The 288,358-nt window shown below is 31.6% G+C and overlaps 6 protein-coding genes across 21 annotated transcripts in view; 4 read left to right on the forward strand and 2 right to left on the reverse strand.

The window, feature by feature from the left end:
• Positions 1-6,064: 6,064 nt before the first annotated feature.
• Positions 6,065-10,271, forward strand: LOC143252305 (methylglutaconyl-CoA hydratase, mitochondrial). The gene has a single exon (XM_076504230.1). The coding sequence runs from the start codon at positions 6,166-6,168 to the stop codon at positions 7,132-7,134; it is 969 nt and encodes a 322-aa protein (XP_076360345.1). The 5' UTR covers positions 6,065-6,165; the 3' UTR covers positions 7,135-10,271.
• A 2,348-nt stretch (positions 10,272-12,619) lies between these two features.
• Positions 12,620-70,162, forward strand: LOC143252304 (uncharacterized). Of its 7 annotated transcripts, none has more exons than XM_076504226.1 (13): positions 12,620-16,798; positions 19,514-19,600; positions 19,755-19,920; positions 38,502-38,603; positions 40,604-40,666; positions 46,539-46,621; positions 48,789-48,852; positions 54,611-54,708; positions 57,435-57,721; positions 63,623-63,747; positions 64,998-65,223; positions 67,353-67,396; positions 67,871-70,162. In XM_076504226.1, exons 3-13 carry the CDS (start codon positions 19,804-19,806, stop codon positions 67,994-67,996), a joined length of 1,335 nt encoding a protein of 444 aa, XP_076360341.1. In that variant the 5' UTR covers positions 12,620-16,798; positions 19,514-19,600; positions 19,755-19,803; the 3' UTR covers positions 67,997-70,162. The 7 variants fall into 7 exon arrangements, with proteins under 7 accessions (XP_076360341.1, XP_076360339.1, XP_076360337.1 ...); XM_076504224.1 differs by having other exon boundaries at positions 12,620-16,780; XM_076504222.1 differs by lacking the exon at positions 12,620-16,798 and adding an exon at positions 16,805-17,265.
• Positions 70,163-80,376: 10,214 nt separating this feature from the next.
• LOC143252306 (mitogen-activated protein kinase kinase kinase kinase 5-like) lies at positions 80,377-152,246 on the forward strand. Of its 3 annotated transcripts, XM_076504231.1 has the most exons (29): positions 80,377-81,497; positions 93,593-93,650; positions 94,668-94,758; positions 97,329-97,393; positions 98,716-98,862; positions 100,610-100,682; positions 103,824-104,018; positions 106,086-106,167; positions 110,192-110,299; positions 111,063-111,141; positions 112,476-112,534; positions 116,585-116,629; positions 118,452-118,528; positions 122,309-122,395; positions 124,523-124,576; positions 125,002-125,044; positions 127,374-127,514; positions 129,564-129,740; positions 130,275-130,316; positions 130,748-130,832; positions 132,171-132,250; positions 134,362-134,422; positions 135,957-136,062; positions 136,838-137,000; positions 139,553-139,650; positions 140,019-140,185; positions 140,591-140,683; positions 144,454-144,580; positions 147,435-152,246. In XM_076504231.1, exons 1-29 carry the CDS (start codon positions 81,414-81,416, stop codon positions 147,520-147,522), a joined length of 2,775 nt encoding a protein of 924 aa, XP_076360346.1. In that variant the 5' UTR covers positions 80,377-81,413; the 3' UTR covers positions 147,523-152,246. The 3 variants fall into 3 exon arrangements, 2 of the variants coding, with proteins under 2 accessions (XP_076360346.1, XP_076360347.1); XR_013028929.1 differs by lacking the exons at positions 144,454-144,580; positions 147,435-152,246 and having other exon boundaries at positions 140,069-140,185; XM_076504232.1 differs by lacking the exons at positions 139,553-139,650; positions 140,019-140,185; positions 140,591-140,683; positions 144,454-144,580; positions 147,435-152,246 and adding an exon at positions 138,602-138,818.
• A 16,512-nt stretch (positions 152,247-168,758) lies between these two features.
• On the forward strand, positions 168,759-184,066 carry LOC143252307 (uncharacterized). 3 transcript variants are annotated; one of them, XM_076504233.1, is made up of 5 exons: positions 168,759-168,903; positions 173,810-173,953; positions 176,669-176,792; positions 177,668-177,789; positions 178,654-184,066. In XM_076504233.1, exons 1-5 carry the CDS (start codon positions 168,847-168,849, stop codon positions 178,885-178,887), a joined length of 681 nt encoding a protein of 226 aa, XP_076360348.1. In that variant the 5' UTR covers positions 168,759-168,846; the 3' UTR covers positions 178,888-184,066. The 3 variants fall into 3 exon arrangements, with proteins under 3 accessions (XP_076360348.1, XP_076360349.1, XP_076360350.1); XM_076504234.1 differs by having other exon boundaries at positions 168,760-168,903; positions 173,815-173,953; XM_076504235.1 differs by lacking the exon at positions 168,759-168,903 and adding an exon at positions 170,301-170,326 and having other exon boundaries at positions 173,815-173,953.
• A 6,589-nt stretch (positions 184,067-190,655) lies between these two features.
• Positions 190,656-195,337, reverse strand: LOC143252308 (xyloside xylosyltransferase 1-like). The gene is made up of 2 exons (XM_076504237.1): positions 194,699-195,337; positions 190,656-193,358 (listed from the first exon to the last, which is right to left on the reverse strand). The coding sequence occupies exons 1-2, from the start codon at positions 195,176-195,178 to the stop codon at positions 192,690-192,692; spliced, it is 1,149 nt and encodes a 382-aa protein (XP_076360352.1). The 5' UTR covers positions 195,179-195,337; the 3' UTR covers positions 190,656-192,689.
• Positions 195,338-203,415: 8,078 nt separating this feature from the next.
• LOC143252309 (phosphatidylinositol 4,5-bisphosphate 3-kinase catalytic subunit beta isoform-like) overlaps positions 203,416-288,358 on the reverse strand; it is a 92,731-nt gene continuing 7,788 nt past the window's right edge. Inside the window, exons 1-21 of one of the 6 annotated variants that reach the window (XM_076504239.1) lie at positions 281,372-281,702; positions 261,861-262,172; positions 260,096-260,327; positions 257,700-257,929; positions 256,974-257,150; positions 255,345-255,414; positions 253,914-254,095; positions 252,995-253,225; positions 250,074-250,316; positions 248,789-248,836; positions 247,619-247,807; positions 240,707-240,828; positions 239,922-240,065; positions 239,429-239,579; positions 237,513-237,631; positions 234,077-234,186; positions 230,414-230,492; positions 221,951-222,124; positions 216,525-216,642; positions 210,384-210,529; positions 203,416-208,563 (exon numbers count right to left, since the gene is read on the reverse strand). In XM_076504239.1, coding sequence (XP_076360354.1) covers positions 208,287-208,563; positions 210,384-210,529; positions 216,525-216,642; positions 221,951-222,124; positions 230,414-230,492; positions 234,077-234,186; positions 237,513-237,631; positions 239,429-239,579; positions 239,922-240,065; positions 240,707-240,828; positions 247,619-247,807; positions 248,789-248,836; positions 250,074-250,316; positions 252,995-253,225; positions 253,914-254,095; positions 255,345-255,414; positions 256,974-257,150; positions 257,700-257,929; positions 260,096-260,327; positions 261,861-262,001 — 3,183 coding nt within the window. In that variant the 5' untranslated portion in view covers positions 262,002-262,172; positions 281,372-281,702 and the 3' untranslated portion in view covers positions 203,416-208,286. Of the gene's footprint in view, positions 208,564-210,383; positions 210,530-216,524; positions 216,643-219,038; positions 219,083-221,950; positions 222,125-230,413; positions 230,493-234,076; positions 234,187-237,512; positions 237,632-239,428; positions 239,580-239,921; positions 240,066-240,706; positions 240,829-247,618; positions 247,808-248,788; positions 248,837-250,073; positions 250,317-252,994; positions 253,226-253,913; positions 254,096-255,344; positions 255,415-256,973; positions 257,151-257,699; positions 257,930-260,095; positions 260,328-261,860; positions 262,173-281,371; positions 281,703-288,358 lie in introns of those variants that run through there. The other 5 variants (XM_076504240.1, XM_076504238.1, XM_076504241.1 and 2 more) reach the window with 5 other exon arrangements.

Genomic DNA, 288,358 nt, shown 5'->3' on the forward strand with positions numbered 1-288,358 from the left:
CTCAATAAGATTTTCTTCTTCTGCAGTGGTAAATTCAGATTGGGTCTCAGCCATGAATGGGTCTTGGATCCATACAAACTTTTCCATATCTTCTAGAAAGTAATTTTCAAACCAGTCACTGAGCTGTGTTAGATGCTCCTCAAAAACAGATTTTTAGTTCGTGGATGAAATCAACTTCATTGGATGTACCACACTGCTGCAACAGGGGAAAACAGTATTTTCTACCATCCTCATTCATTTTCCTTCTCCACTAGTAGTAACCTTTAGGAACTACTGCCCTACAGGATGTTATTTGTTAAACTGTGGAGTAATGTATTCAGTTCTGGTATTTTATTTACTCCTCAAATAACTAACTTGTTTTTATACATTCACTACTGCTGGGGTCTACATATTGCATTATATTTAATAATTCTATTTTATGTCAGTTAAAATACTAGTTGTAAAGAAATAACCAAAAAATAGTAAAATCACTCGTTTTTAAGGTGTATATATATATATATATGGGTACCTCAGCAAGTACTTCAGGATTAATTGCGATATTGATATAGTTTTTTTCTTGTTTTCTGTTATTTGAAACCCTATAACCCAAAACGTCATGGACACACGAGCAGTTTGGTGCATAAATAAATTAGATAAACATAATTAAAAAGCCAATGGAGCCTGTTAGTAATTTTAGGCAGAATACTCAGTTGATAGATATGGTTTAGAAGAGTTATCGTATAGGGATAGGTTGAAATCTCTTGAAGTGTCTTCACTAGAGAAAGACTCAGGTGGTATGGTTGAGGTTTCTACGATTGTTAGAGGTTTGGAATCCATAAATTTAATTCATGTTTTTCCAACAAAAAATGCAAGAAACAAGATAGAGGGTACAGTTTTAAGACATCAAGAATCACACATAACTGAAATTAAAGCAATATCACATTTTTAATAATGTAGTTGGAGTATGGAATAGAATGCCCATTGGTCAACATTAAACAAATTTATGTGGGCGACCGGTTGAATATTTTATATATCAATGTTGGACATCTGAGAATGAAATTATATAATTAGATAAGTGACAACAAATAAGATCAGCTATATGCACCAAATCACCCACTGTTATACCCTGGAAGTCAAATTAAAAACATTACGAAGATGTCATATCCTAAAAAAGTACTGAATCTTATAACGATTTCATACGAATGTGGCCAAAACCTAATTTTTTTTTACTTTTAGTATGTTGTACATTCTAATCTATTCTTTTCTATTTTTGTTTGAATAACTCATGTTGGTTATACTTTTTATTTGTTTTTATTATCACTATATTAGTTATATTTTGATATTCTCAAATGAAACTGACCTCCTCAGGAATATCAAGTTAGTTCTGCTTTATAACAGGAAGATTAATTAAGACAATCACAAAGTAAACCCGAATTTAACTAAACGAGAAACTTTTCAGTTGAGAAAACGGACCAACTTGGCGTGCTATTTAAACTGAAAATCAATTTTCATAATTTCAATCGATGTTGAGCCTGTTGACGATATTTCATTGCTGCTGATGTAAGTCATGTTGTTCTATGAAGTTGTGTTCTTACAGTATATCTATTCAAGGTACAGTCACACTACAAGACTTTTTAAGTTCATTAGCATTTCATTCAGCCATGATTCAACCATTCAGCCATTCAGCACAAAGGGAAAACTTCCTTCTGTATAACCACTGATGATAATGTTTGATAAATACTACACTGAAAGTAGTTATTTCTTTGTCGTATTGTATCAGCACTTAGGACTGGTTACTGTGCAGCTCACGAATTGGATTACACACTTCACAATAAGATGTACCTAAGACAAAACTGCTCCAAGTGAATTACCACTGGTGTTTGTATTCAAGATGAATATGCAGTCTTGGTGAGTATAAGCTAACACGAGTGCTTTCAGCAAATTACATTTCAAAAATAAAAATTCATTCTCAAATTCAGTGCCCACGTAAAGCATATATATAGCTTAAGCAATGTAAACAATGGTGTGGCTGTCTTGGAGATATTGGCCTCAAACTATCAATAATAACACGTTTGTTTGTCTGTTTTTATGTACAAAGCTGCACAAAGGGCTATCAAAACCTGATTTTTAGTAGTATAAGTCCGCAGACATACCACTGTGCCAATGAAAGCATCAGTAACAACCACAACACCTAGAAAGCTGCAGGCATATTGTTATGTTTTAAGTTAAGACCACCCAGTCTATTGCCTCTAAAGTTTTGCAGAATCTGATAATGAGAGTCTGTTTTGTTTTTAGTTTGTTTTTGAATGTCGCGCAAAGCCACACAAGGGCTATCTGCGCTAGCCGACCCTAATTTAATAGTGTAAGAGTAGAGGGAAAGCAGCTAGTCATCACCACCTACCTACTCTTTTACCACCAAATAGTGGAATTGACCGTCACATTATAACGCTCCTACGGCTGAAAGGGCGAGCATGTTTGGTGCGACGGGGATTCGAACCCGTGACCCTCAGATTACGACTCGAACTCCTTAACCATGCCAGGCCTTATGAGAATCATTATTACTTTTAACATAAGTCCAGTTTAGAATCAATTCATGACACAGTTGTCATAACACAAGTCTATAATTTTTTAGGGCTATTTCATTGAACAAATAAATTAATATTATGTTGGACAATCACTTTTTTTCAAAATAAATGATAGTTAAGTAAGTTTCAGTTGTTAAATTTCTGCTCGTTTTTATTTGTGCTTGCACATTTATTTACAAGCCAGCTCTTCTTTGAGTTTATAATCGCTTTACACGCATTTTACATGTAAATATACTGCTGTAGTTACGACTTTTATAAATAAATCTTTCGAGTATGTATATTTATTAAAACATGTTCACGATATTGTATCAAAATTTTAACCTTGTTATTGTTATAAAAATATCCAAATAAGTTTTATTATATTCAGTAACTTTTAACCATTCTCTTTTTTTTATTAAGAAAATAAATTTATTGTTGCCTGGTGTGATATATATTAATTATGAATGTGTGTATTTTCTTATAGTAAAGTCATAGTAGGTTATCTGCTGAACTCATCGAGGGGAGTCGAGCCCCTGATTTTAGTGTTGTAAATCCGTGGATTTACCGCTGTACTAGAAGGGGGCGTTTATGAATATGCCAAAGATATTTCTATTTCTAAGAAAGACAGGACGTGAATCTGATGATACATTTTTTCGCCCACTTGACACAAAACACACTCCACCCTGTTGTGAGCTATGTTTTAATTACGCGTTTGTTGCCGCAGGAAGGTGTGTCATGATGTCAAACATAAATTTCATGGAAGTTATATATCTAAAAAATTCACATTGTAAGTACAAAACGAGTAACGATGTTCGTTAACAGTGTCCTTTGTGAGTTATTTTAAATCATCCGATGAAAATAATTCAAATTCCAGTCCATGCAAACTGTAATGAATTATTTTCTTTCTTCAATTAATATTAACCCTCTACAACTGGCACATCGGAATGTATGCGGACTTCGAACGCTAGAAACCGGGTTTCTACACCTGTAGTGGGCATAACACAGATGACCCATTATATAGCTTTCTGGTTAACTCCAAACAAACAAGTTTATTAATATTACTATACTTATACAGTGTATGCTACCGCAGGTTATTTAAACTAAGTAACTTGAAATTTAAACACTTCACAAAAGTACACCGACTGATTTAATTCTCATCTTAAAAAAACCTTATAAACTTTACAACAATCTCCTATTTATAAATCTAGCTTCAAATATACTAATATAACTTCAAAACCTTTAAACCAAAAGTATCTAGGCCTAGTATGCCATTTATCTAAGAATAAAAATAAGCTCACAATATAAATGCTTGTTAATAACAAGCATAGATATTTTAAGCTATAATAACGATGTTATTAAGTTGACTAGTGAAGTATTCAGTAAGTCAATTCGTGAATAACTTCAATGAGAGTCTGTGAATTATTTAGTATTGTGATTCAGTTAGTATTGTTTGTTTGTTTTGAATTTCGCGCAAAGCTACTCGAGTGCTATTTGCGCTAGCCGTCCCTAATTTAGTAGTGTAAGACTAGAGGGAAGGCAGAAGGTCATCACCACTCACCGCCACCTCTTGAGCTACTCTTTTACCAACGAATAGTGGGATTGACCGACACATTATATCGCCTCCACGGCTGAAAGGATGAGCATGTTTAGTGTGACGGGGATTCGAATCCGCAAACCTCGCATTATGTTTGTTTGTTTTGTTTTTTTGGAATTTCGCACAAAGCTACTCGAGGGCTATCTGTGCTAGCCGTCCCTAATTTAGCAGTGTAAGACTAGAGTGAAGGCAGCTAGTCATCACCACCCACCGCCAACTCTTGGGCTACTCTTTTACCAACAAATAGTGGGATTGGCCGTTACGTTATAACACTCCTACGACTGAAAGGACGAGCATGTTTGATATGACTGGGATTCGAATCCACAACCATCAGACATAAATGAAATGCAAACACAAAATAAACTAACTACCGGTCTTTTATATCTGTCAAAAATATTTGACAGTTTTTAGTAACTATGCAATTTACCCATAGTTGATGCAAACACCAAAAAAACTAGACAGTTGTCTTGGGTGACAAAATTTGTGTATGAATTATGAAATTTTTCAGATGAGCATTACACTGTTTGGGTAGACAAGGCCCGGCATGGCCAGGTGGCTAAGACACTCAACTCGTAATCCGAAGGTCGCGGGTTCGACTCCTTGTCGCACCAAGCATGCTCGCTATTTCAGCCGTGGGGGCGTTATAATGTTACGGTCAGTCCCACTATTCGTTGGTAAAAGAGTAGCCCAAGAGTTGAGGGTGGGTGGTGATCACTAGGTACCTTCCCTCTCGTCTTACACAACAAAATTAGAGACGACCAGCGCAGATAACCCTCATGTATCTTTGCGCAAAATTCAAAAGAAACAAACAAATAAGATAAACATAGTTTTATAAAAATGCGTTGCCTTTACTATCTATCCAGAGTCGCTAAAAGCTGTAGAAAGATATATACTTACGTTTATTATTGTTTTGATCCAGGTACAATAAAATCAATATATTTCATTTTAATTTTTTTGATAATAGAATATATTGTTATGCGTGGAAAAGGAACACACAGCTTGAAGTTTTTCCTAGTGTACTAAATACTCTTGCATTGGCCCTGAATTTACTTACCTAAACTGAAATAATTTAGTAAGTGAAATATGGTATTTCTGGGTACTACTCGTCACCTTGATATTGCTGAAGGACATTTTACATAATTAATATTAACAAAATATAATAATACATCCATGTTAAAGAAAGTGAAAAAGACTCATTTTTATGTCTAAACTTTAAAATCAATATATAAATGTAATGCACCATTTGTGTTTGTAGACTTGGATCAATCATGCATCGTATGTATTCTACATTATTGTGACTAAAGATTCAAATTGTTTGCTATTGGTATGATATAATATATCTACTTTTACCATTTTTTGTACCGGGCTATTAATTGCTTTCTGAAATAGGATTAATTGAAATTACTAACTACGAATATCAACTTTAATTTTGATATAAGTATTCTTCCTGTTTCTTGACAAATTAGAAACATTTAGCACATTCTTGGATTTATATCTTCCTTCTGTTTTAGTATAAATCTACACAACGGTATGTCTCCAGACTTACAACACCAGAAACCTGGTTTCGAGACCCGTGGCGGGCAGAGCATCGATAACTCAATGTGTTGTTTCGTTCTTAACTGAAACAAACTGCACGATGGAACTTCTGCGTTTTGGCCACTACACCGAATTGAGCCTGAAATTTTAGCATTGTGAGTTCGTAAACTTACCATTAACCTTTACGGTTTTGTTTTTTGTTTGTTTTTTTGTAACTGGCGCTTATAAATTCAAAATACCAGCTTTAAATAATTTCATCAAGAAGAAAAATAAACTCAGCTCGCTCATTTTTTAATTAAATAAACTTTAAATATGGGTGTTAGAAATAAATATCGGTAATTGCATTAATATTTTCAAAATAATATACATTTCCATCAGAGGGCTGACGTTATTTTAGTAGGAGGATTTTGTCTCGTATGAGATGAGGTAAAAGTATTATAGTTGCGCTATTAAGAAACTGTGTTGACTAATTTTTGTTGATTTTCTTCGAAAATGTTTTCTGCAATCACCAAATGTTGTGTTATTGGTAGAAAATCAAGTCTACAATTTTATAAAATGAAAATAGCAAGAGCAGTTACAAAATATCCCACATATAGTACTACTAGTGCCATATTATTAAAAAGGAACTTGAAGACGCTAACAAATAACGAGCATAATAAAAGTGAAGACATCAAGTTTGAGTATCTTACAGGTAAACAAGAAGGTGTTGCAGTAATTGCTATGAATCGTCCACAGGCCAAAAATGCAATTAGCTTGAATCTTGTTTCCATGTTTGAAGAAGCTCTACATGCAGTGAAGTTTGATAAATCATTACGTGTTTTAATAATCCGCAGTTTAATTCCTGGAGTATTTTGTGCGGGGGCTGATTTGAAAGAACGAGCAAAAATGTCAGAATCTGAAGTTGGTCCATTTGTGGCAAGGCTTCGAGGAATGTCAATAGAAATTCATGACTTACCAGTACCAACTATCGCAGTTCTAGATGGTGCTGCTATGGGTGGTGGGCTTGAATTGGCTTTAGCATGTGACTTACGAGTGGCAGCTTCATCAGCTAAGATGGGACTCGTTGAAACTAAACTTGCAATCATACCAGGAGCTGGTGGAACCCAGAGATTACCACGTGTTGTGGGTCCATCTGTTGCAAAAGAACTCATTTTCACTGGAAGAATAATTGATGGAAATCAGGCTCACAGTATTGGCTTGGTAAATCATGTGGTGGAACAGAATCAAACTGGTGATGCAGCATATCATAAAGCATTAGAATTGGCTGAAGAAATAGTACCTCAAGGACCAGTAGCTCTTCGGATGGCCAAACTTGCTATCAACAAAGGCACAGAAGTTGATTTAAATAGTGGTTTGGCTTATGAACAAGCATTTTATGCTCAAGTGATTCCTACAAAAGATAGGATTGAAGGATTACAAGCATTCAAAGAAAAGAGACCACCCTGCTATAAGGGAGAGTAACTTGTGTAAATATTATATAAATATGTAAATTGCAGTTCTTGCCCTTGAATAATAATTTAGATTTGACAAATATTTTTATCAATTTTTTGTGTGTTTTTTAAGATTATCAAGTAAAATAATTGCCAAATTCTCTTATTGCAATATTGATATAGGATCATTTTATTAGTAAAGGCTTTGCTTATCATTTAATTTATGAATATTAATTTCTTGAAATTTGGGAGATGTCACATATAGGTAAAAAATATTTCATTGAATTTAGCAAGCTCATAATAGGCTGCTTTTTTTGTTTGTTTACATATGGTAACAAATTTGGCTATGTAATACATTTGTTCCTAACTATTTTTTAAAGAATATAATCTTACCATGAAGTTTCTGATTTAGTTTTGTGAAAAATTAGGAAATAAGCTATTGTTTATACAATAATAGGCATTTAGTCCTATGGAATTTTGATTTTTTTGAAGTATTTACTTCCAAAGTTTTAGCTTTTAATTACTATGTTGAATAATTTCGATAAATATCTCATCTTCAGTAAGTACTAATTTGAAAAGAAATATCTGAGAAAGCTTCTCTCTATTTTTTGGAATTTTTCACATATTTTAATAGTGTTAGAAACAAATTTCTCTCTATATATAAAAAAAAAAGACAAGAACTAAACTCATTCTGAAGTGAATTATTTTCTTGGGTGGAATTATGAACTTGTAAATAGAGCTGGGCAATTAATGGAATTTTTAAAGTGATTAATCATTAGGTTCATCTGTTGGTTACATTCAACTAATAGGTTATTCTCGCATAATGTTTGGTCAGTTGGAATAACTGAAAATTGTAATTATTAGAAACTAATTTTGATTAGTTGGTTATTTTTATGAATTATGACACTAAATTAACACTAAGTTGAACAACCTTGAATTAATCAAAGATAGTAATTAATCATAACAATATTTTGATAGTTAGAAGAACAAAAAACAGAAATAATTGAAAATAGCAGTTTTTCTTAGTTGGTTATTTTAGATGACACTGATCTGTGTGATTGATGCTTTTAGGTAATACAGTTAGTTTCCTAGTTCCATTGAAATATAATTCATAATATTTTATTTGAATTTTAGTGGTTAAAACTACAGTAATCCAGAGAAAATAAGTCTTTTAGTCTCTATTCATAACATAAATATTTTAGTAATAATTTTGGTCCATCAGAATTATTTTTCAAAAAAAATCAATGTCTTCTTTAAGAACAGAATCAAAACTGATCAATAAACTCCAACTGTGGCTTTTATCAACATTTTTTATAATTTCATTATAACCTCCATATTCTCAACTGTGAGACTTTTGTAAGTAGGCTCTGTATAACTGTTCTTTTTAAGCCACTTCTAAACATTCAATCATGATGCTTTTATAAGTTACCTAACTCAAATTTATTTTGCTTAGTACACAACATTAATATTTTCCACACTAAAAGTAAGGCCTTTCCAATCTTTTACACCCAGAGTTCATCACTCTAACTTATCAATTTTGAAACCAATTTTTCACATATTAATCTTCTCCACAAAACCAAGTTTTTCTGCATTTACGAATCATTTCTATTCAGCCTTATGCAACATTTAGTATTACCAGTATATTTACTAAAATTTACAAGATCCTAAGGCAGATTCACTTAGGGGACCCTACATTTACCCAAATAGAATGAAGTCTAGTTATTATATATCTTTATTTTTCACCTTCATGCCAGTTTTTAATCCACCATTTGTATTTTCTTAAATTCTGTAATAATAAATTAAACTGTTATGATGAATGTTAAATTCTTTCAGTAGTTCTAGGTACAAAACATTAATAGGTCAACCCTCATTCAGGTAAACCAGAACCTCAAAAAAAACACTGCAACAAAGAAAATCATTTTTAGAGGCATTTTGAAAAATTTCAATCACATTTAATCTGTAAGGTGCATTTTCAAGTTGTTTATGATAACAGATTACTATAGTTAAACAACAACAAATTGGTGAGAAAGAAAACCATTTTTTGAGACATTTTGAAAAATTTCAATCACATTTAATCTGTAAGGTGCATTTTCAAGTTGTTTATGATAACAGATTACTATAGTTAAACAAGAACAAATTGGTGAGAAAGAAAACCATTTTTTGAGGCATTTTGAAAAATTTCAATCGCATTTAATCTGTAAGGTGCATTTTCAAGTTTATGATAACAGATTACTATAGCTTAACAACAACAAACTGATGAGAAAGAAAACCATTTTTTGAGGCATTTTGAAAACTTTCAATCACATTTAATCTATAAGATGCATTTTCAAGTTGCTTATGATAAAGATTACTATAGCTTAACAACAACAAAAGTTATACTAATTAACCTATAACTTTTGAATTCATCTGTTTACATTACCCTCTTTTGATTCATTATCAGTAATATCTGTATGTAAACAAACTTCTGTAAAATTCAGTTAAAACCCCCACCAACTTGATACTTGGCCTTTGAGTATCTAAGAAAAGCTGTTTATTTCTTTGAAGATATCAAAGTTTACTTGCCTCATTATTGACATCTTCACTAAAAAAAGAAATGTGAACAAAATATTTGTTTTAACAATTGAGTTATTCTTTTTCAACAGTTAAGTTTCTATCTTAATCTCTTTAAAGTACAATATTTTCATTGGATGTCTTTTTTTGTTAAAATTAGCACAAAACGTCCTTTGAATGTGAGTTAATACAACTAGCTATTGTCATTTGAAAATTTGTTTCAGTCTCTATTATAGCTTTCTAAATTTGCTAATGTTTATTTTATGATTTCTTATATCATACCAGTGATATTCATACTTTTGAAAATTAAAACTTTTTGCTCATCTTTATAGGATGCAAGCTTTGGTTGAAGAATGAGAATTTGAGGAATACAGTATTTCTCACAACACTTAATAAATCTTGCAATATCCTCTTTATTATGGCTACCTTCATTATTAGTAAATGCTTTCTCATACTTTCTTCAACCAAAGTTATTGATGTGTCAGGTGTCTTAAGAAAATTCACTGCCAAAACTAATCTGTGGTTGGGTATGTTGTAGTTGCAAGAATTATATATAAAATCACAAGGGAGAAAATTATATTTGTACAGCTTGGTTCAGAAATAAAATAATCAAATTTTTCTTTGTCTTTTTATGTTTAAGAAAGAAACCCCATTCTGAATAACTGGCTTTACTATTTAAAAATAGAAAAGTAGTTTATTTTTTACTTTTGTTTTATTATGCCATTCCATCAGATACCTTATGTCTAAAAACATGGTTCATGTTCTGTTGACATAAACAAATTAAAAGATTATGCAATTTTGGACAATGGGCATATTTGTGAGATTGACACTCAAATTTCACTATTTAACTAAAGTAGCCTTGGGGTTGAAAATTTAAAATTGGGGACAAATAACCTTCATATAACGGAGAGAAAGCATGTGACACAAAGAAGAATGACCCAGAGCAAAAACAAACTAACCCACATTTGAGAACCAACTTGTTCTCGAGTCTATCTATACATGTGCCGAAAAAGCCTATATGTGAAAAAAATTGGATTTTGTTGATAAACAAGAACATTCTACCTGTCCAAACTTAAAAAGGAAAGAAACACTGCTTAGCATGCTTGTGTACTACTAAGTGGTTTAATATGTTATTTACTTTAGCAATTTATTAAGTAAAACCTTTAATATTTATCATTTACATTGTTGAATATTTTGATGTCACTGCTATTGTAGATTGAAAGATTTGTTAGATAAGCATAATTTAAAAATTATGTAGTTTTCAAAGGTTATTCTGTTTGAAAGCTTAAATTGTAGTATTTCTATTATTTGATTAAGTTAACCATTCAAACAAACCACCCACAAATAGTTCACCAAATACCTTAAAATTTTAAAACTTCTGACAAAAGCCATCCTTAGGAATCATTTTTATTCAGCCTTTTATTGATTGTATCAGAAATTATAAAATGTTCTACTATTCCATTCAGCACATACCTTATTTCTGTAGGCCTGAATTAAACCAATAAGGTTAAAATTTATTTAAAATGCATACTTTATTGTGTATACATGTGTGTATAACAAGACATAGTTTAAGTCATTCAACAAGAGGGTTAACTTCAAACAATTATACATGTTGCTTGGTCACAATAGTATAGAAATTAAACAGATAATATAGTCTGTACAAAATGATCATAAGGTTCAATATCAGAGCACATCATTTGTTTACTCAGGTTTTTTTCTTTACCTTCTCTTTAGATAACATAGTTGTCTTAACTTTTGATAGACTTCAGTTCCCAGCTGTAATGTACAGGAGATGAACTTTTCTGCTTCAACTAGCATTCAGAGTACTAGCTGCTTGTGCCTTGGCAGTTTTTGTTCTGATTCATCACTGAAAACTTAACTGTCATTCTCATTGTCTGCTAGGTTAGGAAGAGCATTCTTTATCACTACTTAACAGAACTTTACTTTGGGTAGTTTGAGTGGTACAGTAGCCTGATTGACTATTAAGGTATACTAATGAGTTGAATTGAAAATGCTGAATTTATATGTCCCACAGGGCACCATGAGACATTTGTATGGCACTGCTATATAATTAAACATATTTAAGAATGATTATTTATCCATCCATTATGCTGTTGGCTCATCAGTAACATGCAGTTTCACATTCAACTTGTGTGCATTCTTACAGAAGTCCATAATTGTCAAAATACAAGGTGAGGGCCAAACAATTAGGAACCTAATGATACCTACTATGGAACAGAGCCAAATTCATCCAGCATTTTCAGTCTGTCATTTTATTATTTTTATATCAAATGGCTATTTTTTTTCCAGTGGTTAGTGAACATACTTGTGTGCACTGACAATGGTTGTTTGTAATCATTCTGTGTATTTATGTAGACATTATTCATGCAAACTATGCATTACACTGAAAGGCAAGGTAGAATTTCCTCTGAACTTTGGAAAGTTTGTTGGACTGATTGCTGATTAATTGCCATCTAAACCATAATCACATGCGGAAGGTAACAATCCTTGTCTGTCTAATCCAAGCATGCAAACTTGTAAAGCATGTATTTGCTGTTTGTAATGCTCTGTTTTAGCTAATTGCTATGTTTGCATTGCAATTCATGGCACATCTCAGCAAACAACTGTTAAAATGGTGCCAATGTGTTAGGAGCATTAATGACCATGTTTGACTCTCTCAGTGAAATGATTAGCACAATTAATACATATTGATTACATTTCTAAGCTTCCAGAAAGGTTTAGAAATGTCTGAAGCAGTTTATTAGAGCAGAGGGCTTCAAGCTCTCTTTCACTCAGTTTTCCTAATTTACATGTACAGTATTGGTGCTTTTTTCTCATTATTTCATAAATATCATCCATAAATTTATCAGCAAAGATAAGCCACAATGTTGAATTTGCTTCCTGATCTTGTACAACGTATAGTTAAGAGAATTTCTTCTTTTTAGCCACAGAAACTACTAGCTGCATTACAGGTGAATCTCAGAAATACAGTATGGTACAGCACACCATTTTGCACTTTCATATAATGATATATATATATGTCAGAGATTGTGTTGATCATTATACTTATATTATGCTTGTTCCAATTCATTTTGCTGTATTGTTAGAGGTGGACAAACTACCTAGGTTTTCTAGTTGTTTCTTAACTATTTTAGAGATTCTCACCGTATATCCATTCTACTGAATGGTAAGAAGGCATATTATGATACTGCTGTTGTCCTTGGTAATGTTCAGTTGCTGAATTGTATTATTGTAATGTTTTTAATGATATATCTCATGTGCTTAAGGTTCATAGGTCACCATAGCAAAACATTATCTACTATAATGGTAAAGTTTATTTTGTATCTGATATTCAAGTACACAAATGTCCAGTAGAAAAACCAAAAATTTCTGGAAAGTGCAGGTTCGAGGCTTTTAAGTGGAAGGTAAATTAACTCACAGAGTAAAAGAAAACTGGCAAACACAACTGTTGTTTCAAGCAACAACAATGTTTAAATAGGTTACCTTCCAAGAAGTATGTTCAGAAAAGCATACATGTTAATTTGAGACTTAAAAAACAAAGGTAGTGGCATATCACTTGTCTAGAAGGATTAGGGTGTGTTTACAATCTGCAGGTATCCAGTTAACACAGATGCAATTAACTACATGCAGGTGCTTAAAGAAATTTATAAAAATATTACCTGAATAAACCAGAACAATCATATTTTCTTTGCTAATTATGGAAGGATGAAGTTCATGATTTTTGAAGTCGACACACATATATAAAGATTACAACTGATAGAATGTTGTTTTTTATGAAGTAATGAAACTGATAATTAGCAACACCTTACTGATGTATACTGTTATGCACTTCGTGCCATCTAATACTTGTGATTGTATTACTTCAGTGACTTTATCATTCACATCTATAACTAAGGTTATGTGAAAATTCTGTTATTAGAAGACAAACTTCAGTACATTAACTAGAGTGCATTTTAGTGACTGGAAAGTTTGTGTGTTTATTTAATGTTGTTAGTTGTGCTACTAAAGACAAGAAGTTGGCTATGAAGCATCAAGAGTGTACAGTGGCTGTTGCTGCTGTGATTTTAGTAGGCTCAATAAACCTTTGTCCCTGCATATTGTATTTTCTAAGAACTCCATTTGTGTATGCATAAGCCCAGTTTCAGCTTGGCTTGCTTCATGCACTAGAATAGATGTCTAAGATTCTTAACAACAGTTTGAAATGTATTGATAAGGACAAAAATAACTTCCATACATCTTAAACATCATTCCATTTGCACAACATTTACTTGTAGTCTCAACAGCCACTCAAAAGTAGACAAATGGCATAACACAAATCTCATGTAAAACCCATTGTGAGTGACAGAAGTTTCAAGAAACCACATCCCATGAGTTGAACTAATAAGACATTTAATACTTCCAGAAGTTTGGGCAGAGGAGTGGAAACACGTTTATCTGAAATCATATCCATTCCTTCCTTTCCTTTTACATCAACAAATGGTTGGAAACAAAAAATCTCAGGCAATTAGATATCTATGTTTCTATCAACTTCCACACTGTAAATTAGTGGATTAAGAAGGCTGATATGGCATTTATTTCATGAGGTATGTATCTCAAAATTTGGTGTGATGCTGAGTCAAGTTTGCTTTACTCTGATAGCAACCTGGTCCAGTAAATATTGTGGTATATTCAGTCAACAGCTTTGTGAGCTCTTCACACTGGCTTTTATAGACATTAACGTCACAGTTCTCCCATTAGCAATCTTGGATATATTGACACTCGCACACTTGCGCGATTTCAAGAATTAATTGCAAATGTTCACACATAACGTATACCTGATACGTATTTTTTCATGCTGAATTGTTTCATAACTGGGAATGTAATCCAAATTCTAAATAGTATTAAAAGGGCGTGTAGTGATGATAATCGCGTTTTTAGTTATTTTTATCTTACTCTTGTATTTGTAACGCTTCTTAACAATTCTAGCAGCAGCATGTGCACTGTAAGAACACATATTTACTTGAGGGGGAGAAGCAGATTTGGGAACAGGTATCCAAATTTTATTAACTCATATTCACTATTATAACATGCAATTGCATATTAATCAACAAATAATACTACAGTGCATTAGTATGAAACATTCATTCGAATGCAGTTTCCCTCGGATTTTCCTTTTGTATTATTATTAAGGCCAGGTGGGTTAAGGCGTTCGACTCGTGATCTGAGGGTCGCGGGTTTGAATCCCTGTCGCGCTAAACATGCTGATCCTTTCAGCTGTGAGGGCGTTATATTGTGACGGTCAATCCCACTATTCGTTGGTAAAAGAGTAGCCCAAGAGTTGGCGGTGGGTGGTGATGACTAGCTACCTTCCCTCTCGTCTTACACTGCTAAATTAGGGACGGCTAGCGCAGATAGCCCTCGAGTGGCTTTGCGCGAAATTCAACAAACAAAACTAAACATTATTATTAAGATATTAGAAAACCTTTATGTCTGAGCTATTAATTATTATCAAGTTTGTTTTAGTTTAATTTAATTTTTTGACTCTTATTTGTCACAAATGTTTTTAATACATAAGTTGGGAGGGGGGGAGCACAGGATTTAAATTGTGTGGAAAAGGTTTCCTAAGGTTTTCCTGTTGGCCCTAGTTCTCAACATGCTGAAGCAAAATGTGTCAGTCTTTAATTTGTTATTTTTAATCCATCTAATTTATCAATTAAAAATTAGAGGCGGCTATGTACAGTTAGCCATTTTAAACAAAACATTTTAGTCAGACTGATAAGACCCGGCATAATCAGATGGATAAGGCACTCGACTCGTAATCCGAGGGTCGCGGTTTAGAATCCCGTCACATCAAACATGCTCGCCCTTTAAACCGTGGGGGCGTTACAATGTGATGGTTAATCCAACTATTCATTAATAAAAAGTAGCCCAGGAGTTCGCGGTGGAGGTGATGACTAACTGCCTTCCCTCTAGTCTTACACTATCAAATTAGGGACGGCTAGCGCAAATAGTCCTCGAGTAGCTTTGCCCGAAATTAAAAAACATGCACGTGTTTGCTTTCATCGTAACTTGCTTTTTAAACGTATGGCACCTACCATTTTATGTTATGTCTTCAGTAATTATATATAAGCTGTGCGGGTTTATGTTTCCCTATTATCCTTTTCCTCATTCAAAGAACACGTGTATCTCGAATTTGTAGTTAGTTATTTTTTAAAATTTCCCAATCTAGCCCCATCACTAACGATGAATATTGGCTCATGGTCTTATTTGTTTTTCTGAAATATAAAATATAATTATCTCAACATGTACCAAAATTTAACATAAAAAACAGTGTGATGATCACCATTCTCTGCTAAAGTTAAGTCATAAAGTTGGGGCTGGCATGGCCTAGCGTGTTAAGGCGTGCGCTTCGTAATCTGAGGGTCGCGGGTTCGCGCCCGAGTCGCGCCAAACATGCTCGCCCTCCCAGCCGTGGGGGCGTTATAATGTGACGGTCAATCCCACTATGCGTTGTTAAAAATAGTAGCCCAAGAGTTGGCGGTGGGTGGTGATGACTAGCTGCTTTCCCTCTAGTCTTACATTGCTAAATTAGGGACGGCTAGCACAGATAGCCCTCGAGTAGCTTTGTGCGAAATTCCAAAAACCAAACGTCATAAAGTTTATATCAGTAATAACATATTTTGATTAAACTTGATATAAATAAAACAAAAAGTCAAATATACAAACAAGCAATATAAAATATATCAAAAGTCGCAACAAAAATCAGTTTTCAGTAATTGTTTTATACTATTGCAACACAGGACTTCGGATTTATAATTTTGACCTTTGTATTAATCATGGGGAATCTTTGTACTCACTTGAAAGATATCGCATCCTAAAAAGTTGAAGAATATCGCTCTCTGCTGGTTATTTACAATTATATATTGAATTTTTGTGTATTAACATTTAGTTGTGAGTTGTAAATCTCTAAAATGACATCGTGATTTTAGTTTTATTATAGTCATTTAAATTTGTAATGCTTTTTGATGATAATAAATTAAAATATCGCTCTTTTGACACTTTTACTTCAAAGGAAGTGCTCGACTGTAGGCATAGAACCCCAGATAAAAGCTTACCGATTTAATGACGTAAGTGTTGTCTGCTAGGTGAGGCAGCGTATTAGGCTTAGGATAGAATTATCAGATTTTTAACACATTATATCAGTCGTTCGTACTTAAAATAGTTTGTTACTACCGAAACTACTAATAGTAATACTACGTATCAGCAATACAACTTGAAGTCACTTAAAACTGAACAGTAATGCAGAAAAAGTAATCAGTATTTGTAAGAAACTTGTGCTGAAACTATCTGCTGTTGAGTACTAGTTAGTACTGTAAAAATATCTAAGTAAATATTTTTAGTGTTAAAATGTTATGCACCACTACTTCATGTTGCTTGGAGTAATATTGAATAATACTTTTGTATAAGTTACAGACCACAATCAGTAGTGTCTGCTCTACTAGTACAGTTTATAGTACAGTGTACCTGTTATGTTTCAATTACAAGTTACAATATTACTCTCAGTATTAGTTCATACACTATGGTTAATAACAGTAATACAACTCTACTGATGGTAAGGATAAGTATTTTTTGCAATTATGAAGTAACGTTGTAACTCTTAAAATGGGGTCTTAGTATTGATTTTTACAATGAAATTATGGTCTTAGATTTGGAGTCAACATTCCTATGCATATATTGTCAAAATCATGTGAGCTTAACCATTTACAACAGAACACTGTTTCAAAGGCTTATATGTTGTTTTTACTGAAACCAAGAACTTTTTCTTCATCCAAATACTAATAAAAGTCCCCTATTTAATTTACTTTTGTAACTTATGGTAACCTAAATGCAATGTTGTTAGTCAAAATAACTATATAATTCAAGTCTGTTTCTAAAATTTCAACATGATAGATATAGCCAGCCAAACCCAAGATTTTAATTTCTTGGCTATGCCTCCATCAATTTTAATGAAACTAAAGAATAGTAGACATTTTAGCACAGATCCTGAGGCATGTTACTTATAAAGTTTAGTGAGACTAAAATTCATTATGAACAATTAATTGCTCTCCACTCAAAGATAATATTCTACCACCTATCTTTTATGTGTCACTTTATCAGAACCTTTCTAAAAAACCATGTCAACTAAATCCACTCCTTTGATTTCATCTGGATAAGAAATATTTCAGAATTAAAAAGGAAGTTAATATTAATAAGATAGTGAAACAAAACCTTTTGCATGTTTTAAAATGATCCTTTAAAGTATCTTTTATCAAACTCATTAAAACATTTCTCATCACCAAAATAACTTACTGACAAGACATTCCATAGATGGTATTTATTTTCTTTAAAAACTGGAGTAATATAAATCATCTTCTTGTCTTAGCCATTTGTTCAGTGACCCACTGTCTTCATTGAAACAAATGCTTTTGGCTTTTATTAACCAATCACAAATTTGTTCTTGTATCCTTGAAACAAAATGTTGGTATTAAATTCATTGCTTTCACTGCTAATTAGACAATTATTAACTTGTGCATTCAAGAAAGCATTATATATTATATAATAATGTTTCAATGTCTGTTTAGTAGATCTTTTCAAAACTCTTTTATTGGTATATATTAACTCTGCATCACAGTTTTGTACTAATAATACTTCAGTCATACAAGTTAAAGAGATTAAGCAAATCAAAATAACATTCTGTCATTTCAACCAGTTGACATCAAACCTAAACATTCTAGTACTTACAGCAGGTTATAGAGCTTTCTCAACACATGGAGAAATATAACTAGCAAGAACAAATTATTTTAGTAATTCATTCTGTAAAAAGCTTGTGTTTGTCAGATATACCTGCAACAAAATACCAAGTACAGATACAGGTGTCTTGTAATAGTATTACTGTTTGTAACAATGGGACTAAATGTTTTTCTACGTTATAATGTAATAATACAATGTACTAATACCATAAAGTTTTATTTGAGTACCTTTGTGTCCAGTAGATATATATATACAAGTTCCACAGATAATGGGATTTGTGAAAAGGAAACATTTTTTAAAAAGTAAATCAATCTTAGACTAGTGAAATAAAAGCGACTGGACATAGTTGTTGAAGTGAAACAACAAATAAAAAGAATCTTCACTGTACGCATGAACACTTACGATTATAAGTTCAGTACAATGATATTTTTTTCTGGCCAGTTTCCTTGGTAATGTTTGTACCAGAACTTTATGATGGTAGGTTTTTCTATGACCAAGTGAAACACCTAGTGTTGTATTATACAACCCTGAATTTGTTCATAGCTTATACTCATTTTGCACTGAAGATGAGGTAATTTATCTGCTGGTACTGATTAGTGCATACTGAGAAATCACATCAGTGAAGCAATTAAACTAGCTAAGTATAAGAACACTTAGAATAAAATTTTGAAACACTTATATTAGTATGTATCTGAATAAAAGATACATTAATGAACTAATATGCTGGAAGCTTCTAACAACCTCTCAACTATTGTATTCAGTATTTTCCTATATAATCAGTTCGGCATTTTGTGAAGGGAATTAATAAAAGTATTGTTCAAAACATGGCGTAGCTTATATAATGACCCATCTTTTATTTGACAATATTTGAGCAGTAAGTTGTCTGACTTGTTAAATCTATATTTATAAAGATGTCATTTAATGAAAACTTCAGTTTCATAATTTTTTATCATGTTGTTATAAATTTGATAATTTGTTCTTTATAAAATATAAAATAAATAGATTGAGATTTTGTTGTCTGCACAAAGTCAGTTGTAAGGTTCATTTGAATAATGTTTTCTTCATTTTAGGTGAATGAAAGCTGAATAGACTGATGATGAAGGAAGAGTATCACAGAAATTATTAGACTGCTTTAAACAAAATTTCCAATTGTGTGGGTAAGATACAAATAGAAACATTTTATTTATTTTCTTAGGAAATGGAAATCTTACTACAAATACTTCTATAGGATTATCCTTCACTTTGCTCTGAACATCTTTTGTGGTGATATGATTTTCCTCATTTTGACCGTCTTTAACTGACTGGTGATAGGTGTTTGGTGGCAAAATATGTAGCAGTAGTGGATTGTACACTCTTTACAATGAAGAATGCTGCCCCTGTTCATAAGTCAGGTGGCTATCATGACAATTGTGTACCTAAAGAGCTGTGGTCATTTTCAGGCTCAAGAAGGCCATATGTGACCAAGCAGGCTCCTGTGGTGAGTAGCTTCTTCTTGTGGTTTGACTCAAGTTTGTTTTTTTTAATTTGTTCTTTGTGCTTGTATTTCTGCATCTTAGAAATTTTAAACTGTTTCAATTTTTATTTTCTGTCATTTTTTTCTTTTGCATGCTTCTCTGAAGAGCTGTAACAACTCTGTCTACAAACACCTTATTTTTACAGCCAGATTAAAAGTCTGCATAAACATAACATACCCTATGTTTGTGTCTGTATATATGTATGAGCCTGTTATATACTTTGATATTTTTACATAGGGTATAAGAATGCTTACAAGCACTATCATCCCTTTGGACTCAACATATAAATTTGCAAAAACTTTATAATTTTTTTGTACCCTTCTGCAAAAAAAACAAACTTTCGTTAATATATTGATATGCAAACAAAATTTTGATAGACATATTTTTGTGCTTGTTTCATACATCAGTGTGTGATATATTAAACTTTTAAGATGATAAAGTTATGAAAATTATCCAGCTCAGATGTAAGTTTATATTTAACCTTTCACATAATATATATATATCTTCAAATATAAATAAGACTATCAGTTGTAGAAGATACAAATTAGAATAATGTGACAAAATTTGAAGGTCAGCTGAATGTAATAACTATTTTGGCCATATGTATACACATTATTGTCAAAGAAGCAAATAAAACTACATTCTCAATTGCTGGTCAAACCATACCATTTTTTGCATAATAATAAAGTATATAAAAAAACAAATGAAAAAGAATGATATACAATAAAATAATTATCTGTATTATTTCTAAGTGCCTTCTTTGAAAATTTGTTGAATTTATATTAATTTTTATTTTATCAGTTGTTTCAAATTTATCACAGACATGTACGAAAGATCATTCTGATTCAGTGAATTAGTGTATGACTGTTGGAATATGATTGTGTGTTTGAATAAAAGCAGCATTGAAAACACTTGAACCCCTCCTTAATTAGGTTTTCTCACATTTTTAGTTTTGCTTGGAGTTTTGTCTGAGATTTTGTTTATCACTTCTAAATTTAAACAGTTGCATAAATTCATTTTGTGTGTGTTTGTGGTGTAAACCATATTAAACTCTTAATTCAGGTGTGTTAATTTTATGTTACATAAATTGTTGACCTCTAGCCTATGAATTATTAAAGAAAAATATAAATATGCTATTATGTTTCTGCGTAAGGAAAAGTAACATATAATATTTCATTTGTCACTATAAGAATTCCTGTTACCACTTCAGTAACACTTTGTGGAATAAGGTTTTAAGCTAACTTTTATTTCATTTTCAGAAAAAGTTACAAGAACATTTTCTTTTACAATGTAGTTCTTACATGTTTGCACACTCAAAAAGACAATTTCCTAATTATTTTGTCAAGTTCATCTTTCCTATGACTATTTTGTGTTTACCATTTATTGTTAATTGTAATATTTTTCTAGTTGTAAGATGGTATATCTATTATCTTCAGTCTAACAGTTTGACTTTTAATTGCTGGTTTATAACTCATTAATTTAACAGAGTTTAGTTGCAACACTAGTTTTATTCCACTCTTTTTTTTTTCCTTTTAAAATTATTAATGTTTTCAGATTATTTATTTCTGTCAGTCAGCATGAACCGCTATATCCTGTTTGATATCATAAAATGTAATTTCTTTTCCTTCACGTATTACAGTTTTCAACATTTTGTTCTTTGTTTTCTTTTATCCCATTTGACCTCATCTCAGATGTAAGTGAAACACAGAATTATCTCCTTAACAGCTCTTTGTTTCTAAGAATAGAACACACTGGGTAGAACAACTGTTTACTGTTTTTTTATTAAGAGCTACCACCATTTAATATTTTGAAAACAGTGACAATAAAAAATATCATTCCCCACCTCAGTCTTCGGATTTGTGAGATTAATGATGATATTGTTCCATTTATTTTATGGAGACTATTTATTCCTTTAGTGTGACTTGCATGTTTTGAGTGACAAAATTATTTTGACAGTCAGTGAATAAAGACTGATTTTTACTTCTTTCTTGTCACTTTCCCAAATCTATGGTTGGTAGTCTTTTCTCAAGAAGTTCCCTGGATGAGCCAGGTTCTTGTACTATTTTTGTATTGGTAGTTTTCAAATCAGCTCTTGCCAAATCTTTTCTTACTTCTAAAGCCTGTTTGAATGACAAAATTTCATGCACCTTACTTTAGTGAGTGTAATTGCTGATGCATTTTTTCTCATGATTTGTACTTCAAATATGGATATGAGATAGACAGACAGTTGGGAAAATGCTTTTATATATACATATATATCTATTTAGAGATCAGTTTCTCTTATTAAAATCTTATTCTACTTCTCAAGTTGACTACATCTTGTTTTTCAGTGCTTTTACAATTGCTTAGAATCAGTTGTTAAAGACTATTTTGTCATGAAACATTAATGCTCTCAATAAGTGCTGGTCTCATCTCTTGTTATATGCCTCTTTACCTCTTCATCTACTATCTTATGTTTGATATTATCCCTTTCAGTTAATATTGATGACACTATTTTGTCTGCCATCTACCTACTTGCAATCAGAGACAAATTTAGACTGCTTTCTTGGCATAAAAGACTATTTATTTAAAGTCATTTAATTGTGTTCTATTCCTATCTGTATTAATAACCTTGTTTTTCTTTCCAGATACTTCCAGGCACAGTCAGGGCAAATTATTCGGCTCCCTGACTGTGAAAGTGGATTTTCTCAGGGTACTCCCGTTTCCACCCACAACTAAATCTCAGGCATTGGATCTTTAGATCCCAGCCAAAGCAACATTCTTGCCCAGCTCTGAATCATGCTGTTTGAGTTAATGTTTTGTTTTGTCTGCCATCCGGCTTTTTAGACTGTGGGCTCTGGCCTGGCTTACCTGGGTTGCCTTTGTCTTGCTCTCCTTTCTCACCCATCACTTTCATTCTGCTCCAATTCATCACCTTAAAACAAGTTAAATCAAAATACAGGAAAACTCCCACGTAAATGTAAACAACCTTCCATGAGCAGGGACAAAGAGGAACTACAACATTTCTGAACACCCCTGTTGGGGAGAGAATTCATCCGACTTCTCTCTCTCTCTCTTTCTAAACTAAACCCCTGCTAAGTTTGTTTTGTCATTGAATAGAGGTGAAGCTGAATTTTTGTTCTAAATGTAGGATACATTCATTAATTAACAGTCATTATTTTTCCTGAATATCTCCAGTGTCACTTATATTTTGACTAGGTAGATGTTACATATTCCCTTGCTCCTAACTTAGATAAGTTAGGGATTCAAAGAACTTTAACTCATTCAATGTAGCTGGTTCATGTATGACCTCTCCTCTAAATGTTTTTGTTTTGTGTTTTACTGCATCAATTCATCAGAGTTGATTCTATCTAGAATATTCATAAAATAATCAGGATTTTTCCCAACTTTGGTGGAACTTTCTGCTGTAGCAGTGACATGTTTTTGTACAGGTATCTTTGACATTTTGAGGGAAAATGACACTAAAAGGCAGAAATAATTGACTTAGTGTATGTCAAATATAGTCCTAATTGGAAAATGATAATCAGTGAGAAGATAAAATCACCTGGTAATACCCATCATGAACTTTAAGGTTAAACTTTTGTCAACAAATAATGGGATTTACTTCTGTTGACCATGACATTATAATGTTCTGGTGATTGAACCATCAAAAAATGTTTGATAGCAACGGGTATTGAATTTGCAATCATTAATTCACAAAGAATGCCTACATCTATGTGTGTCAATGTGTAATGGAATGTTGATGGATAATATTTTCACAAAAATTTATGTCCCAACACCTTGCACATGAATTTTAAAAAGTAAGAATCCATATGTGTATCAGCTGCAATAAGTAGGTTGATGCTGCTACTAAAATCCCCTGCAGTATATTAGTTTCAGTGTTCTTAATCAGACAGTGTATGTGTATGTCATACTTTTCTTCAATACCTGAAAAGGATACCAGCCTCTATTCTAGGAATATGCAGATTAATATTTAGCTTAATAATCTGTAACACGATCACCAACCCAGAAGCTTTGGAATCAATTTGAATAATTTGCTTTTTATAACAAAAAATTTTAGATTTTGAACATTCCATGACCAAATTTTGAAAGTTAATTTGCTTGTTGAAATCATTTTCATGATAGCATCAATAATTTTGGTTTTATTTATCAACATACAAATTCCAGAAAAACTATTCTTCACTTTCTAAAAATAATTGTATATGTTTGTTTTTACTCGAACAAATATCTTTACCTTGTAAGCATAATTTTTTCCTTAAAACTTAAGAATGAATTGATGTTTTTTTTATCTTTCAGAAACTTAAACACATATTTGCTAAAAGTGAGAAAGATAAAAAACATTACTATAAAGGTATTATATCCATTCAAAATAACTCTTCTTAATGACAGTACTGAACAAATTAACATTATTAATGTTTTCTTATGCAATTCTTACATCTGTAGTTTGTCAAATCATCAACCACAGAACATTTTCAGAAAAATTAACGTTGACCCGATATTCTTCTAAAACATAATTAGGTAATACCAGTCCAGTTATACATCAGTTTTCACATCAGAACATTTCAAACCTTTTTCCTTTTTGTGACTCTCCCTTCAATTTTCTCATCTTACCATTTCTTTTAGTTACACGAGTACAGTACAATATTTCAAATTTAGATATTTGGGACACTCTCTCAACCCATTTTCTTTGTATCAGGCTCTCCCTTTTAAGCAGTGCCATTTTGAGCATATACAGTGATTAACCTAGGCAGTTACTTTTTATGGAGAGAAATGTTACTACTTTTGGGAAGATTGAGTAGTAAGATCAAAAGCTGAAGGAAGAAGTGAGAAAACTGGGTAACAGGAGTAACAAAGGAAATATATTCGAGTAAGTATGCAGATCAGTAAAGTTCATTTACCTTATCATCTAGATGTAATTATTTGATTACATTTGTTCATAATTCTCGATATATTTCTAAAAAAGTTTGTTGCACATACAGTTGCTTTCTATAATTTCAAAACACTTATTTTCTTTCACACTACAGTTAATACTAGTCTTTGCCCATCTAAACATTGGTCTGGTTTTTTCTCTCTTGCATCAATCTTTTATATCCAACTTAATTGCCCTTGGAAATATTTGTCTTATGACACACTACACCTGTGTCAGTGTGCCTTCTATTCTGGTACTGTATATGAGCACCTTATTCAGATAACATTATCAATGTTTTCTCAACAAAACATTCAATAACAGGTTTCTCTGTGTTACAATCATTAGGAGATACTTTGAACATTCTTTGTGTTACTTGTCCTTTTCATAAGAAAATTGTTGTTTTTTCTGTTTGACAAGCCTATTTACAACACATATTTCCAGATTCTCATTTCTGGCATGGTAACAAATCAGGTCTCTTATATCTAGTGTTGCTCAACAATTGAGGAGGAAAAGTCACTCATTTGACACTGTCAGTGAGCTTATTGCAGTTTGATGGAGACATATATTTGGTTTTGTGGTGTCTTATAGGCTGCAATTGAGGGTGCTTCTAGACATTCTAGAGAAAATTTAGATTCACTGTTCCTGCTTCTCCTTTTATTCTGTTGGCTTCTCAGGAAGCCATTTTGAGATAAATTGCCTCAAGCTCTTTTTTCCTTCAGTTGGTCCATGGAGAGTGGGATATTTTAGGTCTTTTTCCAGTTGCTTTTGAGCACCTTACTCGATGACTAAAATGTCTGGGAGTGAATACTTAGTTTCTCTCCATCCACTGACATTGTCGTTTATGCAGGGATGGTTCCTGCTCAGTTACATATAGGGACAGTTATGCCTTATCTGGTACAGTTGTCAGAATTACATGATTTAGCCTACCAACTGCTAGGTAGAAGCATATTCTAACTTTCAAAGAATACATCAACTCCAAGAAATTAGGGGTTCTGGACTAGACTTTAAAGTTAACCTGATTAGATTGATGTATTCTGGTAGAATAGGGTACTGTACAGACTTACAACCCTAAAAGTAAACAAGGTGTTTTACTATTAAACTTTGTTGGAAGACTCTCAGGATCACCAAGCCTATTGATGACAAGCTGGACCCATTGTTAGTACATGTGTTGGCTCAATTTAGCTTCTACATTTCTCCCTGTTGTTGTTGGCATTTTGCCTTTCATCGGCTCCATCGTGGGGAAAGGTTCCACCTCATTCAAGGGTTCCAACCTTGACATCAGCCCCTTGGTTCATTGGTACCCAGAATAGATTATATCCATATCCAACAGTTCTGCTGCTCAGTCAGAATGCTCAGTGGTTTTCAGGGTTTGTATGGGCTGGAATCTGAGAATTTCTGGACCTGTGATAAGTTTTGACCATGGATCCATGAGCAGCATAGGTCCTTGAGTTAAGATTAGTCATTCAGTTTATATCTTCATCACCATTATCCACTCAACCTGTAAGGTTTCTACCTCCCACAGATCTTCAGATTTTGGAAATTAGTTCTATAGATATCAGAGATTGGTTGTTCTGGCAGTAGAGAGAGAGAGAGAGGTGTGCCAGTTTTTACAAGGTTTTATTCCCATTGGTTTGTTGGGCCCAAAAAGGCAAGAGGTTTGTGTGCATTCATCAGTTTTTTCTCATCTGTATTAATTTCTAGATTCTTCAAAACTCACAAGGGACTCATTCTTCACCCAGAGTTGGCTTTTTTTTTAGCTATGTTTGTGGATGTTAAAGCTCAGTTTAGTTGGCTCCTACATGCACATTGTCGTAATGGTGGTGTCCTGACAATATCAGTATTTTTTTTTTTCCAAAGAGTCAGGTACTGCAGTTCAGGGTTTTAACTTTTGGACTAGGATTGGCATCATATGGGTTTTGTCAAATCTTATGAGCATTTTCTTGTCACCTCCATTCCCTAATGCTGTGCACATGCCATTTCATGGATGGCTAATTACTGCTGGTACCATCTCATCAGTTGTTTGAACGTCACATCCAGATTCTACTTCCAGAAACAACCAGAGAAAGTTTTATTCTCAGAGCTGAGACATCTATAGTTGCTTCAACTCAGTATGTCATCAGTCCAGGTATTTTATTCATCATATGTCTCAGTCAGTTCAGCTGAATTCCATACAACTCCAAGCTATGCAACTGTATGCCTGGTTCTTATTAACTTCCCATTCTCCCACTGCATGAATAGTACTTTTTTTTTTGGGGGGGGGGGTGGAAATGTGGGCATTACTTGAATCATTCATGCTTTAGGAATGAATGCACAAGAGATCCTTTCAATGGTCTTTATGTGACCAAGAGATCATAAACATTGATTCACTGGATTCCCTAGTTTCTCTATTCAGGATCACTCATTGATCACAAAGGGTTGTTAGATTAGAACCACACTAAGATGTGGGTTCCTCTGCTGCCTTCTCATTCAGAGATTCATCTCTTCATGAATGCCTTGCTTGAAGGATGAGATGCATACCACAGCAGCCAGGAATTCCAGGGTCTATACTTAAATGACAAGGCTTTTCTACACAATGTTTTAAACCCTCTTGCTTTTCAAATGACAATGGCTTTAGTTTGGACTTGTTAAGGAGAATATGATCAGCTTTACTTCAGAAATTTCATTGTGAGGTTTTACATTTCCCATCAAGGGGACACCTGAACCAGGGTTTTTTGTTTTTGAACCTTAGATCTCCTTTCTCAAGACCACTTCTATCATGTAACACTACTAGTTTGCCATGTTTCAAAGGTAATGATTGTTTTAGCAGATTAATTGTCTCAATCCAAACAGATTCTCCTAACAAAATAGTTGCTGCACCACATTACAAGATTTTCTCTTGGATTGGCTCTCATTTTGAAATATTGATGATTGATAGGTTAGTCAATTTTTGGAACAACCAACTACTGGCAATTTGACCTTCAATACTTCACCCTTGGGGATTGGCAGTTAATGCATTCCATCAAGATAAGGTAGGTTTTCCCTCCAATTTGTATGTTATCTAAGGTAGTAAATATAATTTATTGCAAGCCATGGTTGCATCCTTTTGATAGCACTGGATTCACAACTGTACACTGGTTTTTGCTTCTGCAGTACTGTCAGAAGTATGTCTCTCTTCCATTTCTTCTTTGGTCATTTCTGTGGAGATAGCCATGGTGTGACATGGTACACCTGGGTATCAAGAAGCTCAAGCCTCAGGCATGGAGGTTATGTAACCCTCTGCACAGTGTTGGGGCTTAATTTCTCAGATTGTCATGTATCTGTCTCAGTCTTTGCTTAGTCCTGTGATGAAGTTTTATCAATGAAAATTACACTATTGGCAATGGTGTATTAAGAACCCATTTTGATCAGAAATGCAAGTCATAGCTCATTTTTTGACCTGGCTCTTTGGTTTCAGTTTTACACCTTCCACAGCTGCCTGTATAAGCAGTGTTATCAACTGTTGTTCAGTTCTAGAGACAAAAATTATTTGAGCACCCAGTACTCTCTGGCTTACTGAAGCTGCTTCAAGTCCATGATTTCAAACAGCCATTCCAGGTACCTAACTGATACATTAAGGTTACATTACATGCTCTTTTGAAATACAGATTGTGACCTTATTCTCATTCTCAATGTATCACCTTTCTTTGAAGGTTTGTTTTTTGTTGCAGCTGACCTGCAGATGTCACTAGTCAAAGTGGTTTGCACTGATTGTCCACAGGATGCTTTATCATTCTACCTATACCCTAAGACCAGTCCTTTGTCTTAAAGGCATTTTGATCCAGGGAAAGAATAAATTCTTTTCAATGATTCATCTGATTACTATTTTTCACTTTTATAACTAATAGGATTTCAGTTATTTGTTATGTTCATTGAGGATCATGAAGGTTTTTAGCCTATTTTAATACTTTTAGAGAAGCTAGACAATAACTATTTATTCATTGGGAGAATTCGGTTTCCCAGAATTTATCCCCAAGCACATTGATGAGGTAGATAAAAAAATGGTCATTGTTACTTATTCTGTGCTCTCTTTGATGGCAAGGAGTATTTTGAAAATTGCATCTCATCAGATTCATGTCCTTAGTGGCTCAATTCAGATGCCTGCTGGAGGACATTGTGCAGGGTTGTATGTGGACCTTCTACAATACTCTTATCTCACATTATTTGCATGATCTGGTAGTATCTTCATCTGAGATTTTTTGACTAACACCCTCTAGCTATCTTAACCTTTTCTATACATTATACAAAGAGGTGAGTATTTTCATTGTTACACTTGTCTTTATTTTACCTTTCAGGGTCCCTCACTTTGTTTTCACAGAATTCCACTCTTTCCCAAGCAGGTGTACTAGAAACCATTAATTTAATATACTTTATCTAGGTTGCAACAGGCTTTGTTGAAAAGAGGTGTTCCTTAAGCCCACAAAGAGGCTGATCAGGTGGTATTATTGTACTATGCTGAACTACCTTTCATGGACCATAGTTAATAAAGTATTATGAAATCCTACCAATTGGATTGAAAAAAATTGGAATTGGTTTGCTTTTAAAAATCTATGGAACTTGATTCATCTATTGCACTGTTCATCAAGGCTCTCCAGTTTGTATTACCTCCCAGATTCATTCTATTAGTGGAGTTAGGAAATCCTTACCACACTCAATTTCCAGTTACTGGGTTCATGAACAGAGGCTTTACCTCCAGAGTGTTTGAGTGAATTTCCTCCATTATTAGAGAAGAGGGTAAAGTTGGGAACCCTTCTAACTGGATCCCTGAATGTTGTTTTTTTTCCAGATGTTAAGAAAAGAGGCACCATCCTACATAGGAACCTACTTGTAATACTGTTTGAAATTTGATGCTTAGCTGTCTGGTTTGATCAATATCAGTTTTGTTTATTGTTCATGGAAGGAGGCCCACTATCTCCTCCGAATTACCAATTCTCGGTCCTTGGTTGAGCATACTGTTCCGCATCCTACTCCATTATACTGGGGGCTGGTGTAAGGTTCCTTGCTCAGTTTGGTTGGGGAATAAGGATGAGTTTCATAATTTTAGACAAGATGAGTTCTGTTTTCTGAGGTCAAGTAAGGCATACAAAATTACATCATTCAGAACCTGGGGTGTTGCATTTCAGACTTCTTGAAGAGAAGGTTTGTCTGCTTTAGTGTTGCTTACTTTTTCATTATGATTCCGATGACTTGGAACATATCACTCTATAGCTACAGTTTGGTATTCATTCATAAGGATTTATATATCATTCAACTGCCCTAGTCACCAATATGGGATATAAAGACTATGGTTCTATAATTCCAACCTCGAGCAGTAGTGGTTGGGGCCTGGCCAGTAGCAATGATAAATTCCACTCACAATATGAACTAAGTTCCAGGTGAAGAGTATATCTTCTTTTTGACTCACCCATGATGTGTGCAGTAATTTTCCTCATGGATAATGACCTAACTGACTCCTGTGATTCAATGTGGGATTGAATCTGTAGTGTGAAATTGGGTAAGTATGTTTTGGAAGTTAATATTTTTGTAAATTAAAAATATATTTCCTGTAATATTTACTTTCTTATGCACTCTCCCTCCATTCTAACCCACTGAGAATCTCTGTTACAGACTGTGAATGGTGTCAGTTTTGAAAAAGTGATAGTATTGTCTGAATGAGGTGCTTATATATAATACCAGGATAGAGGGCACATTGATGTAGATGGAGAGTGTCATAAGGCAAATATCACCAAGGGCAATTAAGTGGGGTATAAAAGACTGCAACAAACAAGAAAAAATCAGACCAATGTTCAGATGGCCAAAGGAAGATATCATGGCAGTTGAGTAATAGCTGTAGAGTGAGGGAGGAAAGTATTTTTTTGGAATTATAAAAACCAACTGTATATACAACAAAGATTTTTAGAAAGATATCTTGGCTTATGAACAACTGTAATCAGATGATTACATCTAGATGATAATGTAACTCTACTTTATTGACTTGCATACTTACACAAAAACCTTTCTCCTGTAACACAGTTTTCTTACTACATAATCTTCCCAAAAGAAGCAAAATTTCTCTCCATGAAAAGTAATTGCCTAGGTTTATCATTGCATATGCTATAAAAGAGGTCATCTACCAGAATGGTACTGCTTAAAATGTTTTTGTTTTTTTTAATTTTCAATTGATCCAGAATTTTTAAATCATATTAGAAAGTTTGATTATTGGTCAATGATACATAATCTGAAGTCACTAATCTTAACATATGACCATTTTTATGATTGCATCTTTGTTCAGTATCTTAAACCTAACCCAAAACACTATAAAATTTCAGATGTAGGTAGAAGGAATATTTGTTCACCATACTGCTACCTATCATGGGTCAAAAGCCACATCATGTTTGTTAACTTGCATTTAAAATTTTATTGAACTACTATTTTATAAACTTATGTAAATGACTTTGGTATTAAACTGTAGGTTATAATTCAATGTTTAGTATTATACATTATTCAATTTCTTAATTTAAAAGTGTTGAAAAAAACATAAATTTAGGTGTGTCATGTGATATGTTGAATGCAGCATGGGTTAAAATTAGATGTTTATGATGTCAAAATACTAGGTCTATAATTTTGTAAAAACTAGGAACTCAAATTACCAGTACTGACTAACTAGAATATAAATTGAAAACCTGATGTATTTTCTGTTTGCTAAGATATTGCTTATGTGCTGAATCAAACACAGTGGCCCCACTCACGTCTTCCCATTTTTGAAAATGATCCCTTACATACATTCACTTTTGTATACGATGTGAATAACCAATAAAATGCTCAGAATGTCTCCCTTCTGGCTTTCTCAGGCATTTTCATGTGTTAGGATGCCATCTCATTCTTTTGAAACAAGATTTCAATGAGGTAGGTTGTGTTTTTAGTCTGCTTGAAATTTCATATTTTATGGACCAAAATATAGCTTAGTTATTAAACTTGATAAACTATATTGGAATTTTATGGTATCATTGTAATAGTTTTTTATATTTTTGGTTATTCAAATGTACATATTAAAACTAAAAAAATTATTGCATTTCACTTCCTCTGTGTGCAAAATTTGTTAAGGCTTAGTGAGCCGTGAAGAGCAGCAACCAAGTAGAAAGGCTATAACAAGAAAAGATGATTGTCTGCTAAACATCAACATTAACTGTTGTGTTAAAACAAAATCTAGTCATACATGATTGGAAGACCAATATGAAAAAAAATATAAATGTATGTTGTTATGAGATTTAAGCTATATAGACTAAACATTTGTGTTTTTGTGTTATAATTAGTAGTAATTCTAGACCAAGAAAAGTGTAACATATATTTATTTCCTAATTTTTTATGGTTGTTACAATAACTAATAACAAAACAGACTTGATATTTTCACAAACAAATCTAGTAAAAATACTCTAAAAAATATGGATTTTTATGTGCAAAAGACCTGGAAGCATTACCAGAAGCGTTCCAAATTTTGTGAAGGTATATATACAGCATTTATAGTAATAGAATAAATATTTAGCATATGCAGATATGTATACAAATTCTTAAAGTTTATACCAAAACCAAGTTGAAAATGTTAATGTATTGAAGGAAATGAATACTCCATTCACACATTTAAGATTTTATTAGTTATTGGTATAAAAATGAAGTATTAAATTAGTAATTATTTTAACAGACCTTCTGTGACATCTATTTTCTAAGTTTGTTATTGGTGCCATGCAAGCACTGAAATAACCGACCAGCTGTTTTACAAAAGCTTGTAATTTGTGACTGATACTCACTGAAAATATGTGTAAGTAGGAGAGAACCAGCAGGCATTATGAAAATTAATATATCGTAGTTGGGGGAAAGAAGCTATCAAAACTGTTTTAAAAAGAACAAAACCAAATATGGGTCATTCCATGTCATAGTTTTCCTTGAAAAAATTCAAGCAATAACTTCATTTTTATTTATTCAGCCATGTAGAATCCTGAAGCTGTACTGTATGGCTGAATACATCAAAGTGATTTTTTTGCTTAAAATTTTTCAAGAAAATCTGAGAAAAGAACTGGGAAGCCCTAGGAATGATCCATATTTTAGGTAAAGCTATTACCAATCTCTGTTGATGGGAAGGGAAATTTTCACAATACGTATTTAAAGGTAACTGAAGAAATTAGTAAATTTAAATGAATATTTAGTTTTTAAATTGTAAATTTGTTCGAACAGCTTTAAATAACAAAATATTTAGAAATTATATGGTGTGACACAGGAAACAATTGGAATATTGCTATTATCCTATAAAAGTTATAACTAGTGTAGTTATTAGAGCAGATAATGAAAAATTGAGTGTTGGTGGACAAATTCATCCAGATAAAGGTCCAAATATATCTCACATCAAATAGGTTTCTCGTCATTGTGGAAAGGTTTAAACATATTGGTTCACACTCAGAATTTATTAACATAAGTTTATAATAATCCTCAGTGTTTTTAACTTGAAGCTTTATTAATAGGTTCAAGCTTTAAATTTTGTCTCACTTGAGACTACTGTATTGTACACTTTGTGTCTTATTGCTGAACAGTAGTAGTAAGGTAATGTTAAATAGGGAATTGCAGTATCAACATCAGATGTTATGTGATGTCATGCTACTTTGTGAAAATGACTTCTAACTTTTTTCAGATCTCTCATGTGTGCTTCTACTATCTTTTTGGTTAAAGTTTCAACATTTGTAGAAATACCTTTTAGCAAATAATAAGCAGGATCTCATAAAAAACACAAAATATTAAAACTGAATAATAAATTCAGAAAAATAAAGTGCAGGCATTAATACCAATATTTTCTCAATGACTGGGGTTGGAGAAAGTAAGCTTTTTCACAGCTTCAGAGTGTTCAATAGCATTTACAGGGGTGCTTAAAGTACACAGGTAGCTTCCATCTGTGACTACAGATAATATTATGTACGAACAAATGGTGAGTAAAGTGATTTTTTAATTATGTGTTTAAGTGTGTGGAAAAATTAGACAAATCTAAAGATAAGTTATTAAGCTAGTTATTGAAACTATACATCATTTCAGTGACTATTCCATACCATATTGCTTTTCATTACTTTGGTTTTGGAGGCAGACCTTAACCTATATTTCAAATCAGCAGTCAGTTAGTTAAACCATTTATTACTGGAATGTGTGTTATAGTTTGTTTTCATGCGCGCCATTTTTCCGCTGAAACTCGGATTTCCGAGGTTTTCAAACAGCCAATGATCACCCACGAGATTCGTGTAAATTCGAGGAGAAAATATGAGCGATTTAGGGGCCGGGTAGGTGGTTTTTGAGGATAAATCATATTTTTTCAATGTTTATTGCAGAAAAAAAAAATCTGACCGCCATCTTGGAGGCAGTCTCGTTGCAGGTCTCGTGGTCTGGTATCATGTGCATACCAGACGATAAAATATTCTCTACGCTCCAAAGAAACAACAGCGATTGAAATGTTTAAAAGGAAAGATGTTCATTTTGATCCTGTAGACAAGAGAATGTGTAAGGACATTAGATCAGCAGCTTCAAAGTATACCTCAAAGCTGAGGGAGAATCAGAAGAAAAGGGCAGAAAGGCTTGAGGCCTATGGTTCTGTGAAATCTGGCCCAGCCACCTTGGCTAAAGAAAAAGTCCAGAAAGCCACAGAGGCACAGAGAGCTGCCCATTCAGAGAAGGAGAGAAAAAAAGCTCGGAAGAGAGCACTGGAAACCCTTGTCTCGAAAAAGAGGAAAGTAGCCAAGATTGATTAAAGGAAATTAAGTGATTTGAAATTTGACTGTAATTTATGCAGCAGAGCAGAAGTTGATATCAGTGACTGAAAAACATTTTATTATTATCTGCAGCTCACAGTGCCAGTAGTTTATTCTAAAGCATATCATTAATTTTATTTTGAAGCAATGTCAAAGTTTTCCTTGATTTGCTGTTTCAGTTTGTATTGTGAAAGAATGAAAAATATGCTGATATTGAGGTATCAGTAATTTACTGAAAAGATTGTATAGATGAACAAGTTTTACTGTAGGTAGTCATGTAGAGTAATTTTAAGTAATTTGAAATTTTAATGGAATACATGCAGCAGAGCAGTAGTTGTTGATGTCAGTGACTGTACAAAATTTAATTTCTGAGGCATATCACTGATATCAGTAGTTTAATATTGAACCATATCAGTAGTTGAATTTTTAAGCAATGTCATAGCTTTCCTTCATATGCTGTTTTTGTTTGTATTGTCAATTTGTGAAAGAATGGAAAATTCACTGACATTAAGGTTCCAGTAGTATAATGACAAGATTGCATAGATGAACAATTTGAACTGTAGGTAGTCATGATTAGTCAAAAGAGTAATTTTATGTGATTTGAAAATTGTATGGAATATATGCAACAGAGAAGTAGTTATTGGCAATGACTGTAAAACATTTAATTGGCAGCATACCAGCAGTTGATGATGATGATGTTATTGATGACAAAAAGGATAATAATGAAATGATTTGTATTTGAAATATTTACTGAGTTATTTTGGCTTTATTAACTCATATTACTAATACATTTTGATTTAGAAAAAAATTAAACTGAATAAATAGCAAATAAACAATCTTAAATTTCATTTATTTACTTTTTATTTTATTTGTTAATTTTAGATATTTTGATATATCTTCTAAAAAATGAATGCAAATTAAAAGAATAAATCAATCTGCTAAAAACTGTAAATGAAAGTTATAGTTAAAGATTTGAACAGCAGAGGGTATCATGTAAACTGTTTCAGTTTATATTGTGAAAGAATGAAAAATATGCTGATATTGAGGTATCAGTAATTTACTGAAAAGATTGTATAGATGAACAAGTTTTACTGTAGGTAGGCATGCCCCCGGAACCCCCTAGTCAGGCGAGGCTGCGCCGCGCTGTGGCGCCTCTGGGCCAGGCTATATACCTTTTCCTCTTTTTTTCATAAATGTCATTGGCATGCCTGGTTTTACTATTCTTCCTTTGTAAATAATTACAAAAGTTTCTATGCTTTCTTTTTTATTGTAACACTGGTTTGTTGTGAGAATGATTTTTCTTTGCTGAAAGCAATAAATGGGATTTTCTTCCATTACTGTTCAAGTATGCTAATTTCTGTAGAACAGTTCATGTATATATAATACAGATATGTGTCTATCTGAATAAAACATGGTAATTCTCTTGTTGATGAATTTTGTAAGAACAGTATATGTAGTTCATATGTGTGCATTATCCTACTTAAAAAAGGGGAATTCTCATTTTGATAAGTCTTTTGAATCAGGATATGTTATGCAGATGTATATGTATATATATATAATACTATGAGAAGGGGAAACCCTTTGTTTGATAAACCCTGCAAGAATAGAATATATATAATACAGATGTGTATATATTCTAATTTGGGAGGATAATCCTATACCTTGACTGTTTACAATATATATATTTTAATTTTATGAAATATAAAATTGTGTAAAGATTTTCAGTTATTATTTTGGATAAGTGACCCAGACAATGAAAATCAATACATTGTGTATGTTGTGTGCATAGGTAGACATTTTTATTTATAAGTGCACTTGTTGGTTTAGTTATTGTTTAGTTATGTTCCAACTATTTTGGTGGTATACAACATCTCCATGCACAAAACTTGTTATAGTTCACAGTTCTTGGGTTCTAATTATGAATAGAGGTTAAGTTTACTTCAGGTTTACATGAATCTTTGCAGCATGTACATTCTCACTGGGTCCACTGTTGGTTGGAGATGGTCCAGCTAATTAAGTCCTCATGTGTGTTGGTCAGTATCCCTCCTCTTACCACATATTGGATGACAAATGCCTACTACTGCCAGGTTTTAGACTGGAGATACAACCCAGGTTTGCAGTTTTTCTTCCTTCCCTCTGTTGGATGTTGGATCCTAGCAGATCTGGTGTTAGTTGTAGCTGGACACAGAATGTTTTGCCACTTGTGTGTACCATACCCATTGTTATCATATTTTGGATCAGAGGTGTCATCCCAACTTCCTACCATCAGGTGGATGTCAGTTTCCATCTTATGTTGATCATGCTGGAAATGTGTCCAAGTGGAAATAGGTTTTGGTACAGTAGCTCATTTTCCATTTTGCAAGATGAAGAGTTAGGTGATTTTCTACCTACCATGAATCTGAGGTACCATTCCAAATTTTGGCTGGTGTTGTGTCTGTTGTACCCTAGCCCTTCAATACTCAGGTGCCCCATAAATCAGTCATACATATTTTGGGATTCTTTCATGTTTTTCTGCCTTTTATGTCTGCAACACAGTCATAAAAGAACAAACAGTATGCCTGGGTCAGATGTGATATGGTCTCTAACTCAGGTGCAATGTTTTCTCTTTTGGTTTTCCAACTCCTGTTCTCTCTTTGGGTGCTCCTTAAATAGGGATCAGTTTTTTTTTTTTTTTTTTATTGGCCCTCCACCAGTTCAGTGTGGGATTCTAGCTAGTTTGTGAGAGGAGGTAAGATAAAGTATTGGTAGTTAGCATTTTTCTTCAGTGAAAATGTATTTCCAATAGATACTTACATTTTCTCACATTTCCTACCTATCCTCACACTTCTGATAATGTATGATGTAGGTATTCTGACCAATCTAGAAGTGATTAACAAGCTCAGTTATGAAGAGGGCACTGATAATAATAGAAATAGTGTCACACTTTTATTGATGAAGAGTTGCTGCATGATTATTTGCATGTAGATATGCAAAAGTAGGAGGTGGAATGCTAGTGGCATGCATTAAAAATTTGTGCAACAGAGAGCAGTATAGTTAAATAAAGTTATTTTGTGAGAGAAGATAAGTATTTGTTAGAAAAAAAAAGTCCAGTGTTGGAAAATGTTAACTTTAATGAAGGCTTGTCTTTGATTGTATGTATAGGTTAATGCATGCATACCTGTATGCAAGGTAGCAATGTAAAAGAGAATAATATTTGTGTGCTTGTTGTAGTTATTGTTCTAGTCATTGATAAAAGAAATATATGCCATAAGATCAATTGCAAAAGTAGAGTCAAGGTCAAATTTATTTGTTATGGTTTGATCTTTTTGAATTTGAATATGGTCAAATTATTAGGTCATATTATGACTTAAAGGCAAAATGAATGTTGTTTTAATGGTCACAGAAATGTTTAATTCATTGGGTCATCTTAAATTCTTACTTTAAAGAAATGTTTTTCATTTAAAAGTATAAAAGTTAAAAATGTGATTCACCTTGCTTAAAAGTTTTTCTAGGTATATTCACATAAAGCTGTTCAATTTCTCTTATTGTATGGTGTGAAAAAAAAAAACATTTATTAATGTTACTTCCCTATTTAATTATACTTTGTTGTGCAGTCCACTTCTGGAAAAATATTCTTGGCATTTAAGCTACTCCTAATCATAATATAGGTGAACTAGGATTGTGGTGGTTTATTTGTAATGGTAGATTATTATGATTATATTGTTTATTCAAGACTACATGGATATTATTTACCTCCTTGTTATGCAGGTGGTTTGAAAAAATACTAAATTAAATGAACTTGTGTTTTAATATTTATAGTAAGAAAGTATGTATGCATTATTGTGGAAGTGACTGTTATGTTACTTACCCTATTTTTCTCTAGGGTCACTCCTCCATCAAAACCACATCTGGTAGCTCCTGTGCCCTACCTGCTATAGATCATCATTTAAAGAATTCTGTTATAGGTTCAGCTGCAGGTTTTCAGGTGAAATGTAATTTTATTGTAGTTTTGTGCACCAAAACAGAGTGGGTACAATGTTTTTAATAAATTATTATTACTCTTAGAATGTAACTGTTGCTTTCCAGAAATAATACTTTCTGAATATACATCCATAAATACATATACTTTAAGGACACCAAGAAATCTGTTGATCATTTTTTGCCATTCCATCCATCATTCTAAGCCCTAAGACAAAAAAACAACAAACAGACATTAAACACTTAGTCAGCTCTTTTACCACTCAGACATTTATCAAGCCTTTCCCTAAACTCCTTTAAATTTATTGCATCCACCACATTTAAAAGCAATCTATTCCAAAGGCCAACCATCCAGTTAAAAAAAAGAAAAATAAAGCTGTCTTGAGTTAAAGGTGACTCTTACCCTGCCAAAATTTATTTTTATGTCCTCTGATCTTATAATGTTCACCATTAAATTTGAAAAAAAAATCCATGGACACTGTCATTTTTCTTAATACTCTTAAAACATTTCAATCAGATCATCTCTAACTCTTCTCTTTTTTGGTAGAAAACAATTTCAGAGATCTTCATCTATCATCACAGTACAACACCTCCATCTTAGATATTGTCCTAGTGACTCTCCTCTGAATCCTTTCCAAATACTCAATGTCCTTTCCTGAGATAAGGAGTCCAAGACTGAATACAGTACTCTAATTATGGGATAACCAATAACCTCTTCAATGAAATTATAACCTAAGGAGAGTTATAGTTAATATTTCTGTAAACATAACATGAAGTGGAATTTTTATTGAACTAGCAACAGCTCATTGTTTAGATGGCTTAAGTGACTGTTAAACTAGAATACCATGATTCTTTTCTTCTATAACACTGTTGAGATTATTAGAATCAAAATTATACTTATAATTCAAATTATAATAACCCACATGCTTTACCTTACATTTATCATAATTAGAAGTCATCTGTCATTTATTTACCCAATTCACCAAATAATCCAAATCTTTTTGGAAAGCAGCAGCATCTTCCTCACAGCCAGTAACACCCAAATCTTATATATGTGTATGTGTGTGCATATCTATAAACTGATCTGATTGTAGCTCCCAAGATTTTTTTTACACATATTTCTAAAATGTTACAGTTTTAAGGTTCTCAAACTACTTCATATTAAAAGTAATCATCTAAAAATAAAATCATCAAATCTGCCAAATCTCTAGTTGGAGGGTGGAGACTGTATGGGCTGGACAACCATAAGATGCCAAAATATGCTGATAAAAATGATTGTATGTAACAATTAAAAATTAGTATAGTTAAATCAATACTTTAACCTTGGTAAATGGTATACAGAAATTTACTTGTGTAACTCTTTCACGGATTTATCAGGAAAGATAAATATAAATTATTGATTCTGTCAAATGGCAAGTTAAACTTAGTTGTGTGATTTTGGATCAGTTGCATCAAATATGAATTTATGTTGTTGGAAATGTCTTGTTATAGTTTGTACCAAGTGATGCACTTTATTTTATAATGGACAGCTCACAACCACTACTGTGTAATATAGTGTTTCATATTGATGAATGTAAAGTTTGTAAAATGCACTATGTAGTAGTGTTAGAACTTGTTAAAAATATTTTAAATCCATAGACTATTTTGAATTTTCACAAGTTGATATTTGTCTGTAAATTTGTGCTCATGCTAATAAACTTTATCATAATTGTAAAAAAATATACACTGAAGAACATTATCAGATTTTCCTTTATTAAGTTTATTTAGATTTAAAATCATGTAGTTGCCATATAATCATACTGTATTCATGTATTCTAAAGGTTTTTTATATTTCTTTTAGTTAGATAAAATTTTAGTAAGTTACACTAAAAAAATAGTAATTAGTATTTTAAAGTATTAATTTTAATAGATTACTTTTAGTCTATTTTAATTTGTATATTATGTCTTAATAGAAAAGAAAACTAATACATGAAATTATAGATACATAAAAAAGTTTATTTTCTTTAGGGAAGATCAAAAAGGACCTCTGGCATCAGATGTGTAAAAAAAACTAATCTGCCACAAAGCAAGGTTGGTGTATTGTATTTGAAATGTGATGTACTAATTTTTAAAATGTTTTTAACCTTTATTTAAAACAAAGTAATTTCTAGGCAAAAAAAATGGTTGAAAACAGTAGCAGATTTTTGTTGACCCTACATCCCATTTAATTTTACATAGAATAAAATTATCAATGGGCCCCATTAAGACCAAGAGCCATAGGGCTGAGACCCCTCTAGCTCTTACCTAAATACTACACTGGCTTAAAATATTTAATGTGCAAAGAAGAAATTAACAGGTATATGTTTTTCAAAAAATAATTGATAGTTGATTTACTTTTTTATTTATTTTATCCAATAAGTAACCCAAAATGATCTTTTGATATATAGATTATTAGGGTTAAAGGATGATTTATACAATGTTCACACAGATACTTATATAGAGCCTAGAAAGTCATAGAATTTAACTATTGAATATATTGGTCTTGAAAGTACTGAAATTGTATTTTAAATGTATTTCAGTACCAATTTTTTTTAATGTGCAAATTTGATTTGTTGTATTTTTAGTCCAACTTTCTCATGTTTATAGGCTTAAAACATTACATTAAACTTTAAAAATTTAATCATTCTGGCTACAATAAAGTTGCTGGCTGTAACCATAGCTTCTAAACAGTTAGACATGTTATAATCTGTTTATTAAGATATCCATTCTCCAAATGGTTGTTACATTAAGTGAAAACTACTGTCTATTAGCAGTACTTAGCATTATATTTGCATGATAATAAGCCTTGAGTGTCAGGTTCTTGTGCATTTAATAGTTTGTGCTGACTAATGCTAGATACAGTACTTGACTGTAAAGTATTGCTGAGAAATATCAAGCTAAATACATCATTTATTGCAAGTGGTTTGATATAAAAATTGGGTAAAGTTGCTATTGAAAGACATGAAAGGCATAAATGATGAACATTGAGTGAGTAACTAAGTAAAGAACTTGCTTCAGTAATGCCAATAACAGATTTCTTTGTAATGTAGACCTTTAGTTCATGTCTAGCACTGTATAAAAGTCAGGACAGAGTCAAAAACTAGATTTCAGGCTACCTTTGAAGATCAATGAAAGGTAAATCACAGATGAAACATCAACATTTTTTTAATAATCAAATTTAGTACAACAGAAACTAAATGGAAGTACTTAAGTTTAACAAACAGTTAATATTTTGTGTGTTCCCCTTTTGCTTAAATAACTGTAGACAGCCTTTTAGGCATTGTTGCAACATATTTAATCAAAGTATTCTTTCGGATTTCACTCCAAACGTATCTTATATAGTCCTATAAAGTTTCTTTGGAAGTAACTTTTGATTTGCCAACATTTTAATCAGTCAAATACCAGATCTGCTTAATTGGGTTGAGATCAGGGCACAATAGGGCCATTGTATCATTTTCTAACTTCTTCCATAACTACGTAATTTCTGTTTAGGTTGGATGAGTGATCAGGGTCATTATCTTTTTAGTAGCAGAATCCTTTACTAACAATGCTTAGACTAGTGGGTAAAGCATGACAGATCAGTATCTTATGGTATTTGTGCTAGTCCATTATTCCATCTATCTTGCAAATATCTCCTGTCACCTCAGCAGAAAAATATCCCCAAACTATCACACTGCCTCCTCTGTGTGTAACAGTAGGTGCAGTGTGTTTATGTATCTTTTACCTTTCTTCTGCTGGATGTATAGCCAATGCTTTGAACCAAATATTTTAAATTTGGACTTGTCCATCCATAACACTTTATAACCACATTCTCACATGATTATTTTCAGCTTCCGCAAGTCACTATTCTTTACTTGCTGCTTTTGAGAGGAATGCATACTGTTTCTCCTTCAAAGTCCATCTTTCAATCCAAAGGATCCCACCGGATAGCTAATGTTGCCTCCCATGGTATACTCACCCAAACCCACATTAAGTCAGGATGATGAACAGTGCTTACACTATTCACCCTGACACTGTATGTTTCTGTTGTATGATGAAATGTTCAACAAGACCACTTGAGCTATCCTTTTGTTATATGCATATATATTCACACAGTTTGTTACTACACTCATTACATGGGTTTTCATGGAGAAAAGCAAGCATCACTTCTGTAGCTCATGCTTGCTGACTTTTAAAAATAAGTGTTTGTAGTCACCCATGATGCTGTTTTCAAGTAAAAGACCTTTCTTGGCTGTAGAATTAGCAGGGACTTTGGCACTTTCTCTGGATCTTCCTCATGTAAATTCTCCACACTTTGAGTGCAGCATGAGAGAACCTTGTCACTTACCAGTTCCTAACCATTAGAGTGGGAGTGAAACTGTTGGTGTAACATGTTACACAACATATATGTCAGATGCATCACATTTGCCAGTTTTATCTTTCTCCTGTGGCTTAAGCCTGTTCAGTAGAGTTGAAGTGAGTATGCAATACATTTGGACAAGTACTACATAATACAATGTCTTCTTCCTACAAATAGGATCTGTTCCATAAAATCTATTCAGTTCAGTTGAGGTGTGTGCTTGTTATGTGATGCTAATATGTATCCATGTCTAACTTGTCATCCTTCTGCAGTCAGCTTGTGTCCAGTAAAGTGGAGATGAGCACACACTATACTGGTCTGTACTGCCTTACTGCAATGCACACTTCCTACAATTGGTGTTAGTCCTGTAGAGCCCTACAATAGAGTTGAAGCAAGCACTCTATACAAAACCATAATGAATCACTAAAATATCCTGATCCCACAGTTGGTGTTAATCCCATAGAGTCTGATGGTAGATTTGAGGCATACGAAAGTATCCATATTACATGGCAATGTGCCCTCCTCCACAGCAGGAGTTTGTTCCATAGGGACTGATGGTAGATTTAAGATGTTCAAACAAAGTATTGTCTACGTGAGAAATAAGTTGAATATACAAATATAAGAAGAGAAAATGAAAACTGAAGTAGTTAAAATAGGTTTAAATCGAGTGAAGACTGTGTGTTATTTAGGAATGGAATAAGAGTTTTAATTTATCATGTTTCTTTTCTCTCTCCAACATTTAAATTCTTTCAACAGCCAAACATGATACTGAACTTCTTATAAAAGAAACACTATAAAAACTATTTTTTCCATTCACAAATAACACACAGTCTTCACTGAATTGAAAACCTATTTTAACTATCTCACTTGTGCTTCAGTTTTTGTTTTCTCTTGTTAAATTTTAATGTACACTTGTTAGTTGTTTGATGGCATGCATACATAAATGGCTATGTTTATATTCCACTTGTCTCTTCAACATAAATTTGGCTTCTTTGCCTCTGCCTTCTTTTCTGTATTGGTGAAAATTATAACCTGGATGAGGAGGTCTTATATGAGCATGTCCCTTTGAAGTCACTGCTGATGGGTGTTACATCCCAGGAACTTCCTTCAGGCACTTTCTGAAAGGGGTTTGTCTAGTTAATTTTTTGCAACAGTCTCTCCACTATTTCACCATGGGATTCTAACTAAGTTGTGTGAAGTGAATTATCATCTTGGAAGTTAACATTTTCCTTACCTGAAAAAGTATTTCCAGTAGAAACTCACCTTTACCCACATTCATACCCATCTTCCATCCTTTCACTTCCATTTTCTTACTTGCCTCATTGATGAATGAAGTTTTATAAGTTTAAGCACATTAAGGAGTTATTGTACATGGAGGTGTGTTTCCTTCCTATTCATAGAATCATGGAATTAGGTGAGAGTCACATGAAGGATAGTGGTATGCATATCTCTTTGGCACACATGCTGAGGAGGATATATCAACTGAGTATCTATTGAAAATAAGTTTTCAGTTAAGAAAAATATTAACTTTACACTGGTATATTCAGGTAAATATTTCAAAAACTGTTATGCAGCTCCTTTGTATTTAACTTAGTTGTTTGTGAACTGTTTGTAAGTCAAACTTCCATTAATCCTCGCATTGAGCAGAGGTTATATACCATAGGGGCCTTTCCATACAATTTTCACTCATTTTCTTAAGGAGCAGATCATATCCAAGAAAAGCAGTAATAAATGGATTTGTAGGAGTTAGTATGTACTGAAAGTTAATCTTCTGTTGAGCATGGAATGACAGTGATCGGTAACATAGATTTGTGGGATATCATGCTAAGACTTTGATTTTTCATTTGAAAATTTGAAATATATACAGTTTGAAATACAGTTTTTCCTGTCATTATTGCATAAAGAATTCTGATACTTACTCTGTTGTTTCTGGTCATATATTGAGACCAGTCAGGTACAAAGTAAGATCCCACTACCTTGACTTTTATCTTTACATGAAAGGTTTTGTTAAACCACAAGTCTGTCTTTGATACTTGTGGTTTAACAAAAGATACTTAGAACTTATCTGTTGGTTCCTCTTTTTCCTGTAGATACAAGATATATTCTTGTCAGTGTAGGATACCATTCGTGACACCATATCTAGTGTAGTTAGCATAACATGTTTCTGAATATTCTGTCTTTAAATGTAAAAACAGTTCAACAATTCCCAACTATCAACATGAAAAATGCAAGACTTCTGTGATATAGAACAGTTTAAATTTTTCAATGAAACCTGGTTAAGAATCAAAGAAACAGTTTTTAAACATTAACCTCAGTACCAAAAAGGTACTTTTAACTATGCAAAAGAGGTTTTTAATAGTTATTTGTCTGTAGTAGTGCTCCTCACATCTGAATATACTTTTAAGAAGAATTACTACTTTGAATGAACAAACAGGTACATTGAAATAAATATATGAAGCACAAATTACTTATGGAAAAGTTTTCATGAGACATTTACATCCTCCAATAAGTATTCAGTGTGGCAGTTCTGGAAGAAAACTGGTAATATCAGTTTACTTCAGTGGTTCCCAACCACGGTGTGAGATAACATTTGTTTTGGCCACCTTCACGTTTATTCTTAAATAAATAATTAGTGTGAGGGGTGCGAGAACATATTAAAATTTTTTAGGGGTGCAGGGCATAAAAAAGGTTGCAAACCACTGGTTTAATGGCTTGCTAGTAGATAAACTGCCAGTAGTGAAACTTGAGCAAATATTAGTTTAGTTTTCATTTTAAATGTGTTAACATTTTTTTTTTTATTAGTTTTTGAAAACTTGAATTAGTTATGTGTGTAACTTTTGTTGTATTGAAAATTCTAATGTGAAATTGTGGTGAAATATTAAAATTATGGGATATGTTTATTTACTATTTAACAAGAAGTTTGAAAGAATTAAATTAAAAAGTTAGTTGAAATTAAATTTATCACATTATCTATATAAAAACAACTGTCTAGTTTTAGTTGTGAGCATAGTTGTCCAAATCATTGTTCTAAAAATCAAATGTAATTTGTATATAAGGGTTTAAATTGTTAACTATAAAAATGTACCTACTCACAAAAATAAAAGGTTTGAGAGTATACTGTAATGTTAAACATTTTCATGATACAGGGGGTAAAGTCACCTTTTCATTCAAGCAGGTGTGGCCCTTTTTTTTTTTGCCTTTTATTACATTAATACATTGAATCTACTGTATTGAAGGATTTTTTTTTCTTTCAATGTTAGGTTTTTGTTTTATCAATATGAAAGAAAATTATTAAAATGATGCCAATAATTTTGGATTACTTGTGTCTAAATTTTGAAAGTGTTCTTTATTTGAAATGAACATACAAACTGAATCTGGCTTGCATAGTTCTTCAAGTGTGTATAAATAGTAAGCTAGTTTTTGATATAGCATTTATTACCTAGTTTTATTGCATGGAGGATTTCATACACAGAATAGCACAACTCGTAAGTTAATTACTACTGTATAAGAGTCGAAGTATACACTGCTTTTTCTCGCAAGTGTGCCTATACTTTACAGCATGTTGTTCAATAATATTTGTTCTAGGTGGTTCCGTCCAAGCTACCTGTGTTACAACGTCTTCCATCCAGTAAGGACTCCAGACAAGAAGCTTGCTCAATTGAGAATAAGTAACATTTCCTTTTTATAATTGAAAAATTAATTGTTCCAAGTAATTTTTCTTACTTAACTAATTGTAATATAAAGTGGATGAAATGTTGATGTCAATTTGTTGTGATGAATCAGCAAGGAATACAGTTAAATAGAGAAGATATTATTCTTTGTAAGTGATTTTTCTTACAACTTAGCAAAATCTGGAAGATTATAAGGTACTGAAAATTTTACTAAAATTCTTATAAAAGTGGTAGAAACTAAACTGATTAAGATTTGAACCTAAGTTCTCAATTCCCACAGTGCTCTTCTGTGGAATATGTTTTATGATCTATACATATGGTTTCCATTGATAAGTAAAGATGTAACATAATATTCATGAAAATACACATATCAGATCTCTCATGCATGACTCTACTAAACATAAATAAATTTATTGGTGCGGCTTAAGTAGCGAAAATGTTACTATTTTATGTGAATTTATTAAATCATACAATAATTAATTTATTCATTTAGCCTGAAATTAATTTTGAACTTCAATTTGTTAATATATTAGAATACTATTTTAAAAATATTTATTTGGATGTAGACTATCAGTAATAATGGTGTAAACTAGGCTTAAATTATTTAATTGATTGCAGATATCAAATTATAATGAAGTATGACAAGAGTAGAATCTACAATTTATCAAATTAGCTAAGCATTTCATATATATAATGTTTTTTATATATTTAAACAATTTCACTAAATTGATTCAAATTACACTCGTATAGCATTCTAATATATGAAAAATTAACACCTTGTACTCAATTTTACTTTCCAGTAAGAGCAAGCTAACTACTTAAGAATGAAACTAAAAATCAATCTTGTAATAAGTATGGCTAATTAAATATACTTTTCTTACAGTTGGGCACTCGCTCTGTTAACAGTAGTTTTGACCATAATCCAAGTAATATATTACGTGGTTCAGCTGCCTTAGCATACTTGGATGCAAAACACTCTCTGTAGTAAATGTCTAATAATGAAAATGGATACAATAAATAATGTAACCAGTGCTGTTACAATAAAGAAGTAATAGAGTATACCTTATTTACAGATCACGAAACATGAGTTGTTAGCTTCAAGCACTGTTGGAGATTTAACATATATTCATGTAACTGAAACAGTGCCATCCAAATGATTAAAATTAGCTCAACACAGATGTATTAAGTAAAATTATTGTGAATTTAAAAGATTAGAGTACTTTAGTGTCATTAGTGTTACTTGTAGTTATCAAAATGTCCACTGGTAACCTTCTGATGTTCTTTGTACAACAAAATAGCCTGACCATCCCACATTTCATCTTTTCTTACTTACATCACTTTATCTTGTAATTTCCTGATGTTATGAATTTTGCTTTTCTAAATGAAATTGGGGACTTTTTAAATAACTGGCCATACTATAATGAAAATGCAAAATATTTGCAGTTATTTTTTAATATTACAAGTATAATAAATCATTAATTTTATAAAGACAAAGACAGATCAATATAAACATAAAATAGATAACTGTAGTAATATAGAAACTTTTAAAATTACAAGTATAATAAATATTTAATTTTATAAAGACAAAGACAGATCAATATAAACATAAAATAGATAACTGTAGTAGTATAGAAACTTTTAATCCTACAAAAAAGTGTTGAAACAAGAAAGTTAAAACTACAAAAACTGAGTTACTTAAACTTTATAATATTTTACTCATACCTTGCCAAATCACTGTACTTGGGTTAGTCTAAACCAAAGTGGAGATAAATTGCAAGAAGAGTTCTGTAAAAGAAATTATAGCAGTAAGGTTTTTCATCTTTTTCTGTATGCTTCTCTGGAAAAGTCACTTACTTACTTGGATAAAATTTTTTGATATTTTGACTCACTACAAAAACATGTATATAGCAACTTAAGCAGTTTTATAAGTACAATAAACATTAGTTTTGCTCAGTTACAATACTGTGAAGAAGTCTGTTAACATTCACACTTTTAAGGAAAGTTTTTATGTCCATGTTTTGTTTCATCATGATTTCTACTATTAAGTACTATTACACTTAATGATATGAATTAACATAATTAAATAAAATTGGTGTTTATGTAGATTTTATAAATATGTATATTTGTTCATAATTTGAAAATTTTTAATGCTTTTATCTGTCAGACTTGTACAGCAGAAGGCTCAACCATTTTTACCTGGTTATCTTCGAAAGAACTCAGGAAATGAGGTAATCACATACATTTATTCTTTACATACTTGTAAGGAGGGCATGAATTTGTTGTGTTTAAAGCAATGATTGATAAAAAGCTTATCAAACTAATAATTATTCATTAAAACTTTGTGATTTCCTTTTTTTTTACAATGTGAAACATGTTTCTTACGCTACACGTTATTTTTTTAATAGGGGTGTACATGTAAGCTTGTATAATTAATACATCTAAAATAATGCTGATATTAGTTTATAAAATTACAAAGTAAACAGAATCTGCAGCTGAATTGGTATTTTTTAAAAAATTAAAATAGCTTAATTTTTGAAGGAGAAACTTAAATTGATCTATGTATTTGCATGTGAGGCAGTGTGTTAACTTCCAGTCAGATCATGCTAGTTATTTAGAACAAAACTAAAAACCAACTTGATAGAGAACATAGCTAAATAAATATAAATGTACTTTCCTTGCATTCTTACTTGTAAAAACTAGTATCCATTGTTTCATCAGTCAGGTACCATTGCTGTTAACAATATTTTTTTACTATAATTTATTATCAGATTGTTATTAGATGAAATGCAACAATAAAATAAAACAACCAGAAACATGTGATAAAATGTTTGTATCCAGTTTATTTTTAATTGAAAACTAGTTAAGATTAACTTTTGTAACACATTTAGAAAACATCAAATCATATTTTTAAAAAATGCAACTTTTTAATTATTATGATAGTTTGTGTCAAGATCTTTAATGATAACCTTTGATTAAAAAAAATCATACTCTTTTTTTTGTTAAATTTGTTATTTTTTTTTAATTTCAAGTTATGTGCAAAACTAACAGATGTCAGTGAAATTATCACATTAACTTGGTAATTTTTCATGGATTAAATCATTGCTAATTTGTAACAGCACAAAATACCAAAATAACAGAAATTGAGTGCACTGATAGAACATCTTAATTGATGAAATTAATTCAATAATGTCAAATATAGCATTTTCATTGTTATTACATGTGAAATTTGTTACCAGCTGTGAGATGTTATAGGATATTATACAGTATACCTAAAAATATATGGTAATGAAATATTGAGACCAGCTTTCAAATTATGGAAATCTAGGAGCTCACCAGATGGTATTGCTATTTTATGTTGGATCACAATTTATGGATTACCATGTGTAAAGCATAAATGGATTCTACCCATCCATGCCAACTATCAGATTGAATGAATTGAGAGCAGTTTTCTTTTAAAAATTTAGTAAACTTGATTTACTTGTTGCACTGTTTCTCAGCACTCTCCAACATGCATTACCCACCAGATTCTACTAGTGAAGCTAGAAAATTCTTACCACATTCAATTTCCAGTTACTCGGTTAGAGGACAAAGGTTTTACCCCCAGTGTTTGAGTTATTTTCCCCTCTCTTGGAAAAGAGGGTAAAGCTGGGGGACTTCTTATCTAAGTCCCTGGATGTTTTCCCCAGTTGTTGGTAGGAGCAGCACCAGCCTACACAGGAATCTACTTGTAATATGAGTTCAGATTTGACACTTGACTACCAGGTTAGAGGGGGACATAGTCCTTCTTCTGATGAATATCAGTATAGTATATTTTTCATGATAGGAGGTTCACTTTTTCCATGTAATTACAAATAAAGAGCAGTCTTTGGTTGAGCATACTGTTCCATGTTATCCATAATTCTGGGGGCAATTGGAAGGTTTTTTGCCCTCTTGTTGGGAAGTGAGAATAAATTTTCATAATTCCAGACTATACGAGTTCTTTTTGGTTGAGTAGGCATACATGGTCCTGCTGTTCCAAAATTGGAAATATTGCCTTTCAGACTTCTTCAGGTGGAGGAGAGTTATCCTCTTAGGTGATGTTTATTTTCTCTTTGTTATTATGGTGGTTTGGAACACATCATCTTATGGCTACAGGTTGGAATCCAATCAAAACTATATTTATATATAATGTTGCAATTTAATTGCCTTATTTACTAATTTAGGATATAGGGACTGAGACCCATTAATTCTAACCTTAAGTTGTGAAATCTCAGCTATCTGGTTGGGGCTGGCCTATAGTGATGATAATTCATGAATCGTTTCACCTTTGGCACAGGACTAAGTTCACGGTAAAGAACATAGCTGTTCTGTGTGTAGTGCAGTTTCTCCAGTTGAATATCAGTCTTATTGTGATACACCCTTGAATAATGCAGGCACTTTATGTTTAGATAGTGCCTTCACTGGCCCCTCCACCTTATCATTGTAGGATTCTGACTGTTAGTGGGAGAAAGGGTTAGTATGTTTTGGAAGTTAACATTTTCCTCAATTGAAAATGTCTGTCTGGTAATACTTACCTCTGTTGACAGTCTCCTGCCACCTTCTCTGCTGTTAGAGTGTGATAAAATTATGTGAATGATGTGCTTATTTGCACTACCAGGATAGAGGTAGATGGAGAACATTACAATGACAAATCTCACCAAGGGCAATTGAGTGGGGTACAAAAGACTAGAGAAAGTAAGAAAAATCAGACCAGTGCTTAGATGAGCAAAGTTGTTCCCCTGGTGGTCGAGTAATGACAGTAAGTGTCAGTGGAGGTAAGTATTATTAGAAATATATTTTTAATTTAGGAAAATATTAACTTTTATTGAAACAGAAATTAAAAAGTTATAGCCAACTAATTAACACATGCTCAATAATCAGTCAGTAACTTAGTACTCCTGTTCTTGTCTAACAGGCATTTTTATATTGTTCAAATCATTTCCCATACTCTTAAGAAAATTCTGCACACTGTACTCACTATCTCAAAACTGTCCAGTTACAAAATGTTTTTGATGGTTTTCATTTTATGGCCTGTGGTACAAAAATGGGATGGCCCCTTGTTCTTTATTGACACTTGTTGTCTTCTTACTTGATGAGTTCTTTTTGGGTAGATGGTTGAGGAAATCTACTGATGATCCAGTCCCTGATGGTTCTCTGGATGTGATCTTAACAGGAAATTTTGATAATGTTCTCTCTAAAGCTAAACACTTGACTGTTCTCTTTCCAGTGTTTTTTAAAAACTTTTAGTTTGAACCAACTGACTTTCTAAATCATGTTCTTTTGCACTTTAGGCTGATTATTTTTATTATCTTGTGCTTCTGGTAATGTAATGATCATGTAGTGTAAATGTATTTTCTGATCGTAGACTGCAAAAATGTTCACATTTGACCCAAATCAGTCTGTTTTGTTACACCTGTGGAGGCAGTTTTTCAACTTTCATTATTAAATCAGGTTGAACAATGTTAGCTGTAGAACTATGGCCATTCAACACTGTACAAGCCTTCTCATCAATATCCATTGATCCATGAACTGGTCTTCCATACTTTAGTAATTTTCTTCTTCTTGTATTATCCTTTACAAACTATTTATATTTCATAAAGGCCTGCAGTTTTTTGAAATATATCCTTTTAGGCTACAATTTAAACATCTTTTATCCTGCAATTTACTTCATCCATCCTGAATAAACACTTGTTTGATTAAAAGCTTTTTACTGAAGTTCTCTAGAATGTTACAGTTACAATTCCTGTTGTGTTGAGATTTATTACTTCTTCTGTTCTCAGTAAACAGTTGTTTTATTAATCCTTTGATTTATTTTAGACTTCCATCAGAGGGAGTTGATGTTTCCACACTGCTGTGCTGATGATCCCATTATTCCTAGATGATGTTTTAGTTGTTTTTTTATTTTTTAAAAATTAATTCTGAGTTTTGTTGTGAACTGGAGAACTTCCTTCAGAGATGGAACACCTACTTTGCTCTAGCATCCTCTGTAGCATGTGTATATATATATATTGGTCACATACATAAGGTAATCAAACCTTTTCAAATCTCTCACAAGTTTAACTAAGGTCTTTTTCTTCCTCATCGCTCTCTTCCTAAGCTTCGCTTTGCAAACTTCCATCTGATGAGGTTTTCCAAATCTATTTGATAAAACAACCATCAATGCTTAATAGTTGTATTGGTTCTCAACTGGAAGACTACTTAATATTCTTTAAAGCTGATCCTTTAAATGAGCAGCCAAATGAATAGTTTGTTGCTCACTACTTAACACATTCATTTGGGAAATTAATGAAGCCTAATACACTTCTGATAGTATTATTTTGTCTTCATCTGTTGGCTTCTCAATGAGTCTTCTAAAATATGTAACTTGATGAGGTAGTGGTGTAGTTGTAGAAGCTCAAGGATGTCCTGTAGTAATACAGTGGTATTGGTAAGAGGTGTGTGGGCCGTATGTGTTATTTTATTCTATATTTTATTGTTAACAGTATCCTTAAGCAGATGCTGACAGAGGTATGACTTACTTAATCCTTCCATTTCTTATTTCACTTTCTAGATGTTTTATTCTGGCATAGATATCCTTTTTATATATATTTTTACTTTGTTAGTGTTATTTGTACATGTCTATTTGTATTTTTTCAGTTCTATTTTTGTAATCTTTTTGTACTTCTTCAAACTTGTAATAATCCTCCTTTAAATTTTAATGACTTCCTTGAACTTACCTTTGATAAAATTTGATTTGTTCAGAATTCTTTTCTAAATCTTATTGTAATTCATTTCTTTTCTGTTTTCTCTTCTCAATCTTCTTTCAAATTTCTAACTATTTATTATAATTTTCTGTCTCGTTCTTTTATTGCCAACTTTCTGTTGTTTCGTTATCTCCCATCAAATTTTCATTTTCACACTGAGTGAAGTTTGGTCTTGATTCTGTTATATTTTTACCAAAGTACCCATTCTTGACAATAGTGTTCTAATAGTTTCTGTTGTTGGGTGTTTTATTTTTTAGATCATTTGGTGAAAACCTTTGCAGAAAGAAAGCATTATATTTCTTCAGCTAAAGTTTTACAGATTTTATGTTCTTTAATGTAACTTGATAGGTTTAACTTTATCAACAAATAAAGCTTGTCACTTACGTGTTAACTTACCCCATGTTGCAAGTACTGTAGCACTTATTATGACAGAAACTCAAAATTGAGTGCTGAACTAACTAATACAGGTTTATTAATCAAACAACTTGTTACTACTGATAGTACTAAAGTTTGTCAGGCATTTTTCAGTTGTTTAAGTAATTTCTTATGTTCTCATAATAATTTGTTGGTAAAGTGGATTGTACACTATCTATAAATTTGTTTGGTGTATGCTGCTCACAGATAAACATTATGTGACAGCTATTGTTACATACTCTGTGTTCATTGTTTGAGTTATATTGGTTTCGAATACAATAGAGTTTTGATTTTTCCTATTCTCTTATGCAAAATGTGATATATATTGCACAGAAAAGTCATTTTGAGTATCTTTGCAGTATGAACCCTGATAAATTAGGCCATAACTGGCTTGCATATAAAACATTAACATGTGTGCATGTGGAATATGTGTGTGATTTATGGAGGTAAATTCTTTGGTTATGTGAGTGACAAATGTATGAAATTTTTACTTAAGATTTTCATTTTTTATTGTCTTGACCGTCCAATATTGAATTCATTCATTATTGATGGCTGTCTTTCAAACTTGATTTATGATAATTACTACTGCATAAAACTAAGTACTTTCAACTACATACAATTACTGGGAATTTTATTTAATTTCTTTTGTGTGTGTGTGTGTGTGTATGTATTAGTTTGTTTGAATGCTTATTGTCTGTACAACTTTATAATTGCTGGAAACAGACAATATTTAGTTTTATAAATCCTTTTGGATAGAGCCTCATTCCTCATTATATAGCTGATTTTTTTATAATTTTTGTTTGTGTTTCAGTCCTCTATAAAACCGAGAAAGCTAGAACCAATTCCATGTCCACCATCTGTAAGTCATCTAAGGTGTCAGAAGGGCACGTCTTTTCCTGTCCTACCTTTGTAAGTACATCTAACTAGGATGTTTAATTAACATTTTTATATGGGTCATAGTTTAGTTATTTCTTATGTACATCTAACTCAATCAGCTGTTTGTTGTTTTTAGTAATTTTAAAATAGAATAGATTTATAACAATGACTGTAAATCTGAACACTCTTCATACCTTTAGGGGAGGACAGGCTAACAAGTTAGTGTGTGTGTGTTTTTTATTTAATGACATTAAGTGTTTAAATTGTTCAAAATTGTGTAAAATAAAAAATGAAGAAAGAATTTTGAGAAGTTTTCTCATATAATAAAGTATTACTAACATTCTTGATATTAAAAATTAAAATGTGTGAAACCATCTTAGTCAGTTTTGCTACTGGTTTTTATACTTATTTCTTGTACTTGTTCATATGTATGAAGTGATTTATAATTCATGAAAAATTTCAAATCATCACAAATAAATAGAGGACACATTGAAATATATCTATCAGACAGATGATCTGTTGTGCAATATATGGCCACAAGGAGGTTTTATAGGTTAGATACCTATGCATCATTAGTACTCACAGAAAAAAGATATTTGTTGTTTAAATGTACACTTTTAAAGTGTATGGTAACTCATAATTCTAGGATAAAGCTTTCATATTATTACTTAATTCCTGCAACCACTTAAGGTTTTGGAACTAGTAGGTGGAGGAATAGATGTAATGGTTGAACAAAAGATACAAGTAATTACCTGTGAAGCTGGCAAAAATAAACACATTATTTGTGAAGTAAAATTACTGGTATCATAGGTGGAAACAGCTGTTACTTTGTGACAGGTTTAGTTGAAAAATAGAATGAGCTATACTTAAAATTTAAAGATGAGTTACATGGTTAGCAAAAATAATGGATAGATGATTGAAATTTGGATGAAGATTCAACAAGCCTTGTTTCCTTCAAGGCAGAAACAATGACTACAATGACAGTTCACCTTCTCTCTGTAACCAACCAATCAAAAAAAACTTAATCACAAGAATCCACAAGTATTTTTGCTCCATTTGAAAGTCATAAAGTAACCTGTATGCACAAAGTAAAGTAGAACATCATAAAACATTGGATAAATTCTATGTTTAAAACATACTACAGAATGTAACAACTCAGACTGAACAGAAGAATAAGTTATGCAGTATTTGCATAGTATGAATGCACTGCACAATTCCAAGATCAAAGGTATTAAACTAGATTAGTGGAACAATGTTTTGAGACCAGGATGTAGCAGTTGACATTAATTAACAACTCTGGTAGTCAAATAGTGCACCACATAGCATCTCCATCAGTGACATTTTTTTACGAATACTTTCATCCATGCACATTTTAGTTTTTACAATACTCCAGCAATGTTGTATGAATTACCTTGTAAGTCATATAGCTCTTCTTAAAGCTTCTTATGTCATTTTAAGGACACCATTTGAGGTAGATGGTTTCTTTATAGATATAGAGAGTGAACAAATAAGTAAGGAAGTTTTTGTCATTTCAATTCAAATTCATTGGTTTGGTAAATTTAGTTTTTCAAAGCAATTTAGTAATGTACAATTTTTTTATTTTTTTCAACTCAAACTGACTTGGTTCATTAGATTATTATGTAAAATACTCATTTGAAGAATAAATGTATTTCAGGAATTTGTTTCTCTTTAATTCTTTATTACTTATTTGCTCTTATTAATGTGAAGATACTATAAGAAATTCTTAATAAGTAGAGTTTTAAAGACACGTTATTTCATGATATGATACATTTTGTGATATGTGGGCCATAATACAATACATGGTATAATATCAGTTGATTGGAGTGTAACAACAGTCTGCAGGACAGTTGATTATTACATCTGATAAGATGGAGTGAGAAAACTTGGTGTTGAAGTTGTAAATATTGAGTACATTGAGTGTTGTACTGATTTTTCTGATTTCGAAAAAAAAAATGTGGAATGACATTTCAGTGCAGAACCTAGCACCACAAGAATGTCAATGGATGTCAAGATTATCTATATGTATGAAACAAGGGAATCTGGTCATGAATTGACCATAATGGGTGTGTCAATAGATAAATACACCTGTTTTCTGAGGTCATCTGTTACTATGGGCCTATGTATTGTGAGATCTAGTTTACAGTGGTCATGATGCAATACACGTGTTGCAGGGCAATGTATCAGGAAATAATGGAGCATTGGAAAATTGCTACAATATTAATAAACACAGTACCAACAAACTTGGTTTTGTGTAGTTTTATGTGAAAAACCTAAATGTACGTGTTTCAAGATATTTTCCATTTCATTGTTAGTCAAGATAAATATATATATCTATAATAATAGAAGGAATATTGCAGATTTATCTCCAATATTTATTGTTTTACTTCTATGTGAGATCAGTGTTTTAAATGTACACCTATTTACCCTAATTATTTTTAGGTATCCATAGTATTTCTTTCATTGAATAAAGAAATCAAGAAATGTGGGATGTTTTTAATGATCAGTACTTTGGTTTCTTCCTATTTTTGTTTATTTACTTTTGTTATTGACATTTTCTGGATAGGAAGTATTGTAAAAACTTGACACCAAATTATAATTTTTTATGTTTATTTGATATATATTTGTTATAAAATATTTGCTTCAGGCATTTAGATTACAAACTTAATTTTCATTGAGCTCCTTCATATACCTAACTTTTAAAAGTTCTAAATATAACAAAATATAATTTCCTATTGTAGGTCTTCAAAACCTCAAACCAGTTCCTTCACCAGACCACCTCAGGAAAATTCTGCCTTTCTTGTTGAATCTCGTATAAACAATACACCAGTTAAGCCCAAGCATCGTACTGTGAGAGACAGGGAACATTTTTTAGAAAATATTGCTAAATTAGAGGTTGCAACTGGTTCTATAACAAAGTCTTCAGTTACAGATCAAAACACATTGACAGTTTCACATCCTATACCAATAGCTATCACAGCAGAGCCAGGTGATAGTCCCACGTTCCCTCCACAGAGAAAAAAGAAAGGTAATATTTGTTATTGAAATTCACACTAACAGGAGGTTATTTTAAAACAGTTGACAACTGTTTTATGTTTTGAACATTCACTGATAATTCTTTGTTGTATTTCTGTACCTGTTATGATGCTGTTGGAAATTTTAAGTCATTTTAAAAACTAAAGATACTTGTCAGGATTAAACACTTCTGTTTTTTTTCGATAATTACCATTTTAACATGAACTTTTCTAAAACAGGAAACATGTAAATTATAATCTTTGAAATGAATATTTTTACTATGTTGTACAGGTTTTATATCATTAAGGAAGAACTTATTACTTGGGTAATGATTCCAAAATGATGGTAAAGTAAAAACTGAAGAAAATTGAATGAAAGTACTGGAAATAATTAGAGAAGGAGTAAATAAGATGTAAATTTGGTTGGTTTAGATGAAGTGCACTAGAGTACAATCATATGTTAATAGTTTACACTACTATTTGATTTCATCTAACCATTTAGAATGTTCCACACCAACATAATTGTTATAAAAGTACATGCAGTTCTCAGCAATAGCATGCTGAATTAATTCCTGGCTCATAGGAAAAAAATGCCACTTCACAAATGGATAAAAAACAAAGTTTTGGTTGTTGTAGTCTACTCACTTTCACAACATTTTGTGAGGTGAAGGAAAACTTTAAAAATATATTGTTGATATAGAAGCACTTGAAATAGAAAGTTATACTAGGTAACTGAGAGTATGTTTTTTATATGGCACATGGTAGTCCATAAGAGTTTTCTGCCAGTGACCTAGCTGTAAGTATAAGTTTGAATGTTACATGTAAAATAGTAAGATACACATTAACAACAGAGTAGCATCAGTGGATGTGTGGCTGCTAAAAAACAGCTGCCTAGGAGAGATAACCAAACCAAAAATCTAAAATAAACATCAGGTTTTAAATAGTTGGATGAGAAAAGCTGGAGCAGGTTTTTCTTTACACTTGAATCCAAATTAGAATTGTTTAATGGTAAAGAGGAGAATGGCATCACAAATTACATGAAAAGTGTACAGTGAAACATGCTGGGCAGTCAGTAGTAATACAAGTGTTTGTACATCTCAGCCAATGGTATTGGAGATTTATACAAAATTAATGGAACTTTTACTGTTAGCAGGTACAGTCAGATTCTTATCTATCATACAATAAATAATACAAACAATTTCCGTGGATCGGGATTCATCTGCCAGCAAGACAGTGATTTCAGAAAAAGATGCTGATGGGACACTGACAGTTATGGTTTGACCTGCGTAAAGTCTTCATAATAAATATTATTATGGAGGCTGGATAGGTTAGTAGGGAAAACTGAGTAGGATAAACAGCTATTTAAAGATATTTGCTGAATTGTAGAAGGTAATACAGGATAGTTGGAATGATATTTCACAATAATATATTGTGTTAATACTGAAATGGCCCTTCATTTGCAATTACTCATTGTTTGTGACTCCTGTATTTGTATCACTGATTGTTATACGAACCTCTTTCTCCCCGCTGGTTCCAGATAAGCACATGTACAAAATAATTATCAACAGGCTAAAATTTGTGATTCTTTGATAGGATAATTTATATAATTGTGGATTAATTGCCTTCACTATTACATATAATTACATAGACTTACCATGGTATATATTATATTTTGATGATCTGTAGGACTGGTATCAGTGTGGATTTGTTAATAGCCAGTTTACTTTAATTAAATATAGCAACATATGCATAATTATGAAGCTTTAGGCTTATTTCATAACACACGATGTGTTTAGTCAGTAAATTATTATGCATGTTTTTTATTCATTGTATACAAACAAGCAAATCAAATATGAGTCCAAGTCACTATTAATAACATTTCAACAAACTATTCCAATGAAAATGGGCTCCAAGTTTTTTTAAAGAATCAATGATTAATTCTATCAGCATACAATTGGCAAATGTAATAACACAAACACATTGCTGTCAAAGAGAAATGCACAAAAGGCAAAGAATTTTATTAAATAAATGAATAAAAATAATTAAGGGACAAAAAAATCCCATACAAGTTTTATGTTTTGTTTTTAGTACATTAGAAGACAGTTTGGAGAAAGAAAATTGTTAGGGTGTTGAAGAAACCCAAATCTAACAGATAACTCAAAGTTTTTACCTGATACACTCTTATCAGCTGATGTATCAACATCAAAACCATTGATCTATTGTGGCTTTTCAGGAGCATTTTTAGAAAGTGTTCCTCCAGTAGTGATTACATTTGATGTAGATAGTAACTTTGCTTTTTTTTAAAAAAAAATATGCTGTGAAACTTTCATATTTTTATCATTTGACATTTCATCATACTAAATCAATTTGTTTGAAGTAACATCATGGTAATTACTGACATCAGTCTTTGAATGGAAAACTGGGCTGATATTCACTTTTCTGATCAAAACCAACAACAAAAATAGCTGCTTGCCTCCTTCTTCTTTCTGTTGTCTGAATTTCCTTTTGTGTTTAACAGATTTATGTTCAATTAGAAAGAAATTTTTAGCAAAAAACAAACAAACAAATCTTTAATATCTTTACATCATCAATATATATTCAAACAGCAAACTGATTTAAGGTTTGCAAATGAACATTAGTAGTAAATATATCTAATGTTCAAGCAGTTTCACTCTTCCTGTAACAAAAATTAATGAAATTGTTAAATGAAAAAGAAAGGTATGAATGTGTGTGTGTGTGAGTATATATGTACATTTGTTACTATACATATTTTTTTCATGTATAATAAGCCATACTATTCTGGCTATTTTACAAGAATATTGGAAACATAAATAAGAGGAAGTCAATTTTTTACATACAGCTCAACCAGTTTCTATTGGCTGGCTATTGGGTAGAGTGCAAAATACATGTTATCATCTTTTGTAGATTGACATTCAAAATTAAAATGAATTTCCTTATTACTGACTTCTATGAACAAAACTGGTATAAAACAAAGATAGTAAAACAAATTTTATAATATTCAAGTTTTAACATCTTAGTTTGCTAATAAAATATTAAACTTACCACATATGATGATTGTGACAGAAGTGCTCTAAATCTGTTATTAATAACTTACCTACAACCCATCTTGTAACGTATGAAGTCCCAAATAAACTTATATGAAATAGATATTTCCATGAGTAACATAATTTTACCAAGTTTGAATCTTCTTTGTCTATGAAGCTACAAATTATGAAGTAAGATAGATTTGTTGTGCCTACCTCTAAGATACTCTGTTTCAGGATTAGCCAATGAATAATTTTGTTTTTTACCTTATCTAATTTATATCCAATAGATAAACAAAGTTTTAATCTATGAATGGTATATAAATTAATGTTTTTTGCCCTATGGTGTAATAAAAGACATAGATCACCCAGTTTGAACATTTCTGTGGAACTGTTCAGACAGAGTATGCACTGATTTTGTATGGCACTTATGCAGTAGTTCAAAAGCCAGTTAAATCAAAATAGTTCTAGGATATTGTTAACTTGTTACTTGCCCTAAGGTGCATTTTTAAGTAACTAAAAAAATATTTAGTTTACCAAAAGAATTATCATTAAAGTTTAAGGCTCAAATTTCATAGAAGACTGACACTGGGTGCATACAAGCTTGTGGTGAAACTTGTAAGTTGTGTAATTAAATACAGTATATTGGGCTGAACACTCTCCTAGTGGATTAGTTACACATGGTTCAAAGAGGCAGTCAACAAATAAAATTAAGTAGAAAAAGAGATATAAAATGTTACAGGCTGTAAACTATTTAAGATAAAGAAATGTAGTTCTAAGTTACAATCTGCAGTCATTCTAGAAATTAAAAATGGGTAATTTACACTTATTTTGTATTTTTCATGGTGGCTCCAAGGTTGGTCAAATCTTAAAGGGAACGTTTTATGAGAAAGTCATGTCACATAAAATTCAGGAAGCATAATTGTATGCCTCTGTCACGACTCTCATAATGATACAAGACATTAAATTGGACAACTATCACATTTAGTTTATAATATACTGATTTACTCTAATATTCTAGGTTAATAATGATCAAAAGCAACTTAGACTGCTTTACGTGGAGCTGGGATGGACACAGTATTGTGACCACCACATAAGAGAGTTATTCAATAAAAAATTCAGCTAACCTTTCATTGGGTTACAGAAAGATTATCAAAAATATGTTGAAAACTTTCTCAATTCAGTATCAGAATTCCTGATAGTTGACTTTTGGTAACTATGCATGTAACCAACAAGTGTTTGGGGGAAGGGGTATATAGAATGAATTAATGTAATATGGTGGTTATCATATTTTCTCATACACTGCACATTTATCTTTTGACTGATATCGGTTTTGACAGTGCACATTTGAACTGTTGATAATGATTACATTTATTACTTGTCTCTCTGTTGTTTAATCAATTACTGTTTTATTTTATCTCCTCATTCTTCCAGGTCCTCCTAAAGGCCCAGACTCTGGGGATTTTTCCCTGGTATCCCTGCCCTGTCAGTGACCCTGTTTATCTGCACATTTTCCTAACTGCTTCAAATGTAATAAATTAATTCTGTGTAATTAAATATGACAACATGATTGAGTTCAGACTATTTCTAAAAGTTTTAGAAACATTAAAACAACTATTCATGAGTTGAACTTTCCATCATATTAGATATTTATTTTGATGTTTGATGTATTGTTGCCATTATGTGATACCCCTGTACTTCACATCATTTACATATAAAATTTAGGTTAATTTTAAATTACTTACGTTGTTTATATTGATTGGAGTTTTTATGTATTTGCCATTTAAACACTTTGTATCCAATTAAGATGATTATGTTGAAATTAGGTTTTGCAACTTGTTTTGTTCATATGTAGAATTATATTCTCTTCAAAACAGTATAATAATTACCTTTTGTTTCCATTTTTGATTATTACATTAATGTTGTTTAAGAAATCTTAATATTGATTGGTTGGATTGTGATGTGAATGAAATGGTCAGTTTCTGATATTCTAAGCTACTATCTGTGTTTCATTTTTTAATCATTAAAGATAATGAGAACAGAAAGTGAAATTAGTAGAGCTTTTTATAAATGCATACAAAAAAATCTCAAATATAAAAAATAAATAAGAAATCTTTATCATATTTTGTTAGCTTGCAGAGACTTGTTTTCCTGCAAAATAATGAGCTTTCAGAGTATTTAGCCATATTCTGGCCCTCTTTTTGTGCATGCAATTGAATTACCAGTCACTAATAAATGTATAATGTTTATGCACATTGTCATATAGATAAAACTTGACTTTTTGAGCTATTTAAAGTTTCTAAGTTGTATTTAGTTTCTTCAGTTTTCTGAATTTTCTCTGTAAACAAATCTGTATTATTTTACATTTTTTCAAATATATTTTTGAAGGTACCATGTTTCAATATCTACTTTAAATTTTTGTTAATCCAATTTACACAGGCTTTAAAAGGCAGTCAATGAAAAGCAAAATACTGTGTGAGATTATTGATGTATTGATTGTTTCAGTTTTCTCTAAAGAAAACTATAAAATGAAAATACTAAGAAATACTTGTTTAATGAAATAACAAACTTATAAATATTAGCAAATGTTTATTATTTCTATCAGTGAGAAAAATCACTCAGTGAAGGTGAGTTTTGAGGTGAGAGAAACATTAGTGGGCTGACATATGAACAGAAATTTTTATAAGCAAGAAACAAATCATAAAACTGAATCTTGTTTAAAATTAGGAAGGTATTATAGCAATATTCATAGGAGCTGTATGTATTTTTTTATGAATGAATACCCAGCCGAACATTATCTACAAGTGTTTACACAGATTTGTTCTATTTACTTAGCATGAATAATTTTCTAATAGTTTTATTACATATCAGGTTTGTTAGGTGAATTTACCCACATCCCATCAGTTTGTGGTGTTTTCCCTTCTCAAGTGATTCGTAAGAGTGCAGCACTAAAGACCATAAATTTGTCTTCATGTTTTGTTCCAGGTTCTTCAAAGGTTAGCTCCTCTTTTTTCTTTAAACACAGAATATTTTAGCCTTCTGAGCAATTTTTTTAAGCCATAACAGTATCATTTTTTACCACTTTGTTTCTTTAATATGTTGTTTGGTTGTTTTGCTCAGTTAAATATTTGATTTCTTTAAAAGCATAAATATTTCTTAAGTTATACTTTTGTGGTTAATTTTAAACAACCTCTATTTATCTTGAATGGAGTTTTATGCATTTGCCATTTAAGAATTTGATTATGTAGAAATTAGGTTATTGCAATTTTTTTAACAAGTCCAGTAATTACCTTAAAAATGCTAAGTTGTAAAATGTATGTTGATCCATCTGGACCATCCCATCCATTAAACCAAACTTTAAAAGTAACACTCAAAGCCAATATTTATTATTCAATCATTTATCAAACCTTCCATTAATTTAAATACCCTTAAATTAATTGCATCCACCACTTCTGAAGATAATCCATTCCAAATTAGTTCCCTTCTGACTCATCTTTTTTTAAAAGAAAACAGTTTCAGAGGTCTTAAGCCTTTCCTCCTGTGACAAACTTTCCCCACCTTTGAACTATTTCCAACAGTTCAATGTCTTTAAGGTAATGAGCCCAAGACTGAACATAATACTTCAAATGTGGTATAAGCAATAACCTATACAATGAAATTATAACTTCTTTAGACTTGTATTCAATATTTCTGTAGATACAGCCTAAAATTGTATTTGCTCTACTAATAGTAATGACACATTTTTTGGATGTCTTAAGAGATTAATGAACTATAATGCTAAGATAATTTTCTTCCATTACACTGTTATGATTATTTCCATCAGAATTATCTAAATTATGATATCCAATGTGCACTACCTTGCATTTATTATAATTAAAAGGCATTGGTTTGCCGTGTCAATATGCATCCACACGTGATGCTTTGTAACATTGTTTATTGTTATTATAATGGGAAAGTTTAACACAGATGTCGAGCCAGTATGTAAGTAGTTAAGTCAGTTACATTCTAATAAAATTATATCTGCTTTGTATGTTCTATTAGTTTGTTAAGAATGTATGTTAGTATCATTAACAATTAGGTGTTTCAAAACATATTCAGAATATCCAGTTTTGCTGACACAAACTATGCATTTTGAATTGTATGTTATCTAAAAGGAAGTTTTATTCATGTGTGCATACTGTTTTATTTCTTTCCTGTTTTGTTTCATATAAAATTTTAAAATGTAAAAATTATTTATTTTGCCTAGGTTCAGCAGAGCTCTATCATTGCTGAACCCACAGTTCTACTACATGGTAACACTGAAAGCAGATTTCCAAACCTAGAGACATTACAGAATTCATCTGAAACAAAAATCAAGAAAAATGGATTCCCATGTCTAGCTCAATTAGTTAATATTGTAATAGATGTTGTAGATGGAGAGAACAAAGAACACGATGTTGGTAAAGAAGAAAGTGTAGATGTACCTGTGTATGGTGAGCAGTTTCATCAGTTGAAGAGATTTTGTGCCATTTTCATCAATCTTTTCTACTTCAAAGATGGTGTTAAAAATTATAGGCTAAACATTAGTGAACTCTTCATTGCCCATAAGGAGGAAATCTGTTTCAAGTACAAAAATGCACTATTCAGTTAAATTATTTTCTACATGTCAAAAAAAAAGTTAAAATTTATTTAATAGGAAGTTCTATTTATTGTATTTCATACATAAAAATCTAAAAAAAAAAAAAGCTTTGATTTTGGGGTTGACTTCTGGATCCCTTGGAGAAAATCATAATAGTTTTGAACAAAATAGCACTGATTTGTCCTTTGACTTTTACTATACATATAGTTTTATCCATCTTTTGCCAATCAGTTTTTCTCAACCTCAGTTGTGGTAGTGTGATGTAATTACTCATGTCTGAACTTTAAGAAGTCTAAGACTGTTGATCTAAATAGGTCTTGAAAGTTCTTTTTCTCTTCTTTTGAACTTTAAAAACTGATATGGCTTCCATTTCAGTGAAGAGTTGTGTAGTGATTGGAACAAAATAATAAAAGCTTAGCTTGATGATGTGCTAACACAAGTAAAAGTGTTTGTGGGCAATTTCCATTACAACTGCAGATTATTTGTTTTTTTTAAAGCTTGCAAAAACTTTTTTATTTATATCTATGGGTCAAATTCCTAACAGTAGATGTCATGACTTGTTGGCAGTAATATTGCTGTCACCAAGTCATAGATGGGTGCCTTCATACACAAAGCTTACAGGTCTTTCATGTAGTATGGAGTGTTCACCTTTATTTGCAATGGGTCCTTGCCTGTCATCTGATCATCCTATACTAAACTGGTTCACACTGCTGCACCCAGTATTTTGAAGGAATTTCACTTTCTTGTCCCCAGGATAGCCTTTATCAATTAGCATTTTGACACTTCTTGATGTTTGTCACATGCTATAATCACCACTGGCACTGTTGATCCATTTGTTAATTTGAGCATTGTTTAATCCTAATGATAGCACTTCCTTCTTGTGGTAAGTGTGACAAGTTGTCTTATTTCCGTTCCTTTTGGCATCAGCACCTGTGGAGACAGTCACTCTTTTCTAGCTTTTTTGTTGGTAGCTTTAGTACTTTATGTTGAATTTCTGTGACTGCTTGTTGGCAACAGACTCTTGTTATGTCCCATTTTGTAACAAGCATAGCATATCTTCTCCCTTTTGTCTGTTAACCTATTTTAACTTTTGATGTCATCTTGCTTCTGATCAGCTACCCCTGGTTTTAACTTTAATTTTTTATTCTTCAACTTTTCACCTGTGCTTACTCCATAAGCTTCTATATACTGTTCTGCCAGCTTTATTATCACATCCGCATTTTTTTGGTGCTCTCTCACTTAGAAACAATGACATGTCAGTAGAACATATGATTATGAACCATTAACATATTAGCAGATCTACCAGTCCTTCAAAACTATCTTCACAGTTAGTCATATTAGTTCATCAAGTGAAATATTGCCATAGGTGTGCCACAAACTGAAATACAGTGTCACATTTGACTTCTCGAAACTTCTGCTACAAATCTTCCGTGATAAACTCATAGCATTTCATCAAGACTGCTTTTAATCTGTATAGTCAATGATATCTTCTGGTGCCATGCCTGCATACACTTGTAGGCCTTTTTTTTATGAGAACAGGACTGAGCCAGGCTGCCAAATTGCCCTTGTTCCAGTTTTGTTTTGGGGCAAATCTTTCATACCTTTACAGGAAGTCATCCATGTCATTTTTCTGTTCATCAGATTTGGGCAGCTTGGGTCATCTAGCCATGAACCCATTGTCATTCTTGGTTCTTTTTTCTTTCTATTGGGTGAGCTTTTTTTTTTTAATCAGTTACTGTACATTTTTTTCTGTTCATCAAATGAAAAGTGTCATTAAAATAACTAAAACAGTCTTGGTATTTTAAAAGCTGTTTGTGGTAGCATATTTAAAGCTTTGTTTCTTTAAAAGTTGGTTGTGGTTGTATATTTAAAGTACTGTTGTTTTTTGTTTATTAAAGGTGGCTATGGTAACATATTTAAAGTATTATTTAAAATGTTATTGTAATAGTATATTTAAAGTAACATTGTTGGTTTTTATTTTAGTTAATCAAGTGCCAAAGAAAGAAAAGGGGTTGAGAAGTATAATGGTAATCTTCTAGTTTCATTTTGTTTAAAGTATGTATAACAAATATAAACATTTTAAAATTTTTAATTGAAAAAATAATCTAAATTCATGTTACATTTCACATCTTCCACCCATTTGCTTGTGCTGACACCTGAAAGAAACTACTGTTATATCATCTTCTGTACCTGTATATTTAACAGTTTTAAGTTTGAATGTTGTCACATTAATTTAATAGACAAGTATTGTTGTCATGGCTTATTATTTTTTTCAGATCCTTAGCTGACTTTTTAATACTTTTTCAGTATACTTGCTTTGTTTTGTTTGTATCAACTTTTATTTTGTCAAATATACATAATGTTGTTTGGTTACCATCAATTTCAGTTTGTAATTAATTGTTAACCACATTCATAGCTATTTTTTCACAGTTTAAATTATTGTTTTTCATGTGGTCTTTACAAAAGCCGTAATAAAAATAGTACATATGTCTCAATTTCAGCATGATTCACAGACCAGGCAAGAAGAATTTCTTCGTCTTCTTGAAGAGTATGCCCAAATTGTCAGTGATATCAACAAAGTAGAAAATGTGGGAGAATGGAGAGAAAAAAAAAAGTATTCTCCATGAATATGACATTATAAAAGGATGTTGGGTCTGATCTCTTTATACCAACAAGTACAGTTAAACTTGTCTGTCAGAGACATTATATAAGGATAAACATTAACATATTTGTTTTCAGGCAGGTTTATATGTTAATAGTGTTAAAAGAACCATATTCTACCAAATCAGTTTACGTGTGATTTAAGCAGTTACAACAAGTTAAGAAAGTAAAATTATTAATTTTAGTTTGGTATTTGTTATAGTTACATTATCTGAACAATTTAGATGGATTGGACAAAAATATCATGGAATATGAAGAGTGTCATGTCATTTAGTTGATAAAACAGTACGTGTGGTGTGTTAGTTTAGAAATGCGCTACAGAAGTCAAGTTAACCTAAATCTGGAACATTACTTGGCTTACAACCTGTTAATGCCATTTTTACATAATTTGGGCAATTTTTGATATGGTTAAAAATACATTGTCATAAAGTACTATAATACAGCTTATTAAAATAAGCTGTACTTTTTTCATTTAGATATCTTACTTTCATGTTTCATTCAAAAGTTAAAGTAAGTGTCAAGAGCAATAAGAATATTAAAAATATATATTTCAAGTATAAGAATATTTGTATGTTATCTTGATTTTGTTTCACATTGAAATATACAGAAAGTATTATTGAAGTAAGTAGGATGAGGAAATTGTCTTAAGGGTTTGTCATTGAAAGTTTGCACATTGTATTGGTAATAAATGTGTATGAAAGAGAAAAAAAATTTAATAATATGATAAACTTCATTTGTGTAAATAAAACCAGTAGTGACAATACTTTCTTTGTGAAGACACAAAATAACAATATATAAAGTATTGTTATGCACAGTATCTGTTTTTCTAAAGTATCATTCCAAGCTTAAATATTATACTTGTTGAAAGTATAAAGACTATAATAATGTAGTTAAAAAAGAATTTGTCTCTGCATGTTAGAATCACCTTTTGTGTGTGGCTTGCAATGTAGTGATTTGTGAATGGAGAGTAATGTGTTCAGAACATATCACCATTTATAAAGTTTGTTGTTTTTACTGTCCTCTGACCAGGTTACTAAAGATCATCATGGAAATTATTACATATCTTCACATAAATAATTTATAATTTTCTTAATTACTCTGAAACTTTACAGTTTATATTGTAGTTACCATTTCATTTCATGATACTTTCATAATTCTTTATCTTATCAACCATAACAAAAATTTTCCATCTCAAACTATTGATATTCAATAAATACAGGAGTATTTGTCTTTGTTCTGTAAATTATAGCATGTTATCGTATTTTCTTTAAAAAAACCCAAAAAACAACAACTTAGTGGACAGTATAGATTTGAAATATTGTAGGAGTTTTGGTTTTGTTCTGTCTTTGCTTGTTTTAGTTTTACTTCACACACAGTTTTTTTTTTTCTGCTTGGTGTAAAGCTATAAATGTAATCGTCTATAACAAACAGATAACCTACAAAATTTCATAATTGTTTACTTTATTGCCAGTGGAATGAAAGTCACCTTCATACAAAAACAAAGTAGAGAAGTAAAAAGTTTTAATACTAAATTTTTATTCAAGAACTTTGTGGATAAATGCATGGAAGCCAATAATTAAAAAATTATAGTTTTTAATTAATTATAGCTAGTCAAGGAGCTTCATCATTTGTTGATTCTACTAAAGCTTTGGAGTTTCAGTTTGAAAGAGCTATTTTGTAATTACTAAAAGAAATTGGTGTTTAATCTACGATTTTATTAGCTGTTTATTAGGTTTATGTGTTTATTTCATGTTTTTAAAGAAGGCTTATATTTTATTTTAAACACATTTTTGTCTGAAGTTTTATTTATTTGTAAATGCTCCTGTTGTATAACTGCATATTAATACCTATAATAAGAGTTTTTTGTATTAAAAGACTACTGTGTATTTAAAAGTATAGACATGGGAGTAAACCATTAGTTTTATTGGCTGTACATTTCACTTTTAAAAATAATTTATTGTTATGTTGGAATTTCAAAGTATTTATTTTCTGTTAATTCTTAATTTGATTAATAATAATAACTTGATTTTCTCAATTAAAGTCTGTAGTGTTTGAATAAGTCAGACTCAATGAAAAAGAAAAGTAGCAGATGTCTCTCTTTGAAATAAATAATACATTATTGATCAAACAAAGCAAAGGTTCATGACATTTTATTTTGTGTAATAGAGCAACGTCTATACATAAGTATGTTTTTGCTTAAGACAGGTCAAGTTTATATCCTTCCAGTGTTTCCCAGAAGGTCATATTAGATACATGAGTAGAGTAATTTTCAAGGAAAGGGAAATTACCTTTCTTATAATATTTGGATATTTATGGTATACCACACCAGGTGGTAAAATTAAATTAACAGTTTAGTTAATGTACTGGCCACATCTTATTCATGTATAATATATAATATTATGGATTTCAACATTCTAAATAGATGAGAAGTTAATGAAGTTTTATGATTAATTGTTACTGTTCAAACATATAAACCTGTGAATCTGTAGTTTTAATTTTAGTGTGGGTTTAGTTGAAATTAGAAGTAGTCAAATTTTCGGTTATACCTTTATCTTAACTCTTTTATTCATATACTTTTACAGTTCAGTTATTTCACATATCAGAGCTTCAGCTACACTTCAAGCATGTAAACTGATTTTATTTTAGCTGCCACTCAGTCATGCAGCAGTATGTCTGCAGACTCAAAACACTAAAAGTTGAGTTTCAATACCTATGATTGGCAAATCTAAGATAGCCCATTGTGTAGCTTTGTATATCAAAGTTCAATTTTTGCTTCTCTGAAACAGATTAATTGTTCATTATTGACTGTTCTTTCTCTAGCCAATTATGAACAGTCAAAAACAATACTTGTAACAACTTCCTTTTCATTAGCCATGTAGCACTTGTAAGATACAGTGCTGGAATAATCCTCAGACTTACTAATTTTCTCAACCTCTAATGTATGATCCACAACAGGCTCATCAGTAATGTACAATTTAACTTGTTCCTTACATGTTGTTACTTCTGTTTTTCTGTGGCAGATTTCTAAGGTTAAAGATGGTCTGAATACTGTTGTGGTTTATAAGAACTTGCATAATGATTTTATTAGTGACAATTGTCAGCTCATTTATAAAAAAGTATTGAATTTTTTAGTAACACCATGTTGATTTATCAATTAACCTGCATGAAATGAAGCCTGCTGGGTTTTATTTAACAATCTAGGAGGGTAATTTTCAAAACATTGTTGTTTTTTTCATGTAGTTTTATTGTTTATTTGATGATGTTTGTTTGTTTGTTTTGGAATTTCGCACAAAGCAACTCGAGGGCTATCTGTGCTAGCCGTCCCTAATTTAGCAGTGTAAGACTAGAGGGAAGGCAGCTAGTCATCACCACCCACCACCAACTCTTGGGCTACTCTTTTACCAACGAATAGTGGGATTGACCGTCACATTATAACGCCCCCACGGCTGGGAGGGCGAGCATGTTTTGGCGCGACTCGGACGCGAACCCGCGACCCTCAGATTACGAAGCGCACGCCTTAACACGCTAGGCCATGCCAGGCCCATTTGATGATGTATCACCAGAGTTTGCAGTAGTTCTGTTGGTACTAGGTTACTGGTACCGGTACTCGAGCATTTTTAATCATGTGACTTAGCAATGAGAAATTCAATTATTTTTCCCAGTGTGTTCTCATGGAAATTTTTTTTTTTTTCATATCAAGCCAAATTGTCAATTATTTATAATCTCATGTTATGATGACTTTGGCAATGAATCAGTTGAAATCTAGGCTTTCTCTTGGTTATAAATGTAATGGGAGTCACCCTTGGAAAAATTCTGTTAGCAAGTTGTAAATTATAGCATGTCAAAGGTTAATGTGGAAAGTGGTTTCTGACTTTTCATTGATTACTCTTTAGTTCCCATAAGCTTGAAGAATATACAAAAATAGCTTCAGGATATCAATGACAAAATTAGAGAGAATATTTGACAGAAAAGGGGGGTGGACAGAAAGAGTTCAAGAACAAATTCTCACATATCCAAATTCTCACACTCGAGGAATTTGAGGTTGTTTTTAAATATATCTTTATACAATTGAGAACTTTAAAATATTAAAATTTGATTTATTATCAATGGTTTGGTGTTGGTGTGTTCATATACCATGATAATTAAGTAGTTTAATTAAATTTTAAACATGATTCACCAAAACTATGTAACAAGCAGTTTGATTTACTTACATAAAACAGTTAAAAACCAGCTCTCATCATTCATATACTTATCAAACTTTCTCAAACTCACTTCAGTTTATTTCTTCTAGAACAAAGGAAACCCACTCCAAACATCAACTACCATGTAAGAAAAGTGAAACTGTCCTAGCTGAAAATGACTCCTACCCTGTTAAGAATTATATTTATGTCCCTTAGTCCTACTACTTTAACTGTTAAATGTGAAAAAAGATGATGCATTGACATTTTCAAATCCCTTTACAATCTTATACACCTCAAACAGAACCCCATCTAAACTCTTCATTTTTCAAGAGAAAAATTTTGAGAAATTTCAACCTTTTCTCATGGGACAACCCCTTCTTTCCATGCACCATTCTAGTAACAATTCTCTGAACCCCTTCTAGCAAATAAATGTCTTTTCTATGGTAAGGAGCCCAAGACTGAACATAGTATTTCAAATGTAGCTTGACCAGTGACCTGTATAATGAAATTATTATCTCTCTAAATTTGTATTCAATATTTCTGTAGATACAACCTAAAATCCTATTTGCTCTATACTGTTAGCAACAGCACTCAGTTTGGATGGCTTTATAGACTGATCAACTTTCCTTCACAACGCTGTTTAGGTTATTGCTATTCAAATTGTGATAACCCACATGTATTATCTTGCATTCATTAAAATTAAACCCCATCTTACATTTATTTGCCCAACTTACTAAATGATCTAAATTCTATTGTAAATCAGCAGCATTCTCTTCACAGTTAGAAATACCCAAACCTTAATATCATCTGCAAATTGAAGTAATTTTTTAACTATTCCTTCATCTTTGTCATTGACGTAAAGCAAAAAGATACAAAAGTCTTAAGACTATACCCTGAGGTATCCCACTTGTAACATTAATCCAGTTTGACTGAACACCATTCGTAACAACTTTCTGCTTTCTTCCATCCAGCTTCTCTTCTATCCAATTTGCTAACTTATTCACCATACCTATAGATAACTTTTTTTTTATAATTTTTTGTTATGTGGCACCTTATCAAATGTTTTCTGAAAATCAAAGTATACCAAATCTACATCCTTGTTCTCTACATAAGCAGCAACATTTTTAAAGAATGTCAAAAGATTTGTAAGGCAAAATTTTCCCTCAGTGAAACTATATGTCAGATATTCAGTAAATGGGTTAATCATGCACTAAGTAAAACCACGTTGACAGTCCAATGAAAGGTGTTAGTGTTACGCACGCATATAACCTAACATGCAATCAATCAATTAGGCACATTCACGTTTTTTTCTAGTGTGGGAGTAACCAGTTTCCAATATTTTTATGGTGAGAATCGCACAAATTACCAAATAATACATTTATAATTGTGAGAAAAGCGAAACTTGAATACCGGATAAGGTATTGGGTGAAAGGTCCGAAAATGGGACATGTGATAACAGATATGATTCTCAACATATGAAATTCTGTAAACCAGTACTGGTACTAGATACCGAGTGCCGCTGGTGGTGCTTCCGATTGAAACTCGGCATATCACAAACTTGGAAATTTGTTCAGTGCTAAATTCAAAATTTGTCACTCTGGAAGGTAGGTTTCAGAATTTCGTAAATAGATGGTACTGATTGCATGGATTTTCATGTAGAATGTAAAATTATTTTTTTTCCTATTTATTTTATTTGTAAAAAAAAAAAAAAAAACTCCAGTAAAGTAATTTGATTCACAAGTAATAAGATTTCCATTTCAAAAGTGGTTGGATTGGCTCTATAGTATAGCTCTGAATTTTGAATCCGTATAATATCGTATCTCCCACACTTTGAGCTATAGGTGTGTTATAAGAGTGATGGTCAATCTCTTAGCTTGGGTGATAGAATGCTGTTAATTGGCTACCATCTCTGGTAAAATGCTCAAAATTAGGAATGTTGGCAGATAATCTTAGTAGCTTGCCATAAATACAAATACCTTTCCAAAAATGTTAGTGGACTAAACATTTTTGAGTTATTTTGGTTTTAATTTCCACATTATAAAGAGTTATTTTATACAGAATGTACTTCAGTAATTTCTTTTATTTAGAAATTACTCTTAGGCTTTACAAATTTACTCCGAAGATTTCCCGAAGGAAGATTCCGCCTTTTTATTTTATAATACACCTGTTTGTTTTAGAGTATAAATAATGCAAAATGATGCGTACTTGTTATGTTTAAATGGAATACAAGTCTACAAGGGTCAAAAATGTGTATATGCACATTAATCTTGTTAAGACCGTGTATCTCGTCATAAGACAATTTAAAATAGACAAACAAAATTAGAAACTTTCTTATAGGTCAAAGTAGTGTGACATTAGTACTAATTTCTAAAATTAAATTGTTTTAAGTGCTCCTGGCGGTGAAGTTATTGATAAATCTGCCAAGAACGCGGTCGACTTTATAATTGTATATATATAAATCTTTGTTTGGGAAGTCTTCCATGTTTAATGTTATAACGTGTTTGAGGTTTATTTCTAAAAAGGAAGTTAGAGCAAAATTTGTATTATTATTTTGTTTGTATTTGAAAACATAATTAGCTGCTATTGGCTGTTACGTAATGCATATTTTACTGTATAAGATTATTTTAAGTTACAAGGACACTATCATGCTCGCCCTTTCAGCCGTGGGGGCGTTATAATGTGTCGTTCAATCCCAGTATTTGTTGGTAAAAGAGTAGCCCAATAGTTGGCGGTGGGTGTTGATGACTAGCTGCCTTCCCTCTAGTCTTACACTGCTAAATTACGGAGGGTTAGTGCAGATAGCCCTCGTGTAGCGAAATTTAAAACAAGCTACTAAATAATTTTAAAAAGTAGAATATTTGGCACTGCTGACTGGACATGAATGTTAACCAGAAACATTGATGTTCCACGTATCAATAGGCTTGGTATATAAGGACATAACGATCAATTGTTGTTTTCATATTATAACCTAAATATAAGGTGATCATAGTTTGTGGATGATTTTGTAGTTTCATAGGTGGTATATACCACCCAATACTCGGTCCTATGGAAGCTGGACTGCCAAGACAGATCCTTATTCTCTCCAACTCTTTTTTTCTTTTCTAAAGGAAATTGAAATTGCACTAATGTCCAAAAGAACACAACTTTCCATACTTGCTGCTATAAATAGAAGTAGCTTAAATTTGAAAACTGAATCCACGTCAAATTTACTCTGTGTTTGTTACCGACTTAGTGCAACATTTTTGGCATGAATGATAAAAATCGTGAAGTAAAGATAGAACAATATAAAATAGGCTGAGGTGAATCCGACAAAATTTATATCCATGGACTTTCTTAAATTTTGATTATTAACTTAAATGTTCCATGTGTTATTTATATGTGACAGTAATTATTTTTATCTTAAACTGCCCTTAAAGATTTAGTCTGATACACAAAAGCTAGTTTAATGACGTTTAGTTTTTCTACCTGAAATGTTTGTTTTCTGTAAGCGACTGTTTAATATTTATAAAATTTTTGCGAGCATGCTCAGTTATTTGTACAGAAAGATAAGTTACGTATTTTTTCAAGGTAATAGAAATATACTGATGTAATTAATTTCTCTACAGTTTTAATGCGAAATTGATTTTTTCTTTGTCACTTTCTCGATCTTTTTCTTTTTAGAATACGAACTGTTAAGCATTACTAAATTCAAATAAATAAAATAAATATAAGCTTAGTAGTACAGGTAGTTTAACATAGTGTTAAGCAAATAGTCATGTGTCATTTATAAATAGCATTCACTAAAGAAATGTGGTATCAAATATTAATGTACTCAATATACTGTAATTTATAACTACACAATTATGTTTTTAAAACTCGTATACTGTGTAGAACTGTACATTAGGTTAAGCCTTGGTTCTTCATGATGAGTTTCTAGAAGTGAGCAAGGCCTCACGAATTTAAGCTATTATATCTGATATATTTACAGACTATATTTTCTGGGCTTATTGTCATTCATTCAGTTTATTAGGCTAGTAAGTAGCCTCCCGTGTATACACAGTAAAGCGACACTTATGCCACCAATGAAGAAATTTAACAGCTGTAGCTGGTATTTCCCTTCTTTCTCACAGCATGAATCCAGATGTCACTATATCATTGAAGTAGCTAATTTAAAATAGTTCTGCTGTTTAACTGACATATTTTCAGGTTTTACCAAGCTACTAACAGTATCTGAAGGGAGTGTGCCACTTGTTGGGGCCACTAATAATTTGGTGCTGATATTCTTGGGGTTTACACCTGTAACATAGCTACTGCAGCCCTGGAGGTTAAAGTGCTCGACCAACAATCTGATAATCACGTGTTTGAATCCCCGTCACACTTAACATGCTCTCCCTGTTCACTCTGAGAGACATTATAATCTTATAATCAATCCCACTGATCGTTGGTACAAGGATTGGAGGTAAATGTTGTTGACTAGTTGCCTTCGCTCTAGTTTATCACAGTTAAATTAGGGATAAATAGTGCAGATAATTCTTGTGTGTCTTTGCGCAAAATTCAAAACAAACATAGCTATTGCAGCGAGTGCATCAGGTTTTTCTCCACTCCAGCAACTTACTAAAAGTAATTTACCACCTTACACCTTACTGCTTTTGACAAAGTTTTACCTGTGAGCATAATGTCTTTGATATCCAAGTGGTGCTATGTGGTCTTGATAGGAGATCCTTCCACAAACTTACCGATGACAGTTTCTCCTTAGTCACGATGCTGAGGTATGCTTGATATTATAAGCATTGCAGTTAAATTTTCATGAGCATCGTATTAACAAGCTTTACAGCGTTACCAATGAAACAGTTAATAGTTGTTGTCTCTTGAGGTATTCTTCTGTCGACCAACTTACGTTCAAAACCACGTAGAATTGTGTCAATTAAACAGTCTTTGTTTATTTTACTTTACCATCAATTTATAATCAATAGCGTTCTTCGTATAAATGGTTTATCGGAAACAACCTAGTTTAAGGTAGTAAGCTTCAGATATCGTCTACTTGGCCGGTGAAGAACATTGTTGTCACTGAAATATTTCTACGAGTAGAGCAAGCATTATCTACTACAGAACAACAAAGGAACAAATGTAACTAGAACAAAAGTAACTCAACTTATTTCAAGATCATGTATTTATGCAAAAAGTGCATGGACTCAGAACGAAAGATTTTGAAAACATATTAAAATTAGATAACAAAAGATATATATGTGTACTATGCCTGTATGCCACATGTGTAAAAAAAAAATTACAGTAATCTTTCTCACAGTTGAATGACTAATAGGGGCCCGGCATGGCTAAGTGTGTTAAGGCGTTCGAGGGTCGCGGGTTCGAATCACGGTCGCACCAAATATGCTCGCCCTTTCAGCCGTGGGGGCGTTATAATGTGACGGTCAATCCCACTATTCGTTGGTAAAAGAGTAGCCCAAGAGTTGGCGGTGGGTGGTATATGACTAGCTGTCTTCCCTCTAGTCCTACACTGCTAAATTAGGGACGGCTAGCGCAGACAGCCCTCGAGTAGCTTTGCGCGAAATTCAAAACAAACAAAACAAACAGACCAATAGGTACTTACAGTGAAAGGAAGTTAATACAGTAAAACCTGTCTAAGGCGGAATCGCACGGAACGTAGTAAACTTTTCCTTAATTATATATAATTTTTTAGCGGAACGTTATACTTGTTTCACTCAAAGAAAGTAAGACGTTTGTGAATAAAGTTGTTATACTGTTTATGCTATATTTATTAGAATAAGAACAAAAATAGATATTCAAAATGTACGGTAGTACACGAAACATTAATCAAATTTATTTGAATAAAGTGTCCAATTTCAAGTGTTTCTTTTTTTTTTTAATGGGCTTTCTCATGAGGTTAAAACAGAACACCAATTCTACGGTCTTTTCATGAAGTTCATTTTCTCCCTTCATTTTTGCATATAATTTGGTAGTGTTGACATAACGCTTGCGATGAAGTAGTAATTTCTATTTCCTCACTATCTTTTCTATTTTGTTAATCTTCTGAATCTCTTGCACTGTTACCATCTTGTGATTCTATTACAAATTTTAAATCACTTTCATCAGTTTTTGTTGAAACAGTATTTTCAACGTTCCGTGTTCACAAGGTAATCTGCATCAATCTTCTCAATCAGAGTTTGGATTTGGCTAGAATCACCATAATAAACAACTTAAAAAGTGACAGTATTTAGTAGCTTTTTTTTTGGAAATGAGGGTATTAAGTGAGTTTTCCCTAAATTTTAAAATTAAGGAAGATAGGAATTTAATTTTTCGTGAGAATTATTTAAAGAGTAGAATTTTACACTTAAAAGACAAATATATATGTCTACAAATCATGAATCTAATTTAACTTCAAAAATAATGACGACAGAAAAAATAACAGAATATATTTAACCAATACTTACTGTAACAAAATGTCCGAGAATTTATTAACCTTTAAATACATTATTAATTAATTAAGAATTTATTAATATTTAGAGAAATTATTAATTAAATAATAAATTAATATTTAACCAAAAACATTTTTTTCCATCTTATTCAGGTTCTAGTTCAACCTGTTGATAGATGAGGTAGGTGAAAGATAGTTTTCCGTCCGTTTTAGGCAGGTTCCGCCCTATAGAGGGCTTTTATAAGAGAAATCTTAAAATAATTCTGCAAAATTTTGATATTTCCGGATTGTACAGGTTTCTGCCCTATGCAATTTACGATATGTTTTACTGTATATTTTTAACTAACTTATATCAAACTACATACCAGAATAAATGAAAACGTATCAATGATGTCTAATGGAAGGGGATAGAAAAAGCATGGTTTACTGGTAGCAGGCCTAATATGAATGATTAAATCACACTAGACATTTATATTCTTATTAATTTATCCATTGTAGAGTTTAAATCAGAGCTGAAGAGGTTTTGTATTAAAGGACTTCCAGTACAGTGAGTTGTTGGTTTGTTTTAAAGCAAAATCAAATTGGGCCTTTTCCTGCCGTGTCCACAACGAGTAATCCAGCCCCAGAATTTAGTGTTGTAAGTCTGTAAACTTACTAACATTTTACCAGAGGACACTGTAGAGTAACGTGTGACAAAGAAAAAAAAACTCGATTTAAAATGCAGTCTGGAGTGATTTTTGTCACTGATACTGAGTTTTTAGTCTTTCTCTAAATCTTTATCTCCTTTTCAATTGGTCTCGCATTACCAGATGGTTAGGGCGCTGGACTTATAAACTGAGGGTTGCCGGTTCGAATTCCCGTCACACTAAACATGCTAGCCCTTTTAACCATTATATATTACACTTATTGGTAAAATAGTTGGTGATGACTAGATGCCTTCCACCTAGTCTTAATTTGCTAAATTAGGAACAGTAAGCGCAGACAGTCTTCGTGTAGCGTTGCGCGGAATTTAAAAAAAAACAATTCCTCTGATAAGTAGTTCAAAATTAAAAGCACTGACAGATAGCCATTTAACTCTGCTATAAATGAAATTTCAAAAATAAGTAAGCTTATCATAATTTACTCACTAGATTAAAATATTCATTTACAGAATTAAGAGATAATTGTTAACGATTTTGAAATATGTAGAGCTTCATATACGTCTAGTGACAAAATAGTTCTAATTAGGTATTAGCACCAGAAATTCGTTATGAATTATCTCGCGTTGCGACTTGGAGTTATTTGAATAATTAATAAACAAGAACGTGTGGACATCTCTTTTCTGACAACATAACTTTCTGTTGACGATGGTTAAATCATTTATCGAAACTAATATTTCATGTTCAGATTAGTTTTTACATTGTGTATATATAATTACTCATCCCGGTTTGTCATTAAACGTTTCAGCATAAAACTTTACGGACAATTCGCTGGATTTTGACGTTTCACTTATACGTGTTAACATTTTCACTCATAAGAGGACACTAGCAAATGATGAACGCGCATAATCAGTATTTATGTGCTATATTTCTTATTAGACCGTAACGTCAGGGTGAAAAGAGATTACATGAAATAGGAAGTTAAGTGTTTCCATGTTTTTGTACATCAAGACTTGATTTTTGATTGTGAGTCACGTTCTGAAAGGATGTTTAAGTTCAAACCTTCAAAGTAACGTGAGATATGAGACCAAGTGTTCTTAACACGAGGATTTTATGTTTCCAACTAGTACTGTTGCTACAGTACCTAACTAACGACGAGTAACTACTTAGTATTTTACAAATTAATTTATAGGCCTAAGTTAGTAACGGTGACAATGATAAGAAAAAATGGGAGGTTAAGTAATGTTAATTTTGTTATGACGAAGGTGTAGCATGTGTTTTCAAACACATTTAGAACTTTTAAAAAGTTCATTTTCACAGACATCATTTAACACTAATATTGGTATCCATTTCGATGCTTTTAACTCTTAAAGATCAGAAGAGTCATGGTTAACACTAACAGTTGCACTAACATTATACCAGTACTACGATTATTATTACTATTAGTAGTATTAGTGAGAACAACCATTCATTCGGTAGTCCTACAATAGTACCTCTTACTGTGGAAAGTTTGTCATAAATTGGAATTTACTTGCAATATTTGTTTGTTCTTGCAGATCATATGATTGCAAACAACATTTTGGTTTAAGTCTTACTGACGACGTGCGACGTTAAAATTAAATCATGTAATTTATAAATCAAATACAGTTAATGACATCAGCAACTCATAGTTGCACCTCTCACACAAGACTAACTAAGCTTGAAGTCAGTGAAAGTTTCACTTTTAACCAAACTACTCTTAAAAGCAGGGAAAAAAAATGGCCCATATGTAATCACAACATTGTTGGCAAATACAGAGCCTGCATTGTGACAACTTTTATATTGTCATTAGTACTAATAGGCTTATCATTGTCAATAACTATGGTTAATAAATTTTAAACTGGAGTTACAGTTTATTATTGACAAAATTAGATGAGATTTTGAATATAAAGTTTTTTAAAAAAACATTTTCCTAAAACGAAGTATCCTGATATTTTTCAAAATAAGATAGATTGATAGATTGGTGTTTTACCAACAATTTGTTAGCTGTTTAATAGCTACTGATATTAATGACATTATGTTTGAGCTGTTATTATCAAGATGAGTGTAACTGATAAATTGTAAAGTGAAATGTGGACTTGCAAAATAACAGTCTGACACTTGATAAAAGAAAATGGATATTTCAAGACGTAATCCTCAAGATGAGTATGAGCTTGTTCAAAGAATTGGAAGTGGTACTTATGGGGATGTTTATAAGGTATGCAATTATATTTGAAATTGTGATTGTGTTGATTGAGCTTAATTATTATTTTATTTCTTTTTTATGATTTTACATTTGTGTGTTTATAAACTCAATATATTTTAATATTGTAATTCAGGAAATGTTATTAATAAGGTATTTGCTGAAAATGTTAGGTTTATAAAATCTCAAAATGAATAGTGAGCTTGTGCTATTTATGTCCATATAAAAAAATACAGCATTTTTAGCAGTTGAGTGAATCTTAATTTTGTCTGTGTAAATCAATAACTGGTCAAATCTGTAACCAGTGAGGTTTTTGGAGACTTAAGGTGATTGATGCCTGAAAGACTAAAGTAATTGGCCTGTAATGTCCATTATAACATTTATCACCCCTTTTTAAAGAGAAGTAATACTAGCAAGTTTTCAGTCCTTTAGTATCTACCCATTGTCCATTAACCTAGCAATAATGGAAGAGAGTGGCTAATATTTCTCTTTCTTTGAGGTAGAAGTAATATACATTGAATTTTAATGGATTTATGAACACCAAAAGACAGGTTTAAGATAAGGTTTCAAAATGAGGAAAATTATCCTAAAAGTAAAAAAAAAATCTATTAAAGGTATATGTTGTAAGAAAGTATATTGCTTGGAAATAAACTACAAAGGAATATAAGCATTGGATAGTGTTAGTAGTGAAGGCATTGCTGATTTCTGTATAGATAGAGAAATTAAGAGAACATTAAAGTTTTGTTAAAACTTTGTACATTTTTAGAAGATTATAGAGGTCATTCAAATGAAAGATGAAAATGGTAGGATTAAATATTTCTATTATTTTAGAATGAAAATAACTTTTCAGTTAGTGACTCAATAAATAATTTGAAAGCTTACAGAAGGAATCCTTAATAGGAATACTTCATTATTATCTAGTTAATTTTTTGAAGATGTCTGTAGTAAATATTAAGTTATATCTTTAGTTTCTCAATTTTAGTTTGTAATATTGACCAGTTTCATACTTATAAGGTTAACCACACTAATACAGTTGAATAGTGAAAGTTGTACCTTCTAATCACTAACAAATACTTTGATAAACACAAAATACAATTTATTCACATTTGTTTCTCAAGTTAGGAAATACTCCTTTTCTAAGTCTTCTGATTTGGAAATATATCAAACATAATATTGAAATTCAGTTTTTTACTTGTGTCTGTTGAGTTAATGGTATGGTCTTGAGATATTGTACTTCTCAAAGGGAGTGGCTGACTTGTAGGGGGGCCTTAAAGATCTCCATGTTGGTTTTCATGAGTGGAAAGTAGCTGTGTGTTGGGTAGGTCCCTAGGGCTGAATATCATTGATTCCTGAGCACAAAAATAGCTTTGGAAAAAATGCTATAAGACATTTCAGAAGATTGATTATCATAATTTTTAAGTTGGCAGCACTAAGATTCAACCTCTGAATAATTTATATGCAAAAACGGCTCGTTTGGGTTGAGAAAATATTTTAAATAGAAGAGCGAAGAACGATGACCGAAGAAGGTCGAAACGTTGTTCGCTCTTCTATGTAAAATATTTTCTCAACCCAAACAAGCCGTTTTTGCATATAAATTTCTCAACAAGTGCGTTTCTCGACATCGCTGATTACAACCCCTGAATAATTTCTTGAACTAGAGAAAATTTTAAAGAATGTTCATTTTGATTTTTAACAGAAAATGTAATTTTACATTGGCTTTATAACTGTTGGTGTAAAATGTATCCACAATAAAGTACATTGTTTGAAGGAGTTCATTAATTCAAATGCTATCACAGTCAACTGTATTGCCTAAACATACAACCACAACATTACCTAAGTTTTAAGAGCTAAAATACCAATTTATTGAAACTGAATAAAATAGGTTGTGAAAGTAGATTATCATAAAATTCAAAGGATCAAGATAAATTAATCGTATGATCCCTAATTTTAGCAACACAAAATGATGATAATGGTACAGGACAGTATGACAACAGTTGAGAAACTAAGCATACCAGGTTAAAGAACAGATTTTATGTCAGCACATTTCTTCTCAAAAGTATAAATGCCAACTGATCAACCATTAACATGTACAACTTAAAGATAACCTTTATTAAAAGAATTGAAACTTGCTAACATCCCATGTTATCCCATGAAGTCCAGGAAAATTTTCTGTTGATAAAGTGCAGATAACAATTTAGGCTGAGAGAAAAACAAACAAAATGATGTAAGAGTTCAAAAGTATTTTAATCACTCATTTGTAGTTACAGAAGTCACCTAAGAACTGGAGGGAGGGGAACAGAAAGCATGAGAAAGAGTCAACAAAAGCCTCTGTTTTGTGAAGCAGAAGTAACAGTGGTGTACATAGGCTTATATTTTTTGTGTACTGAATGAATATTGTGATAGTTCCAAAACTTCCAAATTAGTGAAAGTAGAGAATCTTTTCTTAAAGAAGAGTAAAGTGTATTCTACAAAGTTTTTTGTTTCACTGATGTATTATTTGTTTTGGGTCTCAACTGACTTAAAATGCTTCAAAGAAACTGGAGATGTTTTGACATAGTCCTGTAAGCAGTACAGTATAACACCACGATATGGTTAAATTTTCTGTTCCATGATAGAACTCACTGATAAGTTGCAGCAATATGCCATTATATTACCTTGGAAGTTTGAATGTTTTGCAAGAAAAACTAATCTGTCTTTTGAAAGAATGAGAGTAAAACAATAAAATGACCTCAGACTTCCAGAACAAAAACATTCACTTCATATGATGACTTACTGGGGAGAAAAAGGATAAATTAGGTAAAGAAAGAAAGGGTACCATGTAAAGTTAACCAGGTAGGATAAAACTAGTATTCTACAGTACATTGGTAATCATAGAATATCATGATACCAAAATTATGTGATATGCAATATGAAACAAACTTATCTGGCTCATTTCTTCTCAACAAAAGTGATTAAATGCCCTATGCATTCTAGGAAAATTGAATTATTGAAAAGTGCAAGAGAAATAAGGTTGGTTTCTAAAGCCAAATGCATATGCTTGGTGTTGAACTAACTTGGATTTCAGCAAGATGACAGTGGTAATCAGGTTGTCAAACATTTTATTGAAGTGAAAGTCAAGGGAAGAAACACCACCAATTTATTTAAATATCATTAAGATCACCACCTCAGTTTCTTTTTCCAAAGTTAAGTGACTGTAGTCATAGTGTTAATTTGTTTTACTGTAGACTCAATAGATCAGAATTATCTTTTTATATGCAAGAATTAAAGAAGGTAGTGAATTGTTCTTTTATATTTGTGTTGCATTTTCATATTGGCTTTATTATGATTTTATTGGCAGTGGTAATGGCTTTTAAAATTTGAATATAGTGGAACCTATTTTCAGTAGAAAAAATTAAGTGTTCCACTATGTTATGCTATTATTAATTATTTTTTAGTTTTGTATCCAATTTGTACTTACAAAAAATAAATTAGCAACCATTTAATGTAATTAAGGTAAACCAAAATAGCATGGTATTGTGAATGTTATTGTATCAAGGTAAATAAGTGAGATATTGTAGAATATTAATGTCTTCTACTTTTTAATTACTAAGAAAAGAGAAAAGAAAGATCAAAATGGTTTTTGAATTGCTGAATCTAGGTTAGTAGATGGATTCATCATTATGATAACAATGGAATGATATGAAACAGTCTCAAATATTTTTCCTAATTAAAAAGTCCAAACTACTGTTTCTAATATTTACATGATTAAGGTGTATAACAGATTAGCCTGGGAAAAAATAATAATGCAACAATGCAATGAGTAGGTTTTTAAGAAACACCACTCTTAGAACGTTGCTGACATTGTGTAGCTATATGTCTAAAAGAACAGCAGTCAGAACACAGGTGGTTCAAGTTTTTCCTTTCAATGTTGTAACTACACTCCAAGCATCTACAAGTTTTTTTTTCTTGTTCATTGTTGAGTCATTTAACTGCAAAAATGTTGAAGTTAGCATTGCTAAATTCAGTATGTGAGTTGACTGCACTAATATCAGGGGATTGTATTCCACAACATCTCTAAAGATCCAGTGGACTATGTATAATCACTATGTAAGCTCATTATAGCAGTGACTAAGCATCTATCACAATGTCTGGTCCTAGTGCTTGATCAAGAGACCTTCTACATGATTCTGGTCAGTTCCAGTATTTTTTGTAGAATGTTCAGAATCAGTAATGTTGCTGATGTTTTCTCGTGTACAAAACTTGAGGTTATTTGGCAACTTTGTGTATAGATACATGAACTAATTTTTTTAATGAAATCTTAGAATAGACATAACAGTTAAACTACTGGAAATGTGATATTATCTAAGGTTTTGTTGAAAAGTGTGTATATTTGTGCATTCTATAAGAAACATAAATGTTTTTATCTACATAGAAAGCATTGCATAAATATAATTAAAGTCCATAAAATTGCAAATAATTCTGAAACACATATTAGTACTATAAAAATTTGGTGTGGGTTGTTTTCAGTAAGGAATAAAAGTCTAACTGAACAACAATGTATTAAACAAAATGCAAATGCAATAATTTTGAAGAGATTTACAGTGAAGTTGTTTTTTAACAGGTTTTAAACAGATATACTCTTGGATAAAAAATTATCAGATTAAACACAAGTGAGAAAGTTTAAACAAAGTTCACCTACCTAAATTATAAGTAAAAGCTAAATAGCTGTTTGCTCATTGTTTAAGCTAGGCTTCATTTGAAAGGTTAGAACCATCTTCTTCATCAGTAATGTAGTTTTGTTTTTGGCTTAACTGATTTTTTTGTGAAGATACTGGGAATTGGGACAATATCGCATTCACCTGATGCATGTTAAATAATGTTTGAACTGTTCTTTAACCTGAGATTTAGAATGTTTCTCTAAATGATTCCTATTCTTATAACAATTGATCCAATGTAAGCACCTCCATGCATTGAGGATCAGAATTTATAAATAATACATGCCTTTTGAGAAAACTAGATATGATACTTAAACATGAAAAAATTCTGAATTCTCAGTAAAAGTTTGAACCAAATTAAAGGTGAACCTGTGATTAGAATCTGTTGAATATGGTGTATAGTTTCTTCAGGATTTGTGAATGTGAGCCTGTGTATGGTAGATAAATCATTGCCTTTAGTTTTGGAATGTTATAGTTCAGTGACCTTACTAATGTAGTTGTTTAATGATTTTATTGATAATAGAATATATAATGTAATTTGAAAAGTAAAATTTTGAGACTTATTTTAGTCTGTTTAATTCCTGCTGTTTCTATTTAACTTTATTGTTTCATTGCCCTTTGAACCTTGTCTAACTAATACTCCCACTGTACAAGTTGTACACTGCTCAGTGAACATGTATTTCATGTTAATGTATTGAATTATGTAATGAATAAACTACTGTACTCATGAGTATCCCATGGAGAATTATAATTATTTATCATTATCTTACCTAACCTAACTTTATTCAAGCTAATAAGTTTCTAATTTTTACATTTAGTTGCTTTTTAAAAATCAATTAAAACTATACATGTAAAACAAGAAATATAGTACTTTAACTTTTTTTGCTGTTAATAGGCAGTAAAATTTAAGTCTACATTTTTATAATTATTACATTAGTATACTGAATAATTATTTAAATATTGCATTTTGGAACACAGAATAATAACATATAGAAAGCAAACAATATTCTATAACTATTATAATTTAACTGGCTTTCTAATTTAGGCAAAAAGAGCTTAAAAAAATTCCTTTAGCTAGTTGAACTGAAAACTGCAAAATAAAATTTCATACTGAAGATGAAATAGACAATATTTTGTCATTTAATACATTAAAACATTGCCTTTTTATTGGTTATAGATTTAAAATTGCTAAGAGAATTATTAGTAGTTTGTAAAAAAGATGTGATGTAGGTTTGGCAAGCGAATCTGATTTTCTAGTTTTACTTCATAAACAAATAAGATGGAAGGTTATAAGAATTATACTTTGCCTTAGTAATTACTTATATAATATATAATAATGAGTGATGTGTATTGAACTCTGTACTTAAAGGTGAATTTTACAGAAAAAAGAAAACTTTGCAGTCAAAAGAACTACTCATACTGATTAAATTTGCAGGTTCACATTGTTTATAATAAATGAAACATAGAACATGGTGCAGAAAGAGCCCTTTTCGAGCTGCAGTCTGAACGTTTTAGTTTTTACGTTTGCCGTTAGGAAAAGTACTGTGACGTAATAGTTGCCAAACATACTGCCAATGCCAGCGCGTTGAATGTAAATAAACATGGCCAGTGCATACGGAGAAACAGTGGCAGAGTTTGTTTTGACTTTGTGTTCTGAACAGTATTGAGTAGCGCCATATCAATTTGAACCTAGAACAGTTACTTTTGACACAGATCTGACATGTTCTAGTGATGGGGACAGTTCCACGAGTGAGAGTAGCGGAACTGTGAGTGATACTGATAGCACCCAGGCTGGTTTTGAGTTAGTCATACCTCCAGTGGAAGAATGGTAAGCCTAAGTCATGACATTAAATATGGTTTGTATTATTTCACGTGCAATTTTAAGCATCTCGAAACCTGTCTGGTGTTTATAAATTATTGGTATCACAGACTGGGTTTTATTTGTTTATACTTTGCCGACTATGGTAACTAATACTCGGCCCTTCCACAATCATTGTACCGGGTATTTATGACTCATAGCAAAATGAATTTCAATTATATGTCATAATTCTGTGTATAAAATTAAACTAGATGTAGTAGTCTGAATAGTTAATTTAATATTTACCATAAATGTATAATTTATATGACATATTCTGTATGTTTGTGCAAGGTGTAGGTGTGGTTTATGCAAGCAGATGCCAACCAGGAGAGAGTGTGTGTTTGTTGTTGCTTATACGACAAGGTGTAAAACCGATTAAAAGATGAAGAGTGCATTATCCAAACTTGAGGATTTGATGGAAATTGCCTATATATCGATGTCTTGGAAGCATCATACTATGAATTTGTTGACCAGTAACCATGTTACCATAAAACAAACATAAAGTAGCAGTATCAAGACAGAAAATAGTCTCACAAAGTATGTAATCCAAAAAAAGCACCAATAAATTTACATAAAACACCAGCACTGAAAGGAACAAAATTGTCGGTGCACAACAAAGCGTGTTTGGCAACTATTACGTCATAGATGTAACATGCCACTGAAACAGCCGAATGACCGAGAAAAACTTGAGTTTGAGGACCTGCATATTTTATTTCATTTTTTACTCAAAAACTACAGTGTTTAAAACAATGGCAACCACACAGGAATTATACCTAACCAAAGTACAGTTTCTAAGGCAATTATTAAATTTGTTGAAAATTCACCTTTAAAGAGAGGTGGTAGTAAATCAATTAGAGGAGAAAGGCCTAGAAAACAAATGTTATGATTCTCATACAAGTTGACATTGAAGATTTGTTTAAATATTTTCTTAAAAAGATTGAGAAGTTAAAGCTTATATTAAAATTTGGTTTGTTTATTATGTTGTGATGCCAGGTTTATTTGTATTCATTGGTAACAGAGTATTTTAATTAAATTCTGTATCTAACTCATCAAAATTTTGGAGTATGCACACTTTGACCTATCTGTAGTGAAAGGTTTAAAGGATTGGATTATAATAAATTGTGTAAATTATAAATGCTGTATTAAAAGTTATTGGTTGAATTTCTTTTTCTGCATTACAATGCTCTTTTTTTAACCTTTGAATACATATGCTGATTATTTTCTGGTTTATTTCATGTGTAAATCATTTGTATCACTGTAACTAAAGAACGCTGAAGTATTGAGTAATAAGCTGAGTGTCTAGCTTATTCAAGGTTTTTCTTATTTTTATTGTAATATTAGTTGTATTATTTCACTGTAATAAATTATAAATAATCAGTATTATTATATGTTAGCTGAAAACCTGAACATAAAAAATTTGAAAGTGGAAATTGTAATATGTGTAGGACAAAATAATTATAAGAACCCATCACTGGAAGCAACCACAGTATATCTACTGTGGCCACTGCTGATGAGGTTCTTTGCCCAGTGTCAGAGCTTGCATCAAACTAAATGGGATATGACATACAGTAGGGGTATAGATGTGTGTGTTCAACATTCATGAACAAAATCTTTTATGGTGACTTGTAATTCTTATAGATGTTTATGGGAAGAATTGATAATTTAACATTGTTTATTTTAATACTAATTATTTATTTTTATTATTGCAATTACTATTTTGAGTTAACTTTATTATTGTTGACAGAAGCTGGTAAACCAGCAAGTACGTGTAGCTCAGTTTAGGTCCATACATGTTGTACTGCACTGTTCATAGTATTAAATGTTTTGATATATTATCTTATTTTGATAATCAGTTACTATATATCTAGAAAAGGAAACATTGCTCAGCTATGTGTTGTTTTACACACAACCATACAGATTATTGGTCTATTTTAGTCTTATTTAAATTTCATTGTTAGTTTTTTTCATTAATGTTTAAGTACAGCTGCTTTAACACAGGACTTTCATGTGTGTATTGGGGGTACTTCATGTTTTCATTACAGATTTCTGAAATTTTGTTTACTAAATATTCCTTGAAAGTATTTTCTTCAGAATATGAAGACATAAATGTTTCTACCAAATTAGTGACAGGCATTTTGAACAAAAATATTGAAATCTTCCAAATTTGGCAAGAATATTTAGAACCTAACACAATGCTTTATAAACATTGTGAAATAAATATTTACTACATTACATGTTAATTTACAAAACACCAGACCTCAATTACTAATGAATTTTCAAAATTTAAAATCTACTATATTGATATCAATAAGCTGGAATTCCACATTTGTAGGGAGTGAATTAAATCCTTAAAAGAATTACAGTAATTGAGAATTGTGAATCATGCAGCAGGTATCAATGTCATTACTATCTGGTCAAAATACAAGTCTTAATTTTTTACTTGAATGTTTATAGCAACAAATTTGTACAATTAGTTTTTGCAGAAATACAGAAAAGTTCATCTACAACAAAATATTTAATGTGGAAATTATTTGTAATTTAACCCTTTTAATTTACAAATTAATTTTTGATATTAAACAAAAAAATCTTGTCTTGAAACATTTAATCCAGAACTCTGAAGTGTCTTTATTTTTAAAGTGTATCACAAGTGCCTCTGTGATTCATCAAAATTTTTCCATAATCTTTTACTTTTCAAAAGTATAATGAAATAGAAATACGATCTCAACTTGATAGTACATACTGCACAGTAGAAACATACAAACACATTTTATGTGAACCAGAGTTAAATTTCAGTTTAATTATTCTCTTACTCAATTGTCTATCAGTTTTTTAAAATGTATTTATTTTTGAGAATTATAGTTCTGACACAAGTTTGTATTTCAACTGAAACTGTATCATAGTGCTACACAAGTTTGTATTTCAACTGAAACTGTATCATAGTGCTACACATGTTTATGTATTTCAACTGAAATTATATTATAGTGCTATTAATTTTTATAATTTTAAAACTGCTATTCAAAAAACATGATCCACTTTTTGTGGTGGTATACTTTATTCTACCAGATTTTACTGCTGTTGTCTGTTGGTTTAGAAGTTTAGCCTGCATTTAGTAAATATTTTATCATCTGATACATATGGTAGACAGTCTTTAATCACTTTTGATTGTAACTGTTATACCGTATTTCCATGTCAGTAATAAATTTATTGCACCTGGGTCCCATACTATACTTAGAATTTCCAGTATCTTCTATTTTAACATGTACCTCAGTGTATAAGCTTTTTATTTTTCCACTGTAAAATGCACAGGTTTTTCCTTAAATTTAAACACCTGGTGTAGAGTTAATTAAAACAAAGTGTATACAGTAAATTTTTATGAGCTACAAAGTGTTGAGAGATGTAGGCCATAGTCATGACGTGAAATATTGATCTTAGAAAAGTATACACTTATTGTTACATTTATACTATGCAGTGGAGCAGAAGTTTGGATTTGGTATGGTAGTCCATTAACATCTTTGTATTAATGCTCAAATACCATATTTGGGGCTGAAATTCCAAATTAAAGGACAGTTTTAATCTCTTCCATACTAACAGATAGTACTGTAATTATAATCTTTTTTCTTTTTTTTTTTGCTATTTATTATCATTTTTGTGAGCAACTGCCTTGCTACTTCTGACTGCAGAAAGCAAAAGATGGTAAAGATATGGGATGTTGTTGGCTTGAGAACTCATTCGTAAGCATCTGAAGCTGGTGAAGTTCTGATTAAACCGTATAGTCAGTATAGACAGTGTTCTCCCCTCTGCTAATTTCTCAAAAACTAAGGCACGTTACATAATAATACACCATGTTATTTATGCCCCAGTGTTACATATTTTTGTAACTGAGTTTCAGGCAATTTTTTCATTTATTTATTTACTTATTTTTCCCTTCCCAACACAATTTAATAAAATTGTTTGTATTTGTTATGTAAAATTTTTGCTATTCTTTCTTTTGATAAAATCTGATATAATTTTAACTTGCATAAATAAATGCATCCACAAACGTATATTATTTTTGCTTGTTAGTGCATATTAACTTTTTAACATATGTTCTTGAATAGACTCCATTGTTTTACCATGTTATGCTTGCAGCAGGTTCTGTTTAACAAAAGATTCATATTCAGAATACATTATTCAGTTGTCACTTCAACATTATCAAATAAGGATTACCAATTAAGTATTCTTGTAAGATTAGAAAACAATAGGATATAAGATTCAAAGTATTCACTAATTGTTGCTAATGATTTTATAAAATGTAAATCTCCCAATAGAGAGATGTTCTCATACACTATATGTAGAAGTTTTAAAAAATCAGTGTACCATGTGTAAAGATGATAAAATAATGTATAGACTTGTGTAGTAGCTAAGAAATAAACATTATGGAAACAGTCAGAACTAAAAAAATTAGTTGTTGAAAATAACGTTTTGTAAGTACATACTAGAAACTACATAAATTATGCATTGTGAAAGAAATGTCAACTTCAGTAGGTAAGTTTATCTTGCTTACCTCCAAGTGGGTAGTACCTTATTGTTATTGCTTCTTTTTTTCTTTATTTTGGATAGCTCTCACCCTCCCACAACTGTGTGCAAACAGTGAAGAGCAATGTAGATGTGGGATGTTTGGGGCTTGAGCACCCACATCTTACTCTCCTAATTTCTAATATCTGTTTCTTTTGGTTATATTATCATTATTATTATATATGAATATCTTTATGTAAAATTGGCAAATGGAAGTTAAGGCTGATTGATGGTGTATCCCCACTGCAATGTGGGTCCTACTTGTTCAGTCACCTCCAAAACCTAGGGTACATTTTATATCCCACATTATAGCCTATACCTTGGATATTCTTTTAATTTGTGCAGTGTGTTTTATTTTTGTTTAGGTTTGTTTATGTTTATTAGAAAATACTATTATTCAGAGGTTTGGATTTGTTGTGTTTAACACAGTCCTTCCTTTTGATGTTGATTTATTTTACTTGACTGTTGAGTATCAATATTATACATATATATCAACATGCACACATACTGTGATTCTAATTGCTTTCATTAGTGTAAATAAGACTGCACTGTTTAGTGCAAAAAGCATCAGTTATATGAAGCATATATAGTAATTTTATGAAACAACCAAACATCTTAATGGGATGGTCACACTAGTCTTAATAGTTTGAGGTTACAATGTCAGTCATACTAAATAAGCTTTCAGTTACAGAATGCTACACACACACACACACACACATACATTAAAATGAGTTATTGTGTTTGTTTCTACATGTACATTCTGTATTTTACAAGTATATGTAGTGAACTAATGACACCAATATTTATGTACAGTATGAAGTCTAGATACTTAAGAATATCCCATGCTCTGTTATGTAATCAGTGAAGAGAGAAACTATTAACAATTTAATATATACAATATCAGATTAGTGAAATGAATGTAACTAAGTATTCTTTTTTATTTTGGTTCTTAAGTTACATGGTGCAATAATTCTTTATAAGTGACTTGCTTTTCATATTTTCAGGCATTACGCATGTGTACAGGAGAGATGGCAGCTGTTAAAGTTATTAAACTAGAACCAGGTAATACTGAATGTTATTAAAGTTAAGGAAGGGGTTTAATACATTGTATTATTTTGGAAGGTCACTAAAATTTTGGAATTAGATTAAGTAAGTATTAATTGAGCAATAAAGTATATATTTGGGTGAAAATTGTGATACTGAAATAAAGGCTTGTCCATGTAGAAAACCATGCATTACATGCATGATGTAAATGTATGAATGGAAATTGTTGAATGAAATTACTGATAAGTTGAATTGTATAGGTTGAGATTTTGTGAAGGCTCAGAAAGAAATTATATATGTATGTTAACACAATAATGCTCATTTTTCATGTGTTAAAAAATCACTTTAAAAATGCATCCATCTCAAGATGAAAAACTTCTAATTAAAGTTATGTCTTCTCATGGAACAGTAATAACACTAATATTTTATGAAACAGTATAGAATTGTAAGACTTAATAAACACTAGGAAGTAGATAAAAACACTTAGCATTGAGAAAAGTAGTAAATTGGAACATGTACAACCTCTAAAGTGTTCTGTGTTATAATAGCATTGAAGATTTATGTAGTATTATAGTGAAATTGTCATTTTCATTCATTACATTTGTATTTATCAGAGTCAAAAAAGTCTTGCACATGAGTTTAAATGATCTTGCATAGCTACCAAAGAATACATCTCATTTTCTCAGCTGGCTTTATCTCATAACTTTATCATTAGTACTGTTGTTTTCATTATTATTTTTTAATTGTTAACAAAAATAACCAATATAAAATGCTTACTTCTTCACTTCTATCTTCACAATTTTGTTTATTTTAAATGCCTGTCAAGTACCTTGCATAAATCATCAGAACTGTTGCAGGTTATTCTAGAAGTGCACATGTAGTAATTTGTTTTGTGGTTTAAATTCCTTGCCCAGTTGATTGCTTAGAATGAAAAAAAGTTTCTTATTTTTGTTAATGATTGTTGTAATGTTTTGTTAATGTGTTTGTTTTTTTACTTTTTGATCTTTTAAATTGTAATTTACCTTTATCTTGTAGGTGATGACTTCTCTATTATTCAGCAGGAAATATTAATGATGAAGGATTGTAGACATCCAAATATTGTGGCTTATTTTGGAAGCTATCTCAGGTTTGTCAATCATCTTACTAATGACAGTACAGTTGCTTATTTAACTTGTATCACTGATATGGCTTGTCCATTTTGTATTAAATACTTTGTATTTTAAGACACAATGACATGTGCTTGACATTTATTTCAATTTGATATGATGAATTATAAAGCACTGAATTATTTTTCTTCCTACTAATAAATTGGGCTCTGTAAGCATTGTTAGACCCATTGGAGATATTGATAATCCAGTTTATAGTTGTTATAGTTAGATTTATAGTACTGTCCCATTGGACACAATACAGAAAATGTGGTTTGCCTTTATGGTCACTTGCAGTCTGGATGAGGATATTTGGACATTTTCTACAAACCTGCTAATTATTGATGTGGTTATGTCCCATAGTGGAACACTTAGAACACCATCACAATGTGGGCATAATCATTATAAGTAACTTTAATCTTTTTCAGGTAATATTTCGATTCAAAATGAATAAATCTCAGCTGCTAAATAAGTGATTTGTGTTTTTTTAATAACTTCACAACAGGTTGAATTTGATGCATCACAATTACATCTTTGCAACAAGAGAGAAAAACAATACAATAGTTTTGCAGTGCATAAAAAACAACAAATAAATGAGTAAATGGTGGTTTGTTTTCTGAGTTGTAAGTCATATTATTGTGCTTTTATTTATCAGAGTTACATATTCTTGAACATGTCATTAAGTCATCATTGCTATCTAATACATCACAGTTGACTCAGCTGGCTTCATCATATTCTTTTGTCTGCTTATCAAATGCAAGTTATCACCTTTAAAAATTTTATACTTTTTCACAATCATGTTTTAAATAAAGAATATTTTGTAATGTTTTAAAATAATTTTTATTGCACTGTCAGGAGCTAGATGTGACTAAATGTTTCATGAATTTTAAGGACTTAATATGTTTATTGCATTATTAAGTTGTATTTTTTTGTAATGCAATATGAAAGTACTTTAGTTGAGAAATAACAAAATAAGCTTTATCATTCTGCCATTAGAAATAAGGATGTTTTTTATGCTACAGAAGAGTGCCTCAGTCTTGTACAAAATATTTGAACTTTTAGGAAAATGTATGAAATTGACACCAAATATGCATGCTGAATTTTATACAGACATTCCTTCATGAAGATATCATCACTTGATACCTTAATAGAAATTAAACTGTTTATTGTTAAATGCAAACCTAGAATGAATTATTCATGATTGAAAGAGAATGTGTAAAAGTATACTTGTGTGTTTCAGGTAGAAAGGAACATAACATTGTGTATCTGTGTGCTGAGACATGCTTGTTTCTGTTGTATGTTGAGTTTTCAAATCCCACTGCATGTTATTTGTAAACTTGTTTGTATATCGACATAATGTATGTGTTAACATGCAAATTTTGTTATGTGGCAGTTTTTTTTTAATAAAATACTCATAGTTGAATTTTTTGTACAAGTTTTTTGTGCTGATTACAGAGGATGCAAATAGAAAAATATCCTTTGATGGAAAATAGCAGTGCAGTGGTCAGCTGATTTTGCATAAAACTAAACCACATTAATATATTTATCAAACAAATATTAAGTATATGAAACCATTTTACAACATGGCAGCTAATAAAGACGGAAACGTCATTTTCTGTCATACACAATGCAGTTGCTTTAATAACAAAACAAAACAAATATTTTACTGACACCTAAAAATACTTATTTTACTAGTTCAGGAATGATTCACAAATGTGACTACGTACTGGAAAAACCAAAGGTTGTAAATTGAAATGTAACAAAGGTGAAAGAATAATTAATGAACACTGCAGAATGTTTTTTTAATTATTGTCATTTGTGTTATTATTTAGGAGTAAAACATCCATCAAGATCCCATTCAAAATTCAACCACACATCATTTTACAATATAAAAAATTAAATTTTGTCTAAATCTATTAAAGAAATATACACACAGAAATCTGGTTTTCTTGATTATTAATATGAAACAAGTAGGAAAAGTTTTAATGTTTGAATATAATGTACTTTGACATTTTAGTTATCAGTAATAAATTAAGTGAAGAAAACTAGTTTTGTTTAACTCTAATCAGTTTTTGTACATTCTAGGAATAATTGTGCAGTGTTACATAAATGTGGATGTAATTTATTACTTTTTGACATTATTAAGGGCTTGATTTGACAGTTAGTGGCAATACAGAAAGTCATTTACAACTTGTATTACTGTAGTTTTTCTTTTACCACTGGCAACTAGATGTAAACATTGGTTTTAATGCTTTTTGTTTTTTTAAACATTAATTTCCTTTTATGAATTTTGTTAAATTTACTTTAATTTTAACTTTTACCAGATATTTGGAGCAGATAGCCTAGCTGCTTTGTGCCATAAAACACAAAACCAACTAACCAAGTAGTGACAATTTTTTGTGAAACTTAATCTAGAAGGATTTTGAATTTAATTTAAATTTTTAAAAACAATTATTTCTGATCTGATTATAATTTTTAATGAACTGAATATATTATTTTGGTTAAATCTTGGAATTGTTATTGAAGTTTTAACTTGAAACTGACATTGTAGGAGAGACAGACTTTGGATATGCATGGAGTATTGTGGTGGTGGATCCCTACAAGATATTTACCATAGTAAGTATACAGTTTTTATTCTAGTAGTTTTATCTGTAATCTGTTGTATTATGAAGTTCTGTTTTATGATGACACTAAAGGTTTCTATTTCAAGCTTAAATTGAAATTATTTCAGAACTTTTGTTTTCAGTCATAGATATGCCCATTTCATGGATTGTGAGTGTGTGTTGAAGTGTATTCTTAAATGCTAAGTAACTTATTATACATCAGTAAAAATCATTTGCAAAAATGATAAATTTTACTACTTGTAGTGTAAAATCTTTGCACAAGAAGACATGAGTTTTCAATCAAAAATTATCTATATAGATAATATGCTTGTTTTTCTTCTGTCTGTCCAGAACTTTTTTGCAAATTTCTTGATCAAATGCTATAAATTCGTATTGTTAGAAAGGCTTTTGTCCAAGGAGTCAGGATTGTATAATGGCTCAACAAAATTTTAATGAATAATTTATGTTGAATAAATTAGAGGAGATGCCTATAGAGAAGATGTCACAGTTCTCATACTATTATCTTTTTAATGTTACCTCATAAATTTAAAAACTTGTATACTGTTAACTTGTAGATTATTAATGTTTTATGCTGTATTTTTTCACCATTATAAGAAATTAGTTTATTTAAAATTCAAATGTAAATCACTGAGTCCTTATGACATGCACAGAAAAAGATGCCCGTGGTAAGAGTAATTATGTTTGAGTGAACTTGTCTGACCATGTAAAACATTGAAATAGACCAGGAGTTATTGTTCTAATATAATGTCTGCGAAAAAGCATAGCTTGAATGTTGTGTGTGAAAATAACAAAATATGGAAAATTCAAGTTAGGGCATGAAAAGTGCTGCAACTGTTTTGCAGGTCAAGGCTAGTGTTAGATTAGTTAATTTGTAGCAACAGTTAGTATTGAGTGTATGTTTATTGAAACTTAGTAGCTTACTTAGTTAAATGTCAATGCAGTTAGTATTCTAACCATACGTTTAGAATAGTCAGAAACAAAAATTCTGTATTTTATAATTGAGTCATTTGTCAAAAATGCTTTAGTTTTTGTTAAATACACTGATGTTGGCTAAGTGTGTTTTACTAATAAGAGAGCAGTTTAATATGGAAGAGTTGTTTTGTAACTTCTTTTATATTAATTTTTCACTGTGTTCTTTAAGTGTGAAATTATAGTTTAAAATAAATGTTTGAAGTAAAATGTGAGCTTTAAATATTTGTCCAACAATTTTCCTTGGTTATTATTCTCTTTTTTTTTTAACATTGTCTGTTGGTTTGTTTACATTTTTAGTATAGCTTGACTATACTGCTAAAAGGTTTCCATTTGTTTATGCAGTCACAGGACCTCTGATGGAAGCACAAATAGCCTATATGTGTCGGGAAACATTAAAAGGCTTAGAATACCTTCATTACATGGGGAAAATGCATAGGGATATTAAAGGTGCGAACATTCTGTTAACAGAAGATGGTGATGTAAAACTTGGTAAGTTAACTCTCTAACTTGTTTCTCAGTGATTGTTAATAAGTTACTAAACTCACTGCAGTTGTAAATCATTATAAGTTCTTGAACTACAGTTTATTTGTTGAAGGTCACAGCCAGTTGTTATGCAGAAATTTATCAGAAGAGCTGTACTGTGTAAATTCACACTGTTTGTGTGATATACTTTAATGGATATTTTATAGTTCTTCCATGTTTTAAAGTTTACTTTAGTGATGTATAAAAATCGACATTTTCAGTTATTACTGAATAGATCTATCTCTCAAAAAAAGTATGTAGAAACTAGCAAATTTTACTTGGAATATTTTTTATAAACATACAAATCAACTGCTTGTAATTGTACTTGAATGTTTTGATGACTGTTATTTCAGACTTGAAATGACTGTTTCTAAATTAAGAAGAAATATTATTAGTAAACTCTGATTGATCATGGAAGCACTGGTGTGTAAATACATTTGTGGTGACTGGTTATAACTTCTTACAAAAAAGGTTTGAAATGTACACACTGACAAGCTTTGAAAAATATGTGCTTGAAATTGAGTTTTATGCTAATTTTGCTATAGTTTATTGAAAGTATTAATCATTTGCAAACAGTTCTTTATGAATTAAAACAATATTTGCTTACTGGTACTTATACCCACCATAACCCATAAGCAAACATAAGCATGTAGACTTGCAGACTACACATGTAATTTATTATACTTTGTTACACTGATTTATGCATACTGCTATAAGTCTATAAAATATTTTTTTTCTTTTCACAACATAATAAACTTTAAAATATAAGTAAAAATACATAAGGGTACCAGTATTGAAAAAAAAAAACATTGTTTTAAACAAGTCATATGAAATTACATGCAGGTGGTCCAATTCCCCATTGTATTTAATTTGCTTTATTTGTAGATAAAACACTATCTTTACATTTGCTTGCATTTAATTTGCTTTATTTGTAGATAAAACACTATCTTTACATTTGCTTGCAAATTCCTTTTCATTAGGCTTGAGTTTTTCATATACAAACTTGAATTAACACTAATACTACATATTTGTAATTAGTAATTACAACTAGATTTATTTAATATTTTTGATATTTTTTAGCATACTTTGAATTCAAACAGATACATTTTTATACTCCTTAGCTTCACACCTTTCTTTACTCATTTCTGTCATGTATAGCTGAAAATACTGTATTGCTGGATACCTTTTATGAGTTTGGACATTTGGAGATTTAAAAAAAAGATATTTTTTCACTTGCTTTATTGTAATATTTAAATACATTTGTGAATTTTAGTTGTGTTTTGGTTATTTTAACTGGGTCTGTACAAATTGATTTTTATTGGGAATTGTTGTGCATGTTATTCATGTGTATTATCATGTTTTTATACCAATAGTAAAAAGTAAGCTAGGTGTACATTTTATTAAGCATTTTTGCTATAGTTGGATTCTGTTTTGGGGTTACCTGTCACATTGTTTTTTATTGATTGAGCAAAACACCTAAGATTGCATCAGTTATTATTTTTATGACAAAGTAATAAATATCTGTAACAAGTTTTTGGTGCGTGTAACATGTACGGGTTATTTTTTTAGGAATATCTGAAATTTTTTAAATAGGAATGTAAATGTTTGGTAATCATTTGCAGTGGGTTCTTTTTTTTCAATATTTTATTTTGAATGTACTGTAATTATTACATGTCTAATGTTATAAACATCCTATACATAATTTTTTTTTCAGCTGACTTTGGAGTTTCTGCACAAATAACGGCAACCATCAGTAAACGAAGGTCATTTATTGGCACACCCTACTGGTAATTAAATCTATCAGTTTTAGCAATTATTATTAAGACAGGTATTTATGTTTCTAACCCACTTCACAAAATTACTTTAAAATAGTAATGTACTACCATATAATGTTATGAATATAACTATTTAAATATTTATTTCTATATGCATCAATTTTTATTAAACAGAAAAAAGTTTTAATGAATATTTAGTAGCTAAGAAGATAGTCATTAAATGAGATATAGTCTTTTGTTTGGTGTGAGTACAGTAGTTTTGAGGACTAAGTTATGCTAGGATGCTATTGTAATGATAAATTCTATGTGCTTAGGTTTGCTCAATTTGATCCAGATGACTACATTTTTTAGCTTTATTTTGCAATCTGAATTTTGAGTAATGCTCTTTTTTATTAGGTGTGGTGGTCAAAAGAATGGGTGATTACATTAAATATTTCAGGTTTCATGAAGCTTTTACATTTTAGTATTCTGTAAACTTGAGATAGCTGTTAGACCTGTTTCTTTAGTGCAAGTTTATGCTCACAGGTTTTGGATTTAGCCTTCTGTTTGTAGAATAATTTAATGTGTTGTAATAGCTAGGTTATGATGGATATTCTAATACACACTTCTTGGATATCTTCTACCATGGTATCAGTTTCCAGTTGTTCGCATAGAGTTTTAGAGTGGTTCTTAAGTGCTTGCCACAGGAAATTTTGAAGGTAGCCACAAAAATTGAAAGTTAAATTTTTCTACTTTCTTTACTTATATGCAGTACTAAATCTTGCATTAATTCATTCATATTGTATTGACTTGATGGGTATTATGGTTATAAAATCTAGCAAGCCTCAATGAGGCCCTGTTAGACAACCAGGACTGCTCAGAAACATCTTTATTTTTACCTTCCTTGCAGAAATAAGAGTTATTCTAAAATGAATTTGGTAAATTAAATAACATTTTTAGAGACACAGTTGAGTTTAAATGGTTCAGTGAGAATGTTGAGCTCGAGGGAGCATTGGTAAGTGTGTGAGGCATGGATATACACAAAGTGTGACTAATGAAAACCCTCATGATGACAGGGAAAGATGTGAATACTGAAAGCAGGAACTTCAAGACAAGAAAAGTTCAAGGAGAGGTGTGACTGCTAGATGAGGAAAGACTGACTTGGCTGACCAAGGTTATGACAAAAGTAGCCAGTTCCTGGTTGTAAACCAGTGTGACTACTGGTTTTAACTAAAGGTTAAGAATAAATAAAAAAATTGCAGAAATTATTGTTCAACTGCAATATACTGATAAAATAAGATTAAACTGACATGGTATTAAGATTATTGTTGAGTGGCACCTTTTCAGAGCTGGGATCAAAGGATAAAAAAAACAAGAATGAATTTTGCTGAGAGGGGAAACAGGAGAACTCTGAGAAAACCCATCTTTACAACCAAGGTGCCAAATAAAATATTCTGATTGTGCATGGGAGAAACTGAAATGGGACAAATACAAGAATTATCAAAATCAGAGGAATAAATAGAGGATGAGAACACTTTAATTCAAATTTTAGAACCAAGATATGACAGCAGTGTCTTTTTGGCTCAGAAGAATCTATTATGGCCTTTGTTGCAATTCTCAGAGTCAAATCGTTAATTTTTATAGCTAGTCTTGAATTATGAACTGAATGAAAAATATCACTTATCTTATAATGGGAGGTACAGTAAAACCTGTCTAAGCTGGAAATTGCATAGGGCAGAAACCTGTACAAGCCAGAAATATCAAAATTTTGCAGTGTTATCTTAAGATTTCTTTTATAAAAGGCCCTCTGTGTGGCAGAACTTGAGTAATGCAGATGGAAAACTATCTTTCACCTACATCATCTATTAACAAGTAGGATTAGAACCTGAGTAAGGTGGAAAAATGTTTTTGATTAAATATTAATTTATTGTTTAATTAATTTGTTTAAGTGTTAATGACTTCTCTGACATTTTATTACAGTAAGTATTGGTTAAATATATTCTGTTCTTTTTTTCTGCTGTCATTATTTTGGCAGTTAAATTAGATTCATGATTTGTAGACATATATATTTGTCTTTTAAGTGCAAAATTCTACTCTTTAAATAATTCTCATAAAAAAATAAATTCCTATCTTCCCTAATTTTAAAATTTAGGGAAAATTTACTCTATACCCTCATTTAAAAAAAAGAAACCCCACTAAATACCCTCATTTTTTAAACATTGTTTGTAATGACGATTTTAGTGAAATCCAAACTCTGATTGAGAAGATTGATACAGATGAGTCTGTGAACATGGAAAGTTTTGTAACAATTGACAGGAATGTTTTAACAGAAACTGGTGAAATTGTTTTAAAATCTGTAATAGAATCACAAGATGGTAACAGTGTGAGAAATTCAGAAGATAAACAAAATGGAAAAAAAAGTGAGGAAATAGAAATTCCTATTTCATTGTAAGTGTTATGTCAACATTATCAAATTGTATGCAAAAATGAAGGGAGAAAATGAACTTCATGAAAAGGCCTTAGAATTGGCATTCTCTTTTAACCACGTGAGAAAGCTCATTAAAAAAACGAAACAGTTGAAATTGGACACTTTCTTCAAATAAATTTGATTAAGATTTTGTGTACTATATATTTTGAATGTCTATTTTTCTTCTTATTCTAATAAATATAGCATAAACAGTATAACAACTTTATTCACAAACATCTTGCTTCCCTCGAGTCAAGCAAATATAACATTCCCGTCAAAAATTATATATAATTAAGAAATGCATGTTCACTACATTTAAGTCGGAAATTTTATTCAGTTCCGTGCGATTCTGTCTTTACTGTATATTACCCTTTTGTTCTGGATAATGATTTAACTTAGTATAAGGCATAATGGTTGCATAACTTTCCTTTTAATACATTTTTGGTGTTAGTGATGGATCCAGTGTTGAGATATGTATACTGGTTAATTTCTCCATGATCAAAATTAATTATTCTTATTTCTTTAAATCTTTTCATATATAATTTAGCATTAAAATTGTCAGTTGTTTTTTTTTCCCAAAGAAACTTTACTGATTATGTTTCTTTGTTGATAAATTGTTTATTAATTGTACGTCATATTTAGTTTTCAAATAAATTTGTGTTCATGTTTTTTAAGTGAGTTTTTATTCTCTTTTTTTTAAAAAACAGGATGGCTCCTGAAGTTGCAGCAGTAGAACGTAAAGGAGGCTACAATCAACAGTGTGATATATGGGCCTTAGGAATTACAGCAATAGAACTTGCAGAATTACAGCCTCCCATGTTTGACCTTCATCCCATGCGAGCACTTTTCTTGATGTCCAAATCTGGCTTTAAGCCTCCAACGCTTAAGGATAAAAATAATTGGTATAGTACTGTAGTTCTTCTTTTCATTGGTGTGTGTTTGTAAAATATTAGTATACCCTGTAGAATACCTAGTGGAAAAAATTTGTAAGCACATTGAAGAATGTTTATAGTAAGTCTTTGTTAAACATATTAAGGTTTTTAAATTTCAAATACTGGCAATTAAACTTTTATAAATGCAAACTTAAGCAAGTTAAAAGGTCAGTATTCTTTTCCTTTGTACTTTTTTAATGATATTGTCTAATTGCTCTGCTGAAGTTATGATATAATTGCTTATTTTGCTTCATTTACATTGTAGTAGTGATAAAGGGGTAGAAGCTTGATTGTATATCATAGCTGCAATTTTTTTTTACAAGTATTATTCAATGGTATGAATTTTTAATCTGTTAATAATGATACTCTGTGAATAAAACCTGAGAATACCACATTTCTAATAAGTTAAAACATCTGGCAAACTAAGTTTTCTTGGTGTAAAATTATTTTGAATGTATTATGTTGTCTGTATTTGAAGTGTAGTTAGTTATTTTAAAAATAAGATTTTGAATTTCAGTAGTTCTGTGTAGAACATCTAATGATACTAAAATCAAAACTATTTTGAATTTGTAATATCAGTATCAAATTTTGATGTTATATCAAAGTAAAACAATTTTTTCTCCTTGGTTCATTGTTATACAAATCAAATATCTGATCAGTTATTATTCTGTTATATGGTGTTTTTACTTTATCTTATTTCATTTGTAATTTTAAAGTCAGTCATAAGAGTTTAAAGTGTTCCAGGTTGACAAATGTTTTATTCATGTTTATGATCATTGTATGAATGAAAACCAGCTAACATGAGCCAGTATTATTGAGAGCCACTTCTGAACAAATGGTACAATTTACTTGGATGTTTGACCAAAGCAGACCTCCATCAACAGCACAATCAGATGATCATTATCTGTCCCATTGACTTGCTGCAGGTATAGTGTGCCTGTTTTTCAGACTGAATGAAATGTTGTTTGCTGTAGATGGATGACATTTTAGTGTATAAATGGTTAGAAACAGTCTTTGCATGGTTGCTATTTGTATGCGTGATATCCAGTGCAATGAAGTGTATACTGTATTCTTTATAGTAAAGTTCAAAACAGCTGGCCTACGTTGATGCATACATTTCAGTGAACCAAGGTCAGTATGGAGTGACATTCCTTTCACAGATGAAATATGTATACTTACTTGAAAAAGATCTGAAAGGAAATCCAACTCTAGTTTTGTACAGTGACGTATAATGATGGTGGGGCTATAATGTGGACAGGAATAAGCATTGATGGGTGTACTGACTTTTTGTTGTGCTGAATATTACATTTAATGCCACAAATTATAGGGAACATATCCTGTAACCTTTTGTGTTGCCACGTTTTTTAACTTTACCTTCACTTTATTTTAATAAATACCACTTGTTACTAGTGTACTAAACTGGTTGTAAGATTTCTTGAAGAAGAGGGTATTATCTGGATGGAATGGCCAGCATGCTAACCACACTTTAATCTCATTGAAAGTGTATGGGGTGCTCCTGGAACAAACATTGTCTTACGGTAACTGTGTTTCAGGATATGTCAAAACCTCATCAGTGTTCAAAATTAAAGTTTGCAACATCAGTGCCAGTCTGCCTTTGCTGTTCATTGCTACCATACTCTATATTTAAATGAAATATTCCTAATCTATAAAATGAAAAAGCACTTCAACAAAATGTTTGAGAATAAGCAGAATGGCCATTCATTTGAATTTTTGATCATGTAACTGTTCATCATATGGATTTGTTAAAAATGAACTAAGAGGAATGACAGATATTATTTTATTAAGTTAATTAGCTTTGTCAGAGTTAAGGTATTTAAAAACTAAAAATGTACTGAAAAAAATTATTAATAAGAATGTTTCATATGTTTTGTTTTCTGTAAAAACAATTATTAAAATTAAAAGTTTTGTACATTAAGATTATTGTTAGTGTAATTTCTTGAAACTTTATAAAAAAAATTTTTTTTAAGTTAAGCAAAAACAGTATATTGCCAAAGAGAGAACTTTTCAATTTTTTAGGTCTCCAAATTTCCACCATTTTGTGAAAGTAGCCTTAACAAAAAATCCAAAAAAACGACCTACAGCTGAAAGACTTCTTTTGGTAAAATAAATTTGTGCTTATTTGTTCAAGAGATATTACCAATAGTTATTTCAGTTGTGAATTTTTACATGTGATTGTTTTTTTAGTGACAAAGGTTATAACCTTACATAATCACAAGTACTTTGGGCTTTACGTTACGTGTTGATGATGTGGGATAGTGATGCATGTTAAAGAATCAAAGCAGCAACATGAGATTGTGTAGTTAATGACACATTAAATATACAAAACTGAGAATGTTTCAGGCTTTAAGTAAGAGTATGCTATCATTCAGTGTAATATATGGTTGTATTATAAATTGCTATTAGTGCTTATTTTATTAAAAACTTAATGTATTAAAAAGTGTTTTAAATAGGTTATTATTATTCATAATCTCAGGGTCGTGGATTCGAATCCCCATCACCCCAAACATGCTCATTTTTTAAGCTGTGGGGTTATTATAATGTGATGGTCAATCCAACTATTTGTTAGTAAAAGAGCATCCTAAGAGTTGGCAGTGGGTGGTGATGATTAGCTGCCTTCCCTCCAGTCTTACACTGCTAAATTAGGGTCGACTAGCACAGATAGTTCTCGTGTAACTTTGTATGAAAGTAAAATATAAACAAACTTTTGAATCTTTGTGATCCTTTCTGTATCTAAATAGTATTAGAAACAAGCTTTCAGATCATATTAGAAGTGGCTCTATCATGATTATGTATGTATATAAATCTATAATACAGTGGAGCCCCTCACTAACGACTTCCCCTGTCATACGACCGGAAAATTTTTGACGGTACCCTGTTTGCATTAAATTGACCCCTCGTGGACGACTTCCCTTCAAACGTGACTAACAACCTACCAAATTGAACAATTTTAATTATTTTACCTCTCACTAACGACTAAGTGACATTATTATGTGGCATATTCTGTGAAGTTACATAGCGGTCTGCCTTCTCATTTATGGCATATTACAAATGAGTTTAATTATTCCGTAGTTAAACAGTATTACGTAATCTACTTCAACAATAAATCTATTTCCAGTGCATCGAATCGAAAAGAAGATTAATTTTCATTGGTAAATTAATCTCATTTTCAATGCGCTCAGTGCGCTTATTCTATAGTACATAATGAATTAGGAACACTAAATCGGATTATTTAACAGACAGGATTAGTGTGCATAATATGAAGATTCCTCATAACACAGACTCATATTTCACCAGAACGTCGAAGATAAAGTTGCTTAACTTAGAAGAGAGAGTTTCCGTCATTAAATGACACGACAAAGGGGAAATTGCAATAAAAATCGCCATGGATCTTGGAGTTGGTAAAACCCAAATTCAGACAATCATTAAAGAGAAAGAAAAAATTTTGAAAAAGTGGAAACAGGCGAAAATCCAGAAAAAAAGCAGAACAAGAGAAGATGCCTATACGACGAGTTGGATGAGAAGGTGTGGCAGTGGTTTGTGAATACAATATCCAGGAATCTACCAATTACCGGGAAACTAATTCAAGAAAAAGCATTAATATTGGCGTCTCAGCTTGGCAATGAAGGCTTCTCTGCTAGCAATGGATGGTAAGATAGATTCGTAAAAAGGCATAATATCAAAGCAGCTATTCACTGTGGTGAAAGTGCTGAAGTTTCTCAAGAAGCAGTTGAAGATTGGACTAATCGTCTCCCATCCATCTGTGAAGGCTATTCCCCTAATGACATATTTAACGCTGATGAGACTGGGATACAATACAGATCACTTCCAACGAAATCAATGGTCAAGAAGGGAGGAACGACATCCGTGTAAAAGTTTGAAAGAAAGAGTTACAGTAATGCTTTGCTGTAGCATGTCGGGAGAGAAAGTTCGGCCACTTGTTATTGGTCATAGTGTTAAGCCGCATTGCTTTCGTAATTCTGATATGAATTCATTGGGTGTAGATTATTATCACAACCGAAAAGCCTGGATGACAATTCCCATATTTACCGAATGAGCAAAAGAATTTAACAACACAAAATGAAACTTCAGAAACACAATGTTCTGCTTTTTATCGACAACTGCACTGCCCATGTTGCAATCCCTTTATCTAATGTAAAAATCATTTTACTTCCTCCTAATGCAACTTCTAAGCTACAGGCTTGTGACGCCGGAGTTATTCAGACTGTCAAACTGCTGTATCGCAAAACATTCTTGAGACAACTTTTGTTTCACATGGATAACGACCAGACGGCTACAGGTCCCGAGTTGTGCAAAAAAATCACTGTTCTGAACGCAATTGTGTGGTTGCGCGTTGCTTGGCTTCGAGTTAAGACTTCCACAATTCAGCTTTAACTTCTGTTTGGGCGAAGTGTCAAATGAAAGTGAAGACAATGTTTCAGAAAACCAATCTGACCCCGACTTCAGGCCTGTCTTGAATGGTGTAACTCTTGGCGAATATGTCAACTTCGACAACGAAACTCCAGTTTGTGATGATTCAGTTTCTGACAATTTTATCGCGTGTCCTGAAGAAATCGAGAGTGATGATGGTGAAGAATGTGATGACACAACTGTAGAGTCTTTCGAGCCAATTGACTGAGCCAATGCAATGTCATATGCAGAAAAACTTTTACAGTTTGGTCTCAAATACGGCAAAATGGACATTGTAGATTGCATGGTAGCAGTGAGCAAAGACATTGAAACTGTACAATTTTCAAAGAAAAAACAAACAAAAATTAGTGATTTCTTTAAGAAAATGTAGTTTCTTATCGTATTTTAAGTTTGTATTTGATCATTTTTGTGCGTGTGTAGCATTTCTTCTACAGTGATTTCTTTATAAAAATGTATTTTATCATCACATTTTAAGTCTGTATGAGCATTAGTGATTTAAGAAAATGTCTTTTATGATCGTATTTTAAGTTTGCATGAACATTAGTGATTTCTTTAGTTTACGATCGTATATCCAGTCAGTATTTGAACACTTTTGCGTGTAACATTTTACAGTGATTTTTTTAAGAAATGTATTTTAGGATCATATTTTAAACCTGCATTTGAACATTTTTTGTGTACAGAATGGTGAATAGACTTGTGTTTAAACATTTAATAGCCTCATAAAATCAAGGTAAAGTAGTGAGAACTAGTGAAAATATATTTTGCATTACATATTACCGCATTTTTTATTTCGTTTTTAAATACTCCATACCCTTAAACTGAACAGAGACTGATTGCCTATTATAAAAATGTACATAATTTAAATCTTGGTAAAGAATTGGGTATCCACCCCTCACTAACAACTCCCCCTCATTAACGACCTTTTTGTCGAGGCATTATTGAAGTCGTTAGTGAGGGGCTCCACTGTATGAATGTTTCTGTCTGTAATCAGTATATTTTAATAAGAATCATATACAATTAATAACTTTAGTTTTAAAGTAATTTTCATCATAAAGTCTAATTAAATTTGGCTGTCAACTTACTAAACATTTGTGTAAATGTAATGTATTTTCCATATTTTTATCAGTCGTGATAAATATTTTATGATCTCTCTAATTAATTTTGAGGTTTTCTTGGTGCATAAAATGTGTGGCAAGGTTCTAACTGTTTATTTTCGTGGTTTATTAATAAACGACTTAATCCAGATTTTTTTTTTCTTGCGCAACTGTTTGACATAGATCTCTAATCCCATAAACATTATGTGTTTAAAGTGTTAGAATTTTCATCTCTTGGTTGAAATTTGCTTATAGTAAGCTTTATTTATATTAAATAAAAAATAAAAGTTACTAATGGTTGATTAGCTGTTTTTCTTGTTAACTGCTTTTGAACTAACTAAATTTTACAGTAATATTAGTTGCTGAAATTTGAGAATAGGTTTTCTGTTATTTACATTGAGTGTAAGTGTAAATAACTGATATTTAATTTCTTGTATTTCTAATCAGAAAAACCTGTGTATAGATCTTGAGATTTTTTTGAGTATTGTTTTTTTTATTGTGTAATTGTTTTTAATATTTTGATTTTTGGATAATGTTTTTCATTCTTGTATCTGTAATTATGTTTTATTTGAAAAAAATATTTGTTATTTAATTCTATAGCATCCATTTCTACAAGGAAATTTACCCAAACGATTAGCCAAAGAACTTCTTGATAAAGCAAATAATCCACATCATCATTTTGCAGACTTTGATCTTGATGATGAGGGGGTAATTTTTTCTTCATCTTTTTTTATGATACATTGTGAATCTCTCAGTTTTCATCTCAATTAAAATTCAGTACGGTACATAAATCAACAAACAATTAAATATGTGATTATTTCATCAAGAAGAGTACATTTGTGATGTAAAACTATGATAAAAGTTAAATAATCCTGAACGAAAATAAATATAAAGAATTTGTGAAGATCAGTCAAGTAGTAGTCAAGTAAGATAAAATTTTGTTTTTCATGACAAGTTTCTGTACTTTAAATACATTCAATATTTAATGAACTTTTGATATAACAAGGTGTAACTATATGCATGAAATCTGCATATAGAATACATTTTATAAATAGATAATACATGTGATGGATCAACATTGTTTGAAGTGAGTATATACACTTACAAGGGATATGTGAATGTGAGTAAGGGTATATTAAATGTTGAGTGAACATACATATTATAACCACGTTTAATGCAGTTTTTAATCAATTTAACATAAGTGTTTCTGTTAAATAATTTAAACAGTAGCAATCTGGATTTTTATGAAGATTCTTCCATTTTGAATATAAATTATAGTATTTGTTTCAATAAAGTTAATAATTCTTATTCTTCATATAAGTGTTATAAGAAACTAGAAAAAAAATTATTTAAAGAAATAACACAAATGTGTATGTGCATACTTTGTATGGTGACTAATTCTTGAAGAACAAGTATTCATATAATCAAATTAATAGAATATTATATTTTCTTTTTTACTCGTGTATGAAAGGCTATACCTGATGTACCACAACGAATTACATCTAAAAGATCAGATAAAATGAAGCAGAGAACCAAGTCAGAACTTCACAGTATGTATAATGAACAGTTATATGTATTGCATGAATGGTGTGTATGCTTTGCAAGTTACAACAATAACTTGTTTGCAAGCATATGCAGTTAGTATCTGTTGATGATAATAATGTGTAATGGTGCTAAGAAATTTATTTAGGAGATTTGTATCCAAGAGCATTGATTTCACTTGTTTTAAAAACGTTCTGTACTTCTGTTGTGCTCTTGTATGCTGCATTAGTCATGTATAGTGTTAATAATTTTGACAAAACATTTTCCCGTTTTTACAGAGGCAATGCTGCAGGTTTTTGATTGCAAGTTAGGTGATAAGAAATCTGATAAAGAAAATTAATATTCAGGATCATGATTTTGACCATTATATTTAAATCTCTGTGGTGGTTTTGTTGCTGGGGAGTACATTGTTAGTCACATGTAATGTGGATAGTTAAATATGTACTAAACTACATTAGTAGTATATATTGTGTAGTTGAAAGTACTTTAAAACAACCAACAAAAAAGCTTGATATTTATTCAAGAGAATTTGATTACTGTTTTACTTTATAAATTGTAAAACGTGTGAAGAGGCTCATTGAATTAGCTTTCTTTAGTAGCTACCTATATAAAGTAATATAAGTTTTCATTTCAGTCAAAAAATTGTGTGTGAAAGTTATTCTTTACTTAAGGAGAGATGATTATAAAAGGGAATTAACTTTTTTTTTAACAATTACTGGCTTGCATGTTGTTTTTATTGTAGGTGGTTTTTGTGTTGTGAAATTATATTAATAGCTAGCATGTCAAATGTTTGTTAAAGCTCAAGGTCATTAATCAAACATTTTGTGTTTGTTAAAGTCTTTTGTGTAATGTACACTGACAGGATTTTTGTATAGTCTAACTTTATTATATAAACATTGGGGTTTGTGATAATATTAACACTTATATAACTGTTTAAGGTGATTGGATACTTGTGACTACCTAATACATTTCTACAAAGATTTACTTGAAATTAATGATATTTTTTTACCCTTGAAATTGAAAGTTGCATTTTTCTGATCCAAAAATTTTTAAAGAATTGAAATTTTGAAAATTAAACATAAATACTAACTAAAGTTACATACTATATTTTTTAACTAATAAATGAAAAGTTTAAACATCTAATCTATGGACTTTAATTGGATGAAATAACTAACATTTACTTAATATAAATTATTGCAAACAACTAAAAGGTTTATGCTCAAGTAAACTAGTGATATTTATTAATAGTAATTTGTTTGTCTAAATGGAAAAGTATTTAATTTTATGTTTTGGAAATAAGTGATAAACTGTTTAAGAGGTGTATGTTTATTTTTCTAACTAGTGGAAAGCCTAAATTTTGAACCTCCTTTGTTGACTGAATTATCAACAGCAACAGATCAGGTAAGAATTTGTTTTAAAGGTGTAAACCCAAACCAACAGTTTTTACATATATATTTGTCATGATATCTTAACTGTGATGAAAAGAAACAAAACTAAATCAAGTCACTGACAGAAAAAACAGTAAGAGCAGCAAGGACAGCTGCAGCAATAATAGTATACAAATAGTAGATGCAGCAGCTGAGCGTTAAAATTATCATTGATACTTGTGACTGTCTTCATGCAATGTCCTGCAGTACTCTTGTCATAAATGTATTTGTTTATTGTATTAAACTTATTAGATAGTTGTATATCCATATGTGATTGTTGATTTCCAAACATGATACTAAATTAATCATATACAATGATTCTAACCTGTTTTCATTTTAGACTTTGAATAGAGACTTTAATATTAAATATGTTTGTCACATTCACCTTAAAATTCTTAAGGCCTCTGATCCTTTGTCCTAAGATATTGAAGTTTGCATTTTCTAACAAAATCATGCAAACAGTTTATGTAGTTTCATTGAATTATTATTTAATATTGCTAATACATGTCTTTAGTGTATATATTCAAAGCTTAATAGTAGTTTTTTTCACACTAAAAGTACATTATATAGGCCTAACTTTGACCTGCAAAAAAATATTTCTCCATGTGAAAAATTTGCACAGATTTTTCATGCAGTTTTCAGATGAATTTATGCATGTTTTAAGACCAAAATTTGGTTATATAAAAAAAAGAAAAAAGTCTGTGTTGGCCATATTTTATGTCAGGTTCTGCTAGAATAAAAGCAACTTGTGATAATTTTTGAAAAAGCAGAGAAATGATTAGAGTAAATAACATTGACTTGTTATTTAAAGGTATCTCGTGTAGGACATTAATGCAGAAAAAAGCATTTAGTGCTGTAAAGTTATGTTCTATAAATAATCAGTTTGTTGAACAGATTTTGCTATAATAAAAAAATTTAGAGAAGTGTAAAAAATAGAAAATTTTTTCTTGTTAAAATTATACTTCAGAATTAAATATTATACAAAATATAGTTGCATACTCAAAGAATATTATTAACATTGTTGTGCCTCCACTGTGCCTCAAGTGTTTCAGAGCTTAGTTTGCCCCTGATGTGTTTGGCTATTTCATCCTATCTACAGGATGGAGGGATGGATGGATTTTAGCCAAACTTACACAACAGGTACAACACAAAAAGTACTAAATCTGGTAAACATTTGAAAATAATTGGTTAAATTTCAAAATGCCAATGATACATTGAAAATCTTCCCCCAACCATATGGACATCACATTTCAGTACAGGATGAATGGATATTGACTAAACTTATATTTAAAAAAATAAAAAACTAAATAGAAATATCTAGACCTGATTAACTTTTGAAGGTTAAGGGTTAAAAGTCCAAAGGTCACTGGTATACAGAAAATCCACCTCAATCTTGTCGACAGGTACAAGATTATCAAATTGAAGGAAATTTGAACATAATTGGGGATATAGGTGTTTTGTAATCACAATTTACACCTGTCTTTTTACCTTGCTAATCTGTATAGTATACTATGTTTTGTTAGCCCATTCATTCACAGATATTGTAAGGTCATTTTCTTCTAATGTCATCAAAATTACAATAGTATATTAGTTTCTAAAGGGGTAATCTTCCAAGCGATGTTTACCTCATATTTATCTATTAACCCTTACACAATGGCTGTTGTCAATTGATGCTGCTACCTACAACATTCCTGCTGTTTAAGGGTTAACAGATGTCTACTTGTTTACCATTTACAGGGACACTAGGCTATAGTAATTGTTTTAAATTCATTTTAGCATATGAAAAATAAAGTGTAGGAATGAAACAATTTTATTCTGATAAAAGAAATAATTAGAAATTAAACTGATGAAACAGTTTTTTATTAAGGTTAAGTGTAAATGAATTGTTTAGCTTTCTTGAAATTTTTGTTTAAATACAGTACTGTATGTAGGGTATCCTGATATTGGTTTAATAAAGTGGATAACATTTACTTCTAAATGTACTTATTATTTTTGGACCCATATCATGCTGCCATAGTATTTTATGCGTGCATGTCGCTGTTTATCCCAATTTTTCCGTTGGTTTTTAATAGCCATTGTAACAGAGGCTCATCAAGGCTACTCTGTAACATCAGTAAATAATTGTATCGTTATAATTTCTGGGCATCTTGAATTTCATATTCATTTCTGTTCATAAAAATATATGTATCTATGATATATAAAAATGTTTTTAATCTGACAGAAGTTGTCAACTTCATTGTCAATTCAAATAAGTTTAAAATTTCATATATTCTGTAAATTACATAGGTGTATTGTAAAATACACAAAAATAATTAATCAATTAACTCTGCATTAGTCTTCTGTTAAAAAAAAAAAGTTACTTTTTCGGGACCTCAACAGACCCCATCATTAAAAAGTAAAATGTTTAAATAATAATAAACTATTATTTGGGAAACAAAAGACCTTAACACTTAAAATGTCTTCTTTTATTAATCAATAAATGAACTTTTCTTTCTTTTACCATGTAAACTAAGTGTTACAATTTGACACAAATGAGCCGTACACTGAAACTACTTAAAAACAACAAGCATGTATGTGCTGATACCTGTTGGTACTGATGTTTATAAGATATTTGGGGTCTGTGAAGACCACAGAAGACTAATACAGAGTGATAGGTAAACCAAGTAAGCATAAAAGAAATATAATTTGAAGATCAATTATAAATCATAAAAACATACAGAACTGAATAAAATTATAAAACTTGTGTACTTGAAAGTGATTGCATGAGCTATCAAAACATTATACCTGTTTTTCATTACAAATTTTACTGTAAAATTTGTAACTTGTAATAAAGTAAAAAAAAAAAATTATTATAGAATGTTTTCAAAGAGGTCTACATTGTTCACTTTATATCTGTTTATTTTTGATATTTTCTCCATAACATTATAATACATATGATTAATAATTCGTTTTTTAGCTATTTACTGACTTCAGTAAACTAAACCTTTTATTTGACAGGTTAGTCTTGTTTTTGAACCTCAATGTTTAGAACTCGCAGAATAATTAAATGTTGTGTTCTTAGTTATTATAAGTTATAGCTCTGCATTAGGGCTGATATATAAAGGAAATTAATAATTTAATGATAGAAATATTATTTAATAATAACTTCTCAATGACCTGTTAATGTTTAAAAAATGCATTTGAAGCCATTTTATTATTTTCTGAAAATGTTTTTTTTAGAAAATGCATAGTTATTGTAGATACAACCACTTTTAATTAATAATTTTAATATAATTTTCATATGACTTGTCTCAATTCGGAAATTAAGACAAATGATATTCACTGCTAATGCCTTCAGTGATCACCAAGTTAAAGATGCTACATTGATCTCAGTGTCATGCATTACGAGTAAAAATTGTTTTTATAAAAGAAATTTTCATGATTTAAATAGTTAAATAGGTACATGTATCTATACTTTGAATGTACAAGTTCAATGTATTCTTTCTTATTTTGGAATGAAAACAGTATAACAGCTATATCCTGAGACACCCTCTTGTAGTGTTATAGTGCAGTATGTTTATATATTCTTCTCTGAGATCTTTTTAAAATTTTTCTGCTGTAGTTTTCTAAATAGCATTAATTACTTATAGTTGTTAATAAAATTTAAATATTATAAATGTGGTTTTTAACTGGGATGTAAACCATTAGAATGATTTTAAAATAAAAATTAATGCCACAATTGGTTTACTTTAGCTATCCACATTTTCATTTATTTTTTCATGAATCTAAGATTCTTGGCCTCTGTAAAACTTATGGCCATGAAGAAAATTTTATGGAAATTGTAGGTTATTATAAGTTTTATTACTAAATCTGTGACCAAGCAAAAATTGCACTATATTGATGTACTTTTTAGTATTGAAAAAGTGTTTTAAATAGTTGTTCATTTAGAATTTGTCCTTTTGGTATTTTTTTTTACTAATTTGTTCAATATGAATATTATATACAGTAATGTTACATAATTTTTATATAATAATTTATCTTGTAGGACACTGGACAGTGTGATATATCACAAGCTTGGGGAATTTCTGAGGTGAGCATTTTTCTGGTTTTTATTAAAGTTTTTTTAATCCATTAAGTTCTATGTTGACTGTACGTAAGTGTTAATGGTACTAAGTGTATTGCTGGATTCTTCTCCCTTTAGATATTTATTTAATCAATGAAAAAATATACTTCATACATCAGTTTTTGCTGGTTGTAGTATGTCACTAATGCTCAAAATTGTACTTCTTTGTAAATGTTTAGTTTACATGTAACATTCTAAATAATGTCCTAGGGTTCTGAAATCTGAATCAGATAAAATGCATTTTATCTCTTAGTTATACAGTAAACACAAAGGATACATCTGTTTCAGATCAATAAGCAATAATTTCATGACTAAGGATGTTTGCATGATACTGACAATGTGAAATTCTTACAAACACAAACAAATTTGTAGATCCAGTGAACAGAAAAAAGTTTTATTTTAAAATTCCATTTTTTTAAAAAAAGTAATAAAACATTAAATCTTGTGCAGTATGTATTTCATTCTCTTGGAATATCTTAATCTACCAGGTCACAGGTTATTTAGAAAACGTGCAGTGCAGCACAGAACTAGAACAATTAAGCATAGGGTACAAGCTCTTTATCACCGTTTTAAGAGCAAAAGTAAAACACTGGACATTGACTTTATAACATAGAATATTTATTGGCTCTCTGTGCTAACTTGTCTAAAGATAACTAATGGAGAAGCAAGAATGAGGAATTTAATTGCATTGTGCATTTCAGTGGGAAAACATTCTACACTCCCAACTAGAAGAAATATTACAAAATTACACTAAACTGATGTGATCAGTGCTCATAGATAATTTAGTTAATTCATGAAATCAATTAATTACCCAGTTGTATTAAGAAATGTTTTTTTGTTCTTCCTTGAACCATTGTCCTGCTTATTTTATATTTGGTGCTTTTGATTATATATTAATGTGCCAAGGACCATCACATTGTAAATGTCTTCTGGCAGGTGAAGTAATTCAGGTAATTTGGAGCATGAATTTAGACCAAACCCATGCCTTTCTCCTGTAGTTGAGAGAAGTTTATAGTCAATTTCACTGAATTTTAGATTTTTTTGGCAAAACGAAAAAAATATCTCTGACATAGCACTTTAACACCCAGACAAACAACAGTTTCATCATTCCATAAGTGCCATTGTAGAGAGCATGTCACACAAACTTGTGTGCTGTATTAGTGTAAAGATGATGGTATCTTAGCAAATGGTCTTTAATATGACATGTGTACTGCTGTATGATTTACTTGAATGCACCTCAATAAATATTCTTTGCATTAAAATTCATACTTCTTCTAATAGTACCATTAAAAAGTATATTTTGGTGTTTATATTTTGCTACCTTTCTCTCACAAGTACAATTTTTCAGTATAAACCTCTATATAACCAAATTTAAAAGAAACACTATAGTGCTAAAATAAAGACTCAACCATACCAACTGGGTACTCATCTGGTTCTTGATCAGTATGTGAAGGAGAAAGCATTACAACTAACACACCTTTTTTTCAATGTTTTTGACAGTTACCAACCTGACTATTCATAACAAACTTCTCCCACTTGTTTATTGTCTTTCATGAGATGATGAAGTTGAAGACAGTTTAAGGCCAAAGTTTCTAAGATCCTTACACTTCAAGAATACGTGACTCTTAACTTTCACATTACGTGTAAAGTAACGAACGTGTTAATTTCATAGCTTTGAATAATTAAATTACATTGAAACATTTATCCCGAGTGTATATCATTAACAAAATAAGTTTGATATCTGTTAGAGTATGATTTTGAGTCTAAACTTGCATGTGTATTTTCACAGGACATTGGATCAGAAAGCCACTATGATTTAGCCACAGCTTGGATGGAACAGGATTCCGATGCTGAAGTCATTCACAGGTTAGTTCATGTCTAACAGTGTTGAATGTATCACAACTAAGTCATACATGAGAATTATTCAACAACTGATAAAATGTTTCTTCAAAAATCAAACCTTTTTCTGTACACAAGATTTTAAAGGCAAAATTATATGCTACATATTACATTTTTGTGTTTTTAATGTTAACGGTTAAGTAAATATTTCAATTGTAAAAATCTTCCATATTTGTTGTTTAAACTTCTGTTGCTTGAAATGTACTGACCAAGTTGGAGACTGCCTGAGGTTGAAGTTCTTTAGAACTTTTACACTTGAACAAAGTATGAATTTCAACATTCACACACTGTGTTAATAATAAAAGTGTTTGTTGGTCAGAACATGAAGGAGATACCATTATGGCATAAACATTTATTTGTATGTACTTTTACACTTTTCATAGTTGGGAACTTGACTGTTGATAATAATAATATATAAAATTTCTTTATTTGTTTTAATCCTTTGTCACAGCAGATGTACTGACTAAATTGGAGAATGTATAAATTTTATACATTGCACATATATCTTGCATTTAGTTTTTTAATAATTTTTAAATAAACTGAAATTATTGAAGTCATGAAGTTGACTTGTAATGTTTAATACTGGAGTAAATGTTCAACTAGTCTTTTTTTCACTTGTTCAAAAGTTCCTGTATGCAATTTTGTAACAGCTGTTGGTTTAACATTTTTACTACAGGCATCTTTTTTGCACGTGTCAAAAGGACGTAGTAAGTTAAATTCCAAATTTTATTAAAGTACTTCCTGTTGTGGTATGTGAATAAATACAGCATAAAAACTTAGCTAATAATCAAAATTTTAGTAGTATGTACATTTTAAATTCTTAATTTCATAAGGCAATATAATAACGCTCCTGAATTTCCCCTAGTACGATAACTGTTCCATTCTCCACCAGGCATCTCCTCTTCTCTGATTTATTTACTAAGCAGTATGAAATTTAAAACAACTTGCTTATTACAATGATATCTTTGCTCAAGCAAAGTATACATTTTATAGTCTTCAATCTTATTTAGTTATGGAGCCACAAAATAGAAAACCAGACCTCTTTCATACACAGGTCACATCCTCTCTCTCAGAAATTCTCTAGCATTTAGTACAGTGTTATTTAAAACTGGTAGAAAGTGAAGGTTTAATCTAAGAAATAATATATTAGAAAACCTCTAATAGTTCTGTCTTGGATGTTCTCTAACATGTAGTACTGTTATTTATAACTGTTAGAAAGCCGAGGTTTAATTTATCAAATAAAGTAATATATTATTGTTTTCTTTAGAGAAAACTGTATATTTCACTTCCAATTTAAACTTTATTCCAACAAGAAATGCCCAACGCTAGTGTAGTGGTAGGTCTACGGATTTACAATGGTAAAATCGGATTCAATTCCCCTCGGTGGCTCAGCAGATAGCCCGATCTGTCTTTGCTATAAGAAGACACACTCAAACACTCATAAGAAACACATTGAAAAGCTAAATTATTAAAAACTCTTGTTGCATAGCTGGAAAGAAATAAAAAAATTGTAATATTTATGGAACATTGTCCATTTTTTACATGTTGTTATTCTCTGTTCCTTAGTGAATTGTTTAATTAAATAAAAACTTTAGTGCAATTTTACTACTAGTATATAAAAAAAAGTTAGGTGTCATTAACAGTTGACAGCACTGTTTCCAACTTCCTGACCTAGAATACATAGAAAATGCTAAAAGAGTGCTATTTAAGTCTTGGAGTGCACATGTACTTTTCCATTACATTTTTTGTATTGTTTTTACTAAACATGTGGTGAATCAAGAACATTTTTGACATTGATGAAATAAATGAAAACTACAAGCATTTTGGAGGTACAAACAAATTCATTTTAGTTAAATTCTGTAATTTTTGTTAATAATTCAACAGTGGTTTCCTTTCATTTTGGACAGGCTTTATACAAGTTTAAGGTGTATACAGTTATGAGTTTAAAGCTATTTATGATAAATGTAATTTCATTTTAAAATTTGGAATCATTTTAGAAAGAAAAGTAGGATAATTCAGATTTTCTTTTCCTTTCTTCCTTTTTTGCTAACAAATAGTCAAATTAATGAACCTCCTGTAGAGTTAGTGTAGAGAAATTAATAGATAAATATAAATAAGCTGAAAAAACAGTTGTACAGTGAAATTGGAAACAAAAAATGGAAAATCATATATACCATGAAAAATGGCTAATGTGAAATAGAAGTCCCAGCTGGGACAGCTTTAACCTGTTGACTGCCAAGTATTTCAGCTGCTACAATACAACTCTAATGCTTCTTCATTTTGTAACTTTTTTCGTGACGCCATTTTGGATTGAAAGTGAAACAATTTGTAAGTAGGTCAAATGCATGTATGGTGCTGACATCTAGCGTTGAAGTTAGGTATTATTGAGAATGAATTAACTCATCCTTGGCACTATGTTACTGATCGGTTTGGACAAGTTATCTCATCTACAGCACTGAACAGGTTAAGTCTACGTATTTACAATGTTTAAATTGGGTTTGATTACCTTTGGTGGACAGAGCAGATAGTCCAATAGGGCTTTGCTTAAACAAGAACACACATGTGAAATAGATATTTTAATATTCACAACTTTTCAGGCTGGGAACACCCTCTTTCTGGTGATTTTAAACTGTAATGGAATAGAATGTTTAATATAAGGATTATCAAATATAGAATTTTGAAATTGACATCATGTAACAGATCTAGTGTAGCATACATGTGAAATGCTGGCAAAACATAGTTTTTACAACAGGATAATATATATTATTACAAATGAAATGAGTCTAAATGGAAGTAAAAGTCAAAAATAAGTTTAAATTATATTTAAACATGTTTGAATTTTGTCTTAATAATATTAACATGTAAATTAGGTGTTTTGCATTATTGCAGAGCAACAGTGTTATGCTTTTAAAGTTCAAAATATAGCTAGTGCTCTGAGGTCTAACAGAAATAAGACTAGTTAAATGAAGGTGAAGAATGTGTTATGTGTGTGTAATTAAAAGATACAGATTAGCATATGCATAAACATCTTTGAGCTTGCATACATTTTACACAAACAGTACAAGTATTTTATATTTTTTGTTTTACATAAAATAAGTTTTACAGAGAAAACACATTTGAAATTTATTTAAGAAATTATAGAGATTATGCAAATAAAATTTGAGGTTTATCAAATGAATGAAAGTATCTTTAATCACTTTTCACTTAGAGCAGTCAACAGTGACTATATATTTATGGAGAAATTTCAGTGAAAATTAAAAATTCTGATTTTTTATATATAAATGACTCTGATTACTGAAAGCCTGCAAAATTTATGATAATATGCAAGACATAGAAGTTATAGTAATGGAACTTCAAAGATCAATTTGGGGTTGCGAACTTAGTTGATTTGACTGAGCCTGTAGTGATAGAGTCAATATCGAAGTAAATAGTCATTTGATTTTTTCTCACTTCTGCTGAAGTTTCTGGATGAAATTTAGTTATTATTTGATTATTTTATTTTTAAGTGTAAAATTGTTAAAGTGTATTCTTTACTGATGGCAGTAGTAGCCACTCGAGTTAACCATATAACTTGTGTATAAAGTTTATAGACTATTTTCAGAAAGGTTGCTGAGATGAAAAAGTAATTTTGCATTGTTGTTTATGTATTCATTCAAATATAATGAATAATTGTGCAGTTTTTACATGTTATGGTGTGGAAAAAATGTATTCACTATGATGAAAGTAATAGTAATGTATACATTTTAGACTTAACCAAGCATCTGAAACTGAGGCACGATTCTGTGATGCACTTAGAAGTCTTTTAGAAATAGTTGATGAAGAGCTTCTCCACAGGTCAGTTTTTTATTTCTGGTAATTTTTGTACTTTAAATTTAATTTTTTTTAATATTTACTTGCATATTTTTTGTATTTTTTTTCATTAAAATATATATGGTTATGTATATATCATGTAAAATTAAGCAGTACATTTTGTTCTGGATACTTATGAATTGTTTATTAATTTTTGTTTCATTAAAATTGAAGATAATCGTAAAATAGGTTTTAATTGTGTATAGAATTGATGAGAATGTTTAAATATGTTTTTCACACAAGAATCGCTTACCTATGATATAATCTTGATGAAGGTTAAAAAGAACAAGGATACAACTTAGATGAAACATGTTTGTTTGACATTTTTAAGAAAAATGAGGAAGTAAGTTACTTTGAACACAAGTTAGTGAGTCTTAGAAATGGATAAATTATGTAAGTTTTAATTTACTATAGTGACTACATTTTCACAGCTACCAGACTAAATATAATATTTATGAAATGAGTTAAAATACATAGTGTGGTAATATTTCTTGCTAAATCGTTGCTGTTAAAATTTTGATTAAGAAGTGATAATTGAAATCAGACAAGACTTAAAACACTCTGCTGTTATGCTTTATCCAAGTTCTAACCACTGATCTGTTTTCACTTTGGATTAGAAAGCTTTAGCTGTGTGTAAGGTCACTCACCATACTGTTTGTCAAAAGGTAGCACTGAAAATTCAGTGTGAGATACTTAAAGTATCTTAATCTGTTTGGAAAGAAATTCAAATAGATGCTTGCTAGAACAGACAAAATACCGTAGCTTGGTCCTGAACTTGGCATAGGATTAAGCCAGTTCAAGAAATTGTACATGCTTTGTACAAGTACAGATGAATAAAATTATCTTTTTTGAAAACTCGAACAAAACGTGTTTAATCTTTTACATAATCCACTCCAAATTTGTGTTTTTTTTTCAAAAGTTCTCTTTCATGAGAAGCTTGCTTGATTGTAGAAGTGCCCAGACACTGAATCATAAGAGTAATTTATGTTATTTGGTATTGGAAAATAGTACCTAGAATGGCTAATTATCATTTTGCATCATAAAATTATATATTTAAACTTGCCTGAAGGAGTGTAAAGTGAAAGAATACTTCAGTATTAAAATGTTTTGAGTAGGGTAAAAGAACAATGTGGCAATTATGATTATGGCTACCTCTTGCATAAGTAACATGTTTATTTAGTAGAATTTATTATTTTCATGTCAGAATTCTGGAAATGTTGAAGTGGAACTGTATTGCCATAACATTTTTCTTCACAGAACTAATTAGCTAAATAGCCTTGTGCTGTTATATCTTTTGTTAAAATAAAGCATTGATTGTAGTGAATTATTCACATAAAATATTTTGCCTTTTTCTTGTTACGATATTCTGTTAAATACCAGTAGCTCGCTATAAAACTAGCTTAGGTTTTATCTGAACAATAATGAAAGGGTAATTTTAAGGAGGCAGCTCTGACTGTGTTGTGTAATGATACATTTTAACTTCAACATATACAATAAGATTCTTATCATATTTATTGTTCATTCAGAATCGTAAAATAAAACTGAGATTGTTTATATAAATTAGAAACAGTTGTATTTTTTAAATTTTAAATTAAAATACTACAGCATTGAGCATTGAACTAAATAGCTCTTAAAAGTGATGCTTCATTAAGACTAAAACATTAAAATGAATGTTATATTTATTGTGATTATTTTCCAAGTTTATAGACATTCTGTTGCAAATTAAATTCTGGTGACTACTTTTTGTCTCTGAAAATGTTTGTATTTAATTTAAAAGTTACTTAGTATTATCTTTATAAACACACTTTTTTCAATCAAAATGCATACCTCAGTTTTATCATGTTCAGAATATCAATAATTATTTTTGTGTAATGTAAATAAATGATTTAATTAATAGTTTACAATTCATAAAAATGTAAATTACAGGAAAAATCATTTCTTATCATTAGTCTTGAGGCAGTCAACATTAATGAGAAATAATTGTTTCAGAGGATTTCTAATATTAGTTTTTTGTTGGTTTTTTTATGCCAAAGACAATGGCATGGAAGAGTATATATTTCAGTATTAGTTCTTTGTAACTAAAATACATTTCACTAACACTTTTTCTTCCAGGGGCCACATGGAAAGCTTAGCAGAATTTGAAGATGATTTAAAAGTTTCACAACAGTGAGTGTTCTCCATTTATGTTAAAAATAAATTGTAATCAACCATTTTTGTCTAAATTAGTTAAATTAAATTTCTTCATACGAAAATGTTGACTTTTATGAAACCAGCTTCAATCGAATACAAAAAAAAGAAATCACTGTTTTGAAGCATAACATTGGTCTCTAAAAGAAATTTGTTATTGGATTCTGAATTAAAATATTCAGTTTATAGAAAATGTAATGTATTAAAGCAGGATTCTATGACAAAGTTTCTTTCTTAGGAATAAATTGTGAAACTTTGATATTATCCATATTGTTACCCATGTTATTTCAATTTGTACAGTTACTTATAAAGTGTGAGGTTAAGGTTGTATTTGCCCCATAATTTTTGATGGGCTATATGGAAGTTTATCATAACTTTTACACTATCGTTTTAACTCCTGGCAGGAATACAGTACGACCTCAAAGAACTCATTCTGAGGGAGCAAAAGTAAGTTTAATTCTTTGTATTTGACAAGTTTAAGGATAGTTAGCATCTTTCATAATGTTTACTTTAAATTTTGTATTCATTACCATTATAGAATTATTTGTTTAGCATACATAGAAAACTATTTATTTTGTTTACTTCAAAATGAGATTTAGAAGCAATGCAGTGTATGATTGTGAATCTGGGACTTTTTACATGCTGATAAAGTTTGATTTTTATTTTAATGTTTAAATTATGCCTCAAGGTAAAATAGGAAATATAGTCTGTGACAATGAAACTAAATGCAATCTTTTATTAGCCACAATCTTTGTCACAGTTTTGTCTGTTCTAGTCTCATCAGTACGACTTGGTTCAGAAAACAAAGAAATATGGTTAGGCATCATTTCATGGCAATGTTGATGTAATAATTTATGGGGTTTTTGTATCCTTTTTAACTTGGTGGAAAGAAACCTAAATATAATCATTAAATAGTTTTTTGCTGAATAATAGTGAGCAATAAGTTAGGAACAATGTCATATTATTATCCACACACCTAAATTAATTTAGTTACTGCTGTAACATGGTAATTTAACATGCATAAGGTCCATAAATATTATATAAAGATTGACATTGTAAGCATTAAGATGTCTAAATACAAAGCTGTGTAACATTGTTACACATGATTGCTTTTACTACCTACACAAGTCTTCAGTGTAGATCTTTTCACTGGTTACCTATTGCATGTGTTATAGTTTCATTATAAAAGGTTTCCACTCTTTGATTATTACAAAAGATGGACAAATGAGAGTTTTCATGACAGAATAGGTAGTACCATTTTTAAGCAATATCATTTCTTCTTAATAAACAATATAAGAAAGAATTAAGTTGTTCAGAGATAGTACTCACATTAAAACAAATTAAGACATAGTAGTTCAAGTGTTCTTAAAATGAGCAAAATTACACAAGTAGGACAACAAGGAATTCAATGTATCAGGTCATCCTGTAAATTATGGCTGAAAATTTAATACAGAAAGTGCACTATTATTTCTGTCTTTGTAGAAGGCTTTAACGACTAAAATATGTAGTAGGATGTGTATAAAAATGTTCAGACAAATAAAAGAAACTATCTCAAATCCACCTAATCAGATCATTAATCAAATAAGCCCTTATGAAGATGGATGTGTCTGAAGAGCACATTAACATTATAATGTTTTGAGTTGAAAAAAGGCAATAATGCAGCAGAAACTACACAAAATGTTCAAGGTGTTTATGGTTCGGAGTCTCTCAATGAAAAAAATATGTCGAAGGTGATTTCAGAAGCTCATATCATATGACTACAATTTAAGTGATGTGCCACGTTCAGGTCGTTCTGTTGAGTTTAATGGTGACTTGGTGCAGGCTGCACTTGATGAAGATTGTGCTGTAACAGTTGAAGAACTAGTGCAGAAGCTTAATTCAACCCATTCAACAGTTTACCATCATCTGCAACAGCTTGGAAAGGTATCAAAACTTGGAAAATGGGTCCACCATGATTTGACAGAATCCAACCTTCGAGCAAGAGTGGACATTTGTGCTTCTCTAGTCTTGTTAAGCATTTGGTGAGGTATTGTTGGTGTGATTCACTTTGAGTAGCTGCTACTCCATGTAATGATTACATCAAACTTCTAATTGCCAACAGTTAGAGCACTTGAATGTTGCACTGAAAGAAGTCTGCTTTGATCAATTATAAAAGTGTTGTGTTACACCAGGATAATGCACAGCCCCATACATCAAGGATCACATCTGCAAAGATTGAAGAGCTAGACTGGGAAAAACTTCCACATCCTCCTTATTCTCCAGACTTTGACCCATCTGATTATCATCTATTCTGAAGTTTGGAGAACTATCTTGATGGAAAAGAACTTGGAATACATGAATATGTCAAAACTACACTCTCTACATTCTTTTTCTCCAGGCCCCAAGAATTTTATAGAAATGACATTCAGAAGCTTGTGAATCATTGGCAGGAAGTAATTAATAATAATGAAACATACATTATTGATTAAATAACATTAAAAGCATTTGAAACCCTTTCTCTCTTTCTGAACCTAAGATCAGATATTACTCAAGGGATGACCTGATATATAAACAAAAAAATCAACAAGAATAGGGCAACAAATTGAATTTTGTATAAATGCCTTATGGTAGTTCTATTACCAGTGAAACAACTTCCACATTGAGTATTTTTTGTCTGTCATTTGATGGTAAAATTTCCATTTAGAAAAATATTGTTCTTTGTTTCCAGTCTGTTAGTTTAAATTCTGTAGTTTCAATTTTACAAGTAGCTCAAATGTTAATGTAATTTACTTTAAAGGATTTTCGTCAACAAGCAAGAGGGAAGATGAGACCAAGGTCTATAGGTGAAAATGGTCACCTTCCAAACCTGTATACTGATGCCAAAAATGATCTTGATAGAGCAGCAACACTTACATCTGGTGTTTCTTTGGCAGATAATGGGAAGTACAAGGTTTAGTTGTGCTATTAATTTGGTTTATAAGGTGAATTATCCTGAATGAATGTTGTTCTGCAATGTTTTGAGAATTAAAAAACTTAGATAAAAGACGATAAATGAATAAATTGATATGTCTAAATATCATTATTTTTGTCATTTCATTTTGAGCAGATGCCTTTTGTCAGGCTGTGAAAACTACATTACAATCATATGTCAATTTATTTCTTACACCACTGAAGGTGTACAGAGTTTATGTTCTATGTATTTGTCAGCAAGATTTCTCAAAAATGGTTTAATGAATTTCAATGAAAGTTTGTATACATTTGGACTATGGCCCAAATTAGAAGTGTTCAATATCTGGAGGGTCAAATGTCAAGGTCACAGATATTTAACAAAAATAAATCCTATGTTAACATGGGAACTAATTTTTCACACTATTTTTGCTCTAATCAAAAATTATCAGATTATAATTAAACATGTAGAATATTATTCCACATTGTCCTATGAAAAGTGGTCTATCTGTTGACAATGTGCAACATAAGACATTTTTGCATGTTTTGAGAACTGAACATGATCGAAGTTGTGTGTCAGAGATGCAGTTGACTGCCCCTCCAGTTCATTATCTTTTATTCATTAAAATATGTTTTATTGTTAATACTTAATAGTAGTTCTATTTCATATTTTGAATTTAAAAGTGTAGAGTATATAGACATTTTGTGCTAGAAGTCTTGCATGTTTTTATTTCAAAAATGAATTGTTTAGTCTATTTTTTATGGTTCTAATTGAGGCTTCTTCAGCTAAATTTTAAGAATTACTCATTGTAGATGTTACATAAAATATCAGTAATGCATTTAGCACCATCAGGTGTACAGACAACCAAAACTGAATTTTACATGTAGCTACAATAATATCTTGTCTTCTGCATATCTACTAGACTTAACTTTAACTTTAAATTTAACTTTATTTCTTTCAAGTAAAAACAAGGCAACAAATACAAAAGTACAAAGTTTTTCTTTTCTATCAATGCTAGATCAAGTACTAAACCCCTCGGTGTGGATTCCTGTACGTGGTGAGGGGACCTCCCAGGGAAGGTTCTGTTCTATCTGGTTACCTTCTCTGGGATCTAAACATCCACCCACGTGTTTGCCGTGCGTGGCGACCCGTGAAGGGGAGGAGAGGATCCTGGTGGTTGAGGGGGTTTAACCCTAACACACCACTTTGGCCTCGAATTCCTGTAGACGGGCGGCCTTTGGGTGGCCCCCCTTGGGTCAATCGGCTGGTCCACTTGGGCTAGAGTCAACCAAGTACCAGTGTTGAAAGTTCTCAACGGGTGTTGTGGACATTGTGCCTGATGCTGGTGTTTGGGTATAGTACTCACAAAACCCTGGCGTTGCTGCATTCTCCTTGCATGACTTTGTAGTGCGTCCCCTTGTAGGGCTCCATGGTGCGTGGGGTCAGTGGGTACCGAAATTTTTTCTTTTTCCTATGGATCCTCTAAAAAATTTAAATAAAATTGTAAAAAAACAGTCAATGGGTAAGCGACCACGTCTTGAATACTCAGAACAGCAATCTTCAACATCAGTAACACACGTACCTCATTTTCTTATATTACATTCTTTTTTGGAAAAACCTTTAGGGGAAATGTCCCCTTTTTTTATTCAAAAGGGACTAGAGGGACTTGCTGGCTCTCCAAAGTCAGTAAAGAAACTTCGATCTGGTGACATATTGGTTGAAACATCCACATCCCAACACAGTGAACTCCTCTTGAATTCAAAGGCAATTGGGGATATACCTATTGAGTATTTCCTAAAGTACCTAAATTACCTAAAGTAGTTCACTTTAGGAAACACATTTAAAAGCTATAATAATAATAATAATCTAATTATACCAATTACATACTGTGGTTAATTGTTACAGACATTCTTGACATATTCTGTCTGCTACAATTCAAGGGGAAGAACCTACATTTTTTATAGAATAATATGTAGACTTAATAAACTCATTATAAAAAGAAAGAAATAAAAATATGAAGTTTATTAACTTTTTCCCACAGATTGTAGATTCCAAGAGAAAAGATCATCTTCTCCACAGTTGAACTCCTTGGCAAGTTGTTATAATGAGTCAAATGATACCAGCAGTAAGCAGGAAGAGAGTGGAGGCTCTACATCTCTGGAAGCCCCACCCCAGGCACCACCCAGGAGACGAGACAGAAAGAAATATATGCCCCCAGTGAGTTTGTTTTTTTTGACACATCATAAATTACTTCTTTTTTGATCTGTTGTTTTAAGAAAATGAAGAAACAGATTTTTTTTTTCTTTCAGTGAGGTTTCACTGGGTTCTTTTAGGATTGATATGTCTTGCATTTCATATAGTTTGTTGAACCTTTGTTATTGATGATGGAAGGAATTTGGTTATTTAGTTATATTAATGTAAATTTACACACTTATAAATTAGGCCATAAAAATGTCTTTATCAGTGATGAAAATTTATTTAGAAAAACTTAGATTGTGAGTAATGTGAAAGCATATATCCAAAATAATTGCCATAGAAATAAAATGAATTCAGTACTTTAAGAAATTGTCTTTATGTAAAATTTTGTGTGTGCATGTACATGCACGCCCACACATACATACATACATAAAAAGTAATTGTATACCAAGAAATGGATATTTGGTGTAATGCACTAATCTGATTCATTACTGATGTAGCAAAAATATTTTATAAAGTTTGTAATAGATATCACAGTTTTGTTTGTGTCCATAGAAACCAGTATGTAATGGTCTTCCACCAACACCCAGAGTTCATGTAAGTACCTTGGTTACAGCCAATTATTAAAAGCTAAAAATATTAAATTATGAAAAATGTAATAACGTAAATGATTGTGTAAGTTTTTTTTTTAAATTATTATTCATTCTTATAATTCATGATAACTTATACTAAATCTGATGTTTATATTTTCTGATTATTTTTATATCGTGCTTCTAAATATTTAGGTGTAGTATTTGTTTTCCTTATTTTATATTAAACTGGATTACTTACAGCTAATTCTTTTATTTTGGTTTTATAGCACTTAGTCCATTCAAGAATTTGATGTGATAGATAACACAGACTTGTAGTTTTTTCCCAGTAGCAATTTAAGGGAAATATTTTTAATTTTAAGTGCCTTGCAGCTATGTTGAATAATGTCTACTATGAAATTTGTATTTTGTAATTTTTACATCTATTAAATATTATAGATGGGTGCATGCTTCTCTAAAGTTTTTAATGGGTGTCCACTCAGGATTCACTGTGCAGCAAGCTGGGTCCATCCAGAAACAAGAGGTAATATTCATTGAAATGCTTTATTCTTCATACAACAATCAAAGAATATATTTTGGTGTGACAGTTAGAAGAGGCAAACTATTTTTATTGATTAAAAACATTGTTTTGTGAGAGGTTTAAAGGTTATAATATGTAATTATTTCATTAATAATGCACCTTTCTTAACTCGCAAGTATAATGCTCTGAAATGTTCACCAGTTTACATTTAAAGGATTATAACTTCAGTGACAGTGAATACAACATTCTTGATTACACAAACCTTCTTATTATAGTTAATAGATTAAAGCAGTTTTTGTCAGAGGATCTAATTAAACTTTAAGCATCATTCAAACTGTTATAAACTGTTCTCCTGAAACAAGTGATTTATTTTAGTAACGAGAGAGTTAATAACTTGTGAAATGAAGTCCATAGGCCAATGTTTTGTATATATTAATAAAAGTAAATAATACAAAAAGCAGTTCAAATCTTTGAGAGGTTTCCTTTTATATTTCTTGTATAACATGTACTGAGCTTAGTTTGAAACGGCATCTTAATTCCTTATGAGCTGAAAGAAAACTTATAGATCTGGGACAGATGATAATGTCTCAGAGTTTATTATCTGTTGACTTGTTTGAATGTGAAAGAAAGCTCTGAAATACATATTTCCACCTGTGTAGAATAAGCACATAAATTTATTGTTGTACCTGCAACACTTGAATTGTTGAAAGTGAACAAAGAAACCCCTACAGTCTACTCACAGATGCATGTTATTGCTTTTGGGATCTGACAGTCAAGAATGTTTTGGTTTTTCTTTTACACTAAAATGGGAACAAGATTTTCAAGATATCCTTCCAGTACCCCTCAATTTGAGCACTGCTTATCTAAATGTCTATATCATCATCAGTAGATATAAATAAAATTTTCTGTTGTAATAAGGAAGAGATATTAGTAATCATTTCATGTAAAGCTTTACAAAAAAATAAAATAAAAATAGGGGTCATTGCAAAATGACATAAAAATTGACATATGCCACAAAATAAATTCTAGATTTTCATACATTTCATAAATCATGCTATATGTTTTATGTTATAATTCCTTACGATTAAAGATTATAAATGACTTTTTTTAATTGAATGGATTATGACTTGACATAGCAACAGTGTTTTTTATGCAGTTGTAGACAAAAGCTAAGTATTTGTTTTTTAAAAAAATTAACATTTTATTTTTCTAATAGGTTAAATTAGTCTGATCTAAAAGCAAATTATTGTTTTTTTGCCATTAACATTTACATATTACTTTAAGCTAGAATAGTAACATATTGAATATTTGTTTATGTTAACTGTGGTAATTTTCTTTTAGACCAAATCATTTTGTTTGGTTGTGAAGAAGGAATTTATACTTTCAACCTGAATGAGCTTCATGATGCTTGTGTAGATCAGGTTAGTGAATAATTTTGTTTATATATGCAAAAACGGCTCGTTTGGGTTGAGAAAATATTTTACATATTTGCCATTATATGCCAAATATTTTACATATTTTCTCAACCCAAACAAGCCGTTTTTGCATATATACTTCTCTACAAGTGGGTTTTCTCGACATCATTAATAATTTTGTTTATTTCATTTACAGTAAAGATTAGGCAAAAATACACATACATAATTTAAACATTGTATTGGGTATACCACTGAAACTGGAGATGTATAGAATACATTTTTTTCCTTTCAATAAAAGTTGAAAGTATCTGATATTGTAATCATAATTCAGCTAAACTTTGAAATCTAAGTCGGTTTTCCCTTAGGTAAATTGTGATTTATTATAAAGGCTACAATTCAAAAGAAGCCAGAATAATTCAGTTTTATTTGACCCTTTCTTTGCTGCTGCTTTATATATATATAAAACCCAAAAAAACTTAACATTCAGTACAAGAATCTAAACTATGTGAGTTTCTTACAAATAAATATTTCTTGGCCACCCCTTGCTACTTTCTCTTCTGTTGATCATCAGCTTGTCATTGAAGCTACACATTTGATAGTATTACAACTGATAAATAGGGATATCTCTCACATAAGTCATATCCAAGATTAATTTGATAGTAACTTGTAAAGTTAATATGAAAGCTAAATTTGAATCAAAACTCTAAATGAAAAAAAAGACACCAAATTGCCCTTAGGCTGCAGAAAATTTGAAAAGTTTTCATACAAGCTAGAAGGATATTTACAAAGTGTATTTGTATCAATTTTCACACATTTTCAACATTCCTAAGTAAAGCTATGTTGTTAAACAGTTTATGTATTGCTGCCACATTATTGTGTACATGTCTGAAAGTGTACTTTCACAGTTTGTGACATCAGACTCTTGTTTTGTGTTCAACTTGAAGTTTATAAGAATTATTTAACAGTGTTTTCTCAGCATTTAAATTTGCCCAGTTTTAAAGGTCTCTTCCATCTTAACACATTCTTAAATGCCTATGTCTGATTAGGGCTTTTAAATTTAGTCTTTGCTTAAAGTTCATAACTTTTTCATCAATCTCTCTATGCACAGTGTATAATATTCAAAAGCAGGCATAGATATTTATCAACGTTTTTTTTACCCCAGAAACTTCTACAACACTTCAGTGATGGCTAGAAGAGTATTAATGTTAATATTCCAGGGCTCTTACCAGACTTCAGATATGTATATGTAATAAAGGAAAAGCTTCAAAGAAAGTTTGTTTTCTGCAAAATTTCACTGTAAAAGTAATGTACATATTTTATTTGTCTTGTTTTGTTCAATTCAAAATCACTGGATAACCATGCTGGTGCTGCAATATATTGGAATGTGAATAAGGGGGAACCAGAATGAGAGGAAAATGAACTGAATATTAAATACTATAATACATACTAATCAATCTAGATATAAAGTAAAATGAAACTAACATAATTAGTATATAAAGTTCACTTTTAAGGACTTTATTGCTAAATAGAAAGCTGTTTTATTGCTTTATTTTATGTTTTGAGAAGCTTTTAATGGATAGAAAATGTTTCATCTAAAACAAATCTTTGCATATATGTGGCTGTGCATTGTTTAGAATCATAAAAACTATTACAGTATAAAGCTGCATTTTATGTTGTGATGTGATAATTTATTGATTGTGTGTGTACACATGAACAATAAATATTCATTACCAAAGAAGAAAGTTTTTATAAAATATATATTTATTCACTTAAATTCTTTTTTTCTATTCCAACTTTTCTTGTATATGACTTGGATTTAAAAATACTTAACTCCCAGAATATTGTCATCTATTACTAGCATGATTGGTTACATCTTACACTCCATAGCAGAAGTTTAGTTAGTTTATAAAACTACCAAACATAGAAACTAATTATTTAAATTGATGTAACTATATAGGTTAACCTTTTTGTATATCTGTTTGTCACAAGTGACTAACTCGTGATGTTGATATTTTCACTGATATTTTTGTGTACTAAAATGCGTTAAATCATATGGTATGATTGGAATAATTTTTATCTTTTAAAACTTTAAAAAGAATAAAATTATTTTTCTTTAGCTCTATCCAAGACGAACAACATGGATGTTTATTATTAAAGACGTCTTGATGTCGCTGTCAGGTAAACGCTTTTTTTTATATTTAATGATTTTTCTGTTAATGTGCAGATTACAATTTCACTTTAAGTTGATGCTTTTCGAAATAAACAATTTAAATGTAAAATAATGTAGCCAATGGCCTGGAATTGATCAGAACTTAAGAGTATGGCCATTAAAAGCAGATATTTCCTGATTCATTTTTAAGAATATTTAAATATTTTCTCACCCCGGAATATCCCAAATAAATATTATCACGTATTGAAAATAATAATTTTGTATACCCTTTGTGGAAGACATGTTTTTATATATGTAAAGACTGTCTGAGCAAATAGACCAGTTTTCTACATTTCCAAAGACTTTTAACATCACGTTTCAGAAGGAGAACACTAGCTAATCTTGTGTGATGAATTAAATGACAACTAAATATACATAGATGTTTTGTATAAATTATAATAATTTTGTGGTTTATACATCTTGTCAAAGTAAGCCGTATTCAGATGTAATAGAACTTGTCGTACAGTTATATTAAGACAACAAATTTAAAGTAATGTTCCTGGTAAGTTCAGAGCTGGAGGAAAAAAAATTCTGTTGTAGATATACAACAGCAAGTAAAGTTCTCATTTCAAAGAAATAATTAAAAAAAAAATATATGAATTTAATTTTTTTCATTGAATGTCGTGAAGCAGACTTTTATAATGACTGTCATACAGAAAATAAACTAAAAGCAAAATATTTAAATAGTTTTCTTGTTAGTTTTGTTAATTTAAAATACTTGTTTCATTTAAACTTTCAGTAGAGAACAATTGCTATCAAGTATATTGAAATGCTACATACCATATTTCAGATTACTTGGTATTGCATACAAGAAACTAAAATTTATTTTGACTGTTAGATACAATATAGTAGTTCTTATCAATAACACCTTTTGAAGATAATTCTATACAAAATAACTGACAGCAGAAAAACCAGAGAACAATCTTAATCTGAAGTATCATTGTTCTGAAAAATAGTTCGATCATGGTAACTTATTAGTATAATTCTTGGGAAGAAATGACTTCTTTTGAGTGGTAAATATAATCACACATTAAGACAACTTTTTGGCTTTATTTCACAGCTTATACATATTATGATATTGTATTAGTTTAACGTTTGTTGGTGATTAATACATATGCTGTTGTGTCTATGCAATAACTCCTCCATATTTCATACATTAAAAAAAAAAACATTGATTTAAGTTGTAATACTTGTCAACCAAAAATAAGGAATAGGTAGTAATATAGAATACAATGTAGAAACACTTAAGGGATATGAAATGTATGTAATAAAAGCTAGAGCATTTGATTGCAGCTGGAAGTAAAAATGTAAACGTTGTGGATATTTTGTTTGTTTGGATACAAAAAGTCGTATTTTTATCCTGAAACATGTGCAACATCACAAACTTTGTGAAAGTTATAATGAAAATGTTGGCTACATTACTTATTACATTGTATGTACATACAACATTTATGTTGAATAAAAATCATCCAAGGTAAAATATATATTTATTTTATTTTCCAGGTAAGACTTCACAACTTTACAGACATGATCTGGTTGCTCTTCATAGCAAACATACACACAGGTTCTCTCTTCCAGTGAACAAAATTCCTGAAAGGTTTGTCCCAAGGTGAGCATGTTAAATGGTAACTTGTTTATAGCCATAACATCAAATGAAAATTAATCATAGAAACTGAACAAGAATGATGTGCCAATGATGATTACCCAAAGAAACCTTGTCATACAACTAAGAGCAGTAGAAATTCTTCTATTTAATATTTCACTCACCCACCCCTGTGTCAATTATTTGAATATACAATATTATGATGTAATAAAATTTTGTAAAAAAAAAAATAATTGCTATAGATTCATAATTATCATTAACTTCTGAACTATGCAAACAGTCCTTATAACAATAATTTTAGAAATATATATAATATACATGCATAAGCGTATTAAACATTTTAACTTAATACTGTTAATTATACTAAATAGATAACACATGGTATGATAGTCTGAGAAACTTTAAGAATTTTTAAAAGCTATGTATGTTAAAAGTAGTAGTTTAAGGTCAACAGTTTCAGTTAGACTTGAAATGGTTATTTGGTCCTCAAATTTTCCATCTATTTTTCTATTAGTTTGAAATTAATTTGACCAGTTCCTTATTTTTGAATTTATTAGTTCTTTTATTCTTTTTATTGTGCCCTCTGATGGTTTAACAATAAGTCTGAGAGCTAAAAATCAGGTTTTGATTCCTATGATGACCACAACATGGATAGGCCATTCTGTAACTTTGCAGTTACGAACAAATAGTCTTTTTTATTATTATTAAGTAATATTTTATTGTAATTTTAGTAATGTTGATTTAAGTTTAAAAGATAAAATTTAGAGAATATTCCTTGCAGAAAATTTGCTACCACAACCAAAGTCCCTGATACCAAAGGATGCTTAAGATGCTGTGTTGCCAGAAATCCTTACAATGGGTACAACTACCTCTGTGGAGCCTTACCAAATGGAATTTTCCTAATGCAGTGGTACAACCCATTAAACAAATTCATGTTGTTAAAGGTGAATTTCTGTTTAAATATGTGATATTTAGTATACAAGTAAGTTTTACTAAAGGTGAAGGAAGGGTGATAAAAGTCATCTTAATTTCACGTTTAATAACTATATGTATATTATCCACTAAAACAGATGTATTAAACACTCATGAGATACACACAAAGAAAAATTCTAAATGGTTAAACAGCTTGTTTTGTAGAGGTTTAGGGTTTAGTTATGTTTTGTGTTTTACATGTTTTAAGGAAAAAAATATTTGAGTTATGTGATCTATGGGTGAAGTTCAAAGTACACACGATATCGTGAATTTAATCTTAGAGTTATCAACTTTTCATTTTAGCCTACAATGCTCATTTTATATCAATTCATGTTTAGTAGAGAAAGTATCAAATAAAGTATATAGACATACTGAAGAAAATCAGATTTGAATTTAGAAGGTTGTAAAGGTTTAGTTATAAACAAACCAGATGGTGTAGAAGTGTGTTTAATGTGAATCAGACTGACTGTCAATTCAAACACATTTTTAGTACAGATCCATCAAATTTTTAGTGTACAGTAGACATGTACTGTTTACTAAATGTTTTCCATATTTTGTGAAAGATACATTTAACAAATTAATATTTATATTCAATGTAATTTTTCCAGTGTAGTGCCCATCCTTTCAATTTCACTTTTTGTTGAAGTAATGTGAAGTAAACCACAATAAATCTTACTGTTTTTCATAATTCATGAGAATTATTCAAACTTGACACCAAATGTTTACATGATGTTTTATTTTACACACACACACACACACACACAGTTTACTATTCAAAGTCAGCATTCATTTTCACTTGCTAAATCAAAAAAGTTGGACAAAACTATTCAAACTCAGTTTGCTAAATTGCATCATATTTATTAACCATTGCTTATAATGAACCAGGTATAACGCCACTATGTTAATTGGATTATATTTATTCAGCAGTAATGGTGGTGATATTTTATGGGTTAATGTGATATTATGGTAAGATTGATATTTTAGCACAAGGAATTTCACTATTCCAGTTGTAAAAAAAATTATAATCCTCTCTATTAAAGATGAAACTATTTGGAAGCGTGGTAATGACTCCGACCAGAATAGGATGGTGGACTTTTTGCTATAACTATACAAAGTGTTGGTCAAAACTGTAGTATTGACACAGCAGCTGTAAATGATGGAATGCTACTACAGTTGTGGTTCTTAACAGAGCAGAGCACTGTTACATCACATTAAAACGACAGATTCACATTTGGTTTAGATTAACCCTCTCTCTCTACTGGTATCTTTTTTCTGTGCACTTCACAAGGTTTTAGTGAATTACATTCAAAAATTAAACTTTTTTTCATAGTATATCAATAAATGTGGCAAACATAGATGACAATCCATATTTTAATAACATATAAATAAGTCTTAAGATCTTACCTTTATAAGGCAATATTAAAAGAAATCTAGAATATTTTTTTATGTGAGAATTGTGACATTTGTTCTCTCAGCATGAACTATGAAAGTTAACATAAATTATTTATTATAATAATGCCATTGCTCAGACAAATTATAATTGTTCATACCCTTTAATTTTATTTTGTTACAGTCATGAAATTAACAACCAGACTCCCTTTGCCATGCCCACGTACCACATCCTCTCTTCCAGACATTGCCATTATTTTTTTCTGCTGTTCAATACTTTATAACCAATAGAAAGCTAAGGTTTACATATAGAAGTATGAGTAACCTCATAGTCAAGATATATAAATTGTTGAAAAGTGGTAAATTATTTTTCCTCCTATTTAAGAGCCAAGAAACATGTAGTAAACAAAAGGGGAATGGCTGGAAACAAAATTCTTAGTGGTAGATATTAACCTGATCTCAGGTTTGAAAACTGTATTAGTATATATTAATAGTTTGTTTTTTTATACTTGTGATATTAAATTGTTATTTATAACCAATAATCTTAAACTGATGGTTTTAGGTATTAGGGACTCATAGGAAATCTGAAATGAGGGAGTAATGTAGTGATCTAAGATGCAACACCTGTGTTTATAGCCTCCCTCGACTTCTGGGATTCAAATCCAATTTTTACTGGAGTTCTGTTTTTAATTGGCTTAAACATAATGATAACAAAAGTAGTTATGTCTGATTGAAATATTTTAGCTCTATAAATGTAGTCAAGTTAGAATAAATAGTTCGGTCATATAAAGTTGTATGTGATATTAAAAATAGAGCTAAGGTACATATAGTAATAAATACTTTTTAAAGATATAAAAATGTAATAATGGGTAAGTTAAGTAAGAGAAAAATTGGTAAAACTTAGCTTTCATATGATATTTGTTGCTCCATGTTCCAGCTGCAATACAAAAAAGGAGGCCAAACATTCTCCAATATTTTACATCAAACTTATACAGGGTTTGTCCCCTTTATATAACTTGGTAGTTTTTTGTACATGTTAAATATTTCAAAAATCAGACTTTTGTTACTTCGTTATAATTTGTGTTGATTGTGCAAATTATAAAAAAATATTAATTGTATAATTTGTTTTGGATAGCATTTTGAGATTTTTATGCCCAGCAAGCCTGCAGTTTTTGAGATTATTATTACACCAGATTTAGAATATCCCATGGTTTGTGTCGGAGTGCGTAGAGGGTGAGTGGCCTACTATATCCTCTTTTAGTTAGTAGTTAAAAAGCACAAAAAGTGCTCTACTGACAGTAAATAATTTTAAGTTCCACAAAATATTTAAAGAAGAATTTCAAGCATTTACTTATTAACTCAATACAATAATACATTAGTTGTCATGGAGCACATTTCCAAAATGTTTTTAACTTAAGAAGTAACGTCTACTGTAAAATAAGGAGTGTCATGTATAGTGAATAATTGAAATTTTGTTGTCAATACAAAGGTTATAATTTCAAGTTTTTAAAGCAGAAACAATGTTTGAAAGACCATGATTAATCATTAACTCCTGTTTTATAGAAGGAGAGAAAAAACACACGATGTTTTCTTGTTTTTAGGCGTGACAAAGGACACTTGAAACTTGATATGATAGATCTTAATTCTGCAGGAAGTTGGGTTAATGATGACAGAGAAGGAACAGAAACTGTTGTCACGTGGCACGAGTACCTGAACATCGTCAATGTGTCGCACTTGGAAAGAGATACGATATTAGTTTGTTACGATAGTAAGTATTGAATTTAAATTGTTTTAAAGAAAACTTTAATTTCTAATTTTTCGGCATGTGTAGATAAATTTATCTATGCCTTTGTTTACCTTTAGGTACTGTCTCATTCTCTGTTTATTTCCAGATCTAATAAAAATTTAGATCAGTGAAATTTTGCTTCATCTCGTACAGAACATTTTATTTGATCACTTGCTATTTGACCTGGTATTGATTATTTAAATGTTTTATACAGTTTGTGTCATAGTTTTAGCTTCTTTTGGGTCATTTATAGAGAATTATAAAATAATTCACGATCTCTATTTAACCTAATTTCATTGCTGTTAATGAATATTAAGTTCATTTTTTTACCTAAATTTTTTTTAAAACAAGTAACTTTCTTATGTGTGGTTTTATGCTTGTGTATAGATCTTGTAAAGGTTGTTAACCTTCAAGGGAAATTAAAATCCAGTAGAGCACAACCTGCAGAGCTACAATTTGATTTCCAAATAGAATCTATAGGTAAGCCAGAACGTTTTTGCCTGTCAGTCAGTTTAATTACTACCTTAAAAGTTTGTGTGTTGATTTGTTTCATGCCTGATCCCCACCCATAGAGGGCAGAGCACAGATAATTCATTGTGTTACTTTGTGCATTACAACAAACAAACATGCTTCAGATTAAGTTGACTAAAATTCAGTTTCTTTTATCCTGTAGTGCCTGTGTGTAATCTATAGTTAGTATTAAAAAATTATTCATTTAAAAAATCTAGTATAATACACCCTTAAAAGTACTGTAGAAATTTATAACAATTATGATAATTACATAAGTCTAGCCTTTTTTGGTTTTACAAAACTTTATACCTTTATGTTAGTTAAGTGTAAGAGATGCCACTAATCTCAAATAATATAATTATTTCTTTTATTCAAGAGACTATTTGAGGAGCTAACAAAATGTGTAAAATATTTATATTTATGATGGAATAATAGCATGACTGTGAATTTTTATTTTCAATTAAGTAAAAAATTCTCACAACAGGTATGTCAAATTTAGCATGTTACAAAGTTTTAGAGAGTTGCATTTAAAGTTTAATTAAACTGTTCTATTATTCTATATGAATAAACTTGGCATTGAAACATAAATAATTAAATGTTTGTATTATAAGTTTTAAGTTCTTAATTTTATAAGGAAATATTTAAAAAAAGGTTTTTAAATCTTTTTTAGCTTGAGAATTGTGACCTTTGTTCTATTGGTCTTTCTTATTTCCTAATTTATTTACAACCTCTGTGAAAAGTACAGAATTCAATGTAAATTAATCTTTGTGATATAAATATTACCAAGGCAACATGTAATTTTTATAATCTTTGATCTTTATTCATAAACTAGAAAATCAGACCCATTTCTCTTGCTCGCCTGTAACATCCTCTCTTTTTCACAACTTGCAAGTATTTTTGTCTGTTTCATACTATGTTACTTGTAACCAATAGAAAACTGAAATTTTAATCTATCAAATGATGTAGTATGTTACACTGTTTTCTGTACAGAGCATTGTTTGTTTCACCTGAATTTTTGAAGGCATTTATTACATAGTGGGAAAGCCAGATAAATTATGATAGTTATAGGACATTTTTTGCTTTGTGTGTGTTATTTTCTAGTGTAGTCACACCATCAGTATAAGAAAGTAGATCTAAGTTTCATTGAGAATTGATAGCAAGAAAAGAAGTCCCCAGCAAGTACTGTATTTCTTGTTTTTCATGTGTAGTTGTTACTTGTTATTGTGAAAGTAACTAAAAGGTAAGAATTAGAAATTGATTACCTCAGATTAGGTAAGGTAATAAAAAAGTAAAAATAAAAAAATTCTTCATGTGGTATGCTCATATGTATTACATATTTTTATATGGCAATGTGAGCTCATGTTGATTGAATGATTTATGACATGTGTAGTGTAATGAATGGTTAGATGTGGTTCAAAAGGCAATGAAACAAAGTTAAGTATGTAAAGTTGCAGTTTTGTGTTACAATTTGCAATCATTATAGTAAGAACAAAGTGATAGTTTAGATTTATTGCAAATTTTTATAATCATTGAGGTTGGTCAAATTGACCAAATGAGTATAGTTGGGATGGAGTATTTAACAGAAAGTTTACTGACAAAATGTTTGATCTGTATTTAAAATGTTATAAAGATCATTCAAATGAAAGTTCACAATTTTAAGTTAAGAAAAGCACATTTAATCATAACTTAAATTACTTTGTACTTTGAGTAGTCAACACTTTGACACTAAGTATTCAAGGACACATTTTTAATAAGAATTAATTTTAAAAATTTATTTTTGTGTAAATGATACTTCTACAGTTTACTGAAAGCTTGCCAAGTTTCATAAAAATACAAACAAAAAAGTTAAAACTTGTAGTGTGTAATCCCTGGTGTTTTGTTTTGGAATCACAAACTTGGTTGACTTGATTGAACCCTTAGCAAAAGTGTTAATAGATATTCAAAACTGAATGTAATGATAAAATTTTGATCCTGCACTCTTTCTGCTAATTAATTACAGTGTATTTTAAAATTGCATAATAATAGCACTAATATTTTTAGTATCATACACTTATTTCCAAGGAACAAAGAAACTTGACTATATTATATTACAAGCTATATCACACTGACAAGAAAAATAAGTACAATCCACTTTTCCATCAATGAAGTTTCCTAGAGGAATTTTTGTGGACCCCTCAAAAATTGAGTTTAAATGATATAAGCAACCACATTGGACATCTTGAGTTTGGCATCCAGTTCAATTTTTACCATGTGAAGTTAATGCATACCATAAGGGATAGTTGGTGCTGCAAGTAGCATGGTTGTGTCTGCTGATCACCCATAATCAGTATACCTGCATGGCAAATGCACATCATCTCAAAATAAATGCTGCTTGAGGCATGGATACATTTGCTAGTATATCAATTTTTATATTATCACTTAATCCAATTTTTTTTCTACATCTTGTATTTGAAACAAATGATTATATTGGTTTCAATTGCCTTTGTTCCATAAATATTGAGCAATAAACTGACACTATATAAAATATTACAAAGTTTTTCTACAAAACTGAAACACAGTTGTTATGTTTAATTTTGATATGAATGAATGAAAAATGCATTGTGCTTGTTTGAAGTTAGATAAAAATTATCTTGTTTAAGTGTTTTATACTGTTTATGTTCAAATAGTAACAGAATGTGTTGTTTTCAAGAACTGGTGCACAACTGGAATTGTGTACATGAAAGCTCTTTCTTTCCTTTTGTTTTTTTAAAAGTATTTTAAAGTTACTGCAAACCAAAATATCAGAATTTCTTTACTGATTTTTTTTATGCCACAATGACTGATTTTTTTTTTAAAGTACAAACTTTTATCTTGTAGGTCTGTCATCTCTTGACTGGTTTGAGACCTAATTACAGTTTTGAACTTGTCAGGTCCAACCGTTTTGATTTATATATTTATCCACACCCAAGGTCTCGGATTAATATACTCTAATTCTGCTTAAAAGAATTTCAGTTTGAGGGTAGGGTGGTAGAGGTAGTGAGGAGTGATAAACTCCAGTTGGGTACATGTGTGTGCCCCACATTTGGTATTGCTGATTCACAAAAATATAGTAAAAAAAGAGTTGAAATTTTTTTAGGCAAGACTAAAATAATTTAAGTGCTGCAGTTATTGAGGATTCCTTCTTGTTGAAATAGACCTATAAATATTTTTTGTGTGTGTGCATATATATATATATATATATATATGTATCTATGTAAATGTAATGTCTTTTAAAAAGTGTATCATAGTTATGAAGACCATATTTATATGGCTAAATATATATCTGCTCTTCCAACACCACTTTATTAAAACTTATTTTTGAGAGCCTATTGTACATGATGGGGCAAAAGTTACTGTACAGTTGGTATATTTAATACAATTCAGTTGATACTATAGAAAATATTGCAAAGGAAATTGAAGCCAATTTAACTATTTGTTTCTGAGTAAGACATTAGAAATTAATCAATGTTCTAAATGAAACAATTATATCGTCACTTTTGTCCCACCATGTATTTCACTTCTTGGACTTAATACAGTGTTTACACAGACAATAATTATGAAGGCCTTGTGTGCATTTAATGCTTATTTACTGTGATCCCAGTGTTTGTGTAGTATATCTGGATGTATTGTCCTCTTATTGTTAATTGTGATCTCCATTATTGTTTAGTATCTCTGGGTGTGTTGGACACCCATTATTCACTTGTTATACTTGTTTTTTTTAGTATGTTTGACTGACTGTGTATTAGCATTTCATAAACATGGAATGCAAGGTAGAAGTTTCAAAAACAATGAAATAGTTCAAGAAATTCATGACTATACAAGGACATTCCGATTACTAGGCTCAGACAGGTGAGAAATTTGACTTTCTTAGAATTACCAGTTTTGATATTAGTTAAGAGCATGAAATGTTTGAAACTTCTTGTCAAGAGAATGTATTTAAATGTAATTGTTTACTTTTTTATTCACCACAGATAGCAACATTTAATACCATATACTTTATTTTAAATAGATAACTGTCACAGGTATTTTGTTAGTACTAAAACTTTCACATATTTTTGTTAACAACAGATTGATTGTAATTCATGTGCATGTTTTGCTGCCAAGGGGCTTTCAGGCAGCAACTGTTTGCTTAAGGATAGACGTTATTACAGCAGTAGACAACTTAAGGTTCCAGGTTTGGATATTGTGTTAACTTCTGTTTCTAGTTGAAGTGGCAGGTGATGACACCTATAGAGGGTGTATTGTAATAGACATTATAAAAAAACATATTACAGTTTCTTAAAGTAGTCCTAAAGCTAAACAGCCATTGTTTTAAAACTGTTTAAAATAAAAATTATGTTATTGGTAGTCCAAAAATATTTATTATGGTTAACTTATTGAAAAATGGCATCTTTGTGTGTGTTAGTTCTAATGTTGGTGTGCAGTACTGTAGACCATTATGGTGTCTTTACTAATTGAAAGTGAAGGTTTTGTAAATGAATGTTGCATATATGTTTCTTCAATAACTTAATGAATGGTATTATACCTATTGCAATGATATTTACTAAGTATCCTTTACTATTTTATTGCTTTGTGGATAATCAAAGTATATTACTTTTATCTGTGCAAACAATTCAAATATTAGTGTTTGATATATTGTATATAGGCTTCTAATACTTTTGCATTTGTAGGCAAATCAGATACAAAGAATTAGCTCAGTACACATCGTAGTTACAAAATACATTGATTATATCCAACCAGAAGTCTAGTTACAATTATTAAACTTGACTAAAATGTTATTTTACAATCATCAGGTAAGATATATTGTTACTTTTTAGCTGTTTTTACAAGTCAGACTACAAGTATTTTTCTACACACTGTACCAATACTTCTTTTGGTCTTTAAGGCTATTTTAATTAGTGGTCTTCTAGTGATTAGAATACTAAATTTTGATTCAGATAATCGCCCTGTAGGGGTTGATTGTGACAACATACCCTTTTGACAGACAGTTCAAATAGTCAACTTTGTTCTAAGAGGAAAAATGTAGCAAAAAATATTTTGGAGGCTAAATGTAGTAATTTTAAGGGTTGAGCATGTTATATTAAAACAAATTTGAATATCATACCAGTAAGACACATGGCAATCACACCAATATAAAGTTGTGGTAGAACAGTGAGTATGAAAACTATATTTGACATTCAAAGGTAGTTTGATGCCACCAAAAATTTAATCAGTTTTAGGAAGAATACATAAAATATTCATACATTTGGGTCATAAAAATTCATTAAAATTGGAGATTTAGAATACTCCCTTTATAGTGACACTGAACAAGGAATATGGATCAACCTGGAGAACCAGGAATATCCAGAAAGTGACCTTTAACAAGTCATACCCCAGCCACAGTAAATAAAGTGATTCTCTTTTGTAATGAATTGTGACACATACCTATGAATTTGAACTTCGTAAAAATTGTTTTGGTTTTAATAATTCATCCATACAGATTGAAAAGTAATATTCATTTTTTTCTATTTCTTAAGGATTTTTACAAAGTTTGAAAAAAAACAAACTCAGATCAACTTATTTTGTTTACCACAACATACATTTTTATTATTGTATTTGTCGTATTTGAGTGCTAGAACAATTGATTAGACTCATGTTGTTATTGGTCTAGAGAATTCATTAGCCAGTCGTTATCAATATTTTGAGCTTAAGAGAATGTGACCCTTTTTTAGCCAAAATGATTTACTTATGTGAAAGTACATGTGACATTTTGTGAAAAATGTGTATGTAATAAAGAAAAATGGATATTGTTTTTGGAAAAAAAAAGGAATTACTGTAGAACATGTAAAAATTTCAAGACCATATTATCAACTCTGTGTATTCTAGAAACAAAAGTCAGTGGCAAAAGACATTAATATCTCAGGCAACAATAAGCAACTTAATCAAAAAGGATCCCATTTGCAAATGAAACCAATACCCTGTTTATCAGTCATATACTACAACCAATTGGTGAAGCAGTGGGAGTTCATGCTATTCCTTACAAAAATATACAAGTTGTATCACTGAGTACAGTAGCTAAAGATTTCTGTGTCACTGGACTGTTGAAACAAGCACATTGAAGTTGCCATCCTTGTGCACTAGATGGAAAATATACATGGATGAGTAGCGTCCTTTGGATGTAACAGCTTAAAACAGAACCATCTTTTATTACAAACTATACTGCATGGCTATTAAAAAGCTGCATTGACATCAAACAGATCCTGACCTGATGTGGTAATGTGAACTGTCATGATATGGCTTCAAAGCATTTTTTTTTTATATTATATACTCAACCCTCTGTATTAAATAAGTTTACATAAGTTTGTGTTTTGTTATATGAATTCAAGTTAGATTTTTGTAAACACTTGATTAAAAGGGTTTTTGGCATTTGCAGTTGAATTATTTCTTCAACTTTGTATTTTTTTTACTGTTGATTCAGAATGTTAAACCAAGTTTCTTTTTTTATTGTAAGTTGGTAAAAGTGTAATGTAGTTTAATTTATTGTGTTGTTGGTTCAGTTGAAATATAATTGAAGTATCACTGAGATGTTACTAATGTGGTTTTTTACATGCAGAATTAATAGCATAGTCTCTCTGAACACTTGCCAAGTTGATACTTTTGAAGTTAGTAGTATTTTTAGTTATTAAACATGCATATTGAGAGAAAATTGATAATTGCTTTACAGGATTGTTGTGTTAGAAAGCAGACCAACAGATGAGCCCAACAGCCCTTCAAACCTGTATATACTGGCTGGACATGAGAATAGCTACTAGCATCATCTTATGCTCTTAAAAGCTGTTGATTGTGGTTACCTCCTTGTATCATTTTCTTATGTTATTCTACCAAAATGCCAGTTTCCTCTTCACATTAGAACTGGCAAGAAGTTTATAAATGTGCCCTGAAGATGAATGGTTTGCTCAAAGAATGATTAATTTGTTTAGCCATAAGTACAGATGGTAGTCCCTTAATAGAGGCTATTCATGTGTGAAAGTGGAGAACACTTAATAGAGGCTATTCATGTGTGAAAGTGGAGAACACTTAATACAGGCTGTTCCTGTGTGAAATTTGAGAACACTTGTTTCAAGTTCTGAGACTTTGATTTTTTTTTTAGATACACAAAGATATGTATAGATGGTTAACTGATAAGTGGCTTAATATTTAATATTGCAGAGTGCAAAGCCTGTGCTGTGAGTTGACTGCACAATAACTAAATAGCATAAGGCCAAAGACTATGTTCATTTGTTGTACAGTGTAAAGTGTAGTTTTTCACCTTAACCTGATTATTTATACATCTTGATTATGTATGTAGAGGTCTTGAATGTTTTTATCTCTATGTTATTATCAAATGTTGTGTAAATATCTAGTAGAGAATTATATTGATGGATATTATCAACTGTATGTAGTTTGAAAAATCACTTCTCGTTACTGTATTCAGTTTTCTGAAGATGATGATCATAAAAAAATCATTGTTTATTTCTTGTATATAAGCAGAACTGTTAAGATTTTTTTTGACACATTTGTGTGTACCATTTAAATACATGATCTATGCAGAGAGTAGAAAGTTTAATCTTTGTTTCTTGTGAGTGGTTTTGTTTTTTGTTCAATGTTTTTGCCTCTTTCCATATAAATTGCTGACATTTGAAATTAAGAAAGTAAAATATATATATATATATTTATTGAACTTGGTTTAGAATAGTGTATATAAAAAAAATAATAACATTTAAGATTTTACAAGTAGATATTGAAGGTTAAACCAGACAAAAGAAGTAACTGTAAAGTTTCTTGCTACTCAGGTTTTACATCGAATTATGTATGATTAAAAGCTTTAATAGTAAGAATGTGGAATGACCTTTTGACATCACTATGTTATTTATACTTAGAACATTTCGTGTACTGAAGAATTTATGCTTGTAGGACTACTAATACATTTTCACAGATTTTGACATTCAAGTTTTTTGATAAAAAAAATTAGGAAGAAAGCAAGTTGTGGTGTGTGTGCCAAAAGTCAAGACTTTAGTGTTTATTTTAAGGCAGTTTTTAGGTTTTGGTTCAGCTTTATTTCAAGTTTTTTAACCTCATAATTATTAGAACAATAGATATAAAAAGAAATGAGTATTGGGTTTATTTTGATAAACTGTCTTTTATTTAAGTTAAATCTGATGATGTTGTTTTGGTCTGTCTACTCTTTTGCATTGTAATATGTAAGTTAATTTCTATTCCCTCAACATTTCTCAGTCAAAATCAGATCCTGTTCTTATGTGACTATAACTCAGTGCTACTTTTAGAGTGGCTTTGAATGAAGTGTTAGGAATTTTGTTGTTGCTACACCATTTCAGAGCAACATAATGCTAACCTGATCAACTTGAATATCTTGTGGCTCATCCAAGTACTTCTAGATGTAGATTGTTTAGAAAATTCAAAGAATAGAGAACAGCAACTGTTTCATAAAACTTAGAGATGAATTTGTTACTTTTGTGCACGAGAAGATAAGTAAAAAACGTCTACTGGAAGATCACATTCTTTTAACAGTCCTAGATTTGTATGTACTGTTATCTCCAGTAATATTTTAAACTTCCTTATGTAAGCAATATTTCTTTTCCAGTACTGTGTAGTCTTAACTCTTATCAGATGAAAAAAAATGTATCCATATTTGAAGATTTATATTCTTTTATAGATGGTTTGATTGGAATAAGTAAAAGTGCAAGTTTGTCCATGGAAATATGTCATAAAACTTTTTTCAATACTTTTTTGTAACCCTAAAGGAATCAAAAACCTTTATACCTAATATTTAGAGAAACTGTAAATTGTCTTGTGCTGTGATATTAGAAAATTTTGTACAGTAATAATACTTTTGAAGTGCCCTTCTTGATTGATACTAACAAGTTATGTTGAAAGTGCTACACTAATTAGGAAGACATTCAAACAGAAACTGCCTTTATTGAGTACATACATTGATTTTCTTTGTAGTTTTCCCAACATAGAAATATTAGATTCACCCAGGGAATTGTTGATAATTTCAGATATGAAGAATTTTTAATTTAATGACGTGAAACGTGATCTCAATTATAAGTATATATTGTCAGGCCTTTGATCTCGAAACATTAGAGGTCAAACACATTTGACTAATCACATCTCCAGTCATGTGATCTCTGTAGCACATTATGTAAGAAAAAAATTACTATTCTAACAATATACGTATATACGTTTATATATATATATATATATAGTGTGTTTGTATATGTATGGTTTCTCTCTTTACTGTGTGCATGTTCACAAAAAAATAATTTTCGAGTAAAACACATTCAGATCTCTACTCTGTCTTTTCAAATCATTCTTTGTATAATTCCATTAGGATCTCTAATGCCTGCAATGTTTTACTGAAGCAAACCCATTAACATTATATTTGGTATCCAGTTTTTTTAACTATGTAAAAGGAAGATGAGAGCTAAAGCATGGTAATGTATATAAAGTCTCATGATTTTAGGTCAAACACTAAGAGTACTTGGATGTGCTGCTACAAGTGATGAAGAGCTTAGCCAATGATGTGAATAAAAAGAACAGTACTTGATATTGACTGTAGTGTATATATTGAAGTTCTTTGAGAAGTTTGGTTTCCAATATTTTTTTAAATGTATAAACAAGTGTTTCTTAAAGTGTCAACTACTATAGGAAATAGCAATATTGTTGTCATTGGAGAGACTGAAAGGAAACTTTTACTGATTGTGATAAAAGCAAATGAATAAAAGGTAATAATCATTTTAAAACTCCTAAACCATTTTTGATGGAGGGGAGTAAAATACACTTAAAAGCTGAAGAAGTTAGATATAAAAATCCACTTTTATGTTTATTGTGACCAGTACTGTGGCTTTAAAGGTTTATATAAAAAAAATATATATATGTATGCATTATTTTACTAATTTTTGTGTAACTTTAGAATATGACCATAAAGTTCTGTTGCATATTAAAACCTTTTTAAAAATGATAAAGTGCTATTTAAGGTCATGACATAATCAACTTAATTCTTAACTGTGATTAACGCTTCCCATTGTTGTTATTTGTTTGATTTGATATTTATACATCATATTTGGATGGTTTATGTAATATATTTGAACTTAACGAATTGTTGTGATTGTCACATTTAAAGTTAAATGGGGATACTCATATCAATAGTGTCCTGTCTAGCATTTGTAATGACATTTGCATAGCTCTTGGTAATACTAAAACACTAGTTTATAATAAAAAAACCATGTATGTATGTGTTTGTATGCAGGAGGTACAGTATAATGTTAGCAAATGTAGACATTAGAAAGCTTATTGACTTTAACATTAAGAATTCTTTAAATCTGTTACCAGTTTTTATTCAAGTCAATTAATTCAGGTAAATGGGTTGTATGATCCTGATGAGTTTTCTTTACTCCAACCCCATCTTTGTACATCAATCTTAATTTTTTTTTAAATGTAGTTTATGTAGCACTGATAGGTACTTAATTATCTGATGTTTTTTCACTGGAATTATTAGATAGGTATAAGTATGGTAATCAAAAGGGATCATCCCAAATGTATAACAAATACAATTAAGTACAGAATGCTCAATATTTAAGTAAGAAAGATTTAAAAAGAATGTATACTTCTGCACACCGAGCAGTGATATACATGTTAGAAATGTGATAACAGATTTCTCCACCTTAAATGTCAATTTTAACAGCTAGAATGAGTTAGAATAGGAAAATGCTGTTTTAGATCGTCATGTAATATTAAAAATTTGTCATTATGTTTCCAGAAAAAGGAATAAAAAACAAACTACAACAAAGCAACCAGAATATACTGTCATGCATGCAAGTTATCGAATTTGACTAACTGTTTTAGCTGCTATGAAACAGTGACGAACAGTGTGGACATTATGTTGACCTTTTTATATGTATACATGTTTTGTAGCAGTCAGAAGGAAACAAATAACTGCTATGATTACAGAAGTGTGCATGAAGGAAAAGCAAAGCAAATGTTTCTTTATGCAAGATTTGTTTTGGGACTAAATATTTTTTACTTAAGTTGCTCAAGACTATACTGTATCTCAGTCGATATTCAAGTTTGACTTATATAAGTATCTTCTTGTCTGTCAAACGTGATTGTCGGGTAAACGTAGAGCAGTTTTGTTAGATTTTATACTTTTTATAGCTGCGTAACTCATGTTTTATTTTAAAACTATAGAACAGACTTTGTTACTAGTCAGTGCTATTTCACTTTTAAAATGTAGTAACTTATTTATTGTGATCACTTTTTTTACACGTTTAATTTTATAGTAAAGGGTTGCACACAAATTTGATGTTTATTTACGTGATGTCGCAGTGTATATAAATGTTCTGATCATGCTTTAAAAATCAAGCATTTTGGCTCAGGTCTTTCTGATTTAATTTGAACTCTAAATTTTAAAAAGATGATTAAATGCTTTGTCTTATTTGATGTATTTACTATGATTAAAATTGTCTTCGAACCACATGTTTTGGTGTGTCTCGAGATCTTTGACCATCAAAGATTGACACTTTCCAGGTTAATCTATCATTGAAATTCATTTTGTCTGCTTTAAAACAAAATTATTATAGAAATAGTAAAACATTTAGTATGACTCAAAGACCAGTGTGGCATAAATTGAGACAAAATCATTAGTTTAGGGCTCCAATAAATTAAGACAAAGTAATTAGTTTGATGCTCCAATAAATTAAGACAGTCAATAGTGTAGGGCTCCAGTACATTGTGTAAAGGATCCTCAGAACATGGAGAAAGGGGGGATTTGAAGCTGTCACCCAGTAGGGGTATCCTTTGAGGCTGGGAGGTCATGTTATCTTGAAATTGTGATTCCTTAGAGTGCTACCAAAGAGGAAATTAACAATTGGATATGGACATGTATTAACTTTTGATGATATTGTAAAAAACTGACTTCCATTGCAGATTTCTTAGATAGGACATTAGTTTTACATTGTTATGGTAAGTGTTATAGTTTCACATTAGTATCTATCTATTCAATAATGATTATTTGAATATGTAAAGTTTATATTTTATATTTCATTGACTGTTTGTATGGTGGAATTCACAGTTTACATATGTACATGGTAACTCTTACACTGATTAATTCAAAATTAAAACTTTTTATAAAGGAATGATTCTTATATTAACAAAACATTGAAACTTAAGAAATGTATGTTGTATGAATCTCATTAACTAACTAATGGAGTACAATTTTACTCCATAGTTTATGGTAACTTAACTAACAATCTGCAGAGTCCTCAAAAAGGGATGTTTTTGTGTATTAGCATAAAATATTTAAAGCACACATGTACTTGTTCACTTTGACTTGTACTTTATATATATGATGAGTCATACAGTAGTTCATCTTACAGGTACATAAATCCAAAAATATACTTATCCTATCTGTTACACTAGCTAAATACAGTATGGGGTTTCTAAAGGAAAACAGATTTTTAGAATTGGTGTGACTATTTGAATTTGTGTTCAATTTACCATAACCTTTAAATACACACACACACTGCTGGCCAAAATCTTAAGGCCAATGAACATAAAAAAAAAATATGTATTTTGCATTGCTAGACTCAGCCACTTATTTGAGTAGAGCTTTGAAAGAGCAAAATAAGAAAAGGGAAAATAAAAATAAACATTTTAGCATTTAATAGGAAAAATGTGAACACTATGAAATTAGCCTAAATACTAGCTGGTCAAAAGTTTAAGACCATACCAAAAAGAAGTCCTAAACAGAGTAGGAAATGCCCAACAAGAGATCTCAGTAGTGAGTTGCACGGCTGTCATCGCGAACAACTGCAAACATTTACTTTGGCACAGTCAATATAATGTTTGCAGAAGCCTAGCTGAAATGTTATTCCAAGTAGTGAAGATGGCTTCACAGAGATCATGCACTGTTTGGAATTGATATCCATTTCTATACACTTCCCTTGCTTATCCACCCCTAAACATTTTCAGTGGAGTTCAGTTCAAGCAAACATGCTGGATAGTCCAAAAGAAACACGTTATTCACCATGAAAAAGTCCTTTGTCCTGCAGGCATTGTTGATCACAGCATTGTTTTGCTGAAAGATCCAGTCATTTCCACACAAGTGAGGGCCTTCAGTCAATAAGGATGCTCTCTCCAACATGCCAATGTTGCCAGCTGCTGTTTGATGCCCCTGTATAACCTGAAGCTCCAGTGTTCCATGGAAGGAGAAAGCTTCCATGTCTACAAAATGTCTCCGGTGGGATATCCTTATTGTGCCAGTAATGTTGGAAGCTACCTGGACCATCTAGGTTAAATTTTTTCTCATCAGAGAACAAAACCTTCGTCCACTTTTCTGTGTCCCAGGTTTGGTGCTTCTCAGCCAGCAAAGTTTAACCAAGCTGTTTCGTGGTGTGGAAGGAGGCATGGCTTTTGAAGACGTTTACGGTTTTTAAAGCCTTTCTCTCGTATGAATGCTGTCTTATTGTTCTTGAGCTGCATTCTGCATCCATAAGGGCCTTAATCTGGTTTGACAATCGGCTGGTGTCTTGTTGGACAACTCGTCGAATCCTCCTGCTCAACGAGGGTGAAATTTTCTTGGGCCAACCACTTGAAATTCTCATTCCATATCCCTCAGGGTCTTTCAAGAAATTTGCAACAGCAGTTTTACAACGCTCATTCTCTCCAGTGATGTCACATTGAGAGAGATCTTGCTTTTGGAGCTCAACAATTCTGCCATGTTCAAACTCTGTCAACTTTTATACTTTTCCATGTTTTTACCCAATGTAACACAGGAGATGTTAGTTGGAGATGTTGACGACGCTAATGCTTGAACACAAATGACTAAATTTCGTTACGTGTTTACTGATTAACGCTTCATTTCAGTATGGTCTTAAACTCTTGACCAGCTAGTATTTAGTCTAATTTCAGTGTTCACATGTTCCTTTATTAAATGCTAAAAAAAGTTTTAAATTTTTATTTTCCCTTTCTTATTTTCATCTTTTGAAGTTCTACTCAAATAAGTGGTTGAATCTAACATGAAATACATATATTTCTTTATGTTCATTGGCCTTAAGATTTTGGCCAGCAGTGTGTGTGTGGATTTATCCTTAAGTTATTAAATTTTATAAGAATATTTTGCACCAATTAAATATTGAAATACTCGAAGGTACCCCATGAACTATCAGGTCATCCCTTAAGTAATGTCTGATTGTAGGGTCAGAAAAAGAGAAAGGATTTCAAATGCTTTTAATGTTATTTAATCAGTAATGTATGTTCCATTATTATTAATTACATCCTGCCAATGATTCACAAGTTTCTGAATGCCACTTCTATAAAATTCTTGGGGTTTGGAGGGAAAGAATGTGGAGAGGGTAGTTTTGACATCATGTGTTTCAAGCTCTTTTCCATCAAGATAGTTCTGCAAACTTTGGAACAGATAATAATCGGATGGGGCAAAGTCTAGAGAATAAAGAAAATGTGGAAGTGTTTCCCAGTCTAGCTTTTCACTCTTTGCAGATGTGATCCTTGCTGTGTGGGGCCGTAATCCTGATGTAACACAACACATTTACGATTGATCAAAGGAGGCTTCTTTTCTTTTAGTGCAACATTCAAGTGCAATAACTGTTGACAATAGAAGTCTGATGTAATTATTACACTGAGTGGCAGCAACTCAAAGTGAATCAAACCAACAATATCCCACCAAACGCTTAACAAGACTTTCTTAGGGTGGAGGTCCATTTTGGGCTGTGCTTTAGCCAGTCTACCCACACTGAACCGTTGTCTTCAGCACTTATGCATTTTTCATCCCCAGTCACTAACTTGTCCAAAACAGGTAAGTTACTTTCACGAGAGTGCAGAGAAGTGGAAATGTCCACTCTTGCCATAAGGTTGGCTTCTGTCAAATCATGGGGAAACAATTTTCCAAGTTTTGACATCTTTTCAAGCTGTTGGAGATGACGGTGAACTGTTTAATGGGTTGATTTAAGTTTCTATCCTAGTTCTTCAACTGTTACAGCATAATCTTCATCAAGTGTAGTCAACCGCAAGTCATCATTAAACTCAACAGGACGACGTGAACGTGGCACATCACTTAAGTTATAGTCACCTGAACTCAACTTCTAAAACCACCTTGACATTTTGTTTAATTGAGAGACTCTGCACCTTAAACACTTTGAATATTTCGTGTAGTTTCTGCTGCACTATTGCCTTTTTTAAACTCGTAAAACATTACGATCCTCAGACACATCCATCTCATCAGGGTTTATTTGATTAATGATCTGAAAAGGTAGAGTTGGGTTACTTTCTGTTATTTGTCTGAACATTTTTATACACGTCCTACTCCATATTTTAATTATTAAAGCCTTCTACAAAGACAGAAATGATGATGCATTTTCTGTATTTAATTTTCGGACATTACTTATGGGATGACTGGATAGTTAACCACTACTTTCATTCATAGCAAAACAGTTTGATAATTAACTAGGTGCATTTTAAACGTTGTTTGGCACAAAGGTCAATGATGATGGTATTGGTAAATGACAAAAACTAAATCGACCATTTTTTCTAACCTATACCTAAAACCACGAATTGTGTGATACAGCTGCATGAGGCCCGGCATGGCCAGATGGTTAAAGCACTTGACTCACAATCTGAAGGTCACGGGTTCGAATCCTCATCACACCAAACATGCTCACCCTTTCAGTGATAGGAGCATTATAAAGCAAGGTCAATCCCACTATTCATTTGGAAAAGCAGCTCAAGAGTTGGCGGTGGGTGGTGGTGATTAGCTGCCTTCCCTGTAGTCTTACACTACTAAATTAGGGACAGATAGCCTTCGTGTATCTTTGCGCGAAATTTAAAGCGAACAAACAGCTACATTATCATTTTATCCGTTACATACGATTTTACGAATTCGACTTCCTATAGAACGAAATATGTGTAAAGCTCACTATATTTTGAGATTTACGACTCGCCATTTTGTTCCCGTGTTTACCAAGGAATATAAGAACGTCTATTTAGTCTGTTTCGTAATACAAATGTTCAGGAAGATATAGTTTGAGCTGGTCTTAGTTTGATCATTTACTCTTAATAATAAGAACGTTAAATACTTTAGTAATAACTACACACTATACTCATCGTGAAATGAGTAAAAAAAAGTAAAGTTACAGACACTGAGCAATTTCACTGAATACATATGATTTGCTTTGTCTTAGGTTATAATATATGGTTATAACTATTTGGGAAGAAAATAGTTTTGTTTAATAATTCAATTATAATAAATGCATCAAAAACATAGTATGTAGCATATGTATTTTCTACCTTCTTATCTAAGTTTAGAATGTTTCAAAATTTTTCGTCTGTTTTTACTGAATACAGTTGTTTTCATAACACCTGGTCAAGAAATGGTTAAATTGTATTCGTTCTTCCAGATTCATTCCTTTGTCATCCTATATTGTTTATGCATGTTCTGCCCATTAGGGATTAGCTATAATATGAAACATTGTGCAAGAATTTCGGCAGGTAGTTTTTTTTTTTTCAGTAATAAGCCGTATACTGTCTAAACCTTACAACCTTTCTTTTATTTAAATTAGAGTGACCAATTATGTGGTTAGCACTAGTTGCTGTGAGTAACTTTGAAATTTCCCAGTAAGTAAGAAAAATTAGATTTAAATGTTTGTATGTCGGATTTTGAAAGAGTTGGATGTTGGAAATGCATCACGAGAGGGAAAACGCCATTTTAAATAATTCATGAACAAGTGAAAGACGACTTTGCAACATCCTGAAACAACCTCACACACTATGTTTTTGTCTTTGCAATAAATATTGTTTTCATCATGTGTGATATCGTGTCTAAACCATTTGCACCTTTATTCAAACTTCGTTAATTTTGTTAAATTCAGTATTACTTCGTGAAATATTCATTCCTTACCTTGTATGCTCTATTGAGGAATTACTTTGACGTGAAAATGCTAAAAAGGTAAGAATGGCTAAAGAAACTTGAAGTGATATTTCAAATGTTTCTCTGACGGAGAGGTTTAAGACTCGTTATCCAAATGTTACGTTTTTTGAAAATGGAGGATTTCCTGAGTTGCAGAAGGTCCGAATGAGACGGTTTTATTTGTTTGTTTTTTATCTTCTGTTATCGAAGTCTAAATATAGGGATTTAGGTTTAATGTTAACATGGTTATCTAGAGATATGTAGAACCATATTTTATGTACTCGTACAGGTTTCAATAGTTCTCAGATCTTAAGCCATGGCAAATCAAAGTCCAGATACAAGGCTATAAAAGATTATTGCTATGGGCGTATATTGTGACAAAACAAATGGGTTTATTACTGAAAATGTATTACAAAATAAGATTTCTCTTATAGTTGAAGGTGGTGTTAGATATAGTATAGAAACATGTTTTAGATAACCCACATCATAAAATTGTATACATAATGCAAGAAAGTGAAAATGTATTAATGAATACCTACAGAAGAGAGAATACTTAAATGCCAGTTACTAATTTACATATTGTAAAATTAAAGTTAACATGTATAGAAAAACAAAAGAACACTTGGACTACTTGGTGAAGTGCACTGAATCGTTTCGTTTAAATATTGGTACTAGAGAAATTATGTGTCCCTTGTTGGTACGTTGTTAGCTGCACCCTTAGTTTCAGATTCCATTATCTCAATAAGGTTAGTTTATTCCAATATATACTCACAGAGGACGCAGGATTATTAGTTTTGCACAGCATATTCTAACTATTGCTGTATCGCCTTTGCATGACATTATGTTAACAGAAGAGGTAAATATTAAACGGTAATAGTCTCATACCAGCAAATTGGTTGTTGCACATAGGCGCTAGTAATTTTAATTAGTTAGTTAGTTAGTTATCACCATTAGATTCCATCTAGGAACATAGGGCCGCAATCGCTTGCGGATTCTTCAACAAGTATTTAAGTGAGTAGGTTGTTAGCCCACTGCACCGAGCCATCCCTAATTTAGCAGTGTAAGACTAGAGGGAAGGCAGCTAGTCATCACCACCCACCGCCAACTCTTGGGCTACTCTTTTACCAACGAATAGTGGGATTGGCCGAAACATTATAACGCCCCCACGGCTGGGAGGGCGAGCATGTTTTGGCGCGACGCGGGCTCGAACCCGCAACCCTCGGATTACGAGTCGCACGCCTTACGCGCTTGGCCATGCCAGGCCTAGTAATTTTAATTAAAGACCTGTAATCCATACTCAGTGACGTGCTAAACGAAATTGAACTTAAAAATAATATAAAAAATACAATAAAGTAAAATAAAGTTATCAGAGTGACACTATAATGAGCAGGCGTTTTATTCGGTGTGTGTGTATTTCCTTGTAGCAAAGCCACATCGGGCTATCTGCTGTGTTCACTGAGGGGAATTGAATTTTATCCATATCTGTTGTTCAGACTATTTTGTATCACTTTACTGGTTACTATTTGCTATTTACCAAGGATAACAGGACTGCTTGAAAAGATAGCTCAGATAGTTGGAAAAACAAATGGTGTTTGTAATATCACATAGATTGTAGTCTAGATGGAGTTAATGAGGAACCAAATATGGCGATCATAACCTACAGCATTAAGCCTGTATATAAATGTAACATCAGCAAGATGAAATTTTCCAGGTTATTACTCAAGTAGTTAAAAAACAAACAAACTAAATGCAGTACATTCAACTATAAGCAGAGGTCAAAATGTAGGATATATTTTAAAGTTAACTAATCCTATAATACTTGGAATATTCGAGAATATACGGATCGAAAGTTTTGTGAAACATTTAAAAATAAGTTGGCCAGTTGGTTAATAGATTTCTACTATTCATATTAGAACACAGAGCGATGAGACATCTTTACATAATTGACCTTTCTCATGTCCATTTCCTGTATATCATCTGTAATGGTGTTATGCCAGGTTTTTTTTGGACGGCCATGTGGTGGTGCACAGTCCATTGTGTCTTGGCACATGTAGACTGTCTGGAAATTTGAAAACATGATCGGCCAGCTTCAGTCTGTGTTCTATCAACGTATCTTCAAGTCGCCTCTGTCCACTTGATTGTAGGACCTGTTTTTTGATCATGCGGTCTCCATATGAGATAACCAAGGAGCATACTGAGACACTTCTGTTGGAAAACGTTAAGTTTGTGAAATACTTTTGTTGTCTTCTCCTCGCAAGCATGTATAACTGTTGGTAAGATCATAGAATTACAATGTCATAGTTTCTTTGTTATATTGGTGGTATTATCTAGTATACCAAATGTGTTCAAGGAATTGGAGCACTGTTGTCGCTTTTCCCAGGCAAGCGTTGTTTTTTTGGGTTTTTTCAAATCCACGTCCTTTACAACGTTGTTGCAGATGTGCATGAAATGATTAAAGCTTTCGATATGTTGTTGATTAATTGTTATGGTTCGTTCGGTTCTGATGCTGTTCAGTGAACATAACCTTTATTTTCGTGCTATTTATCTTCAACTTTCACGACATTACATTCAAGATCAATAGTCAACTGTTGTAGTGTATCTGATGCTTCTCTCAACAAGACTATATCATGCCGTCAGCGAAGTCTAGGTCCGATAGCCTAGAAATAAGACTGTTATAATTACGAGAAACGGCGAGAAGTGGGCCATTCAAAAGAAGCAACAGTAAATTAATGAGTGTTTAGTTTTGATTTGACAACGTTAGTCATTGAATGAAGCATTTAGACGAGTGTTATCAGTTTCAACGTCATTTGCATATTTAGGCCTAAAAGAGGCAAGTGTACAAGTTAAAGAAATATCGAGGAAAAAATTAACTAATCTGTATTTATTACTTGTGCTAGATTTGACTTTGTTGGATTGTTTTAGATTATTTGAGAAAATAAGAGAGCAACAACAGAAATGTGTGGATTACAACATTTAATTTTATGTCAAACATTCATGTGTGAATAGGACAGAAAAAAAATGTGTACGTTATAAAAGACCCTGGTGAGTCAGTGGGAAGTCTCCGAACTAACAACGCTAAAATCTGGAGTTTGATTTCAACCGCGTAGGGGTCAAAGATCAGATAATCCATTGTGTGGCTTTGGGCTAAAAATATCGGCATCGATATGTCGATCTCATATAAATTAATCTAGTTAAACTGTCGATATGTCATCAATTTTTTTCTCATATAATTGACAAAATGTTAGTATCTTTCTTTATACATTCCTGGTGTGCGTTATCGATACTTGAAAGCTAATGTTGTCATAAATCTTATCAAAAGTTCATCCTAAGATGTATATACATATTGATGCGTCATTGAAGTTTGCAAGTAAACCTTGGTATATGATATAGTTTTTAAAAGAGTAACAAAAACGTTTATTTAATATGATTTGTACGTACAGCAATGCGTCAAAATTCTTAATAAAAATGTACCACGGTTATATAACTCTGTGTTTCCCTTTGCATTCTTTCTGTATAGCGATATTTTTAAATTATAAATAAAGGCCATTTGAAAACTTACTTGTGTGGATCACAAATATATAAATTCCAGGCCCTTTTGACCTTTATATTGACTTTCAAACATTGGTTTTTCACATTTCAGTATATTGACTAGCATGAAACAGGCTAAGTCTTGTTTGTTCAGCAAGTGTTCGTAAGTAATGAAACGGTGAAAACTTTCGTGGATGCAGCACTAATTGCCATATAGATTGAACATTCTACATCGAGAATAGCAGTTTTTTCAGTACGTTCTAAATAATAATAATAATTTTCCTATTGTAACAAACGAACATCTAAAAAGTATGAGTTAAATTAGCTTGTGGACTACAAAATTAAAGGCAATGTTTATTTTTAGCAATTGTAGTAACCATATGCAGTACACTGTTAGTTAATCTTGGTGTGCTTCCCATTTCGGAAGGTCGACAACTTCTGGTTTCTATTGCTCTCTATTCCACACTCTGAAGTAATTTTCCTTCAAGCTTTCCGTATGGAGTACGGACATGTGGTTACCTTTGCGCTAAAACAAACAAAGAAAACAACAAAAAACAATCTATTTTCTAATATCATTGTCACTTCCAGCCTTCTCTTAGAACAAATAATGTTACCAGAGTAATGTATATTCCGTTTTTTACATGAATCAAGCAGTAATCTTTCTGTATTTGGGTCTTCCAGTCCCTCCCTGGGAGAGAGGTAAGTCTTCGGATTTACAACTCTAAAAACAGGGGCTCCATCGTCCTCGGTGAACACAGCAGATTGTCCAACATGACTTTACTATAAAAGAAACACAAAAATGTCTTTCAAGGTTTTCGTATGTGTCTTATTTTTATCAGTCGTCCATAAAATTGGACGATTTTATGCCACAAACACTGCATTTCAAATGCCTCTATTATCAAATTGTTTCAACATAAACGTTAGTATTCAGTCAATTCGAACTGCTACTTCTTCAATTCAATATTGATTCTTCAAGACTTTGATATCTATTTGCTCTACTCCATTAACTTCTTATGGTTAGTTCTGTTGGAAAGCTTTTTCAAAGTATATGGAGCATATGCATAAAGATTTTTTGCAATACTATAACTCTTCCATCTGACAATCTAAAGCCCATTATGTTCTCGCGTGCCCTGAATTCTTCTAAAACTAGTGTAGTCTTCTGATAGCTGATTCTTAACCTTATATCTAATTATTTTGAGTATTAATTTTTGTAGTTTTGAGGCGTGACTAAATGAGATGATTGTACTTTATATGACACATTTCATAGCCATGCTTGTTGGGGACAAGTACAAGGTATTTTGCATTGCCCCTCTTTTATAAATTGAGTTACAAATCACAGTAAAATATTAAATGTATAAACTAGATATTTTTCCTTTTAATATTCTGCTCAAATATCGTTTTCTCCACAAACTTCTTCATTAAAAAAAAAAAAAAACAAGTCTGGCATGGCCAGATGGTTAAGGCACTGGACTCGTTATCCGAGGGTCACGGGTTCGAATCCCCGTCACACAAAATATGTTCGCTCTTTCAACCGTGTGGGCATTATAATGTGACGGTCAATCCTACTATTTGTTGGTAAAAGAGTAGCCCAAGAGTTGGCGGTGAGCAGTGATGACTAGCTGCCTTCCCTCTAGCCTTATACTACTAAATTATGGACGGCTATTGTAGATAACTCTCGTGTAGCTTTGCGCGAAAATTCAAAACAAAAAACAACATACTGGCTTCTTGTACTCTCTTTCTGGGATTACTGGATGATTTTAATTGATTCTACCTCTTCTATGGCTAGTTCCTCTTCCCTAAATTGTTATATAATTCTTTCGTACACTCTACCTGCCTCTTTTTGCATCTCTAATTTCAAAAAATATCTCGTAGTCGTTATATTTGATGGCTCCAGTAAAATACAAGGACAGTTTTCTATTTTACTCCTGTAGCCTGTTTTTAATCTGTGTGTTTTCTAATTTTCTCATGAATTCTGTTATCTGTCTTGGTTACTATATTTTTTATTCTTCTTTCCAAGAATCTTGTCATTGATAGAGATTGTACCTTCTCTACCATCCCTTCTCCTTCTTATAACAATTCTTTTAATTTAACCCAATGGCTTTAGGATCCTGGTTTGTAAGTTCCTTTTTAATCTCTGTCACACAGTTCTTGGTTATATTCTTTTCTCCATATTTACTAAGTCCCTTTTTACTTTGTCCAACGTCTCAATTTTTTAATTGTATTTGTCTAATTACTAGGTTACAATTAAAGCTGTAGTCTGCTTCTGGATCACTTCTATTATATACGACTTTTTAAAACGTTATTTTACTAGAATGTAGTACCTGTGGTATACGTTATTTTACTAGAATGTAGTACCTGTGGTATACTCCAAGTATAGAAATGTCAAGGTTGATTCACATCAAGTGTTTCTTACTATTAAACTCTTCCTTCACGAAACTGTTTTAATCTATCTATTCTCTCGTTTTGTTCTCCAAGACCACATGATACAACTTGTACGCCATTTCTACTTTCAACTAAATTTGTGAAAACCACCCATAATCATCAGATATTATTTTGACGTTACTACCAGCATAGTTTTTTTAACTTCTTGATAATATATTTCGATTTTCTATTCTTAACTGTCAGATGTAGGTGAATAAATCGAGATGGTGGGTAAATCAAACAGTTTTGTCTAATACTTGACTAACGCTACTCTACCTAGAAACCTTTCACATAGTTGTTTAATTTTTCTTTCACTAGCAAATCAGCTTCTTTATGCTGCTTTTTTCTCCTGAATGCATAAATTTAAAGACATAACCCATAGGAGGCCTTGAGCAATCCCACTAAATCATATTTAACTCTAAGCGTCATACTTTCAAGTGTTTCCTTGTTATTTGTTGATCAGTCTTTCAGCTTTTATAGTTCTCACCTTTTCATGACTTTATCTTGAATCTTTATTGATTGTTTGGAATTAACCACAAAGCCATAGAATAGGCTATCTGTGCTCTGCTCACCACGGGTATCAAAATCCACTTTGTAGTGATGTGAGTCCACAGGCATAGCCTGTGGTGGTGGGCTTGGATCTTAATCCTTGTTATTATTATCTTTGATTTGACTTAAGTTTCCCCACTGCCTCTTTTATGGACCCCAACATCAGATTTAGGGCCACAAAAATGGGCTTTAACTACAGCCCATGATCACAGGGTCCACTTTTTAAAGAAACACCAGAACCTACCTTGGTAATATTTCGTAATGAACTACCCAAAAGTCACAAAGGAACGGGCTTTATTCACAGGATTTAGAACTTGAAAAATACTAGAACTTTCCGTAGTAGCGCATTTCATAACAAATTGTTCGAAGGTCCTATATATGGAGGGGCTTGGCATGGCCTAGTTTGTTTTTGAATTTCGCGCGAATCTACACGAGGGCTATCTGCGCTATCCGTCCCTAATTTAGAAGTGTAAGACTAGAGGGAAGGAAGATAGTCATCTCCACCCACAGCCAACTCTTGGGCTACTCTTTTATCAAGAATAGTGGGATTGACCGTAACATTAAAATGCCCCCACAGCTGAAAGGGCGAGCATTTGTGATGTGACGGGGATTCGAACCCACGATCCTCAGATTACGAGTCGACTGCCTTAACCACCTGGTCATGCCAGGCGTATGGCCTAGTAGTTAAGGGACTCGACTCTCAATATGCGGGTTCACAGGTTCGAATCTTTGTCACTGAACATATTTTCTCTTTTAGCAGGAACGTGTTATAATGTTATTGTCAATAAACAGTTCACTGGTGAAAACAGCAGTCTGAGAGAGATGGTTGTAAAGAATTTACTGTTATACATTTATCGTAATATATATGATTGTTACAGTCCAATCTATGTAGCGTATATTGTTAAAAGTATATTGCACAAGTCCCGCCTCTTCTTAAAATTTGTAGAAGATTGTCGAGTGTAAGAATGAACAATATATGTTTTACGAAAACACTGGCGTATTTTCGAATATTGTTGAACTTTCTAGAATCTTGCTTCATGAGTTTTAAAGCTAGCTATAAATAGACGCGCCAAGAGACAACAATAGAATTTTGTTGGATTGCTACAGTCCGTATACTACAAGCCTCGGAAGCAATGATTGTGATAAACACTTATTAATCAGAAAATTACAGATATTTGAGCAGGAAAGTTTACAAATTTCAAACATTACGTTAGTATTTCTAAGAAGACATTGTATAAATTCGGAATTGAAAAACTTATGCGCGCCTGTGAAGCAGCTAGCTTGCTTCGCTGTCAAGTGGTTTAGTTTTTGAATTTGAATTTCGCGCAAAACTACAAGAGAGCTATCTGCGCTAGCCGTCCCTAATTTAGCAGTGTAAAGCTATAAGAAAAACAGCTAGTCTTCACCACACATCACCAACTCTTGGATTACCCTTTAAACAACGAATAGTGCGATTGATCGTTCCGTTATAACAGCCCCACGGCTGACAGGCGAGCGTGTTTGGTGTGACGGGTATTCGAATCTGCAAACCTCAGATTACGAGTCGAGCGCCCCTAACCACCTGGCCATGCTTGACCAGACGCCATGAAATGAAGCGCATCTGTGTATCAACATAAAATTTATTCGTTCTCCGTGAAGCCTCGATAAAATATTCAATTCTAGACCAGGTGGAAGACTGGGTGTGGTTTGTTAAACATCTGTGTGTGAATAATTATTTGTAATAACCATTACCATAAACTGTATCGTTTTTTTTTTTTGTATATTAAAATATATTTGTGCTGAGAAAGAAGATTGTGTGTATCAGTCTTGTTGGCAAATATCATAAATTCGATACATATAAACTTTTAAATTAAAATTAAAATTTCCGGCTACTTGAAATCGTAAAACATAAGACTTATCCGACATATGATAAATTATAATACCTAACAGTGGTGCTAAGTATTTGCCTTCCTTCTAGTCTATCACTGTTAAATTAGGGACAGCTAGCTCAGGTAGCCTACGAGTAGCTTTGCGTAAAATTAAAATAAACCAAACCAAACCCACAAAAGTGAGCTTACCTGCAGAATCGAAAACTTGAAGAAATGCAAAATCAGCCCTAAGTAATGTACTGCATAAAAGACTGCAAAGGACACCGCGGTTTACCGCAAATATATTCACTACTGTATTCTGTTTATTTACAACAAACTAAGAATAAATAGTTAATGCTGTATCACATTCCAAAACCTTCAACACCCAACAGACGTTATTGTCACTGATGAGGTGGGCGTCGAAAGACAGTTAATTGTTTGTTTGTTTCTGAATTTCGCATAAAAGCTACACGAGAGCTATCTGCGCTAACCGTCCCTAATTTAGCAAGGTAAGACTAGAGGGAAGGCAGCTAGTCGTAACCCCCACCACCAACTCTTGAGCTACTCTTTTACCAACGAATAGTGTGACTAAACGTCACATTATAACGCCCCATGGCTGAAAGGGCGAGCATGTTTGTTGTGACAGGGATTCGAACCCGCGACCCTCAGATTACGAGTTGAGTGCCTTAACCACCTGGCTACCCTGGGTCAGGTAGTTAATGAGATCACAATGTTCAAAAACTCTTCAATGAAAAATCCTAAAACATAAAATTCATGCAGTTGTGATAAGAATCTTAATATAATGCATTATTAACCTCAATCAAAAGGTTTAACACTATATACTTTACAAAACGAGCATTTGGAAATTTATTTCCGACACAAAACATATTGCAGTTTCTTTACAAAATCACGGTGACCAAAAACCAGAGGAGTTTCATAATAACTCACTACTGCAGGCTTCTAAACAATGATCCAAGGGTATGGTATCCTAAAAAATGAGAATGCTATATCTGATCTGCTTTAGTATAAACAAGGAATGTATTATATAAAGATACAGACCTATATGCAAAGAAAAGTCAAAACGATGCTTTTTATGATTAAATGAAGACATATCCCAAAAATACTTTGTGGATTATACAGTGCAACCAGATTTCATCCATCCGATCCTCTGGGAAGTCTCCACTCTGTTGGCAGGCCTGGTTATTAAGACTTTAATGCCACATGTTATTGAATTAACATTAGATCTGGTCAAGCCAGTGATTAAGGTGTTTTCATTCCAAAATATCTTCTGCGACCAAGTGACTAACCATTGCAAAGGCTTTAATTTCCATTTACAATTTGTTTTGCAATATCAATTAATAAGACATTACGTCAATGTTTATATGTTGCTGTATTATTCATAAATCAACCTTGCTTTTCACATGGTTAATTCTGTGTAGGATGTTCAAGGGTTGAACAATATCATAACCTGTTTATATTGTCACAAGAAGAAATTACAAACAATGCCGTGTATCAAGAGTCTAAACAAGATTCTGTAATCTTTGTTTGGAAAATCAAAGGTTTAGGTAAAAATTAAAAATATTATGGAAATTGATTTTTAAATAAATATTATTAAAAGTAATTTAATTTTTCTTTTTAAATACCTATTTCAAATACTTCAAACACCTGTTCTAAGAACTGGTAGTACAACTAGCAGTAAATATACAAACTGTATTATTTTACCACATTGTTTCCCAGGGCAGGCCTAATTTAACAAACACATAATTATAAACTATATATGGTATACATATGGAAACATGTATTGTCAGAGTTATATTTTTAATGTTTATTTGTTACAGAGAGCTACGGACCTTAATGAGATTCTTAAGATCAAAGATTTGGTTTGTTTGTTTTTTGCGTAAAGCTGCACGATGACTCTCAGCGCTAGCCATCCCTAATTTAGTAGTGTAAGACTAGAGGGAAGGCAGCTAATTATCACCGCCAAATCTTGGGCTACTCTTTTACCAACGCATAGCGGGACTGACCGTCACATTTTAACTCCCCTACGGCTGAAAGAGCGAGCATGTTTCGAATTACGAGTCGAGTGTCTTAACCACCTAGCCATGCCAGGATAAAAAGTTAAAAGACCTAGAATATCTAATATATTCTGAAATATTTGATGTCACATTTATTCCTAAATATGAGGGTACGTCATCGATTTTAGGCCCAGTGAAGTATCAATAAGATAGCTGAGGAGATGATAAAAAATAGAGATAGTTGTTTCTAGCCAATGAAGTAATTTTGTCTGTGTGTTTCTATTTCGTGTTGGAAACAAGATGAAAGCTATTTGATTTTAGATGAAGAAGAATTTAGATCGTCCGAGAGTCTTCCTGTCGAGCGAAAAGTTTGGGTACTAAATGCATATATTTGTGTGCATTATTTTGTGATATCGCAAGTATAAATGATTGGAATTTTTTGGCTTCTTTGTAAGTTAGTGATTATTATCATGAAACAAGGACATTATGTTATAGAAAAAAGCTATTTATTTAGTTTAATATTCAGATATCGTTTTTATATAAGCTCTTTATTGTATTATTAAATTCTTACATTTTAGTGTATGTTTTACGGTTTTGGTTTTTATTCGATGAATGAGAAAATATCTACATTTTTAAATTACGCGGTTTTTAGCACGTGCTTCTGTTTTAGCTCACTGGTGGCGGTAAAACGTTCTTCACGTGACCCACGCTTTTCTTCAAATTGGTTTGATTTGTGGGCGATTTTTTATAATCTTTGCGTGGATGTGTATATATGTACTGCATGTTTTGACATAAGAAATGTCGGACATGACGATTGAATCCCAACATGAATCAGGTCTTGTTATGTCGCAGAAAGTAAGTCACGAGAAAAAAATTCAAGTTTTAAGTTGTTTTTTAATGGAAATGATAATCTTGACACTTCTGACAACTGAACAAGATTCGCTTCTCATGCCTAGCCTGTTGCACTTGAGTGGTATTCGTTGTATAATATTAATAGATGAATCAGAATAAGTGACATATATTAGTGTTAGAATGACTTGTAATTGAAAATGAAATTGTTTAACTTATCAAAATGTTTTTTTTATGAGTTGTAATTTATACTGTGCCACAGACGATATTAATATTATTAAGAAATAACTTCTGGTCACATCAATTTTCTTAGATCGAAACTAAAAGTAAAGTTCAAGATGGTATTTGTAATGATTAGAGCTAATTAAGTATACTTCATTATTATTTATTGATATTAGAAATAGAGAGCAGAATTATGTTATTTAAGTACTCTTGCTGTTAATGTTGCTGCTAACACAATTTTCGACTGTAAAGTATACTACCTACTTAGTAGGATGAAACTAAACTAGCATAAATAATATACTCCCCATTCCATTTTAACTTTTAAGTTGTAAAAGACATCTTTCGTTGTTGTGGGTTTCGATGTTGGTGTTGTCATTCAACTAGTTAAACTTACGTATGTTTTTTATTATTTTTTTTTTACGTTGTGCAAATGTTTAGTTTTTAATTTGTATTAGTTAATGATGTGAAGAATGACAGTTAATTAAAAATATTTAGTATTATTTACCATGGGAGCAATTTGTACATAATCTTTTAATGTTTTAAACCAATAAACCAATGCAAAAGAACACCTTTATACCTATATTAATAAATGTAATCTAACATCTAAGCATGCCCTCTACATTCCTACACTCAGTTACATAACCCCCTTCAAACATGTGATCAATCTGTTTGTTAACCCAGTATAGAGTTTAAAAGTTATTCTTTCATAGATTTGTACAGATGTTTGGGGATGTTCCTCAAAGATGTCATCCTACAAATGCGTATCATCAAACCAAGACTAGGTCAGTCCAGTCAGAATAATGTATTCATAACTATATAGCTATGAAACATTTCAAAGTATATTTCACTTGATTATTTTGCTGGTGACTCATATTCATCAGAAGTTCAGTCACACTTGTACTGTTATCCTTACATTTATCACATGCCAGAAGTTGGGAACAAGCTATTTTCTGTCCAGTTGACTTTTGCAAGATGGGGCTTCAGCAGGTTTAACAGTACCATGCACAACAAATCCAAGTGTTGGACATAAGACATACTTAGCATGACTGTTTATTTTTTGGAGACCTGATGGTTAATCTCAATTGAATTAAATTTGTATACTTGGATTGCTCAAGAATACACTAGGAGTTATATTTGGAGGAAGAGTGTAGCTTTAATCATTGTCAGTTTTGCTGTCACCTGGTGGGCAGAGCTGGATGATTTTTGTGTGAGTTGTCAGTCAATTAATCTTTGATTTCATAATTAGTTATTCCTGCAATAGACTACAATAGTGGTAATAATAATGCACTAAGTTTGATAAGTAACTTATTTTTGTGAGCTGTAATACTAATTAAGTTTACCACCCTTAAATTAATCAAATATAATTATGAGAAATCATACTCCCAGTATCTTGATTACTGGAATATCTTGAAACATAAATTTTAACTAACTGATTATTTTCTTGACATTAACTGGTTATGTTTTATTGGGAAAGATAATATTTGGGACATTTTGTGCAACTGTTGAGGAAACTGAAACATGCTCATGGAGTCAATCATATGGTTGTACAGTAGAAATTACATTATCAAACAAAACTGAGGGACTTGTGTAATTATGTTATCGGAGAGATATATGGTATGATGTATGAGACTGAAACTGAAGTTAATGTAAAGACATCACTCAGCCATATTAAGATAATACAGGTGTATAGTATGCCATATAAGGTGCAGACTTAAACAGAAACAAGACTTGTATCAAAGTTCCATAATAGTGAAAATACTTTTAAGAGAAAAATCTTCTGCCAAAAATTGTCACTTGTACCAAGTACCATCAACAATGTCTATAAATGCAGTACAGTTAGATTGGAAGTGATTTTGTGTCCTGCTAATGACAATTTGAGACATTTGAAGCCAGTTTGTGACACACCTGCTGTGATTGGCTGGCTTCCATTCATCTGGTAGATCTTGATGGAACTGTCAAAGTCATTGTTAAAATTTAATTTGTAATTTCTGTAATTGACATTTGAAATGAGAAACATTTTTATAGAAGGTAAATATAACTTAAAATAAGCTTTATAATTGGTAACTTGCATTTTAATTCACATAAATGGTCATCAGATACCCAACTTGTTATGTAAGGGAGAGAGAATCATTAACATTTTGTAGCATTAGTTTGGCTTGAAGAGGAATCTATAATAGTAAACTCTGATTATTCATTGTTTTGTTGGATGTATGCACTATTGTAAATTGTTTTGGTTTTACGAAGCTACATAACTATTTGTTATTTTTAAATTCAGCAAACTTTACTGCTGTTTATAAAGTATAGATTCTAAGTGGTTATAAACAATTTTATATTGTATTGTATCCTGTGGATGGTGTTTTTTGTGAATCCTGTGCAAACATTATTTGCAAATGTTTGGAAATTCTTAATTTTATTAACTGTAAATCTAATCAGTGTAACTAAAGTTCAGTACAGTTTTATTTTGTAATTAGCTATAATTTGAAAAATAGTTTTGAGAGAAGTTGACCCAATTTTGGTTTTCTTATCTAGAATTTTGTAAATTAAAAATTAAGTTTCTTTACCCATTTTAGGTTGTTGCTGCAGTGAAAACATCTTGCAATTTTTTGTATTTATTTATTAACATTCAGTTTAAGCTGTTTTTTAACCCCCTATGTGAGAATTCTGTACTAGACATGAAATTGATAAGTCTAAACTTGTGATTTTGTCTGTGCCTAATCATTAGTTAGCATACTCTTACCCCATATTATTAAATGTCAAGATGAGCTGGATTATCACAAAAGGCTTCTGTGTATTGCAATCAAAGGAAGCTCAGTAATAAGTGTTTGCAATGTAGAAATATTGCTTCATTTAGCTTCAAATGTCTATTTTGCACTAGAATTAGTGGCTTCTTGTACTTAAGCCATGCTTAGGAATATAACACTGCCAAACAATTTGTCTTTTAAATTAAATGTAGAGTTTCTATCACTTGTTTTGACCCATAAACAGTAACATTTAACTGAAGTTTCACAGTTTAAGAGAACAAGTGTTGTTGTTTTTTTTTGAATTAATTTAACCAAGAAATTAAAAGGATATACAAGATATTCTCAAATCCAGTTCTGATTGTGTTACTTAATTTATTGAAAGTTTCACACTTGAATTAATTACCTGTGCAATGCAGGGAAAGTGGTTTATGAAAGTTTTTTTGTTGTTTTTTGTTCTTCCAAAAGGTATTGGTGGAAAGATGAAAATTAAAAGTACGTGAGGATAAAATTATACATGTCCATTGGCCTTGAATATTTAAAAAAAAAAATTTTCTATTGTAACTTTTTGTTTAAATAAAAAAACTGTTTTTGACAACTGGAAATGAGTTATTTGTTTGTAATGATGGAAGAAGTAAGTCATTATAGTGGATTATTATGGATGTTGATAATATTCTAAGTTCTAGTAATTTTGCCTCAAAGATCCTGACTTAGTATTTGATTTGTAGAAGTTGTTTGGTTTAATTACCTACTGATTTTAGATAATTAGAATTACTTCAATTTTATATTGCCATTTCTTAACTATTAGTTATGAAATGAGGTACACTGTCATTGATTTTCTTACAGCTATATATCATGACATACAAGTGATCCAGTGTTGACCCTCTAAAAAAATTATGTAGATTTCTGATCACTCTCATATAAGTCCACCCTCCAAAAATTGTACAGACGTCGTACACTGTGCACATGTTTCTGAAAACAGATGAATATTTCAGAAAAAGGTTTATATGCAATGTATTTAACAGTATTGACAATAAAATTTAAAATCCATCAAAGTGCTCATTGTGGAACTGAATTGATAAAAAGTTAATTGAATTGTATGATTATTGCTGACATCACATTCTTCTTGGGAAAATTGTTCTTTCAGTCATTGAGCAGGTATCATTTTCTGTTATAGGACCAACTTGTGTTGTTTCATGAAACAGATGCACCAACTCTGAGCAGTAACATCAGAAATAATTCTCTTCTTAGCTCAATGTTTGCCCTGTATCATAATCTGAGTTTTTGTTGCAGTTAGACCAAACTTGTGGTTTTTGTCAACCTGTTTCATGGTCTGTTTTAAATTCAGGCCAGAAACCAATTTTTATGTCCCATAGTAGTACACTCTTGATATAATTTTTCTTATCTATCTTTTGTCAATTAAAGATGAGTTTTTAATATACTACAAGTTCTCTACTGTATCACAGGTGTTCATAATTTGGGAACTTTTACGATATTAATCTTGAATTGTGCTTCATATCTTGTATCTTTTGGAGGCATTTTGACATTCAGCTGTAGAATGTATCATCAAAGTGAAAATTAGAATGCACTTTATGACCTATGATTATAAGAGTATTTCCTAGAATTTTGAAACAAAGGCTCTGTACAGAGAGTGTATTGTTCAGTTTAAATACATTAATTCACTTGATCTTGACTTCACTAATAAAGAATTTCCCAACATTTGTTTTGTATCCATTTTATAAGGTGTGTTCCATTTCTTGGAATAACATTTATAAAGAGACTTGTATGCCACAATATACAATAAACCTTTCCAATATAGTTATCATATTAGTGTCAAAATGGGCCAGAACAATTTTGGGCTTGTAGTTATAAGGACATACTGGAGTACCAAATTAATATTAATTGAAAATTATGTGTGTAGAAATAATTTGGCATTTGTTATTTTCTGTTAGAACAGTGATAAATCTGTAAATGATGTGAACAAGAATGAACATGTTGGAGGAGAACAAAACATGGCTGGAAGTAATGCTGTAAATGAACCATTGATAAAGAAAGTCAAACTGACAAACGATACTGCAATGATGGAAACTCCTAAGGTATGTGTACTATATATTTAATAATGATGTGAAGTGTATTGTCCAGCAGCTTAATTATCAAGTAAAATTATTGATAATACATGATTTAAATCAATGCTATTAAAAAGTAAAGAATTTATGATCATTTCATGCATTTTCATTCCAAGTTAGTCATCTATAGTCACAACAGATTAAGGCTTATACCATCCAAAAAGCATTGGGAATATCCCATTTATTAAGCAAAATCCAAAATGCCCAAGTTAAACAAATTAACCATTTATGGAAAATTTAAAACAAGGGTGAGGAGATGAATGCCTAAACCTGCAATGTCTCGCCTCATACTACTACTGCCTTTTATTCTCTGCAACCTGGTGTAGGAAAGTAGTCACTCTTATTAATGTTATTTAAATTTTAAAAGTAGAGACAAATTCACCAAAAATATCTACAGTATAGAAGACCACCTTCAAGTAGCTGGGCTTATTTCAGCTTTCCCTTGCTGTATTTGAATAAATTTTCAACAATTTGTATGTTTCCTGTTTTTCTTTCATCATTTTAATTTTTTAAGGTCTTTGTAATGGTGGTGGTTGGGAATTCTCTACTGTAGATATTTGTATAGACTGTGTATGTTACCTAGTTGTAAAAATTTGAAAATCTGTAAAATATAATAGTAAAACAACAAAGACTACAACTCAGTTTCCAGTAAAACCCTTAAAACCCTTTTTTTACAGTGTTATCCTTTGTGTCCTTTATTTTTGCTCAAAGTAGGCCAAGAACCTTTAAAGACTTGCAAGTCTAAAGGTATGCCTATGCTTTTAATCAAAAATATTGCTGCATTACTTTCAGTACGATAGTTATGATTCTATCAAAATCATGCAATATAAATTCATGGAAATGTAATTTTTGTTTTAGATTTTGATTTTAATTATTTCAAGCTTCATTATCAGTACTTGTATGGTGAAATCTCTATCATTATAAACAAAGTAATGAATTTTTGCATAGAATTTTTACAGATGATTAAAAAAAATCAAAACTTATTGTTAGTCAGTTATAAATTATATGATATATTTAACTTTCTTTTGTGATACTACAATGTGAACTTTTCTTTAAACTGGAAGTTTCAAAATATTTTTGTAGAGGGCTATTGAGAGGCCCAATATTAACCACAGAGATAGGATAATGAACTATACTTTAACATTGTCAATGCCAGAAAATGTTTATCAATTACACTTGCCAATAAATGTAGAAACAAACTCTAAAATGTAAAAGTCCTTTGATTTTATTTTTTGTTTAAATCCAATCTTGCACTATATTATATTTCTGTCTTTAAAAAACAACGTAAGTTCTCACAAAAAATTACTTTAACTAGCATTTTAAAGCAATTTACCTGTAATCTGTTATCATAAATTTTAAAGTACTCATTAAAGACTGTACTAATATTTTGTTTGTTCTACTGGTAATGTTTTGTAAATTATCACAACTAGATTTTATATTTTTATTATGCTCTTAAAATTTTTTAAAAATAATGTACGATACCTAGACATGTACGTTGCAAGCGTATTTAGATTTTCATATTTTTTGATAAAATTATTCGTTGCAAGTCTGAGACCTGCGACTAGATGTTGTATACAGAGGTTAAATCTGCATACAATTCTGCGTAATATACAGAGGGAATGTTAATTAAACTTGACAATAACAGCACTGCATTTCTAAAACATGGATATAACAATTTCTTTTAGTTCAAATAACCAAGTGTTTATGTATTGCAACATAAAAACTATTCTACTGCTTCAAGCATTCTCTCAAAATGCTGAGATGCATACATTAAAAAAACCACAGGGGTTTGGTGAAAAAGTCAATTAGTCTCTTGTTAGGCTATGCCTTTCAGTTGAAAATTTAAAATATTTTCAATTTTGTACAGTTTTCAAGTAATACTGACTGGAATACAGTGTGTGAGAGTGAGAGGGAACATCCACTGTACCTACTCATTATTAATTTACATTTTCTTTATCAGTGTTACTGTCATAAAAAGGAAGATTTTTTTTTTTTAAGAAAGTAAATAAGGAATTTTAATGACATTAGGGTGGGATAATGTTAACTTATTATCTACAGTAAATTTTGTTAAAGTTAAGAGCAGTTACATCCATTATATTTGTTATTAACTTTTATATTTCAATAGGAAGTTATTTGTTAAAATTTCAGACCTGAGCAAGTATTGTATATTGCAAGAATTTAAAACGTTCCTAGACAATTTGTCTTTGATATACCATGATTCAGGATAGTATTCAACTACTACTCTTTCTTCTGTCACATCTTTATTTGTGCCTTAAATGTCTTTATTGATAAGTTCGTGAAAGGGCTTCTGTTTCTACAATATAAATGGCCTTACATTCTGTTCATTCTCATTGATGTGATGAACACTTCTTTTATTTCTTGCAGTGTGTATTAGGCATAAAAACAGATCTTGTAAGTCTTTAAAATTCAGATCTGGTTTCTGTATGATTCTAATTGAGAAACCAGTTTTTTTCACAGCTGTTTTTAATTTCGTGGTCAGTTCGTTGCTGATATGGCATCAACCTTGTACTTGGAGGATTCTTGTATGGTATTGTTTCCGTACTCGCACGCTTTGTTTAATTTTATTAAACTTTCCAATTTAGGGTGAACTTTTACCACGTAAGATGCTATTATTTCGTGCAACAGTACTGTTATTTTAACTAATGCCTTTTGAACTATTTTTAGATTGATAATGAGCACTTTGAAATGAAAAATTTTGATAAAGAAAGAACTCCAACCCAGGCTTTGCAGGATAATGGCAAAGCAGTCATGAAGGGAATCAGTGTAATAACGAAGACTGCCAAAGCAGGTATGCATGTTACAGTTTATTTTAGTGTACTTAGGATCCTTTAGCAACATTATGATCATATGTTACTAGGTGTTGAAAGTTATGGCATTGTTAGAGGAAATTAATGTTTTTTGGAATGATTGTGTAATAATGTAACAAGTTAATGTATATAAAGCCTGTATTTTCAGTATCCTCATGTACAGTGGAGAAATTTAACAGCACATGTACTTCAACAAAAGAAACTGAACAGTTCCTTTACTCTAAATTACATTTTGAATATTAGGTGGCAAATCAAAGTTATGGGTCCTTCACATAGCATGACTATTGAGTAAAACAACACTTCTTAATCAGATATGTCTGTCCTGGTTAGGGTATTTACACAGCATGGAATATGAACAAATTACCATGTATGTACAGAAAAACAAACAAACAAATGGGAGAAGACTGGCTGGATACCTGAAACTTAGCTTCAAAGACACATGCAAAACAGATATGAAGGCTCTCGGAATTTATGTCGGTGGGAAACCTTAGCAGGTGACAAAGATGTGGTGCACCCTTAGGTACCAAGGAACATGAAAAGGAATGGATCTTCCAGCTGGAATAGAAGAGAGACAGAACAAAGCAGACAAACTCTGGATCACCCATCGAGATCTACATGTCCTGTGGTGGACACTAGATCCACATAAAGATGCATCTCTGCAATATGAGTTGCAATTTTCACCATTTCTCTCAGACAAATGGATGCCAGCAACAATATTTAAAGTATAGAATTCCTGTTTGCAATATTTCTTTTTGAAATTCTTATGGGGAAGGGCGAGTTAAAAGAAATGTTTAAGTATCATGAAGAAAGAGTAGAAACACCAATTAAATCCTTCATGTTCAAAATATTTACTTAGGTGAACCACTTCTTAAGGAGACCGGACATGCTGATGGAGTGGATTCACAGAGGAGATGCACTAGGTCTCAGACGAGGGGAGATCCTGTTCCGCCACCCCTTCAGAAAAGAACTCCAAGACAGGTTAGGGAATTTTATTTACATTTTTCTATTGTATAAAATTTTTTTTTTATTCATACAGTATGCATTTACAACTGTTAGACTGTAGGAAAACTAATGCTGGAATTTAAATATTCAACTTATTGTCTGGCTACATAGGCTTGTTATATGATCTTCTCTAAGTTGAGTTGGACATTGTAGCAGTTCTTATATTAGGTAATCTCACATGTTTTATACAGTCTTTATGCTTTAAAACACTGAAATTATACTTGAATACACTGTAAAAAGTAGTATTTGAGATTGTCTTTTGTGTGGCTCATTTGAGGAAAATTTTTAATCATGTCTAACTCCTATTTGTATAAAAGAAAACAATTTTTATTTACACATAGTAGTATTATACAGGTGGTTGCAGACTTCAATTTGTACTAAACTTTTATAGCTTCTCATTGCTGATAGTAAATTCAGGAAGTGTCTACGAACAGCTAATTCCAAATGCATGCTCGAGTACAACACTAGACTAAGTTGTTGCTAATTCAGTTTTCCCTTATTGAATTGCAACAGTGGCCATTTGTTTCCAAATTTTCTTATCTTTTTGATGTATTTCCCTATTAAGTGTTTCATATATCATATAAAATATAAAGTAGTGTTGTATGTTTATGTAACTATTTTGCTTGGTATGGGTGGTTCTTCACCAAAATTGGTTTGGAAATTTGTGTTTTCAGATTTTGTTTTTATAGATGTTTTTGCAGCTTTTACAATTATATACAAGGGAATCAATGTTTCATGCCCTAAAATAACCTTTCATTAGCCATGAATTTGCATAACTTCCATCTACGAGACAGGTATTCGTTTAAATATCGTAACTGTTTTTTGTCACAAACTACTCAGGAGACACCTAGGCGTGGAAGAAGGGGAAGGCCACGTAAAGAAGAAAATCAATTGCCTGTTAAGAATCTTGATCATCATGAAGAAGGCAGTTCAATAAAAGAATGTGATAAGAAAAAGGAAGTAGCACTAAAAGAGGTGAATGATGTGGATAAAGAAGAAAAACAGGAAATTAACCTTGTTGCACAGAAAGAAACATCCATAACGGAAAGCGAGTCACTTGCAAGTCAGAACTAACGTGGTCTTTTTAACACGTTTTCAAAAAGTGACCTCATTGCCAGGGTGGGAAAGTCTTAACAAAAATTGTGAAAGGGACAACCTGACGTGTTGTTATTTCCATAGATGTTTTTCATAACCTCTAAGGCATGTGCTGAAAGCACGTAAAAAAAAAAAAAATTGCTGTAGAATCTATGTGCCATTTTATTATTTTTATTTTAATATTTTAACTTCATGAAGTTATAATTTTAGAATAAGTATTTGTTTTATTTCTTATTAAAGTGTTATTTTGTTTTATAGCCATTGTGTTTGGCAATAATTCTGTGGAGTGGTTTGTAGCACAGACTTGTAGGGCTAGTTATTTTTTGAGGTTCAAGTTGAATAGAAAAGTAATAGTTGTTACTCATTTGGCCAGTTTGTGTTATTTGTATACCATTTATTACTTTAAACGGTTCAAGGGTAATAACAAATCATGAATGTTTGAAATGTATCTGTGAGACTGAATTTAGACTTTTTCATAAAACTGGACTGTAATAGTTTTAATTATTCAAGCTTTTTCCCTCCCCCACTTGATTCATAATACTAGTATGTAAGATGATTATCTAGAAGCTTTTTGTTTTCATTTGTCAGTGTTATTTGGTGCCATTTTTCTTTTATATACTAATTATGGTGCCTTCCCCAAATCTGTCAGTGACTAAGGTTCTCCATTGTTCTCTATTCCTTGTTACTTTTAATCCTTCTCAAATGAAACTTCTTCAACTAATTTTCTGAAGTTACCAAACCAGGTGAGTCTATCTGCCTTGTTTTAGGTTTTACAAATCATAATCTCTGCCAGCCATTATGCTTATTACAGGTGTATTTTCTTGTTCTAAAATTTCAAGAGTTCTTCATCTGTTATGTAGGGAAGGAAATATAAAAGTTTGTAAATATTCCTCTGTCCTTGTAATGTTTATCCATAGGTTTATGGAGAATGTAATAACATGACAAAAACAAAGAAGAAAATGTATCTGTATCCTGTTTTTTTTACTAAGCCCTGAATATAGAAAAAAACCTTTTTTAACAACTTGTTATTGATATTGCAAAATTTACTTCATTTTTATATTCTGTGTTGTACTTATTTAATTAATTTTTATTACATAGTATTAATTGTTTTGAAATTGTGGACTTTTGTACAAAAGTGGAAGCTAAATGCATCAGACAATTGAATATTTTGAATTTATATGTTTGAGATAATTTTTACTTCAAATCTTGTATGTGGCACTGGCACGCAGTTTCAGTCTTTTATTATTATTATTATTAAATTATGACCTTGGCTGCTTAAGTGGTTTATACATTCTTTCTGTAAGTTTTTACAAATGTTGATTCTCTTGCCATATGTAAATATATATTAGCATTTATACTGTGGTGTACAACTTTAATGTATGTAAACTGGATAGTGTTTTGCTTAACATTTTATCTTGCCAAGATACTGTCAGATTCTGCCATTAAAGGTAGCAATAACTGTTTCGATATGTCTCTATATCTAGCACTGGAAATAAAACATATTTACCAGTAGAATAAGCATACTGTATACAAAAATGACCTGTTCACAGAAAATACCATAAGGTGAAGAAGGCTTTACCAGTTATTAAGAGAGAACTTGGGCAGTAGATCTCAAACTTTTTGTGTATGTACCACTTTAACAATGCAAAAGATTGCACAGACCACCTGCTGGTTTTACCCAACCCAATTTCACTTGCTGCAGCAAAAAATATCATAATTAATGGGAAGAATGGTCCTGTTTTGATTAACTTGCATTTTGGACCACATGGAGGACCCTCACAAACCACACTTTGAGAATTACTGCTTTATGGTTACAGATTTACAGATTTTACAAATATTTATTTTAAAGTAAAAGTACTTTTGTTCCTGTATTACCTCATGTTGTTGAATTACCTAATTTACAGTCTCACTTCTTCATAGGATACTTGGATATTACCAGTTGCTATTGTTTATTTAACCCATAAGTAGGTTACACTATGTAACAAAAGTTTTACTTTTTCTTGTTCCTGGGCAGAAAGTGTTATTTCCCAATTGCTTATGCCTAAAGTAAATGGAAAAGACCTGTTTTTCTCTTCAAACATGATGGGAGACTAAATTTGGGGGCTGATACGTGAAAGTGATTTACATTATGGTCGCAAATCTCAAAATCTACTCGCTTCTAAACATTTTATAGCAAGCAATATAGTGATGTGCTTCACTGTAATAAAGCTTCAACAATATGAAAATAATTAGAAATAATGACAGTTTTGTAACTCGAGATGTAACTTGTTTTTATTATTCTACATGTTTTTTTCTACAGCTGTTTTTTTAAGAGTGTGCAGACGTACAAATCACAAAGTAAAAGGTTAGAGCTATAAACTATGGAGCATACAATATTAGGTATGAGATTAACATCATTACATTGATATAATGTGTTTGCTTACATTTTTCAGAGGTATTATTAGAACTGTAAAAGAAAAACAAAATACTTTAGCAAAGCACTAATGTGTGGTTGTTTCAACAGTGTGTGTTATCTTATAGCAAAGCCACATCAGGCTATCTAGTGAGCCCACTGAAGGGAATCAAACCCCTGATTTTAGCATTGTAAATTTGTAGACTTACTGCTGTACTAGTGGGGGGCTATTGTTTCAACAGAATTGATGAAAGTTAGATTAACACATGAAGTAATAAATCTGAATGTACATATCAACCTTAAAAGTGTCCTCTGTTACAAAGTTTGGCTGGAAATCAATAAAAATGCACATTCCTTTTTATAGGAAAATCACAGGTGAATTTCAATGTAGAAAATAATGCTTTTTGTGTAGGATATATAGATGTACATAAATGTGTGAAAAATAAACCAACATGATAATTTTACAATGTAATACAATGTCTTGTCATATAAATGAACAAAACTATTACTTATTGTTTTTAAAGTAATGGTTTAAATATTACACTTTAGTTTCACGTGTTACAGAATTGCCTACAAATGATTTTTGGTTAGGATTCTCTGATTTTCAGTCTAATTTTCTTTCAATTTGTTCTGAGTAAAATTACTATGTAATAGTAATGGCTTGCTATATATAGATGCATGTCTGTGTAAATAGTGTTCTAAAAGAACATTTTTGCAGGCTGTAATACGAAGAACACATCAAAATGCTTTACCTTGTGTGTAGGAATGCTAGTATAGCTGTTATTACAAGTTATGTACTGTATTATAAAATTAATAGCAGGTATTTGTTGTACAGTATTAGGTGTAGGTGTAAAAATAATGGGCATATTTTTTGAGATTGGAGTCAATGGATTGTTCCATCTTTTTGGCAGATAATTTGTTATTCTATCATTTGCAACTTTCAAGTATTTTTTCAAATGTTTCAATAGACAGCCGTTCTTTGAAAATAGTGACTTTAGGTTTACTAAAGCTTCATTTTGAAGTTTATATTGAATTTCTGATACTGTTTTCTTAATGTTTATAATTATGTTACCACATGTTTGCTGTATGTTAGAATATTTTAGTTATATATTTTACAGCTAAAAGAAAACAAACCAACCTACATATTTGTTTTGAACTTGTTTATAGCTCTTAAAGCTGCAAAGCAACAGAGTAATAAGATAAGTTCTCCAAAATTACAAAATATTAATTTCTTTAACTACATTTTCTGCATTTAAGAAGGAAAATGGGAAAAATTCATCAGATATGCCCATGCTGTATGTCTCCAGTTTTGCATAGCTTCATCTCTGAACAAAATGGGAATGTGCACTATTAATTAATGTTTATTAAACATTTGAAGTTTTTGACATTTAATATTTTACTTCAATATAGAATAATTAACATTTACTTAATTCAGAAGATAATGTTTTTCTAGTATGCATTACTTATTTGTTATGCTTTTGTGTGTCATATACTCATTTTCCTAAATTTGAGTATTTTTGTGACTCGCAATCCATTAAAATTTGTCATCAGATAATTAGATCTTACACCTTTAAATTTTTTCTTTTGTTACCTTTGTAACGTCATCATCATTTCCAAGAAATGTAATTTTACTGTTTAACAGTTTTATGTAATCTATAGAAATGTACTGAGTAATTGATACAAATTAGAAATATCTAAACATTTAGAGTTTTCTTGTGTCAATGGTAAAACCTTTACATTAGTTTGTTGTCTCATTGCTGTATTAAAACATGTAAAAATATTTTAATTTAACTGTGTTATTTGGTCTTTAAAATTTTCACTATTTTGTTGCATGTCCCTTCACATGATTGTTTATATTATTTTCAGGTCATAAGAAAATATGTTGATGCTTAAAATTATCATAAGGAATAAACTTTTCATAATGGGAGTAAAAATATGGGAAGATGTGGGTACTTGTAGCAGAACTTAACTTTTAAGTATAAACTTCAGAAATGAGAACATAAATTCAAGTCTGTGACAGTAAATTCATTTCTTTAATAAAGTAATGAAGTTGGTTAGTTAATATTTGAAACAAAATGATAAAGAAATATTTAATAGTCTGCTCAGTGACAGTGTTCTAAAATTCTTTCATGGCATTTCAGCATCATATTTCAAAATTTTGCTAAAGCCAAATTATCTTACTATATAATATTGAAGTCATTCTAGATTTATGATAAATATACACAGTAAAGTAACTATAATTAAATAGCATATGCTGAATCCTATGGTTGTCCTCTAATTCACTCGATCTTTATTTGTTGGATGTTGTGAATTTATCTGCCACTCATTTTACAAGTAGAGAGAAAGCAAAGTTGTTAAAAAAATTTCCTTACAATAACTTTAAACAACTATTCTTGCAGAAGAAACAATTGTGGTAAATTAATCTGTGTTCAAGTTTCATATCTATAAATGTGATTAAAAGCCCATTTTAACATTAAGAAAAATTATACAAAGGGGGTGAGTGTTCATATTTGTTTATAAAATGTTAACACTTATACTTGTTTTAATGGAAGAAATGGTTAACCTGTTAATGGGGTGCAGTACTTTTTTCTTTTTTTAAATTGTGTCCAGTTTGCATTTTTAGTAACAAAATGTTGGGTTGTCCCATTGAAAACATTTTCAATCATTACATATTTTTTATTTTGTTTTTGTATGAAAATCATGTGAGCTGTAATACGTTGTTTCATAATAAATGTTCCTTGTAGTAAGATGCAAGATTTTAAAAATTCTTTTTGGATATATTTTCATGCACTGTAACCAATCACTTTTGTTCAATACTATGATCTTCCTAATTACAAGGCCAGGTGATTAATCCAAGGGTTGCAGGTTCAAATCCCCATCACACCAAATATCCTTGTCCTATCAGCTGTGGGAGTGTTATCATGTGAGGGTCAATCCCACTATTCACTGGTAAGAGTAGTCCAAGAATTGGCAGTGGGTGGTGGTAACTAGCTGCCTTCCCTCTTGTATTACCCTGCTAAATTATGGATAGCTAGTGCAGAGAGCCCTTGGGTAACTGTGTCAAATTCAAAACAAACCAAACTAATTATTTTAAAGAGCAACTTTCCAGCAAAAATTTACCATTTAAAAAGGAATGAAGATTAATTTGTCTTTCATTTTTCTTGAAAATTTGAACTTCAAGAATATTGAAAATTAAACAGTTAATGAAAGCAGTTACCAATACTCATATATACAGTTGGTGCTGTCTGTTGTAAATCTTGTGCAACACAACAGTTAGTGTTATAAGACTGAAAGAAAAAAAAATCAGCATATAGTGAGTGAGATGTATTAAACTGGTATTTGGTTAGAAATATTTTCATAAGAAACCTACAACAGGTGTATATGAAATTTTACATGTGTGAATAATTTGGCAGATCATCACCAAAATTTTATTATATATGATGAACATTTACTATGTCTTATTCTCGCAACAATATACTTAACTCTTAAATTTGGTTAAGTAATTCTGACGAATCTTGTAATAACCATGTAAGTATACATATACGCTTAGAGCATTAAAAATGTTGCACATCTATTGTACACGTAAAAAACAAAAGTATTTGTATGTGCATTTAAAAGACCTTTACTGAGTCAGTCTGGGTAAAAGGTATAATTTTTTTTATACAAAGAATAAGTTTTTCAACTTTTTCACATTTCTAAACAAATATCATTTTTTTTCAACTAGAACCTTGTATTTTATCTGTTTTTTTCTCTATTCTAACAATAACAAAATCACCAAGGTAGGGTACAGTGAAAAGTTTAAGATTATGTAACCTAAATTCCCTTTTATTTTTCACAATTATTGCAAACAGTGACAAACAATTACTTATTCATGCATACAGTTAAAATATGGGTTCATTTAGTTGAGTTGCTTTACTGCTATACTTAGACCATTTCTGAGTATGCCAAAAGACCTTTATCATAACTGAAGAGCTTTGTGTAAGAAAATGTATTAGTTGCCAACACTCCCCACTTGATTTTTTTTAATCTAAACCTAAAATATTTTTCTTTTTTATGGCAATAATCAACAAAATAGTTTAGTATTTACAACTGCAATTTTGTTTGGTTGTTTTGCATTAGCAGGTGAAATGCTGCAGCCCTACTTTGTTTTCTAGTGTACTGAAAGTCAACCTCAACACTGAGTAAAGAAGAGTCAGAGGGAAGAGAAAAACAATTCTCCTTCACACCAAGAAAACTTTATTTTCAAGTTACAAAACATATTACAAAGTTTAATCCACTGCTATGCACTTTAAATGCATTTTTTTTTTAAGGTTTCAGTATTTTAAATTCACTAAAATCATCACGATTTTTGTTTGTACATATTTATTTAAAAGAAAATAACCTAATATATTGCACAAAAAAGCAAATTAAGTTTTGCAAATGAATACATTACAAACAATATATATATATAAGCATTGCAGTGTATCTCTCAAAATATGTAGATTTCTGGATATTTTCACTATTATTTCAAACTTGTATATTTTCAATCGTTTACTATGTTAACATCCATCTTATACAAAAAAAAGTTTGATATCTGTGCTTTGTAGTAATCACATAAATTTAGTGGTGAAATCCCAACTTATTTTTTACACTGCACTTTTACTTGTTTTGATCATTAGGTTAACATTTTAAAATAATCTCTCAGCTTTTATACGTAAACATTCTTTCCCAAAATAAGTGAAATAAAAATGAACGTAACTTCTATTCAGAAGATAAAGTTTCAACTTCTTTAGCAGAGTGGAACACTACCTGTTTTATGACATGTCTATTAAGTTATATATGCTTAGACCAAACTCAGTCTTAAGAAATATTCAGTGGTTTACACACTTTTATATTTTCAAATAAGAACTATTTTTCATAACTTGGCTTCTACTGCAGCTGCACAGATTGTGCTTTCTGGGCACTGATACACTTTTGTACTAAAGTTACATAAATTACCTTTCTAATTTGTATTCTCATTTATCCATTTACTGATACCTAACAGAAAAGATTTAATCACAGGAGCAGGGAAAAACATAGCAACTACTTTAATTTTACAGTGTGGTGCAAGAGAAAACAATTTATCAAATCAACTTTTAAGGATTTTCCTCTGTTTTCTCCCACTGTTTGTGGACAAGAGCTTAAATTTAGTCAAGTGTAACAATTTACTTCTGTAAATATGAGATCCATAACAAAATGGAATAGTGAAGCCTTTATTACATCTTCATCAACGAAATGTTAAGAAAATCAGGTGAAATGGAAACTTACCACTGTAGTTATGATCCTTAATTAACACAAAGACCCAACAACAACAAAAAGCTCACCAAGATGATTATTAGCAAATCAATTGGATTAAAATATACAACACAATATGTACAAGGTTGGGCACTGCCTTGTATCTTAATTGAGAAATATAAAACTATTTACTGTGAAGACAAGAACAGTAATCAGTAAGTAATTATGCATAGCATTAATTAATCTAAGTATATAATTACATGTACTTACAAGCACTAAAGATAAACTATAAATGATTAAACGTTAGTAAGTGCACACAACACTTAAAACTTGAGTTACAATAAAAAGTTTTATACAATATCATATACTTATATGCTACTTCTTAAGGAAAAATTACCTTTTATATACAAATATAAACATGGTTGCCAAAGAAAAATGAAACGTTGTATTCTACGACTATCAAGTACCTAGCAAATAAGTAATTTTTTTTAAAAGTTGTTCACTCACAAAAACAAAACCTACTAACTCAAGTCTCGGATATAGATTACATTATGTTGATTCATATATAAAGACTACAATAAAATTTGGCAGCATCAGGTACATTGCAAACATCAAAACACTAAACTGTAAATCTCATAGTTAAATAAAGCCCTCTGAATTGTGGCATTATAAAATTATTGAAAAATTTTAATTGAAAATTACTGTTAAAAAATTCTAATATTCACAGTGATGAATTACATTGAATACAAATTAACAACTCAAAACTGTGATGTTATGGAAGTTTCTAGTTGTTAATTACAGAAGAAACTTCATTATGAACAAGATATTTTACTGTAACCCTGGTTCTCATGACTACTGTAAGTTACTTTCTTATAACATTCATCGAGGTATATAATAACTGTAAAAATTGTAAAGTCTCTGGAAATGTCACAAGGTAAGCAAGATAAAATATTTAAGAAACCTGCTTTGAGACACAGCTTAGAAATGGTAGAAAGCATATAAATCAACAACTAAATTCAATTTCTATCAAGCTATTTTTTACTTCACCATTCTTTCTCTTCTCCTCCTATAAAATGCATTGTTTCTACCAGATGTGTTTTTCATGCATATGCCTTAGACTTTTGTTTTTTTATAACTAGTTTACTCAGTGCATGAAACTTAGTTTGTCCGTATTTTTACCCGTACATCTGTTTCTGCATCTATTACTTACTTCTGGTCAACAAAAGCTGTTCATCTGAACTACACTAAACATCATTTGAAGCTATTAATGACTGCTGACTGAAATGTATAAATGCAAGCTTGTTTAAGTTAAAGAGTGGTTGAACCTTTTTTTCATCACAAAGAATCATGTTCTGTTTTTATCTGCCATAAAACAGGTTAAAAGTGATATATTGATAAACTGGGATGTGCTTCTAAATTAAAGAAAAAAATCTTTGATTATTGTATAGTACAAGTAAAAACATTGAAAATACATTTTTATTCATAAATGTATTGTTAATAGGTCTCTCATTCTTGATGCTATACAATAAAACACTTGCATTGTACATAGAAGTCCATGAAAAGTACATGTATTTTTGACACAGTTTATGACCTGAGATGCTATTTCATTAAAACATAAATAAAATTCTACAATACAAACAAAATGTTAAAATAATTATATGATCAATAAAATATATTTTTATGTTATGAATGCCACCTTGGAGGAAATGTGAAAACAAACACAAAATACAGATAAAACTTGAGGGATTTATATTAATGCAAGATGTTTGTCACAAAACAAAAATGTTCACTAAACTACCTATTATGCCTATAATGTATAGTTACATAGTATCCTACAGTACATCATATATTGCATTAACTACTGAAAAACAAACTAGATAATCACAAAATACCTATTTTCTAAATATTGGACTTAATGATTTCAAAGAAAAAAATTAAGGCTATAAAAAAGGAAGTTAATTATACTACCATATTTCAAATTAATTGGAAATTAATAAAACTTGTTTATAATAACAAACAGTACTAAATAGATGTTACTTTATCAAATGTCTGCTTATAAAAACAATCAATAAAAATAATATTGTTTTTAAAAAGAATTTAATTTTTCTCCTTCATGTATGGTTTATCATGTAACATCTTCACTTTTTACCTTCAATTTTATCCAATGAAAATGCTACTCTGTAGAGGTATGTCACATCCTACTCTTTTCATAATGAATACCTAATAGCCACTGTACTTTTATATTTCAATAAACAACCTTAAAAATACTCTCCCATATCTTAGACTTTCACATCCATATACACTCAAATATTTCTCTAGATAAAAATTATTATTTTTACCATATTTTTAACTTTTTCAATCAAGATTCACATTTGAGATAACTTCTTTTTTATTTCAGTTAACCTTGTAACTTGTTTATCATTTTAATAAAGTTACGTTAAATTCAAATTTTTGTTTAGTATATCTTATCATTTTATACATTACTTAGGCATATGTGTCTTTTAATTAGTTGACAAGAACTTTTATGAGTTTGTAAAACTAAAGTTTCAAGTGCTTTTTGGAAGTTCCTCTTACACACATATATCTGATATTATGAGTGTATGCTTAATTAACACAGAATAGATTTCACATAGGTTTAACTTTAGAAATGTAAATTGTTTAGAAAAGAAATGAACGGTCATGGCACTTGTATGGCAGCTATATACTTGGCACCGAAAAAATAAGCAAACATGTACAGGTAGTAGCTGGCTATACATTTACAATTTTTGTCTTGCTAAACTAAAAACAATCATATAACATTATGTAGCATTTCTAAAATTACTTCTATATGGTACTAACACCAGATATGCCTTACTACCAGCTAGTTTTTACTGTCTCACAACAAAGCCAACGAAACAGTTATGAAATTATAAACACCAGTTGTGTCCAACACAAAAAACACCCATGTATATAAAATGATAAGCACTATGTGCTAACACTCTGAAGACACCAACCAATAGCACTGCTTACTACACTAAAATCAAAACTATAAAAGCTTGTACTTGATTCTGAAATTATTTAACAATTAATTTTTTGTATCTTCAAAAATAAATAGATGCAGAGTACAGTACAGATAAACTGTTATATTTTGATTTCAGTGCTCATCCAAACAGAATTATTGCAAATTTTGAGGTGAATTATATCACTTCATCTTAATACAAAGAAAATAAGAAAAGTTCCTAAGATGTTCAAAATAACATATAAACAATATAGTTGCCTTTCAATACAGTTACAGGAAAATGTTACATTACAATAATGTACTTCTTTCCAAAGCTTAAAAACACAAAAAAGTAAATTACAGTAAATTACAACATATTCAAAACAGTTGTACAGGTTTACATAGACATAAGAAATATGTTGCATAGCTTCAAACAACAAAAGGTGGTATGGCACTTCCACTTACACCATACATACTAATTTTACACCAGGATACTGCAATATTTTATTATATATACAATGAAGTACAATACACATTCACTTTGATATTCAGTCATAATGACTTACTATAATATCCACTAAGGTGTGAAGTGTCTTTGAAAAATATGCAAAGTAATATTCATATTAAAAAAAAAATTAAACACAAAATTTACATTCAGTTCCAGTAATGCAGTTTCTTATATTTAAAAAGTTACTGTTTATCCAAGTGTTTTCATAAAGTTAATTTAAAGGTCTTAAACCTGCAATGATAAATTTACAAATATTAGGTTACACTCTGAAGTAAAACTATAAAAATAAATTTATAATATGGGGGACAGATTGTTTCACTCAAGAATCTGTTGAAAACAAATATTTATTTTCATAGATATTCAAAATTAGTTGTTTTAGTTTAAAACACATAACCTTGAAAATGGACTTACAACAAAGGGTAAAATTATTTTACAAATCCATCAAGATGATAAAAAGTAAAAAGAAAGGTGTGATCAAGCTATATTTTTATATAAATCCAAATGTTTTGAAAAATATCAAACATTATACCAACTGTTAAGGCTCAAGGCATCAGTTCTGAAATTGTTTTAACCATGAGTCAAAATCTGATCTAGATTTGTAGCAAGCATAATTCTTGAGTGGTTGAGGTTGGTTAAAACAGTAAACATCCCCTGATTACCAGTATTCCTCAGTATATTTCTGGCTACGATTTCCATTGAGTACTTAACAAAGAGTATGACCAAGTACGAGAAACAAGGAATAGTCAAATATACAACTGAGGTACACAGAGTAAGGCATGTTTTTTTCCATCTCTGGAAAACTGTCTCAATTTTTGTACTATCCCAAATAAGAAGGAAAGATTTAAGTATTCATACATCTATCTGTCAAGGTTCCGAGTTTCTTAAAACAATCATTATATTATTTTATTCAACTAAAAATTTGAGCAAATATATATTAACTTTGATGCAATAATGTCATTCTGCTATTAGGTTGTAAATCACACATTCTAGGATGAGCAGTTCCTCTGATTCATATACAACTTGGATAACAGAAACATTTTTAACACACTGCACGTACATTTATCAAAAGTTATTTGTGATGAAATTTTAATATTCAATTATTATAAAGAAAAAGGTACTTCACAAAAATTTATGTAAAATCTAAAAAAATGTTAGTTGATCCTGAAGAGAAATACACTCACACCTTCAGGTCAGTTAAATTTTCAAAATAATTTTTCTGAACATTTGAAAATTAAGCATCCTAATTTACAAACAAGTTCCTATAATTTATGAAAACAGAATCATTACTGCATAACAGATAGTAATTGTTACTGCCTGATTAAAGCAAAACATTAGTGAATCAAATGAAAAACAATTTTCAAAAATTGTAAAATGAAATTATTTAGCTTTAATATTTATTTCTTTAATGTAAGAAATATTTAATTCAAAAATTTCTAAAACAGGTACGAAATGTAAGTTTAGGCCCATTATCTTTCAAACATTTCATCTTTTCATCATCATAAATTCAAAGTTGCCACATACAAAAGAAGCTAGGTTTATAACTGATAGAAAACCACAAAACTTCAAAATGCTAATGTATCATTCACTATAAAACAAATATTTTGCACTTTATGTTACTTGTGTATCTGTAATGTATTTATTTCGATGTTCTATTTGTCTTAGATTTCATATATTTTCATTTGCACTGAAAGATACTAAATTAATTAAATAAACAAACTACAACAGATATAAATCATAATTAATTGTCAAATAATAGTATCTTTAATACATACAGTGCATAAGATCTAGAAACCTTAACTGGTAGACACACCATTACTTTGTTTAATGAAGGTCCAGTTTCTGAACTGAACTTCAGACACACCATCAACTTAGTGAAGTCCTAGTTTCAAGATTTAAAGCAGAGCCACCAATGCAAGAATGTTACATGTTAAGAGGTTCTCTTCACTCAGTCTTGGAATCAATTATGAATATTTATCTAGTTACTCAACATCACAATAAGTAAATCAGCATCTATTTTCACTATTAATAGTTGCTATTTTACAACTGTGGTTTGGAAGTTTTGCTTAAGTGTAGCAGATTGTTTTACAAGCAAATGTCACACTGATCAACAGTACTTGTATACTAATTATGCTACAACTACAAATTTTCTTTATACCTTCAGAAAATTTCCAATTTAACTATGTTATATCCACATCAAAATAGTCTAAAATACAACAGTAATATGTCCAAAACTTACAGCTGAAGTTAGAAAAAATCATAATTTTAAGTTTAGAAAACAAAGCAACTTCCAAGTGAATTTTGTAAAAGGTACTTTTATGCATGACTTATGAATATGTGTGGTTTCAAATAACTATATACAATGGTGTAAAGTTACACAAAAATGTAAAACCACATACTGTACACATGTATGAAGACAGTTAATGTACAAACCAAAGATTTCTTAATTACTGAAAGAACACACAAAAATGGTTGCTTATTAAAATATACTACACTTTAGATTTCTTTACTTTATATAATGCACTTTGTTGGAATAACTTTTGAAAATTCTCTCTCTCTCTCTCTCTCTCTCTCTATATATATATATATATATATTTGTATACACACACTGTAATATGACTATGACCATATTTGATTAAGAGAATTATATTACATTAATCGGGAATATGACTGTTACAGTTACCATGATATAGACTGATTTCCCCATCACATTTATTATAATTTTCAAAGACATCCTCATATCCATGATCCTTCCACCAATGACACAACTGTCTGTTCCAAGTACAAGGAAGAATGTGAAATAATTCTCTATGTTCAAATCCTAAAAGTGAATACAAATCCTGATCACCAAGATGCCCTTTGAACTTGTACTTCTGTACCAACTTTTTAACAGCAGTTTCTTGTATAAGCTTTTGATAAAGATCAGAATTACGCATATTCTGAAGTTCTAAGAGCAAAACACCACTATTGAACCCTGGAGAACCAGCTGGCTCAGGCATGCCAGCCAGAGAATCAGGCTGAGCTTGATGATATTCATGAAGTAAGTGGTAATACACAGGTTGCTGTTCATAAGCTAATCCGATCATAGTCTGAGATGTGAAGTTTTTAAAATGGGAATAGAGATCACTCACGTCAGACTTGAATTTGGTATCTACATCTATCATAAGGAGTCTCTCTTGTGAAAACACTCTGTGGATAACAATGGAGAGAAAAAATAAATTATCACTATAATAGGCTCCAGGTTTGTAAGTGAAGTGGGGCTTAAGATAGGAAATCACATTTTCAACTGGCTTAATGACATAATCCACATGGTAGAAGTAAACCTGAAAGTAAAAAACAACAACAACAACCAAGGTTCATTACACTATGGAAAACAAAATTGTGTTATTGTTCATAAATTCAAAGTACATTCAACCTGACATTGCAAGATGGAGGCACACACACACAGATCAAAGGTCTCACTCTGGGCATTCTGAGGCAGCTTTTTCAAATAACCCAGGAACAACTGGCAAGAATTTAAACTCACTTTTCCCAACTTTGTTTACTAGTTCAACCTCAACAGAGGATCATTTTGATTATCCATTTACAGTTCCAGGTGAAGAGTATACCTGTTCTGGATATAGAGTGGTTCCTCCAATCTTGTACAATCTTGGTACACTCATGTTCTGTAGAAATGCTTTATGTACAAATCATGCCTGCACCAACCTTTGCACAAACCTTACTTTAGGAGAATGTTAACTTTCAAAACATACTTACATCTGCTGACAATATAGTTAGAATTCCACATTGAGAAGGTGAAGTGGCTGGTTGATGGATACTTTGATGGAGATCAGAAATGAACTTTCTACTTACACAAACATGCTGGCTTTCACTATCAGGAGCCATGCTGGCACATGACTTACCCACCCACCCTCTCTATATGTGTGTGTATTTACTTGATGGTGAAAAATCCTGAATTTAGAGGCCAATTTCTCTGTGAAACCACAATACAGCAAAAAATTGTTTCTAAATATGAATTCTGGAACTTAAAATGCCATAGCAAAATATTATTCCAGGCATTGTTTGAATGTGAGAATGGTTGAGGTATTTATGCAAGATCCCAAAATCTCAAATTCCAGTATAAAAATAAAATTGAAAACAAAATTGTTTACCATCAACAGCAAAACAATGCTAGTTAAGCCTACATTGATTTAGTCATTATACAAACGACAGTCTTATTCATATTTCTATCATGGATATATAAATAATTAAGTCCTGAATGTTTCAGGTTCATTTTAACTTCTTTCTCTTCATTATATCATTTTTTTATATCTAATGTTAGTAACTTTGCAGAAGCTTACACAATTACTGAATTGGACTATTCAACTTTTTCAAATGCTACTCTTAAGCCATTATACTTTAAAAATTTATTACCTAGACTAACTGTTGTATAATCAGATGATTTAGAAAGTTACTACAATTATTTATTCTACCACCAGAACTGTCAACACAAATAAGTTAATGTCTGTTACTGGAAAAGTTTCTGTGGAGTTGTTCTCCATTAACATATAAATATCAACAGCATATTTGTATGAAATTGTATGAATAATAATTAGTATATCCAACCAGTAAATATGTAAAAATAATAATACATCTTATACTGATATATTAATTAATTACTTACCTGCACAAAATTATTTGCTAAACTGCCTATGCTCTGAATGACTTTTCTTGCAATAATTTTACTGTGTTCATCACATATAAGATGAAGTCTTAACGTTGAATTCGTATGTCGAAAAAGTGAAGAAACAGAAACAGAAAACTTTTCTTTTAATCCACGAATCTCGTTAGCTCTTGTAAGTATCATAGCTATTTCAATGTTATCAAGTAAAGAGACATTTCTGTAAGAACATGACTTTGAAAAGCCAATTTCTTCAAAACAAAATGATAAAAAACGGCTTCCTGAAGGGTTTTCACTCCCATCCACAGGTTTTCCCTTTTCTGGTATTTCTTTGATGTTATTTGTTTGTAATTTACGAAATCCCACATGCAACCTCGGTAAAAATCCAGCTTCGGATTGGAGGATTAAATAAAGAGTTCCAAATAAACATAGCAAAGCAAGTATACGAAAAAATGTCAAATTGAATATTTTTGAAAAGTTCATTTCTACAACATTCTATTTTAGAGTATATATTTGCAGAAATAGGAGGGAAAATAACCTTTGTGAAAATATCGGATGAAAAGATGACAGAGTATCCATAACCTGTTATAACAGGTGCATCTCTCCCTATACTACCTACTCCATCTTTCCTAACGTAACCCTAAAACTAACATTGGGACATTTTTCTTTATAATACTGAACGACCTCTGTAAATTTATAACTGTTTTGAAATATTTTGCCTTATTTGCCGACTTTACCTTACGCTTTGACAAAACAAAATGCATAAAATACTTAAAACACAGAAATTTCTAAAATTAATAGTTGTGTCATATTTTAATACTCCTTGTTTAAAATTGTAGATGCAAAACACATGGTGGTAAAAATGCTCTGTCAAGCAACCATTCATTACGCAGTCTTCACGGCTTTACCAACTAATGTATTTAATATATTTATCCTACTATTTGTTTGGTTTAAATTTCGCGCAAAGCTACACGAGGGCTATCTGTGCTATCCCTTCCTAATTTAGCAGTGTAAGACTAGAAGGAAGGTGGCTAGTCATCACCATCCACCGCTAACTCTTGAGCTACTCTTTTACCAACGAATAGTGGGAATGACCGTCACATTATAACGCTCCCATGGCTGAAAGGGCGAGCCTGTTTGGTGGGACGGGGATTCCTACTGATAAAATAACATACTACAAATATTGCAACCGCAATGTTGTGGGGTAAACTAAATTAAGACCAATTTTTTCGAAATTGTGGGAGATTGTAGCATTGTAGGGGTAATTAAGTGATACTGGTGTTTCTAAATAAAAATTAACAGTTGGACAGAAATCTATGCTGGTGGGTGGCTTGACTTCAGGTGTTGCTTGTCCCCAAAGCACTGATATCACTAACGAGCAGGCGTGAATAGTCAGAGTAGCATGTTTAGGTAGGGGCTAGAGAGGACTCAGCACTAGAGTTCATTATCTTAATGGAGGCCCATCGATACTTTTATTCTATATAAAATTACATAGGATGTATGACTCACCTAATCTTAAATTCGACACTACCTAGTCATCGATCGATAAGCCATTATAATTTCCATTGGAGTTACTGGGAGTGCAAATACATTTTGAGAATTTTTCAGAAATTCATTAATAAGTCCTAAACTATGTTATGGTATATAAAAGAGTTGAGGTTGTATTTAATCGACATGACACTACTTTCATAACGACTGAAGTCATACAGCCCTGAGCAAAACACATCAAGCCAGTACTTTGAGTGATAGAAAATATAAATGTTCCCCTCCCTGCAAATTGGAATAGCTTTATAACATCATATAACAGCCAGATAGACTTGGGTAAATCTTTATCTTTGGAGTTAATTATAAAAGCACTAAGAGATAAGGTCGTTGTGGTAGCAGGAGCATTTGTAGACCCATTAGAAGGTCATAAAACACCTTTTTTGCTCGGTTATTGTGAACATTCACCTTTACTGACAATTTTCAATGAACCGTCATATAATACATTTTTGACTTAATCATGGTTAACTAGTCGAATTCATATTTACTGAAGTTTTTCACAGAACTGTCTTATAACATTTTTTTTTTTCACCTGGTCATAGTGAACAACTTAAAAGTGCATTTACTAAATTCAACAAGTCTAGCTCTTTATCTTGTTTTTCTTTTATATAAAATATTTTGAAAATCATAAATATGAATCTACTGAACTAATTTTCAGCTAAATCGATCATTGTATTTTGTTTGTTTGTTTGGGAATTTCGCACAAAGCTACTCGAGGGCTATCTGTGCTAGCCGTCCCTAATTTAGCAGTGTAAGACTAGAGGGAAGGCAGCTAGTCATCACCACCCACCGCCAACTCTTGGGCTACTCTTTTACCAACGAATAGTGGGATTGACCGTCACATTATACACCCCCACGGCTGGGAGGGCGAGCATGTTTAGCAAATCGATCATTGACTTTGTTGCGGAGAGAGCAATCACTTTTGGTTTGGGATTTTAAATTGATCCAATACCAATACAGTGAGTAATCTATTCGTATTTTTAAAATGTTATCAATTTTCTTTTTGGAGTCAAGTAACGAAACTAACTCAGATCTACATATTACTTAGAACAGTACTTAATTTATTGTAAATACAATTTATTGAGTTAGTTTTCTTTGAATAATTCAAGTTTACTGTAAACCTTACAAGATAGCTCACTTGTAAAGGGTCTATATTTCGTGTCCCGTTACCAAAAATCACGCTACGCACTTTGATGCCGTGAGTGTGTTATAAGAGTAACGGTCAAGTCTCATTCTTCGGTTATAGTAGTCCAGGAGTTTCTTATTGGTGTTTTTGATTAGTTGTATTTCCTCTAATCTATCAGTTTGAAACTGGGGACGACAAGCACAGATAGCTCTTGTGTAACAAACAAACGAGCACACCTTACAGGACTAGTTCAATCTGAATTGGCAACCAGCAACGCACCATGAGATCAATTAGCTGTAACATGCTTCACATTACTGATGAAATATGCTACTAATTGATTTTGAACATTTTCTTTCGAATGAAGTAAGAAAATTAACGCCACATAGTTTATAATGTGGCAACAACTCGAACCAGATACAGACTTGTTAGGGTTAAAAATACTTTAGCAATTTTAAAGTTGCACTATCTGCTGTATCCACCATAGGGAATCTAACTCCGGAATTTAGCGTAGTAAGTTGATAAAAGTTGGTAAAATAGAAAATTTAATATGATAAACAGTTGGTGGTTATCAAGCACAAAGCTACATACAGGGCTGTGCAGTATACGTCCGCAGAAATACTGCTGCGCCACCAGACAGATGTATATAATAAACGGTAGCAAGTCCTCAAACCGTCGTACTGAACTGTTTTTTTTTATAACTGTATATTAGCTGGAGTACAGTATTTTGAACGGGTGAAATAAAATCTCGTTTGTAACAAATGATAGGAAACTGTACTTTTTTTTCTCTCAACATAATGTAAATTAAAAGTACAATAAAAATACACAAATTTATCAACAGTGAAAAGCTACATTAAATACAAAGAGGGAGTCAACGTGTTATTTAACATATGAAATTTTAGCCGGTACAATATTTCCCTATGTTAAAAGCTGCTTCCAAAGTCGAAGCATGCTATATAAACAAAACCTTTTTATTTAAATGAACAAAAACTATTTGTGAGGATACTTCTTGCTGCCACCCAACTTTGGTTACATTCATAGTAACATTTGCTTTAAAAAATTAACTAAATTATTGTTTGAAAAGATAAGTACATGAGAATGAGATGTAAAAAAATATAATTCTATGTAAAAATAGAACATTTGACACTTCAAGATTATGAACTGTCCGAGAAACATAATATCAGTAGATTTCGTTATTTTCCACGGTTTATGAACCTACTTCCTGGTTGCCAATTTATAACAGATTTTGAGGAACTCAGAATTTTATGAATACATTGACGGTCTAGTATAAACTGTACAGTCAAGGCAATGCAGTATCCCAAGGCGTGTACTTCGTAATCCGAGGGTCGCGGGTTCGCGCCCGAGTCGCGCCAAACATGCTCGCCCTACCAGCCGTGGGGGCGTTATAATGTGACGGTCAATCCCACTATTCGTTGGTAAAAGAGTAGCCCAAGAGTTGGCGGTGGGTGGTGATGACTAGCTGCCTTCCCTCTAGTCTTACACTGCTAAATTAGGGACGGCTAGCACAGATAGCCCTCGAGTAGCTTTGTGCGAAATTCAAAAACAAACAAAACCCATCAGTTAGATTCAACGGAAGATGTTCACAATAACAAACAAACCAGAATTAATACTATCTACACACGATGCGTTAGCAACATTTGAAAACAGTTCATTATAAAAGCACAGTGTGGAAGTAATCCGCTACACCGATTACGCTAATTTCAAACTCTGAACATATGGAATGGATCCTTATAAACAGAAAACTGAAACCCGTGCTAACAAATGTACCATTGTATCAAAGAGATACGTTTTGCGGACGTAAAAAAGCATTTAGAACACATCAGTGTAAGTGCAAAAACAAAATTATGTGTACGTTGACCTGCAAAGATAGGCAAGAAGATACATTGTGTGTAAATAGATCAATGGACTAAACTTTAATTTCCTTACTAACCAGTGTGTGTTGATCAATTTTTAGCTGCTTTGTTTTTATCAAATAAATGGAAACGTGCTAGAGGAAGGCGTGTTTTTTGGTTGTTTATTTTTTTATAACAAAGCCACATTGGGCTATCTGCTGAGCTCACTAAGGGGAATTGAACCGCTGACTTTAGTGTTGTAAATCCATAGACATACCACTGTACCAGCCGTGAGAGCAGAAGAAAGGGTAGGGAAATAAACCCTATTTTTGGTAAGTATTTAAACACCACACAAGTACTGAAGGGGGATAACAGCATGTTTTAAAAATTTTATGGGCCATAATCGTCATAACATATTGACTTTTTTTTTTTTCAAATATGTGGAAAACAAAACATGGTTTTCATTTTTTGAATGCACTAAATTGTCGCAGACCACTAACATGCAAGTAAAACGAAATACCATACACATGAATATTGCATCAGTTTTCGTGAAATGCTATAAGGACTGGCCTCGGTCTATGGATCAGTGTTTGAGAAACATTGTTGTAAAACATTACAACTAAATTGAATCAATGCTAAAACGTTTTGTTTGCTTCTTTGTTTGCCAGGTGTACATTTTGGGCTTTGAACAAAATATAGAGGCTGAATACAATGAAATCACAAATGAACAATCTTTGTTATTTACATAAACAAATACAGAATGTATGCTTGCTTGTTCTATGAAGGACAGTTGCTTTTACTGGTTCGAAAATAGCTTCTAACAGGTTGACAAAATCGAGACAGGTTTGATGCTAGAGAACGTGAAGGGTAGAAATTATTATAAAAGGACTTCCTGAGCAACTAACGTGAAACATTGATGGGATTAAGTTTGATCGATTAAGAAAAGATCAACTTGGCTGAGAACATCTGTCAGTCTGTTTAAATCTTAACATACTTCAAAGGTAATGTCAAGCCTATCTAGAGCAACTGGTATAAAACCCACGTTTGATCATTTTCATTCAAAGGTAAAGGAGGTGCAACTCGAAGCATCACCTGGTGTATTACCAGAAGACAATGCTGTCAATTATTTTTGCATAATATGCATCATTACAGCCATACTTATCAAATGTAAAAACTAGACGTCATTTAAAGAGAATGGCATACAACAAAGGAATCTAGAATAAAAGCAACTTAATTACTTTCTTCGCCAAGATATATTTGAAAATTGTACATATTAGGATAAAATTGTATGATAATATTTATACCACATGATTTACAATTTTTGATATTTCATTTGATTGGGTTTGATCATTAAAGTTAGGGACAGCCTGAAAAGAAATGGAATATAATAAACTTAATATGTGCTTTCGATTTTGGAAAGTAAACATTTCTTCACAATTTCTTATTTTGCATTTAATACATATGCTACATGGCCAAAAGTACGTGGGCACCCGACCATCACACCCACATATGCTGGTTGAACATCTCATTCCAAATCCATGGGCATTAATATGAAGTTGGTCTCCCCTTTGCTGCTATAACAGCCTCCACTCTTCTGGGAAGGCTTTTCACTAGATTTTGGAACATGGCTGCGGGGATTCGCTCCTATTCAGCCACAAGAGCATTAGTAAAGTTGGGCGAGAAGGCCTGGTTCGCAGTCGGCATTCCATTTCATCCCAAAAGTGTTCAATGGGGTTGAGGTCAGGGCTTTGTGCAGGCCAGTCAAGTTCTTCTACACCAACATCGACAAACCATGTCTTTACGGACCTCACTTTGTGCACGGTGGCATTGTCATGCTGAAACAGAAAAGGGCCTTCTCCAAACCATGAAAAATAACCACAGACCATTATTCCTCCTCCACAAAACTTCACAGTTGGTACTACGCATTCAGACAGGTAGCATCTGCCAAACCCAGATTTGTCCGTCAGACTGCCAGATAGTGGAGCGTGATTCATCACTCCAGAGAAAGCATTTTCACTGCTCCAGAGTCCAACGGCAGTGCCCATGGTGACCTTAGGCTTGTGTGCAGCTACTCGACTATGGAAACCCATTTCACGAAGCCTCCGACGAATAGTTCTTGTGCTGACGTTGCTTCCAGAGGTAGTTTGGAACTCGGTAGTCAGTGTTGCAACTGTGGACAGACGATCTTTACGCAATAAGTGCTTCAGCACTCGGCCGTACCGTTCTGTGAGCTTGTGTGGCTTATTGCTTCGTGGCTGAGCTGTTTATGCTCAAAGACGTTTCCACTTCACAATAACGGCAGGGCAGAAATTTGACGAACTGACTTGTTGGAAAGGTGGCATCCTATGACAGTGCCACGTTGAAAGTCACTGAGCTCTTCAGTACAACCCATTCTACTGCCAATGTTTGTCTTTGGAGATTGCATGGCTGTATGCTTGATTTTATGCACCTGTTAGCAATGGGTGTGGCTGAAATAGCCGAACCCACTAACTAGAAGGGGTGTCCACATACTTTTGACCATGTAGTGTACGTTAATAAGGTTAAAGAATTTTGCAACCATGTATTTGAGCTAACACACAGTTCCGAGGAATACTCTATTTTTCATGTTTCTAAGTCTCACACAGGTTTTAGTAGTGAATTCTTTAAATATAGTATTAATGTGTTCTCTTGTGCTAAAATCCACTTGGAAGTCTAAAATTACCTGGAGATTATCTTCACTTGTGCGATGACATTGTGATAGGAGTGACAGGTGAACTCTAGTAAGTTAACTCTATAACAGCGTTTAGTTCACTGTTTTTTTTTTTATATTTTTAAAATACTTTTAAGAGTTTGTTTTATTTTACATGGATAAGGTTTATGTTCTTCTAATTATTATAGATTACGTCCAATCTGATTCAGCTCAGTTAAATTAGAAATTTATATCAAATTAACTTTGCAATACTTAATTTGCTAAACCTCTAATTAGTGCAGTTACTATTCTTACTTGAAGGTTACCAGCATATATATGGACCATTCCAGCCCAAACTAATTTACTTATACAATGCATATGTTTATAGTCATACCAAGCCATAATATTGTAATTTCATTCTGTTATCGGTTTTCTAATTATGCTCTTTTTATGTACAGTTGGTTTCTTTAACTGCTGTTTGACAGATTCACAAGCATCAACTATTTTATGAAGCTATTCCACATGCTTATGTTGGCACTAGAGCCATACATTTAATCCACTGAGAGCTTTCTTATTGAAATATCCGAGAATAATTTGTTGACTGTTGCATATGTCATCGTGTCATAAGAAAAAGATAAATCCAGTTACTTCATTTAGGATTTACAAACAATTAGAACTCAGTCACTTATAACTTATTATACAATGCTAGATATTATGTGCACCAGTGCTATGTTTTCTAATTTGTGACAGTAATATATTGTTAAACACCAAGAAGCACCAAAGCTATGCCGGTATCATTCAGCTGTTCTTTCAAAGGCATTCATTCATGAGTAAAATTGTCATTCTCCATATGGTTTGTTGTTACTACCATTGCAATTTCTGTGACCACCAAAGGTTGTCCAATCTGAACATTCAATGAATGGACAAATGGCATATCTTTATTTTCATGCTATTAATTCAGGAATTGTTGCACAAGCAGTGTTGTTGCAACATTATTATCCAATCTGCATCTTGAAGCTCAAACATTTTAACAATGCATGGTCACTCAAAACAAGAAACTTTCTACTAGTTTGACATTATGTGTCAAACTATAGAACTGAACCAGTTTGTTGTCACAAACTGTTGGCATTTAGGAGCCAATAGTTTATAACTTGTAAACATATTTTATGCTGTCCGGTATATGTGTGAATGATTGGAATCAGTAACCAGAATTATTGATTGACACTCTTGATGAATGCAAGACTAAATTACTCTGTCAGCATTACTGACTCAGTATTTCCATTTGTTCTTTGAATGGTAATTATATCTCACAAGTAATACAGCTCTGATAAACTTTTAACTTGAATCAAAGTTTTTAAAAGGTTATTTAAGGGCTGAATAATAAGAAAACACAAAATGTATATTGTAAAACTCCACCAACCAACGTTTTTCTTCTTCAAAACTGAAATAAGAACATGAGTTAGGGCAAATTTTAATACAAGCATACAGCAAGATTTTCAAAGATATGGTAAGTCTTAGATAAACTTTCAGAAACTGAAATCAAAATAAGAATTTATTTGTACATTTACTGTAATTAATTACATTTCAAAACAAAACAAACAGTAATTACACTGAATAAACTGAAGGATACTGCATACATCTCAACTGTATGCCACTTAAACAAAGGTATCACTCTGGTATTATGTAGCATGGTCTCAAGATCATTTTTCACACAATTTTACTGGAGTTCCATTGTATGTATGAAGACATGTTTAACAGACTTCAAACATTAAATATCCACTTGCACAGCACTAATTCCAAATTCATATCATAATTCATTCTAAAGTTATATTTGGTAGCTCAGTAACCACAAATGAATGTGAATATTAAGAGATAATAGCATCTCCTGTTATCTTTTAAATACCAAACAGTTAATTTTTGTTAATAATAGGCTCAATATATAAAATTAAATTTTAAGACACTATTTTTCTTTTCCTTACCACTTCATATCCTACATTTACTTTAATCTATTGTTACATTAACGATGGACATCTATAAATAACATTTTGAGAAATGGCACAATGGAAATATTCCACAATTTCATACTGTTACTAATTATGTTGTATATTACAAACACTGTACACCATCTTCAACATAATTACTTGTACATTTTTTATTATTATTTATAGATTGTTTATTATGCATAATTCAATTCCACATTTGGAAACCAAAGTAAATACAAAACAGTTCTACTTTGCAACATACAAATTGATTCTACAAAAACAATTATCACATATTTATACTCTACAAATATGGCATTCAAATTTAATAAAAGCTTCAACTTCTATACATAATATTTTCAAAAAACCTTGTAAAAAGAGGCAACAGCTCATTGTATTATTGACAACAGTAATAAAGCAGTACTAATGTACAAAATACTATATGTAATTTACATTATAAAGTTTTCACTACCTTTTATTTGGAGTTTTTTTTGATAATAGAAACACTTCATATATAGTCAAATAAGTAATATGTAAATGGTTTTGTTTTTCTACATTGCTATTATACATACAGACACTTTCTGACACTAAGGAGATTGAAATAGTGATATATCCATGAAACACACAGTAAAACTCTAAGTAACACCTTGGCAACTGACTTGTTTTAATGTTATTTAAAGTGCAGTTTGTCATCAAACATTCATTTGGTCAGTTTCTCATGAAATTATGGACAATTCATATTTGCATACATATAAATATTATGATTTTTACTATTTTAAGCTTCAAAAGAAGCATTTAATGGTTTGATTTCCTAGTAATACACTTTTTTTAATCAAATGTTTAAGTTATTAATATATTTAAGAGAAATATGGCCCAGGGTGAAAATGTGAGCTCTTATCTAAAATATCTGTTCTATAAATATAATACTAGTTTTAGCAATATTTGTTTTTATTTTTGAGAGTATTTGGAAGTAATACTCTAGGACACATTTTTATGCTTTATGTGTAGAGCTCCTATGTAAACTTGGAGGATTTTCTGACCTAATTATAAATCTAAAAAAAACAACAGTTGGTTCTTAAGCAATGTTTATCTATAACTTACAATCTATATACACAAAAGAGTACAAATTTAACCAAAGACCAATGGACCAAAATTCCTGAAAATCGTTTAGTCACTCCAAGATAAAACCATTCTTTATCGCTATAAAACTACAATAAAGTAATAAACATTGGTCCCCCTATATGATAATGAAAACAAGTAATTTTATTTCTAAAACTCTGGTATAAAATTATGCAACCATTTGTTTGTGTACACAAGCTTTGGTACTGGCAAAAATGTAAGATTAGAAGGTAAATACAAGTGAAATTCACTGACCCAAATTTTTGTCTATTTCAAAAACAGACATGATATAAAATATCATACAATGGATTTTTATAGTTTAATGGAAAATGAAAAACTATTAAACATTTTTTTTTACAAAATGAATATGATCAGTACAGAAAGTTTCTCAAGTATGTCCTTCACCTAGAGGTTATGTATTATTAACATACATAAAATGTACTGATATTAACACATGCATATGTTAAAAAGGTTTCAAATACCCATCCTTAAAACTGTATTTTGTATTTAACAAAACAAAAAAAGAGGTGAATGATTTTATCACTTTCTCGGAAAAATATTCAAATATTTTTTCACTACGCTACCGAAAAGTCTTTCAAAGAAGGCAGATTATAGTATTACATCTATTATTATAATCATCGTGAAAACTTATAACTTACGCTTTACAAGTATAACAAACATTAGAAAACAATAAAGTTATGACAGCCTGCTTTGGATCATTATAGATAATGTGAACAAAGCTTGTTACCATATAAGCAAATGTGAAGTCAACTCTTAATAAAACAATTTCAGATGGATATACTTTTATTTCTCATAAGTGAATGTTTATTACTTTGTTTTCTAGCTACTAAAGGAAACAACTTAAATCAGTTTTTTTTGGCTTTAGCATTGCAGAAAAAAACTTAGGATGTGTCAATGATATAAAGATTTCCATTAAAAGTAGTATCCCTCATGGTAATCAAAACCACATTTTTTGCACATGTGGGGTTGCGGCTACTTAGAAATACTAATTAGAAAATATATTTTGATAGATAATGAAGGTAGTACACCTGCCATGTTGATACATCACAAATGAAAACCACAAGCACTGGGTTTCAAATAATGACTGAATGCAAATCATGTTATAACAAGCTCAATTTAAGTGATACTGACTGCAGAGAAACGAGTCAGGACAATTACTGCATTAAGAGGTGGTATCAGAGTTCAGGAAAGGTTGTTTATCATTAACTATACAAAATTTTATTTCACTTTGAAATCACCAGAATTTCACACATTTTTGTTTGAAACTACAATAATAAGTTTTTAACTAAACTTAAATGTTTAAAAAAAGGAAGATTTCCATTCACATCATTGTAAACAAGGTTATTAGGACTTATCCTTCAAAATCATCTTGTTTTGCTCACAATTTCTTGGTGGTCAGGCTACCAAAGAAACAACTGTTCAAAGCTGAGTGTAAATCATTGATACATGTCAAATATTGCAAAATAAACCAGAAAGCATGTTGTGGAAGGTAGTTTTAATTTTCAGTATAAAATATGGCTCTGGTGACCAAAAAAGAATGCAGACTGAGCACAATTAACAATTTTGTTTTTTATTTTTTGGAATTACCTTTTTCTTTTCTTTTTTTTACAAACATGGGCAAATTTTGGACTAACTCCTCAATACTTTTACCAAAAATTAATCATTTATTATTTTGGTATCAAACTGTTTACCATGCCAGTTTTTATTATTTCTCATAAAGGTGTTTGATGACTCCTTTGATAACTAACGTTAAACAACAAAATGCTCAAACTACTGCCTCTGAGCTTAAACTAGTTGTAAATCTTATTACTTTAAGTGAATAGACTACATATTCCCTTTATGTTATGATTATATATATATATATAATACTATGATAAAATATCTTTAATACTGGTTTTATATCACATTTAATATTACCTGATGTTTATTTGAAGCATTTTATTTTTATCACACATCTCTTAACAGGACATCTGCTTTATACCACTTGAATTAGTTGTAATACCATACCACTCATTAATAACCAAAATATTCACTTTTTCAGTTCTAGAAAGTCCCTTATTCATGCAAAAATTTGTCCACTATCACAGAAGTCTTTAGTAACAAGACAAAACACTTATCTTCTACAAGTCGGTTAACTTTAATGGTAATACCATGTGATTCCTTGACATTGAAACTGAACAATCTTGTTTTTTTAAATTTTACAAATGTCCTCAACTCAGTTTGGTTACAAGTTGGGAAAGAAGTTGGAAATATTAAAATTTAAAAAAAGAAAACAAAGAAGGAACAATCTGATAACATTTTTGTTGGCAAAAGAAAAGTTATTGCACTTAAACTCTTAAATAACACAACAAAAGCTTTAAAGCAATACAGTCTAAATATTTAGACATGCTCAGAAACTTCAGTTCATTCTGATAATGACATGAATACATTTTATACACTTGTAACTTATTCATTCAAACCAATCTACACTGATTATTTATCACAACACACACACACACATTCTTCTGTTGCAAATATATCCATTATTTGTACACGTACCACTGTTATGACAAAAATGTGTCAAAGAATAACGTGCATTTTTGTACCTAAAACAACATATAACCACTTGTCTGATTGTCATCTAAGATTTACACATACATGCATATATATATATATATATACACATACATGCATATATATACACACAAACAAGTAATTATGCAGTACCTGGAAATTTGGACAAACTGACTGTTCATTAAAATATTTACCAAGAAGTACTTTTAAACACTACCCTCCCCCCTTTTTGTTTTATCCTATTTGCTGTCAACAACACAGTATACAGCAAGAACTCATTACAAAGAATACAAATATATGTAGTTTTAATAAAGTAAGGTAAATATGAAACAGATGATAAAATTGTTCTTAGGTATCCACAACATATCTTGGAATGTGTTAATACTTATTCAGAAATTAAACCACTTCAAGTGAAACATTTAAAGCTTTAAAACTACAGTGATAGAGTTTAGAAATAGTTACGCTATAAATTTTAGAAGAGTAACTTAATAAACAAGAGGAAAAGTTGAAATTGTTTCCACATACAGATGGAATTAAATTCACAGCTTTATCATAAAGAACAAACCTGTATTTTGTACCTTAAGAAGTAATATTTTAATATGCTTATTTTTTATGTTAGCATTCTATTAAATTTTTTCATTTATTCCAAAATGTTAATGTTTAAAGAACGGATACAAAAAATTTTGAACCTTATTTAAAGAAGATAACAAAATAATAACACTGTCTATAAAAATCAGTCAACTGTTTTGTTGTCTTTGGCAAGGTTATGGGCCAACCAATTCAAACTGGTTTTCCAGCTATTCTGTAAAGCTTCCAGAAACTTGGACCTAAAATGTTGGAGTGCTTCAGATTCAGTCATGTCTAGGACTAAAGTCTCTCTCAAGTAGTACAGATCCTTCTCACTAGTTAATTCAGGTATACCCGTTGAAAGCATCATAGCAAAAAGGGAAATTATCAGGGAACCTTTACGTCGTAGAATCACAAAAGCATTTTCACAGTAATCCTGAAATCTAATAATTTGAAATATTTTAAGATTCCAAAAGCTTGAATAAAACAACTCAAAGTATAGTTCTTAGTATGAATTTGTATACTAATACAATTTCAAGTTAGTATTAGTGTAATTCTAAGGAATAATGGTTTTGAGAAAAATAATTTTTTAACATCTTTCATATAAACACAGATAATTATTTACTTTGCAGGATTTAAAATGTTTAAGTTTCTAGTGTTTGCTGTTTTCTTATCACACATTAAACTGATTTCCTTTTAACTACCTTTGGTCCTTTGTCATTTTCTTGAGAGAACACATGTTCTGTTCATGGATATAAGGCTACAAATTGTGTAAGAACTTAGACAGTTGTGTCTTTCATAACAGATCAGGTCCTACTACGAGGTTACAACATCTCTTAAGTTTGAATGAAAATGACCAATCAAATGGGTAGCACTTATCACTGCGGGTAAATTTAACATTAATTGTTAAGTAACGAATGTCAGATGTAAATAGTCTGGTGTATGACTTCAAGGACTACAATCAAATTGCTGATCCAGCAAAAGTAACCACCCTTTGTCAACTGAGCAACAAGTACACATAATGTGTTTGTATTATAATAAAGGTTGATTATTTTTATTTTACATTATTGTCCTGTCTATTTCCATCTCACAAACTCAATTATTTACAGAAAGCTATAACTACTCTGCAACAGATCTTTTTGAGCCTCCTGTTATTCAGTGGACCTATTCCACTGCTCAAAGTAAAATCAGTTTGATTTGAATATGTTACATAGGTCAGTGTCAATAATTTTAGGTCATCTGCAAAGAATTTTTTTCCTTTTAACAGCTTAAAATGTAATTATGGCATGACAACTTAATTAGATATTTGTGCCATTAACTTAAATACACCTTGTGTAGGAATTAGAACTTTCATAATTCCAGTGATAACTAATGTGTATCCCATCTAACATTCATAACTTGTAAGAGACAATTGGCACTTCAAAGAAATCTTTCTTCACCACTAATTGAACAAGTTTACCAATCAATGAAAATACCCAAAGTATTTTTCACTGATACATGATTTATGCTGAATACCTTCAACAGTATGATGACAAACTTTATATCCAACGTCAAGGGTAAACAAAATACACATATTTCATGCACATAAAAATGTAACAGTTTATCTGAGCAAGAAATTACACTTTAAGCTCATGTAAAATAAACTGCAACAAGAATTTTTCATTCTTTGCCTGGTAAAGATAAAATAGATTAAGAAACTATGTATGACTATTTGGTAAAAACAAACAGTTTCATGACTAAGAATTAGTTAGACGACATGTCTGTAAGAATCAGTTCAGAATTATTATTTCTGCAACTATTCAGTCCATTTATGTATAAACACAAAAACAGGTCAAGAGAAAACTATTAAATGACAAATGAAACCCATGTTCTTTCTCGATGTCTCTCACAAATAAATCAGCCTCATATGTATTGAAAGTACCAGATTTCAAAAGAATTTCAGAATTGCCCTATCAGAAGAAGCTTTCTTGAAGCATAACATTATACTGTACACTGCCTCCCTCTTTTCACATTATACAGACTTTATTCTTGTAAATAAACTTTTTCATGTCTTGTCAAACACGATTCATAATGTCGAATCTGTATTTACAAAGTTCACAAAGCACCAACTCTTATGATAAAAAAAGAAACCCTTCGTTTTTGTGTCATTTTTCTTGAGTATGTGGTCTGGAAATACAAATTAAACCTTCCCCCAGTTGTTAAAATTAAATTATGAAAACATTAGTTTTTCATTGTCTATTCAAATATTATGTTCACTACTAACCTGCAAAATTCCTGACTTTTCTGGGTACTTCCTTTGTTAATAACATAAACAAAGTCATTAGTGAGTACAAATGGGACTCTTTCTCTTCGAATTCCAAACTTCTCTTTGAATTTCCCAAGAATGTGTCCAAAATCTATGTGGAACAGCTGGCATAACACACAAAAAAAAAACCTCAAGTGAGAGTGACACAAAAAATAACATTAAAAATGTAATACATATAGAGAGAAAACAAATTAAGAACATGTAAAAATATCAAGAAAATGATATAAATTTTGGATCATTCTGAATAGTAACAACTAAAAATTTAAAAAAAATTGCTTCCATCTTTATGATTAAGAAAGTTTCCTATTAAATGAAAACTGTATAACATTTTTTTCTAAAGAAATAACATGTAACAGTTTAGAAACTCTTAAACTTCAGAATAAAATTGGTTATCCAACTTTTAAAAAAATGTTTAGACAATTACTTATTTCATCACAGATTAACTAGAGAACAAGTGCAGTTGCAGAATATTACTTGGAAAAACAAAAAACAATTTTCAGGTCACTGTAATGACACTTTCAACCTATGGAGTGTTTTAACTGTTCAATACAATATTACGTAATAATCTTAACCAGAGGAAGAGCTAAAGTTTACGATAATAATTAAAATTAACAACAAAGTCTTAATTATGAATAACAGGAACTAAAAAAAAAGCTTGTGTGACCATTCTTATCTTAGGCTGTTAGCTGAGTACCTTCCCTGCTAGTAGTATGTTTGGTCCTTTATCAAAGGACACCTGATGAGAATGGACAAATTAGTGAAACTACCAAACACCAAAGACAAAAATAACATGTAAAGCTTCACATACTGTGTCTGTCATACATGGCCAATGTATTTATTACTACTTAAGAACAGTACATATTAATCTAGCTAATAATATAAACTACTGAAATACAGTCATGTGAAAAAGTTAGGACATCCTATGAAAGCCTGTGTATTTTTGTAACATATTTTGATATATAGATATTTAATCTCAATTTTAACAGTACTGAGATATTATAGGAATATAACTAAACAATTAAAACTGAAGAAAAGACTTTAAGATCTTCTGTAAATGTAATTCTACAAAAATGCATATTCTAACTGAGGAAAAAGTTAGGACACCCTACCTCCTAATAGCTAGTGTTACCCCCTGTGGCTGAAGTAACTGCAGTGAGATGCTTCTTGTAGCTATCTACCAGTCTCTGACATCGGTCTGAAGAAAGTGAGATGTTGGAGGGGTTTCTTGCATGTACAGTCCGTTTCAAGTCACCCCACAGCATCTCAATGGGATTAAGATCTGGACTTTGACTCGGCCATTCCAGGACTCTCCATTTCTTAGTTTTCAGCCAGTCCTTGGTGATTATTGGTATGTTTTGGGTCATTGTCGTGTTGCAGGTTCCAGGTCCGCTTCAGCTTTACGTTTCTTACAGATGGCCTCACATGATCCTCAAGCACCCTCTGATACACAGTAGAATTCATGGTGGATTATATGATTGTGAGCTGTCCAGGTCCTGCTACAGCAAAGCAGCCCCAAACCATGACACTTCCACCTCCATGCTTCACAGTTGGTATGAGGTTCTTTTCCTGGAATGCTGCATTTGGTTTATGCCAAACATGTCCTCTGTTCTGGTGTCCAAATAATTCAATTTTGGACTCATATGTCCAAAAACATTATTCCAGAAGTCCTGCCTGGCCTTGATGTTTCTCTTAGAGAGCAAAGATTTTCTCTTGCACACCTCTCATGCAAGTTAAACTTGTGCATTCTCTTTCTGATTGTAGAGGCATGCACTTTCACATCAACAGTAGCCAGAGCCTGCTGTAGGTCCCGTGATGACATGTTAGGGTGTTTGGAGACCTCTTTTAGCATCTTGCAGTCTGCTCTCAGGGTGAACTTCCTTGGACGACCAGATCTGGGCATGTTGGTAGTTGTTTTGAAAGCCCTCCACTTGTTGACTATTTTCCGGACAGTGGAATGGCTGATTTCAAAATCTTTTGGGATCTTTTTAAATCCCTTAATAGACTCTTAAGCTGCTACAATTTTCTTTCTGAAGGCCTCAGACAGCTCCTTTGCTCTCACCATGGTGTTCACTCTCACTTCAACAGTCAGGAGCACACCAAACTAAATGTCTGGAGGTTTAAATAGGACAAGCCTCATTCAAAATGCTAAGTAACGATCTTCTAATCATGTGCACCTGGTGTGATACACCTGTGTGTAAGTTGAGCCATTTTAAGTGGGAATAAATGTGGAGGTGTCCTAACTTTTTCTTCAGTTAGAATATGCATTTTTGTAGAATTACATTTACAGAAGATCTGGAAAAGTCTTTTCTTCAGTTTTAATTGTTTAGTTATATTCCTATAAATCTCTCAGTACTATTAAAATTGAGATTAAATATCTATATATCCAAATATGTTACAAAAATACACAGGCTTTCATAGGGTGTCCTAACTTTTTCACATGACTGTATGTATTGAATTATTTAGCTTGACTACTGTAATTTACTATATATTACACAGAATCATGTATATAAATACTTACACTATTCAAGTATGTACACATTTAAGCCTTATTTAGTATGTATAAACTTCAGCTAGATGTTCACAGAACAAAAGAACAGTGTTTGAATACATGAATGCTAGAATTTCTGGTATAGCTTTAACTACCTCTATCAAGCACAATGTTAAAGGGTTACTTGTTTAAGAAAGTGTGCCTCATACCTAAAATTAAAAAGAAATAAGTCATAAAGACAAAAAAAAAGGTGAATAATTCTTAGAATCAGAAGGATACTTTAAGAAAAGTTAACACAGAAGTCGAAAAAAAAAAGTCAGAGATAACAGATACCGTTTTAACTCTTTTATAGTGCAATAAATGCCTCAACTTGCATGGAAATATGTGAATTCAGGTTCAAGAAAGTTACTTATACTTTATGTTGACTGTGTTAATTATACAATATATACAGTCAATGCCAACACTATGGTAAACTTTTAGTAGGGTTCAACAAAATGGTAAGTTTTAAGAATTAAATGTTTAAGTTTGTCTTGAAACACATGTTTAGAATGAAAAAAAAAATTATATTCTGTATTGACTGTTAATTATACAATGTGCACTGAGTAAATTACAACACTATGGAAAATAACTGACTCAATATAGCCGAGTTATTTAAAAACATTATGGCTTATGAATTAATTCTTTCAGTATAAAACTGTGCAAGTTTCTATAAAAAAATATTTAGTATAACTAAACCTTATCAGCATGACCTATATCTATTGTATGTAAGTTGCATAACTCTTGTGAAATGACTTTACAGAAATGAAAATAGTGAAAAATTGTTTGAAATTTGACAAGAACTTTTCTAAAATAATGTAATTTCAGAAAAATAAGATATTCAATTTCTATAATTACTGTTACTTCCAATAAAAAATTATTTAACATGGTTAATTGCACTCGGTTGCTAAATAGTTCACCTGCAAGGTTATTTGCATGTTAAGTATAAAATAATGTTTATCTTTAATCTAACAGTTTCCACATTTCACTTGCACAATCTTGTTAAATGAATGTCGCAAGTTCTTTTAAGGCAAATGCTTATATTTTACTTTCATTTTCTCTACAACATCACTAACCCTAGTTATCATTATCAAGGTATAGTGCAGTGAAATATATCAGATTAAGAAATGAAATATATACAAATACTTTTTATCTCTTCAATGAATAATCTCATAACATCTTCAGGTCATATGCATAATTTTGTCTTTATATTTTCATCTATGGTTTATTTTTGATGTTTTATTTTCCTTTTGCATTCTTTATCATTAATTATTTATGTTGATACATAAACAGGTGCCTGTGGGTGATTTAACACTAACATCAGGCACAGATGGTTTTAAAACACAAATATAAAAGTAAATCCTACATGTAACTTAACTGTTTATCAAACTAATATGTACAAGGCAAGAAAAACAGCCAAGTGCGAGGACAACAATGTCAAATAATATGCTTAGGAATTGTATGCCTATGTAGACAACACTAACATTGCAGTAAATAGAACACAATTCCTATGAAACATTCTGCAAAATATTCTCTTTCTATTCATTTTATGTGTCATTCAATTTAAAATTGTAACTTAGCAACGCAAACTCTATTGTGTGGCTTATCTTGAACACAAGAATTTTTGACAAAAGTTTTATCTAGCATAAGCTCTTAGAATGTTCTCAGATTACTTGTGAACAACTTGTATATATTGTACATTGATTGTATGAATAGAAATATCTACATTATACTAACAGTTCCTTCCATATCAGCTCTTAAAGCAGATAACTGTAATATTAGCATCAATATGCAAAAAAATCATGCAGTTTTGATAATTGTTTTAGAGATTTCTTTTGAAATAAAAGAATAAGAAATTTGATTGTATAAAAAAAACTTTGAATTATAACGTACTCAATGCTAGTAATTACATTAAAATATATTGAAAGTAAAGTGTTTTAAACTTTGAATGTAATGCAGAAATATACACAGTAAGGAGTTCAAAAATGGAACTGTCCTGATAGGATCGACCCTCTCTATCTAGGCATCATTTACTACACATCACAAGTTTTCAGAGATTTACATTCAAAATTTTATTAAACTACTTTTTATGTTATCTCAATTAGTATAACATAAAATTGTAGCTAATGAACTATATCTTAGTAGCATTTGTTTATAATTTTGTAGGGTAATATTTAAAATCCTGAATTGAGCAAATCATTAATTTACCTGCATTGTTAAAATATCTATGAATTACAAACTTATGTTTTTTATACAAAAATAGACTAGTATAAAGGTTGCTGAAACCAATTATTTTGATATACTTAGCTGTGAGAGATTTTAACTGTTGTATGCATTTCATAGAATTTTTGATAGTTACATATGGATTGGTACTTTAACTTTCCTTTATAACAATACATTTTTTACAATATAATTTCATTTATTTAAGAACTTTCTTTCATTGTAGTTTTTTTCTTTCTTTCTTGTCTCTAGCTATGGTTCCATATTGATAGGATTACCTAGCATTGGAATACATCTGTTGTCTATACTGAGTAGCAGAAAACATTAATTCTTTAAAAAAACATTAGCACACAAAACTTTTCAGGGACTGACAAAAACCAGAAGCAAGCCACTAGTTATAATTAAGAGAAAAAAAATAGTATACTTGAAACAAAATTTCAATAAAAGTGGCTTATGCATTTAAGCTAAACAAGGTTATTTAACCATATAATAACGTATTAAATAGTTCATTTTATTAAAAACTGTTATCCTAAAAACAAATTACATTCATAATAGTTTTAATATCTAAATGGTACACTTTGTGATCATAATATCATTACAACATGCCTTTAACGTTATGTCACACTTTAGAATAGTTAATGTTCTTAAAATAATCAATATTTACAAACAAATGAAAATATGTTTTGTAGCAAATTGGTGAAGCAAAGATCTTTAGACTTATTTCTCCTTTGTAGCCTGAAAATAAAATCAATAAAAGAATAATCATATTTCCAGTTAATTTAAATATGTAGGAACTTGTCAACATATACACACACTGAGAGCAAAAACTCAAATTCAATAAAGTCAAGATTATTTTATGAGTGATGATCTAAAAACTGATCAGTCAACTAAACAAAATACTTGTAATTGAAAACATTTTATGTTCTATTGGATCATCTTTAAACAGATCTCCTATAATGTACATTAACACATTTTACAACTCTATTGTACCTATGATTCATCAACCTAGTATCAACAGACTATTCTTCCAGCAAGTTATCTAAAACTTTCACAAGCATATGGTGAAATAAATATCTTTAAAAATATTTAATGTAACAGTTTGGACTTTGGAAGAAATACATGGAAAAGATGAATTTAAAAAATATGAAAACAAGTGAAAAAAAACTGGTTGATGGTTTCTGATTATGTGATATGAATACAAACTCTACCTTAAAAATAATTATGTACATAAACTAATAGTAATAAATGTATAGTTATTTACAAATTAACAATAAGGATACTGATAATAGAATATTTACCAATGAACTGGAAATATGACTGTCATGTTGTTTTAGAAAAAGGAGCCATAAATTTACCTGTCCATTTGTTTTCACCATGATATTGTCACTGTGTCTGTCAGCTATTCCAAGTATGTAAGTTGCCACACAGTATCCAGCACATGATAGTGTGAACTGTTCCACTGCCTTGTTAAGACTTAAAAAAAATAATCCTTTGTTTATGTTCACTTTTATATTTTAACAACAAAACCCTTGAGAATTAACCACAATTTGTAAACAGAATCATAAAATTAAATTTCCTTAGTAACTAATCATCTACTGATGAAATACAATATATTTTTAATTAATAAATATATAGCTCAATTTGTTCATACTTGTGTGTTCATATGCACTGTCTTGTCTCCTATATCTAATAAGGGTTAGGCCACCTTTTCTCAAATAACAGCACTAATACAACATGGCATAGAAGCCACAAGGTATAACTGGAAATAAGTGTGAAGTGTCCTACATTAGACTGTCTCTTGTCAGTTGGAGGTTGACCTTTACCATCCTGTCCAACTAGTTTACTTCTCCATGTTACATGTTTACTACCACATCTCTTTCTCACAGTAGGTAGTTCCTTCACTGCTGATAACATTAAATGACTCTCATCTCACAACACAACTGTCTTAGAAAATGTGGTACCCACTAAACGAACACCCACTTTCATACCATTTTTGAACGTTGCAATATTTTTAACTCTTCCCAAAATATGTTAAGACCAGTATGGCAACCTATTTATGATCAATGTAATTTGCATATGCAGCTTAGATCACCCAAAAGTATGAAACTGTACATGGACCCTCAAAGTGGTCAGCCATTGTGTATAGCGTGTGTTACTGAATAATATGAAATATTAAAAAGGAAAACAAAGTACAGCACATCAAAGTTCATTTTTTGAAACAAGGGTTTATTTAAAAAAATCCTACATAAGAAAACCAAATTTAGAAAAAAAACTTTCTTCAACTGTAATCCACAACCTAAAAGACCTTAAACATGGTACAAAGGTTTTAATATTTATGGGATATCTTCTTTCTATGGTTTAAATATTAATATTTTAAAATAAAGCTCAAACCTCATCTTTCAAACAATCCCATACAGAAGCAAAAATATATTAGGACTATTTGCATGTAGCCAATCTTAATTTTGAACTGATACACACAGACTAGGGTAAGGCAGTTAGTCAACAGCACAAACCACCAATTTATGAACTTCCCTTAATTACGTGAATAATAGGATTTGACACTTATATTTTCAGACACCAGCAGATGCAAAGCATGTTTCCATAACTAGATAACACAAACAAATTTAATTTGGTCAAATAACCTCTAGGCCATACAAAAGCTATACTTGATTTTAAACATTTAAACATTTTTATGAATAATTTAGGCATAAATTATTGTATCATATCAAACACTAAATTAAGAAAATTATTTATTTAAAAAATGAGTAATTTCATTTAATTCATTTCAGTAACTATTTGTATTATGGTACCACAAAGTTTAATGTAATTTATTGTAGTAACGCAGGCATAAGTGAAATAATCAAATTATTAGTAATTCTAATACACGACAAGCTAGAAACCTTATGTTGGTTGGTTGATTTGGTGTTTTATTGCACAAAGCAGTTAGGCTGTTTGTACCAGACATCCAGTAAAGTTAAAATTAAAGTAAATTTGGTAAAATTCATAAAAGGAAAGTTAAAACAAAGATTAAAAAAACATAAATAGCATAAAACCAATGTTTACATCTAGTCTACAACATTAAGAGAAAAACTACAGTAATGCAAGTTCTAAACAACTTTTGGTAGCATAATTGTAATTATCATAACTTGCCAGAAAGACAGACAGGTAAGTACAAAAACCACTATCAGTCACCTGAAGTTGGCCTTTCCAGTCCTGGTTTTGAGTTACTTAAAGTTATGGCCACTTTCTAATTTCAAATTGAACTAGATGGACTTTAATTCTTAAAAGAGAATCACATTAAAAAAGGTCCAATGTATAAATTAAAAAACCTTAAATGGCATTAAAAGGATTAATGGCCTTTAAAAAACTAAAAAACATTACCAAGGTGGACAGTGTCACCATCACCAATAACACTGCCTGACGTTATGGACAAACCTTGGAACAGAACACATTTAAAATATTGCCATTCTTGAGAGTCATAATAGTGGCAAGAAAGTAAAATGTGGCTTATTGTGACATGAGTGTTTCACAGACTACACATTAGTGCATCAATTCCAGATAAAAGAAAGAAACCTTATGTATAGATGCACATTCAACAACTTTTGGAGAACTGCTTAAATACAAGTCTAATCTAAAACAAAGCATATAAACTGTAGTTACAGGCAAAAGTACTCAAAACAAACATTAAAAAGTCAAAGAATCATCACATAACAGTATTAACTGTATATTATTTCACTCCCCACACTTTTAATATCATTGAACTAAAAACTGGAAAATAAAATGAAGTAGGAAAACAAAGCTAACAAATGTTTTCTAATGAATAAACAACAGTACAGTAGGCTACACCAATGTATCACAAACTTTTTCGATTCATGGCACCCTTAGTGTCTCAGCAATTTTTTTCACGGTGCCCCTAAGTAAAAAGAAAAACATAACAGTTCTGTTTATCAAGTAGTTAGGTCCAAATAACTTAATACTTATTAAGTATTTGTCCTAACAGCTTAGTAGCAGTTTGAAAGAATAATACACGTAAATTGAAAGTAAAAACAATATTTTGATTTCATTTTTAAATAATCACAATTACTAATGGAATAAGTGTGTCTGTTGGGCACTGCACAGCTTCTCAATCATTGGAATCAGACTGGGCACTGCCACCCTCATTTTCTGTTCTACACTGATTTTGCATGATACTTGGTTTTTATCACAGTAACTGCTGAAAACCCAGCTTCACAGAGATATGACATTGCAAATGGAATTAGGATTCGCTGAGCTTTAGCACTTTTCAGTGAATATTCATCTTTTACTGATATCCAAAACTCAGTTCTGTGCTGCCAAATTTTGTTTTTAAAGTCTTATTATAAGACAGCTCAATAAGATTTTCTTCTTCTGCAAAGGTAAATTCAGATGAGGCCTTGGCTTTGAACGGGTCTTGGATCCATGCAAACTTTTCCATATCTTCTAGAAGTATTCAAACCAGTCACTGAGCTGTGTTAGATGCTCCTCAAAAATAGATTTTATTTCGTGGGTCAACTCAACTTCATTGGATGTAACAAACTGCTGCAACAGGGAGAAACAGTTTTTGCCACTGTCTAACTTCATTTTTCTTCTCCATAGTAGTAACTTTTTTCTGAAAGCTGAAACCTTCTCTGCGAGTTTTAGAATGTGCATGTTGCTACCCTGCAGAGAGAGATTAAACACATTCAGATTGACAAAAAAATCAGCATCCAAGAAGTTTTTAGCACATTCTTCTTCAAAATTAGAGTAGTGTTCCTGTCATAATTCGAACACATGAGACAGTACATTCCCACAGAACAGCCACCATGAGCTATAGTAGTAACAACAATCTTGTCTTTTGTGGCCAAGTTTTTATAAAGTCCACCACTTAACACATTTTCCAGAAGTAGGTTCAGTGGAAGAATCAGGTGCTTTGATGCAAGGACTTTCCTGTGGACTATGCAGTGGGACCACAGTGCAACAAGAGCTTTGCTTCTTGTGAGTGCCTGCAAACTTCCATAACAGCCTGACATAGAGCAACTACCATTGGCACAGACCCAAATGCATTTAGTTCAGTCAAAGTTATTTTCACACGTAAAAGTCTCATGGATCTTCAAGAGGTCTTGAACATTTGTACCTGAAGTGATACTTTTACAAAAGACAAGATCTTCCACAATTTTATTACCACCCACAAATTGTGTGTAGCAAATCAAATGAGCATCCTTGTTACTATCTGTTGCCTCATCTAGCTATAACCTAAATTCTTTCTCTTTCATTTTTTCAATTAGCTGATCGTTGAAATCTTCAGCCACGTATTGGATTCTATGACTGATAGTACTGTTGAATGAAGGCACCTTTGAAAGCAGTCTTCCTGCATATTCACCAGCCATAATGTTCACCATATCCACTCCAGCTGGTAAAATCAGTTCTTCTGCAATGGTGTGAGCCTTTTTACATTTTGTGACTCTATATGCCACCTTGTACAATGCTTGCAAAGCATTGCTTGGTATTGATGCTTGTTTCAAAAATGTACCTTTTTGTTCGTTAAATTCTTTTAACTTTATGGCAAGATAATCACAAGATTTACTACCCATGTGAGGATGATTGGTCTCTAAGTGGCATTTTAGTTTACTTGGAAGCATGCATTCTGGAACCAAAACTTTTAAACATAATACACTCTATGGACACTGTTCACGACTGACATCTACCAAAGTAAAACCAAGATCTAGATAACTATCATCACATTTCCGATGTTTCCGTTTCTTCACAACTTTGCCACTGTGCTTCGCCATCCTTTTCTTCACTCTCACACTTCTTATTAATGTTTAAATTTCTTTTCACTTTTATGCACAAGGACTAAAAATCAACAAAATAATTCACTGAACTTCACTAGACACTTGATCACAACACCCTTCAGTTATTTCAGTTACTGACAGAGTTGGAGAGTTTACAGGTATTTATATATAAAATCTAAAAAATGAGAAAGTTCAAGAAGTTTCTGGTACAGTCGAAAGTACAAGTAAACAAAAACATGCCTCAAACATTCAAGAACACCATCAAACAGAATGTAGAGTGATCTAATGTTAAAACTGTGAACTACCTCGAGCTAGTAGTTCATGTGGTGCCTGCCAAATGTTGATATCACTGCATTTCCCTTTAAAATTTGAAATATCCCAAGGCGCACAGTTTGTAAACCACTGGTCTACACAGTATTGACTGAAGTACAATATAGCCATTCTGTGAAAAATATTATACTAATAAAAGAAAATTTTATTACATAGCTTTAAAATATTAAATTAAATTAGAATAATTTTAGTGACTACTAAAACACGCAATAAAACTTTTGGTGGAAAGAGGCTAATTTATATTTAGCTCAACTATTTTCAGGTCACTTTGGTGCATAAATAAAAACTGACTTGTGGAAAAATTATAAACACCTTTTCCTCAGCTATTCAAGTGACATTCATTAGAACATATTTTCGTTGTGATTTCTGATATTAATAAGGGGACCAGGAAATCTACTGCCAAAATAAACATCAGCTTGTTCATGTACCTAGTTAAATGCTGTTTATACAATGTAAGATAAGATACCCAAGTACTTATATGGTACTCTTTTCTTTTTAAAACAAGAATTTGATATAATTTTCAAACTAACTTAACACATAGAAGATCCTGGCCTAAACTATGAAGGACAAAGATGATCTATTCTAATTATTAACAGGCACAAATCTAATCACGTTTGTTATGTAGTATACAAGAACCTAGGACAAAAGAAAAATGAACATGCCTTTTTTCATCAGGATTGTGATCCTTAAGCCACGTAAGAAGTGAGCCTTTCTTGAAAGCAGACGTAGCTGAAGACCCCTTTTCCTTTTGAATGTTAGCAATTGTTTCTGCATTTAAAACTACTTCAATTAAACCTACTTTACAATCTGTTGCGATGCACTGATAAGGTATCATCCTGAAAATGAAAAATCGAGCAAAGAAAATTTTGGATTTTTTTATTCAAGTATTTACTCTAACTTACACATCAAAATCTGAAAATCATATGTATAACTACTGTGTTTGAAATAAATGTTTTTCCTAAATTAAAGTGCACACTATGGCATAAATTATTATTGAAAAACAATTTACATGAAGCTATATTTCAACAAGTTTAGTCTTAACTTCAACATTTAACAAATTTGACAATGAATCCAAGTTGTTAACAAACTATGTTTAAATACACTTTTTTTTTTACAAACTTGAATTGAAATGAGCTCCCCTTAAGGAAAAAGCAACAACTTTCTTTTAACTAAAGCAATTAAATAAATAATTTAGATATAGCAATGAGAACAAGTAATTTTTATATTATTTAGTTTCTAATATTTATACAATAACTAGTCTGACCTTGTTCTTAACTTAACCCTAATTACAGTAAAACTTTTTTTTAAAGCTTCAGCATCTAATGGTTAATTTTTCAACACTGTTCAAGTAATTTAAGTCTTTTTGCTATACATTTTATTGTAATATGATTATAATCACAAACAGGGAAAGATTCATCAGTAAAAAAAGAAAGCAACTTTAATTGACAATGAAAATTTAAATGGTAAACGAAAATGATGTTGTAGTAGCTGGAAATGTTTTTAGAGGATTTAGAAACAGTTCACAGCACATAAATACTTTCTGAAAGTTATTACATACACACACACACACACACACACAAAATCAGCAAAATAATATTTTTAATATGAAATTAGCTATAATTTAGAAAATGTATTTACTATAGTTTTTTTAAACCATTTGTGAGGAATATAGAACCAAAGAGTATTGGAAATGGTGAAGCAAACTTTTGTCTATAAACAAGTATTCATTATTTACTTGTTATTCATGTCCACTGACACAGAAATAAAGTCTAGTTCACAAATTTAACCACAATACAAATTATTTTAACATTACCAAGAGTTGTGAAAGTAGCTTTTAAGTGAGAAAAACAGAAACTGAACTTAAACTATGAAAAGCATCTCTTTGAAAACCCAAAAATATTAATGATATTACTATCAGCTGAATAACTGAACCAGTTGAAAACAGAGATAAAAAAATTATGCTATGAAGTGAAACAAGCTGATATACTGAAAAATTAAAGCTTATAAACTTGTTCACTCTACAGAAGAAAATAATAAAAGGCAAAAGGCTAAATGATTTGAGGTAAACATAAATAGAGCATGAACATAAAACTTTATTTACCCTCAATCTGAAAATTGGTACAGGACATATATTGCATCTTAATGAGAAACTTTGTGTTTGCCTGTTACATCACTCACTGTAAAAACTAACCAAAACATTTGGGTTAAATTACCCATTTTCTAGATAACATGGTGAAATTAATTTTAACACCAGGTCCTTTTTTGTACCTCATAACATTAGGGATCCTGCAACCATAAAACTCCTGGCCTCACAAGTGATATGATACATCAGCAGTTTGGAAAAATGTGTTTAAATAGCCAATAACTTCATTAATTTCATGTGAAAAATTCTCCTGAATTATACCTTGAGGTTAGAGAGAGATGTGAATATTAGAAACCTAGTGATATCCAATTAGTTTTTTGTAAAGACAAAATCAAACATGACAAGAGCAATGTAAGAATATTTTATTAGGGACATTTTTAGTAACGAAAAAATAAGGAGAATTTATACTTTTTCAAAGCTTTCACTACTGAGTAAAAGATAGAAACCATTTTCAAAGATGACAAACAGCATTTATCTGAGTTGTTTGACATCTTTAATGGAATTTAATTGGTGGATATTAAAAAATGTTAAGCTATTTTGAATACCAAACAACTGTTGAAGGAATATATGCTTGAACTGATACCAAAGAAAGAAAATAACTATCAGACTCCCTGAGTATTGTGGAACTTTAGATAATTGAATGAAGTAAGATACCTAATGATGCTTGTTTTTAAAAAATGATAATTAGGTCTTATCTACAACATTCAGAGTAAATGACTTTCATCATAGTGTTATTTCTATGAAACCAAAGAGTACAAGAAGAGAAATGTTTGTGCTACTAGTCATAATTAACTTTTATTGTTAAGATTTTTAACTTATTCTTATTGTTCCTATATTTTTGGTTGATTAATTGATTCAGTGTTTTATGGCACCAAGCAGCTAGGCTATCTGCGCTAAACGTCCAGTAAAAAAGTAAATATAAATTAAATGTAGTAAAATACATAAAAGGAAATTAAGGTAAAACAAAACAACAATTAAAAACACAAAATGGCATAAAACCAATGTTGACATCCAGTCTACAAAGTTGTAAAGAACTTCCTGTAGCAGAATGGTAATGATCATAACTCGCCAGGAAGACTAACAGGTAAGTACAAGAACTACCGTCAGTCACCTGAAGCTGGTCTTTCCAGTCCTGGTTCGGGTTATGTGTCATTATGGCAAGTACCAAAAGGTAAAGTAAAAGTGTTAAAAGACATGCAGCAAAATTATAACAACAACTCTCCAGGATGACTAATGGGTAGTTCCAACAGCAGCATTAGTCACCTGAAGTTGGCCTTTCCAGTCCTGGTGTCGAGTTATTTAATGTTCTGGCCATTTTCCAATGTCAAATTGAAATAGAGAGATTGAGATTCTGAAAAGGGAACCACAATTAAAAAGGTGTAATGAATAAATATTCAGCACTTAAATGAGGTTAAAAAGATTAACGGCCATAAAAAAAACTAAAAACATTATCAAGGTGGACAGTGTCACCATCACCAAAAACGCTGTCCAATGTTACAGACAAACCCTGGGACAAACCATGTTTAAAATAGTGCTGTCGTTGAGAGTCGTAACAATGGAAGAAAGTAAAATGTGGCTTACAGTGACTTGAGTGTTACAAACTACACACTGGTGCAACAGGTCCAGATAAAAAAAGGATGAGTTAAAAAACTGTGACCAATGCGTAGTCTAGTTAGAACAACTTCCAAACCTTATGGAAGCTAGACAGCCAAAGCCTAATACAGGGTTTTATTTGAAAAACTTGTTGTCAGGTTGCTCACTCCAAGTGGACTGCCAGCTGGCAAGGAGCCGAGCCTTGAATACAGGACCATAGTACATGTAAGGAATAGGCACAGTGGTGATTGTGCCAGAACAGATAGATTTAGCTGCTGTGTCTGCAAGTGCATTCCCGACTAATACTAACGTGGCCTAGTATCCAGAAAAACTGGATAGAAGTAGATGTTAATGAGAAATGGGCCAGTCGGTTTTGAATATCAGCGAGAACAGGGTGTGAGCCAACGTGAAGTGATTCCAAGGCCAGCAGAAAACTAAGAGAGTTAGTATAAATAGTGCAGTCGGAGTACTGCTCAGCTTCAATATAATCCATGGCAAGAGATATGGCGTACAGTTCAGCAGTGAACACAGAAGCTGTAGAGGGAATTCTGCATGCAACCACCGAACCGCAACAAACCATGGCAGAGCCCACAGAATTACCTGATTTGGAACCATCCGTATAAATTGGAATGGAATGATTATTTGAAAGATGTTCAGTAAATAAAAGACGGTACTTCCAATCAGGAGTATCTGCTTTTTTCAGATGACTTAGAGAAAGGTCACATATGGGGGCTGTAACAAGCCATGAGGGGATGGGCTGACTAGTGGATTCTGCAATGTTGTCCAAGGACAGACCCAATTCATCCAATTGCACCTGGATGCAAAGGCCAAAAGGAGCAATGGCAGATCGTCTGTTTTGATAAAGTAAGGCCCACTAAGGAAGGAAAACACATCCTCAAGTGGGATGCTTTGGTAAGGAACAAAGTTTTGAAGAATACAGAAAAGACAATTGCTAACGGCGAAGGTGTAGAGAAGGTTCATGAGATTCTACATATAAGCTCTGAACTGGGGAAGTGCAGAAAGCCCCAGTGCAGAGTTAAAGTCCTTGATGATGAATGGGGTCCAGCATCTTTAAGGCCGAGGGTCTGGCAGAGCCATAGACCATTGATCCATAGTCGAGTTTCCATCCAATAAGAGTATGATATATCTTTAACATAGAACATCAATCCGCTCCCCAACTGGAGGTAGAGAGGACACGAAGGATGTTGAGTGCTCTTGTGCATTTGACCCGTAGCTGCTTTGAGTGTGGTATAAAGGTCAGCTTATGGTCAAAGATAACCCCAAGAACTTGGTCTCAGGGACCACTGGTAGCAAAACTTCACCGTTACGGAGTTCAGGATCAGGGTGAATACCTTGTTGGCAGCAAAAGTGCATGCAAACGGTTTTAGAAAGAGAAAAATTAAAGCCATTCACCATAGTCCACTTCAGTACATGATTGAGGGCAGTTTGTAGTTGCTGCTCAATATATCTCATGTTTGACGACTGACATGAGATGTGAAAGTTGTCGACATAGAGCATGTTCGCAACTGTGAGAGGGAGTTGTTCAGTGATGGCATTTATCTTTATACTGAAAAGTGTGACACTCAAAACACAGCCCTGAGGGACCCCAAATTCCTGTACAAAAAAACGGGAAAGTGTTGAACCCACATGAACTTGGAATCTCCTATCCATTAAAAATTTTTTAATAAACATGGGTAAATGGCCACATAACCCATATATATGGAGGTCTTGCAAAATGCCATACCTCCATGTTGTGTCATAAGCCTTCTCAATGCCAAAGAATACTGAAACAAGATGTTGGCATTTGAGAAATGCTTCTCTGATTGATGTTTTAAGTCGAATTAGGTGGTCCGTGGTGAAGTGCTGTCTTGAAACCCACACTGGGTGGGAGAGAGGTTGTTTGATTTGACGAACCAAACAAGAGGAGCATTAACCATTCTCTCTAAGGTCTTACAGAGACAGCTCGTCAAAGCAATTGGACGGTAGTTTGAAGGAATCTTGGGATCTTTCCCAGGTTTAGAGAAAGGTAAGATAATAGCCTAGCACCAGACATCAGAAGAAACATTCTCCTGCCAGATCCAGTTAAAACAGAAGAATATCAAGAGAAGCAGGAGAGAGATAGTGCAGCATGTCAGTGTACATCATCTGGTCCAACAGATGTACTGCCAGACTGATGAAGGGCCATTTTCAGTTCCAAGAGTGTAAAGGGACAATTACAGTCAAAGAGACAGTCAGTTCGAAAGGAAAGAGGTGAACGCTCTACCCGAGTCTTGATGGCCAAGAAGGTGGAGGAACAGGCAGAAGTGCTAGACATACGGCAAAAGCTTTCACCTAGAGTATTGGCGATGCTCCTGACATCAGCCACCTCTTGGCCATCAGAGAGTAAGATGGAGAGGGGAACAGAATTGTAGTGCCCACTGACCTATCGAACCCTGTTCGATACGACCTTGCAACTAGTGATAGAAGATATGCCAGTTGTGAACTTAATCGAAGATTCCTTCTGGTTTTGAGTCTTATCCACCTAGCATGTGCATGAGCCCGTTGGAAAGCGATGCTGTTCGAAAGTGTGGGATATCTACAGAAAGTATCCCAGGCCCGTTTTTGAGCCTTCCGTGCCACGTGGCAAGCAGGATTCCACCACAGAGAAGGATATTGTGGAAAACGTGTCGAGGTTTTAGGAATACACTGAGTAGCTGCATGTATAATACAGTCAGTTACCGCTGCCACACAGTCATCTATTGATGGCAGGGTCAAGTTCTGCAAGAGCAGTGAAAGTGGACCAGTCTGCCTGATCCAACTTCCACCAGTGCACGCGGGTAGGGTGGCATCGACCACGGCCAGTCTCTCTCAAAAGTATAGGAAAATGATCACTGCCTAGTGGATTATTGTCAACTCTCCATGAAAAATGGGAGAATAATGAAGGGGAGCAAACTGAGAGATCAATAGCAGTAAAGGACTGACTAGGTGCATGAAAGTAAGTGGAAGAACCAGTATTGAAAAGAGAAAGATTGTGATCAGAGAGCATACGCTCTACAGAGCGACTCCTCCCATCAATAACAGCACTTCCCCAGAGGGGATGATGTCCATTAAAATCCCCCAGGATTAGAAAGGGAGACTGCAACTGTTCAATGAGAGCATCAAGGTCTGATTGATCATGTCTCTCCAGGGGACAGGTAGAGAGAACAAACAGTGATAGTATGACCCAAGGAAACACAGATGGCTACAGCCTCCAAGGGTGTGTTGAGTGACAAAGACGGTGGGCACATGCCGATCAACCAATGGTGCCACCCCTCCATGCACTCATCCATCACACAGCCTGTCATTTCTGTACAGAGAAAACTGCCATATGGTGACTGTATCAGCAGGTTTTAGAAATGTTTCTTGTAAGGAAAGACATACAGGATGGTAGGAAGCAATCAGTGTTTTGATATCATCCAGATTCAAACGTAAACCTCGACAGTTCCATTGTATCAAGGTGGCCATTTTTAATGACAGGTAGGCAAAGTGGCTGGAGAACCCTTCTGTTTACGACCATGTCTTTTTTTCTTTACTGTCCTTATTTGAAGGCGGTCTATCGACCTCATTGGATCCTGTCCTGGGTCGATTGGGCAGGTCTTTGTTGTTGGAAGGGGATTCCAGTGACTGAGGATGCGAACGAATGATTGTTTTGCATCGTGGAGTGGGAGAAAAAGACGTATCAGAAGAAATGCCTGTATTTGAAACCAAAGGATGTGGATCTTGAGGTTTGTTGGAATGTATGGGAGGAACAGAGATGGGTGTAGAAGTCAATTCATCAACCTTTTTAACCATGGAGGTCAAAAGGCTTTTCATTTGTTTTGAAAACGATTCTCTTGGAGGCACAGAGAGATCTGTCTGCACTCCCACTGTAGTTGTGGAAAGTGCAGCAGCATATGTTCGAGATGGAGTGATGAACAGCAATTTCCAAGCCTTGGGATAACTAATGTTATGAGTAGTTTTCAAATGCTGCATCTCATTTTTCTCCAACCATTTTGGGCAAGATCGAAAGTAGGAAGGGTGGGAACCATTGCAATTGACACAATGTGGGTCCGTGTGACGCTCATAGGCATCGTGGTCCTTGCCACCACAATGAGCACGTTAGGGAACCACGACAGGACGTCTTTGAGTGGCCGACCCTCTGACATTGGAAACATCGAAGAGGGTTTGGAATGTATGGCCGTACCCTACAAATTAGATAACCTGCCTTGATGGTTGCAGGTGCACGTGGTGATGTAAATGTCAAAACGAGGATATCTGTCGGCAGTGTAACTCCGTCTTTGCGAGTGGACATGCACCTCACTGCAGAAACTCCTTGAGTGGAGAGACCAGCGAGAATCTATGACTCTGGGACATTCTTCAAATCCCTCTCAGCAATAACTCCTTGTGATGAATTCAAGGTGGCATGAGGGGTAACCTCAATAGGTACATCCCCAATTGCTTTTGAATTCAAGAGAAGTTCACTGTGTTGGGATGTGGATGTTTCAACCAATATGTGTCCAGATCGAAGCTTCTTTACTGACTTTGGAGAGCCAGCAAGTCCTTGTAGTCCCTTTTGAATAAAAAAGGGGGACAGTTGCCCTGCAGGTTTTTCTGAAAGAGAATGTAAAATAAGAAAATGGGGTACAGGTGTTACAGATGTTGAAGATTGCTGCTCAGAGTCTTCAAGACGTGGTCGATTACCTGTTGACAGTTTTTTCACTACTTTATTTAAATTTTTTGTTGGAGGATCCATAGGAAAAAAAGGAAAATTTCAATACCCACTGACCACACCCACCATGGAGCCCTACAAGGGGGCGCACTACAATGTCATGCAAGTACATTGCAGCAACACCAGGGTTTCGTGACCATTATACTCAAACACCAGCATCAGACCAATGTCCACAACACCCGTTGAGAACTTCCAACACTGGTACTTGGTTGGCTCTTGCCCAAATGGACCAGCAGACTGACCCAAGGGAGGCCACCCATCTACAGGAACTCAAGGCCAAAGTGGTGTGTTAGGGTTGGACCCCTCAACCACCAGGATTCTCTCTTCCCCTTCATGGGTCGCCATGCACGGCAAACACATGGGTGGATGTTTAGATCCCAGAGGAGGTAAACTGAAAGATTAGAACCTTCCCTTGGAGGTACCCTCACCACGTACAGGAATCCACACCAAGGGGTATATATTTTTGGAACTGATTCTTTTAAAAGATTAAGTTTCGAGTACAACAGATTTTCCAAAATCACCAAAACAAAATACATGTAATATAATCCAAGTAACTAAGAAATTCAACACAATAACTGGATATTTCATCACCCACATCTTAAAAATATTAAGAAGCACCATCATTAAAAGCTTTATTTCAGGAACCACTGTTGAAGGTTTTACCTCAAATCCAAACCTTCTTCCTTCCATAATTTGTCCATGATTCGTATCATTTGCAGCGTCAGCATATCTTGTTTTAAATCTGCAAAATGTAAAAAGAGTAAAAAATTCATCAACATTTAGTAAATTTCAGTTATAAATATACTTTTTCATTTATTATTTTACACAATTTGTGGACCTTGTTAGCTTATCACATTATTTTTACAAACAAGCAACACTACAAAGTGTCTTAAAAGTTCTGAAATCCCAGATTGGTGTGAACTCTTCCTCACCAGAAGAAAAATTCCAACAAATGAAGCAGAATATAATTCACAATACAAAGTTTCAATAAAAATGAATACTCAAACATGTAACAAGATTTTGCCTTTACAATGTTGAGGATTATTTATTATCTATTATACAAAAAATTAGATTGTTTCTATACAGTTTTATCATTACTCAATCTATTACCTTTGTAAGGGACTATTAAAATATGTTTTTAAGAATTCCATGATACAAATAAAATGCAAGTCAAATGCTGACTTTGTTTATGCTGGTTGTATGCACTATTCCAGAGAAATGGAGATTAAAATAAGTTGTAAAAACTGTTGGTGTTAATTAACATAATGATTCTCATTGTAAACAGTTAAACTCTTAACTGGTATATTATTCAAATGATGAAAGCTACTGAAAATAATTCAGAGTAAACTTTGAAAGGTTTGCATTATTTGATTATCTGAAAGTTTAATTTTAAAGTTTAAAAAAACATATTTATAGAACAAAAACTGGAATGACATTCTTCTTGAATTAAATATTAATTTTTCTTGTATGTTTTCATACAAAAATTTTCAGTTTTCCATATCTTTTAGAAATACATCATAAAATGTTTTATAAAAATCCTCCACTAGATTTTTTGTCTTTTTCAAATTGTTTTCTCCGACATCAATTTGTCAAATTTAGTTTCAATATAATGTCAAAGTCAATGTGGAGACTTGAAACAGTCTGAACAGTGTAATGTATGGATGAAATATTATGCAATTGTATGAGATTCATGGGAAGTGCATTCCTGTAGCTTCTGAGAATATCATTAAGTCTAAGAAGTGTCACTATAGCAGCTGTTTAATGCCAATACAGTACTTTTGAGTGTTTTACCCATCCTGATAATTAAATTTAATATTATGACTTGTAATACAAATATTTAAATTTTCTATCATTTATATAAAAAAACAACTTCTATTATTATTAATTTTAGCTGTTAACATATCTGCTAAAAGAAGTATCTTACATTCTCATACAAATTATCAAAAGTAATCATATTTTTTATATTTTTACCTTTAACTTTGTCATTGTTAAGCACAAAGATACACATTGAGATATCTGTTTCTTGCATTATAAGTCTTCAGACAAACCGTTATGCCACTAGGAAGCCACCTTTACTTCTTTTTTTTTTAACTATTACAAGTATTTATTTCAATTAAAATTCTAATACAAATAATTTTATTTAAAAATCAGTAGTTTTGTTTTGAAAATCATTGTATAATTCATAAGAATAAGGAGTTTTTCTTCAAAATATTTTCCTTTTTTTATTAGTAGATTTACATTGTATAATTTTCAAAGATAGTTATTTTGACGTTAGTTTGTTGTTGTTTTTTTAATTTCGCACAAAGCTACTCGAGGGCTATTCTTCATGGCATTTGTTCAAACCTTTCTTGTAGTGCAATTCTTCAGTTCATGCAAACAGTTAAGACAGCACACACACATCTTCAAAATCCCCATACCTAGTGATTAACCTTATTGCTATGGGGTATGGGTCAAAAATCATGAACTTTGAATGTTGACTCATATCCAAAAACTTTATCAAAATACTATTTTATGAAGGTATGTTGATGAATCTGGTATCCAGTTGTAGATTGTAATTGAAATTTGAGTATGATTTATTAGTTAATTTCTTAATTTAAAAATAAGTACTAAAAAAAAAGGAAATCATAAATATTGCTTTTTATGTGTCATGTGGTATTTTAAATGTAGAATTTGTACAAATTATATTTTTGTTATATCCAAATACAAATTCTAAGGTTCCTTACAAATTAGAAACTCAAATTACTAATACTGAAAAGCTAGATAGAATATCAAATAAGAACCTCCTATCTTTTCTATCTGCTGAAAAATCACTTATTTACAGAATCAAACACACTGGCCATGCTCAACTCTATTTTGGGAAACTCTCCCTCACATTTACTTCTGTCTGTTACATGTGAATAACCAAACAAAAGCTAAAAATGTTCCCATAATGGCTTTCTCAGATATTTTCAAGGATTACAGTGCTATATCTTTCTTTCAAAACAAGTTTTCAAACTGATAAGTTCAGTCTTTAGTTTGCTTGAAATTTCACATTTTTTACAACCCAAATGCAGCTTAGTTATTATGCCTGATAAAGTATAGTTGAATTATATGATATCATTATAGTAATTTATGATTTTTTGTTGTTGTTACAATGTATTAAAATCTTAAAAAAAGTATTCTGTTGCACTTCCTCTACATGTAAAATTTTATAGGGCTTAGCAACCTACAACAAGCAGGTACAAAGGTCATAATTAGAAAAGATAATTTTTGCTTTATTCTTTATTTACTGTTCTATATTTTAAGACAAATACGTTTAAGAAATTATTTGTAAATAGTAACAGTTTATATATAAAATGTGTCAAAGCTGAAATGTCACTGTATGTTACAAAATACTAATCCACTAAATCACAATCAAGACAAGTCACTTTGTAAAGGTCAGTTTTATATTCGTGGATCTGATAACATGAATATATGTCATGTCACTGCAACTTCTATAAGGTTAGCCAGACACAACTGGAAGGTCAGTATAATAAAAAACAGCACACACACACACACAATGTTATGAAATTTAAGCTATTTGAACAAAACATTTGTGTTCTCATATCATAAACTGTCATTATTCTACAAAGAAAACATATTTTATATTTCGTTTTTTTTTGTTTTATGGAGGTTATAAAATCCGTCAAATCAAACCAATCCATACAGAGTTACAGTAGTGAAAATAACAAATAAAATACAAAGTTAAAAAAATAATTCAACAATTAGTAGTAGGTTATGAAGATTTCACATGAGAAAATAGAAAATGTTCTGATGCATAAAATATTTTTAATCTTAAAATTAAAATTACTTTGCATGCATGTTAGATAGTCAACATCCTGAAAGCAAAAACAAATTACAAGAAAATCTTCTTAACAAACATAATACAAGCATGAATGACAAATTTTAAAATGCCCATGTTAAAACAAGAAAGCATAAAATGGATGGTAGACCATTCCATAGTTTCAGTTTGACCAGAAACCCTGTCTGCCACTTTAATAATAAAGAATTTGTCCCACAAACTACAACATGCAAAAAAATCAAAATGTCATAAAATTTGTTTATGTTAACTCTAATAGCAACAGTTTAACATGGTATCTAAAATCTTAATTGTCATGAAAATTAACTTTCAATTTTTTGTAATGAAAAATTATCACTCTTGCTTTTTATTATAGGAAGTACACAGATTTTTAAAAACAAAGAAGTTTGAATTCCAGTAACATTTTAATGTCATTTCAGGAGTAAGATGATGAAAAGCAGATCTCGCTTATGTCTTCTACACTATTAATAAGCACATCACACACTTACCATCACCATTCTTGTAGATTATGTAGATATCTTGACCACTGATGTCAAAGTTCTCAAACACAAGCCAGAGAGGTTTCATCTTAGAATCCATGAAACGGCACTTTTCAACTCTAACACAAGAAACTATGAAATTAGTTCCTTCAAGTGCCACAATTTTTAATGTTATATTTATTATATAATAATAATAAAAGTCCAAGTATTTCTTTGGTAAGCAAAAATAGAAAAAAACCTGAGCAACAAGATTTGATGGTAAAGGTAAAAAAATATTCATTACTACTTAAACCTACTTTTTCAGCTGAGAGCATTTTAACCAAAATTGACAGATGACAAAGTCTACATAGACTATCAGAATATGACTCTAAAAGTTAAGTTTTAAGGCCAAATATTTACTCATAAGTTTGCACATACACCTTTATTAACCCGTTCAGTGCCGTAGATGAGATAATTTGTCCAAGCTGATTGGTAACATAGTGCCATGGACGAGTTAATTTGTTCTCAATAATATCTAATTTCAACGCTACATGTCAGCATTATACATGCATTTGTTTCACTTTCGATCCAAAATAGTGTCACAAAAAAGGTTACAAAATGAAGAAGCATTACAGTTGTATTTTGAACTTAGTTCGGAGTTGCTGTAGCAGCTGAAATACTTGGCAGTCAACAGGTTAATACAGACCTGTCCATTATTTCTCCAGCCTTGTTAAACAAGAACTAACAATTTGTATTGTTATTCCATATGAAAAAGTAAGTTTTGGAGGGAGTTAGTTAATCAAAATTTAACTTTGTTTTGTACAGGAAATAATTAATTAATTATTGGTTAATTACAATATTCACAAACAGAGCTTGTTTGCATTTTTCAATGCCATACTATCCATATTGTTCGAAAAGAAACTGAATAATGATTTCACAACCTACAAAAGAACATTGATTCAAAGAGTGAATTATCTCTAAACTTGAGCATTTTGTGCATGAGATGTGTAAAATACTCTTTTATTCTGAAACAAACATGTTTGGATTTCTGTATAGACATGGATAAATTTCACTTCTAACAAAGAACAACATTTCTGATATTGAACTCACTAAATACTCACTATCTTTAGTAATTGCTTACTGGTACTCATAAATAATCTAATATTTAACGACACAAGTGCATAAAGTTTCTTGTTTATCATGTCGTCACCATTAACATCTCTCACTTGTCAAAAACTAAATTATAACATTGAAAGTATACTATACAACAACACAATAGTGAAGTAATCCAAATTCAACAGTGGCACTTGTTAGTGATTTTAGGCTTTCAGAACTTATTTCTGTCAATTTAAACAATTTAGAGAATGAAAAATTGCTCTTTTCAAACTAGCAAGTGAGCTACATTACTGTTTACATATTTCAGCCAATTAGAATGTTGTTTCAACAAAATTAATTTAAATTATATGTATTTCTTTTACATAAATGAGCTTTCTTCTGTTTAATGAATATAACTATAACAGAAAAGAACCTGTTTTATGAAAGTCAACATAATACCACACTTAATAAAATAATTTTATACAACAGATATATTACCACTCCCAACACTTTATAAAGTTTAATGTAAATTAACATTTCAAGCACTGTATTCATGCAGCATGACAGGAATAAATCTCTGGACTACCATGTATATGTCATTTCAAACTAAGGTTTGTAAACTATAAATAAGGGTTTTAGATCCATTTAAAAACACACTAATAATGTGCATATTATTTTACGGTATGATGTTGCTAGGCAAAGACAGCATTTTGCATACAACAGAAACCTTGAAGCCTAACTGTTGAATAAGTTGTAAGACCATAGATTACAAACCTTACTATAAATAGAGTTCTAAATTCAATTTTAATATAATAATATTCAAAACTCCAATAAATAAATCTAATATGTTTGAAGCTAAAAAATACTTTTTTTTACTCATGTAAAAAGCATTAAATACTGTAATATGCAAATTAGTAAAGAGGCTTAACTTTGATACAAGATTTTTATTTGCACAAATGATTACTAGTGACAACTTAAGTGTCATGTGTAATAAAACATCACAATAAGAGTGTCTTGTGTTTTTCCCCTTAGGGCAAAGCCACACTGAGCTAGCTGTGGGTTCACCGAGGGGAATCAACCCCCTGATTTTAGTGTTGTAAATCCGAAGGCTAGCCATTACCCCAGCAGGGGACATTACAATAAGAACAATCATTCTGACCACAATAATGGTATCAGCAGTTTACAGTAGATAATTTGTTAACAGTCTTTTGATCAATAAAAGTAATTCAACAGTTATAAAAAGTTTAAAACAGTGAAGATATACAACCACTCCTTAATGGCACCTAAAATTATATCTATTCATATTTTTTACACTATAGCCCATTTCTAACATGTTTTCATTTAATTTCTTAAAAGAAAAAGTTATTTAGTGTATGGAGCTACATGCCTAGTTTAGAAAATAATTATAACAAAACATGGGATATCGGATGTATCTCATAAAAAACTCAAGTCTAATAATTTAGGATAAAAATTCCAAGAAAAGTATTTTGCCTCATCCTGTCTAAGTAACTGTATTGAAGTTCTCTTAAATCCACATTCCTAGAAACTTAATATACTTAAAAAATACAATCTTGTATTGCACTTTACAATTACAAGAATAAATACCTCCAAAGATGTTCCAAGCTAATCAAATTTACTTGTTATGGATAACAAATATAAGAGTATAATGTTTCTTTTCATTTCCATTTATAATTACAGTCAAATAATGCTATAATGCAAGCTAAGGCTTAATACTAAGTCCCAAGTGTTCGAAACAAAGTTCAATTAGCAACAATAATCCAGATCAAAAACAAAAATTAAGGCTAACCTATTTTGAATGAATAATTTATTGTAATAATTTAAGAGCTAAAAAGTAGATGTAACTCAGATATTTAAATAATACAAAAGAACAGATAAAAAACAACAATCTAAGCTTCAACATACAAATAAGAAAAATACTCAAGATTCTAACTTTAATGCTAGTAAAAGGTTTTCATTCATGTTTTAGTTTATTAAAGTACAAAGAATATGTAGCATAATCAAACAAGAGAATGTCTGGTAAAGAATTGTAATTATGTTTTTCTATTAAAAACCTTAACTTTTCTTTAGGTTTCCTAAAATGGCTAGAATGAATTATAAAACAAAGAATTCGGTAAAGAATATTTTGTTATTACAAATTGAGACACTGAAAGTCATTAAATGTTTCTATACCCTCCTACATAAATATTACGTAAAAATTTAATTCTGTAAATTAAAATGTTCAGTCTTAATTATTTTAAAATTAAAACACAGCATTGAGTCTCTAACTTGGCCTATTATATCATCATAATATATTGCATGGTATGTAGCAGTTGTGATTTATGTGTTCATAGTTACAAATTATGCATAATACCTCAGTTTATGAAGCTTGTAAACTGGATCAAGAGGACAGTAGAGGTTGGTAAAGGCTTCACGATAACTGTTTTGATTTAATGTTTCTTGCATAATACATCTTAGTTTTTCTTTAGTATCCTGAAACATTGAGAACAAAAAATTCACATAATTATTATAGATTAAAATAATATACACACAATACATGTCAAGCTCACTTAAACGCTTTCGTACTGGTTTCATAACAGGAATACATTTCTAAACTAGAATCTATACTGTTTAGTTTATCATAAAACTCATAGACAAGTCAATTTTTTAGCCAAAATATCCAGTCAACTGATTTTTATCTTCATTCTTAAATTTCATTCTTTTTATCCTCCAAACCTCAAAGTCTATCTTTTTTTTTTTATGACCACCAGTTTAATTGCATTGTATGTTACAAGATATAAAAAAATCACCATTTTCAGCTATTTACTATATTAATTTGTAATAGTTCAGATATTTGTTACATTATTTAGTATCAAAATGCAGTTTTAACAAAAAATGTTTTTCATAAAACCAAAATATTTGCAGCCAACATGAGCATCTAATGTTTGTCAACTCTGGAAAGAACCAAAAATAACAAATTTTTAAAATCTGCAATAATGACGTTAATATTTTACACATAAAGTGGAACCATATGAAAAATATGTATAGAACCACCTGACAGTCTGTAAATAAAAGCTCTAATGTGCTGAAAGAAATTTATACAAGACTTATTTCTGTATGATATAGTTACCAAGCTCATACAACCAGAAATGAGCATTCGTTTAGTGCTATTTATTATAGCATACAAACTTGTAAATGTATACATATATGATTTTGAGCACCATCATCACACACACAGTTTAGTTCACCTGTACCTCACCTATACTAAATAACAGCTGTAAAGTGAGACTTACTGTGAACAGAAAAGTTAAATATTTATATTTTATTCATTTATATAAATTCAAAGGCTTTACAAACTTATAACTAATTAAAATGATAGAGTAATATAACTCTTTTACTAGAATGTTTCACATTTGAAATGGAAACAAATTCCAGAATATAAAACTTTTAAAGCCCTCTGCTGCTTCCCAAACACTATTTTATAGTCCTCATGGATTTTTCCATTTAAGAGTTATCTCTCACAGATGTTTCAACTCTTAACTATTCAGTATTTCAGAACTTTACATATATATGTAAAGTAGATTAACACACACACACACAGACAGACACAGATGTCTCAGCAGTGAATTTTAACATTTTTTCCCCCTAAGATTGGCAGATGTACTATGAAATATGTACTAAGCATATTATCTAAGCACTTGAAAATGATAGAGGGTTAATTTGTTGTGAAAGCCATTGAATAAATGTTACAATACAATTGTCTATTTTTGTTTTTAAAATAAATGAAGATAAATGGTGAATATATATTTTTTACATTAAATTTACAATTATCAAAGATTTGTTTTTAAATCAACAGCATTATTCAGAAAGTTCTACAAACTTTTTATATTTAGTATAGTTACAAAATTTACAGAAACAGACGTAAGTAAAATACTGTTTCTTTGGTGATGCTCTGTTACCATTTAAACTTAAGTCTCTGGAGCCATTGATTATATATCAGATTAGTTTCAGACATAAGATAGAGAGAAATATCTATAAATTTAAGAAGCTATTTAATTTTGGTACTAAGCATAATATTTTTTCTGATAAAGTTACTTTTCAAAATAAATTTTTATATTTTCTTATTTATGTGATTTTATCACACAGAACACATTCACAGCCTACTTATGTAATTTTATCACACAATACACATTCACAGCCTAAGTTTTTTTTTTCCCATATCAATAAAATGAAATGTATCAAAATTACCATTTGTAAAGGTCTTCAATACATAATTTTTAATATACTAACCTTGCGTCTAATACATTCATTAACTGATTTAAGTTTGTTGACAGCTTCTACTTGTTTGATGAGAGAATTAATATGTTCTACAGCTCCACGACAGTAGGCTTCTAGTAAAAGTCCAAATCGTACAGAGACTGATGGCACATACATCTCAGAACTGCAATACAAAGTATATGCAACATTGCATGATATCTTATAAATAAACAAGGAACATCTATTACTAATTCAATGACAATTTTTCAGGAAAGAGCAAAAGGTTTAGAATCAAATTTATTTTGTAGTTTAATTTCTCAATTGTATTTATATCTCATAAAACAGATTTATCCAAATTTTTTTTAAATCCTTCAGTTATGCTTTTGTTTATCACTTTATTATCTCTTACATAGTCCTGTTTTTTCATTCAGTCTCCAAATAGTTTTATATTTATGTTTATTTTCTAAGTGGTATTTTTTTTGTCTACTTAATTCCTGAAGTAACTGTGTTTAATTATTTTACTTACCGTAGAAGCCAAAAGAGCTGATGTCCAATATGTTGGTTTTTCAAAGCTCTACGCAGGAGAAACTTAACTAGGTCACAATACAAGTAGGATTCATGTTTGAGAGCTTGAACAAGTTGGAGGAGATACAGCGAAAGATTTTCATCGCTAATTTGGTGAATACCAAAAGTTAACTACTTTTATAAAAATTATTTTAAAGAAAATTTACAAAATATTTTATGCCAATTTCCTTAACTATGTATATCAAAGCTCTAATACTTCATCAGTACATATAAAATCACTATAAAAGTATGAAGTGTATAAAATTTGTAATACTACTACAACAAAAGAGAAAATATTAGTTAAGTCAGTTTCTAACAATGGACTACATGAATAATTTTTGCATATTCTGATTTATCAAGTATTTCAAGGTTTAAACCCCATCACTTCATGAAATATAAGTGTTTACTTTTTAAGTATCTTTTTGTCTTCACACAAGTGGTTCTTTAATCCTACACTACATTTCTATGTAACATTGTTTCTATCATCACCTAAAAATTATTAAAATGCAGTATGTGAGGAACAAATGTGTCAACATTTTGTACAAATAACTCCCATAGGGTCTAATGAAGATTACTTAAATGAAATATCAACCATTCTCTTTAATGTATTATAACTTTTTGTCTTCAAGTTTTAGAATATTATAAACTGCATGATTGTTTAACAAGAAAATAAAATTTTGTTGAAGTCTTGTAAGTAACTAGCTTTTGACAAATAATTCATCCAAACCAAACAAATTCATGTCATACCTAATTTGTTCCAGACACTTGACTGCAAAATTTCTGACATTTTGATCAGCATAAGCATAATCTAATAATTCCAGTGCTTCCTCTGGTGGAAGAAGTTGCCATCCTTGCAATAGTGCAGTTACCTATTGGTAAAAGGACATTTTTAAGTAAGATAAAAATCAATAATGAAAAGATAAAGATAAGATATTAACATCTGTTGACTAAAACATCTAAATACAACACTCATGAATAACTTCATGTTCTTATATATGTGCAAGACACATACTTTATACACATATTGCTTTGTATTTATATCACCCTTACACACTATCAAGTACTCTAGAGAAAAACATACTGCTTTTGGCTCCTGTACAATTCACTACAGTAGCATACAGTATTATAGTGGATAGGTTAGTGTATGATCATCCACATGGGATCAGAATGCTTGATCATTTTCCTTGTTCTATCCAAAATGCATCTCAACTTTTGTAAGAGCAGAAGATGGTGTTCCCATCTTCAATGAGTTGGCCAAGAATTGCCAGTAATGCAATGTGAATAAAAAGAAACTGTAAACTTCTCCTTTGGTAACAGGTTGAGGCCAATCTCTCACTGTGGCTGTCTTAGGCAGATCCCATATCTCCCTGTGACATCACTATAATACTCCTCTTCTATATGCATGAATGAACACTTTCCTGAATTCACTTTCAAGACTGCTTTATTTATCCACTGGAATACCATTCTCAAGTTATCATCTGTAGACTAAACACCAAAACATAGCCCCTACAGTGCAAGTTCTATTGGTCTTCAAAAGTGGCAGGTCAATTACACAGGCTAAATGACAGGATGGCATCCAGGTGGTGCTATCTTTGGCAGTGGTTACATCAAGTACCCTATATACAGACTTGAGTAGCCCATTAATTATAAACCATGTGATTGCACCACAATGCCAGGATGCATGGGTGGCTGGTTAACTAACCTTCAGTACAGATATAACTCAATGCATTGAAGATGCCCAAGAAGGCCAGTCCATCTGTTATGATGGGCTTTTCTTCTGTTACTGGATCAAAGTTACTACTTTGTACTCAGTCATGCCAGGAACTGCCTCTGCCAGTGGGGATGCCCTTCACATCCATGTATTATCATCCATGTTGAAAAGTCTCTCATCAAATATGTCTTCTCAAATTGCCGATGCCATTGTAGAGTAAGCTTTATCATACAATTAATGCAAATAATTTGTGTAAGTAGCCAGAATCTTAGTGCCCATTCTCTTCCAAGTTTGAACTTGGCCTGACAGATCAACAATTATCAAAAAGGTCAAATTAGCAATGCAACTTGTAAGTAACTGCATTTCACCACAGATATAGTTACTACTACAGCAGACACATCTAACAGCCTACCAGAAGTAAGACTCAGCAGTCCAGAAAGCCATTTAATCCTAGATGAATGGTACTATTAAAACAGACACAGTGTCTGGTATTTTGGTTAAAAAGTGGAACAAACAGGCCCAGAAAACCATCAGATCCCAGATATAGCTACTATTACAACAGACACAACTCTCAACCTACCAGAAATAAAGTCAACAGTCCAGAAAGTCATGAAATATAAAGATCAATACAACAGTATCCTAAACTGCTACAACAAACATGTTTTATCATTAAGTTCCAAATCACAAGATGAAGATGGCCACTACTTGAAGATCAGTACTAGTCTACAGCAATGCAGAGAAACAGATTAACCAAAATCTCACAAAACATTGAAAACAATTAATGTGCAAGGCATATACTTTCCAATCATAGTTAAGAACTCACTCCTCCTAGTTGAGATTATAAAAACAACTCTAGTGGTCTCTGACAACAGAATAATCAAACAGCCTATTCACTAGCATATCAAACCTTGAACCAATACATATACTTTACAAACAGCTTGAAAACACTACAACTTACTCCATCAAAACAGTCTAATTCAACATTAAGGTAAACAGCAAATACTACTAACAACAAAACCATGATTTATTCCAATAATCAGTACTCCATAATCTGTTCATAAAACAAAAAGCTCCAATTAGTAGAGGTCATTATACAGTAGCACTTTTAGTGATTCTTGGTGGTCTGGACAAGAACTGGGGTTGTGGTACTCTAGCTGGTGATGGCTTGTAAGTTTGGTAGGGATTTCTTTAAACACATTAAAAACCTTATGTCATCCTAAGTTCCCCTGTAACAAGATTTGTACTCAGGCACATATTTGATCTACTGGTCTGGGTGTTTCAAATGTCAGTATATCTTCCCAAGTCTTCAGCTGATCAAAATCCTACATCCAGAAATGGACTTATCCTGAACTCAACATTTCTCTTTTTGATGGGAAACTTTCCCTTTTTGTTATAGTACGTTCACTGCAGGAGATGCTATTCTTTCAATAGCAAGCATTAATCTTTCTAACTCAAGAGTTCCAGCAAGTGTCAGTACTCGCACTAAAGACAAAAGACTCTGCAGTAAACACTGTGATTACAGTACAGACACCTTCCTTTCTTCTCTACTTGTATTCTTCTCAGGTAAACTTATTTATATGCAAGTATCAAACAGGCCCATTTAATAATAGAAGGATCAGAAATAAAATCTGTAAAGTGACCTCTGCTTGACTAAATGACTGAGTTTTAAAGCTGTGTGAAAAATAAAGATTGAGCACATGATGTAAAATACAAACATTCTCTATGAAAAAACAGAAAATCATGGTGTGCGTACCCATGTTGGTATTTGGAAAATAGGCTACTATTGGATCAATGAATAGACCACTCAGCAACTTTTTTTTCATTCCAGATGATTAGTTGAATAATTACCTTTATTGAAAACCAAACAAAACTCCTTATGGAAGCATAAAACCTCAGTTCTCTCCAGGTATGATACGCATTAACATGACTGTTCTTTTATAATACAAAAATGCTGTAAGCCTACAGATATCATCTACTCAGCCAGAAAAGGACACTGCTGTCAATAACCTATTTTGAATGAAACAATTTATGCCAAAACAGACTACCGTAAATTCCAGCGTACAAGTCGAAAATTTAACACCAAATTTCAAGTTTAAAAATCCATCCTCGACTTATACGGCGGTGACGTTTTCATGACATGAATTCTAGTAAATTCAGATTCGAGAAAACCATCGCAAATCAAAATTATATGATATGACATATAGGTATTTATTTATAAAATAGTAAAATACTAGTAATCTACTCAACATGAGATCGATCAAACACAAAGTCCCATTCCTCACCATTCAAATGGTCATCGTAAGGATCCTCTTCTGGAATAATGTCATGCTCCACTGATGATGAGGGAATATCATCATCCTCTTCCCATAACATATCATCCTCCGTACCGTCCATCGCATTGGTAATTGAGCATTTTTTGATTGAGTTGACAACGATTTTAGATCAATAGAGTCCCAGGAATCTTTTACCCACTGACACACTGTAGGCAAAGATGCAGCACGCATATTTCGGCGGCAGTGTAAGTTTTTTGACCGATGCCATCCACTCATTCCACTTGGTGCGCATAGAATCCTTAAATGGTTTATTTAACGATACATCCAGAGGTTGCAGTACAGATGTTAATCCACCTGGAATCACCGCCATATCTGTTTTTTTCGATTTTAATGCTTTTTTCGTAGTATCCGTTAAATGTGACTTGAACATGTCCCATACTAACAACGATTTGGGTTTAAGCATGGTGCCTGGCCGACGGGCCCACACTTCGTTAATCCATTTGACACATCCACTATCGCCCATCCATCCTTTTCTTGTACATGAACCACGACTCCTGGCGGAAACTTGTCTTTTGGCATCGTTTTTCTTTTAAATATTATCATAGGTGGCAGTTTCGTTCCATCGGCGAGGCAGGCCAATACGACGGTGAAGTGTTGTTTTTCGTGCCCTGTGGTCTTCACCAGAACTGTCTTTTCTCCTTTTTTGTTAATTGTAGTGTTGCCGACAACATCAAAAAACATGGGCGTTTCATTCATATTTCCAATGTGAGCCATATCGTATTCATTTCGTTTTCTTTGATTGATGACGAAGGTCTGGAATTGCGTGATCTTGTAGTCCAAATCTTTCGGTAGCTGTTGAGCAATTTTGTCTTTTGACGAATGACCAGATCATGATGATGCATAAAACGAGAACACCAACTGACTGTTGCCTTAAAATCCATGCTGTCTTCTTTATTCTTAGCTGCCCATTGTAAAGCTTTCAGTCGGATAAGGGCTCTTGTTACGATTCTGCCACATTGACATTCAGACAACACCCATGTCGCTATTTCCTTCTCTAATCTTGGCCATTTTTCTTGATTTTGACCATGATTCGCACATTTGGTTAAGGGCAATTCTTTGATAGTGTTTTCGGCCTTCCTCCAATCTCTGACCAATTTTTCACTTATGCAATAGTGCCGAGCTGCTGCACTGTTGCTACTGTCTTTGGCTGCTTGAACGACTTTTATCTTGAATGCTGCATCATATTTCATCCTTCTTCGTGGTTGACTGGACATCTTGCTTGTTTAATGATTTATAATTATTTAAAAATTTGTCACTGAAATTTGTAACTGATATTTTGAAACAGGAAATTGAAACTGGATAGACAGTTAAAAATTCATCCAGAGCCGATTGGTCAGCTAATTTCCTAGCTAAGCGTAGCAAGGTTAGACACACCAGATAAAAGAAAATCAATAAATTTGTCTAGACAGGAATATCATAAGGTGCATAAAACCTGACACTTCTTCTTTTAGTGAAAGCCTTATTTGTCGAGCAAGCATGTCATGTTGGCCAATCAACGAGATTTCTCACTTTACTTTGGCAAATGAAACGTCACATTGAGTGAAAGCGCGCGAAGCGCGCGCGAATGAGTCAGCAAAATGAATTCTCAGAACACGTAGTGACAGAACTTTTGCTCTCTATTGTAAAGTGCAAATCTGTCATTTTTATGCCGACCAGAGTCGAGGCGTAGCTAGTCACATCGGATAATAAGAATTCTTGAAAATGTGCCGTCTGACAAAGTCTGCTGATGACGCAGTTGATTATTGAATATCACTTCCTTAGCTAAACCTCGCTGCTGATGCCGACTGAAATATTCCGACCAAGCGATTTGAGCCAGAGAAGGGGGTCAACTTATACGGCAGGTACATGTCAAAATCATGATTTTTAGGCCAAACTTATAGACCTCGACTTATACGCCACGTTGACTTATACGCCGGAATTTACGGTAAATGAATTTTTTTTATAAATATCTATAATAAAAATGATGGAAAGACATTAATTTTTAATGTTATTTTTAATTTAAATATCAGAACTATTTTATTTAGACACTATAAATCATACTAACATAGCATACTGTTATCAGAACTATAAATCATACTAACATAGCATACTGTTATCAGAGTTTATTAACATTGACAATTAGCACTTTGTAATTTTAGTTATCCTTTTCAAAAATCCATTAGCTACAAGTACTAGGGTATCATTTCAACTTCTCAGTAAATGTTCAAGCTTTGAAGAAAGTGGAAAATACTGTGTGTATAAATATACAAGATTATCAACCACTATTACAACCACCACTTTCTAATTGTGAATAGACATTCATACTAATTTAAGGTGAATCAATGAAAACAACATACAGCTAAAACTATATATCTATATATATCAATGTAATGGGTATGGTTAGCAATTGGCAGGCAAATAATGATTTATAAACATAAGTAAAAGTTGTACTGATAATGGAATGTACCACATACTTCAAGAGAATAATCTCAACAAGAAAGACCAATGCTCTGCAGTGTGGATTTAAGGTTGTGTGGGTCAAGGGGCCAATAACTTTTGTTGGCTCTACAACCCATGTAATTTTACATAAAATAAAATTATTAATGGGCCTCCACTAAGATCATTGGCTCCTTTAGTCCCTACCTAAATACATTGCTGATGCTCTGTCAAAACATGTAGTATGTTCCACCAATGTTTCCTTATGGCTATAAATTATTTTTTGCCTACCTATTATTATATTAGCATGTGTCTCCTACTCAAGGGATTGGTTGTTACAAAGCACAAAGCTGCACATGTGTTCTGTTCACCACACTTAAAGAGAGTTAAAAACAAACTTTATATTTCATAAACATATAGATATACCTATCAAAAGTACTCTGGTATTAGCCACTCAAAAGAAATATGAGGACTTAATTTAAATAAAATTTATTTTAGATGAAGTATAAGAAAGGGTGTAAAACCAAGTAGCATCTTTTCTTAATCTGGTAATATATTAATATGTTTCTTAACATATCTACTATGTATCAGATTTGTCTGTCAGGCTACTGTTATTTATACTAGCAAAATGCTGCCCTATGAGCAGATGTTTGTGCTAGTAATTACTGACTGTTGTATTCATGCCTCACTAAAAATAAATAAAACAAAAAGTAAAAACTTTCTATAAAAGGATATTTTAGGAAGTAACTGCATGGGAAAATTACTCATTGTGTCAATATAGTGTAATGTTTCTACAATTTAAAAATAATGCCCTTTACTGAAAAAAATAATTTTAAGAACTCCAATTTTTAGTATTATATTTATAAATTTCATCAATAACGATATAATCAAATCCTCTAGTACAGTCCTAGTGAAATTGTTCTTGTTGTGAGGAGAGTACAAATGATTGTTGCACATACCAGTTATTTTTATAATTATCAAAATCTTGAAAACCCAGAGTGTTAAATTTTTTATGGACTTTTGTGTGTGATGCCATTCAATAGGTGGTGAGACATTGTATTTATTATTTTGGTCACACTTTTATGGATACATATATACACATTATGTCTACTTTAGTAAGAAGTAAAAATACATCATTTATGAAATGTAATAGCTATAACACAAACCAGCTGTACTCTTTGATAATAATACAAAGCTAACCTGAGAAACATCATGTCGATCATTCCACTTTAAACAGCACAGAAGTTTGGGTAAAGAGTGGGGAAATTTATGTAAACAATCTTGTCGTAAAAACCAGAGAAGGTCTTTGTCCTGTTCGTGCATCTGGTGAAGGGGATCCCGAGAACAAACTTCAGACAGATGCTTGAGGTAGGCCTTGCTAGCATGAGGCTATAAGATTGAAAAAAATCATTATATCCTACATTAAAATTACAAAATCAGTATTTTTTTAAATTATTTTAGATCTCAAACTTTTAGTTATAAGTGAAAGGTCACATGCTTTTGTACTACAAGAGATATATCTGTTGAGAAGCATCCTTATGTGAATCAAATAATCAATACAAGATATTTATTCAAACTGATTATTATTGCAATCACTTCTCATTTTTGACCAGTAATTTTTGGTTCCTAATCTAAGCCTAACTGAGAAAAATCTATAGATTTTGCTACATGTCATTAATTAGTAACTATACTAGGTCCAGTTAAGAATCTAAAAGTCATGTTGAAAGAGATAACCAGTTTTTAACACCCAGGAAGAAGATGAATTTCAACACCAAATTGCTTAAGATGCATAAACTGCTTGAAAATAATTTTATAGACGTTTTTACCATTTCTTGTGTTTCTTCTATTAAAAAACTTAAGTTTTATTTTCTCAAAATATCTTGTTATATTCTCCAACTTTTATGGGTTTAACAAAATTAAGTTATTTACAATATTTTCAGAAATATAGCTTTCATAATGTATATAATAATTTCCAACATTTGTACAGCTATAACGAAAAAGGAAATACTGACAAATGCTACATATGTAGCATGTGAAATGTAACATTTGCCAGTACTCAACAAATAACGTTACCTACTCTTGTCTTAGTAACAAATTACTAAAAGTACTTGTTACGTCTGACCGAGTGAACATTTGTACATTCACTGGAATTTAGGTCAGTGTTGCAACCGTACCTTCCAGACCATTAGCGTTTTACTTTACAAATAGCTATTATGATTGTTGTTCAGGTCAATTGTACATGTGTACAATCATAATCAATACTTAAAGTAGCAAATACTTTTGTATTCAGCTAAAAATCTGCCAAGACAAAAAATTCACAAGTGTATTAAAATTATAACCAAACATTTTAAAAGCAATTAGTATACATACAGTTCCATCAGTGTCTTGATAAAGATCTAAACTGGCATGTTCGAGAACCTGGAAGCACAATAATTATATGTGAAAGTTTATATGTAGAGAAAATACTTGATGCAAAAATACATTTATAATACAACAAGCCATGAAAGAGTTAAGATCTATATTAAACTCACATTTCCTTGTGTATCAATTAACTAATATTATTTTCCCATTTTTATGGTTTACTTTACCACATCTATGTGCAATTTCAAATGATTTAATAACACAAAAAACAATCATGTGTAAATTCCCTTTCTCATCATGTTCCATCTTGACATTATTTTTAAAAGTTTACAATATATATGATGCTGACACTTGCAGTGAGGACAGTATCTTCAGTTTCTTAATACAATATAATTGTACAAGAAGTTGTACACATTTAATATGATTGTTAAACAGACAATTCACAAATCCTTTTATTATCCAAGAAACAAAAACTAAGTTTGAAAATACCTTCTAGGTGATTGTTTGGTATTTAGATAAATACAAATAAATAGATTAGTGAAGCAAATAATTATACACCCTTAAAATGTGTAAATACATTAATTATAACGAGTTTTCCAAGGCTATGGTTTTACAGTAGTTGTCTTCATATATTAGAGAGCAATCAAAATGGAGTGTTCATACAAATTAATTCAACATAAAAAATTTATGCTGAATTTGTATTTACCAGCAAAAACAGTTTTATTGTTATTATATATTTTAATGCAGCTATACTCTTTCACAAGTAAATTTTTGAATATACTTGTTATGGTTTTATTTATGCACTCTTTACTAAATATATATATTTTTTACAATATTAACTAATAGTCAGAATCAATTCTTGATAGCTATGTATTCAAATTTTACAATTCCAATTAAGTATGCAATGTACTCTGTTTTCAGGTGCATGTTGCATAAAAACTGTACTGAATTTTACAACTCAAACTCAATGATTAAAACATGTTATTTTCCTAAAGATACTAGACTGAAGCCTTTATCTAACATGTTAACTCTCTCATTAAGATAACTTGGAAAGAGGTGAAGTTCCCTCCCTTTTTTCATTAAGTGATAATGTTCTTAAAATCCGAGTTCTGAATGTTACAGATTTACTGGAAATAAGATATAAAAAAGGAAGGTTTGTTAACTTGTTTAAGAATGAGTTTATTTAAATAAATAAAAGTTGATTGCTATCAAATCATTGAGGGTATAGTTCAGTTCTAAAATGTTTTGGATAAAAAAACAACTTATAAAATATCAGAACGGTATGAAAACCAACCTTTTCTAAAGAAGGGTAGGAAACTGAATGTTTTGGATGATATTTCTGAAAGGTAAGAGTAAGTTCAGTGGTATTTTCTAAGTTAGGATTCGTCACCACAGTCCCCAAGTGGTTAAACAGATCCTCTGCCTGAAGTTCATGTGAATACCACCACATGTGTAGTGTCACTGTTCCTGATTTTAGGATGTTCTTAAAATCGTACACAGTTGTGTTGACCCAAGCTATTGGATTGACATAAAGATCCTACAGAATGTAAAACAAGCAACAGAAATTTCATCATCTGCAGATTTTTTAAAATAAAGTCTTATAAAATGTATTTAGTCTTCTCATAGTGGAATCTCCAAAAATATACTAATAAACAAATGAGACTGAAAAATAGGATTAAATAAAGCATGCATTTCATTTTTTAATAAAATAGGGAGACATTTTGCATATATTATTATATGCAGTATATTATGTTATAACAAAGGATACTTTAATAGAAAAAGAGATCTTTGATAATAAGAACATACCTGTGACAACATTAAATTTAACACAAATAACACTAATTAAAAGAGAAAAAAACAAAAAACGTGCTTTGATAAATAGAAGCTCTGAAACTACAAAACTGATAAACATCACAATGCAGAATTGTGATTTCAAACTTGATAAAGATATGCTAAATTCTGTAAATCACAAAAATGGAATGTTAGATTCAATGTATTTGACTGAGATGAGAGCGAATCTTAGCAAGTACAATTACAATAAAAATATTCAAGATCAGTTGCCAGAGAAGGTATTCTGAGAAAAAGAAAAGAAAAAAAACTAGTAAACAGAAGTTAAACTGCTGCAATGCCTCAAATAATTTGCAAGTTAAAAAAAATATTTTTTCAGAATAATGTTTAAACAACATAACTGAGGAAATTCCCTCTTGCTCATTTTTATATGTACTGATACAATTTCTCCTTAAAGTTGACATAAATGAATACTTTATAAAGTAACATAATAAACAAGTTTACGAGATGAACTTGGAGAATAGTGTGTTTGTGAACAATGTATTTTGTTTACAACAGGAACATCTAGCATGTGTTTTGGGCTGCTGCATTTTCTTGTTTTGATGTGATATTTTAAATGGAAAGTTAAACAAGAGGGAATCCTCAATAGCTGTAGCACTTAAAAATATTTCAGCCAAGTTTAGAGAAATTAACCTACGAGACCTTTTTTTCATTAGCTTTTTTTTTTTTGTGTGTGTGGCAGGAATACTAAGTTGGGGCAATTTTATTATTCATCAGGATCTCTACCAGCCTTCCCTCAAATTGGTATTATTTCAGGGAGAATTAGAGTAAATTAAACTACGAGATCTTGGATGTGGTCAAATATATCAAAAGTGTTTGACCTCCTAAATCCAAAAGTGTCATTAAATCTCAAATTGGTCAAGAGAAGATGGAGCTATGGGTTAACAGTTTGTGCTTGAAAAACCCAGAGCTGTTCTATAAGCCACTGAATTGTGGCTCAAAATTATGTTTAAACCAGTTTCCTACCTGTTTTTTTGCAATTGTAAAATGCACTTTTGTTATAAGTTAATCATGTGAAAACAATTCAAATCAATTGTCTAACTGATAAGGACAACCACCAAACCATTTCAGATGCTACCATTTATATGTGATAATTAAAAATTAAACATTACATTAGAAGTCCATTCTCAACAGTGTTGTCTGCATGCCCTTTGAACAATCTTATTACTCAAGAAAAGTTTATTAAACACATTTACAAATTATTCTAAACCTTGCTTAGATGCAAGATCTCAGAACTAAAATGACAAGTTAGACCTTCTTTATAACAGCTTTATTACAAATACCATAGTAACATCAATATTAATCCTATTGAATATTACACAACAGTAGAAAAAACTTGTTTACTGAAACTTTTATATCTTAAAGATATATTTTATTAATCAGAAACCTCTTTATAACACTGATAAAACAGTTTTTCAAAGCACACAAAACAAAGTACTTGCAAAATTTAGGAATTACACATCTATTAATTTACATAGATTATTTCATCACATATAGGTAAAGCAACAGAACTTTTCATGCAAAATTATGACATGTAGATTACTCAAGAACTCTTAAGTTCAAAGCCAACTAAAAATTCTCAACAGGGTTTAGCCTTAATCACATTTAAGCTTCCAAGTCTAAGAAAATCATTATGTTCAAATTAATATGTATTTTCTAAGAACATACGAGTGAAACCAAAGAAGAATATGTTACACTACAACTGCCACATCCAGTTGTATATATAATAAATTTGATTCGCCATTCTATAAACAAGTTTCATTCTGTCTTCCAGACTCTGTTTAAGCTTTAATTTTTAACTCACATTGAGAAATACCTCAAAACCTGCAATCTTCCTACTGTATGATAATTTTTTATTTGTAAATTTACTTTAATGAAAGAAAAAACCCCAAAACAACCACTGTTTGTACTTAAACATATTTGAACTTAGCTTGATACCAAACATTCTTGTTAAAGACTGTTATTAGAAGCTTTGTAATACACAAGTTTACCGATTATGTTGCTTTACGACCAACTTCAAGTTTTAAATGTTTATATTGTTTTAAAGAGAAATTATTTGTGCAAAATGTTACATTAAGTATTAACACACGGGGTTAAAAGTAAATGCTTATATTAATTTCTTTGATAACCCTTAATTCACTACTTTTCAAAACTGTTGCACATAAAACACATCTGAATGAACTAAAACAATGCCATAAATCTCAATGTTTGTTAACTACAGTCACTAAGATGCTTGAAAAGAAAACATGCATACTTTTTTAACTAGAAGACAGGCATGCTGAGTAGTGTTAAAAATTATTAATAATATATAAATAATATCAATGTTATTCATGCTGTAATTATCTTAAATTTTTTCAATGTACTTACAGGACCAATGCTGCGATACTTTCGATTCTTATTTCCTTTAGCAGTATGAGCCACTTCATAAACAACCAGACACAGACGTGCCATACGGGGAATGTTGCATACATCCAAGTCAAATTTCAATTGTTTGTTTGATTCCCACTTAGCTTCACCACCAGTAACAATGACTTCAGAAGTCTTTTGCAACTCACAAAGTAAATCTCCACCATGAAACAAACCTGCCTGGACTGCCACCTGTTAATAATTCATACTGTGGTATCAACAACTATAATTTAAATGTTACACCTATATGCCTTTCCTTGTACTTATACAGTTACATGATAGGTTTAGGTAAATACATTTTATAAAGTTATGTAATCTAAATTGGTTAAACCAACAAATATACAAAATTTTATATGTAGCCTAACTGTTTAAATAGGCATAAAATTTCTTTTTTTCACTTTATTGATGGCTTACACTGTACCAGTAAGACCTGTTTTAAGTGGTCCACTTTTGTTTGACACAGAACTGTGGAACATTTGCAAATAGAGCAATATTCCTTCTTCTTACGATTGTTGTTGTTATTGAATGTTCAAAACATCTATAATTTTTCGTAATATTTCATTTAAAACCAATATAGCCCCCTATAGCAATTATTCATCCATTTAATTGACAACTAATGTTAATAAGTCCAACAGTTATGAGGTCGACAGTTTCATAATTTCCTATTAACTAAACTTAAAAAGATCCAACATAGCACAAGTAAATCAGGACAAAGAATTCCCAGTTAAGTATTTTATTTTTTGTGCACACAAAATTCAAAAGATAGTTTGCACTGCAATCCATATTTGTTTGTTTGTTTTTTTATCAGTGCTTTTTTATTTTAATATGCTGCATTTAATTTTATATTAGGAAGTGCATGTTTTGTTAGGAAATTCATTACCTGTGTGTCATCATCGCGATTCAACTTGCAGACTCTGTCAATGCTGATAACTAATGGTTCTTCTATATTCCATGCTGACACGGTGTGAAGCTTCTTCCTGCTTAATGTCATTGTTCCATTCACAGAGTTTGCTTTTTTTGTAAGGATATCGTCAAGCGACTCATAGATGTTGTCAACTTCCACTTTAAAATATTCAAGATTAATTTTAAAAATGATTTCTCATTTAATATTTTTTAAAATATATTTTAAAATTTAAGAAATTGAAATGGTACTCTTGAATGCTAAGTTATACTTAATTTTATATCACTAAAAAGTTACACAACTTTACTTATAATGAAATATACATCTTTTTCACTATATTTAAAACTTCAAATACCATCTCCTATATAATATATAAATAGTTACATAATAACTCTCAACTTTAATTTTCACAAGTTCATAATATATGTATTTAACCATTTAATCTACTTACATGCCAAATAAAATATTACACAAGATCTAGTTATGAACAGAAATATATCTTACAGATTGTTGTGGAAATTATTTTAAATAACAAATACAACAAGATCATAGATATGTGGCATTCAAATCACAATAACATTTAAAAATAAGAAGCTGCACATTTTCTAATATTCTACTTTTGGGGATAATTGCATAAGTCATGGAACATTTGATACAAAGCCCTACATTTTAGCACAAAGATGCAGCATTATATTTAAAACTTTGCTTTCATTATGGTAGTACACAGTTCCCAATATTTTCAATTTGGTGTTTTACCCAAATAAGTTAATAATCTTTTATGTTTAGGTGGTTATTTTTTCGTGGTATTAGAATAATAACACCAACAATTATATCAGTTAAGAAATTTAGTTTGCACACATTTACATTCATATTAAGATTTATAATTTCTTCTTTATACTAGGATAATATCAACAAACATATCAATTTGTAAATTCAACTTACACACATTTAAATTGAAATTATTAAAATTATAATTCTACAGATCTTACTAACTTCTCTGTCATATTTATGCTATGTCAGTTTCACCTGCTTAATACAATAATCCTTATACAGTTTTATACCAAAGTAATGATGGCACTTCTGAGTTCTACTATTCAATTAAAAATACATAAAAGACATGCACTTACACTTACATTTGTGCTTAACACACTTCCTATTCACTCAAAACATATGTATATGTATTTTTTTATTTTACATATATGGGTAAAATATTATGGTCAGTTTATTTCCCTAGTTTAAAACAACAAACATACTTATCTACAACATATACAGTTTGATCTACATAGATAAAGGTAACAAATATTTTACTGAATTTTTGGAATTTTAACTTTCTTTTTAAGTCAAGCAACTTAAACACATCTCCTTTGAGGTTTTGACTATTAAAAATAACCAATCTTTCCTTCTACTTACATTCAATATTAACCATGGAAACCATAAGTAGTTCAGGTGTTTTTTCGTCAGCTATCATTTGACGAATGTACTGAAAAATATGAATAAATCCAACTTCCATATGAGATCACATGTAACACATTGTTGTAAAACAACTTTTAACAAAACTGAGGAATTTATTATACAGAAATAAGTATTTTTGTTCTCATTTAAAATAATGAAGTCTGCATCCTTTCACATTTCTACTAATAAAAACAAATAGTCAGAAGAATAAGATAAAATTCATATTATGTTCTTATTAATGTATGTCATATTAAACAAAAATTTAATCTAGGTATTAACACTAAGTCACTTATCCATACATTATCATCCCTGCTTTTCATCCACGTATCAAGTACCTTCAACCTGACTCAGATGGTCTCCAGTCCATTTTGTAAGAATAAGTATCAAAGAAAAAGAGACATGGAGATTTGGGCTGCTTTACTTATTTATCAGTAATAATTATTTCAATTAATTCTGAAAGATCATTGTCATATAAGTTTTCTTTTTCACACAGTGCTCTAAAAATTAAAAACTTCCAAAGCCAGTTCAAATGGTTGGTACACTGCATAAATCTAAAGTTTGTTGTTTTAGTTTGATTAAATTTTTACGTTTATAAAATTTTATGCTTTGATTGCATAAATGAACTGAAGATGGTGGAAGATATGCTTTGTGAATGGATGCATCTTTCCTCAGTAATGATGAGTTGGATAAATTATCCAGAACTGAATGATGAGACTCATTACAAAGATTACACTGCTCATGAAGAATGAGGTTATATGAATGCAGGTTCTAAAAACTGTGGAGTTAACCTCTCAGATGGGCATGAAATGTATTCTGTGTGAAGTGGGGATGAAGCATAATCAAGTTAATAAGAAATATAATACAGTTGCCATTCAGATCTTGGTTTTATAAAATAAAGCACACAGTAAAGCTATACTATAACAATCAGGAGCACCATCATTACAAGTTGGTAAGAAGTGTCTTGCACAAAATTGTCATTACTGTATACTAACATGCATACCTGATGTAGCATGCGGTACACTCAAAACACTCCTTTACACCAATGAAAACGACATGTTGGATGTCTTGTCTTTTCCACGAGTGAGAGATAGAGAGAGAGACAGAGAGAACACTCGTGTGCCTGAATGTATGATCAAGTACTTAAGAAAAGTTAAATGGTGTGCCATGTGAAATGTTTGAGAACCACTGCTCTATACTACATAGTAATCTGTATAGTTCTCAGTGTTATCAATACTGACTGTTCAGATGTTCTGCTTGGAAATACTAATAAATAAATGTCACATATGCATAAAAAAAAGACGCAGCTAGATAACTAATAAATACCTTGGCTGCTTGTTTAAAAACAAGTACTAAACTGAAGGACAAATTGCAATTAAAATTACTTATCAACATTTAAAAATAATAATAAAGTTTTAGTACAAAGGCTATTTTGCTTAATAGTGACTCACATTTATTAGCATTTATTGTTCAATTGTTTGAAAAACATCTTCAGGTCTCTGGTCACACAGAATAAATGTTTTAGGTTTTGTTACTGAAATTAAATTTTTAATTAAAATAAGCTTATATTTGAAATATATTTTCACACACCTTATACTGACTGAGAGGATAATTATCCAAAAGGTATTCTTCACGGCCACATATTTTCAACAGGTACGATTCAACATTTCCCTTTCTCTGACCTGATAAGAAAGCTTTCTTGGTTAACACTTGGTCTAAAAGATCATTGGATGTGATTGAATGAGAAACACTAAACTTGAAACTTGTCTGGAATGAAAAAAAGAAAAATATAATGAGGTTTCAGGATTTATTAGCATTAATTTTTATATTTCTAGATCCGCTTTCTATATATACAGAAAACAAACAAGTAATTAGTTTTAATAAAGATACTGTATCAGTAGTTTTATCATACTGACAAAACATTGCTACATTAGTTTCAAAACTTAGTATTTTAACAACATTTTATTTCTTGCATTTAGGCAATGTTTATAACAATTCTATATGTGCACCATCTTTGCTAACAAGGATGCAGGCTTGTACATTATTTTAATTTTGCATAGAAATATTGACAAATTACTATTATTCCAAAATAAATTATTTTGTTAAACTGCAAAGATAGCTGATGTCAAAACTGAATGTAGAATGCTAACAAATTATTATTGTTAATAATAGAATTAGGACAAATGAAAGCAATTTTAACTCAGAGCATGATTCAATTTTACTCTAATTAAATACAAACAAAGAAAATTCACAATCCATAATTTACCACAAAAGAATTATCAAAACCCAGTAAAGTTTCAATAACATAAAACATACATCGCTACTCTCTAGTCTCACAGTCAGAACTATGTTGTTTTCTCTGATATGTTTTGGTATATATGATGGAAGGTTTGGGGAGCTTTCTACTCGTACTGGATACTTGTAAAGCAATTTATCTTTCCATGATTTTCTTTCTTGTTTTTGGGTCCATTCATCACAAGCTAATCTTATTTTCCATCTGAAATCATTGACTTCTGGATTTTTGAGAGCATCAAATTCATGAAGACCTAGTTCAAATTCAAATACCTCAAGTGAATAATAAGGATAAACATCAAAGGTAATGTGTTTAAAAAGCATTGAGAAAAATAACATACCTTCATTCCAAGCATTTAAATCAAGATAAAATGTTGCTAAATAATTTTTTTTAAAAAACCTGAATTTTGCACTTAAGATCTTAAGAGTTAATGCAATATAGATAAATTTTTATACATTCTTGTTCATAAAACACTAAACACAAAATGTTGGTACAACAATAAATAATAAATAAAATATAAATATCTTTGTCTCTTAATTTTATTTGTCACTGTTATGATACCATTAACATTTGGCTTCTGATTAAGAGTTCACTTAGAAAAGCATCTATGACATGTTTTATATAATATTGAAATTCTATTTACTGCATTCTAATTTAGTTTTAGTGTCTATATTCATTTCTTTTTCAGAAATTTTAGCAAAAATGACTTTTCCCCCTTATGCTTGTTTTTACATGTACTTTTCCCCTTATGTTTGTTTTTACATGTACTTTTTCCCTTATGTTTGTTTTTACATGTACTCAAATAGTGAAGGATTTATTCTTCTTATTGTGTAATTTAATGTAAAAGCTTCTTTATTTCAAGATTTTAAAGGATTACTGTATTTTTCAATTAATAATGATTATTCTGTATATAATTTCCTTTTAGTCTTTATATGTTTGCTTTTACTCAGTGACTGCTTAATTCATTCTTTTTTTTTTATTGTTTTATGATTATACTACATATTAAGTTAATCATTCTTAAGGGGTATTTTTGTGATTTTCACTTGACTATTGACTCATTGTTAAAGTGTTGCATTTATCATCTTGTATTTGTACAGTGGTGTTTACAAAGATGAGAGAAAGTTATGCTGTTTCTTGACTAATCCCACTTGTTTATTTAATTAGTTTCAAATTTTGAAGTCAAAACACTCTGAAAGCAAAGTTGGGTGAAACATTGTGATATGGAGGCATATTGTGTGTTTGCTAGCCCTTATTTAATAGTAATTTATAAAAAAAATAAAACACATTTATGTAAGTATGTGCAGTTTAACACAGAACATTGGTGAAGGAAGTAGCTAAGCTCCTTTGCTCTAGTTACCTACTGTACTGGGTCATTCATATAAGTTGTCACTGATACCTTCTCATGAGAGTAATTTCTGTAAAGTTGTACATACTATGTGAAAGAAGGCAGTGATCTTTTCCATAAGCATGTCAAGTAAACCCTTAAATGTCCTTTTACAATTAGATGGAAATCCCTATTAATCACTTATATAGCTCATTTGCCCTGAAAAGATTAGCATTATTGTTTTTTTATATATAATGCCATGTTTTCTCAGTTTGGAACAACTGAAACTGGATTCAATAAAGATTCTTAATCTGTACAACAAGCTCTCTCTCTAGTACAAGCATCATTCTTTATGAATATGCTGTTAATGGTTTTTACAGCTTGAAACAGTTTATTATTTCAATTTGTTATATAGTGTGTCCAGTCTCTCTCATTACTTCAAGCTCAGTTAAAATCAGAGAATTCAAACTTACTCAATGATACATTTTATGTTGGTACTCCTGTTAATCTGCAAAAGTTACCACTTTTAGGAAATTCAGTGTAACTCATAATATCACAAAACCCATACAAGTTACACACAGTATAATGCAAGAGTTTACATTAAGAATGCATTAAAAGGTATTTCAACCTTAACACACACTACCAGAAATTATATTAAAAATGTTCAAGTTGCCTAGAAAACAGAACAGTTCTATCAATATTCTATAAGTGTACATTAAATTATGTTGCTACAATACAATATTTTTCTAAACATTCAAAACTGCAGTACTGAAAAATGTTATAAAATAAGATATATCCCTATTAATTACTGGATATTTTAAAATTTATTACTATGCCTTTATTTTCAGAAATACTGAACATTAGGATATTTGCAAGCACTTAGAATGGAAAGACACCAGTTATAATAACATACTTTTTTTATAATGTCCAGTTTTTCCACATGTGAAATGCACTAATGTTTAAATAATAACTAAAGATGAAACTTTGAAAATTATTTTAAAATAAAGAAAACAAGTTAATGGTTTAAACAAGTGGTTCAGTGAAAGTGACCAAAGAAATCAAATTGTGCATGTTAATTGAAGTATTGAAACTAACCTTTGCCAATTAACCAACCAATCTGTGTATTAAGTTGTGTCTCTGCTTGGTCTCCTTTCTTCTCTACTAGACGGAGGATGGCCTGAAAAGGTCTAACATCAGATACTCGCCTATTTTCATCAATTATTTCTTCCTGTTCAGCTGTTGTTTGGTTAATACACAAGAAAATGTAGGTCTGCATATCATGGAGAAGTCCATAGAGTGGAAGTTTCTGAGCCTCTTCCCATGCATCCTGAAACAAAATTCTTTAGATACATACATACTCAGAAGTTAATAGAAAATTGTACTTGTATGTTAAAAATGAAAAAAAAGATAACCACAAATGCATGAGTTTATGTTCCTACATAAGAAGGAAGGTTCACACCAGTGTATGACAAAGTTTGAAAATTGTTTTGCTACTTCCAATTCATGAACAAAATTTCAGAGAAAAATATAAAGAAAAAAAAAAGTCACTAATCTGTTAAATGTGTTTGAATCCCAAATGATTTTGGATACATTTTAAGATGAAGCAATAAATAAATCTTGTTTAACTAACTGAAAGCTCAAATCCAAACTTTTTTGCTGCAGAAGCAACTCTGAAGTCCATAATGTTCCACAGAAATTAGATTTCAGTATCATATTTAACTGATCTGTATGCTAAAACGTATAGTTTACTGTTGGTTTAAAACCTACTTAAGTGCAAATAAACCTGTTAACCTAGTCAAAACTGAGGCATAAATCAAACAGGACTTATAATCTTACAGAAGTATGTCTCTTTGTATCAACATGATTAACCTATATTAAGGTCTAATTGGTAAGGTATATTTCTTAAGCTATTGTAAAAAACATGCACGGCCACCTGATAAAAACATTCAGACAACTTGTAAGTGGGAACTATAAATAATTTCAGATGTATCTTATAAGGAAACTTAAATTTAGTACATATTAAATTCAAACAAATCATCCTAGTCATGACTTGGTGTTGCCTTTGCCAAATACATTTCTTTCTACAATGTTCATGTTTAGTGTAAAGCATGTACAAGCACCAAGATTATTATCATTGATAACCATGTTTTCTTATAAAATTTTAATTTTTATTCTAAACAATAAATTCTCCTTCTATCATAATCAGTGCTGAGTAATAACGAAAACTTTACTAAAGTATGTTAAGTTTAATTCCTTGTCTCTTGTTGACATTGTATCTGCCATATTTCATTACAGGACACAAATATGTTGTTAAGCTCAATAACTCTTTAAAGTATACAATTGAAAGTTGATTTTGAATTTTTAAAAACAAATTTAACACATATTCTGTACTTGGTTTTCTCAAAAATTACTAAAAGTATCATCAATATATCTTTTACAGAAAACAGGGCTACCATCAGAAGGCAGACATTTAATCATGTGCACTTGTCTACAAAGAAAAACAAGATGATTGGAGCTTAAGAATGATCCCCATTAAGAAGTGAGTTATCTATAGAAACGAGAATGATAAATAATAAAACGTTGGAAATTTCAGGGCAAATCAATCAGGAAGTTGTATAAAGGAGTCATGTGAGGTTTACCATACAAGGGTTTATATCTTTGCTAGCTTATTGTCTTCTATGTAGATTTCTGTCTAAACATAACCATAATCCAAATACTTTACCACTATAATTACATTCTTAGAATCATCTAAAATGCAGTACCCAAACACATTCAACTTATTTTAATATATTCCAGAAAATTGTGTGGAAAAATCAACTTTCTAAAATGTGCAACATCTAGTTCTTTTCAATGCCTTTACCTCTTTAATTTCAAATAATGTTGCATCCCAGTCTACCTGAAGTGGAATCAAAAGCCCATTGGGCATCAGAACATCCAATGAGATCTTATCTGAAGTGGTTCTGCCTTCCCAGACATCGAATGGGAGAGCACTAGGTCCCATTTGCCTTCATATATTTGTTTAAAATAGTTTCAAACTGGGCAAGAAATGTGTATTCTGGCAGTCTGCTACTTCTAATAATATTGCTTGTAGGTTTACACGTGCAATACAGACTCACAGGAATGGTATTCATATCACAGGCAACATAGTGACTAGATTTTGGCCAAACAATATCTGTAACATACAAGAAATGTACAAGACATTACATGAGGTAAAAAAAAATGAATCAGTAAGTAAAAGATGATTACTACAACCAATAACAGCAACAACAAAAACTTTTATATAAAAACACAAATCTAACTGACTTGCTACTAAAACTAGACAGTACACATACAGACTGATGTATTTATTTTGACATAATTGCTATACTCTCCTAAAACAGGTTGTACATATAACTTTTAGTTATTTGTAAAATACTAATGTGTTTATATAAAGATGCTAACATAATTTATACAGTTCACTTTCTTAGATATGATTAGAAATTACACATGGGGAAAAACAGAGGTCTGCATCCCTAGATTAATTTCTATTGGTAACTTTCCTGCATGGCCCGGCATGGCCTAGCGCGTAAGGCGTGCGACTCGTAATCCGAGGGTCGCGGGTTCGCGCCCGCGTCGCGCTAAACATGCTCGCCCTCCCAGTCATGGGGGCGTATAATGTGACGGTCAATCCCACTATTCGTTGGTAAAAGAGTAGCCCAAGAGTTGGCGGTGGGTGGTGATGACTAGCTGCCTTCCCTCTAGTCTTACACTGCTAAATTAGGGACGGCTAGCACAGATAGCCCTCGAGTAGCTTTGTGCGAAATTCCCAAAACAAACAAACTTTCCTGCATAATATTGTTTGAATGGCAGGGTAAAAATATTTTAATTTTACAAACCTAATATAATTGAAATCAAAGTAATTCTGTGAATTTTAAAATTATTTCTATTTTTTATTTTGCATAAAAAAACACCAATGATATGCCATAATTATGTTTTGTCATGTAGCTATATTTCACTAGTTAAAATGCTAGTTTGAAACTCTTGAACCATTCACATTACATATATATATTTCACACATTTACCAGCAATAAAATTATTCCAATGTTCACTTCCAAATTTACTACAGTTACTACTACTAATTAATTGGCAGAGGCATGACAACTCTGTTTTAACTTTTACTTCCCATAATGAATCTATTTATATAGGATTTGATAATATGCTACTAATTTATTATTCTGACTCATTCTGCAGAGCAAATGTTTGATATGCTAACAATATTTCAACTATCTATCATTCAACTGAGCATTCAGTTACACCAATTAAATTTCACCCTTCTTCAGAAATTTGGTCAAAAAATGAAAAAAAAACATTATAATTATGAGATTTGCATATGCAAGAATATTCATTTCAACAAATTCATCTGTCAAGCCATTAAATAATAAATAATAAGATTAAAATAAGTGAGATATATTTGGTACATATAATAAGAAAATTACCTACACAACCAGTAGCATACACAGTATGTCATAAGCTCCACAGCAAAAACAAGTGAGGCCTCTACTACTCTATTGATATTTAACTAGAATACTGAGTGAACATATTTGCTGCACAAACTGTAGTGAACATGGCCACATTTGGTATATTATGGCAGTGAAATCATCTATAATCTTATCTATGTTCAATCTTCTTGCTAATGTTTGTTCTATGCTTAAGAAAGCTACTCCTGGTAGTTGTTTCTGACACATCGTAATTGTGTATATTTTCATTACCTTAAGTTTGGTTAAGCAGTGGCAAAGATGAAAGGAATAATTAAAAACAAAACATAGGCTTTGCAAACATAAGGAAAAAAGATGTTAAGGCAGTGGATCATTACCATTTTTCTGACTGAATTCATTTTATGAATTTCATTTCTAAGAGATACTCATAAACTTAGTATTTGATTTAGAAAGGATGATTATATGTTATTGCTATATGCTTTCTGGAATGTTTTGGCTATGGTAAAAAAAACTCATCATTTGTAACAGACAATGGAATCTCTAAGTGTAGAATTCCAAATATTTGTACAATTGCATCTTTGCTATGGAATCAGTTTGTGAGCTGCTGCATTACAGTGTCCAAATGAGAATAAAACACTGTAATTTTGAAACATCACTAAGCATCTGCTAGTCTCTGATCCTTGCTTAAATAAAACTACCATTTAACTTTTCAGGCCTCTTTTCTTCAAATTTACAGTTAATGACTCATATTACAAGAGAAACTGTAGTCTCCCTTACATTCTCAAATTTATTAAAACAGGCAGTCAGTGTTTCAATGGCACTTTGAATCTGTTTTGTAGCTTTCATAAGATATTTTACCACTTCATCCTGACAGAAAAATGATTCTAGATAGTGCTTTTGGTATTTCTGCATAATAAATATGCAATGCAAACTGAGGCTCCTAACGTGATAACCAACACGTTTCACGCAGCCTTTTGAAGTACACCCCTAACCATCATTTAAAAAGAGTCAATAAACAATAAGTAGTCCCTAAACCATATCAAAGAAGCTCATTACTGCATAATCTAGTGTCAAATTTAGACTGTGTACTTCAAAATGTACATAAAGTGCATTTGGCTCTGTTGCAACAAGTGGAGCTTTTACAACACTGTAAATACCACTCTTTGATACTGCTCAGTCTCCTGTCCCTAACATTTATTTGATTCCAAGCTTTAGCTTTCTATGCACTTCATAATTCAATGGTTGAAGCACTTTGATCCTCAATGTCAATAACCTTTTCTTTTATCTTTTACAGGATTTGGTTTGTCATTTTCATATTCACCACTGACATAAAACATTTGGCTTATTTGGTCAACCTTGCTAATGTCATTCACTGCATCTATTATTATGTAAAAGAATGATAATTGACTTATTACATTCACAGTATCTCCTTCAATATTTATAAACAGAATGTTGGTAACTACCTTTTGAACTCTGGGACTCAGGTGTTTAATTGTGTTACTTGATGATTGTATGAACTGTTTCATCAATAAATCATATTCAGGTATGAACAAAATTACAGATAAGGAATTAACTAAATCTCCAACACAAAGGGTCTGCTTGTGTCCTATCAAAGGCAGACCACACTGTTCAGAGTTACATTAACAACTCATTTTAAAACTTGTCATCAAAAGTTAATTTCTTGCTGAATATCTGCCTCACTCTGACATTGTGTAATTAATTCTCCAGTGGTTGCATACAATTTAAGAATCTGTGTGCTTCACAAATTTTGTGTGACTGTACTTTTGTTCACAAGACCTTTCCATTTGTAGATTTTTTTAGCCCGAGATATTTTCATAAAATAACCAACAGGATTCACAGTATACCAAAACAAGTTTGGGTGAATAACATAACTGTGCTATCCATAACAGGATACCTGCTTTTCTCATGAGGTGATAATGTTCTGAAACACATCTACCACCTTGTTTTTTATCCCTAGGGAAATATCCCTTTGGTTGTCATGATCCATGATCTGTTATAACTGCTTCTTGACTGAAAAATTAATAAGAAAATTGGCCCCATGTGTTGAATATTCATTACAAAAGTCATCAATCATAACTTTGTTGCCTTCATTTTGTACTTCTGTGCTTTGACTGACTAAGGACTGACTTCCACCACTTGACTGTAATGAAGCAGTAGCTTTTTGATGTCATGTCTATATTGATTGTGATAAATAAATTAAGAAACTAAGACTGTCACATATTTTATTATTTATTACCACATGCTTTAAGCTAGTAAACCAATGATGTACAAACTTATTGGGTTCATATTACTTTATATATAGGTTCCCAAGACCCAAGGGTATTTAAAACTATTTTACCCATGTACATGGCCAGATACACAGTCCTAAAAAGAGGTGTTGTTAAAAAAAAAACATGCCTTGTGCTTGAGGGATTTTGAATGTTGTGCTACAAATTGCAACAACAATTCCAAACAAGATAAAAACATGGCATATCGTAGGTTTCCACAATTTATAAAGGACAAAGAGTGGGAAATATAAATAATTCTGTAAATACTGCTTCTGTTAACTTAGAATTGAATGCCAACAGCGTAGCATATGCTTCATGTTAATTACTTACAGATACATATGAAGTAAAGAAAATAACAAGAATTACAGAGAATATATATCTCAATGTATAATTTTCTTTAATAAATGTTTCACCACATTAGTGACAAGTATGATAATTATAAGTGTAAGAATAATAGAAAATGGTCATATCTATGCACACTTCTTAGTTCTAAATAAAGAATGATTAATGATCCAAGGGATAAAGACAAGTCAAGCACCATTAATGTGTTTTTTGCAGTTTTCTTTTATTATTATGTTCACTTAAAATAAAAAAAAAGGAAAATTTATTGTCATAGATGGGTTATTGTAAACTGAAACTTAACTGACAGTATGCATCGTCATTTGACATTTAAAATTATCTTCTGTATTAATATGTATTGTATATCTGAATATGCATTATTTGTGTTATGGTAAATTTGTTACAGTCCTTATTACGAACATGATATCTCAAAGTGAAGCAAACTGATCTGATAAAACAGCTGACAATGCATAGGTACATGTATGTATTATACTTCAATTATTACTACCATCTTTTATTAATAAAATACTTTTAGAACACATGAAACGTTTTCTTTGTGGTCCATCTTGATCTTATAAATGTGATACGTATATCATGGAAGAATGTAGTATATAGAGTTTGACAGACATGAAATATCATGCTTCATCTACTTGTCTCACTAGCAATTCCATTTATCCACTAGATGTCTCTAACAAATTGAGCTTGCCAATGGATTTCACTGGAAGTTTAAGGTCTGTATAACTTAGTCTGTGTGTAAGTGCAGTCTTTCAGCAACCAAACTTACACTACTGTTGGAGCTGATTGGCTATTGCTGGTTCTTTGTAGACTTTGGACCAATCATAGATTGGGTATTATTTGTGTGCATGTGTGTAAGTTAAGAAATATTTTTCTTAATCATCACCTTTCCTGGCCTAGCCTCATAGCTATGTTATGATAGTTCACGCACCATTACATCTAACAAAAAAAGAGAAGAAATGCAGGCTAACTTAAAGCCATAAGATACTTTAAAATTAAAAACAGTAAAAAAATGATAACATTAAGAAATTAATAATCTTAAATGCAAATTATCTCAAATGAATTAGGACAGTTAAATTGAAGATTCTGTTTATATTAAGAAAAACTAACAATTATTGCAAATTACTGAAGTTTTACATTTAGAAATGTATACAATTAACACATTTCAAGAAGAAAATATATGCTTGAAATATGAAACGTACTTGTACTCTTCACAACTATATCAAGAATGAAATTGTTTTTCAACCATATACACAGTGATCACTATTTATATACAACAAACACTTGTACTATACACAGCATTTACCATTTCTGAACTGTTTACTTATATTTATGTCTTTGTTTGTAAGATATGTAGCAATCTCTTGATCATGAGGTCATGAGAGCCAGCAACTCTCTCTAGTAAACAAACAAATTACAATATCGAAAAAGATAACAGTACCACTAATAAATAGAGATGCATTTTCAACACCACCAATTATCTCTTCACATGTACAATGAATCATTTAAAAAATCATATTCTGCTTACGTCACTTGACAATTGACTTTCTATCAGAAATGGTAAAATCTTGCAAAAATTGCAAAACATTTTTACAGGTCATGAAAATATACAGATTTAAAATAATTCCATGACAATAACAAAATAAAAACAGACAAGATCAAAATAAATGAACTGGGCATTACATAATTATTATTATTATTAGTAGTAGTAGTAATAAAAATATCTAAAAACTTCAAACGTTTTAACACCTACAACATAAGCCAGCCCAGCCCCTTGATGTGTATCCACCAAAATAATTAATTCCAGAAAGGTTTGGCTGTTTTGATTAGACAAAAAGTGATGTTTGGTACTATTATCAAGGTCTAAATCTCTGGATCAGACCATAAGAACCAACATGAAGTTAGCTGGTAAATGCAAATTAAAACAACTTAAGAGTTGAAACATGCTTGAAATGTTCTAGATGTGGTTGTAAATCTGATGGTTTAAATGTAACAAGTAAACTAAACCATAGGTTCAGGTTGAATGAGAGAAGAGCTTATTCAAATATATCCCAATTGATATGCCAATTAGACTGGTTAATTCATAGACAGAAAAAAAATATCAGCACAACTGTCTTATTATCTTCAGAAATGGAGACTGGAATTGTATAAAAAATAACTAATTTTAATATTTTGTGAAACTAATGGCAAAGCAAAGCCCAAAGAGGCATTATTGAAGACAAAGCAGATGTATTATAAGATGAATTCCCTAGTTATTCTCAAGTTTAAAATGCAATTTTTAAAATAAGGATTAAATATAAAAAGAATGGTATAATGGTCACCAAGATATTACAATCTTTGTAATCTATAGAAATTTCATCATGTCAAATTTGCATTAATATTTAGTTTTTGTTGTTTTTTTCCATGTTAGAAGTTGTGCCAAGCTTCATTCATCAAGATCTATCAAAATAACCCTAAATCACCTGTTTGCAGAATGACCTCTCTACTGACCATCTGAGGCTGAGTATTAAAAGATGCTGGTCTAGCCAGTGTATCAAGTGTTGAAACTACTTGACAAAACAACTGGAAATACTCAGTTGTTATGCATTAACCATTTTATTTTTTTTTATTGTTCTGTGGTATTTCAAAGAAAACTTAAAGTTTGTAAAAATGTACACTGAAACTATTTAAATGTGGTTTGATACATCTAAGAGAGGTAGATATGAACATATACAAAAGACTTAACTTTTCACACCAAAACAACATGGAGTCAACAATATATGTTATTTTGCAATACAAAGCTGTCATTAGTTTTTCTTTTCTTCTTACATTTGTCAATGAGAAATAATGTGCCTACATAAGGTGAATTTGCTACATTATTTAAAAAATGGAGACAGTAAACGCTTATTCTTATTGCACAAAAGATTAGTTGTGCAAATGATTGTGAATTTTTTAAATCTTGCAGTAATCAAAACTGAGAACGTTTAATGCACTAAATCAATATCCCATTTCTAATCTGTTTACTTATATTCATATCTTTGTGTTTAAGATATGTAGCAGTCTCTTGATCATAAGGTCAGTACAACCAGCAACTCCCTCTTGTAAATGCTAACCATATAGCTATCATGGTATACTTTTTATACTTTTACAGTAATAAAAGCTGAGAAAGTTTAATGCACTAATATGCATTGCTTACAATATTACCAATTAAGGAACTTTAATTGCTGCTTAACCATATATTCATTTAGATGTTCACCCAGATAAAATTTAGTAACCAACTATGTAGTGTTTTGTTACCAGTCAACTAGAAAACCTTTCATATCAACCTTACACGAATGCAAAACTTTGAGAGAGTTCTAAAGTTCTCTACATTTACATTATGCACTTTTATCTTGTATAGTAAGCAAATAACACAGTCCTACAATCATATATTTACGTTCAATGACATTATGCATGTCTGAAAAGATAAGTTCTCCATGATTTATGAAATATTAGTCCTTGGACTTCAATCATCTGTCCAGGATCTGACAGTTTAATCTGAAATTAAATAGATTTATCTATGTAGGTATGTGTAATATAGTGCCAAATACAAAGATATGTTTGTATGTATGTAAAGAGAGTATAAAAAATGAACACAAAAACACAGAGAAACATTTAGCCAGGTAAATTACCTTCTTAAAGAAAAACTTCAGATCAACATACCAGCTAATATATAATAACATGCAAAAACAAATTGCAGATTAATGAAGCATTAATTTAGACTAGAACCTTTTCAGGATAAGGCTTCACTGAAGCCTAAGAGGAAAGGTATACTGACATAAAAAATTAAATTATGCATTTACTGAATTAAAAGACTATACTATATTTAATTTCTTTTCAAAAACAATTTTAAACAACAATGATAAAGGTTATATAGGATAGTACAAAATTCATGAGTATAGCTAGATAAATCAGCTTTTTAAAATAACTTTCTGAAAAAGTTAGTGGAAAATATTTGGTATATATATATTTTTAACTCATCAGTTCTTCAGACTGCCTTTTAATTAAAAGTTATTTTAAGATTCATATAATTGAAACCTGTTACAAAAAATAATAATGTTCTCATTCACAGTAATTAATATTGTTGAAATGTGTGTTTTACAATCCAGTTTTAAAAAATTGTACTTTTTGTTTAGCTGGAAGGAAGTTTATAGTTATATGACAAGCATGACTTTAATGACCAGGATTTTCATACAAAGTTTAGAAAATAAATTTGATCGTGTACCAATAACAAGTTAGGTTTGATTGAATTATTGAATACATTAGTCAGTTAGTGATTGATCAGTACATGAGTTAGTCAGTTTGTCTGATATTTTAGCTACTTAAATCAATTAGTTTAGTATTGTTAATCATGAGTTTGTGTTGTGTTGAAAAAAGTGAAAAAAACTCCATATGCAATGTACAAAAAAACTAACAGTTATAAAATTGGGACTATTATTTGTTGAAGAGTTGAACATTTAATTAGTTAAGTAAACCAGTGGAATTTCAACAACTGAAGCTAAAGCATTGTAATTCGTGAAATACTCAGGATTTTCACCCTTCTGAAACCAGTTGATGATGCATATATAGTTAGAAATATTCACCTAGTACTTTCATAATATAAAATGCAGTTTCTCTAAGTAATTGTTCACATCCTCACCAAACCAGATTTTGAAAGGTCAATAATACATGCTTCAACCTTTGTTTTTAAATCAAATTGGCAGTATGTGTTTGTCTGTCTGTGTGGGAATGGTGAGAGGAGACTGAATATTGACTAAATGAATAAAACAGGTCACTGAGAATTATGGTAAACAGTCCTTTTAACACAGTACACTGTTGTAACATTCTGTCAGAACTCTTGGTTTTCAGTCCTAGCAGCTACAGAACGTGTTTAGCAATTAATGTTTTGACTTATCTGTTGCTTTCAAGTGGACCTTTTTTTCACTAAGTAAATTACACTTTGTCCTTTTTAAGTATTCAGTAATCCAAACAATAGAAAATAAAACAATAACTGCAATAAGTAAAATTATTTTGGATAAAATAAAACAGAAATAGGACTCAACTTCAAAATGACAAAACACTTTCAAAGAAAGATTTAAAACTGGATATATGTAACATAGCAGCGGAAAGAAAAAAAAGGCAGAAACTTATGGGAAGAATTACAAGAACAAGACTCAAAGATTTACAGAAGTAGTATAAGCAAATATTATTCTTTTCAAAGAAGAAACAGATGAAGCCACAGTAAAAAGCAGAGAATGATTTTAAAATGAAACTGAACTACAATAGAATAAAATAAATGTATAGAATGGAAAGGGCATCAAAACTCAGATAAAAAACTGAATTGGTGATTGCAAAGATCAAACCAGCCATATAATCCTTTATATTTACTCAAGAAGAATGTTGACCTTCAACATCATTCATTAAGTATGCAATGGTGTATAGAAGAACACATCTGGTCCACTCCTTTTACTACTACTGCTGTGACCACAAGTGTCTACAGAATTTATTCTGATGGGGCATACTATTGCCAAGTCTAGGCCCAAAGTCATTAGGAACAACTTTAGGTCTAATGGCTGTGGCAAAGAGTCAAACACAAAAGTTTGTCTAGAGAGATTACTGGTTGAAAGAACTCCCATGGATTAGAAAAATATAACCACTAAAACAACAAACCATGAGATTTTAAGTGCATTTTAAGACAGTATATTCCAAAATGTGAGGTCGTACAAATGGTATTTATGCATCAAATTTCACCAGTAGTAGTCACCTTTGAAACTAAAAACTATAAAAATATATCTCAGAATGGCTGGTACGGGTACTAACACTTTTATTGATAAGCAGAAAACAATATTTTGACCTTCCTAGGTCATCTTCAAGTTAACAGAGAGAGTTTGCAACTGACCATTGCCAGGTACATCTTAGGGACAAGAGTATAAACGTGTACGGGACTGTAGGGGGTGTTGCAGTTGAATGCTAGGTTATTAATTAGTATACGTATAAAGATGTTCATTTTTTTATATTGGTTTAATTTTTGTTTTAGTTGTTGTATAAGGAATGCTTCTTTTCATGGAATACCAAAATATCTTTTCCATTTGACTTCATAATGTTAACCAGGCAAAATCTCGTAAGAGTTATACTGCACATTCAACCTAATTTCATTAAAATGTCTTGTGCATCAACCATTTTACTTATGGAAAAAGATGCTTTCTCACTCACCAGGACTGACACTAACTGGAATATTTTATTAAAATCCTAATGGTTTCAACATTGTATTGAGAATATGGTCACTAGGAAGTTCAAATCAGAAAAAGACAGCCTTTATTGCAGGAAATCTGTTGAGTTACCATTTAGATTTTGAGAGAATATACTGCCAAAAATCACCTTAAAAACCAAACCTATTCTTGATACAACTCTCTAAATCTTCCTTTTCAATAGTTAAGCAAACATCGGTAATAAGCATAATATGTAATTTCTTGATTGTATACGAAAATCAATATTAGACCATTTTCTCATACTATTGTTTCACAAGCCTAAAACAAAATCAGTTGGGTGTTTTGCACAAGAACATAAACAGATATACTATATAAAGCATTGCAAGTTGATTTAGGTGATTACAAGTACATAATAAGTATAATGTTGCTCTAAGCAGCTGATTTTGTATTCGGTTAAAGGCATATAAAACCTCAAGCACAAAATTATCGGACTTAGTAAATTATTACTTTAAAAGTCACAAAGCTTTATATAAAGTGATGTTTTTGACTATTTGTTTTAGTTAAAAAGGCTGCTTTTTATTGGTAAAATTTTTATGTTTCCTTACTGGGGGAGGGTAACTCTAGGCATATACTTGTCCACTGTTATGCATTAAAAAACAACGTACAAGATAATTTAAAAAACCTAGGCTGGAGATCTTTTGCTGACAGTTTGTTGAAACTACAAAGCCCTTTTATGAACCCATTATAAAATTATTGCAAGTGACATACTCTAGTGTGGGACAGCACAAGAACTTTCCAAATAACGGAGAGAGCATAAAATGTATTTCAAAACGGCTGGTATGGGTATTAAAACTTTAATTAAAATAAAGTACAGAACAACATCTCGACCTTACGTCATCACCAGCCGTCTTGAGAATGCATTTTTACTTCAAGTGGGTTTCTCGACATCACAAACTGAGAGAGTACTTTTAAATTTAGTTCAACCTCCTTAACTTAATCGTGCTGCGAAATTCTCTTAAGTACTTCACTTACCACCACAGAAAAAAAAAAAAAGTTTACCTGGCATGCGTGTTAGTTACAAACAACTCCTGTATTTTCTAGCGCATTGGAAACTGTCACGTGAAATGTTCCATATTTTGCTGTCGCATATTGTTACGAGAGTAAATTTTGCCGTTTTGAATGAAAAAGGTTGAAAACTACTAAACTAGATGATGGCAACCTTCTTTTTTGTTTTGTTTTTATTCGTTGTTCTTTAGAAAGTGTGAGAAAAACACTGACAATCAAATCCCGGATTTTAGCGTTGTAAGTCCGTATACTTACCAGGGTACCACACCACCAGGCTACATATATTTAAACATACCGCGGGTGTTTTAAACGTTTGTTTACATATTAATAAACAGATATAAAAGTTCATATTATTCGTTCCATTATTCTAATATTAATTTTTTAAAATGCTATTACTAATCAGCAATGTATAGATTTCAATGCTAGCTGTATAAATGAAAAAAGTTTGTATTGCGATTATTGTGTTATGTAAATGTTCTAAATAACGATTTGTATTTTTCCTGCGCAAAACTGTTTTATTATATTATTACATAGTATAAAACAGCACATTTTAAATTTGAAAAACAATTACTTCCAAAAATGCCCTAAGAAACTGAGTATACATTAATGGAAGTTTAACATAATTACTAGCCATTTTTACCCAATACCCTTTCTAGCGACGGAACCATCTCAACTACTCTTCCTTTCTCCAGCTTCATCGTGTCCTGTCTCATAATACGCATGCGTACAAAAAGTTCCTTGAGGTTCAGGCCAGTTGATTTAATCACAAAAAAACAACATCGTCATATCGTTAATTGCTTCAAAACAGGAAATAAAAGACAACTCATACAAGTATAAACAACCAATCTAATTAAAACTATAATGAAAAATCAAACGAACTGCTACAAAAACAAACAAACTACGCTATGTGTCTGTCCGAGTCTGAAAATAAACCAATCTAATATTTCTAATCCCCTCCCTGATTACTAGAACTTTATGGTTTCAAAGTTTAGGAAAGTTCCTATGTTAACTGTTCCAGAATATACTAACTTTGATATACTGTACGACATTCCGTGAATTTGAATAAAAGAAAACACAGCCGTCTGATAGCCGCGCAATAACGAGAAGTTTAAATATTTAGTATGAAAAAAAGACGAGACTTAATGTAAAAAGAAAATATCACACACACACACACACATACGTGTACATTTATGTTAAAATCGTGTAAAACAGTAGCATTAGTGAATTTAAGTAGTGGAAACATTTGTTAAATGTGATACATAAAAATGACTACCAGGAAATAAACTAACATTGTAAACAACAAGATTTGGAAGGAACAAGATAAAATGAGTAAACATTAACGACACGCCTTAGCTCTTTCAAACTCCTAAACAAACATCTAAAAACAGCAAAACCATTCTCACGGTTCACAACCTTTATCACTGACCAATTACATGTCGAAATTTTAGGATTGTGTGGGTGTTGGGGGGGGGCGAGATTTCTCGTTCTTGTGATAGTCACAAAATATCTTCTCACCCAGAGTGATGTTTCAGACAATATACCTATCCCTTATAAAAGTCACATTTGATTAGTCCTCCCAAAAATAAAAACGTGCACGAGTCGTTTCACACACTTGGCTTAGACAATTTTTTTACTTTTAAATTTTGGTCCTATGTTAAATATAAATAAACTAAAAAAAAGTTAATAGTGCGATATTTTCACACCATAATCCTATCTTCAAAGAAAATTGGGAGTTAGTGGATGTTCTTTCTCTCAAAATGCGATTCGTCAAGTTGAGGTAAAAATTAGTATTCCCGGGCTCAACTTCACGTAATGTCAAAGAGGCGTGACTTGTACAAGATGACAACGTATTGGATGGCTTACACGTACATAAGGCACGCGACAAATTATACTTTGATATACACATAAGAAATCCTTTACTGACTTCACTCATGAGTCCAGATTTCAACATAAGGTGGAAGGAGTAATCCAGAATCAGTTGCACTTTAATGTTTCTTCAGAAGCACCAACACCAAGAATACCTAAGAACTAAAAATCTCCGCCACAGCAAAGGACAAAGAAAAGCTGTCACCTCAATTATAACGGATTTTCCGTTATACGTAAGCTTGTTTTCTTTTATGCATGTGGCGTATATTGTTGGATGCGTGTTGCAAAAGTTCCGCCTGTTCTCGAAATTTGTAAAAGATTCTTGAGAGTAAGAATAAACAATTTGTTTTTACGAAAACACTGGCGCGTTTTAAAACAGTGTTGAAAGTCAAAGAAACTCGTGTGAGTCATATAAAAGCAGTTAGCGGAAAGACAGAAGAAAGATTTTTACTGGTCAGCTATAGTCAGTGTGTTATATGCATATTTTCATTGCACCTAACACCTGAAACAGCAATACAATGAATTGGGTTTTGAGGATGGCTCTTTCATCCACGTGAATCTCTAAAGATATTCCAAATCGCATTACTCACAGCACAGAAGCAACAAACTGTGCTTGAGTGGCAACAAAAGTCTTTGGCACACATGATGACATGAGTAACAATCAGCACATATGGTGGAATACTAGTTACTTCTACAGTAAGTTTCTGCAAAGGGCAACTTGCAATTACTTCCTAATTTTTCCCTCACATGCCTTTTTTTTTCTGAATAGCAAACACAGAACAGTATCTACTCAATTTTGTTACTTCCACATAAACAGTTAGAAAACTTGCTTAAAAACCTTCAACATAGTCTTTGCCATTATGCAAAATTCCAACTGTCTTCTGCTTTAGACCTCTGTGGACTCACTGAATACCAAAAGATACTTCACTACCATGGCTCATAACAACTGCATAAGATACCATCATGCACTAATATCTGGCTAGCAAATGCTAGAGTAATTTAATACTGCATTCCCCAGTTTAGTAATGGTCGTGCTTCATCTCACCAAAATCAAGTGACTCCAAATCAATACTGAGCCCTCATGATGCTTTTTCTCAAAATAAAGAGAAACCTATATTTTATAAAAACCCTATCCTATAAAAAGACTTGTACAAGGTTACTAGTTTTTGACATATTCATGCATCTTTCACAGAAAAACATTGTCTTCTGACAAGAATTAGTCAATATAGCTTAAGCAATGCCAGGCCTCAGAATTCCCAAAGACATATGTACTCCTAGGTTAGATCATTTTAAATACACCTGTGACAGTGTCCAAATTTGAAAAGCTTTTGATCAATAAACGTTGAAGAACTCTTCTTGTAGTGTAATTATCTTTACATATCATAGAATTCAATTTTAAATCAATTTGGTAGTCAAAATCTTTCAGATATGGAAAACCTGGGTTGTGTGGATTATTAATTTTTAATGCCTTTTTTTTCTCGTAGCAATCCTTGAGTATATTTTTTACAGTTTCATAGATGTAAATGTTCTCAAGATTTGAATTTACAGAGTAAACACTTTCTTTCTAATCTTCCATCACGTTTTATTTATTGGATTAGTGAACCTCCTCACTCAGTACAACAGAATAAGGAATTTCAATTCCATAAGCATTATTACATACTTTCCTGGTTTCAATTTCTAGCATGGTCTTTGATACACCAAAATACCATTCTTAAGTTATGAGAGACAGTCAGAGAAGGTTGACCAAAAAACAAAATATCATTTGCATACATGAGACATCTCTCCTGAGAGTAAGCTCTCAGGACTTCATAGAAGTAGCAGGTGTGTTAAACAGATTCAATTACATGGTAAAGAATGTTAAAAGTAAGTAATGTATAATTTCATTAAATGGTTAGATTTTCAAGTAGACAAAAAATAAATTTAGCAAAATAAACCACTAAAACTTTTCCACATAATCCAGACATACATTCCTCCACAGCAAAGGAAAGGTACCCACAAAGGTAACTGTGTTACTCCGCTTAAAATTCTTGCAGCAGCCTAGGATTCTCTTCTTCACAATAACTGGTAGGAATGACCAGACATTCTCTGAAGGTTGAATTACTCCATCATTCAACATCTGTTTAATTTCAGCACCAGTTACTATGGCTTCACAGTTGCATAGTTGGCCATACTTCAAATGTCCATCCCATTGCATCAAGTGCTAGTTCACCAATGCTGAACAGCATATATTGTTGCTCCCGTGTCTTAAGAAGTCTTTGGGTAGGTTTGATGAAATATTTTCAAAAAGTGATCTGAATTTTTATTTGCTGAATGTTGGTGAAGTCTGTTTCAATTCATTATTTCTAACCTAATGTAGAGGATGATGATATGTGGGACTAATGACTAATGCTTTTTCTTTTCTCCAGAAAGACAGCTGACTGACTCATCACATCTATTAATGATCATGGTACCTTGTGACAGAAAAGGTTAAGATGATAAAGATCATTTGTTCACCATGTTATGAAGTCATCCCAATATGGGTCAATCCTGAAAGAGTACTGAATGCATCTATTTGTAGCTAACTATAAAGACATTCATAAGTAGTCTCAGTGCAAATATAATCAGTATCTCAATGTGGTAACTTTGACCTCTACTAACTTGTATTACATTCCTAAGTTGTTTCATTGGGTAGCTAAAGTATAAACTCTTAAAACTTTGCTGAAATGCTACAAAGCATTCCACATCCAACAGAGAACCATGATTAGGATCAGAACAGCTCTCCTCCCCTCTGTTGTAAAATTCACTACAAACATAAAGACATTTCAAATGGTTTCTCTTGAAGAAAAACAAAGAATAAACAAACAAAAGAAAAGAAACTTCAGTTATAATTTCTGAAGGAACTAGAATTACTAAGTTGTAGTCACAGAAAACACACAAAAGTTGACTGATGTTATTTGTGGCATTAAGAGGCTCAAATAGAACCCAGTTACCTTATTCCCACAATATAAGAGATTATGAGGATATGGCTTACAGAATAACAAACATTGGCTGAACTATTCAGTTGAAAGTTGAAAATATCAGGCAAGACTGGCAAGAACTTGATGCAGCTCCTCATCTCATGCAATCATCATGTAACAGCTTCTTGGTAAATTTAATGTTCACTGCAATACATTTCTCTGTTACGATCAATGCCACCTTTGAATATCGCCACAAAGAAACACCCTAGAATAATTTTGAATTTGGCTCAGACAAGACGTATCTGAAATAAAACTAACAACATTTTATTACCATATCAAGCATATAAACATTTAAGATAACGACATTTGCACATGAAATACTTACTGTTGCATAAATGAAGAATCACTGGAGTTGCATGTTTCTTAATGAAACACAAGTTTAAAGAGAAAAGGACTACTAACACAATAAAACAATATCATTTTGAATATGTTTGATATTATTTCATCCATGTATTTCATACAGAATATATTCAGTTGTACAGTGGATTTGAGATATCTTGCAATGACATTAAACTGTTGCACTGATCATATGTAACCACTGGGTAAATAAGAATTTCTTGAAAAATTCATGTATTAAGCTATGTGGTATCCAGACATTTTTGGGATCTGGTCCCCAATAACATGTCTCACCCCTCTACTGTACAATTCTACCCTATTGAATGACAAACTTATAGTAAAACACATGAAGAATTGACCCACACGTATTATGAATGCAGTGTGTGAACAAGTCATAACACAATTATAGCATGTTTAAATTAATCTAATTGATGCTGTCAGATATAACAACAACAAAAATACAACACTAATAACAAACTGCCTGCATTATTAATACAATTAATAAACAAACTATGTAATTAAATATGCAAAACACAGACACACAAATATCATGATGCTTCTGGGCACGAGTCCTTGCATTAACCTGCCTCTGTTGACACAAGTCAAAAATATTCCCATGATGCTAATATCATAAATGTTGTGCAAGAAATATATAAACACTGATAGCAAAGTTAAGAAACAATTACACCGAATTCCATACAAAACTATGTGAGGACTATCTGTGCTAGAGAGAAGGTGGATGGTCCTCTGCCAGCTCTTGGGCTTCTCTCTTTTACCAAAGAACAAAATAAACAGACCATCTAATTATTACGCCGCCATGACTAAAAAGACGAGCATGTTCGATGAAGGAGTTCGAACCCACGACTCGCAGATTGCGATTCGATCACTTTAGCCACAGGTCTATACTAGGCCTCATTCACAAGCGAACAAATTTTATTTATGCAAATTGCCCATGTATTCATACTTACTGCCCAGTTTTCTGTTTGTGACTAACTGGTTGTTCAGATTGGAAGGAGGAGTTTTTTTAAAATGTCCACATACGAAGAAATCAAGGGTGCGATCTACCGCTCACAGTATAATGCTGTACACGTCATAAAGATGACAGTATCGTAGCATTTTTTAATGCCATCCACAAGCTGTCAAAGTTAGGAACCCCTCTTCCCCAGCTATTCAGAATAACATTTATTATAGAGATGAAAACCTATAATTAACATACATCAGTAAAAAGTTCGAACAAAGTCAAAGTAATACTATTACCTAGCTGATGACGCAGTAAACTTTACTCGGGTAAAATTATTAATACCTGTTTAAGACCTTTCGACGTTTGTTTAACAAGAACGTCATACTTGCATGCATGAACTTTTGGAAAAACAAACCTGTCCAAATATTCTATACTAGTAATGGCAGATGAACTGCATTAGTATTTAGACATTACACTAACAACAGCAAATTGCTACCGTTGCATCGATACGTTGACGCTTTTACACCACGACATCGAGGTGGCTTCGCATTCACTTGTTAATTTAAACCTTGTCGTGTGGATCTAATAACAATTCCTCTGAAGAAAGATGTCTGAATGATGAATTCTCTTGTTATGTATTTTAAAACAATTAATAAAATGGCTTTTATGCGAAATTATAACAACAAACTGTGATAACAACAGAAAAAAAAATGGTGCAAAAGATTGAATGTTTAAATAGAGTATAAGCTGGAAAAGCCCACCAATCCAATTCCACCTGAAAAGTTCTTACGGGATTATCAGGGTGGGGGAGAATATTTTGTTTAATACACTGATTGGTTCCCCTTACAATCTACTTTTGAATTAGCTTTCAAATATAATTTGATATTTTAAATAATTAAGCTCTTAATACAAATTCATCTTTGTCACGATCAGTAGCCTATTTATCGTCGAACTTTTAATTACTGATACAAGTTTAGTAGTTTATTACGTCGGCTAAGTTCAGTCGTTGGTTTTACGTACCATACCTCAACAAACTGCACAGTAATCACATTTACAAAGAAGAATATTGGCTTGTACTTTAAGACTACTCTAACACTGCTGATCAGAGATTTTGGTTTCACTTATCGACTTTCGATTTGGTTTTAGTCTGTTGTTAAGCATAAAACTACATTATGAATTGTTTGCACTGTGCTAACAACAAGTATCGAAACAGGTATAGTGTTATAGCCTAATGGGGCACTTTTTTTTTTTTACTTAAAACTACTGTACTTGTTTTTTGAATTAAAGAACAAATGACCAGCATCAAGCTCACCTGTTACTCAAAAAAAGTGGGGCCGAGAAAATTCTTACACATATGACAGACTATAATAATTAACAGACAGCTTTGTTAAGCAACTGTAAATATGAATAAACAATGTAAAGCATGCTGTCGTAATCAGTACTCTACTGTGGAACTATAGAAATACGGGTTACTTCTTTTTAACCAATATTTCAAGGATAGAGGGGAAGGAATCAAAATATCCAAACATGGGTACTACTGTCGGGTTAATTTGTAATTAGGCTTAGATAATTATATATTATCATGACAACAACCAGTATCCAATCGCCCAAATTTCATACAATAATTATTAATTGTCCATGTTATAAAAAACTGGATTTTAAGAACTTAACCAGAATAAGTAATCAAACGTTCTATTTGATGAAATATAATATGCACACTCATAGTAAGTGTGGGTATTACTACCATTATACTTGTTTGGGTGTAACAGATTATATTTTTGTAACATTGAAAAAAGTTTTAACTTTCTAGGATACAGCACTTACCTTTTTAAATAAAACAATTCAATATCGCTCACCTTAACTGAAAACGTTTTAAGCTGGATTTATCAGTTAGTAATTCGAAATGCTAATTACATCACATTTTTTTCGCTCATAATGTAAAGGGGCCATTAGTTTTTTACTCGTCTTCTTGATAAATCAGTAAACTAAATCATAAAGTTCGACTTTTGTACACAAATTAGTTAACAGTGTGTACAATAATTAAAGGCATGCTACTAAGCCTATCCATTCTCTACAATAACACATCGTTCAAATTACACGTGATGTTGATCAGAATAATGCATAACTGTTCGCTGGAGATAAACAACAACACATTGTTTACACCGTTAGGGCCCATTTAGCTGATAAATACGTTTGTTACTAAGGGGAGTGTTGAAATTTGGCATAGAAGGCAATCCACAGCCCTAGCACGGAAGGAGATGTAGAACTTCAGGAAACAGCTGAGTATAGTTGATAAGAAATAACTTACACGGTGTATATTTTCACCCATATATATACACACACACACACACACACACACACGTGGTAATTTATATATACTGCTTTTCGTTTCGTCATACGCGTAGTAACTATATTCTCATATGTGAGGATTCCATAGATAATAATGAACGTAATCTTACATACATATGTATTTAGAAACACATTTTATTCACAGAAAGTAAGCGAATCTTACAACGGATTACCATAAAAGGATTGGTCTGCGTAATGCGATGTGCAACACACTGGGTGAATTACTGAAGTTTAAAACCAATTTCTAAGAGAATGTCAAATTCACCGGCTGACAGCAATTTGCCGGTTACCAGGTGGGCTAATTCGCCCCTGTATAGTTTGACTGTTTGCGAAAGTAGACACCCCTAAATTTTTTTAATTGTTACTTACGTGTTCGTGGATGGACGCACGTGTTGTTCTTATCTGTAGTATATGTTTTACTTTCTGTAACAGCAACCTAAGATATTATAATAGATTATTTTAAAAAACCGATCTTTTCAGAAGACCGCTTTATTGAGCAGAAGCTCCTCATGAAGCAAAATCTGCTCGATCCTGTTTTATTATTACAGTTGTTGTTACTTTCCTCAGTACAAACATCAATAAGTTCACTTTTATACTTGGTTTCGTAATACTAAATTACCGCTCAAAGTCTACAGTTACGTACTGAAATAAAATATTTACCCTTGTAGATTCACTCTTTGTGTATAACTGCTGAGTATGTTTTTCCATACAACAGCATTTAAAGGAGTTAGTGTCTTATCTTTTAAGTGTATGTTACACAGTATTTGACAGCATTGTATCAAAATTATTTTGGAGTATTACCATGCCATTGCAGTCCTTGTTGCAACGTCTGATCGTTCTCTAACAGCCGTGATTTTGACAAGAGCCCAGCAACTGCTAAATACTTCATCTCAAGTGTGTCATGTCAAAATCGTACCAATTCTTCCTGTATGCTTTCCATAATTTACCTTATGCACTATGACACGTTTTCCAGCACACATAAATATCGTGTCTAACGATTTGGCTAATTATGTCTTCGTGTGGAAACAAGAGTACTTATTTTATTTTCCATCTACTTGAGGTTGTGTGCATAGTTTAATGGATATGTAACGAAAGCAGTTTGGATTTTGTCACTTTCACAGGTGAAGATCCTTTTTGATAATGTGTCATACTACATGTTGCTTGGGACACGAGAATAGTTTTTGTCACTGACCTTTCTATTTGTGGATTATAGTCTGTTACAAAAGACCTCGTGCGTTATAAATGACGAGATACAATTTGTTGCAGGTCTATTTCTGAATAGTCTGGTTCACCAAGGTGATCCATATTTCATTGTTTCCTAATATCATTAACGAAAATGGATATTATCAAACTTGTAAATTCAAAGTCCCTAATTTGAACACATCTTTATGATCTGAGTGTATATGTTTTTCGTCAGAATGAGGGCTGATTCATAATATTTCCAAAAACAGTAACTTTTCAATAGCATAATATTACTTACGACTATCCATAAAAAGAAACAAAAACAGCTATATAGTTTTAATACATTCTGTTCCACCACGATTTTATACAAGCTACGGTTGGTTGGTTTGGCGTTTCATGGCACAAAGCAACTAGGCTATCTGCGCCAAACATTCGGTAAAAAGTTAAAATTATTAAAATTCGTAAAAAGGAATCAAGGTAAAACAAAACAAAGTTTATTTTTTGAATTAAAACATAAATAGCATTAAATCCTACATTTATATGTAAGTTTACAGCAGCAAGAGAGAAACTACAGTATTACAAATTGTAAAGGACTTTCTGTAGCATAATTTTAATTATCATAACTCGCCAGGATGACTAACGGATAAGTTCAAACATCAGCATTAGTCACCTGAAGTTGGCCTTTCCAGTCCTGGTTTCGAGTTATTTGACATCACGGCCGTTTTCAGAGAGTAAAGTAAGACAAGTTTTAAAGACTTTCTGTAGCATAATTTTAATTATTATAACTCGCCAGGATGACTAACAGGTAAGTTCAAACATCAGCATCAGTTACCTGAAGTTGGCCTTTCCAGTCCTGGTTTCGAGTTATTTCACGTTATGGACATTTTCTAATTTCATATCAAACTAGTTGTACTTTAATTCTTCAAAAGGAATCATATTAAAAAAGGTATAATTTATAAATTAAAAACTTAAATAGCGTTGAAAAAGTTAATGGCCTTCAAAAAACTAAAAACATTTGTAAAATGGATAGTGTCACCATCGCCAATGACATTGTTCAACGTTATGGATAAAACTTGGGACAAAACACGAGTCGTTGAGAGTCGTAACAACGGCAAGACAGTAAAATGTGGCTTACTGTGACCTTCGTGTCACACAGAGAACACATTGGTGCATCAGTCCCACATAAAAGAGAACGACGAGTTAAAAAACTGGCCAACGCGTAGTCTGGTTAGGATAACTTCCTCTTTCCCATTCTTACGGAAACAAGACGGCCAAAGTCCAATGAAGGGTTTTATTTGGATACAGGACCAATGTCCATGTATGGAACAGGCACAGCAGTGACAGTGCCAGAGCAGATAGATTTAGCTGTGGTGTCAGCGAGCTCGTTTCCGTGAATACCAACGTGGCCTGGTATCCAGAAAAACCGGATAGAAGTAGATGTTAAAGAGAAATGGGCCAGTCAGTTTTGAATATCAGCGAAAACAGGGTGAGATCTAACGTAAAGCGATTCCAGGGCCAGAAGAGAACTAAACGAGTCAGTATAAATAGTGCAGTTTGAGTACTGCTTAGCTTCTGTGTGATGTAGGGCAAGAGAAATGGCATACAGTACAGCAGTAAACACAGAAGCTGTAGAGTGGATTCTGTGCACAACCACCGAACCACAACAAACCATGGCAGAGCCCACAGAATCACCTGATTTCGAACCATCTATATAAACAGGAATGGAAGGATGGTTCGAAAGATGTTCAGCAAATAAAAGACGGTACTTCCAATCGGGAGTATCTGCTTTTCTCAGATGACTTAAAGAAAGGTCACATTTTGGGACTATAATAAGTCATGGTGGGATGAGCTGACCAGTGGATACAGTAATGTTATCCAAGGACAAACCCAATTTATCTAACTGCGTCTGGATACGAAGGCCAAAAGGAACAATGGCAGATCGTATGTTTTGATAAAGCATGGCCTACTGAGAAAGGAAAACACAACTCCAGGTGAGATGCTATAGTAACGATCGAAGTTTTGAAGCATATAGTAAAGACAGTTGCAAACGGGGAAGGTATAGACGAGATTCATGAGACTGTGTACAAGCACTGGACTGGGAAAGTGTGGAAAGCCTCGGTGCAGAGTCGAAGTCCCTGATGATGAATGAGGTCTAGCATCTTCAAGGTCGAGGTTCTGGCAGAACCACAGACCAGTGACTCATAGTCTAGTTTTGATCTAATGAGAGCACGATATATCTTTAGCATAGAACATCGATCTGCTCCCCATGTGGTGGAAGACAGGACACGGGGGATGTTCAGTGCTTTTGCACATTTGACTTATAGCTGCCTGGTGTGTGGTATACAGGTTAGCTTACGGTCAAAGATAAGACCCAAGAATTTTGTCTCAGGAGCGATGGATAGCACAACTTCACCAATACAGAGTTCAGGACGGAGGGTGAATACTCAATTGGCGGCAAAAGTGCATGCAAACGGTTTTAGAGAGAGAGAGAGAGAAGTTAAAATCGTAGCTGTGGTCCACTTCAGTAAACAATTGAGGGCAGAGTGTAGCTGCCACTCAATATACTTCATATTCAATGACTGACATGAGATATGAAAGTCGTCGACACAGAGCCCATTTGAAACAGTAAGAGGGAGTTGTTCAGTGATGGCATTAATCTTTATACTGAAAAGTGTGACACTCAAAACACAGCCCTGTAGAAAAGAATGGAAAAGTGTCGAACCCACATGAACTTGGAATCGCCTGTCCATTAATTTTTTAAAATAAAAATGGGCAAATGACCACGTAACCCATATAAGTAGATCTCGCAAAATGTCATACCTCCATGTAGTATCATAAGCTTTTTCAAGGTCAAAGAATATTAATACAAGATGTTGTCATTTGAGAAAGGCTTCTCGAATTGACGTTTGAAGTCGAATCAGGTGGTCCATGGTGGAGTGCTGTCATTAAAACCCAGACTGAGTGGGCGAGAGGAGGTTGTTTGATTCGAGGAACCAAATAAGACAAGTATTAGCCATCCTCTCCAAGGTCTTACAAAGACATTTCGTCAAAGCAATTGGACGGTAGTTTGAAGGAATCTTGGGATCCTTCCCAGGCTTAGAGAATGGTAGAACAATAGCCTGGCACCAGTCATCAAGAAAAAATTATCCTGCTAGATCCAGTTAAAAACAATCAGAAGAATAACAAAGAAGCAGGAGATAGATGGTGCAATATCTTGTAGTGTATATCACCAGGTCCGACTGATGTGTTGCCAGACTGATGAAGAGCCATTTTGAGTTTCACCAGTGTAAATAGAGCAATTATAGTCATAGAAACAATCAGCTCAAAAGAAAAAAGGTGATCGCTCTGCCCAAGTCTTGATGGATAAGAAGGTGGAGGATGAAGCAGAAGTACTAAATACTCAGCAAAAGCTTTCACCTAGAGTATTGGTGAAGCTTTGGGTGTCAGCTACTTCCTGGCCATCATTGAGAGAGGAACAAATTATACTGACCTTTCGAATCTTGCTCTACATGATTTTAGAACTGGTGGCAAAAGAGATGCTAGTTGTGAACTTACTCCAGGATTTCTTCTGGCGTTGACGTCTTACCCACCAAGCACGTGTACAGGCTTGCTGGAAAGCAATGCAGTTCGAGAGTGTGAAACACCCACGAAAAATATCCCAGGTCCGTTTTTGAGCCTTCCGTGCCATATGGCAGGCAGGATTCCACCACGGAAGAGGGTATCGTGGAAAATGTGTCGAGGTTTTAGGAATACATTGAGCAGTTGCTTGTATAATACAATCAGTCACTGCTGCCATGCAGTCATCCACTGATGGCTTACAGATGACGGCAAGATCAAGTGTGAGGCCAGTTGGTTTGATACAGCTTCCATCACGACACGCGGGTCGGGTGGCATCGACCACAGCCAGTATCTCTCAAAATTATAGGAAAATGATCACTGTCTCGTAAGTTATTGTCAACCCTCCATGAAAATTGGGAGAATAATGAAGGGGAGCAAATTGAAAGACCAATAGCAGTAAAGGACTAACTAGATGCATGTAGATAAGTATGAGAACCAATACTGAAGAGAGAAAGGTTGAGTTCTAAGAGCATACACTCCACAGAGCGATCTCTCCCATCAATATCAGTACGTCCCCAGAGGGGATTATTTCCATTAAAGTCCCCGAGGATTAAAAAAGAGAGATGACAACTGTTCAACGAGAGCATCAAGGTCTGATTGATTATAGGCCTTTTCAGGAAACAGGAAGAGAGAACAAACAGTGATGATACGACCCAAGGAAACACAGATGGCTACAAACTCCAAGGGTGTGTCAAGTGGCAAAGACAGAGTGGGCACATATATATGTAAAAACGGCTCGTTTGGGTTTAGAAATTTTTTTATGTAAAGCCGTTTTTACATATATATTTCTCTACAAGTGGGTTTTCTCAACATCACTGAGAGTGGGCACATGCTGATCAACCAACAGTGCCACCCCTCCATCACACAACCTGTCATTTCTGTATAAAGAAAACTGCCAAACTGTGTCAATATTGACAGGTTTCAGAAATATTTCCTGTAAGGAAAGATATATATAACGTAAACCTCGACAATTCCATTATATCAACGTAGCCATTTTTATTTAAATGTAGGCAAATTAGATGAGAGCTCTTCTGTTTTCAATCACGTCTTTTTTTCTTTATCCAAGGGAGGTCTATCGACCTTCATGGATCCTGCACTGGGTCGATTGGGCAGGTCTATGTCGTTGAAAGAGGATCGACTGAGGATGTGAACTAATGATCGTTTTGCATCTTGGGGCGAAAGAAGATGTACCAAAGGAAATGCCTGTCGCCAGAACCAAAGGAAGTGGATCTTGGAGTTTGCTGAAATGAATGTTAGGGACAGAGATGGGTCTTGACATTGATTCATCAACTTTTTAACCATGGAGGTCAACAGAATTTTCATATGGTTTGAAAATGATTTCTTTTTGCACTCCCACTGTACTAATGGAACTAACTACAGCAGCATATGTCCAAGACGAAGTGGTGGACAGTAACTTTCGAGCCTCAGGGTAAGTAATGTTTAAAATCTTCAAACGCTGCACCTCTTTCTTCAAAACACTTATGGCAAGAGCGAAAGTAGTACAGGTGAGAGCCGTTGCAATTTACGCAATGAGGGTCTGTTTCACACTCACAGGCATTATGGTCCTTGCAACAGTAACGAGCACACGTCAAGGAAACACTGCATGATGTCTTTGAGTGACTGAACCGCTAACACTGGAAACATCCCAGAGGGTTTGGAATG

The sequence above is a fragment of the Tachypleus tridentatus genome, chromosome 6 (assembly GCF_004210375.1).
Source record: "Tachypleus tridentatus isolate NWPU-2018 chromosome 6, ASM421037v1, whole genome shotgun sequence".
In the NCBI taxonomy this organism is placed as follows: Eukaryota; Metazoa; Arthropoda; class Merostomata; order Xiphosura; family Limulidae; genus Tachypleus; species Tachypleus tridentatus.

Excerpts from the sequence above, each read along its gene's own strand:
- LOC143252305 (XM_076504230.1), top strand. The coding sequence starts at position 6,166 with ATGTTTTCTGCAATCACCAAATGTTGTGTTATTGGTAGAAAATCAAGT.
- LOC143252304 (XM_076504226.1), top strand. The coding sequence starts at position 19,804 with ATGAAGAATGCTGCCCCTGTTCATAAGTCAGGTGGCTATCATGACAAT. Across the intron at positions 19,921-38,501 it reads TGACCAAGCAGGCTCCTGTG|GGTCACTCCTCCATCAAAAC; the intron begins GTGAGTAGCTTC and ends ATTTTTCTCTAG. Across the intron at positions 48,853-54,610 it reads GAAAGAACTCAGGAAATGAG|TCCTCTATAAAACCGAGAAA; the intron begins GTAATCACATAC and ends TTTGTGTTTCAG.
- LOC143252306 (XM_076504231.1), top strand. The coding sequence starts at position 81,414 with ATGGATATTTCAAGACGTAATCCTCAAGATGAGTATGAGCTTGTTCAA. Across the intron at positions 118,529-122,308 it reads GATGCTGAAGTCATTCACAG|ACTTAACCAAGCATCTGAAA; the intron begins GTTAGTTCATGT and ends TATACATTTTAG. Across the intron at positions 122,396-124,522 it reads GATGAAGAGCTTCTCCACAG|GGGCCACATGGAAAGCTTAG; the intron begins GTCAGTTTTTTA and ends TTTTTCTTCCAG.
- LOC143252307 (XM_076504233.1), top strand. The coding sequence starts at position 168,847 with ATGTCGGACATGACGATTGAATCCCAACATGAATCAGGTCTTGTTATG. Across the intron at positions 176,793-177,667 it reads AACGAAGACTGCCAAAGCAG|GTGAACCACTTCTTAAGGAG; the intron begins GTATGCATGTTA and ends ATATTTACTTAG. Across the intron at positions 177,790-178,653 it reads AGAAAAGAACTCCAAGACAG|GAGACACCTAGGCGTGGAAG; the intron begins GTTAGGGAATTT and ends CAAACTACTCAG.
- LOC143252308 (XM_076504237.1), bottom strand. The coding sequence starts at position 195,178 with ATGAACTTTTCAAAAATATTCAATTTGACATTTTTTCGTATACTTGCT. Across the intron at positions 193,359-194,698 it reads TAGCAAATAATTTTGTGCAG|GTTTACTTCTACCATGTGGA; the intron begins GTAAGTAATTAA and ends TTTTACTTTCAG.